This window comes from Eretmochelys imbricata, chromosome 6 (assembly GCF_965152235.1).
Source record: "Eretmochelys imbricata isolate rEreImb1 chromosome 6, rEreImb1.hap1, whole genome shotgun sequence".
NCBI classification, from domain to species: Eukaryota; Metazoa; Chordata; order Testudines; family Cheloniidae; genus Eretmochelys; species Eretmochelys imbricata.
Genome location: NC_135577.1, coordinates 92490336 through 92756053, shown reverse-complemented (window position 1 = coordinate 92756053; position 265718 = coordinate 92490336). Strand labels below are relative to the sequence as shown.

Here is a 265718-nt window from a genome sequence, read left to right as displayed (position 1 = left end):
CAGCATAGGTGTAAATCCAAGAAGTCTGCAAGGAGAGCAGCGAAAGTCCATCTGCTCAGCAAACATTGAAAACTAGATAGGACAAATCCCTAATGCAGGGGACTCAAACATGCGGGCCGCCTGCGGGGTTATTTTCTGCGGCCTGCCAGCTCCCCGCGGCCTCCCCAGCATTTACCTAGAACGGCTCTGGCCAGGCACGCACTGGGGACAGGACAGGCTCCCTGCCCCGGCACCGCTCCGGGAAGCCACCGGGACCTGGGGGAGGGGGCATACAGGGGTCTGTGTGTTGACCTGGCCGCTCCTCCAGGTACCTCCCCTGAAGCGCCCATTGGCTGCAGTTCCCTGTTCCCAGCCAATGGGCACTTCAGGGAAGGTACCTGGAGGAGTGGCCAGGGCAACACACAGACCTCTGTGCCCCTGCTTCGCATCCCCTGCCAGGTCCTGGCCGCTTCCTGAAGCGGCGCGGGGGCAGAGCAGGCAGGAAGGGAGTCTGCCCTGCCCCCGGTGTGCGCCGGGCTGGACCCAGCCCCCCGAACCCATCCTGCACTCCAAGCCCCTGCCCTGAGCCCCTTGCTGCACCCCATACCCCTTCTGCACTCCACCCCCTGCCCTGAGCCCCCTGCCGCACCCCATACCCCTCCTGCACTCCAACCCCCTGCCATATCCTGCACACCTCCTGCACCCCAACCACCTGCCCTGAGCCACCTGCCGCACCCTGACCCTCTGTCCCACCCTGCACCCCTGCCCTGAACCCCCGATGCACCCTGCACCCCTTCTGCACCCCCTGGGGGTAGGGAGAGGGTGGAGTTGGAGTGGGGATTTCAGGGAAGGGGTTTGAATGTGGGCAGGGAAGGGGTGGGAAGAGGCAGGGCAGGGATGGGGCATCATGGAAGGGGTGGAGTGGGGGCGGGGCTGGGATAGTGAGGGGAGGGTCAGTGGTGCGGCCCTCGGGCCAATGTACTATGGCCCTCATGGTCATTTGAGTTTGAGAGCCCTGGTTTAGAGAGAAGCAAATCAGAAGGGGACATGATAGGAGTCCTGAAAATAATGAATGGGCCAGAGAAGGTAAACCAGGTGTTTGTATTTTTGCTTTCTCATAATACGTAAACAATGAGACATTCAGTAAAAGGCAATAAATTTAAAGCCCATGACAGAAAATGATTTTAACATAATGGCAATTTAATCTGTGAAACTCACTGCCCCATGATATTCTTGATGCTGAATTCAGCAGGATTCAAAATATGATCAGAAACTTATACAGATAATGAGAACAGCAACAGTTACATTAGATAATGTCAAACATTATTAGAAGGGCTACAAACCTTTCTGTTTCAGGGTACAAACCAACCACTAACTAATAGGGATTAAGTGAAATTTTCCTTTGGGCAGGTACCTTCATATATTCATGGTATTTTCTTGCACCTTCCTCTGATAGATCTGGTACTGGCTATTGTCAGAGATAGGACACTTGACTAGAGAGACCATTGTTCTGATCTGGTGTGGTAGGTCCTAGGATTTTCCTAGGCAGAAATTTTTTGAAAGAACCCTTCTGTTCCCCTATATACAGTATACCATAATAAAACCAAACACAGAATCTCCCTTGCACCTTTAATGCAGACTTGGCCTGGGCCTCCCAGCAGCAAGTCTACTCAGAGCTGCATTGCTCCTGGGGTCCCAGTGCGGGAAGAGGAACTTCTGGAGCATCATGGGTTAGTTTAGTATAAGCAAGCTCTCTCCCGCGTCCTCTTTCCTACTATTTTAAAGGTACATCCTGCCCCAAGAGGATTTGAATGTGTGCACATCACTCTGAACAGGTTAATCGGCTAAATTCTTATCTCCCTGAGAAAAAGCATTCGCAGGTTGGCAGGAAGCCGGATTTGAGATTCTCACTGAAATCCAGGGCCTGTGCACAGAGAGACATTGGAAATAGCAGCTGCTGCCTCCACTGTTTGCGAGGAGAAGGAGAATGTTTAATGTTTGCAGTAGCTTTTCCTTTCTTCCAAATAAAGAGGCATTGCCTTGTCTCTGAGCAAGTCACAGCAAATGCAGACGTTCCCAATCTCTTTTTGCTTCTCAAAGCCGATTCACTATCATTGACTGGCCCAACGTATCCCCTTAGCCGGACTCCAACCTTTTCTTTTGTTGCTGATGTTAAATATCCTCCCATCTGTGAAATGAGTTTGGCTTCAGTCTTGTTCCCGCTGAGTAAGTATTCACATGCTCAACTCCGTCAGCTTCATTGGCACCTGTGTTGAATGGGCTGTGGAGACTGAGCTCTCCCCTCAAGCTGATTCCTAGAGATCAGGACTGAGCACTGCTGATGGGATAGCACAGGGAAGTTCTCACACCTGCTGCCCATGAGATACATGTTCCTATGTAATAGGTCATAAGGCTTGTCCGAGATGTCTTTCAGGCAGGGAATCTCAAAGTACATCACAAAAGTGGCTCAGTATCGTTATCCCCTTGCTACCAATAGGAAAAATGAGACACAGGTGAAGTGAGGCATAAAGAACCATTGTCCAAAACTTTAAATTGAACTCAGATCTCCTGACTACCAGTCATGTGCTCTAACTAGTAGACACGCTGCTTCTCTACAGAGACTTCATTCACAAGTGCTGTCAAGTCAGCACCTTATACGAGCATTTAAATTTATCTAAAAGAACCTATAACTCCTTCCCAAACTGCATTTAGTATAGAAGGCTGGAGGGTTGTGCCCTGAACAGAGAATCAATAAATGCCTTGGCTTTCCAGAGCTGATCATCACACCAATCATTTCTGTCCATTTTCTGTTCTAGTGGCTAAGATAAACTTTTTTTTTCTCCTTAATGGAAAGCCCCATTGATTAAGGTGGGGAAAAATGGGGAGTGCAATTTTGCTGTGGCAAATTAGAACTATAATGAGGCAGAGATGAGCTGAAGGGGGAGAATCAGAGATGGCTATTGATTTTTAAATGGTGGAGGATCTGCAGCAGAGCGCAGACCTTAGAAGGAAGACTCATCTTTCATGTCATGCTGCTTCTTTACAGATAATCAGTCCTGGGGAAGGGGTTGTTTGGTGGTGGTATTTGCGGGTTTACTTTTGAGAGGAAGATTTAAGCTTGGATAAACTCATCAGAGTTCATGCATTTGGGCAGATCTCAAAGATACGGAACTAGGAATCATGGGCTGCACCTGTATAAATCTTGGGCTGAATATCAGGAAACACTAATGGTGACATTGGTGAGAATGGATCAGACTGTGGAAAAGTTCCACCAAAGAAAGGGGTGGAAGCCCCATTGCTCAAAGCCCAGCAGAATAGACAAGAGGGAATAACCCTTCATTGCCATAGGAATGGATTATTTTAGTGCTAATCAGTCTTTTCATCTCCAGTTTCTGTGCTCTGGGACCTATCATTTCTATGATTGAAAATTCTAATCAGGCTCTGACGACCCTGCTCCTGTGGCTGAGAGCAGTCTTAGGTGTGGGTTTCTCTGATCCCTTTTCAGTACCGTTGGCCATAAATAGGCCCCGCCTTCTGGTTATCTATCTGGAATTTCTACAAGACTAAAGTTGCCCTTTAGTCTGACCCAAGTAGCATCTGCCCAGCACCTGAAGAGTCTGAGAAAATTCCAGGTCAGCTGTGTTGATCTGTGATCAATTTGAGTTTGTCTTAACTCCCTTATGGCCATCACAGACCTGGCTTCATAAAAGGGGGATGATGGTGATGGGAGGTCACGATGGCCCTGCCACAGCAAGTAAATAACTTGTGGCAACCTTATGCCCTGGGTGAATGCTGCAATAGACCCAATTCTTGTTCTGTGGCCTGCTCGCTCACTCCACAGGCCAGGAAGAGTTGGGCTTGCTGCAGGCTCTATCCCGATGGCAATACGAGCAGTGCTGTCTTCTCCCATCCAAGAATCTTCTATTCTTGACATTGATCTTGCTCTATGGAGTCATGAAGCTGGGAAGGACGTTACCTCTGTATCTCTTCTGGCTCCTGTGGGGCTAGCAGTTTGTAAAAGGTGCTAATGCTTCTTTGATCTGGGTTCACTTTCCTTGCTCAGTATTTATTACTCTTTCCCCAGCCTCCAAGCATGGTGCTGTAGTCAGTGCTTTCAGGTTTCTAATTTCTCTGCAGCCCCATACCTATCAGCAGCTAAAATGCTGCTATGCACCCTACTATAGTGAGACCCCTTGGTGACTCCCAAGAGAGCCTCTGTCTCCTGCAGCACAGGTCCTTGCTCGCAGGGAGAGGACTACTTTCGCCCATCTTTTTCTACTAGTAGCAGAACACTGCACTCATAACAGGCTGTGATGTGTCATGGTTCATATCAAATGCAGCTATAGATAAGGTACTGTCTGATGCTCATCAGACCAGTAGTACTGTACCAAGTCAAACTGCTACATCCTTTGCTGTACTAGCAGCTTCTCCTCCTCCCTGGGTGTTATACTGATGGAGTCTCTGGCTTTCCAGTTTCTCTCATGCTTATACCCCTCAGAAGAGAAACAAAGGCTCAGTGTGCTTCTTTCTTCTTGCCTTTCTCTGTCTTGGGTCCTAAGGAGGAGGAAGTGGGGTAAAGGCAGCAGCAGCAGATGTGATTCCCCAAGATCTGTCTGTCTTCTTCAACATTATGGAAAACCATGCTGAGATTGTACCAAGGCACATTCTCTCCCCGAGTGCTATGGTCTGATCCTACAGCATTCATTTGAGTCAGAGCTGGAACCAAAGTTGTGTATGTGGTGAGGGTGTAGGCTCTGATTACTGAGGTCTCCAGGTTTACACAGCATTCAGTTACGTTAAGTGTTGGATTATGGACTGTACTGCTGTCTGAGACCGCCAGTCAGCTCTGTACTAGTAGTAGGGCTTAGGTATAGAAGATGAGGGACAGATTAAGACCTTGTCTATACTACAGAGTTTTGTCAACACAAGTTATGCCGACATACAGCCACCACTGTAATTAAACTGCTGGTGCATGTCCACACGATGCTCCTTGTGTCGGTGGAGCGCATCCACGCTAGCAGCACTTGCTTCAACACAGAGCAGTGCATTGTCGGTAGCTATCCCATTGTGCAACTGGCCACAAGGTACTTTGGAAAGGGTTTGCAATGCTACATGGGAGCAGATATAGTGTCACATGATGACGGTTTCTCAATCCTATCATTCTATGGGCATCCCCCTAGATTGCCAGCTGCTTTTCAACTACCCTCTTAACCTGCAACCCAGCCATCTCTGTTGGAAAGCATGGATCCTGCACTGCTGTTCAGTATTGTGCTGTGAGTTATGAAAACAAGGCTATAAGAGGAGCCCAACATGGGGGCTGTTCAGCTGACGAAGCATATTAACACTGATCCACAGTAATATATGTTGCTGTAGTGTGCTGAGCCTGGCATTGTTTGTTTGCACCGTGCTGTGAACCTTGTAAGGATTGCTGTGTGTGGCCGAAAAGTAACACATTTTAAATCACTTTTTAAAGTAGAGCTCAGTAATATGACCAAATTGACATTGCTGAACATTAACACAAAAAGCCCACGGAAGGGGGGGAGGGGAGAAGTGTGTGACAGGAAGTGTGTGTGTGAGAGAGGGAAGTGTGTGTGTTAGCATGCTATCTCTTTAAGTTCAGACAGTAACAGGAAACAACCAATCCTGAGGCAGAAGCTCAGTGGAGACTGGTACACCAGTGGGTGGAGGGGGAGACCCCAACATCAGCTGAGCCCCCACCTCGCTCCCTGGCTCTGCACAGCACAGCACAAGTCTTTTTCCCTGCCCCCCAGCAGCAGCCCACCCTGTCTGCCTGCCACTGTGGTCCTAGTGCCGGGGAGAGCAGGATTCCACGTTAATGTTTTGATTCCGTAATTTCGTCCACGTTCTCCCACAGCCTCGTCTCCCCACAGACCAAGGAGAGATACCCCCTCCCCTGCAGGAGTGCGTTTGCTGCCAGGAGCCAGTTATCAACTGTGAAAAAACGGAATTGGGGTGGGGGGGTAATAGGTACCTATATAAGGAAAAAGTCCCAAAAAACAGGACTGTCCCTATAAAAATGGGACATCTGGTCACCCTAATTGTGGGATACCTGCTGGAAGCCAGTTACGGTGACCTAACAAACACAGTGTCTACACCACTGGTCTCCAACCTTTTACTCAAAATCACTTTTTGAATCTAAGGGCAACCCAGGAAATACCCTTCACTGAGCACCGGCCCATTTCCCACAGCTCTGCCCCGCTCACTCCATCCCCCCCCCATCACTCGCTGTCCCCCACTCTCAGTCACTTTCACCAGGCTGGGGTAGGGAGTTGAGGTTTGGGAGGGGGTGCGGGCTCTGGGCTGGGGCCGAGGGGTTTGCAGTGTGGGAGGGGGTTCTGGGCTGAGCCTGGGGCAGGGGTTTGGGGTGCAGGAGGGGGTGAGGGGTGCAAGCTGTAGGAGGGAGTTTAGGTGCAGGAGGGGGCTCCAGGCTGGGGCAGAGTGTTGGGGTGCAGGAGGGGATACAAAGTGCTGGCTCAGGGCTGGGCCATAGTAGGGGGCATGGGGTGCTGGCTCCGGGAGGGGGCTCAGGGCTGGGGGTTGGGATGCAGGAGGGGGTTCAGGGTGCAGGAGGGGGTATGGGGTGCTGGCTTCCGGAGGGGGCTGGGGGTTGGGGTGCAGCCTCCAGCGGCGCAGCACTTACCTCCGGCAGCTCCCGGTCAGTGGCGGGCGCAGCAAGGCTAAGGCAGCCTCCCCCGGCCCCACACCACTCCTAGGAGGGGCCAATGCGCCACTGCAGCCCTTGGGGAGGTTAGGGGCATGTAGCTTTGTGCGCTGCCCCCCTCTACAAGCACCGCCCCCACAGCTCTCCCGGCCAATGGGAGCTGCGGGGGCGATGCTTGCAGGCAGGAGCAGTGCACAGAGGGAGACCCCTGCCTTCCCACCCGCAGGGCCGCGCTGGCTGCTTCCGGGAGGGGCGTCACGCTGTGGTAGGGAGTCTGCCTTAGCGGCAGCCATGCTGCACCACCGGAGATCATGATCGACTGCGAGATCCTTGAGGATCGACCAGTCGATCACAGTTGACTGGTTGGTGACCACTGGTCAGCACTGACACTTTGTCCATCTAACTTTGCCACAAAAAGCTCTATGCCTCTCGTCAAGATGGTTTTATTTTGTAAGCAAAGCAGGAGAGTTTTGTCGGTGGGAGGAGCACTGTCGTGTGTACACCTCCACTGTTTTGTTGACAAAAGCTGCCTTTTGCTGACAAAACTGTGTAATGTAAAAAGGGCCTAAGAGAAAGGAGGCCTGCAGGCATAAACTGCCAGAGGTGCAGGCATAACCTCTCTGACGCCCCCAAGAACCCAAGGCCTCAGCTGTGGTGCAGGATGAGGGGATGTGCTACAACGGTGGGATAGAAATTGGGACAGCTTTAGTATTATCAGGTGCTGCTTCATAGTTAAAGTAGCAACTAGGTTTCCATTTTACCCCGTTTCCTTGAAATTCATACAAGAAATATTAGAAATAAAAAATGATTAGGGGTCTGGAACAGCTTCCATATGAGGAGAGGTTAATAAGACTGGGCCTTTCCGCTTGGAAAAGAGACGACTAAGGGGGGATATGATAGAGGTCTATAAAATCATGACTGGTGTGGAGAAAGTAAATAAGGAAGTGTTATTTACACCTCATACCACAAGAAGTGGGGGTCACCAAATGAAATTAATAGGCGGCAGATTTAAAACAAACAAAAGGAAGTATTTTGTCACACAATGCACAGTCAACTTGTAGAACTCTTTGCCAGAGAATGTTGTGAAGGCTAGGAGTATAACAGGGTTCAAAAAAGAACTAGATAAATTCATAGAGGATAGGTCCATTAATGGCTATTAGCCAGGATGGGCAGGGATGGTGTCCCTAGCCTCTGTTTGCCAGAAGCTGGGAATGGGCAACAGGGGATGGATCATTTGTTGATTATCTGCTCTGTTCATTCCCTCAGAAACATCTGGCAATGGCCACTGTCAGAAGACAGGATCCTGGGTTAGATGGGCCTCTGGTCTGACCCAGTATGGCCGTTCTTATGTTCTTAGACTTAAAATAGGTTCAGGTGGTTTAGGGCATGAGAGAGGGTTTTTTGCCACATTTGGAGTAAACTGGACAAATTCACAAATGTTGAGACATTAAATATATAAATCCTTAGCAAAGTCCAAGTTATCTCCAAAAATTTTTTCTGCTATGTACCATAAAAGCAGCAAGAAGGAGAGAGAAAAACATTGTCCAGTGGATTCATCTAGCTGAGATCTAGTGTCGAGGCCACTGCTCAGCAATTATTAAGTAAAAGAGTGAGGTCTCTTGTTACTAAGAATTCATTATTGTTAGGAGATTTAGTTAGGAGATGCTCTAGTTTATGTTCTGGTATGTTCCTGAGCATCATTGTAAATCATTTCAATTATAGTTGCCAAAATAAATTAATAAAGGCTATTAATAAAGGCTCTTTTTTAAAAAAATTATTTACAACAGGTCTCCATGTCAATGTGATTTAGTGAAGCTACTGTATGAAGGGACCACTGCACCACCCCTGAAATGCAGCCACCTGTGGGGTGGAATGAGGAAATTGTTAAACAGCTGTGTAGTAATGCCAAATTGTTTAGTCAGGAAGCAAAGGAAAATTCCCAAGCCACCATCTTTTTCAACTCGCTCCTTAAGAAAATAGAACTTGGTTTCCTTTGTCCTGTAAAGTGTCCAGCATGCTTGTGAAAATAATCTATATTAATTCAACAGGAAGATTTTCGGTAGAGAATTGGGGTCAACACCCTGACTCTCATACAAAAATGGTACACGGGCTCTTTAATGACCACAATAAGTCTCTCTGGTTTTACCACTTCTCTACAGAGAGATTGAACATGGTGACTCAGCACTCTGAAATGGCTAGGTCAGGGGTTCTCAAGCTGGGAGTTGGGACCCCTCAGGGGGTGACGAGGTTATTACATGGGGGGGTTGCGAGGTGCCAGCCTCCACTTCAAATCCCGCTTTGCATCCAGCATTTATAATGGTGTTAAACATATAAAAACTTTTTTTTAATTTATAAGGGGGGTCACACTCAGAGGCTTGCTGTGTGAAAGGGGTCACCAGTACAAAAGTTGGAGAACCACTGGGCTAGGTGCTTTTATTGCCACAAGCCTACCAGTAGGCTGTGATGAAGCTTGCTCTGGGAGTAGGAAATTGGGAGAAGGAGGCAGGTCTTCAGGGTATCTTTTAAAAACACCCCTAGTAAATCAAGAAAGAATGTGGCCCCAGGAAAAGATGCTGAAATGGGCAGGTCAGGTGGAAAGTAGGACCACTGAGTCTTCCCCTCTAGCCATGCTCAACAGTGGGTCCAACCCTGTCCTAGCACAGAGGCAGGGACTTGAGACTAGGCAGTAGCTAGATCATCATAGTCTACAGTGACACCTTGGCCTCATAAGACAGCCCTCCTGTGGGACCAGCATGTCAGTTGCTCAGCTCATTATTCTTTCTGGCCTTTGAGCATGGATTCTTGAGTGCAGGATGTGAGTGGAGAGTGCAATGGAGTAAGTGCTCTTTGGAGAGCACAACATGACCACGTTTGCCCCAAGAAAGTGCAGCCTCTGAGGGTATGTCTGCACTGCAATTAAAAACCTGGCTGGCCTGTGCCAGCTGACTTAGATGTAGGGACTATTTAATTGTGGTTTACACACCTGGGCTGCAGCCCGGGCTCTAGGATCCCATGAGGTTGGAAGGTTCCAGAGCTTGGGCTCCAGCCCGAGCCTGAACTCTGCACTGCAGTTGAACAGCTCCTAAGCCCAAGCCCCCTGAGCCTGAGTTATCTGGCATTAGGGTTGCCAAGCATCCAGTTTTCGACTGGAACGCCCAGTTGAAAAGGGACCCTGGCGGCTCTGGTCAGTACTGCCGACGGGGCTGTTAAAAGTCCAGTTGGCAGTGCTGCATGTCTAAGGCAGGCTAGTCCCTACCTGTCCTGACACTGCGCTGCACCTCGGCAGTGGCCAGCAGGTCTGACTCCTGCGGGGAGGACCATGGGGCTTCGCGCGTTGCCCCCGCCCTGAGCACTGGCTCCACACTTCCGTTGGCCAGGAACTGCGGCCAATGGGAGCTGGGGGAGGTGGTGCTTGCAGGCGAGAACAGTGTGCGGAGCCTCCTGGCCCCTGCCGCCTAGGAATTGGACCTGCTGGCCACTTCCGGGCCACAGAATGGAGTCAGGACATGCAGGGAGCCTGCCTTAGCCCTGCTGCGCCGCTGACTGGAGCTGCCCAAGGTAAGCCCACACCCCAACCCTGAGCCCCTGCCCAAGCCCAGAGCCCCCTCCTGTACCCCAACCCTCTCATTCCCGGCCCCATCCCAGAGCCTGCACACCCAGCTGGAGCTCTCACCCCCCCTGCACTCCAACCCATGGCCCCATTCCGGAGCCCCCTCCTGCACCCTGAACCCCTCATTTCTGGCCCCGCCCTGGAGCCTGCACCCCCATTCAGAGCCTTTGCCCCCTCCCGCACCCCAACCCTCTGCCCCAGCCCAGTGAAGGTGAGGGAGAGCAAGCCACCAAGGGAGTAGAAATGTAGTGAGTGGGGGCAGGGCCTTGGGGAAGGGGCAGGGCTAGGGTGTTCGGTTTTGTGCGATTCGAAAGTTGGCAACCCTATCTGGCATGGGCCAGCCACGGGTGTCTGACTGCAGTGTAGACATACACTGAGAGAGCTGGCCCTCCATCCCATACAGTACATCATGGGACTTCCAGGTCCAGAGAACACACCATGTGGACCCTACCCTGGAGACCACAGTGCCCCACTCCCACTAAGAACATGGATTGTGGGGAGTCCCCATCCCCCCCACGGCCTGGAGTACAGCATGCAGCCTGGAGACTGCAAGCCCCTTTGAAGATGTGAGGTGAGTTTGGGGCTTTCAGCCACACAAACATCCTTTAGCAGCCTGGCATCTGGAGAGGAGAGCACAGTTACCATGGTGATGATTCGCCTCATTTAACCACAAAATATCCTCTTGTTTTGTTACATACAGCCATTTCCAGCATATATGCCCCATGTCCAATGTATACAGCATGCCACACACAACACAACACACACTGTGCACAAAACACTCCCCAGGTACAACACATGCAACACACAACATACAATGTGCACACAATACACATTCACAACACATACGCTTCCCCAACATGCTATACACATTCCTAACACCCCCACACCATTCTTACAGCACACATCTGCAACACATACATGGATCTCCGTCGCACAAGCAATGCACACTACATGCCTCCAACAGGATGTTTCAACACAGATGCTTAGACCTTAAGGTGATGGGGCCCATATAAGTATCTAAATTAAGAGATGTGCAATCACACATGTTCCCAGCACACACACGTACTAAGTACATGTACCCCAACACAAACCCATGTGAGACATACATTTTCTCTCTGTCTTTCACAGATACACAACCCCCACACTGAGTCCACATCCCAATTCTGTCTGTTCCTTGATCCATCTCTCTCTGACAATGGGGCATGGAGCCAAGATTGGAACAAACCCAGCTCCATCTTGCTGGCCTTCATTATGCCTATGTCCTTCACAAGCAAGACCCTGGAAGGAAAAGCAGTACTGCACATAATCCCATTTCTTTGGCTCTTCCTGCAGCATGTTCATCTTACACTCTGTTGATTAGCAGAGCCTAGCCTTTCATGGGCAGTTTGTGCAGCAGCTGTGACCCAGTGGACCCCTGCCATTCTCATTTGCTTGGTGATGGCTATGGGGAAGAATATCAGTCACATTTCTCTGCAAAGGACCATACATGCACCAACAGATTAACCCTTACAACCCCTTGAGACGAATAGTCAGTGCCATGATCCTGCTAGGACAGCGGGGGAAACTGAGGCAGGGAAGGGACTTGTCCAAGATCACACAGTGAGTCTGTGACAAGGCTGATACTAGAACCCATGAGTCCTAACTGCCTGACTTCTAAGCTAAGTACCAGACCAAGCATTTGCCCACTGAGAAATAGACCAAGACCAACAATTGCTTTTTACATAAGCTGCCAAACAGCCATCTGCTTATAATGGCTGGCTCTGCTGAGTTTTAATTTACACTCTCCCACCATCACACCAGCTCCGGTGTAGCCTCACCAGTGGGTGCCACAGTGCAGGGAGGCCTGAGATGCTTTTACCACTGCATCAAGTAGGCCAGCTCAGAGCAAGACTAGATGACCGAAGGATGAGAACATCTGAGCCCTCCCTACGCTACAGGTCCCACTGGTGGAGCTGCATTGGACCTAGTGTGATGATAGGAGACTTCCACAAATCTCAGTAAAGACAAGGGTCTTGGCTACACTTGAGAAATTCAGCTGGGTAGGGATCCCCCTCAATTAGCTGACATGCACCTTCATGTCACACATGAAATTGCTTCAGTACACTGTCAGGAGAGGTTTCTCCGATGATGATGGTGGCACTTACCTGTGGGTGTTCTAGGGCTAAGAGAAGACTGAGTCCCATTTATTGCAGGCAGAATCGGTTGTGACAGTGGTGATGTGTCCCATAAAACACTGCTGTCATCTCTAACAGCTGGCTCAGCCAGTAAACCTCCTTTAATTAGCTGGCTGTGAGTTTAAGCCCCTCTCAGTCCTCCCCCATAAATGTTCCCTCAGCCATCTCCCTCCCCCCACACTCAAAATACCCCCCTCTCTAATTAATATCCCCCTGCTCTGACCCTGAACAAAGTAAGCTGTGTTTTCAGCTGTGGCTCGCAAGCTGCAAGTAGCAGTTTGATGATGCACATAGAGGTGATCACTGCCTGAGAGCAGGACAGGGAGAGCTGGTGGAAGAAGTGGTGGAGCTTTTATAGGGAGCCACAACTGGAAATTTGCTTTGCTTCCCTGGAAATTTGCCATCAGTGCTGCCATCTTACACTCACTGCACCAGAACATTTATGAGGATGGGTGAGTGGAAAGCTGGTTTCTTACCCCAGGAGTTGTTCTGTGCTCACTAGCTTTCTGACTTTATAGTCTCTCTCTAGTCTTTATAATCTAGCACTCTTCTCATCACCCTGAGAACGTCAGCATGGGCTCCTTGTGAGTGACAGCCATGCTACATCTGACACCATGGCAGAGCATCATCTGGGTCTCCCCACACACACCAGTGATCATTGAATGGTCAAAACAAGCTTTTGAACTGGGGTTCCCAATACTAGCAAAGTGCGGGGGGAAACAAATTTCCAGTCTGTCACCTCAGAGCCAGTTGAGTCAAAGAGAAGTGAGCTCAACTTGTCTCACTGCCAGGATCAATGTGAATCCCGCTCAGACACAGCAGCGATTTTAGTAGGGAAAGGCTTAAAAGAGCCAAATCATCTTATTTAATTGGATTAAAAAAACTCTGTGTCACAAAGGAGCAGAGATTTTTCCTTTCTGAGAATCGTTTATACAATACAGTCCCCACCAGCTCAACCTTATGCCACTACCCTCAGCCCATCCATAACCACCATTCCAATTGCCCTGGATGGGGATGTGTGAGAGAGACAGAATGAATTCCTATTGTGGTAGTCCTTCACTCTCAAGTATGCAGCTGAAAAGGATAGCTTCTTTTCTTCCGCTGCTATTTCTGTTCTCCACATAGTGTTCCTGAATATGGCAATTTTGTCACTGCACACCTGCAAAGCTTGAATGTCAGTTTCTGTTTCCTCATTGCTTTGGGTTGTGGTAGTTTCTATTGCACCCAACTCCTGAATGTGGGAGTTTCTGTTTTCTCCACCCTTCCTAGTGCTTCTGCAAGAGGCAGTTTGATTCCCTTAGTGGTTGTGAATGTGACAGTATCCATCCCCCAGGTGATCCTAAATGTGGCAATTTGGATTCTTAATCCTTGCCTCTACTGCTCCCAAAAGTGGCAGTCTCTCTCCTCCCCTTCCCTGTATGCCTGACTGTGGTACATGTACATGGCCATGGCCAGTTCCAAGTAGCAGAGAATCAAGGACCCTGCCCTGATGTAGCATGTGTGCTGTTGTGTTACTATCACTAATGACTCTCGATCACACAGACTTGATCTGTGAGCTCCTCAGGGCTGCTGCCACCTGCAGGAAAGCATATTGATGAGCACATACCGTCCTCTTGTGACCAGTCCTGGTACTGCAGCCAGACATCTTGCTGGTTTCAGTAGGCAAGAGCCTTTGTTTAGGCTATGGATTTCAGGGGAATATTAATACGTTTTCCACAGGAGGGTCCCAAACATTCCAGACACAAAGGTCCTTCTCCTGCACTTGGATATATGTGTCACTTCCTATTGCATGCAAGGAGTGAGCCATACCATTTAGTTCAGTTCAGTAATGCTTTAGAGGCAAGAAAAGCTTCATGAGTGTTGCCCAAGTGTGTAGGTTGCAGACTCCTCCTGTATCTGTCAGAGTTGAGTATGATCTGCTCAGCATGGGGCTGCACACTGTGTCTGGGGTCTGATCCCATGTGTCTGTTCCTGGCCTGGTGGCAGATTATTCTATAGCTGTCTCTGACACCTCTGTCCTTTCCCCAACCCTTTGGTATGATTTTTTACTCACTGATTCTGAGTGGAAAATCTTTGTTTCTGATGACTTGATAAAAACTCTTCTTTGCACTTCCTTATATCTCACACATTGTTGGAGAAAGTCTCTGTGCAGCTCAGTTACAATGATTACGCATTTGCTCTTCTTCGGATTTGCACTATGTTTTGATCCTCTCATTTTCCGCCTCTGGTTTATGGTTTCTTTTCCTGTAGCTGGTGAGAATTTTTCTAGTATTGTACGTTTCCCTGTAGTGAGGTTTCTGTTACAGTGATAGTTATCCAGAGCAATCCTGCTTGGTCACACAGACCCAGACCCAAATGTGGTAGCATGAGGCTGCCTTTGTTCTCTGTACAATAGTTCAAAATACACTTTGTCCTTTTCTGCTTGAAATGAGTTAGGTGACTGGGGGATCTATCATCTTTCTTAGGAGACTATTTCACATTCTCATGGATCTTGTTCCAAGGACGTCCTATGACCCAGGAACCTCTGGATGCCAACCAGCAGAGGGCACAGAAGTACACAGGGGCACACAGATCCCCTAGGTTCACCAAAAGAATGTCATGTAGGTTGTCTAACAAATGCTGTCGCATTGGTCTTCATAATCGTTGCAAAACATATGTACAGATGGTGAATAAGGAATTATGTATATATACCGAAATCATGTTCTTCAGGTCTGTGAGTAGGCACTGGTTACCAGAAAGGTGAAAAGCAGGTTTTCTTTCGGGCAAGAAATGTTTATCTATCTGTCTGTTTACAAGTAAATTGTGTGGTTCACAATGGGCATCCATTTAGAATCTGAGCTGACTGCTAATTTTGAAATCTTCGAAGAGGGGAAATTTACAGGAAGCAGTGAACCAGCAGGAGAGAGCTCTGTTTACAGGTAAGGACAATAAACTTTTAGGGGTATAACTAAGGGCTACAGAGGTATACTCTCATTCCTTCAATCTGTGAAAACAAGCCACCACTAGGCTTGATCTTATGAGATTTCAGCCAAACTGAGTGAAAAAGCTGCAAAAAGGACTTGGGTCAAGCTATCTTACAGGAGATAGGAGGTACCTTGTTAATTAAACTTAGGCTCTAGAAAGCATATTATGTTTCCAGTATTTTTACTTGCTATCACTTGAATCTGTTTTCACTATAAGTGCAGCAGGTTAAATAGAAATCTTCACAAGCTGCTGTATACTATTCTTTTGGGAATAGTGGATCAAGGAGAGTGGTTCTCAAACTTATTAGATCATGCCCCCCTTCTCTCTCTCTCTCACACACACACACACACACACACACACACACACACACACACACACACACACACACACACACACACACACACACACACACACACACACAGAGAGAGAGAGAGAGAGAGTAGGTGCCTGGCAGGGAGTGGCTGCTCTCCAGCCACCCAGCTCTGAAGGCAGAGCGGAGAGCAGTGGGTACTGGACAGGCATTCAGCTCTGAAGGCAGTGCCGTGGTGAGCAGCAGCACAGAAGTAAGGGTAGCATTCCACCCTTACTTCTCCACTGCTCTCTGGCTGCCCAGCTCTGAATGTGTGCTGTATGTTTTTTTCCCCTCAAATCTTTTCATGCCCCGCTCCCCCCCCCACAACTACATTCCGCACCCTCCAGTTTGAGAACCTCTGATCAAGGACAGGTTTCAGAGTAGCAGCTGTGTTAGTCTGTATCCACAAAAAGAAAAGGAGGACTTGTGGTACCTTAGAGACTAACAAATTTATTTGAGCATAAGCTTTCGTGAGCTACAGCTCACTTCATCCGATGAAGTGAGCTGTAGCTCACAAAAGCTTATGCTCAAATAAATTTGTTAGTCTCTGATCAAGGAGCTTGTGAGCATTCAGAGGAGCAGGGGCTGAGCACTCCAGAGGGATGCTTGAAGGACTTGGGAGTTGGTGTGCACCATACTGCTAACCTAAACAGAGAGTGAGGCCTTCAGAGGCCTGAAGACAGTTCTTGTGTTGCCAGAGGCTGGTGTTTTGAGAGAGCTGAACCGCAGCAGGCACAGACAAAGATTTTGTCACACTAAGGGTGGGGTGGTGGCAAGGTGCCTCACAACCCTGGAAAGCATTTAACATCCAGTCTATGGCCATCCTATGATTGCTGGTTACATTTCAATGAACCACCTAGAAAAATTCCTCTCCCTTCCTCAATGATTGCAGACATGCATCTTATTTTTAATTATTATTTGTATTGCCATAGTTCCTAGGAGCCCCAGTCATTGATCAGGAGCCCATTGTGAAAGCTGTAATTCCCAGGAGTCAAACAGGTCAAAGGACAGTCCAGATCAGTGGTCAAAATTCACATAAGGGGTCCAGTCACTAGGGGTATGTCTACACTACGAAATTAGGTCGAATTTATAGAAGTTGGTTTTGGAGAAAGTGTTTTTATACAGTCGATTGTGTGTGTCCCCACACAAATGCTCTAAGTACAGGTAGTTGGCGGAGTGTGTCCACAGTACCGAGGCAACCGTCGACTTCCGGAGCGTTGCACTGTGGGTAACTATCCCACAGTTCCTGCAATCTCCGCTGCCCATTTGAATTCTGGGTAGAAATCCCAGTGCCCGATAGGGCTAAAACATTGTTGCGAGTAGTTCTGGGTACATATCGTTAGGCCCCCGTTCCCTCCCTCCATCCGTGAAAGCCAGGGCAGACAATTGTTTTGCGCCTTTTTTCTTGAGTTACCTGTGCAGACGTCATACCATGGCAAGCATGGAGCCCGCTCAGCTAACCATCACCGTATGTCTCCTGGGTGCTGGCAGAGGTGGTACTGCATTGCTACGCAGCAGCAGTTTATTGCCTTTTGGCAGCAGACAGTGCAGTATGACTGGTGGCCGTTGTCAACGTAGTCCTGGGTGCTCTTTTAATCGGGCGCCTGGGCAAACATGGGAGTGACTCAGCTAGGTTATTTCCCTTGTTTTGTCTCATGGCAATTGAGTCCTACCAGCAGTGCACTGTCTTTTAATCTGTAGCTAGCAGAAGATGATGGCCAGTAGTCATACTGTACCGTCTTCTGCCGAGCACCCAGGTGTTGACGTTGGCTAGCAGTCGTACTGCACAGTCTGCTGCCAGCAAGATGTATAAAGATAGATGAAGTGGCTCAAAACAAGAAATAGACCAGATTTGTTTTGTATTCATTTTCTCCTCCCTCCCTGAAATCAACAGCCTGCTAAACCCAGTTTTGAGTTCTATCTTTGAGGTTTTGAGTTCTATCCTTGAGGGGGCCATTCAGTTTCTCGCAAAGCCACCCCCTTTGTTGATTGTAATTCCCTGTAAGCCAACCCTGTAAGCCATGTTGTCAGTCGCCCCTCCCTCCGTCAGGGCAACGGCAGACAATTGTTCCGCGCCTTTTTTCTGTGCAGACACCATACCACGGCAAGCATGGAGCCCACTCAGATCACTTTGGCGATTAGGAGTACATTAAATACCACACACATTATCCAGCAGTATATGCAGCATCAGAACCTGGCAAAGCGAAACCAGGTGAGTAGGCGACGTCAGCGCGGTGACGGGAGTGATGAGGACATGGACCTAGACTTCTCTCAAAGCACAGGCCCTGGCAATGTGAGCATCATGGTGCTAATGGGGCAGGTTCATGCGGTGGAACGCCGATTCTGGGCCCGGGAAACAAGCACAGACTGGTGGGACCGCATAGTGTTGCAGGTCTGGGACGATTTCCAGTGGCTGCGAAACTTTCGCATGTGTAAGGGCACTTTCATTTAACTTTGTGACTTGCTTTCCCCTGCCCCGAGGCACAAGAATACCAAGATAAGAGCAGCCCTCACAGTTGAGAAGCGAGTGGCAATAGCCCTGTGGAAGCTTGCAACGCCAGACAGCTACCGGTCAGTCGGGAATCAATTTGGAGTGGGCAAATCTACTGTGGGGGCTCCTGTGATGCAAGTAGCCAACGCAATCAAAGATCTGCTGATATCAAGGGTAGTGACCCTGGAAAATGTGCAGGTCATAGTGGATGGCTTTGCTGCAATGGGATTCCCTAACTGTGGTGGGGCCATAGACGGAACCCATACCCCTATCTTGACACGAGAGCACCAAGCCAGCGAGCACATAAACCGCAAAGGGTACTTTTCAATAGTGCTGCAAGCAATGGTGGATCATAAGGGATGTTTCACCAACATCAGCGTGGGATGGCCGGGAAAGGTACATGACGCTCACATCTTCAGGAACTCTGGCCTCTTTCAAAAGCTGCAGGAAGGGACTTTATTCCCAGACCAGAAAATAATCTTTGGGGATGTTGAAATGCCTATGGTTATCCTTGGGGACCCAGCCTACCCATTAATGCCATGGCTCATGAAGCCATACACAGGCAGCCTGGACAGTAGTCAGGAGCTGTTCAGCTACAGGCTAAGCAAGTGCAGAATGGTGGTAGAATGTGCATTTAGACGTTTAAAAGCACACTGGTGCAGTTTACTGACTCGGTTAGACCTCAGCGAAATCAATATTTCCACTGTTATTACTGCTTGCTGTGTGCTCCACAATATCTGTGAGAGTAAGGGGGAGACATTCATGGCGGGGTGGGAGGTTGAGGCAAATCGCCTGGCTGCTGGTTACGCGCAGCCAGACACCAGGGCGGTTAGAAGAGCACAGGAGGGCGCGGTGCGCATCAGAGAAGCTTTGAAAACCAGTTTCATGACTGGCCAGGCTACGGTGTGAAAGTTCTGTTTGTTTCTCCTTGATGAAACCCCCCACTCCTTGGTTCACTCTACTTCCCTGTAAGCCAACCACCCTCTGCTCCTCCCTTCGATCACCGCTTGCAGAGGCAATAAAGTCATTGTTGCTTCACATTCATGCATTCTTTATTAATTCATCACACAAATAGGGGGATAACTACCGAGGTAGCCCAGGAGGGGTGGTGGAGGAGGGAAGGACAAGGCCACACAACATTTTAAAAGTTTAAAACTTATTGAATGTCATCCTTCTGTTGCTTGGGCAGTCCTCTGGGATGGAGTGGCTGGGTGGCCGGAGGCCCCCCCACCGCGTTCTTGGGCATCTGGGTGAGGAGGCTATGGAACTTGGGGAGGAGGGTGGTTGGTTACACAGGGGCTGTAGCGACGGTCTGTGCTCCTGCTGCCTTTCCTGCAGCTCAACCATATGCTGGAGCATATTAGTTTGATCGTCCAGCAGCCTCAGCATTGAATCCTGCCTCTTCTCATCACGCTGCCACCACCTTTCAGCTTCAGCCCTCTCTTCAGCCCACCACCTCTCCTCCCGGTCATTTTGTGCTTTTCTGCACTCTAACATTGTCTACCTCCACGCATTCGTCTGTGCTGTGTCAGTGTGGGAGGACAGCATGAGCTTAGAGAACATTTCATCGCGAGTGCATTTTTTTCGCTTTCTGATCTTCGCTAGCCTCTGGGAAGGAGAAGATCCTGTGATCCTTGAAACACATGCAGCTGGTGGAGAAAAAAAAAAAGAGACAGTGGTATTTAAAAAGAGACATTTTATAGAACAATGGGTACACTCTTTCACAGTAAACCTTGCTGTTAACATTACATACATAGCACATGTGCTTTCGTTCCAAGGTCGCATTTTGCTTCCCCACAGCGTGTGGCTAGCCCCTCCACCCTCCCCGTGGCTAACAGTGGGGAACACTTCTGTTGAGCCACAGGCAAACAGCCCAGCAGGAATGGGCACCTCTGAATGTCCCCTTAAGAAAAGCACCCTATTTTCAACCAGGTGACCATGAATGATATCACTCTCCTGAGGATAACACAGAGAGATAAAAAACGGATGTTGTTTGAACGCCAGCAAACATACACTGCAATGTTTGTTCTACAATGATTCCCGAGTACGTGCTACTGGCCTGGAGTGGTAAAGTGTCCTACCATGGTGTATGGAATAAGGCTGCCCTCCCCAGAAACCTTTTGCAAAGGCTTTGGGAATATATCCAGGAGAGCCACGAATGCCAGGGCAAATTAATCATTAAACATGCTTGCTTTTAAACCATGTATAGTATTTTTAAAAGGTACACTCACCAGAGGTCCCTTCTCTGCCTGGCAGGTCCAGGAAGCAGCCTTGGGTGGGTTCGGGGGGTACTGGCTCCAGGTCCAGGGTTAGAAACAGTTCCTGGCTGTCGGAAAAACTGGTTTCTCCGCTTGCTTGCTTGAGCTATCTACAACCTCATCATTATCATCTTCCTCATCCCCAAAACCTGCTTCCGTGTTGCCTCCATCTCCATTGAAGGAGTCAAACAACACGGCTGGGGTAGTGGTGGCTGAACCCCCTAAAATGGCATGCAGCTCATCATAGAAGCGGCATGTTTTGGGCTCTGACCCGGAGCGGCCGTTCGCCTCTCTGGTTTTCTGGTAGGCCTGCCTTAGCTCCTTAAGTTTCATGTGGCACTGCTTCGGGTCCCTGTTATGGCCTCTGTCCTTCATGCCGTGGGAGATTTTGACAAATGTTTTGGCATTTCAAAAACTGGAACATAGTTCTGATAGCATGGATTCCTTTCCCCATACAGCGATCAGATCCTGTACCTCCCGTTTGGTCCATGCTGGAGCTCTTTTGCTATTCTGGGACTCCATCATGGTCACCTCTGCTGATGAGCTCTGCATGTTCACCTGCAGTTTGCCACGCTGGCCAAACAGGAAATTGAAATTCAAAAGTTCGCGGGCCTTTTCCTGTCTACCTGGCCAGTGCATCTGAATTGAGAGAGCTGTCCAGAGCGGTCACAATGAAGCACTCTGGGATAGCTCCCGGAGGCCAATACTGTCTAATTGCATCCACAGTACCCCAAATTCGACCCAGCAAGGCCAATTTCAGCGCTAATCCCCTTGTCAGGGGTGGAGTAAGGAAATTGATTTTAAGAGCCCTTTAAGTCGAAAAAAAGGGCTTCATTGTGTGGACAGGTGCAGGGTTAAATCGATTTAACTCTGCTAAATTCGACCTCAACTCCTAGTGTAGACCAGGGCTAGGAGATCCAACCCAAGGGGAAAAGTACAGCAAGGCAGCTAAGCCGGGTCAAGCAGGTCCAAGTAGAAACTATCAGGCAGTGGCATGTTTCTCAGACAAGGCCAGAAAGGCAACAGGAAATTTATATGTATAGCCACCAGCCAATAAGGGTCAAGAGCATGTGGCCAATCAGGAAACAGTTTGTGGAACCCTGGAAGCTGCAGGCCCATCCACATCCATTAATTTCTTAGTGCTCTACTGCATATGTGGTGCAACAGGTGAGGATGCTTCCTGAAAACCTAGTGGGCCTGGGTTTGAGACTGCACTTGAGACCAGCATCCTGACAGTGGCATGTATGAACACAGAACAGAAAGAGTGTCCCTGCCCAAAGAGTGTACAATCTAAGTAGAAGATGGATTCAGGGCTGGTGCAAGGATATTTTGCGCCCTAGGCAAAACTTCCACCTTGCGCCCTCCTATGTATCAAAATCTACTACATTTTATTCTACCTTTAGAATATCCAATTATTGTTATTAATAAAATTTATAAAATTAGAATGGCGGATACTCCATCATACAACAACTGACAACATCAATATGACAAATTTCAACAACCTTCACACGCATATTTGCACATGATAAACATATACACTCAAATACTTAACATACACACATAATTGACACAAAGTATTAGAGAAATGATGCAGCAGCAATTGCCAGTCTTAGATCTGCAACAACTCAACAAAAATAATTAGCCTCAGTCGATAACCTCCAAAAACTGGTAAACTTAGCATTATAAGCAGCCTGTCAGAATGGGTAATGGCTGCGCGCGACGAGAAAAACGAGGTCACTGCCACTTTGTACCGTAGTGAAGCAGTACGCTTGTGCCCGCAACGCAGAGCTGGCCTAGGCTATAGCTGTAATGTACGAGAGAACAACAAGTTAAAATGCAAGTTCAGCGATGTTTCTCTTTTCTTTATTCATTCGTTTTCCAGCAATAGTGTAAAAAAAAATTGGGGGCACCACTTTAAAACACAACAGAGAGAGAGTATGGTTAGAAGATCAATATACATACAGACATGAGTTCAATTCAATGAGGTTCAGATTCATAGCATAGATGGTGAGCTTTGTCGTTGTAAAGAGTTCTTTCAGAAATAGTTCATAGGTTATAGTCAAATGTCCAAATATCATAATCAAAGTGTACCAGCATAACTGGGACCTCAGTCTTGTGACTCAAACTTCCCCTGATGAAGCCTAAGTAGATCTGAGATGACAGAATCAAGACCCAAGGATCTTTTATACAATTTCATGTCTTTTGACATGAATTAATTAGGTAATTAGCATGACTTTGAAGGAGGTCCATCACCGGTACTTAGCTATAGAATTAACATAAGGCAATTTGCTTGTTCCTCCACCATTCACAGATGATTTGCTATACATTTCAAAGAGAGATGAATACAGAGCTATCCCGTGTTTACAATTCATTTAAATGATAATATGTTCTTTTGACCTCTGAATTATCAGAATACAGCATAGACAGGGACTGTTTATAACATTGTAGACCCTACTCATACGTAAATACACAAAAACACAAACATTATCTCCCCACATGTCTTGAGGGTTATTTATTTTGCAAGATGTTTAACCCTTTCTAGCCATGTGTCGCAGGCAGCATGAGAGAAAGCATAAAGGTGCTTGTTTGAAAATGTATTAAGTGGGCATTAGTTGGTCTTTTAGCCAAGCTATGTGTACCTAGTTCTTTCGGTGGCTCTAGGCCACATCTTTTGCAGGGCCTATGTGTGGCTGAGAGGATAAAAATCCTGATTCTCCTTTTACTTCCACCAGTTTTACACCAATTACTGCAGTTGCGTTACTCCTGATTTACCCTACTGTAAATGAAAAGAAAGTCAAGGAGTTTCTATGTTTATCTCCTCCAGTGAGCATTTCATGAGACAGAGGCCAACTTTCCATAGTCTGAATCCACAAATTACATGAGATGATGAAGTATCATATTCTTCATGTCTTATGTGACAGTATTGCCAATGTGCCTCAGTCCTGACCTGGATGGACACCTCCTGCTAGGGATGAGAGAGTTCAGTCCCATGGCCCATTGGTCTTTCTGACAAATGGACCAAATGTGGTTATCTGATCATTAGAAGTGACCTGAGATCCACCAAACACCTTTCACAGAGCAGAGACAGCAGGCAACTACCAAATGGTAATAAGCCACTACTGACCTGGGCTGGCTTTGAACTGAAAACCTAAAGGAGAAATACCCAGTAGTCTATTCTCACAATTTAAAATTTTTAATGGCCCCCATCCTCTTAGTGACCGAGAACATGATAGCCCCTTGCCCTTTTCTAGAAATATCTAAAGTAGAAAAAGAGATGGGATGGAGGTGTAAAACATGTTAGCTAACCTGTTTTTAATTAAGTAGTGTTTAAGGTATCAATGTCAGGAACCAAACCAAGGAATCTTTTCTCCTAGTGGTTCCTTGATCCATCCAGTGCCCCCAACCTGGGACAATATTGGAGCTCGTGTCCTAGAGATGAAAGTCTCAGTATCCCATTCCCAGATACCTCTGAACCAGGTCCCTTCCCAGATCTATGGCTGGCTGGGAACTGATGATCTAGAAGTGAAAGTGTCAATATTCTATGAACCAGCACACACCCAGTTGAGAAATCATAATTCCATCTGCAGCCTGGGGACACAGGCAGTCTCAAGTAGGAAGGTCTCAAACTATTCAGGGCTTTAGGGTCAAACCAACACCTTCAACTCCACCCAGAAACCAACAAGCTGCCAGTACAGATCCCTAGGCACTGGTATACTGCCATAAAAAGGCACCACTTAAAAAGAGGGCTGCCATATTCAATATCTGTTTAAATTTCTCAATAGATATAAGGCATAGCCCCAGGAAGAGTGCCCATTCAGTCTCGGGGTGACAAAGGCAGGGATCACAGTAGCAAGGTCAGTAGCAGAGAGACATGGTCACAATCTGGCTTGGCACAGATGATGAAAGTATTCCTGGACAATGCTGTGATCTGATCGTCCAAAATCAGATGGGAATCAAACAGCATTCCCACATTGTGACACCAAGTAATAAATAGCAGGCAAACCTCCTCAATCACAGGGAAAGATATCAGGCTTGCCATATCTTCTAGGTGCTTCTCCCATTTTACCAGCCTCAACTCACTCTTATCTGGATTGAGCTTCAGATAGCTAGTTCTCATCCATGCCCCAATCTTGCCCAAATATTAGACTTGATGTTCAACACCACTGGCTGGATTGGATGAAAAGGCGACATAACAATGGGTATAATTAGCATATTGAAAGCCCCTTAAGTCATGCCTCCTCGCTAACTCTCCTAGTAGCCTCACAGATGTGTTGAACAGGACTAGAAACAAAATGGAACCCTGTAGAATGCCACAAGACAGTGCCCTTTAGGAGGAGGATCAATTGCCCCACAGTTTTCTCTGTGATTGCTCCACAAGGCAAGAATGGAGCCACCCAGGATCTGTACCATCTCCTCCTTTTGCCAACTGCTCCTCATGGTCAATGATATCATAAAGGGCTGCTGATTGATGAAGCGATATCAGCATGCATGCTTGATCTTCATCCATTATCAAGAGGAAATCATCCACCATTGCATACAGACCTGGGTATGAGACAGAAGCGGCACTGACAGCAGATGAGCAAGGAGTTCTGACGCAACTACATAGTCAGAGAGTGGTCTTACTGTAATCTTACCCAGAAATGGAATGAACCAAAATGTTAGAATCAAGTGTTGGTTTGCTGAGTGAAATCCACACAACAGTTTCCATAAGAGAAAGAAAAGGAGTACTTGTGGCACCTTAGAGACTAACAAGTTTATTTGAGCATAAGCTTTTGTGAGCTACAGCTCACTTCATCGGATGCATTCAGTGGAAAATACAGTGGGGAGATTTTATATACACAGAGACCATGAAACAATGGGTATTACCATACACACTGTAACAAGAGTGATCAGTAAGGTGAGCTATTACCAGCAGGAGAGAAAAAAAAACACCTTTTGTAGTGATAATCAAGGTGGGCCATTTCCAGCAGTTGACAAGAATGTGTGAGGAACAGTAGGGGGGAAAAATAAACATGGGGAAATAGTTTTACTTTGTGTAATGACACATCCATTCCCAGTCTTTATTCAAGCCTATGTTAATTGTATCCAGTTTGCAAATTAATTCCAATTCAGCAGTCTCTCGTTGGAGTCTGTTTTTGAAGTTTTTTTGTTGAAGAATTGCGACTTTTAGGTCTGTAATCGAGAGACCAGAGAGATTCAAGTGTTCTCCGACTGGTTTTTGAATGTTATGATTTTTGACGTCTGATTTGTGTCCATTTATTCTTTTACGTAGAGACTGTCTGGTTTAACCAATGTACATGGCAGAGGGGCATTGCTGGCACATGATGGCATATATCACATTGGTGGATGTGCAGGTGAACGAGCCTCTGATAGTGTGGCTGATGTGATTAGGCCCTATGATGGTGTCCCCTGAATAGATATGTGGACACAGTTGGCAACGGGCTTTGTTGCAAGGATAGGTTCCTGGGTTAGTGTTTTTGTTGTGTGGTTGCTGGTGAGTATTTGCTTCAGGTAGGGGGGCTGTCTGTAAGCAAGGACTGGCCTGTTTCCCAAGATCTGTGAGAGTGATGGGTCATCCTTCAGGATAGGTTGTAGATCCTTGATGATGCGTTGGAGAGGTTTTAGTTGGGGGCTGAAGGTGATGGCTAGTGGCGTTCTGTTATTTTCTTTGTTGGGCCTGTCCTGTAGTAGGGGACTTCTGGGTGCTCTTCTGGCTCTGTCAATCTGTTTCTCCATAAGAGAAACTGGCACCCTCCCTGCAACTCACAGTCTCCACCAGTAACAAACCCAGTACTTACCCCGTGTCTTTCACCATACGGGAATGGACAATTCAGTGTGTTTGTTTTTTTTTACTCTGTGGCCACAAGAGTGAAAATGCTTCAGCTTGCATCCTCCTTTCCCCCAACCAGATGCTTTAACTTCCCAGGTACTCGGGCTACTAAGATGCTACTGTATGTTCCATTTCTGGGCACCTGTTCTCTGTAGAGTGCAAGGCCCCCATGTGTCACATGTCTCTAGTGGCTTGTGGAGTTGCATGAAAAAGAAGGTGTACCCAAGCAAATTGTTTAAATTGTGTGGCATCAGGGCTATGCACATCATGTCCCTCTATGCAGAAAACAGGATGCCCCCCACCCCCAGCTCCCACCCCAGAAGTCACTGTGCTGGCTAGTGCATGTTGTCACCCTAGTTTGTTATGCAAATGAGATCCAAAAAGCAGATTAAGCTCCCTGCCAGAATGTCTAATTAAACTGGAAGTCGCATGGCAGCTGATAATCCTGCCAGCCTCTGATAGTTCTCCTTATCGACAGCAATTAATTTGGCAGCCATTGAACTCAATGGGCTGGATGAAGAGTCTGAATTTATTTCCCCCAAGGTAGGGCATGGAAATGAATGTCAAGAGGTTAGCCACTTCCAGGTGCCTTTCCCAGCATGCTGAAGGTTACCCATTGTTTCCCTGCATGCCAAGAGACATACTACAGTCCCAGGGTTCTCCATGCTGAAAAGAGCTACATAATGTCTGTCTTAATAACAGAGAGGCTTTTGTCGACTATGGGGGCCCACAGAGGCCAAACAAAGGCCCTGTTTAGGGACACAGGCCATGAAAATACATAAGACCCCCAAAGAGGGACAATAACTCTCCCCAACTCCAAGAGTTGTGCACACAAGAGATGAAGGAGCTATGGCATGTAGGGAGGTGAGTGCCATTTGGTAATGGCCTTACAGAGCAGGTAGAGATGGCAAAGTGACTATAAAATAGCCCCTCCCTTCCCTCACATGCTTCTGAGTCAGACCTGTGAGTTTTGCTGACACCCAGGAGGTTTTACTCCCATTAATCATGCAGGAACTGGCGAGTAAGCGGGAGATTGTGCTGTCTCATGTATCACAAACAACACTGACAAAGGCAGAAAGGACCCGGCTGGACTCTTCACTCCCAGTGGAAGTTGGTGGCACCAGCAATAAGAAAAAACATCTTCTGATGTGTAAACTGAGCACATGAAGAACCTTCTTGCAAGTCTCCAGTGCTTTCTGTCACAGGAGATCAAAGCAGACTTTAATGAAGTTAGATCAGGTCTATCCTAGAAACTTTTGCCTATATAGCAACATATATTTGGGTTGGGGAGGAGGGGACAGATTTTTTGCAACATTTCTATACTGGCTAAAGCCCCGTTGTAGATGCAGTTATGCTGACATAAAAGTGATTTTGCCAGTATAAACTCTGTCTTTGCTAGGAGGGTTTTGCCAGTATAGCTATGTTAGGTTATAGATATTCAGGCCTGTCTGTAAAGGCCTATACTCTAAGAATTTAGGTGTATTCTTATCACTTGGCTAGTTAGAGGTATAAAAGAAAGAACCAAAAATCACTGTCTGCCAGCGTAAGGTCCTTCTCTTACTGCGACAGTCTGAGGCCCTGTTCTTAGGCTAAGGCCTTTGGCTAAGCGACAGAGGCAGCCATAAGCTGGGAAGCGACCAGTCACCTCCTCACATTCCAAACTAGTCACATTGAAATAAGGTGCAATTGGGCTGTTAGGAATACAAAAATCCTGTCCTAATAATGCCTATCACCTCCAGAGAAAGGGAAGTGCCTAGTGTGACAAAGTTCGGGCTTCACCTTAGTGGGTCTTGCTCTTATTGGCAGATTTGCTTGCCTTGGAGTTTCATGGCAGCCCTCAGCTTGGCCGTTTTTCTGAACCCACAGTCCAGGCAACTCCTCCTGTGTCTAACCAGGAGTTGGGAGGATATGGGGGAACCCTGGCACGCCCTCTACTCCGGGTTCCAGCCCAGGGCCCTGTGGAATGCAGCTGTCTAGAGTGCCTCCTGGAATAGCTGTGCGACAGCTACAATCCCCTGGGCTACTTCCCCATGGCCTCCTCCCAACACCTTCTTTATCCTCACCACAGGACCTTCCTCCTGGTGTCTGATAATGCTTGTACTCCTCAGTCCTCCAACAGTCCGCGTTCTCACTCTCAACTCCTAGTGCCTCTTGCTCCCAGCTCCTCACACGCACACCACAAACTGAAGTGGGCTTCTTTTTAAACCCAGGTGCCCTGATTAGCCTGCCTTAATTGATTCTAGCAGCTTCTTGATTAGAACACCTGTAGCCAATAAGCCTGTCTGTCTTTATTGTCTCCAGAAGGTTCCTGATTATTCTGGAACTGCCCCTGTTCCCTTATTCAGGGAAAAGGGACCTGCTTAACCTGGGACTCATAGCTTTCACTTCAATCACTCTCCTGTAGTCATCTCGTTTCGCCGGCAAGTGCAGCTTCAACTGCTGCCGGCGGCGTGTGATGGAGAGGCGCTCGAGGGGTCCTTCCTGGTCCCCTACCAGGGGGCCCATTACTGGGTGCATTACTCTACGGGGGAGGCCTGGTGCTACCTCTGCTGGGCGATGGGGCACATCCGGATGGACTGCCCCTTGGCCCGGCAAGGAGGGGCATCCGGGACCCCCGGCAGGGCACTGGCCCTGTCATCGCCTGCGCCCCTAGCTGCCCAGCCCCTGAAGCCACCCCTCCTCCTTCCCAGTCCATCACTGCTCCCACTCAGGCCCAAGGGGCACCTCCCCCACTATGCCCAGACAAGCGGGAGAGCCCCGCCCCTGCTGCTTGCAATCTGGCGGGGCCTGTGGAGGAGGGTGCGGAAGGGACGCCGCCGGGCATGGGAGAGGGCCCACCCCAGGGGGAATCCCCCTCCCTCATGCTGCCCCACCCTTACCCCCCCGAATCCCTGAGCCATCGCCTCTGCCTCCTGACACGACCCCTGCTAGCCAGCCCCCGGATGATGCCATGGAGGGCTGGGCCTTAGTACAGGGGAAGCGGGGCAAGCGGAAGGCTCGAGCTCCGCTTCTCCCATCCGATTTGGAGGCCCCCCGGAAGACCAGGAAGGGGGGCACCAATGCCGAGCCTTCCGCTTTGCCCACAGGTGTATTCCATCCACCAATGCCGGCTGGGGAAGATGTGGCAGCACTGGAAGGCAGTATCTCCCCTCCACGGGAGTCCCTCCCCTCCGAGGCCCCTGAGGGAGCCCCTTCTGCCGTGGTACCATCTGAAGCCTCTATGAGCTCCGAGGCAACCGTTGCGTCGGGTGCCAGAGGGGAGAACCCCGGGGTGGCAGAAAGCGATCTCCCCTCCATATAGTCCACCTCCTGATGCCGTGGCTGCCAAACCCACCATAGAGCCTGCACCCGGCATCACTGAGAGCCCCCTCCCCACCCCCTTAACCCTTGAGCCTAATCGGGAGGCACCACCATCCAGCTACTTGGCATCTGAAGCCCAGAATCTCGTCTCTGCCCCTGTCCCTATCCCGTCCACCTCCCGTGATGTTATTGCCACCCCTGGGGCTGTCTCCTTCCCTTTTCCAATAGATGACCCCTAGGGAGCGGCCTTTGTGTTTCCCTGTCCCAACCCACTAGGGGCTGCTATCCTCCCTCCGCCGCCCCCTACTCCCCCAGGGTTCGAGGCGGGCCTAGTGGCGCCAACCCATCAGATGCCCCATCGGGAGTCCGCACCCTCTCTTCCCGTCTCGGTGGGCCACGTCTTGGTGTACCAAGGGCCTCGTCAGGGGATAAGCAGGAGACTGTAACCCCACCCCCCCATGCGCTGCGAGAGGAGTTATGGGAGATTTTAGAAGATGTCTGTGGCTCCTGCAACAAGGTACAGCTTGCTCTCCAGCGATGGGGGGACTTTCATGAAATCCTCTGGGCCGTGAGGGCCCTCATGGGGGAGGGTAAAAGGACTGGGAAGCAAGACGCTGCGTCCTACTGGCGGGTCCGCATCTTCCGTGACTCCTTACTCACTTACGGGGTAGGTCACGGACTGTTGCGCAGCCCGTCGGGAGCCGTGAGTGTTCCTGCTGGCAAGGATCCCCCCACAGCCCTCCTCATGGCACCTCTCACCATCGCAACATTGAACACCCGGGGCTGTAGGATGGGTCTCCGCAGGTCCCAGGTGCTCTCCTTCCTTCGGGAGGGGGGGCACTCTGTGGTTTTCCTGCAGGAGACCCATACAGATCCGACCACCGAAGACAGCTGGCGGCTGGATTGGGGGGACAGGGTCTACTTTAGTCATCTCACAGTTTGTACGGCTGGAGTGGTGACCCTGTTCTCCCCCGACCTACGGCCTGAGGTGCTGGGGGTCGCCGAGGCTGTGCCAGGCCGCCTGCTGCACCTCCGGGTCCGTATGGAGGGGCTTGTGGTCAACCTCGTTAACATCTATGCCCTGACATCGGGCTCGGAGCGGCTGCAATTCTATCAACAGGCGTCCATCTTCCTCGGCACCTCGGATCCTCATGAGTCCCTGGTCCTGGGTGGGGACTTTAACACCACCCTCGAGGAACGGGACCGCTCGGGGACCGAGCAGTGCCCGGCGGCAGCGGACGTCCTCCAGGAGATAGTCGAACACTACTCCCTGGTGGACGTCTGACGCGACCACCATCCGGATGACATTTCCACGTTCACCTTTGTCTGGGTGGAGGCCCATCGACCGCGCCACACCCGGTTGGACCGCATTTATTTATCACGTTTCCACCTTTCACGAGCCCACTCCTCCAGCATCCGGCCGGCCCCATTTTCTGACCATCATTTAGCCACCGTGACGGCCTCCCTCTGCATGGAGAGGCCAGGGCCGGCCTATTGGCATTTTAACAACAGCCTATTGGAGGATGTGGGCTTCGTGACATCCTTCCGGGAGTTCTGGCTGGCCTGGCGAGGGCAGTGGCGTGCCTTTCCCTTGGTGCGGTGGTGGTGGGACCTGGGGAAGGTGCGCGCCCGGCTCTTTTGCCGTGACTACACCCGGGGCACCAGCCAACAGAGGGATGCGGCGATAGTGCAGTTGGAACGGGAGGTCTTAAAGCTGGAGAGGCGTCTGTCCACCAACTCCGAGAATCCGCCCCTCTGTGGAGCGTGCCGGGAGAAGTGGGAGGAGCTCTGGGCCCTCGAGGACCCTCGAGTCTGGGGTGCCTTTGTTCGATCCCACATCCGCCTCCTTCGGGAGATGGATCGCGGCTCCCGCTTCTTCTATGCCCTGGAGAAAAGGAGGGGGGCCAAGAAACAAGTCACCTGCCTTCTGGCAGAAGACAGCACCTCCCTCACGGATCTGGTGGAGATGTGCGGGAGGGCGGAGCCTTCTACGCAACCCTTTTCTCCCCGGATCCGACTGATCCTAACGCTTGCAGAGTGCTCTAGGAGGAGCTCCCTACGGTCAGCTTGGGCGACCAAGACCGGCTAGAGTTGCCTCTCACTCTGGCCGAGTTCTTAGAAGCCCTCCGTCGCATGCCCACCAATAAATCTCCGGGCATGGACGGGCTGACCGTGGAGTTCTACTGTGTGTTCTGGGACGTCCTTGGCCCAGACCTAGTCACCGTCTGGGCTGAGTCTTTGCAGAGCGGGGTCCTCCCTCTTTCATGCAGGTGAGCCGTGCTCGCCTTATTGCCGAAGAAGGGGGACCTCTGTGATTTACGATATTGGCATCCCATCTCACTCCTCAGCACGGACCCTAGCCGCAACGAGATTGCTTTTGCCACGACTTTGTAGTTCGTGCTGGTGGATGAGGTCCACCCCGACCAGACCTACACCGTCCCGGGCCGCAGCATTTTTGGCAACATATATCTGGTCCAGGACATTTTGGAACTCGGGTGTAGGGATGGTCTGTCTTTTGCCCTCCTTTCCTTGGATCAGGAGAAGGCGTTCGACAGGGTGGATCACGGCTATCTCCTGAGCACTCTGCAAGCGTTCGGCTTCGGACCCCAGTTTGTGGGTTTTCTCCGGGCACTGTACACCTCCGCAAAGTGTCTGGTCAGGCTCAACTGGACCCTGACCAAACTGGTCAGCTTTGGGCGAGGAGTACAACAGGGGTGCCCCATCTCGGGCCAGCTGTATGCTCTGGTGATCAAGCCCTTCCTCTGTCTCCTCCGAAGGAGGTTGATAGGGTTGGTGCTGCGGGAGCCGGAGCTGCGGCTGGTCCTGTAGGCATACGTTGATGACGTGCTCCTTGTGGTCCAGGACCCGAGCGACTTGGCACAAGTGGAGGCTTGCCAGGTCATCTATTCGGCAGCCTCCTCCACCCGGGTCAACTGGGTCAAGAGCTCTGACCTGGTGGTCGGGGACTGGTGGCAGGTGAGCTCCCTCCGGGGAGCTCCCTCCCACCCGCGCTTCAGGCCATCTGGTGGAGCGCGGATCCACTGCTCTACCTCGGCATTTACCTTTCTGCTACCTTTCGTCTCTGCCGGAGAACTCACATGGTTTAAAGAGCGAGGTGATAGAGCGGCTCCGGAAATAGACAGGACTACTCCGGTGCCTCTCCGTTCGAGGGAGGGCACTGGTGCTTAATCAACTAGTCCTGTCCATGCTCTGGTACCAGCTCAACACCCTGGTCCTGGCCCCGAGTTTCCTGGCCAACCTCCAGACATTGATTCTGGAGTTCTTCTGGTCAGGACTGCACTGGGTCTCTGCAGGGCTTCTCCATCTACCCCTGGAGGAGGGAGAGCAGGGGCTGAAATGTCTGCACACTCAGGTCCATGTCTTCCGCCTCCAGGCCCTGCAGAGGCTCCTTTATGGTGCAGGTAGTCCGGTGTGGAGTATACTGGCGCACGCCTTCATGTGCCGTTTCCGAGGGCTCCGATATGACCGGCAGCTCCTTTATCTCCATCCAAGAGGTCTTCTGCCAGACCTCTGTGGGCTGCCAGTCTTCTACCAGGACCTCCTCCGGACCTGGAAACTGTTCACAGCGACCAGGTCCATTCCGGCCTCCATGGTGGCAGATCTCCTTGCAGAGCCTCTGCTACACAACCCCCAGCTCCGTGTGCAGGTGGCGGAGTCCCCCTCGGTGCGCCAGAGGTTGGTCCTGGCAGAAGTCACCAGAGTCGGAGACCTCCTGGACTACGACCGGGGAGACTGGCTGGATCCCCTGATGCTCGCTCAGCGCATGGGGCTCTCCAGACTTCGTACTCCCCTGCGCGTACTTCAGGAGGTGAGGGCCGCTTTGCTGCCCGCTGCTTGGGTTTACCTCAACCAGGTCCTAAGGGAGGGCGTGCCCCACCCACCCTCTACGCCAGGCCCTCCGGACCTTTTCATCGGGCCCCTGCCCCGTGGACTCGACTGACCCCCCCCCCCGCCCCTTCACTGTGAACCGGCTACACACACTGCAGCTGGTCCATTTCCAGACTGCTCCAAAGAAACATCTATACACGCTCGTGCTCCACACTCTTCACGTCTCACCCTCGTGTCCCACCCTGACAAAAGGTGGTGGGACCTTCTGCCACCTCTAGAGGGTGCAGAGCCCGGTGGGCCAGCCTATATTCCACCTTGGTTCTGAGGCCCGCCGGGGATACCAGTTGGTGGCTCCTTCACAGAGCCGTGAACATGGGCATGTACTTGGGGTGGTTCACCCTAATCCCGGACACCTGCCCCTTTTGCGGCGTGAGGGAAACCCTGGCGCACGTCTATCTGGAGTGTATCAGGCTGCAGCCCCTGTTCCAGCTCCTCATGAATATTTTGTTAAGATTTTGGTTGCACTTTTCCCCTCACCTCCTTATCTATGCACTCCCTGTCTGTGGCCCCACTAAGTCACGGGACCTCCTGGTCAACCTCCTCCTGGCCCTGGCTAAAGTGACCATCTATAAAACCAGGGTGAGGAGGTTGGCTGATGGAGTCTCCTGTGACTGTGGGGCCTATTTCCAATCCTCCGTCCGTTCACGCCTCCGGGCAGAGTTCCTCTGGGCAGCGTCCACTGACTTCCTTCACGTCTTCGAAGAGCAGTGGGCGCTGTCCGGGGTTCTCTGCTTGGTGTCCCCATCCGGTTCCCTTCGTTTGACCCTTTGACCGCACTCCTGTCCCTGTTGTTGATTAGTTGTCCCCCGTAATTATTTGGTTTTCCAGGTCCTGTGGACCCTCCTCTTAGGCTGGGGGGGGAAGCCTTAGGCTTTAGGCTTTGCCCACCCACTTCCTGGATCCCAGTAAGATTACTCCTCCTATAGCCATCCGTCCTGACCCTGTCACACTAAAAAATGTAAAAGGAAACTTAGTTTCATAGCATCCTGTCTGGCAAGAACTCATTTATCAATAGCTGGGATATGAAATCCTCACTTCTGTATTGTTTTGTCATTATAGTTCCCACTTTGCTATTGTTTGTCTGTATAATCTCTGTCTGGTTCTGTGATTGTTCCTGTCTGCTGTATAATTAATTTTGCCGGGTGTAAACTAATTAAGGTGGTGGGATATAATTGGTTATATAATCATGTTACAATATGTTAGGATTGGTTAGTTAAATTTCAGGAAAATGATTGGTTACGGTATAGCTAAGCAGAACTCAAGTTTTACTATATAGTCTGCAGTCAATCAGGAAGTGGGTGGGGGGGGGGAAATGGGAACAGGGGTGGAGAAATTGGAATCATGTTTGGCTAAAGGGGGAAATGGGAACAGGGAATGGGGATGGGGAAATTGGAATCATGTTTGGCTAAAGACAGGAATGGGAACAGGAACTCAGGTGTAAGGCTCTGGTGTCAGAGCTGGGAAGGGGGACACTAAGGAAGGAAACTGGAATCATGCTTACTAGATGTTCACCCCAATACACATTGAATTGTTTGCACCTTTGGACTTCAGGTATTGTTGTTCTCTGTTCATGCGAGAAGGACCAGGGAAGTAAGTGGGTGACGGAATAAGCCCCCAACAAGCTATACTAGTATAGGTTTCTCAGCAAAAGTTTTAAATGTAGGTGGGATGGGGTGTGTTCCTCACACTCGCTCTAAAGGGGTTAATGTAGGCCAGAAGGGCCAATTAACCTATTGGGTTGGAAGTTAGGAAAATTAAGGCTGAGAGGAAAGCCCTAATTAGGGGAAGCTCACCTGTGTAGGAGAAGGTAGGGCTTCTATAAAGCTAGGGATCTGCTAGCAGAGAGGAGACTGCAGGGAAGTAGTCTGCAGTCACTCTCCAGGGGAAGGGAGGTGTGTTTAGGGCTATAGCAATTAATCTGTAGCCTCCTTAGGGGCTCTGGAGCCATATGGGGCTTGTGTGCGCAGAGGCAGATCTTGTCAGTGGAGGTGGCTGTGGCATGTAGTAGCCGGGGTGCTCCCCTGTTCCCACCTAGCCAGGGCACAGGGAGCTAGGACTCCGCGGGTGGCTAGTAAGTTCCCAACCCACCTCCCAAGATAGGCTCTCACTGAAGGGCCACAGAAGGCAGGAACAGAGTTAGCGCTTGGATGTGTATATGTATTTGTTTTTCCTAGAGCTTAGTATCTCAGGAAAAACTGTCAGAGCAGCAAGAGTTGGTAGCTGTACTTTGAGGCCACCAAAAAATGTGTTGTGAGAAACCCATAAGAGCAAGATAACTTCTGGTGGAGGGGAGGAAGTTCTGGAGAAAGGACTTAAGGAATCTTGTGTGGTCCTGCTGGATGAAGGAAGCAGGCTGGTAAGCCTTATGAAAATTTATCTGGAACTATGGGCTGAGACAGCTGTACCTCATATTAATTTAAGACCCAACAGAGGAGGCTTTATGAAGACTTCAGGGAACAGAGGTCAAATTTGCCCAAGCAGAGAGGCTGGGAAAGGACTGCGTTTATCCCTATGAAAGGGGGTTGGGAACAAACTGTTTTTAATTTGAGTTAATAAAACCGGAGGGTTTCTTGCATGATCCTGGCCTCCTGTGTATGCTTCAAAACACTTCTGGGAGAACAGATGCTATGGATTAGGCAATGCTGCTGCCTAGGAGGGGACACTGCAGCATAGATCAGGCCCCAGAAAAACACCCATGTCCTTGAACACTGTAGTTTTCAAACTTTCCTGACTACTATACCCCTTTCAGGAGTCTGAAGTGAGAGCCCTGCCTCCCAGGACTGAAGCATGTAACTTAGCTTCATGAGGCTTCCTCGCAATTGCCCTGCTTGCCATGCCTTAATGCCAGCCTTGCACTTGCAACCCCCTAAACCTGTCCTGTGACCCCCTGGGGGTTGTGACACCCTGGTTGAGAACTGCTGCTCTAGATGAGTTGACATAGCCCCACGAGGTCTGTGTGCCCCTCATTGAGAACCACTGCTCTAACACAGCGTTTCTCACCTTTTGATACCAGAGACTGGCTTGTTGCCTTTGTAAAGTGTGTTAGGAGATCTCTGGGACCAGCACTGGTCCATGGACCAGTCACTGAGAAACACTGCAAAACATGCCATAAGACAAGTACATAAACACAAGTCAGCACCCACTGTACCCCCCAGGCTCACTGTTCCTCTAATCACAACCCTACCCCCCACATAAAAGTCTTCTGGGGGAGCCTAGCTGATTTTTTTTTTTTTTGAGGGGCATGTGGAAAAGGTGAACAGTTCATTGTGTTCACAAATCCTGGCTCCAAAAGGTTTTGCCTACCAAGAGCCATTAAAATTGAGTATGCACCTACCAGGAGACAGACAGGGCTTCATTGCAAGTGAAGAGATGAAAATTGGGGTCAGAGATCAGTGTCTTTATAGCCTCTTAGTTATTTTCAGCATAAGGTTTTTCACAGACCAAGTGAAATAAAACCTGCTTGGAGTCTGGCAGAGGCCTGGAGTGCTCACTGTAGAGAAAAACAGTAGAGAAAGTGGAGGGTCTGCTCTGAAGCAGTATCCTAAGCCATACCCCTCCAGTTTGAGAATCCAGGGCACACCCCTCCAGCAGTGCTGTTCAAGGCATTCACCCCCTTGTGGGGGGCCAGTTAAAGTCATCAAAACAAAGTCTGCTTCTATAACCAACAAAAAGCAGGAAACCAAAGAAACAACAGCCCAAAAAAAAAAAAAAAAGCCCTCTCTTGTCACTTTCCAAGTCAGCAACCCCTAGGACCAGGGAGTTCTGAATAGCAATCCTATGCTAAGTAGAGAGCCTCATCCTCCCTTTTAAGGACCCACCCATCTCTAAACTTAACAAGCTTACAGACACACTGGGTTGAGGCTGATTGTGCCCAGAGGAGCTTTTTAACCCTTTCCTGTCTGGGGTGGAGAGCTGCCCCATGAGGAGCAGAAACGCAGCTCTCTTCTGTTACAAAGTTTACTCCTAAACCACCAGGAAAGAATCTGGGTATTGTTTAACAAGGTGTATCTACCTCCTCCAGCATGCGCCCATCATAGTAGTATTTGCATTACTATCCTCACCGAAACCATCACTCCCACACATTGTTGCTCACCTGATAGATTCAGGTGGATTTGATGGGATGTGAGAGTGCAGTTTATACTTTCTTGAAATTGCAGCATCTTTTCCCTTGTTTTGTTTTTACTCCATAGGGGATGGCTGGGGCCAGCACTCACTCTCTGATGCATGCTCTCTCTAATTCTTAGTAGTATAACAAGCTATGGAAGTGTTGCCAAAATGTAAGGAAGAGGCAGATCATGCAATTTGCCCTGGGGGATTCAGAGTGTCTTTGAGGTTTCATTCTGTTTCCATACATAGCACAATGCCATCTCTACCATCTCGCTCCTTTTTCCCATCAAAAAGGTTTCTTTTCCTCATCCTCCTTGGTCAATCTTTATAATCTGAGGACATATCTTTCTCACAGCCCCGTGTATTTTGGACACTGAAAGAAAGTGTCTGTCTGCTACAATTTCTCCTCTGTCCCTTTGGATGCACAATTGGTTCTCCCTTGCTCTATGCTTTGTCTCCCAATTTTATATCTCTACTTTGTGGTCCCCGAGTCTGTATTTGAGAAAAGTCTGCCTTAATTTTGCACAAATCACTGTGCTGAGATATCTGCTGGAATGACAGTTCTGCACAGAGTTCTGTAGCTGTCTAGCTTGTTACTTATGGTCTGTTCTTCCTGATGACTCATATTGGTTTTTTAGGTGTGGGTCTAGTGTCTTGACCATCATTCAGTTTGGGGTGAAACTGTTTGCTCCATCAATCAGGAGGTTAGTACTGCTGAGGCCTGGAAGGGGTGCTCGATAGCACTGGGTTTTGTTTTGGATTAATTTTGCTCCTCTAAAGTTTTGCAGTGAACAAGGTGGGCATATGCTACTTAGGCTGAAATGTCCTTGGAAGTCTAGTATTCTTTTATGCATGTTGATGAAGAGGGTGTCAAAGTCAGATTCAAGACTCACAAAATTTGTCAGACCACTCTGTTTATTAGCAAAGTGCTTTGCCAATGCACCCAGATATGTGAGCCTCCAGCAAAAGCTCAAGCTAATTTATTTAAACAGATAAGGGAAAGCCAATTTAACATAAGAGACAAAAGGAAGCAGAAACTGACAAATATACATACATATCTTATTTGCATACTAACGTTTACCAAACTCAGTAGGAGCTCTAAGTTAATTAGTTTGAGGACCCACTGTCTCACACTCCTTAATGTTTCTCTTCTTGACAACTATATTTCAACAAACCCTTCAAGCAGCATTTCTTTAATGAATTATAATTTCAATATAATTCATTCTACTTTCACAAGGGTGAAGTGCCTTAGTTCTGCTCTACAGCTGTTGTTTCCTGTTTCTGTTTCTTGTATCCTGTTGTAGCTGTTTGCAAACTAAGATGTAGGGATTTGTCATCACTGATACAGTAGGCTGTGGAAGTAACACTTGACTTTACTCCCATAGAGTGGAATGGGTAGGTTTATGCTGTCAAATAGTTTTAGTTGTAGTTTCATGACAGGTTTGTACCTATTTAGTGGTTTTCTCATTATAGCATGGACAGCCCACAGAGCTATATCTTGTAATGCTTCTCTAGCCAGAGTACAGGTACACACAGAGACTCTGTCTCCCACACACTGTCTCACTCAAGAGTCTGTCAACACTTCAGTGAAATGAAACACCTATGGCTGGCCCATGTCAGCTGACTCTGGCTCATGGGTGTCACACACACACTCCTCACTTTCTTCCTCATTCAACTTCCCATTCATTTCCTTTTTAGCTTCTCTGCTGTTGGTTGGACTCTCCCTCGCTGGAGAGTGGCTGAGAAAGGGGCTGGCTGTATTCTCTCCCCTCCCTGCATTCTGAGCAACTTTCCAGGTCTTTATCCAAACAAAGCCTCCAGGTGGGTGCCAGTTGCTGAGCAAATTTGTGGCTGTGATCTTCTTGTTTGGCTTTCTGCCCAGGTAAAGGGAGGGAGGTGAGCCACAACAATCCACCCCACCTTAGCCTAAGGCACATTCTCACTGCATATAGAAACTAGGTGCAGTCAGAGCTTTTCCCGGGCTGCTTCATACAGGCTTTAGCGGTAGACAGTCAGGGTTTGGGAGGGAGCTCAACAGCAAGCTGGGCTCCACACAGCAAGGATTTTTAGCTGCTCGTGAGCTTGCAGTTATACCAACCATTACTAAACACCCCTCCCAAATCAAACAGAGTATAGGGCAGTGGGGATGCTTTATAGTTAGGGGGTATGGAGAAGTCACACTTGCAATCCCTGCAAGTTTTATTTAATGTACAGAACATATAGTTTGTAACTATAAACATCAGGGAGGGGGTGGGTAATTGAAGAATTCCATGGTGGCACCCTAATGTAATGGTTCACAGAAGGCTCCACCCTGCAAAGAGAAGAGTGACAATCACAGAGACAAAGACCATGTTTAAGCTAACTACATTTATTTCATGCCATTTTGCTGATCATACATTGGTAAATGCCTACCCACCCTGTTCACAATGCAGCCACTTTGAAGCAGCTGGGACAACATTACTAGGCTAATGTAAACTGGTTCAAGGACCCTAATGCTGTTTTTTACAGCAAAAGGTGTCTGACCCAGAAATATCTAGTCTAAAGGCCCCAGTTCCCTATCTGCTTAGGATACACACTGGAGAAATGGCATGGGATCGCAACATCACATATAGGCTAAAACTAGATCTGTAGCTTTCCCAGTCCACCCTGGAGGGCTGAAAATGTTGGCTCTTTCACAGAGGGAGTCCCCCCCACACCCCAATTGTTTGTCAGGAGTTTGAATTAAACTTTTGTTCTGTATTTGTACAACACCTATAAAGGGGCCTGGTCCATGAGTGGGGCTTCTAGGCACTATGGTATTGCAAATAAATACATGAATTAAATTAATTATTATTAATGTCACAGTATGGAGAAAAAGGAAGAAGAAAGCCAAGGAAAGTGTGGGCCCCTTAATGAATGAGGGAGGCAACCTAGTGACAGAGGATGTGGAAAAAGCTAATGTACTCAATGCTTTTTTTGCCTCTGTCTTCACTAACAAGGTCACCTCCCAGACTGCTGCGCTGGGCATCACAACATGGGGAGTAGATGGCTAGCCCTCTGTGGAGAAAGAGGTGGTTAGGGACTATTTAGAAAAGCTGGACGTGCACAAGTCCATGGGGCCGGACGAGTTGCATCCGAGAATGCTAAAGGAATTGGCGGCTGTGATTGCAGAGCCATTGGCCATTATCTTTGAAAACTCGTGGCGAATGGGGGAAGTCCCGGATGACTGGAAAAAGGCTAATGTAGTGCCAATCTTTAAAAAAGGGAAGAAGGAGGATCCTGGGAACTACAGGTCAGTCAGCCTCACCTCAGTCCCCGGAAAAATCATGGAGCAGGTCCTCAAAGAATCAATCCTGAAGCACTTACATGAGAGGAAAGTGATCAGGAACAGTCAGCATGGATCACCAAGGGAAGGTCATGCCTGACTAATCTAATCGCCTTCTATGATGAGATTACTGGTTCTGTGGATGAAGGGAAAGCAGTGGATGTATTGTTTCTTGACTTTAGCAAAGCTTTTGACACGGTCTCCCACAGTATTCTTGTCAGCAAGTTAAAGAAGTATGGGCTGGATGAATGCACTATAAGGTGGGTAGAAAGTTGGCTAGATTGTCGGGCTCAACGGGTAGTGATCAATGGCTCCATGTCTAGTTGACAGCCTGTGTCAAGTGGAGTGCCCCAGGGGTCGGTCCTGAGGCCGGTTTTGTTCAATATCTTCATAAATGATCTGGAGGATGGTGTGGATTGCACTCTCAGCAAATTTGCGGATGATACTAAACTGGGAGGAGTGGTAGATACGCTGGAGGGCAGGGATAGGATACAGAGGGACCTAGACAAATTGGAGGATTGGGCCAAAAGAAATCTGATGAGGTTCAATAAGGATAAGTGCAGGGAGATACCAAGGAGATAGATTCTGATCTCAATTCCTTTGTGTAAACTTGGAATAACTTGACTGCCTTCCATGGAGTTACTCTAGATTTATACCACTGTGACTGAGAGCAGAATCTGACCTAAACATTTTTAAATAGCATGTCCCTTCCTCTCTCAACTAAGGACATGAAAGTTACAGCTCAGATTTTAGCCTGGTAAGACATCCTTTTCCCATGCATTCTTCAATGTGTCCTCCAGCAAAAACTCAAAAGTCAAACCCTAATGTAAAATCAAACAAATAAACCCCCCCCAAAAGACACTTCCCAAACTTTGGACACCCCTTTCCATGTTTTCATTATGCATCAAGCAGTGAAGGGTGAGCACAAATGCTGACTTTTTGCGTATCACCTTTTCTATGGAGTAATTCCTATGTGAGGTTTGGTGACCCAACTTCTAATTGGATGATTAGATTTATTCCCAGAATAGATACCATATTTCTGTACTCTTTAATTTGCCACATATATATATATATATCCTACCTTCAACTACAAGGTCTTGTTTATGCTAGAGCTTGTAACCAAGTTTGAAACTGTTTTCAAACACATCTACAGCCAGGTTTCAACAAGTTATCATTCATGCCTGATATGGGCACCAATTCAGCAAAGAATTTAAGCACATGCATTACTTTATGTACAATTTTAATTCCCACTGACTTAATTTCTGATGGGTTGCTACTTGCAGGGGTTCTCAAACACTGGGTCCTTCCTCCAGCTGGGTGGGGGCTGAGTTATACCTCCTGCAGAATAAGCCCCAGCCCCCGTAAAGAATTCAAAGCTTTTAAGGTCGGAAAGGACCATTAGGCTCATCTTACTCTGACCCCTGCACAACACAGGCCAGAGAATTTTACCCAGTAATTTCTCCATCAAGCTCACATAGGAGCCAGCGGTGGAGTCACACAGGGGCCGGCCACGAGGGGCCCCAGACAGGGACAGACCAGAGGTCCAGGCACAGCACTACACAGGGCTCTACGCGACTGTCCTTCATCGAACCCACCCATCCCGTCACTGGCTGGAGCCCACCCCCAGACCGGCTCTTCTATCCTGTCATTGGCCAGGGCCTACCTTTAGATCCCGCCCACCCCCGAGGCTCTGTCCTGCGATTGGATAGCTCATGCTCTTCCCTTCGCCCTCTGTGGTTCTATGCCGGGAAATTGGTCAGCTCGTCCCCTGGGCCTCGCCTGGCCTGGATTTTTTTGCCCTGTGATAGGATATGGCCTTTCGATGGCCCGTCCCTCTTCCCTGCTTCCCGCCCCCCCTTACTACACGGTCTTGTCCTTGGGCCGTGCTCCCTTTGGCCACGCCCCCTCTCCCTCGGCCCCTTGTCTCACGCAAGCGCAGATGTATTTGAGCGCTGGCCCCGCCCCCGGGTGACGCGAACACGTGTGATTGGCAGTGAGGTCGGGCTGGGCTTCCGCGGCCCGGGGGGGCGGTGGTGGGAGACCCCAAGCGGCCGGACGAAGGCGGCAGGATGGAGCGGCCGGAGCAGGGCCTTGGGGAACCGGACTCCCACTCCCGCGCCAACGGCTGCAGCCTGATGGGACATGGGGCGCTGCGGAACGGATACGTGCGGGGCCTGCTCGAGGCCGAGACCCAGGTGTGGGGCCGCGGAAGCCGGGCGTGGAGGGGCTGCCGGGCCGGGGCTCCACGGCGGGCGCGGGCGTCTTAGCTCGGCCGCCCGAGGGGAGGCGTGGAGCTGGGACCGGTCCCTGCCTGGGGTGGCCAGGGGCCAGCGTGCGGCGCGGAGCCTGGCCCGGCTTGGGGCTCCCTGCGCCGTAATCAGGCAAACGGGACGCGCCCCTCCCGGCTTGGCCGCCCGCGGGCTCCACAGCGAGCGCTGCCGCTCGGACCCGCCGGGCGGTGGCTGGCCGCCTGGCTCCGGGGGGACCCCGCGGGGCGGCAGGACAGCCCTGCTCCTTGGCCTGAGCGGGACTCGGGCTTGCGGAGATTCCGGGGCCAGGTGTGGAGGCGCAGATGGGACGTGGCCTGAGGCGCTGGGTGCCCCGCGGGCCCTGGTACGAGCGGAGGGGCTTCCAGCCTCCTAGGCTCCGGGGCGGGGAGGGCCGCACGGGTCCTCACTGCGGCTCCGGGGAACCACCTGGTTCTCCTGTCACGCTCACGTTGGCCATGTGCCTGAGGCTGCCCAGCCCTGACAGCGGGAGCTAGGTGAGCTGCAGGGTATCTGCTTTCCTAGGGCTGGCTGGGGAGGACCGAGCTGGCAGAGCCTCAGAACGACCCACCTGGTCAGACCAATGGTCCATCTAGCCCAGTGTCCTGACCTAACAGGGTGGCCAGTGGCAGGTGCTTCAAAGGGAATCAACAAAACAGGGCTATTACCAGGTGATCCATCCCCTGCCCTCCAGTCCCAGCTTCAGGCAGTCAGAGGTTTAAAGACAGCCAGAGTCCTTCATGGGGTTGTGTCCCTGACCATCTTGGCTAAAAGCCATCGTGGGGACTATTCTCTAGGAATTTACCTAATTCTTTTTTTGAACCCAGTTGTACTTTTGGCCTTCACACCATCCCCTGGCAATGAGTTATGGAAGTTGACTGTGCTTTGTGTGAAGAAGTACTTCCTTTTCTTTGTTTTAAAACTGCTGCTTATTAATTTAATTGGGTGGTCCCTAGCTTGTGTGTTACACTTCCTTACTCACTTTCTCCACACCATTCTTGATTTTATAGACCTCTGTCATACCCTCCCTTAGTTGTCTTTTCTAAGCTGAACAGTCCCTAATCACTTTTGTTTCCCTTCTCTGTACTTTTCCCAATTCAAATATATATTTCTTTAAGATGGTGGGACCAGAATTGCACTCAGTATTCAAAGTGTGGATGTACTATGGATTTATATAGTGGCATTATATTTTCTCTTGGTTTCTATCCCTTTCCTAATAATTCCTAACACTTTGTTAGCTTTTTTTGACCGCTGATGCACATTGAGCAGATGTTTTCACAGAACTATCCATGATGATTCCAAGATCTTTCTTGAGTGGTTACAGCTAATTTATACTGTACCACATAATTGTGTATGTATAGTTGGGATTATGCTTTTCAATAGACATTACTTTGCATTTATCAACACTGAATTTCATCTGCCATTTTCTTGCCCAATCACCCAGTTGTGAGATCCCTTTGAACTCTTCACAGTCTGCTTTGGAGTAATTTTGTATCATCTGCAAACTTTGCCATCTCACTTTTTACTCCTATTTCTTGCTCATTTATGAATCTGTTGAACGTCACCAGTCCCAGTACAAATCCTTGAGGGACCTTGCTGTCTACATCTCTCCAATGTGAAAACTGACCGTTTATTTCTGAGCTTTGTTTCCTATCTTTTAATTAGTTACCAATCCATAAGAGGGAAGATACTCTCATCCCATGACTGCCTGTTTTGCTTAGGAGTGTTTGGTGGGGGATCTTGTCAAAGGCTTTCTGAAAATCCAGATACACTGTATCCACTAGATCACCTGTGTCCAAGTTTGTTGACCCCCTCAAAGAATTGTGATGGATTGGTGCGGTCTGATTTCTCTTTTTTAAAAGCTCTGTTGACTCTTTCCCCAACATATCATGTTCATCTATGTGTCTGATAATTTTGTGCTTTACTCTAGTTTCAACCAACTTGCCTGGTACTGAAGTTAGGTTTACTGGCCTGCAGTTGCCAGGATTGCCTCTGGAGCCTTTTTAAAAATCAGCATTACATTATCTACTCTCCAGTCATCTGGTACTGAGGCTGATTTAGGTGACAGGTTACATACCAGTTAGTTGTTCTGTGTCATATTTGAGTTCCTTCAGGGCTCTTGGGTGAATGCCATCTGGTTCTGGTGACTTATTAATGTTAATTTATCAATCTTCCCCCAAACCTCCTCTATTTAGATCTCAGTGTGGGACAGTTCCTCAGATTTGTCATCTAAAAATAAAGGCTCACAAGTGGGAATCTTCCTCTGCAGTGAAGAGCGAAGCAAAGAATTCATTTAGCTTCTCCCCAATGGCCTTGTCTTCCTTGAGTGTGCCTTTAGCACTTTGATTGTCCAGTGACCCCACTGATTGTTTGGCATGCTTCCTGCTTTGGTGTACATAAAAAAATATATATATATTCTTTTGCGAGTTGATCTTCAAATTATTTTTTGGTCTGCCTAATTATACTTATACACTTGTCACAATTTATGTTCGTTTCTGTTTTCTTCAGTAGGATTTGACTTCCAGTTTTTAAAAGATATGTTTTTTGTCTCTAACAGTCTCTTCTACTCTGTTTAGCCATGGTGGCATTATTTTGGTCCTTGTGCTGGTTTTTTTAATTTGAAGTGTATGTATAGTTTGAGCCTCTATTATGGTGGTTTTTAAAAAGTTTCCGTTCAGCTTGCAAGCATTTCGCTCTTGTGACTGTTCCTTTTAATGTCTGTTTAATTAGCAGCCTCGTTTTTGTATAGTTCCCCTTTTTGAAGTTAAATGCTAGAGTGGTGGGTTTCTTTGGTATTTTTTCCCTACAAGGATGTAGTTAAATTTAGTTAAAAGAAAAGTACTTGTGGCACCTTAGAGACTAACAAATTTATTTGAGCATAAGCTTTTCGTGAGCTACAGCTCACTTCATCGGGTGCATGAGCTGTAGCTCACGAAAGCTTATGCTCAAATAAATTTGTTAGTCTCTAAGGTGCCACAAGTACTCCTTTTCTTTTTGCGGATACAGACTAACACGGCTGCTACTCTGAAATTTAGTTAAAAGAAGCTTAACTGGATGTGTCTAAGGTGATGGGGTGTGGGAAGATTTTTTTGGGGTGCACTGAGGATGATTTCTGTCCTTGTTACTGAAGAAGTCTGTCTACTTTGTGTCCTAGGGGTTTCTGTTTTAGGAGAACAGGTGCGTGGGGGTTTTTTTTGTTTGTTTTTTTTTAAATCCCCATTTGCTGCTGGCATCTTTGATGGCATTAGCATTTAAAAGTGTATCTTTCCATCTGTCTCTGGCTAGATGATTGTGGCTGTTTCTCTCAGGTCTTCTAGACCTTACTACTCTGCTTTTGTGACCTTCAGACTGGGTTAATGCAGTACACTTTGCAAGGAGCTACAGTTGAAAATCGCTCAAAATTTTCCAGTGGTGCAGCATACAGGCAGGTTGGCAAGCTGACAGCTGAAAGGAACATATTACACCATCTTTTTGGTCATCTGTACTTGCTTCAGGGGGCTATTCAAGCCACTGACTTTGATCTCTAAGGTCTGATGACTTGGGTCTCGGCTATTAGTGTGATGCTTCTATTGCTGTATGCTGCAGTGACAGTTGAGCTCTGGAGCAAAGTCTGCAGATCAAAGTGTTGGGTTTGGATGGATATTCTCAGTGAAGGGCCCTAGATTCTGGAATGTACTTCTGCATTGATCTGTCAGAGCTGGAATTTGTTGATCTTTCAGGTGTACAGTAAAACCAACCTGTTCTTCCTGTGTTTAGGTGGCTGGATGTGGAATTGGATGTATCTTATTAATTAAAACAGAAAAATCAGAACTAGTAAATATCACATGTAACTGTTCAGCTGTTGGGCCAACTCCTGCTCCTTATTTACTTAGTCTGGCTTTAGATCAGTGAGATGGAAAGGAAAAGCTGTGTATCCCTTAATATATTCCCTGTGCTGTCTGCTTGCTTAATTATATGGACCTAAAAGTGCTACATAGCTCGTACCACCCACTTAGCCTGGGTTATTCAGTAAAATCAGTGTTTCTGTGGGGTGCCCTCTATGCAGGGCCTTTTGGCAGTCTTAAAACAAACTACATACTCAGTATTTGACTGGAATGAAATTTTCAATTTTTGGGAACTTTAGTGAAAACTTCAAACTAGTATATAACTGTGCTTGGAGTTTTGATGCTTAATGTGACAGGATAAGTAGACAGAGAATTGGACTAATATATGATAAGAATAAAAGGAGAGCTGTTTTTTTTTTTTCCCTAGCCAGTTTGAGATTGCTGTTGTCTACGTTGAAGAAATGAGAGGATAGACCAGGGTGCTTTGTGTAACAGATCTGACACTTTTTGCCATCTGGTAATAGGGTTGCCAACTTTATACTCGCACAAAACTGAACACCTTTACCCCTCCCCTTCTCTGAGGCCCAGGCCCCGCCCCCGCTCACTCACTCATTTTCACCGGGCTGGCTCAGGGGGTTGGGGTGGGGCTGGGGATGAGGGGCTTGGGGTGGGACAGAGGGTTAATGTGTGTGGGGGGGGTGAGGGCTCTGGCTGGGGGTGCAGGCTCTGGGGTGTAGGAAGGTGCTCTGGGCTGGGGCAGTGGTTGGGGCATGGTGTGTGGGCTCTGGGGTAGGGCCAAGGATGAGGAGTTTGGCTCTGCGTGGCTCCTAGAAGCAACAGCATGTCCTCCCTCTGGCTCCTACGTGGAGGCACAGCCAGGCAGCTCTACATGCTGCCCCGTCTGCAGGCACCAATCTTGCAGCTTCCATTGGCCATGGTTCCCGGCCAATGGGAGCTGGCGCTTAAGGCGGGGGCAGCGCATGGAGCCCCCTTGCTGCCCCTACGCTTAGGCGCTGGACGGCGGACATGCTGCTTCTTCTGGGAGCCACGAAGAATCAAGGCAGGGAGCCTGCCTTAGTCCTGCTCTGCTGCCAGCTGGACTTTTAACGGCCTGAGCTGCTAGGGTCCCTTTTTCTTCCGGGCGTTCTAGAAGAAAATCAGACAGCTGGCAACCCTGTCTGGTAAGGAAGGAAGGTAATGTACTTCACAGTAATATATTTAGTGAAGGAAATTGGTGATGTTACATTGACAGGTAGCAACCAGGATGAGAACTTTGATTACTTTAGGATAGGAAAGTATTCAGCATCTTTTATCCTAAAACTCTTGTTCAGCTGTACACATGGCAACTACTTCATTGCCCAAAATACAGCTGTATCTGGGAAAGTGGGGAGGACGACACAGTAATTATTTAACAATGAACAATGTGCAACAATTTAAAGCAGAAAATAAAGAGTACCTTAGCTAACTGAAGTTGCTGATTTAAAGTGTATTATTGGTGGAATAGGCTTGGGATTATTGTGCCTTCTCTCGCTCAGAATAAAAAGTAGATGATAGGACAAACTAGATAAAATGGCTAAAAATAGTTCAGTTTCTCTTTGAGGTGTGCCAGCTGTAGAAACTGAAGCACGGTTTGTGTATAGAGGTTTCCCAGAGGATAAAATGTAACCAAAATTTTCAGTACTGGCTACAAATGTGTATGTTTGCGTGAATTAAAAGGAAAATGTAGTTAATGTGTGTGAGGGGAGGGAGGGAATGTGGAGGTAACATGACAATTCATCATGATGATGTCGGGCATTTTGCCTAAATGTAGCTTTCTTGTCCCATGCTTCCCTTACCTGTTTTTTTTGTCCTTTAGATTATAAATTGTGTTTTAGTAGCACCCCATCTCTGATGTCTTGTGGCCTGTAGATGGTACCTCAGTACAAATAGTAGATATCATGTGAAGTTAAAATGACTGACTACCAATGTTTATGATGCTTATTAATCCCATTCAGTCACTTCACTTTTTGACATTTTTTTCAAAGGCTTTTTGGTGATGGGACAGGTTATATTTTTGGCTAGTGCATTTGGAAGGGAATTCATGGCCTGAAGTTAGTGTGATTGGGCAGGGAGAGACATTTCACTTTTAGTTCAGTTAAATAAATTACAGCAGAAGCTGCTGGCCAAGGCATACCCGGAAATTGACTGTGCCGGAGGAAGTAAAAATTTCAGATTTTCATTTCCAAAATGTTTTAATCCGTAAAGAATCTCAATGCAATATCAGAATTGCATAGCTTTCGTTGTGTGAGGGTGACTCTATACATCTGTTAATAGCAAGACACAAAGAAGCACAGCAGCTGAACAATAAGGCCCTGTGATTCCTTTTGGTGTTTGCCGTCACTGGATACTATGTTGAGACAGGAAAAATGTTCAGTTACTTGGTATAATCAGTTTATGCACGATGACCACTGAAATTATTACAGGTTGGAATGAAATAATTAGGTGGCTGGGTAATTATAGTTGGAATACTTGACTTATTCAGTGGTGCTCTGTGTTTTTTTAAAAAAAATCAGTTTAGTGCTGCCTTGCAAAACTTGCCAACCTAAACACAAAATCTGCGTGCTTACTGTTTACCATGACTGGAAAAAGCTCCATAGATCTTAATCACCTTCCACCCCACCCCTCAAAAAAAAGCAAAACTTTCCTGCCCTGTGTGGTTGGCTGGGCTAGTAGTATTTTGCAAGGCTGTAAAATTTCTGAAACCACTGGGATTTAGCTGAATCTCAAACCATTACTTTTTTCCTAGGCTTTTAATTGAGTTGGTGATGAAGCTTGAAGTTTAAACCTCCTAGTATATAGTGCTTTTGCTACTAAAAAATCTTTAAAAAAGAGAAGTGAAGCAGCAGTGAATTTTATTTTTATTTTCAAGAAAAAGCTTTCGTTTTGTGGTAAGGAAATTGTAGCAATTTGTACAAATGATTCATCCTTTCATCCCCTTCTGGTTATCCTGTTGTAATTCACTATGACTGCAGATGGACACAACTCCTACTAAAAAGACTTAGGCTGATACAGCATTTGGCATCTTGCTTCATTAACAATTCACAATGCAAGTGTGTTATAGCTGTTCTTTGAGAACTCCATTTGCTTCAAAACAGAATTCAAAATCTTTGTCCTAAAATACAAGGCACTTAATGGACTGGGAACTAGCGAGGTCAGAGACCCCTTTACTTTCAATCCTTCAAAATGGCTATACTCCACAGGAAAGATGCAACTTGACAGGCCCAGGTTATGTCTATCAGAAACTTAAAATGGCGTTCTAGGCAGTAAAACTCCTTTCCATGAAGATCAGACTGAGACCAAGCATGATGGTCTGCCACTCTCTACAACTCCCTATTCAATAAAGCTTCCCTCAATGAGCGCATTATTGTTGTTAAGGAAAGGAAAGGTCCTACACAATCCCACTCCTATGCCTTGAAAGAACAGAAGAGGGAAGAACCTTTTTGCTCTGGGATTTTATGCTGTGTAACTCTGTGCAGTGTGCATAGCAAAATGAAAGGTGAAGCATGAAATTTAAGATAAATACTGCCCTTACATTGACCTTATTTAATAACTTATTGAATTTTCAAGACATTATCTTCCTGCAATCACATTGTGTGTTGTAAATCCTAGACTTGTTTTGTGAGTCCCCGGGCTGTTTGGCTGTGTTGGGCATGGCTACTTATAGACGGGAAAGGAGACTGATGTTGCAGGGCTTCTCTTCTTAGCATAAGCGCAACGTGCCTCAGGTGGCAGTGGCCAGGATTCATCACCGAATTTGATCCTCTGGTTTGGATCATTAGCGTCACTGGTGCATACTGACTGGGAGTGCAATGTGACAGGAATCAAAAGCCAAACATAGTAGTATTGGCAGAGAACGTTAAGGGGACATGGCAAAGTTTCTGGGCAGCTGTCGTAATACAGTGAGCCCCACGGGTTTTGGAATTGGGGAAACTTGCCTTCTGTTTCCATCTTCTCTCCTGATTTTGGGCAAGTAACTAACGTAAAACTTGAATGCTTGAAAGTTAGGTACAGAAACATCCCCATTTAGGCACCTCAATAAAGGGGCTGATTTTTCTGAGGTGCTGAGAACCTACAGCTTGCATTGACTTCAGTTGCAACTGTGGGTGCTCAGTAGCTCTGAAAATCAAGGAACTTTAAAGTGTCTGAATATGGATTAAGGTGTTTAGGTTTGGGCACTCATATTTGCAAGTGTTGGCCCTCACCTCTCTGAGCTTTGGATTCACTGTCTTTAAAGTGGGAGTGCTAATGTTTACTTATCCACGAATAGCACTTTGAAATCTACCGATGAAAAGCCTTGTGGGAGTTCTAAGCACAGTGGACCCCATTTATCTGATCTGATTAGGATTGGGGGATTATCAAAAAATTGGGTAGTTAGGAGAATGGGCGGGGCTTGAGCTGTCAGCCCCGGGGGCGGCACTTGGTTCAGTTAAGATGGATAATGGAGACTCAGAGAAACGGGGTTCTACTGTACTGATGATGCACTTCAGAAGGAAGTGAATTAAAAGTGTAATGGGCTACTTAACATGGAAAGAACAAAAAGCAGATGAAGGTCGAAAAATGTAAACTACCCTGCTTCCCTTTTGCAAGAGAGTAATCAATAGCACAATGACTAGAGAAATCAAGGAGTGCAGGAGTGGGACCTAGCTTACCTCAGCGTATTCACACTGGCAAAGCCCAGAGAAACCCCAGAGTGCTGAAGGGCAGGCAGAAGTTTTGTAATCACTGGCAACTTGATGAATGCTTGAAAAGCGGGCATGGTTCCGGTAGAATCTTGTGAAAGGGCTTGTCTCAAGCCTGTATGCTGTTGTAGACAGGGACTCCCTTCAGCACTCTTTCCAGCATCATTGAATAAAGATGCAGGTCCCCACTTGCAGGAGGTGGGGAGCCCAGGGAATTATATCTGTATGTGCGATTGGTTAATTTGTTAGGGTGAAGGTTTTCCTTAGGGTACAGAGAGGGGGGTGATCCTTGTGGCCAAACAGATGAGCTCAAATTATCCTCCCAATTTCCTTCCAAGTGGGAGGGAGTGACAGTTTAAAGAAATGCAGCATAGACTTTTTTTGGTGTTACTCCAGGGTGAGTTAAAGGTGGGAGGTGGAAGTGTTCATCTTAAAACCATCTTAAAACAAACTACTTAAAAATCACTTCCTCCCCTCAAGGACTGAACTCCCCATTTTCCTCTCGCAACAGTGGATTCCATCACTGCTCACAATGGATGGGCAGGGAGCCAACCTCATACCACCTTGGGCATTAATGAGGGCATAAGGAGTTGCTAGAGAAGTAACAATCTTAAATAGGGTCTTGGAAGGTAGAAAAGCCTTTTTAGTCACATCTAGCACTATGTGAATAACAGTTCCTCTCATCCTTCGCTTCCCTGCCAAGTTCTGTGTTCAGGTTTGTGTGTCCCTGTTAACAGTTAAATCTCCTCATAGATCCCTAGTTGTGTGTGTGTGTGTGTGTATATCTCAGGAGAGGCATGTTTCTGAAAATGAGTTGAAGGACCATATTGCAGTTAAGGAATTCTGATGGGTGGAAGAAGAATGAATGAATTAAAAAGGGGAATATTTCTTATTGTAATAGAGCTAAGGGAGTGTGTATGGAGGATCTGATCTCATTCATGCTTATTGTAGATTATTCTATTTAGTACCTGAGTATAGCATCATAGTGTTAGAGAAAATAAAGGCCGGCAGTTTTCAGAACTAAAGGAGTTTGTTCTGAAGTATGCATGTGGCACAACAGGTGGGCAGATGGTCACCACCAAGGGAAAGTGGAGGAGTGTCTGTGAGTTGTGCATCACACTGCTAACCCCCCCCCCTTTTTTTTTTTCCCAGATATCTGATGTGAGCATGGGTTGCTGTTGGAGGGATTGGTAAAAGTGGGTTTTGGAGGAAGTGTTAGGAGAGGGGGAGGGTGGTTTTGCATAGGGGATCAAGGTCTAGAGTTTGCATGGGAAATTGCCTTTCCAATGGCAAAATGGCCTAAACTGGAGCATATTTTGCCTTTGCAGTTTGTTCATTGTCGCTGTACTTTTCTCTAAATCAGGTCGGCAACCTTTCAGAAGTGGTGTGCCGAGTCTTCATTTATTCACTCTAATTTAAGGTTTCGCATATCAGTAATACATTTTAACGTTTTTAGAAGGTCTCTTTCTATAAATCTGTAATATATAACTAAACTATTGTTGTCTGTAAAGTAAATAAGGTTTTTAAAATGTTTAAGAAGCTTCATTTAAAATTAAATTAAAATGAGGAGCCCCGGGCAGCATGAGTGCCACTGAAAATCAGCTCGCGTGCCGCAGGTTGCCTGCCCCTCCTCTAAATGGTGTAAAAAAAAAAAAAAAGCTAGTGCTGCTCTGGGAACCTATTCACAGTCGCCCTACTGTTGCCCAAAATGTGAGAAGAATTGGATGGCAATGACAGGACATTTTAATAAGCCAAGATGCCTTTACTCAACCTTCCATGGTAATTTGTTGGAATTTGATAATAATCTCACTTCAATGAAGAAACTCTTGTGAACAAATATTTTCGGTAATGCTGCAACTCAGAGTGGGTGCGTACAGCCTTGCGCTTTAGACCTGCCCAGTTGCCATGTTTTTGATGATACATTAAGGAGTGATCTTAAAAGCTAATCAAAGCTGGGTCTGGTCAGAATATGGATTTGGGGCCTCTAAGGAAAGTGCAAGATTCTGCAAGAAGTGGTGTTACTAATTCATAGGGCATGCTCTTCCCTTTGAGTAGTACTAAGGAATAGTTATAGGAGAGGGTACAATATAAAAAAGGTTCAGATAACTTCAGGTCATTAAAGATACTATAGCATTTCTGTCAAGAGAGGGGTAGCACCCGCTTCTTCGCAGTCAGCAGTGACTCTCAGCCAACATTGTAAAGCAGAAGGGTTTATTAGTTGTCTGGAACACAGCATAGAACAGTTCATGTTAGCACAGGAAGTAGGAACATTCAGCAAAGTCCATCTTGGGAGGGGGAGAGCCTAGGGCTCTGGATTCCCCCTTCTCCCAAGTCCCAAACCAGGAGACTGACTAGCTTCCAGCGGCCCACCCTTTGTCACGCCCAGTTCCCCTGGTCTCTTTCCTGGGCAAACAGGTTACCTAGCCTACGCCTCCCTTTTCAACTCAGTTGTAGCCTGCTGGCTCTTGCAAAGGGCCCTAGTCATCAGTTGCCAGGATACAGAGTGTCTGGCTATTGCAGAAGCGGGAAAACTGTGGCCCGCGGGCCACGTCTGGCCCATGGGACCATCCTGGCCGGCCCCTGAGCTCCTGGCCCGTGAGGCTAGCCCCCGGCCCCTCTCCTGCTGTCCCCCCTCCCCGCAGCCACACAGTGCAGCATAACACTTTGGCGGCGGAGCTGCAGAGCCCGGCCTGACCCAGTGCTGTGTGGCTGCCAGCCAGTGGTGCTCCAGGCAGTACGGTAAGGGGGCAGGGAGCATGGGGCGGGGTTGGATAGAGGGCAGGGGAGTGCAGGGGGTGGTCAGGGGCATGGATGGGGTCGGGGAGGTCAGAGAGGTCAGAGGGTTGGGAACAGGGGTTGAATGGGGGTAGGGGTCCCAGGGTGGCAGGAAGGAGAGGTGAATAGGGCGGTGGGGGGCAGTTGGGGTGGGGAGTCTGGGGGCGGTCAGGGAGAAGAGGTGGTTGGATGGGGCAGGGGTCCCAGTGAGGGCAGTCAGGAAGGAGGGGGGTAGCTAGGGACAGGGGGTCCGGGGGTGGTCAGGGGACCAAGAGCAGGGCAGGGGGTGTGGATGGGGTAGGGGTCCCTGCGGGGCTGGCAGGGGGTGAGAAGCGGGGGGGTCAGATGGGGGCGGGGGCTGGATCATTCCTGGGTGTTTGGAGAGGCACAGCCTCCCCTAACTGGCCCTCCATACAATTTCAGAAACCCGATGCAGCCCTGAGGCCAAAAAGTTTGCCCGCCCTTGGGCTATTGTCTGGTCACAGGCAACCAGAGGCACTCCCACCTGCCTTCATGTAAAACATTAAGAAAATTCCCACTTCGTCACAGACTGTTCCACCACTAAGCATGTGTTTTGACACTGTTGTTGTATTCTCTTGTTTTTACTATGCTAAAAATAGTTGAATCAAGTGTTGCCAAAAGCTTTTTTAGCTTTAAAGGGTAATTAATCTTAATAGTACACACGGACCAAGATTTTTAGAGATGACTAATGATTTAGGTAACCAGCCTGAGCATGGACCATGGAGCTTGCTTTTGTCTCTAAGGAGTTTGACCTGTTAAGTCATATATATATGGGCTGTCGATTAATCGCAGTTAACTCGTGCGATTAACTAAAAAAAATTAATCATGATTAAACAATAGAACACCAATTGAAATATTTTGGATTTTTTTCTATATTTTCACCTATGTTGTAATTAAAATCAAAGTATATTATTTTTGATTATTGTAAACAAAAGAAATGGTATTTTTCAATTCACCTCGTAGTGCAGTCTTTGTTGTGAATGTGCAACTTACAAATGTAGATTTTTTTTGTTACATAACTGCACTCCCCAAACAAAACAATGTAAAACTTCAGAACCTAGAAGTCCACTCAGTCCTACTTCTTGTTCAGCCAATCGCTAAGACAGAGAAGTTTGTTTACATTTATGAGAGATAATACTACTCTCTTCTTCTTTACAATGTCACCAGAAAGTGAGAACAGGCATTTGCATGGAACTTTTGTAGCCGGCATTGCAAGGTATTTATGTGCCAGATACAGTAAACGTTCATATTCCCCTTCCTGTTTCAGCCACCATTCCAGAGGACATGTTTCCATGCTGATGATACTTGTTTAAAAAAAAAAAATGCGTTAATTAAATTTGTGACTGAACTCCTTGGGGAAGAATTGTATGTCGCCAGCTCTGTTTTACCTGCATTCTGCCATATATTTCATGTTATAGCAGTCTCGGGTGATGACCCAGCACATGTTTTTCATTTTAAGAACGCTTTCACTGCAGATTTGACAAAACACAAAGAAGGTACGAATATGAGATTGCTAAAGATAGCTACAGCGCTCGACCTAAGGTTTAAGAACCTGAAGTGCCTTCCAAAAACTGAGAGAGACGAGGTGTGGCACATGCTTTCAGAAGTCTTAAAAGAGCAAAACACTGATGCGGAAACTACTGAACCCAAACCACCAAAAGAGAAAATCAACCTTCTGGTGGTGGCATCGGATTCTGATAAAGAAAATGAGCATGTGTCAGTCTGCACTGCTTTGGATTGTTATCGAGCAGAATCAATCATCAGCATGGATGTATGTCCCCTGGAATGGTGATTGAAGCATGAAGGGACATATAAATCTTTAGCACATCTGGCACATAAATACCTTGCAACGCTGGCTACATTAGTGCCATGAGAATGCCTTTTCTCATTTTCAGGTGACTAAACAAGAAGCAGGCAGCATTATCTTCTACAAATGTAAACAAACTTGTTTGTCTGAGCGATTGGCTGAACAAGAAGTAGGAATGAGTGGGCTTGTAGGCTCTAAAATTTTACTTTTAATTTTTGAATGCAGTTATTTAATACATAATTCTACATTTGTAAGTTCAACATTCATGATAAAGAGATTGCATTACGGTACTTGTTTGAGGTGAATTGAAAAATACTGTTTTGTTTTTTACAGTGCAAATACTTGTAATCAAAAATATTAGGTGAGCACTGTACAGTTTGTATTCTGTGTTGTAATTGAAATCAATATATTTGAAAATGTAGAAAACATCCAAAATATTTAAATAAATGGTATTTTATTATTGTTTAACAGCGTGATAAATGGTGATTTTTTTAATCGCTCAATTAATCACTTTTAATTTTTTTAATCACTTGACGGCCCTAATATATACAGCTGTTGAAATGTGGCAGAGCAGTATTTCTGAATGTTGGTGTCAGCATTTTAAAAATTTGCCTGCAAGTCTTGCTGCTGTGTGGTGTGTTCTGTGGGGCGGGTGTTTGTTCAGGAAAGCTTTCACTTAGTTGCTGTTTCAGACATGAATATGCTGATTTTGTTTCTGCAGAGACATCTCCTAAGAGGAGTTTGCTGAGAAATGCTTCTTTGGGAGCCACATCTTCATGAAAATTGAACAGTAAAGCTGGCAGTGGAAATCTTTTTCAGTGTACCAAGTTAACCACAGCAGCTGTGTAAAGCAGACTTATTTGGGATAAAAACCTAAGACTAAGATGTAGTAATTAAAAACAAATTGATTATAAAAACAGCCTTTCCACAACCCAGTGATCTGTAAAGAAGGCATTGAAGACACAATCACACTTTTTCAAATTTGTGTAGAGGTGCAAAATGCAAATACAGCTGGAAAATTAAAAAAAAGATCATGTTGCGTAAAGAGGGCATTGGGATTAGCTCATTCCTTACATAGCTAGAAATCCCATTGACTTCAGTGGACTTTTGCCCAGATAAGGACTTTAGGGTCTGGCCCTTACAGAGTATCTTTGGCAGGGTGTCAGAAGTTCATAGCACGTGCATTATAGTCTGATGTGTACATGGCACATGGATTATTAGAACAATTCCTTTCTAGCTCTTGTCAGATTGTGACATTTTGATACTGAATCAAAAAACATATGCAAACTAAGACAAGTTGGAGAAAGTTGGTTTGACATATTGCAGGCTACAGTGTCCTTTGAACGTGCTATTTTAATTGACAAGCTATCTTTCAAGAAGTTTCATTGAGATCGTTATTGCTTAGTGTGTGGGCACTCCTCACAAAGCATGACTTCCTTGCAAAAAAGACCCGCTCTCTTGCAGGGGGGAATTGCTTATTTGAAGACAAGTGTCTTGACAAAGTTTGTGCCAATTTAATTTAAAAAAAAATTTTGTTTTTAAAAAAACATAATTAAATTGGTAAGCGTAGAGTACAGTTTTATTGCTGAAAAAGTGTTTTTAGCTGGTTTCTGTCAACTTAAGTGTGTAGACTGACAAGTTTTATACAGATGTGAGTGTCCACACAATGGTACAGACATCACTGAATTGATATAAAAATAACACCTTCAGTTATATCAGTACAACTCTGTGCAGGCAGGCTTGGACATGGTTCAGTTTGGGTTTGTGCAAATGGGGGGGAAAACATTTTGGTGGCAAATATAGTGGGGTTTTTGTTTTTTTGTGGGGTGGTTTTTTTTTTTATTAAATGCTTTTCATATTTGAAGTCTCACTGACTAGATAGCTGCAGGAGTTAGGGATGGAGTTGACTGATGAAGTAAACACAAAATATTGCAGGAGGTATTGGCTTTGGGGTGCTGCTCAGTGAGAATTGCCATTTAATATTGCAATCCCTCTTGGAGCTGGCTCACTTGGCTGGCTTTTTAGCAAGTGATTGCCTTATAGACCTGGAGTGCCCCCTCCCCAATGCACTCCTCTGAGTTCTGCATGCCAGGAACTCTTCTGTCTATAAAAAAAAATATTTTGAATGCCGAAATCCTTCATATCATGCAGCTAAAAAGAAAATTGCCAGGCTCTTAGCGAAATCTCTGCAGTATGTGTGGTAGTAAGAAGCTAATACATTTTAATAAGATTCCAGGAAAGAGACTGTTCTAGCAGAAATGATCCTGTGGATGGGGGCATTTAAATAGAATCTGCCATTTTCAGCCTGTTCCTATTCCTGCCGGCAGAAAGGAGTGAAACCATCTCTTTAATGCAAAAAGTGATTGCATGGTATGTCTTGGGCAGCAGTAGTTAGTATAACTGCAGCCCTTTATTGTGCATTGCTTTCAGAGCAGCGGAAGGGAAAGCCCAGCCCTGCAACAAGATTAGGTTCAATGCTGAATTGTTCTACATCTTTTGTGTCCTCAAAAACCTTTATATAAATCTCTGATAAACTCCTCTTCCAACCCCTCTGTGTGACATCTTGGCTCCAAATACTCCTGGCTACTGACCTCCATTGCCTTCTTGTCATTTGGCCTCTTCCCCTCCAAATACTAACATGCAGTAGTTTTCTGCACACCATTTAAACCTTTCCAAAAACTTGCTGCTTGTGTCACCAGCCACCATCTGTTCCCCTCTTCTTCCACACCTCTTGCTCAAAGAGCTTAAACTGGTGCTTCGGGTGGTTCTCCTCAATTCCATCCTGGATCCAGTCCAGTCTGCCTTCTAGGTTCTCTATTCCACTGAATCTGCTGTTGCTAAGGTCCTGAAAGTCCCCCTTGGCGAGTCTGTATTCCACTCTCATGATCTACAATCTCTCTGAGGCTTCTGATACTGTGGACCACTCTCTCCTCAACATCCTGTCCAACCTCCTTGCTTTTAGTGGCATTGTCACCTACTTCAAACTGCTTCTTCAGCACCTCTTGCTTTCTTTGGTGGTCCCACATGATTCAGTTCTTGGTTCCTTCCTCTTCTCCTTCTATACTTCATACTTGGCAAGGCTTATCCTCGTACAGATCCAACAGTAATTTCTCTGCTGATGCCTCTCAAATGTTCTTCTCTATTTCTGTCCTGTTCCCTTTGGTCCAGTTTCAGCCTGTTTCTGATGCTTCCTCCTTTATGTCTCACTGACGTCTCCAGTTTTACCTGGTTCAATCACAGCTTGTTGCCTCCTAAACTAAAGCCTCTTCTCTTCACTTCTCCATGGCCGTTGACACTAATGTCATCCCAGTCAGTCTGGGATTGTTTGACTTCTCCCTGCCCTTCCTTTGCATATCAGCTGTACCCAAATCCTGCCATTTCTTTCTCAGATTAAGCTCTTGCCCATCTTCCATGCTGCCCTGTTCAAGGAAAGACCTTCCTATCCAAGATGAGTATTAGCATCTCATTCAAATCCTTATATATTCCATTTCTTTCACAATGCCCTCAAGAAGTGATCTTATAATTAAGAAAACCAGCTAAGTCAGTAGTTCACAAACATTTGTACTGGTGACCCCTTTCACATAGCAAGTCTCTGAGCGCGACCCCCTCCTAATAAATTAAAACCAATTTTTAATATATTTAACACCATTATAAATGCTGGAGGCAAAGTGGGGTTTGAGGTGGAGGCTGACAGCTTGTGACCCCCTATGGGGTCCCAACCCCCAGTTTCAGAACCCCTGCTCTAAATTATCCCAACTTCTAGATTTTCCTGTGCAGCCCCTCTTCTGTGTCTCTTCTAGGCTGAAAGCTCTTCCGGGCAAGGGCAGCCTTTGTTTGTTACTGTACAGTATTGAGCACATTGTCGTTAAACAAATGCGTCTGGAAGAATGTGTTTATTTTAACTACATGTGGTAATTTAGTGTCAAAATATGGTCCTGTAAAGACAGGGAACCTTCCCAGAGACTGAGGACAAACTCAGAGGGAGGAAAGTTGGGAGGAATGTAACAAACCAGTGAAGTTATTGTTAATGTTGGTTTCATGGATTGCATTTTTGTTAACTTAATGAACGCTGCAGTGAAGGGGAGTTTTCCAGGAAGTCACTAAATACCAAGAATTGCAAGGAGCTGCATTGAAGACCAGGAGATTAGCTGGAGGCTGCTAAGGGGCCTCTTAGGTTGGTGTCTTGAATGAATGGGGGCTGGAGTGGAGTTGTTAAGAACAGAGACCATTTGTTTTTGGTTAAGAATCTCTCATACAAACCATACAAGATCCCTACAGTCTTAGGGAGTAATTGAAAATAATTGCAGATGGGGCAGGGTCTGGGGCATAAGAAAGGGCAGGAAGGATTTGAGCATCTCAAGTTAGGAGGAATTAACTTTCTGCCTATGTAGATCTCTGAGGTCTTAGTCCTGCTAGCAGCTGACTGTGTTTTTTTTAAAGCATTATAAATTCACAAGTAAAACCTGACATTATTTGAAAGAGAAACTGTTCTTTAAAACACTAAGATTGTGTTCAGCAATATTGTGAGAACCTCAGGCTACATGTATGCAACCTACACTACAAATGCAACCACGTCAGGGAGTCTGGTGACCTTGTGGTATGGACTAGGACTTTAACCATGTTTTGTAAAGGTCCAGACTGCTCCCAACTGTCCTGCAAACTGGAGTTGTGTTTGGAACCAGGTTAGGGGACAACAAAGTTGTAACTAGGCTCCCTGTATTTGTGGTGTAAGCAGGACCTAACTTCTAGTTGTTTGTAACTAGCTAGTGAAATTATTGGCTCTACATGTGGCTTGTCTGTACACCATGAGGTGGTTATTGTAGTTTCTAATGTTCCACACTTGCTCGCAGTGTAGGCCAGCAAGTAATTGCCTTCCTGTAAACAGCTTGTAATGCTTTTATTTTTGCAGAGTTGATGGGACCCCAACTGTGGTTTTGTAATCAAGTTGGCTGGTCATCTCTCCTCCCAGCTCTCTGTGCAGTAGGACTTCCCAGAGTAGTGGTGCTCCTCTGGGCAACGTTAGTAGGTCACGCTTTCCCCTGAATGCACTGACACAGACATGACTAGGTGAAGTGAAGGAAGTAGACACAAACTGGAGTGGCACACAGTTTTCCTGAATGGACACCACACAGCTGTGTATAATGGGACCAGATGAGTATATCCTGATTGCAAAACCGTGATTTTTCCTTGCATTGTGTATAGGACCTATGGTTTCAACATATCAGGTCCCAGTCCTACTCACTCTAAAGTCAGTAGAAACACTCATTGATTTCCGTATGGCAAATTAGGCCTCTCGACCACACGCCAGCTTTTCTCTCTTGGGTTCTCAAAAGGAATTTGCTGCTCATGCGCAGTTGGCTTAGAGCTGAAGACACACACATTTTTATTTGGAGGTTGGCTGTGCAGATGCAGAGACCCCTTTTTTCCCCATGAATGCTTTGTATCTAAACTTAGACCACAAACTTCCTTTCTAAGGGCAATTTTAAATTGTATTTATTTACATGCATTCATCATATGCTTGTTGAAATGTCTAAGGAATGTTTTTAATCAGTCTCTTTCTAGTCTTACAACGTTCAAACGTGCTAATGTTGAGGGGGGAAAATTTTTTCCCCCTAAACTGACATATAAGCACAGTACTGTATAGACTTCCAAGCTGTGCTCTTGGCTTGGGTGGGTCTCCAAGTGATGCAAATATCCCCAAAGATGATCCACCCACTGCATTCCTAAATGAAACTTCTGTGTTCTGGAAGTACAGACAATGGTACTGTGATTTCTCTGGTTCTTGTTCCAATATGGCAGTTGTCAGAAAGAACAGGCCTCTTTAAAGTTTTACAGATTGTGATTATTGCAGCCTTGTTGATGTGATACTTTTATTTAAAATTTGATGTCGAGATTTTTTTTCCCCAAACAGATAAAACCTTTGCCACTGGCCAGAATTTTGTTCTCATACTTGTTGGGTCTAGCCTTTCATTTCTTTCCCAAGTTACTGCTGCCTCAACTGGCAAAGACTGAGATTAAAGGCTCGTTTGTGATAGACTAACTCTTGGGACTTCAGTATGAAGTTGTTACTTTGATCCTTCTGCGGCTGTGGCTGACAGAGGCATCAGCCATTAAATAGTTAAGTATGTACATTATAGGCATGCATATATATTTCCTATCCTGTCTTACTGAACGTTGGACAACGGTACGTTTCAGATTTCCTGACCTACGTGTTTGTCTTTAGACAAGTGCGGACATGTCAGTAGAAGTCTGCCTATTGTGCTTTTTTCCCCAATGGGTCATACTCACCGCAACCCTTTCTTGATGGGTGGGTGTGCCTGCCATTCACTTCTTGTCTGAGGGTTGTAGCTGTATTTCCGCTATTGGCAACTATCAAATATCTGTCCAAAAATACATGCCTCATACTTGGCTGGAGGCTCCAGAGAGATTTCGGCCACTTTCTCCACTCCTTCAGTGTCCTTGTATTGTCCATATTGTCAAGGTGGTGTTACTGTGAATACAGGCACTTACTGGTAGCAAATGTCTCTTCTGTATCCCACCTTCTTGCTAGTCTCCCAGCTACTCCCACATATACCCAGAGACATCTGTCGTATCACACTAGGATCTAAGCACTTTTTCAGAATTTATATTCCAATATGTAGCCTAAACCTGGATGTTCCTGCTAGTCCTGTCTCTTTCCCAATGCAGAGAAGGAGGTGGTGGTGTGGAAGCTATGGCAAAGAGATGGATCTTAGTTTGTCTGAAAGCAATAAGGTTTGTGGTCCTTTTTATCCCATGCCATGATTCTGGGCCCAGCCCCTTGAGAAGGCTCTATCTTCCACACTCACAAGTATCTTTCCTTGACTCTTTGGAGTACTGATGTCAAGTTAGGTGTGGTGGCCCAGGCTTTCTACTTTCTGACTGGTCTATTGGCTTTGAAGATCAAGACCTGGATGTTAGACTTAGTCCAAAATTCTTTCCGGGATCAGTGTAGTAGTTAAAATTCAGTACTGTGCTCACAACATCCCATGTTGCTGAGCAGGTTTCCTGCTCTGATTTGTACCAGCTGAAGCTTGTTTGTTCAGTCCAGTCTTATTTGCAGGCATTGTGCATTGCAGTAATCAGCCCTGGAGAGCATGAATCAGTGGATCACTATAGCTAAGTTTTAGTTTTTCATGACTAGATGGAGTCTCTTGGACAGCCTTTGTCAAACATTTTGGTGCTAGGGGGATACGTACTTGTGGAGAAGCATAATATTTATGATCCAGTTAGAGCAGAGGTGGGCAAACTATGGCCCACGGGTCATATCTGGTCCGCGGGACCGTCCTGCCTGGCCTGAGCTCCTGGCCAGGGAGGCTAGCCCCCGGCTCCTCCCCCGCTGTCCCCCCTCCCCTGCAGCCTCAGCGCGGTGCAATACCAGTGCTCTGGCCCACTGCTCCTACCGGGCCAGGCTAGGCAGCAGCATGGCTGCAAGCTGCCGCTCTGAGCGGCGTGGTAATGGGGTGGGGGGTGCCAGGGGCAGTCAGGGGACAGGGAGCAGGGGATGGTTGGATGGGGCAGAGGTTCGGGGGGGGTGGTGGTCAGGGGATGGGAAGCAGGGGGGTTGGATAGGAGGTGGGGTCCCGGGGGGCAGTTAGGGGCAGGGATGTGGATAGGGGTCAGGGCAGTCAAGGGGCTGGGGGGAGGGAGGGGTTGGATAGGGGGTGAGGTCCTGGGGGCAGTAAGGGGACAAGGAGCAGGGGAGGTTGGATGGGTCAGTGGTTCTGAGGGGGGCAGTCAGGGGGCGGGAAGTGGGAGGGGGCGGATAGGGGGCAGGGTCCAGGCTGTTTGGGGAGGCACAACCTTCCCTACCCAGCCCTCCATAAAGTTTCACAACCTGGATGTGGCCCTCGGGCCAAAAAGTTTGCCCACCCCTGAGTTAGAGGTTTCCAAGACAGGGAATCAATAGTTCTGTGTGTTACAAAATTCATCTTTCAGCATTTATGCTGTTGATGCATTGCAGGTCACATAGTATGAGGACAGTGAAACTAGAGTTCAGTTTCGTTTCTTGCATTTCCTGACCTAGACCGGGAAGGCTTGTATCAAACTGGGTTTGCTGAGCTCTTTGGTCAAGTGGGTCTTTAAAAGTGGCTGGAAGGAGAATGGGGTCTGGAGTGGGTGAAAAAACGAAGTAGAAATTGAAAATTTAGGGTACAGTACAGGGATACATGGCTGGGGTGTTGTAAAAAGAGCTCAGATGTGGGTGCTTTTAAAGTGAAGATAAGAAGCCCTCACTTCTTGAAGTGGATGTGACATGGTCCTTTACCCTTTTTATACCATCCTCATCCAAGAATCTTAAAGTGCTTTACAGAATTAAATCTCAAAGCTGTTCTCGGGGGGGTAGCTCTGTGTTATCCCCACTGTGCAGATTGGGAAACAGACACAGAGGAAGTGTCTTGCTAGGGAAACACAGCAAATCAATGGCAGAGCTGAGAATAGAACCATGGTGTCCTGACTCCCATTCCTATGCTCTAGCCAAAAGGCCCTTACTTCCATGGTATAGGATGGGAAGCCAGATGTGGTCTTGGAGAAAGAGGAAGATCTGTACTGGCACCAGAGTTTTGCAGTTCTGCTAAGTGTCCTGCATCTTTCTGCAAATAGATCGGGTGAAAATCTTGTGCCAAAAGAGTATTGCATTCCAAATACTCTTTCTCCTAGAAGGCGGAGCACTGGCTGGGGACACAGGAAATTATGGGTTCTGGTTTTGTCTCTTCTACTGACTGGTGGAGTTTCTGTGCCGTTCACAACCATACTGCTGGCCAGGGCCTCGTATCCCTAACCTGGGGGCCAGTTTTGTTTGCCCATTTTAAAATGGGTAACATTGCACAAGGTCATTTTGGCAGATCTGGGAATAGAATCTTGGTCTCTAGTATGGCAGACCCAAGTCTCACCCACCTCCTCACAATGGCTTTCTGAACAAATATGCCAAATGTTTATGCTTGACTAGGTCCGTAACCACTGCTCTAACCACTAGACAGCTTTGCTCCCAGAGCCTGGAGTAAAACCTAGGAATCCTGATACCTGACATCCCCATCTTGTCTCATAAGTAGTTGTACAACATATTGGTAAAAGTGTCTCTGGCCTCCCTCGAGGGGCTGGCTCATGTAGAGGGTAATAGCCTATTCCTTCAATTGGTTACTATTCCAGTTCAAGCGGAAGAAGTCTGTGCTGTATATCTAAAGGCCCAGAGTTTAAACTCTGCTCGTGGTCATGTGGGGAGAAATAGTTTGTAATTAAAGACCGTATACCCAAAAATGGGCCGAATTAAGATTGCATGGGTAACATCAGTGCTGGCATTTCAGTGTGTGTGTGTGTTTGTTTTTTTTATATGCTTGCTTTTGCAACTGTAAGTCTAACACAGGTTTTTTATATGCGAAAGACCTCCTAAGTAGCACTTACTGAGGGACAGGTGCCTTAAAGTATTGCAAGTGAGCTACAGAGCCTTTTACCTGTAGGTCACCAGTTTGAAACCAGTCCTGTTCAGTAAGGACTGAAAGCTGTTCTCACCTAATATGGATGTTGGCTGATTCCTACACTGGGATGAGTTTGAATCTTGGTTCCAGCTCTGACATCACAAGTTCACCACCATTATTTGTACTAATGAGCAGATTTGTCAAAGAATTATTTGAGTCGTAAGGACTGAACTAACATCATCCCTTTCACCAGCAGAAGTAGTCTTTCTCCTCCCTCACCCTCATCAAGGCTGAACTATGCTGGCAAGACAGTTTGTGTGGGAAGCTTGCCCTGGTGTTGCCCTATATGTAGATAGATGTCGTTCACCAGGGTTTTCAATCTGGCAGTCACCCTTTCAACTGGGACTAAATTCACACATCTGAGATGATGTTGATGGTTATATGCAAAAATTTAATTTGCTAATTTACATAACTTGTATAAAATGTCACACTGAGTTGCACAAAACTTGGACATGCTGGAAGCAAAAGAGAAGATGAAGCTGAGGCTAATAGTTGGGGATAGTGTCCTTTATCAAGAGTGGTTGTCATTAATGCTTGACCCAGGCTGAAAATGCTTGGTTCTTTGAACTGAGTAAAAATCTTGCCCCAATACCGCTGGACATCTCTAATCTAGCAGCACTCTCTGAAAACAGATTTTTTTTTTTTCCATTCTAGTAACTTCTAATTCCAGTTTTAACCTTCTATCCTAGATTCATCACATTGCCCACAATGGAGGATTATATAAAAGACCCTTTAATGAAGTTTTTGAGGAAACACCAATGCTGGTTGCTGTGCTGACGTATGTGGGCTACGGTGTCCTCACCCTCTTTGGGTATCTGCGAGACTTTCTGCGACACTGGAAGATCGAGAAGTGTCACCATGCATCAGAGAGAGAGGAACAGAAGGTAGTTGCTGGACAGGCAGGGGTGGGATTTGAGCTGGTGTGCAGTGGCATGTCAGCCAGTAGTACCAATTTAAAATGTTTCTATTTCTAGCCCAAATGGGTGCAAAAAGAACCTGCCAATATAGCCTTTGCACAGCTGGTTGGAGTAATATGTAAACAGCTTGAAACAATAGCACTGAGGTGCTAATTAATTACCTCATAATCTCAATGAGGTGTTAACTCTGGGGCCCACTGATGACCATTTTAATGTCCACACTGGTGACTGTTTCATTGTCCACCACGTTAACAGAAATATCCAGTTCCTCTGAAATTGAAGATAGAGCACTGATTTATGCCACTGAGGATCTGGCCCTGTATTTGCATCTGTAGTAAACAAAAGGCAATACAGGGAGAAAGCATAGGAATAACTGTCAAACTACTGAGGAAATAATTTTTCTTCCAATAAAAGGCTCTAGAATTAGGGGGTCAAATATTGCTTTTGAGTTAGTGTTCAGTGTGATTTATTTTCATCAAGTGAGGATTAGAGTAGGGTAGCTAAAGTACATGGGCAAACGTGGCCCATAGCTGCTCTAACCTTCAGTATAGAGGATTTATTGGTCATGAATCACACTCTGTATTCTTCACTGGATGTTCTCATCAATGTGCTTCATTGCATGCTGGGTTCTGTAGTCTCCCTGTGTCTCGTCTCTGTTAAAATGGGGGCTGCTACAAGCTCCTTTGTTCTGTGCAACAGTGGAGTTTAAGATGCTTTTCTGTGGAGTATCATTACATAAACTCAGTATGCTTCCTGCCAGGAAGGATGAATAAAACTCCTGTCTCTTTTCTTTCTATCCCCCCGCTCCCCCCACGCCCCAGTTTAAATGTACTTTATTAAGTTATTAAAAGTGTATGCACCTAATAATGCATATGAAATATGATTGCTGTCCTGCAGAATGTGGAATGCAGTTTCAGGCATGACTAAAGGGGATACTCAATCTGCAGGTAGGAGCTGAGATGGGAAGGACTGGGGTTACAGCATTGAGGTTGGTTACTCAGTGAACGCTAGTGCACAATACAGGGGGATTATCCTGAATATCTATAACTAAAGGGGGAGTGGGCAAACTCTTTTGGCCCGAGGGCCACATCAGGGTTGCGAAACAGTATGGAGGGCTGGGTAGGGAAGGCTGTGCCTCCCCAAACAGCCTGGCCTCTGCCCCCTCCCACTTCCCGCCCCCTGACTGACCCCCCCCCCCACCCCTAACCACCCCCCTGGGATCCCACACCCTATCCTTCCCACCCCCTGTCCCTAACTGCCCCCCGGTTCCCTGCCCCTTATCCAACCCCCCCTGGCCCCTTCCCCTTACCATGCCACTCAGAGTGGCAGGACAGGCTTGTTCGAAGGCTTGGGAGATGGGTGGCTTGCCCGCATAGCAGTGTTGCTGCGGGGGAGGGGCTGGAGACTAGCCTCCCTGGCCAGGAGCTCAGGGGCTGGGCAGGATGGTCCTGTGGGCCGTAATTTGCCCACCCCTGAACTAAAGAGTTACTGAATTAGGATTCCCTTACTTCAGACATAATGTATATTTAGAATTTCTGTCCTGAGAGTTGTCCTTCAGCCTAAATTCTTAATGTTTCCCTGAAATGCGTTTGTTTTGGGAGATAACTGGTGACTTGAAGCCCTTTGGGAGAGTGTATGTGGAGGATGGCCTTGGGAGCCATTCCTCAGTATGGCGGATATGGATCTTGGGTTGGGTCATGAGTTGCAGATAAGATATGCCCCTTTTCTTTCCACTTTTATACCGTTCATGACATCTTTGTGGGTGAGTTTGGTGAGAGATTCGGGTTTTTTTTGTTTGTTTTTTTTAAAGAGGAATCCATTTATGGTTGGTTGTGAAGGGAGGATCAGGGCATGTGGTACAATACACTATAAAAATGGAAACTCCCTTTAAAAAATGTTACCAGTGTTGATGAAATGCTGACCTGGTGCACTTCCTCACATTCATACCTAGATTGGAGTAGCTGCTCGTACTATAAGGTGAACCTAGTTGAGTGCACGTGACTTCTGGAACAAGTTGTGAGCTGCAAGTACTAGACCAGGGGTGGGCAAACTACAGCCCGCGGGCTAGATCCAGCCCCTCAGGGCTTTGGATCCAGCCTGCAGGATTGCCCCCCATGGTGCCGCAGGCCCTGCATCACTCTCAGAAGTGGCCAGCACCATGTCCTTGGGACCCCAGTGGGGGTCAGAGGCCTCTGTGTGTTGCCCTTGCTTCCAGGCACCGCCCCCTCTGCAGCTCCCATTGGCCGGGAACGGGGAACCACAGACAATGGTAGCCTCGGGGAAGGTACCTGGAGGCGTGGAAAGGGAGCACATGGAGCCCTGTGCCCGCCCACGCCCCCCCACCCTCCCGCCGTGGCTGTGCAGGGACATAGTTCCGGCTGCTTCCCAGAGTGGCGTGGCGTGGGGCCAGGGCAGACATGCAGGGAGCCTGCCCTGGCCCCGGTGTAGGCCGCTGCCACCCCGGAGCCGCTTTAGGTAAGCGGCACCGGGCCGGAGTCCGAACCCCTCCTGCACCCCAACTCCCTGCCCTGAGCCCCCTGTCTGCACCTCGCACCCTTCCTCTGCCCCAGTCCCTTGCCCTGAGCCCATTCCTGCACACCACACTCCCTCCCACACCCCAACCCCCTGCCCCGGCCCTGCATATAATTTTCCCACCCAAATGTGGCCCTCAGCCCAAAAAGTTTGCCCACCCCTGTGCTAGGCTGTGCATCAGGCTCCCTCAATCTGCCTAGAAGTTTGGGAGAGCAAGCTGTAATGAACCTGATATAGAAACCAGTTTCACCTTGTGGGTTAAGATAGTTATTGAACACCATTTTGAAGCAGTGTCCCTTTAAGAAATTTCAAGTATTTAATCTTTCAGTGTCCTGATTACTTGCCCAGTTGACTCACAGTGGCAAAGAATGGACTTCCTTGCGTAGAGAGGAAGTGACTCTCATTTTATAATTGAAACTTGTATCATTATGCAAGTAAGTCAAAGTGCTTGATAGAGGCAGTTGGCCTAAAACAGTCTCTCCCAGCCTTGTTGCATCTAACTGTATGGAAATGAGAATCTTTTTATTCTCCTCATGCAGATACAAGAGACTGGCAGGTTAAACAAAGCATTGCATTTAGATTTCTGAAGTAATACTTTGTTAATGTTTGTAAGTTACTTGGGAGATGAACAGCACAACATATGGGGATAGGAAGTGTTTGGAAGATCCTGCTGTCTAGGTGACCAGTGTGCAATGAGTTTATTATATGTAGTTATTAGTCATAATGTTTGCAATGCTTTATACAATAAACCCTATCTTAAACAACCACCCAAGGGGTGAGCAAAAGAAGATTGCTTAGTACAGGTGGCCATTTAATGGAAGATTGAACAAACTTGTACTGGAAATCATGGGTTTACTTCAAAGTGGCTGTGTAATATGGTTGTATTTCCTAGTTCATTGTAGTTTATAGGGACATGGTCTGGAATTAGATCCAAAATGTAATAGTTTTGAAAAAATAAATGAGTACTAATAGAAATATTAACTTTTCACCTGGAAAAAAATAATAAAACTATGTCCTCTGCCACCTAACATTTCAGCTTTGTGGTAGTGCACAGAACCAGAAAGTGACTAGATTAATTTGGATTTTCAAACCTGTTTTTTAGTTTGACAGTATCCTTTGGCTTGCCTACAGTATCCTTGGACTTATTGCAGGGGGAATTAATAACACTCCAGATAAGCCTGATATCCTCTCACTGCTGCTTATATACAGCTCACAAATGGAGGAAGCCTTGTAAATTTTGTTTCTAGCTTCCTTTAAAATATATCGAACTGACATTTCCCTGGTAACTGCTGTTATGAAACACATCCTCTGAGGACAATTAGCAGCTTGTTCTAGGGCATTTAAACTGTTGAATTTTTGGTAGCCTTTATCAGCTTGAAGGAAGCCTGTCCATGTCTAACATGCAGTAGCACGTACCTTTGGAGCTTACAGCAAACCTTCCCAGTAACTGTGTAAGTTAAATCTGGAAAACCCATATTGTACTTGATAAGTAGGATTGAATGTTATTCCCATCTAAAAGTGACCTGTATGTGACTGACTACTCTGTCCCTGGGAATCGGAAGACCTATGGTAGTGGTTGGTGCAAAGCTAGATAGGTAATTGGTATTAATTTCTTTTAAGCTCCAAAGAAAGGGTGGTGATAAAAACCAGCTGCAGGGTATGCTCTGCAGGGTTGGTCTGTTCTTCCCTCTGAGCTAATAGGTTTACCCTGGGGGAGCTGTACTGGAGATAAGAGTTCTCCTAGAGGTGAGGAAGGTGGCAATGTTTGTTGTTAGTTGGGAGACTCCATTTTGAGTCAGGTTGACTGGGCTCACTAGCCCCTTTCCTAGTAGACTTTGACCAGGAGTCTAAACAGCCTGTTTCAGCTTTGAAAGATTGAGTTTTGCCCTGGCTGAGGCCTTTACCAGGCTGAAAAGATTTTTGTTCAGGTTAGACAAAGGGCTTGTCTACACAAGAGATTTTTCCAGTACTATTATATCTGTCTAGTTAAATTACTATGGATAAATCAGTACAACCTCCCCAGGTGTAGTCATTTATTCCAAAAGAGGAGTGGCTTTTTTGGCTTAGCTTAAACTATTTTCAAAGCAACATAAACTAACGTGGAAAAAGGCACTCTGATACTGAAATATAGATGTCCTCACGGGAAGTTATGCTGGTATAACTAACAGTTTAAATTCATACACTACTTCTTACTGGTATAACTTTCCCATGTAAACCAGACCAAGGGTTTGTTCTGACTCTGGGTTTTTTTACTTTATCTGGGAGCTATATTCTTATGAAGTTGCTATGGGAGTTTGATAAGTGAAGTAACTTCAGTTACTATGGAACCTAAAACTAAAAAAAAAAAATAAAAAATAAAAAAAAATTTCTCCTATATTTGTAATGCTCCTGTGTGTCTTTCTGCTTCTGTGCCCTTCACAACATCTGAGGGCAAGTGTGAGCCTAGTATGGTAAGAAAACTGAATACAGATTAAAATCTCACCCTCAGAGATGTTTCAGTAAGCTACTATCACAGACCGGACACCTTCCTAGTCTGGGCACAATCTTTCCCCTGGTACAGCCCTTGTTCCAGCTTAGGTAGTAGTTAGGGGATTTCTCATGACTGCAGCCCCCTTTGTTCTGTTCCATCCCCTTATATAGCTTTTGCACAAGGCAGGAATCCTTTGTCCCCTCTGGGTTCCCACCCCTCCTTCTAAATGGAAAAGCATCACGTTAAAGATCGATTCCAGTTCAGGTGACATGATCACATGTCACTGTAAGACTTCATTACCCACTTGCTAGTACACAGGAAGCTTACAAGTAAACAGAGTCATCTACAGTCAATTGTCCTGGTTAATGGGAGGTATCAAGATTCCAAACCACCATTAATGGTCCACACTTTGCATAATTACAATAGGCCCTCAGATTTATATTTCATATTTCTAGTTTCAGATACAAGAGTGATCCATTTATACAAATAGAATGACCACATTCAGTAGATTATAAGCTTTGTAATGATGTCTTACAAGAGACCTTTTGTAGGAAGCATATTCCAGTTACATTATATTCACACTTATTAGCATATTTTCGTAAACTCATATAGAGTGCAACGTCACACCAGTTCCCTGTGTTCTCTGCCTTATTCCCAGCAAAATAAGTCCACCTAAGGAGACATACTTTGCTTCTCTACTCTAAGACAAGTACACTGCCTGTAATTGCTACAGTTACAAGCTACCACACCCTTCTTTCTAAGCAAACATATTTCATTCTTAAAGTCAAAGCAATGCAGAGGAAATAGTTTTAAAATAATAAAAGAACTTCCATGCATGCTAATAAGCTTACCAGAGATCACTCCAGCTGCAAAATAGGCTCTGGAAGGGCAGCCTTCAGACTCTACCAGGGCTTTTACTGTGGTTTCGAGTTCATCACACCCTTTGTTCTGAACAAGGAAAAACCCATGACTCTGAGTCACTCATTTATCCAGTCTGCCTTTTTGAAGAGACCTTGTATAGGTTATCCACTAGACAATGGATCTCTTCTCAAAGTGCAGCTTCGAAAGGATGGATTTGAAGGAGGGCTGTCAAGCAATTAAAAAAATGAATCATGCGATTAAGAACAATAATAAAATACACAAATATTTTAAAAAATGGTATGTTTTCTAAGTTTTCAAATATATTGACTTAAATTACAATGCAGAATACAAAGTGTACATTGCTCACTTTATATTTATTTTTCATTACAAATATTTGCACTGTAAAAAAGAAGACATAGTACTTTTCAATTCACCTCATACAAGTACTGTAGTGCAGTCTGTTTATCATGAAAGTTATATTTACAAAAGTAGAATTATGTAAAAAAAAAAACAACCCAGAAACCTGCATTCAAAAATAAAACAATGTAAAATTTTAGAGCCAATGGCTCAGACAAACAAGTTTGTTTACATTTGCAGGAGATAATGCTGTTCTCCTCTTATTTACAATGTCACCGGAAAGTGAGAACAAGCATTGGTATGGCACTGTTGTAGTCGGCACTGCAAGGTATTTACGTCCAGATATGCTAAACATTTGTATGCCCCTTCATGCTTTGGCCATCATTCCAGAGGGCATGCTGATAGCACTCGTTTAAAAAATAATGCATTAAATTTGTGACTGAACTCCTTGGGGGAGAATTGTATGTCCCCATCTCTGTTTAACCCGCATTCTGCCACATATTTCGTGTTATAGCAATCTCAGATGATGACCCAGCACATGTTCATTTTAAGAACATTTTCACTGCAGATTTCACAAAGCACAAAGAAGGTACCAATCTGAGATTTCTAAAGATAGCTACAGCACTCAATCCAAGGTTTAAGAATCTGAAGTACCGTCCAAAATCTAAGAGGGACGAGGTGTGGCGCATGCTTTCAGAAGTCTTAAAAGAGCAAAACACTGATGCGGAAACTACAGAACCCGAACCACCAAAAGAGAAAATCAACCTTCTGCTGGTGGCATCTGCCTCAGATAATGAAAATGAACATGCATTGGTCGACTCTGCTTTGGATTGTTGTTGAGCAGAACCCATCATCAGCATGGATGCATGTGCCCTGGAATGGTGGTTGAAGCATGAAGGGACATAGGAATCTTTAGTGCATCTGGCATGTACATATCTTGCGATGCCAGCTACAATAGTGCCATGAGAATGCCTGTTCTCACTTTCTGGTGGTGCTGTGAACAAGAAGTGGGCAGCATTATCTCCTGCAAATGTAAACAAACTTGTTTGTCTGAGCAATTGGCTGAACAAGAAGTAGGACTGAGTGGGTTTGCAGGCTCTAAAGTTTTACATTGTTTTATTTTTGAATGCAGGTGCGTTTTTTACATAATTCTACTTTTGTAAGTTCAACTTTCATGATAAACAGATTGCACTACAGTACTCGTATGAGGTGAATGGAAAAATACTATTTCTTTATCATTTTTACAGTACAAATATTTGTAATCTATACACTTTGATTTCAGTTAAACACAATACAATATATATGAAAATGTTTTTCTACATTCAAAATATATAATAAATTTCAGTTGGTTTTCTATTGTTACAGTGCGATTAAAACTGTGATTATTTGTGATTAAATTTTTTTGAGTTAATCACATGAGTTAACTGTGATTCATCGACAGCCCTAATGTGAAGTAGGTCATTTGCATTCCTTACACCCCCAAGTATTTGCTAGGAAATCCACTCCACACGTATTGTCCCAAAAAGTCCTTTGAAGTTCCTAAACCAGCAGTGGGCATACTTTTTGTCTCAAGGGCCACATCTGGGTATGGAATTGTATGGTGGGCCATGAATGCTCACAAAGTTGGGGTGCAGGAAGGGGTGCGGGCTCTGGCTGGGGGTGCAGGCTCTGGGGTGGGGCCAGAAATGAGGCAGTGAGGCTGTGGGAGGGGTCTCCAGGCAGGGGGTTGGGGTGCGGGAGGGGGGGTGAGGGCTCCAGCTAGAGGTGTGGGCTCTGGGGTGGGGCTGGGGATGAGAGGCTTGGGGTGTAGGTGGGTGCTCTAGGCTGGAACTGAGGGGTTTGGAGTGTGGGAGGGGGCTCCGGCTGGGGCAGGGGATTGGGGCACCGTGGGAGGGGGTGAGGGCTCTGGCTGGGGTGCAGGCTCTGGGATGGGGCTGGGGATGAGGGGTTTGGGGTGCAGGAGGGTGTTCTGGGCTGGGATCGAGGGCTTTGGAGGGCGAGAGTGGGATCAGGGCTGGAGCAGGGTGTTGGGGTGCGGGAGGGGCTCAGGGGTGCAGGCTCCAGGTGGCGCTTATATCCAGCAGCTCCCAGAAGTAGCGGCATGTCCCCTCTCTGGCTCCTATGTGGAGGCACAGCCAGGTTGCTCCGTGTAGTTCCTGGCCAATGGGAGCTGCAGGGGTGGCGCTTGGAGCGTGAGAGCGTGTGGAGCTTCCTGGCTTCCCCTATGCTCAGGAGCTGGTGAGGGGGACATGCCGCTGCTCCCAGCAGCCGTGCAGAGCGGCCCCTGACCCCACTCCCTGGCTGGAGAGTGGGAGCGGGGCAAGCCCCAGACCCCGCTCCCCAGCGGGAGCTCGAGGGCTGGATTAAATCAGCTGGTGGGCCGCAGTTTGCCCATCCCTGTCCTAAATGTGATGAGATTGTATTAATCATGTCTTCCTCCTAAAGAACCTCTATAGATAGTACATGAACTACTTCCAAAATACTTAAGTTAAACCTTCCTGAATTAAGTTTAATTCCATAAGGTTTGTCCAGGATATTGTTATCTGTAAAACTCACTTCCCCTTGAGGTTCTAAAAACTTTAATTCTCCTTAGGTAGGAAAGGACACATCTGAGATCCACGGTCTACCTGGGAGGTCCATTCTGTGACTGGATTTGGTTTGCCCTTCTGTAATTTAAATTACCTGTGGAGGAATAAATAGGTTTGTTTGTTTGTTTTTTTTTTTTTTGCTGCTCTGCTGTGTGAAGGTGGCTAAGGGCTTTTAAAAAAACAATTCTACATGCTCTTTTTTAGAAATATCAGGACTGTTGCACCTCGTTGTGACGCTTTGGGTTTCCCCCAGATCTGCAGGGCATTCAGTCACTGCCTGCCTGCTCTGTAGCCCTGAGTGCTGTTGTGTTGTGAGCATGTTGCTCATGTCAGGGCTCTAAGCCACAGCTGTACAATGCTAGTCTTTACTCTTTTTGTTTGTGGTTTTCCTTGGAGGATCCAGAGCAGTGGATGAGGTACCATGCTAACTGAAGGAGAAAGGGGGTTAAATCTTTAACAAAAACGTTTTTCTTCCAGATGTGTAACATGAGTTGGAGTTATTTGGTCTGTCGGGACCTAATTAAAAGCTTTGAAAGAAGTATGAATAAATATTACTTTCCTCTCAATCAAGATTTACTTCCATGGTACAGTGGAACCTCAGAGTTATGAACACCTCGGAAATGGAGGTTGTTTGTAATTCTGAAATGTTCAGAACTCTGAACTAAACATTATGGTGGTTCTTTCAAAAGTTTACAGCTAAACATTGACTTAATACATCTTTCAAACTTTACTATGCAGAAGAAAAATGCTGCTTTTAACCATATTAATTTAAATGAAACAAGCACAGAAACAGTTTCCTTACCTTGTGAAATCTTTTTTTTAAACTTTTCCTATATTTTTAGTAGTTTACATTTAACACAGTACTACACTGTATTTGCTCTTTTTGGTCTCTGCTGCTGCCTGATTGCATACTTCCAGTTCCAAATGAGGTGTGTGGTTGAGTAGTCCGTTTGTAACTCTGGTATTCGTAACTCTGAGGTTCTACTTATACATAATGTCAAAACATTAATTCTTCACTCTTTCATATGAGCTCCTCAATAAAACAGGCCAGACAAGTTCTGAATTTCTAATATGAAAAACAGCTTGCATGGATTTTCTTCCTGTCTGTCTTCCTCTATCATAAACTCCAGCTTTTCCTCCTGTGTAGGTCACTTTTAATGAAAGATGCTTTTCTTGCACCAGTAGATCAGGTGAATAGTGTATTCTACATAGTCTCACTGCTCTTCTGATGTCAAACTTCCTTTTAATTGAACAGTAAATAAAGAAATTTTGTTATCCTTTCAAGCTTTCAAAGTGGGCCAGATGAGTCAGTGTTGTCAGTAAGCTTGAAGTTTTTCCTTGTTATCCATTCAAGACATACATTTGGTTTTCTTGAGAGATATGTTGGAAAGGAAGCTGGAGTTCAGGAAACATTTGTGCAAACAAACTTTGTGGGATATAAGTGATAATGGAAACTATAGAGAAGAGTTTGTTAGAATTCAGCTTTACAATTGGGATTCTGAACACTAGTTTGGGAAATTTGGAAGTTAATTTCCACAGTAATGCTAACGCTGCTGTATTAATTGCATTAAAGTATGTTGTTTTTCTGAAAATGAACTGTAAAAAGAGTACCTTCATACAGAAGATTTCCTTGCTCTCCGTTGCAGCTGAACACACAGTGAACAGGAACTGCTGCACTGGGAGAGGAGGAGTTGGGAAAGTAGGCCCCAGCGGGGGCCACCCCTTCTCCATCTCTTCTCTACAATGGGATGTAAACAACTGAGGAAATTTTACTCATCTCCTGGGATTGAAATATGGATAATGTGGATAAGGGCATGCCCTAGGAATTGGGAAGTTTAGGTTCTGTTCCTGGTTCTGCTACTATGTGGAGTTGGGCAAGTGGCTTTCCCTGTGCCTCAGCTTCCCAGCAGAGCTGTATGTAGGGAATGACACCTCAGTGAAGTTCTTTAAAATCAGTGGCTGAAAAGTGTTCAGTGTGATCATATATTGCATTTTTCTTGAGTGCACTTAAAAGTGCATCCCAAACTGATGCAGAAAACTGGCTCTCCTTGTATCACAACAGACTAGGCATATGATCTTTTCTCTTGTTTGAATGCCCTTAATGTATCTTTTGCAGGACTTTGTCCCATTGTATCAGGACTTTGAAAACTTCTACACAAGGAACCTTTACATGCGCATTCGAGACAGCTGGAACAGACCAATCTGCAGTGTACCTGGGGCCAAAGTGGACATGATGGAGAGACTTTCCCAGGACTACAATTGGACATTTGTGTGAGTTAAAGCTTGGGGAAAGATTCCCAACAATTAGTCTTGAGTGGAGAATGCCTGAGGGCTATGAAACTGTCTTTGAAGGATCAGCAGGCCCTGCACAGACTAGTGGATAAGAGGGAAGGTCTTCTCCTGGATCAGTTATTGGTTAAAACATAGGAAACAAAGGGTAGGAATCAACTGTCAGTTTTCACAGTGGAGAAAGGTAAATTAGCAGGTTCCCCAAGGGGTCTGTACTCGGACCAGCGCTGTTCAACATAGTCGTAAATGATCTGGAAAATGGGTAAACAGGTGGCAGACAATACAAAATTACTCAGGATAGTAAAGTCCAAAGGAAACTGAAGAGCCTGTCTCTCAAAACAGGGTGACTGGACAACAAAATGGCAGATGAAACTCAATGTTGATAAATGCAGAGTAAAGCACAATGGAAAACAAATCCCAACTATACACAAAAATGATGGGGGTCTAAATTAGCTGTTATGCAAGAAAAAGATTGTGGAGTCATTGTGAATAGTGCACCGAAAACATCTACTCGATGTGCAGTAGCAGTCTAAAAAAGCTACCAGAATGTTAGGACCTATTAGGAAATGGATAGATACTATGACAGAAAATATCATAATGCCCCTAGATAAACCCATAATACGCCCATACCATGAATACTGCATGCAGTTCTGGTCTCCACATTTAAAAAAAAAATATTTAAATTGGAACAAGTAGAGAGAAGAGCAGCAAAAATTATTAAGGTATAGAATAGCTTCCATATGAGGGGAGATTAAGACCGGGACTGTTCAGCCTGGAAAAGAGGTGTGGGGATGGGGGAAGAGAAATATGGTAGCTGTCTAAAAAATCATGAATGTTGTGGAGAAAGTGAATAAGAAAGTGCTAGTTACCCATTCACATAACACAAGAATCAGGGGGTCACCTAATGAAATTAATAGGCAGCAGATTTAAAACAAACATAAGTAAGTACTTCTTCCCACCACTCACAATCAACCAGTGGAACTTGTTGCTCGGGGAAGGCCAAAACTATAACTGGGTTCAAAAAAGTATCCGATAAGTTCCTGAAGGATAGATCCATCAATGGTCATTAGCCAAGATGGTCAGGGATGCAATCCCATAATGGGCTCTGAGACTTTTTAAACCTGTGATTACTAGATGCTGGGACTGGAGGACAGGTGATGGATCACTCCCTAATTGCCCTGTTCTGTTCATTTCCTCTGAAACACCTGGCACTGGCCACTGTCGAAGACAAGATACTGAGCTAGATGAATCATTGGCCTGACCCAGTATGGCCATTCTGATTGTTCTTAGAAGTGCCACAAATTTGAACCAAGGAACTTCAGAGTTTGAGATGCTAATTCCTCTTCACTGGGGTTATGACTTACACCAAGTATAAACGATTACACATCTGTAAACACAGTGATTAGAAGTGTTTTTATATCATTGTATGGAAGGGTTCACATAGTAGTGGGAAGCCAGTGGTAAAATCAGGCCAGTACCTTTGTGAGGGCATTTACTGTGTATGCTGCTTAGCCTGTCTCACTTCTGGTGACTTTATTCTGACATGGATTAGAATTCAAGTGAGAGTTTGGTATTCTGGCTCCTGGAGTGTACCGTGGTGTTAATTGAGATTGAATATGTAAGCCAAAGGTGTTAACCCAGTCACTGTCCAACATTAAATAGTTTTAAACAAGGTTTGGGGTTTGGTATTCAGAGACCTCCGCCTGCCTAGAACCATGGCAAGTAGTATACTATAAAATTCATGCAAAAGGTTAGTAGTTTGACAAAGACTCAAAATGAGGTAGAGAGCATTGAAACTGAAATTGATAGGTTAACTTTGTTTTGGATAATCAAAGTCCTTTTTTGGAAACACTGAATATTTGTTAATCTTTTATTTAGCCAAACCATTTTTGGTGGTGAAGTAAAGGGTGAGTTCTGTTGTTCAGTTCTGAGTTGGGAATGAGTCACTTTCCTGCTTTAGACAAGACCGATATTGAAAAGATAGTAAAGATGGGGGGAAACGCAGCTTTTGTTGATGATCTCAGGATACAGGGTGGCTGGTCAGTTGTGGATGGATGCTTTGGGCTGGCAGGTGGGCCACGACAGCTGTTCTGGACTCCAGCTCACCATGGATATCATCTGGTTGGTCTGGGCAGGTCCCTCTCCTTCACTGGTCCTTCTCAGGCCGAACAGAGTTGGATGGACTGTCTTGTTCCATTGTGCTGGTGCCGTGCAATATGGTTGGCTTCAGGATCACATGAAAAGCTGGGAGGGAAAGAGCAGGAGGAAGATATAAGGGACAGAAAGAAGCACATGAGGGAGGGGAATACAGCAGGATCTCACATTTATCAAGTTATGGTCCTTGCTGGTTTAGCGATAATGGTCCTGTGCTTCCACTGGATTATCAAAGTCTAGTGTCACAGCAACAATCCTTCCACTACTCCTTCAGTGATGATAAAAGGTTTTTCTTCTTCCCCAAAGTCTCTTCAGAACCCCAAAAAGGAGTGATGAGTGGTGATTTCATTATTTTATCCATCAATTAGACAAAACTTCCTATGTGCCAATTTTGGTTCACTGATTTCTGATCCCATGCTGTTTTTGTTTAACCAGGCATGAACTTAACACATTCCTTGAATTATATTAGTTGGCCTCTTTATACTAATTCAGTCCTTGTCTAGCTTTTGTATCTTTTCCCATCAACATTTGTTACAGGATATTGTGACATTCCATTAACTTTCACTCATTTCTCACAGCTGAGCACGCAATTAGGGTAAATTTGTGGGCTCGATTATCACAACAGTACATCTCCCACAAACACCACATGATTGTCTAATGCTGAGTTTAGCAGGAGTGCTCTGGGTCAAGACTGAAATAAACTGGCAGAGCTGTGGGGTGGAGACCAGAAGTGGAATAGCAAGGGTTTCTACAGATCAAGTCTGAGGTACCCTGACAGAGGTTGTATGTAAGAAACCTGTACAGCCCAACACACAGTGTAACTTGATTCCTGTCCTTGGCTTTCAAGAGTATGGTATTTAATACAACTCTTTTCCGCTACAGTTTGTTCTTGCCCCATATTGCAACACACCAGTGCTGACTTCCAGATGCATTTCCTTTGTGTGCTGGGGGGATATCCTGTTGGGGATAGTGCCAACCCAATTGGTCTAAAAAATTAATTTTTAAAATGGGAAGAAAAGGCTCGAAATTTGGGAGTGGGAGGCTGAAGAAAGGACATAGCTAACAAATGGTTCGAAAAACCTTCAGCATTCTTTTAAAAATTTAAGATAGTATTCCAAAGAACATCTACTGGCTTCTAGCCTTCATTTAATTTTTTAAAATATATAAGCATAAAAAAAGATGAGAAATCAGATATTTGTAAAAAATGGTTTATATACCTTTAACACATCTAACTTGAATTAGAAACCCCAGCAATGAAAGAGCATCCTTGTTCAGCTAATTTTAGTTTTGAAAATGAGGGCCATATCCATGTAAACTTTCTGGCCACTGGCTGTTGGTCTCTCCTAGTTCCATGCATTTCCTAGCAAGCTAATGGTAGCTAGTGTATTCTTGTGTAGCTGGATCTTGGGTTTGATTGTCAGTGTCTTAACATGTGATGTTATTGAAATACAGGTACACAGGGAGAGTGATAAAAGACGTTATTAACATGGGTTCCTACAACTATCTTGGATTTGCTCAGAACACTGGAATTTGCAAAGAAGCAGCAGCTAAAGTACTGACACAGTATGGAGCTGGGGTATGCAGCACTAGGCAGGAAATGGGTAAGTTTGGGTGGGGGGCAGGTGTTTTCAAAGTATATACGTAAATCATCATCTGTTCATTAGTCTCTGCAAAACATTGTATGGTTCCAGCTTTGGAACCTCAGATGAAGCAGTGAAGAAATCACAACTATAGAGTGAAGATAAATTCTGTGTTCTTTTCTGTTCTGTCATGCTTAGTTTACACAGCCACAACAGTCTTCATTGACATGTTCTCAGATCTTCCACCGACCCTTCCCCTCATCCCCCCCCCCCCCCCCTTTTCTGGATCATACCAAAAAAAAAAAAAATTCTAGCTGTTGAAAAACCTTTTGTGGTACAGATTTGGCCCCAGGTTCATTTGGTTTATTTTTGACTTATCTTTTGCTATTTTACGTGCAGGAAATCTGGACAAGCATGAGGAGCTGGAAAAACTAGTGGCCAGGTTCCTGGGTGTGGAGGCTGCAATGACTTATGGGATGGGGTTTTCAACCAACTCAATGAACATTCCTGCTTTAGTTGGCAAGGTATGGCTTCAGAGAGAATGGGTAACAGGGTGTGAGGCATGAAGTTTCTGCTTATGGACTCTTTAGGGGTTGTTCACTCTTTTTTCAAAGAAGTCACTGCAAATGTTCTTTGCAGAAACAGGTCCTGATATGTCATCAATACTGTATCTCAACCCAAGGGTCTTTTGGGGACAGTGTGTGCTCGGACCTATAATGCTCTAGAATGGCTCGTGTTGGGAGAGAGCACAACCCTGTGGGACTTCTAGTTTCTGCAGGCCACACCTTAATATTAAAGATGGTGATTACTTCCGTAAACTGCCCAGTTACAGACTGTTCTGACAGCTTGCTGGGAGACTGAATCATCTGAATGCCACTTCTAACTGGCATAAAATTGAGCCAAGTTGGGCATCCCAGTCATAAACTTGGAAACCTGTAATTTATCATACAGACAGTAGTTACTAGGGAAGAAAAATTTCCTTTGATGTAATAAACGCATAAAAGAACAAACATTTTGTTCACTAAATAGTTCTGCATTAATGAATACAATGATCATCCAGGTTTGCAAAATAATAAGTCAGCTGCCTGATAACACAGAACTCAGCCTGAATCTCTTGCATCTCTAAATGGTGTTCTCTAATCACAGGAGATTAAGGCCTGGTCTACGCTGGGGGGCGAGCTAGATCGGTTTAAATTACGCAACTTCAGCTATGAAAATAGAGTAGCTGAAGTCGACATACATAGAGCTACTTACCGCGGTGTCTTCACTGTGGTAGGTTGACTGCTGAAGCTCCCCCGTCGACTCTGCCTACGCTTCTCACTCCGGTGGGGTATCGGAGTTGATGGGAGAGCGCTCGGCAGTCGATTTATTGCGTCTTCAATAGATGCGATAAATCGACCCCGGCTGGATCAATCGCTCTGAAGGTAAGTGTAGACATGCCCTGAGAGATGGAGAAGACCTGTTAAACTCCATTTAATCCATCTCCCTCTGTTGGTATAGTACAAAGTATGTCTATTGCGGTCTCCTGTTCAGGTTTAAATATAATCTAATGGGGCTTCTCCTTCCCTTGGGAGTTAATTCTACAGCCGTGCACGTCTATCAGGATTTTTTCTTGGTACAATTTAAATATTCCCATTTTTAATTTCATCCTGTTATTCCTTATTATTCCCCCTTGGACCGTTCTGAATTCCTCCTATGGTGTTTGAACCTCTCAAATTTCTGTTGCTTCATCTCATCTCCTGCCTTTTTCTGTGTGTAGTCCTTTTCTTGAATATCTTCAGTGCCTGTCTCTGACACTGCTTACAATTTTCCCAAGCAGCAGAAGTGAAATTGACAATATTCTGGGCAGTTTCACTGAAGCTATTCAGAATCTTGTGGGCATCAGTGAAAATGAAAGCTTTGCTCACTTTCACTGTGTTGACACCTGGGTAGCTCTGATCAGCATCCAGGGTTGCAGTAGCTGTCTGCAGATTGAAGAGGATCACTTCGTGTTTGTGTTGTAAAGTTATTTCCACAACTATAGAAACTAGCACTTATGTTAAATGATTGCTTAAATTTTCCAGATACTGCTGGCTTAGCTGCTGCCATAACTTTCTATCCCTGTGTGTGAACATTTACCATGGTAAAGTCTTCCAAGTCCTAGGTTTCCTGGTTTATTTTCTCAAGATGCCTTGTTTTTGTATTTAAAACTATCTGAAGTAATGAGTAAGATTTTGTGACAGATTATCAAATACTTTATAAAAATTCAGTTACTTACTTACCATTTATAGTTATTCTCATCCAAGGATCTTAATTGTTTTACTTCTGTGCTATAAGGTGATTTCTATGGTGTATGATGAAGTAGGGTCTTCAGAAGGAATTTCAACTCAATGCAGTAATAGAAATTAAAATGACCAGATTTGGGATAGTCCATTAAAAATTGAAGTGTTCATGTTGTTTTCTCCAGGCATTCTAGAACCCTGTTATATATCATTGATAACAATAAGAATGGAATAGCTGCTAGACACAGTAGTAGGTTTGGGAGAAAAGTTCAAGAGCTTGTAGGGTCTATCGGGAGGGAATGAAAATTCAAAAAACTAGTGTCAGCTGCAAGGATAATTTCACTTGCTGACCAGAGAACGCGCATTTCTGATGCAGCAATGGAAATTTAGAATTTTTTAAAACATTCTTATTTAAGTTAAACACTTTGCATCGATTGCATCTGATATAGTTTGAAGATTAAAGTTAATAGGGTTAGTCTTCCTTTTGTCAATTGTAGGTATTAGAGAAACTAGTAATTTTCACCTATTTTTATTCCTTTTAGTAATAAGACTGCTTTCTTTTTTCATTTTGCCTAATAATTATAAAGTCCCCAAAGATTAGATAATTCTGCTTTTTTGGATGTCCTTATCTTTCCTCTACAAGTCTCACCTGACCCTCTGTTATTGTGTGGTTGCGTCCTGTCTTCTCTTCTAAGACTCTGGAGCATGTCCCTTGTGAAGCAACTACTTCATGCTCTTGACATTTTGTTTTGGAAGATGCATGGTCTCTTTAGCCTTAAATATGTGTGTTCTTGGAATTGACCAGCTGTTTTCCCACACTGGTAGATATTAATACTTCTTCCAATTGCATCTTATGTAAAAGTATTAAGTGCTCAAAATCTAATATCTTTGAAATGCCATGTTGTGTGAATCCCACAGTCTTTACTATGGCTGATTTAAATAGCCAGGGACAACTTTTCCTCATGGTTTTTCACTACTTCCTGTCCCTCAGTGAAATGATGTTGATCCAGGTTTCTCTGAAAACTTCCTGGATCCTAAAGTTGTCTTCTGTGTGGCATAGGCTCGTCTTTTGTGTATACTCGATTCTGGTTGTCCATTACTCCAGATACCTATTGTAGGTAACTGAAATCCTCCATGAGTACAGTGTAACAGACGAGTATTTATTTATCTCTCTAGAAGGAGCCTCAGAGGTGGTGAGTGAGGTTACCCAGCATTTCTGGATCTTCTGAAGGAACACAAATGCTAAAATGTCAAGGCCCAAGACTTTTATTTTCTTTCCCAATCTGCAGATGGTTGGGTTTTTTAAAACATCATTAGGTGATACTCCGCTATTATGGTGATGAAGGCCATGTAAATATAAATTGGAAGGGCATATTGAGGGATGCTGGGTGACCTAGGTTTGCACTGCAATTAAAAAAACAAAACAAAAAACTGGCATGAAATCTGAGCTGGGTCAATTGATTCGGGCTCACAAGGCTAAAAATGGCAGTGTAGAAGTTTGGCCTTGGGCTGGACTCTGGCTCTGAGATCCTGTGAGTGGAGAGGGTCTCAAAGCCCGGGGTCCAGCTGACCAGAGGTAACCCATTAGCTAATCAGGAAGACTGGCAGTCTTTCATTATTTACACTGTAATTAGGCATTTACATCACACTTGATAAGCCTAAAATAGAAGTCACCACAGCTGTGCTGGTCACAAAAGAACTGCTTGAGCATTTTTTTCCTCTGTTCTTCAAAAGCTTTAGTGACATCTTCAGTTACTACTTAAGTCTCCATTCTACTGTTGTCATCGGTGAGGGGATTGAGAGCACAATAATAGGACCTAACCTACCGCAATAGTGTCTAGTCAGCATAGCTAGCAGGAGGGACTCATAGGCTCCATAAGCATGAGGTAATCGATCTGTTACTCCCCATGGGCTGTCAGCAACAGGATACCCTGAACTGATGCTGAAAACTGCATAGCTGTAATGCAAATAGGACATAGTCATTTTTTCAACACTGGCAAAAATGATTGAGAACAGTTGTGTCCTTTCTACAGTTTTGAGCACCAGATTCTGGAGGGGATGGGCGCATTGCTGATGATCGTTAGCAGCAGCCAGTCAAGTTCCTAGTGTAGACAGAGCCAAGTATAGGCTGGGGCTGGAAAGCTGGGGATGGTGTGAAATCCATAAGGGTTGTGCAGTCAGAAATATGCAGACTTCCTGAGGGTGAGTCAGGGTGCACTGAAAACTTCCTGTTCTGTACTACATTTCCTGTTCTCCATTTTATGTGAGCACTGATTTTAACAAACTTCATTGTAATTGCTTAATAGCAGTACCCGTGCCGCCTTTTAATATAAGGCTGATCGAAGTCACTAGTAGATGTTAGTTCAACGATATTAGGGAATCTTATCTTTTCCCTGAGAGAATGGATTAAATTGTTTTCAGACATACTCGGCCCTGTATTGCACACAGCACTTCCTAGTAAGGTATGGCTTTCACGTATTCCCCACAGGATTCATATGGTGAATCACTGATCTTGACTTCATGGCAGGATACTGGGATGTGCACACATGTCCATTACTGGTGATAGTTAAAGACACAGCTGTCTCATCTAATACAAGCACAGCAGTTTGAAGAGTACTCTGACTAAAGACAAATAAGAGTGGTCTTACACACTGGTCTGCTGTTAACCTCAGTCTATTCAGCCTTTCTGCCTCATTTTTTCCCCTTGTGCAGGGCTGCCTGATACTGAGCGATGAGCTGAATCATGCATCACTAGTGCTTGGAGCAAGACTGTCAGGAGCAACTATTCGAATCTTCAAGCACAACAGTGAGTACCTGTTGGGGGGCACTTCCTCTTGTAGCTCAGACAGGTCACTCTTTTCTGAGAACCCTGCCTCTTGTCGCAGTAAATCTGAATTTCCAGCTGGGAAACCCATTTCCAGTAATTGGAGGCTCTTAGGGGCTGCTAGCACCTTGAGGTTAATAGTGTTGAAAACCCTGGATTGGAAGCTCTATTCTTTGCAAATTGGCCATTAAATACAGGCTTTTTTAAGGCTGCTGAGAAAGGACACTTATGGAAGAGATTTAAACTGGGTGAGTGAATTTAGTGCTTATGCAAATGTGGGTATCTGATTAAATCTAGACATTAAAGGCAGGTGTCATGTAGGCTTTCTCTTCTCTCCCTTCCCAGATCTACCAGTACTCCTCTGCCCCAATCAGTAGCACTTTGTGATGTTGCATTTCTGGGTCCCCTTATAGCTGTTCATATGTAAAGTAGGGATATAAAATAGTAAATGGTTAACCAGTAAGCATTAGTCTTACCATTAACCCCCAGCCCTGGACCTGGCTGGAGCTGGGGCCCCTTGTCTGGCTGGAGTGGAGCCCCCGGGCCCTCTCCCTTTAATCGGTTAAACAATATAATTGTAGTAGTTTAAACGGTTTACTTTTTAAACAATATTTACATCCCTAATGTAAAGCCAGTGTATGTCTGTCTGGAATATGCAGGGGAACTGCTGGTGTTCACACCTTTCGGTTTGTAACATGTATGGGTCAGCACACTTACAGAATCTTATTACAATCCATGTCCGATACTAAAGTGGTGAATGTCGTGTAAGAACCTAGATAGATGATTGTCATATGGTTTCTTAGGTCATTGCTTAGTTTCCTAGGTCAGGATCTAGGCTGTAATAAGATTCCCTAACATGGTTCTGTAATCATTTCCATCCTATGGACAAAAACATTAAAAATGAGTACCCCTACCCGTGCCTGGCACTATGCTTTGGCACAGTCTCCTGTATCTGGACTCTGAAACCAGAAAGAAAAGGTTCTTTCAGCTCCTCCCACCTCCACTTTTCAAAATCACACTCTTTCCTCTTTTTTGTGATTGTCTGTGTTCCCCACCAGCCTCCCCATAATTTGTTTTCCATGCCTGGCTCTCTCCTCTGCCTCCCTGTCTTCATCCTATGTCACTTCAACTTCCATGTTGATCACTCCATCTCTAATGTCTTGCTTTCTTTCCTTTGGGCTCTTAGTTTGGACTGACTCCTGCATGATTTATTCACATTAGCCATTCCATCAACTGGATCTCCAAGTGCTAGTGGTATGCTCTTCTCATCACTCAGATGCACTCTGGTCTTGTCATTCAACATCAATCTCTCCCTTGCTCCTCCCTGCATCATTTCATCTGCACTGTCATTCAATTCAGGCTACTGATGTCTCGGAGTCTGCTGCTACTCCCAGCCCTCCACTTTACTGTTATGGTGTGGTATGAATTCCGCCCCCTCCTGTGCATTCCCCTTGCCTTTGGTCTCTGCTCCTCTAGTGCAGTGTTTCTAGAGGGCAGAGGCCTGTAACTACCCCAGCTTCCTCCACTCACTGTCCTTTGCTCATTTTACTCTGTTTTGTTCCTTGTGTATTCACTTTCTCTTTCCACACCTCCAATCCAATCAGGTCTCACCAGATTTTCTTCCTTATTAACTCTTGTGTCTTTTCTCCACTCACCATCTTGTTCAGTTTATTTAAAGACAGAAATTACATTGGGGAGAACTTGCTTCCTCATCTATCCTCCTTTGCCCAATCCCCAGCAGTCTGTCTCAGGCCCATAATTCTTGAACTCATTCTCTCCCCTCTGGCTTCTTTGTTCCAGCCACTAAGCCTACTCTTGTTTTTCCCAAACATCAGATGCCTTCACTCATCTCCACCTGCCATTTACCAACTCATTTCTCTCTTCCCTTTTATTTCCATGTCTGTCTCTTTCTGATGGCTTAATCTCTGTACTGTTGTACTCTTAACCAGGGATGACCAAATCCTGGCCCATAGTGGAAATCACGTGGCAGTGCAATACCACACAGCCACAGTCACCTGTAACATGAGATGTGGCTTGCAGGAGAATGCAGGTCCTCAAATGCAATGTGGCTAAACTTGGACCATGATAGAGTATAGATTCCACAGGTACAGTAACTCCTCACTTAAAGTCGTCCCGGTTAACGTTGTTTTGTTGTTACGTCGCTGATCAGTTAGGGAACATGCTCGTTTAAAGTTGTGCAATGCTCCCTTTATAACGTCGTTTGGCAGCCGCCTGCTTTGTCCACTGCTTGCAGGAAGAGCATCCTGTTGCAGCTAGCTGGTGGGGGCTTGGAACCAGGATGGACCGGCAGCCCCCCATCAGCTCCCCTAAGTTCCCTGTGCAGCAGCTGCCCAGCAGGCTATCAATTGCCGGAAGTTCAGCTGTCCCTCCCCGCACTGCCCTCTGCCTTGGAGCTGCTCTCTGGAGCCTAATTGTTGGGGGAGGCTAATGTCAGGGTGTCCCCCTCCACCATGCTCCTGCACCCTGTTTACCCCATCTCCATAGAGCAGGGGGGACACAGGACAGGGCTCAGGACGGAGAGAGCTTCCTGGCAGCAGCTGCTCTGGTCTCAGCTTGCTGATTAACTTAAGAAGGTGGTGTACTTAAGAGTGGTGTCAGCCTACTTAAAGGGGAAATGCTCATCTCTCTCTCTCACACACAGGGTGTGTGTGTCTGTCTCTGTCTGCCATGCTGTCTCCCCTCCCTCCATTCGTGCTGCCTTGTGGAGAGTGAGGCTACATTAACAGTGAGTTAACCCTTGAGGGCTCAGCCAATTGCTAGTTCATTATTTAGCAGTAAGGCATTCCCTGGGAGATATCCCACCCTCTGACTCCTCCACCTCAACCAAGCTTCACAATCATCATTGCTGTGTACAGTATTAATTTGTTTGTTTAAAACTTATACTGTGTGTGTGTATGTGTGTGTATGCGTGTTTGTGTGTATGTGTGTGTGTGTGTGCGTGTGTGTATGTCTTTTGTCTGGCAAAAAAAAATTTCCCTGGAACCTAACCCCCACTATTTACACTAATTCTTATGGGGAAATTGGATTTGCTTAACATCGTTTCACTTAGTCACATTTTTCAGGAACATAACTACAACGTTAAGTGAGGAGTTACTGTATTAGTCTCTGTGGACCACTCTTCATATCAGAGGGTGGCTGCGACTTGTAGCTGTGGCCTCATTTGAGTGCTCCTGCACTTAATTATATCATGCTAATGGGGAAATAGTAATAAAGGCTGCTTGGTGGAATCTTGCTACCTTTTTTTCTTTTCTGTGCAGACATGCAGAGCTTGGAGAAACTGCTCAAAGATGCCATTGTGCATGGGCAACCTCGCACCCGCAGGCCCTGGAAAAAAATCCTCATCCTAGTGGAAGGAATTTACAGGTACAAGTTATTCTCTACCTTGCCTACACTCTTCACAAGATCCAGCTGTCAGGGTTTGGGTTCCATCGCTGGACCAAGCAGTAGAGCTGGTTAATAAGAGCATGCCACTTAGCTGTCGCTCTTGATGAGAGACCATTTGTTTTAGACCTAGTTTGATCTTTAAGCTCCTCCCACATGGCCTACTGTAATAACAGCTGGTACTGATGGAAAGCTTCCTATCTCCTAAATACAACACAAATGCTAAGTAATCTAAACAAATTATTTACATCAAACATGCTAAGCTCTGGAGCTGAGTTTATACCCTCTAATCCAATTCCATTCTCTAGCAGTCTGTTATTGATCATGCTAATGGGAATAGATGGCAATATGTGCAGATCTCATGACTTCTCTGAGGGTGTGTCGGAGGTATAAATTGGAGTTCAGTTGTCCTTGCACCTGGCTCATGACCTAAGGATCAGGTGGTCTTGAGCTGCTATTGGAAGGCATGGGTCAGCCTGGTTGGTCTCATTTAGGAGATCAACAATGTCATGTTAATTGGTGGCAGCATAGGACACTGAGGTTTGTGAGGTAGAGAAGCAGTATCTGTTGTAGATGGAAATGCATTACAGAATGCATTGGGTTGCTCTGTCATCCTTGCGCCTACTTAATCTGTTTAACTTGTGATGCTGATTTTCAGAATAAGGAAATTTGAACACTGAATGCAACAAATCTTGTTTTTAAACATAAACACTTGTAAAAGAAATCTTTCCATAGAGGGGTTATGGTCTGTAGATAATGCTTCCATGATAATTACGTAACTGCTAAAAGGAAGTAAAGAAAAGGAGGGTAGGAATCCAGTTTAGAATCTCCAAACAGAACCCCGATTATAAAAAACCCTTAAAGCTGAATCTAACATGATTTGATCTGTTTTTTCTTCGACAGCATGGAGGGTTCCATAGTCCGCCTACCTGAAGTGATTGCCCTCAAGAAGAAGTACAAGTCATACCTGTACCTGGACGAGGCTCACAGTATAGGTGCCCTGGGTCTCACTGGCCGGGGCGTGGTGGAGTATTTTGGACTTAACCCTGAGGATGTAGATGTTATGATGGGAACGTTCACCAAGGCCTTTGGAGCTGCTGGAGGATACATCGGAGGCAAGAAGGTAAAGAGGTGGTGGGGAGACATGATAGGAAGCAAGGTATTCATTTGGGCTTCTGAAGGTCAAAAAGTGGAAACTACTTTTTGGGTAGCAGATAGTTAGGGCCCTACCCAGTTCTGTACCAGGATACATCCCTGGAGGCCTTCAGTGAAATATTGATGTACAGTTCAGTTATGTGGAATTTTGTCCAATGTGGATGAGTTGAATCCAGGAAAAAATTCCCTTAAGAACTCCTAATTCCCTAGAAGGAGTGATAAGCTAAAGCTGCTGAGACTTGGGGAGGAGAGGTTGTGCAATTCTTTTGCTAATAGCTACTCAGTGCTTTAAGGTAGGGATTTTTTAATTGCTACCTGTTAATGAAGCTAGTAGTGAGAACTCTGAAGGCAAGGGTTTCCTAGCTCCTAATTAAGCTCTATGGAGCAACACTGTATGCTATTTCATCTGCTTTCAGGCATCTTTTTTCTTTCCATTATCCTTTCTCTCTTTGCTATATGCCCGATATCCTCCCAGTGGGGGCCATCTAACACCTCTTGGGAAGCCCTGCTCTAGAGCAGTGGTTCTCAACCTTTTTTCATTTGTGGCCCCCTAAAAAATATAGAATGGAGGTGCAGACCCCTTTGGAAATCTTAAACATTGTGTGCACGCTCCCAAGAGTCCATGTACCGTAGGTAGACCACTGCGTGGATACAAAATTTGTATCCGCAGACATGGTCCATGGCTATAAAGCGGATATCTGCAGATTTGCAGAGCTCTAACCACAGGTTGAAAACCACTGTTCTATGGTAATGACAACCTTTTGCAGACCCCTTAGACAGACATAGTCTGCAGACTCCCAGGCGTCCATGGACCTCAGGTTGAGAACCACTGCTCTAAATTTCTCTGGTGCTAGGAGGGGACAAAAACAGCATCATGCTAATAAAACTTGAGTAATATATGCTGAGAGAAATTTCTGTCCCTGGTTACCGTTGTGCCTTCCCGTTGCTTTTTTCATAGCGGAGGCCAGAATTTGTCCCACCGCGTGCTGTGGTGTTTTACCATAGTGCTTCTCATTTCTGGGGGTTGTGGAATAGTTTTATTATACGATGAGTGATGAGTAACCATTCCAGGGAGTGGTGCCCCTTGTCTTCCTCATGGCTTGCTTCCATCCTGTAGCAAAAGCTATATTTGAGTGCAGAAGGTAGGAGTAAGTAATAGAAAGGGAGTGGCTCTCTGAAGTTCTTGCTCATTCTTAAATTACACCTGCTGCCTTATCCATAGTGCACTTAGCAGAGATCCCTTGTGACCTTTTGTATGCCTTGTTCAGTGACATGCTTAGCAATGATTTGTATCAAACATGATACATAGCCATCTGCAGAGCCTACTCACCACCACACAGGAATGAGAGGATTGATTTGCATCTTCCTGTGACAGAATGATTGCTCTCGAAACACAACCTGTGCACAGCTTGAGTAATTCCAGACATCTTGTTGCGAAACCCAATGCTGTGATCATTGGCAGAATGAATCTACATTTGAGTTATCCGAATTTTTTTGGTTGACCCTCATCCTGCCTTGGGATACAAAGTATAGTGCACAGGCATGTTTCACCCCTGCTGTTAGCACTTTAGTTTAGTAAATGTCATGTGCAGCTTTTTACGAGCTTCCCAGCCTTTTCTAGGTGACTTGTGGTGTGTGTGTGTGTGTGTGTGTCCGCGCAACGTGTGGTGCTACCAATTTGTAGGGTGGTCATGGTGTCAGTGGAGCCTATAGCTTTAAGATCTGACTGAGGGTGGTATCTGAAGGCCTCCTGTGTTCGTTTTGTCAGGAGCTGATTGACTACCTCCGTACGCATTCTCATAGTGCAGTGTATGCCACGTCACTGTCACCACCTGTTATGGAGCAAATCCTCACCTCCATGAAGTGCATTATGGGTGAAGATGGCACAACTTTTGGTAAGTCTTTTCTATTTGGTAAATGCTTCCAATCCTGGAATGGGGGTCTGTGACTGCTGGAAACTAAACCTTTTTATAACCGTGGCACTGGTAACTGCTTGCTGCCAGACATGTTAGCATGCATTTTTGTTAACTATCTTATTGCTTCAGGAGTTAGGTTTATTCACTATTAGTTGTAGCATCCCTACTTTCTAATGCTGCTCTGCTAGTAATCTAGCAAGGTAATTCCAGCAAAAGGTAGGACAGGTTAATCTTACCTAAAAGGCAAACTGACGTTGTGTACAGTACTGAATTTTCTTCTCCCTCTCCCTCTCCCTCTCCCTCTCCCTCTCCCTCTCTCAAAAAAAAATTTTGAATTTCAAATTTAAACACATCGCATCTCCCTACTTTGAGTGATCTGTTCCTAGGTATGTCTCTTTGTGATAACGGATCACTCAGAGGAAGGTGTAGTGGTTGAGTTTTTTCAGAGTAATTGGAAATATTTAGCAGCTAAACTACAGTATTTAGAATTTGCATCATCCCAAATTGAAACCTTGTTTCAAAATGAACATAAGGCTTGGTCTAGCAGGTTTTTTTATAATATAGCATGTTCCTTGTGCATCAGCCTTTTTTAACAGTTGATGGGTGTTACTCAGAATACATATCATTTGCAGCCCAAACACAGTTTTTTAATTCTAAAACTAATACAAATATACTGGATTCATAATGTTTTGAGCTTTTGGCCACAAGGTGGTAGTATGCACTGAAGAATTGTATTTGTGCTGTAACAGTTAGAGGAAAATATCTTTAATGGACCAACCTCTGTTGGTGAAAGAGACAGGATGAGCTTGAAAGCTTGTCTTTCACAAACAGAAGTTAGTCCAGTAAAAGATATTACTGCGCCCACCTTGTCCGTCTCAAATGCTGGGACCAACAAGGCCACAACGACACTGTAACTTTAAGGCTATCCGACTAGATGACTTGACAGAACTCCTGTGGTAAAAGAATATGTTGGACACAACTCAAGGTAACCTTTCTCCTTGTCTTAAATCAGGAATAATCTAACTTATTTATATTATATTAAAGTAAAATTAATGCTGTTGATTGTTGCTGTGGTGGTAGCTCTAGGAGCAAAAGTAGCTAATCACCACGGCATGTAAGGCAGACAGTGCGATCTGTGGTCACATCTGAGTGCAGTGTAAGGGTACACTGCAAAGAAAAGCCTGCAGCGCCAAGTCTCGGAGGCCTGGGTCAATTGACTCGCGTTCCCGGGGCTTGAGCTGCAGGGCTAAAAATAGCAGGGTAGACGGTTCAGGCTCGGGCTGGAGCCCAGGCCCTGAGTACTGGTGTCCTGCACTAGAATCCTTTTCCTCTCTAGTTCTCCAAGAACGTGCATTTACCACACAGCCAGTTATTGATGGATACAACTATGGCAAAGAGATGAGTTTTGCATCCTTTCCTAAAGGTGACACTGTCAGAGCTACTTCAGCTGATCATGGCCAACATTTCACACCGATCTCCTCAGGCACCGCTTCTGTTGTGTCACTTCCAGTGTCTGCTGTGTTTAAGTAAGTGAGACTGAAGAATGTGTAACTAATTGGAAGTTCCACATAAGTGGTTAAGATGAGCACACGTTACCAGTTTTTGAAGATGGCTTTTAGGAGCACTGGCATTTTTAGTAACTTTTCTGTATGGCCAGAGAGATTTTAAGCCTTTGAGAGCTGGTTTGTGGTATCAAAGAAACGTCATGTTGTGGCAGACTTTCATGTGAGTTTTAGTGCTCTTCGAAGGTGCTGTATTTGACAGCCTGGAAAGCTGAAGTTCTCTTTTCATCCACACTCAAGTAAATGGATTAGTGCAGGCTCATCTCTCCTGGAAGAATATCATTAAGTTATTAAAAAGTTTTTTCCATTTGACCTCATCAGGGTGATTCTTGCTGGGATGATTATGACAGTACTTGAAATGGTCCTATTTCAATTCATTTTCGGTGCAGCACCAATTGCCAATCTCTCTATAGTTTGAGATCGTAAATCAACATTTCTTAATATATTGTTTTAAAATCCCTGCTGCTTTGCAGTCCTGTTCCATAGAGAGAGCTGGTTAAAACTCCTTTGTGCAGACTGAGCTGCTGCTCAGTGTTAACTTAAGGAACTCTTGTCCTGTTTTTGACTATCACTGGAACACAAGGACTAAGGACAGGACAATAATGTTCAACGTTTGGGAGGTAGAAATATGTAAGTTATAGGGATAATGACACTCATGAGTGGTAACTCTGGAAGGGAAACAGGTAGATAGCTTGAGGACTGTACTAGGTTGCTCTTGAACATCTCTGAAACCAAGAGTAATACATCGTGCTGTATGAATGTTCCCTGACCATTCTGTAGGCGGCTAATTAAGATTTATTTATAGATGGGCAAAACTGAGACAGGCAATGGCCTTGCCAAAGCCACAGAAGGAACTAATAGTTGGATTTCCTTGTTTTTGGCTCTGGGCTCTGAGCAACATAAACCCTGTAATTTTTATGTACTATTCCCCGCTGGATAGAATGGGAGGAGATAGCTAAGAAAGAAGCAGAATTTCCTTCACAAAAGTATTTCTCAATTTCATGAAGCATCAGCCGGGGAGGGGGGTAGCTAGGGCAGGGAGGTCTCCAAACTTGCAACACAATATATTGCTGCTACTACAATCTAAGGTCAATTGTGCCGTTGGAGTAAATGTTCCCTTTGAGGTCTTTCCAGCAGGCTGTCACTAGCTAACAGGATGTTAGTAAGCAGGCAGCCTAGATAAAATACACATGGAAACCAGCATGGCCATTTGCAGAACTGAAGTAGGAGGCGAATGCAGGTCGAATAGATGTAATTAGGAGACAGCACATGAATATGCAGCCTAGATTGAGATAAGCAGCTTTACTTTTCCCTTCTCATTGTCTGTCTAAACTAACCTGTCAGTGCTGGCTATTACCTGCTGACATACATAATAGGTGCCCACATGGTGCTGTCCAAACCAGCCCATATGGCTTTAAAAACATCATATGTCAGTGGAAGTGACTGTCCTGGAGGGGTAGGCTAGAAAAGATGGCCATTCCAGCTGTCTTAAGTCAGTGGTTCTCAAATGGGGGTCCGCGAAACCTTTCAAGGGGGCCATAGGGCCCTGCGGCTTGAAACCCAGAGCCCGAGCCCAAGCCCTAGCACCCCCCGTGGAGCTGAAGCTGGGAAACGTGGGGCTGAATCCCCAAGCCCTGGTGCTCTGTGTGGGGCAGAAGCCCTGAGCCTATGGGCAGAGTTAGGAACATGGAAAGCATTTCTTTTCCCCACCCATGCCAAACAGCAGCACAAGAGCACGACAGTCCTGGGAGCAGCTCCACACCTTCTCCGCCGTCCCCCCCCCAAAAAAAAAACAAAACAAAACAAAAAAAACAAAAAAACCCCAAACAAACAAACTCCTCTCCCTGCCCCAGGGCCAGGTCAGAGGCAGGAAGCCAGAGCGGGGTAGCTGCTGCTCTGGCTGGTGCCATGGAGCAGGCAGCCACAGCATTCCCCCCTCTCTGGGTTGAAGCTGCTCCTCAGCTCCCAACCACCTTTGCACCAGCAGAGGTAGCCAGTAAGAGCCACCCGGTTGGGGAGACCCGGCTCCGTGGCTGGCAGACCCCTCTGGGAACAGGGACCGCAGGGGAGCCCTCCCAGCACACAGCCCCTCCCTGCACCCTGAGCTACCCCGCTGCTTGCACACAGCCCCTAAAACCCCCCTCCCTGCACCCTGAGCTACCCTCCTAGCCACCCCCTTTCCTGCACCCTAAGCTGTTTTCAAACTTTGTGCTGAGCCCCCCACCTTTGGGTCATAAAATTTAGTTGCAGCCCCCTCCCCCCCCCAAAATAGGTTGTGTGGCCAGGTGAGGTGAGTCAGGGGTTGGAGGTGGCATTCCCTCCCTGGACCCTGCCATGCAGAGGTGGCTGGCCCCTTCTCACCCCCAAAACAGAAATCAAACTACACCTATGCCCAAGGCCCCTGTCCTGAGGGCCTGCCCCCCTCCCCGGGCTGAGCCCTGGAGTTTTTATAGCATGTTGAGGAGGGGCTCAGAGAGAAAAAGGCTGAGAATCCCTGGTCTAAGTGATGGCTGAACCATGTTTCTGTCCTTGGGCAGCTGCTGCCACTTCTATTGCTGCTCTTAGTAGGTGCTCCTCAAAGTCCTTCTCTGTAGGAATGCCATCTTGGGTCCCTATCCTGCAAGCCTGAGAGTCCACCACTCCTACTTACTTTACTTACAACTAAAGCGACAGTCTTGTGGTCTTGAAATGGATCATATGAGTTTCCTTTCTGGAGTCTTTGAATGTTTCCACAAAAGTAACAGGAGCTAAGAAGGGAACATCTGAAATATGTGGGACATGCCATCTTCTAGGAACAGAGCCTCTAACTGCAGCTTGTATGGCCATCCATCCTCTTGTTGCATTTGGCTCTATGATTATAAAAAAGCGAAGGGGGAATGAGATTGAGTCCCCCATCGGAGGAAGCACAAATGGCGAGTGCCACAGATGTGAGCATGTTTTAACAGTTCAACATCCTCCCATCTTTTTCTCCCTCTTTGAGGGCCCCTCCCCAAAAGAAAAAGGGACATCTGTCTCGCGGTGTCTTTCTGCATGGTTTTGAAGACTTCAGATAAAGGAAATTAAACATTTTTGCATTTCAACTTTAGTTTCTATGAAACATGAACTTCCCCATATTTTTAAGGAGCATCCTGGTTATGTAAGATGACAAAATGCTTTCTAGAGGGAGTTGATCTGAGGCTAGAGAAGGCGAGCTTTAGGATAGGAAATAGAGGAAGCAGTTGAATGGCTTCAGGGGAGGGGAGTTAAAATTCTGCTTGTCCAGGGCAATAACTTTTGAGTATAAACCTCTAACTTTTGTCATCCTTTATCACCATGGTAGGAATGGGAGAGCAGACAATGTGCCTAGGGTGGCAAACTTTGCACGGCTGACAAGTTGTTGCTGCACAAATGAAAGAATTGCTAACTTCAGAGAGCTGGGAGGAGGCCAGCCTTACAGGAGTGAATGGAGGTAGGGTGGAACAAGTAGTTGTGAAATCCAGGGGGGGAGATTTTGAAAGTGATTGGAGGGTTGGTTGTGTGATAGTTTCCTCTAGTAAAAATTGTCCAGCTGCAGCATGCTGCTTTATCCCACCAAAAAAACATTTTACATGTAGATTAAGCATTCTCAGTTTGCTCATGTTAATCAGTTAGCTTTCATGTGGACTCTGATAGTGTCTGATCTTGGTGCTCAGAAGTGTTGTGAATGCTCGCTAATTGGATGTGGCAGCTTCAAAGAAAACTTAGGTACTGTAGGTTTCAGAGTAGCAGCCGTGTTAGTCTATATTCGCAAAAAGAAAAGGAGTACTTGTGGCACCTTAGAGACTAACACATTTATTTGAGCGTAGGCTTTCGTGAGCTACAGCTCACTTCATTGGATGCATTCATCCTGTACTGTAGAAAATGGTGTGGATAACTCTTTAGGAGTGCTCTTCCTTCATTACTGACCCTAGTGTTGTAGTGTGGTGCTAGGGATGCTCTTCACCCTGAGTCAGTAAGTATTCCAGTGCCTGTGCTAGAGAGCATTGTGCTGCCAGAAGTGTCCTTCAGATTAGACATAAAATGGACCCGTGGCCATTAAGCATCCAGTGGCATCTTTGCAATAGTACGGAGGCTAATCCAGGCAAGATTCCTGCAGGATAACTGTGTGTGCTACCTTCTTCCACTGCTCTTGCAGTCTCCATTGAATGTTAGTATTCTAGAACAGAGGAGTAATAACATTCAGTGTCATTAGCATAGAATGTCTGAATTCACAACTTGGAAGAGACTGCCTTTCTGCATAGGGTGAAATGGTCCCTTTCAATGAAGTCTGGTACAAATTGTGATTTTTTTTTTTTTTTTTTTTAGAATCTGTGGGGCTTAACAATGCGTGAATCTTTGTTTTTCCAGATAATATGAGGCTCCAATATATGAAATAATTCACTGAGCCTTTTTAAATTCAAGTCTGCTGAAACTATGGTTACCATCTAGGCAGTCATTCACAGCTAAAGAACCTAGCAAAGCAAAGAGCAGTGAAATGAGGCTATGGGAGGAGAAGTTTAAGGTAGATATTAAGGGAAAACATCTTCTCAAGGATATTTAAGAAATAGAAAAGTCTTTGCAGGAGGAAATTGAGGTTCTGTCCTTTTTAAAATTGCAAATACAGGATACAAAAAGATATTCATTGTAATGGTGTAGTGAAGGATCCTGTGTAGTAATGATGCTAAGCTGGATGACTGAGGAGGTGATTCCTGGATCTTGTGATTCTGCAGTGAAGAGCTTTACAAACAGATCTCAACTGAATGGTGATAGAATCAAAGTATAGGGGAAACCAGCGAGAATTTCCATTAGCAAGAGAGCTAGTTTACAAACTGAGATTGTGTATTAAATGGCCATGAAGCAAGTCTGCCCAAATACTTGTCATTTATAAATACAAAATATTACCGGAAATGGAAATCCCAGACACACGCCCTGCCCCTCCAAAAAACCCCAGAAACTTTTAACAGTTAAATTTTTTAAATCTTTGCAAAAGCTCTGACTGTTGCTCTTTAACTGCTGATGTTTTTCTTTTAGTTAGTTAAGTGAGAGTGGAGGGTCAAGAAGAAAAATCGGTAAGATGGGTCACTTCAGGATTTTGTTTCCTACCAGTGGGCATGCTTGAGTAGTTCCTAACTCTGATGCATCTGCCTGACTTGGTGATGCCCTCTCTAGATTTGATGGCTGTTGCTCTTTCCTGTGCTCTATGCTCAGAAATAGTAAATGCTTTCTTTTCAGAGACTAGGTCAGGGTTGAAAATAACATGGTGAGTTCTGTATGAAAGGTGAGGAGAGGGATTTGGGATACGCATTAGCTCTGGGGTCCTGGCCTGACTACGGCAGCAGTAGGGCCATCCAGAAGGATGGACCCTTAAAGATCCTCCCACTCAGCCACAATGAGATGGGGATTGAATAGGGATGGACTGTGATGATATGGGACTAGGGAGGGATCATAGTCTCATGGGACTAGGGATTGTGTGGGACTGATTAATTCTTGTTTATGCTGTGTCTGGGTTCTTCGAATTGATCTGGGGATTTGATGGGTCGGTTTAGGGTGTGTGTTATTGTCAAGGGCTACCAGCATATTGAATGGGTGCTCTTTTGTTCTCTAATAAATTAATAAATATTTACCCTCTGTGACTTTTGCAGAGCCAGTTGGCTCAGTTTCAGAGTCAAATGCTGGCTTTTTTGTCGGTGCTACAAATTCACTCTGGCATCTGAGAATCCAGCTGAGTCCATTCTGCCTCTTGCATAAGAGCCAGCAGTATAGATCGTGCATTTGGAATTTGGCTGATGCTGATGATGCGCAGGCAGAGTAGAATCCAGCGGTGTCTTCACAGGGCTAACAGGAGTGAAGGGAGTGGTTGTCAGTAAGCAGCCCAAATGCAGCAGATAAAACTACCCTGTGCCTGGTCTCCATTAGGTTTTACAAGATAACTCTTTAATTTAAAAAAAGAGCAATTTTTTTTAGCAGAGGTGAACCCTACATGTGCACACATTGGTGTAATAATGCAAAGTACAACCTAAGGAGCAGCCCCGAAAGCAATTCTTGGCACTGAATGTAAGTGGCTTCCAGCCCCATGTTTGTAATCTGCTATTTCTACCTTGTCTGCAACATCAAGACTTGGGCAATCTCTATATAGATCAAACGGAAGCAGTGGCTGCTATTGCAGTTGAAGGGGAAATAAAAAGTCCTTGTGCAGGCTGAATTTGAAAACATTCAATTAGCATTAAACTCAGCTCATTTGAATTTCCCCTAATAATAGACTTGTTAATTAGGTGTTAAGTTATCACCTTAGGAACCCAGGGGCCAGTCAAAACTAATTAGAGCAAAGTGAAACATTTTTTGTTGTGGCCCTTGAGAATCCCAAGCTTGGCTGGGGAACTGATGGAGAAATAAATACTTTGGGGGTCATAAAGAGTTTCCTGCTTCTCCCCAGGAAACTGACAGCTATAAACATCACTCACTGTGTTTGTGCCTCCAGCAGGGGGTCTTTTAAATCCAGCTGAGCTGCTGCATCCCTATCTCCCTCCCTCCCTCCCACGGAGCACAGGAAAACTGTTTTAACCTGGGTAGGGGAGTCTGTCTGGTTTTGGTCCTGTGAGGAATGTTTATTTACAAATGCTGACAGAACTTTGTGTTATCTCTTCTTTGATGCTGTGTTTATTGGGTTGGGGTGTCAGCACTCTCCAGTATGTTTTCTTTGCCTTTTGGACTTCTAATCAACAATGTGGTGTGTGCAGCAGCTGTTAAAAACTTTCTCATGCACCACTTCAGGTTTCAGGTGAGACCTGTGTGTACACTCACCTTGTTCCTAGAGCATAGCAACTCCTGCTATATCTATGTTGTCTTAAGTCTACATAGCTACAAAAGTTGAATTGTCATACAGGGACAGCCGCTAGGAAATCTGAATCTTAAACTCGTTTTGTTTAAATGGCTTATTTGTCTTCATCAGTTTAGTTAGAGATCAAATTAAATTACTAGATCCTTTTTTTCTCTCAATAAATAACACGTGTATAGCACACTCTATCCACAGAGTGCTTCTAGAACACTAATCCTCAAACTTGAGAGGGAGGTAATATTCCTGTTGTGAAACAGCACACGTCTTGCTAGCTCCAATTTTTTTTTTATACTGGTTTCTTTTGGGGTTTGTGAGGTGAAGCATTTGAACAGGAATGACTGGCTGCTAACAGATGAGATGGCAGAGAAGAGAGGTTCTAGGCCGGGGTGGGGTAGTGTGGAACTTGGAGCTTTTAGCTCAAGCACTGGAGTAGGAGTTACTAGATCAGAGAGCGCCTCAAACTTCTCATTTAATCTTATTTATATTATCGCAGAGGCTGGGAATCTGTTGCGGACCAGGACCCCGTTGTGCTAGGTGCTGTACAAATGCAGAACAAAAGGAAAGTTCCTGCCCCAAAATGTTTACAATCAAAGTACAAGAGAGGCAACAGATGGTTACAGAGATATGGGGAAGTACAAGGAAATAATGAGACAATTTAACAAGTGGGAGATAAAGGTTGGCATGATGGGTCGATTGGAGGTGGGGCATGAGTATTCTCATGGACATGATCTCTTTCTCCATCAAACAGGATCCCTATGGCAACTATGGCAGTTGTTTACACTCAAAAATAGTATTAGGCACTATTGCAATACTAGTAAATACTTTCCTAAGTGGTATGGACACACAGCAAAGGGTGCTCCCAGCCTCAGAGTGCTTACAATCTGAATAGTAGTTCTAGTTGCCCTTGGCAGCTGGAAACAAGGAGAGCCAGATCCGTGTGACCAAATACCAACCTTTGCATTAAGATTTTTGTACTTGTTCTGACAAAACTAATGTAAACAGTGACAGGCACCAGTGTAAACCACCCTAGTGCAAGTCACTCTTTACATTGGTACAGCTACACCTTTGTGAAACTCCCCAGTGTGGACAAAGCTGAAAATTTCTCATGACTTGTACCTGAATGTGTAAAGAATTTTTTTTTAAAGAAAACACTGTTCCTTTAATCGTGCGTGTGCTTGGGGGAAGCACAGAGCTTTTTTTTAAGCATGCACAGCAGAGGCTTTTTCTGTCTTTTAAAGCTGCAGTGATATTTAGTATGAGAGATTGTGCATCAGTGCCATCCTCACTGGAAACCTACATTAACAGAACCAAGCAGTTTTCTCACCTTGCCAACTTTTTTTTTTTTTTTTTACGAACATAAAGGCAGTGCCTGTAGAACACAAAGTTAAAATAGTGATTCTGAAACCAGCTATGGCTGTTTCTCTTGCCCTTACCGACTCATTCCTATTTGTTATACTAACTGTCTGACTAAAAGGGGTTTGGTGGTATAGCTATACTGGCTAATCCTCCTAGTGCGGATGTAGCTTATGCAAGCAAAAGTGCTTTTGCCATCATAGTTTATCCCAACTCCCCGAATGAAATAAGGCTATGTCTACGTTACAAGCACCGCAGCTATGGCATGGTAGGGTAGACACTCCTAAATTGATGGAATTGGGTTTTTTTTGTTGATGTAGTTAATCCACCCCTCTGAGGCGGTAGCTAGGTTGACAGAAAAATTCTTCTGTTGACTTAGCTGTGTCTACAGTGGGGCTTAGGTCAACCTAACTATAGCATTCAGGATGTGAATTTTTTCACAGCCCTGACATAGCTAGGTTGATCTAATTTTTAAGTGCAGACCAAGGCCTAAATTATGCTGGCAAGTTAAGTCTTGCTGGTATAACAGCATCTACACTAGGGCTTTTGTCAGCATAGGTCTGTTGGTTGGGGTGTGATTATTTTTTCACACCCCTAAGCAACCTACATATGCTGCCAACTTTAAGTGTAGCCAAGGCCTTGATTTCTTTGGAAAAATCTGAGGCAAAGGGTCCACCAATCCCAGGCACTATAGGTAAGGAATTGATCTTGAGCACAAGAAATAATGTTGAGTATTACAGAAGTTTCTGAACTATATCTCTCCTGTGGTGTTCTACCAAGACAGTAATGCCTGTAGTCAAATATGCCAGGAGAAACTATTCAGAGGTCTGACTGAGACAGTGCATAACACTAGCATGTCTTCAGTCTCATCAGCTTTTAAAGACTGGTACATGAGATTATTTGAACCCTTGTGGGCGCAAAGAAAATATTTATACTGCTTAGAGTATGCCGGTGTGGATCCCACTGTAGATGAATTAAATGTGGTCTGTTTTAAGTGCAGTAAGTAGTCTGTCTGTGGTATCAAGGCCTGGATAGGGTCCAGACTGTACATGGCTGCCCAGATAGAGAACCTCTGTAGAATACGTTTTCATGGTACACATCTTCCTGCTCTGTACCAGGATTTCCTGGACCTGTAAGGAGCCATCCCTCTCCGTGGTACACAACAAGCCAGCAGCCACATGTCTGGTGTAGACACTTTGGCTCTCAATGGAGTATCTGTGAGATCAGGTCCAGGTGTCTGAGAAAAATGGATCAGCAGCTGAATGACCATCTGTAATAGGTCTGTCAGTCAGAACTGCCTTGGCCTTGGAACTATGAGAATCATCATGGCTCTCTTGATCCTGGGAATCGGTGGAAAGACATAGAGCAGGCTTCTGTTCCCCTGCAGGAGGATGGTGTCCAGCAACGATCCTGTTCTCAAACCCCCTCTGGAGCAAAAAGTTCCAACCTTTAACATTGCAGCAAGACTGCACATGAGACAATCTCAGCTTGCTATCTGAGTGTGCGGTCATGTTCAGTCTTTTCTCACCCTAGTAGTGAAGTTTTTCAAAAGGCTATCGCATGCTTACCACCAGTCAAAAAACTTTCACCCCTGCCTAGAACCTCATAATCCTCCAGAGGGTCATGGAGCCTCCATTTTGGACTTTCAGAATGCTCCTTGCATCACTTCACTCTAACGACTTCCTCCTAGTGGCTATCACTTTATCTAGATCAGTGGTTTTCAACTTGTGGTCTGCAGACCTCCAGAGGTCTGCAGACTCTAAGATTTCCAAAGGGGTCCACACCTCCATTTGAAATTTTTTAGGGGTCCACAAATGAAAAAAGGTTGCAAACCACTGATCTAGATCAGTGAGCAAGCTCCAGGGAACTGCACCCTGCACAGGGAAAATTTGGTGGGTGCAGAGCACCCACCAGCAGCTCCCCGGCCCCAGTTCACCTCCACCCTTGAGTTACGCTCTGCCCCGCTTCTCTCTTCCCCCCCCACCCCCGGTTTCCCACGAATCAGCTGTTCGCACGGGAAGCCTGGGAGGGCTGAGACACAAGCGGCAGCTTCGCACTCAGGTCCAGGAAGGCAGAGCGGAGGTGAGCTGGGGCGGGGGGCACGAGGAGGGCCGCTTGCGCCGCAGCAGGTAACCTGGGGCACGCAGGAGAACCGCTCCCCTCCCCAGCTCGTCTCTGCCTCCCTGGGCCTGAGTTCGAAGCTGCTGCCTGCTTCTCAGCCCTCCCAGGCTCCCCGCGCGAACAGCTGATTCGTGGGACACGGGGTGGGGGCGGAGAAGCAGAGCAGCGCCGTGCGTTCAGGGGAGGAGGTGGAGCAGAGATGAGCTGGGGCCAGGCGCGGGGCGGGGAAATCTTCCCCATGGGTACTCCAGCCCCGGAGGACCCACGGAGTCCGTGCCTAAGGCACCACTTTTGATGTGATCAGTGGGGGGAGCAGCTGCTCCTGCCTAGCTACGCCCCCCCCCCCCCCAGGAGCCAGAGGGACCTGCCGGATGCTTCCTGGGAGCTGCCCCAGGTAAGCAACACTGGGACTCCCCACCTCGCCCCCCAGCAGGTCCCTCTGGCTCTTAGGGGCGCGGTGGGTACCTATGATGGTGACCCACCAGACCCTCCTGCCTGGTTCTAGGGGAAGTCAGGGGACAGGGGAGGCGGTGGATGGGGCAGGGGTCCTGGGGGGGGGGCCATGACCCCCTCGTGGGCTGAGGAGGGAACCGGTTGTTAAGATTTTGACAGCTCATCACTGCCTGGGTTCCTCCAGAACTATGTGACACCCCCCCACACACACACACACCCTCAAGTCCGAGTGGACCAGGTCAATCAACGCTTTCAAGTTGACCCCTTATAATGTCCCTGGCTCAATAGGCTGGGCCAAGCAGCACTTTCAAGCTGCCACCCTTATGTGCCACAGGTACCGCACTGGAATAGAGTAATCCTGAGCAGGCTGGTCGAACAGCAGTTCCAGGCTGCCACCCTTATGTGACCCATGACTCAGCAGACTGGGTCAAACAGCAGTTCCAGGCTGCCACCCTTATGTGCCCCTGGACTCGGCAGTCTGGGTTGAGCAGCACTTCCAAGCTGCCACCCTCATATGTAACAGGTTCAGCACGTCCCTATCCCCAGTTTCACGTTACTGTTGTACTGGTAGTAACCCACTTGATGAGCAAACCCCACAGTGTTTTTGAGCACTACAGGGATCTTTAGCTTAGGTAAGAGAAGCGTTGCTGCAGAGTAAATGGGGAAGCTAAAAACACGGAGTAAAGTTCAGAGAGAGAGAGAGAGAGAGAGAAGCAATCAGCTTAACCATAAAAGTTATTTATTGAATAATAGTGATAACTACACAAGGAGAGCGTAAACAAACATAAGTTACATTTTTTAAGGTTACAGAAGTCAAATATAGAAAACTGTACCTGCCTGAGGTAGAAAAGAAAACACAGAGAGAGAGCTAGAGCTGGGATCTCACCAATCCAAGAAGCTTGAACTGGTCGGGGTTCCCAGGTGATGGTGGTAGCTCAGGGTCCTGAGTGCTGGAGACAGGCAGAGCCCCCAGCACGATCAGTCGGAAGAAGATGAAATCCCAGTGGAACTGATGAAGAGTTGGATCCATGCATCAGAACACTTACTTGAACATAGATAGGGGGTTTTGTAGAGAAACAACAATGGTTCAAGGGAGAACACTAAATTTGTTTATGGGTAAACTGATGACACAAGGGTTTTCTTTAGACTAGACATTAGGAGCTGATCACTCTTGGCTATGGGCGGTGCTCCTTCCAGGGAGCTCACAATGCAATTAGGCTGCTTCAGTATTTTGGATATCGATCAAGGATTTATTACTAGAATTGGTCTGATAACTGCTGAGCTGGCTGTGTGCAGGCGTAGGTTCATTAACATCTAGAGCAGAGATCCCCCAGGATGCAGTGCTTCCTTGCTTTTCTGGTCCCAGAGTTCAGTGCGGTTCATGCCTTGGAATCTCTGTTCTCCATTCTGTATGTTAATGGAGATGCCTCCCTGTCCCATCTTTGATGCAGATGAGGCTTAATCTTGTCACCCTTGTCAGGAGGGGTCTAGGTGTGTTTCCCACCGCCCTTCACTGCTCTCTGCAAGTCTTTTCTCTAATCGGCTTTGGTTCAAGCAGAGGCTGCCAGGGGGTGGGTGGAGGGTCTTTCATGAGTCAGACAGGCTGGATACTGCGCCCTGGTTCCCCAAGAACACAGAGCTAACTGGTATCAGTGACTAGAACAGCACACAGTATTCAAGGTGTGGGCATACGACATTAAATTTTGTCTTATCTATCCCTTTCCTAGTGGTTGCTAACATACTGTAAACTTTTTTAATTACCACTGCACATTGAGCAGATGTTTTCAGAGAACTATCCACAATGACTCCAAGATCTGTCTTGAGTGGTAACAGCTAATTTAGACCCCATCATTTTGAATGTATTGTTGGGATTGTTTTCCAATGTGCATTAATTTGCATTTATCAACCTTGAATTTCATCTGCCATTTTATTGCCCAGTCACCCAGTTTGTAACTCTTTGCAGTCTGCTTTGCACTTAACTGTCTTGAGTAATTTTATATCATCTGCAAACTTTGCCATCTCACTGTTTACTCCTTTTTCCAGAGCATTTATGAATGTTGAACTGTACTGGTCTCAGTACAGATCCTTGAGGGACCCTGCTAATTTACCTTTTTCTACTGTGAAAACTGACAGTTTATTCCTACACGTCATTTCCTATTTTTTAACCAGTTACTGATCCATGAGAGGATCTTCCCTCTCATCCCATGACTGCTTACTTTGCTTAACAGCCTTTGGTGAGGAACCTTGTCAAAACCTTTCTGAAAGTCCAGGTACACTATATCAACTGGGTCACACTTGTTCTCAGGTTTGACACCATTCAAAGAATTCTAATATATTGGTGAGGCATGGTTTTTCTTTACAAAAGCAGTGTTGGCTCTTCCCCAATATATCATATTCATTTATGTATCTGATAATTCTGTTCTTTACTATAGTTTCAACCAGTATACCCTTGTTCTCGTTTGAAGCAGGCTATTGGGATGCGTTTCCTGCGGTATCGCTTTTGAACAGATGTCATCTGTTTGAGCAAAGTTCTGTGTGTGTTAGGGCAATGCATAAACGGAACATAGGGTTCATTCCCTCGGGGAAAGGAAGAAACAGCGAGCTCTGTTTACCTTCTTTTTTAGGGAACATACTTTTTCCTACAAGAAAAATTCTCGTTATGCAGTTCACCATCTTTAATTAAATAGCCATTTGTCTCATCTCAAAATTACTTAACTGGGTGAATTCATGTGCTTTCGTTTCACATCTTGATCCAAATCATCTGTGTACAAAAAATATCAAAACAATATGCACTGAATCTGTTCCCAGTCAGGAACCTGTGGGCAGCTCGGTTTGGAGACTTCAGTGTAAGCTTCCAGAACTTGTGTTTTGGCTTTAATTCTCTTCTTTTCCCACTCATCCAAAACAATAACCCAACAGTCTTATTGTTTTACAGCGTCTTCAGCAGCTGCTCTCACTCCTGCTACAAGGAGCAAACGCATCTTGAATTCTACTCCCATTCCTTCCCTACAGCCTTATTTGCCACTTTCCACCTCCTTTTAAAAACAAACTGAAGGCTTCTTCATCCCTGTTTCTTGTCCGTCAGTTTGTACTCGCTGCTCTCAGCATCTCTCCAGAACTATTTCTGATCATTGTTAAGAATCTTGCCACAGTTGATGCTGCCATACTTCTAGCCAGAAGCCATTCTGTCAGCTTTTGTATGTGTATAGCAACAGCCATGTTTGTTAGCCATGCCTACTGGTGAAACCAATAGACCAATAAGTTACTCCCAGTACTGTCTGATTTAAGAATGAAGAAAAGATTTTATCTCCCCAGTCATCTGTTTGTAATATAAGCAAGCACCGTGGCCTTGCTTTGATGTTTCGCAATTTGAAATCCAAGTAGTTTACTTTGACATTGGCCTCCAGTGTAGGAAAATTGTGCCTGCACAAGGCAGATGGTAAATATAGTTCACACTCACTGCTCCTATGTCACAAAAGCTACTGAACTGTCTCCATCCAAGTCCATTATAAACATCCCTTTTATAACACATTTTGCTGAAGCCCACAAATTCTTTGGTTTATAAAGAAATGTGATGTTTGTACGTGTTCCTGATGTTCCTGCTCCCTGTGACTTTAGCAAAAGTCAGCCACAAAGACACACCAGCCTGTTTATATGTATACAAAGGCTTAAGGAGAGCCAGTTTTCTATTATTTCCTCCCTGCTTATCACATCTACATTTTGCGAGAGAACACTGCATTTAAGATTTTATTTTTCTAAAGATGTCTATTTAGCTTTCAGTCTCTGAAGTATCTCATTTTAATGCAAAACAGGTTAAAGCTTCAGTATGGATTTGGCAGGATTTTAGATAGCTTTTCCCTTTGTCTTGCTCGCATCCCCACCAACCTGCAACATTTAGGCTTGGAGACCTGGGTTTAACTCTTTTTCATTTGCATTCGATGAAGTGAGCTGTAGCTCATGAAAGCTTATGCTCAGATAAATTGGTTAGTCTCTAAGGTGCCACAAGTACTCCTTTTCTTTTTCATTTGTCTATTACTGATAGATATTCAGGAGGCACCCAGGACTAGTTAAAAGAATACTCTGGCCAATGCTTCCTCCTTCTGCACCTCCTCTTAGCACAGCATGAGATTTGCTGTCAACTCAGTTGTTTACAGCCTCCTGTGTAATGAGCTGATGAATGTGCCATCTCTGTGACTAGGCACTTGCGATAATATGCAACTCACTGATAAGTAAATACTGCCAGTGCCCTCCTATGAATCCTACCTGCAAATGCAGTGTAAAGTAATAGGCAATGAGAGGAACATGGGCAGCACATAACTTAATTTCTCTGTTCCAGAATTAAAACTTTAAAAGTAGATTTAAGTTTAATGACCCAGTCAAGCCAGTGGCTTTTTACATTCAACTTTGCAATACAAATTACTGCAAAAATAGACATGTGGGTTCAGTACAGTAGTATTCTAGCCATATGACAAGAATATTCAGTACCAGCTAAGCAGTTAATCACTTTTTTTTTTTTAAAGGTTTACTGTTCATATAAATTGTACTTCAGGAGTGATACAAGGCTCTGGGCCCATCTGTTGCAGGAAACTATTTGTTGCTGATAATGGGTGTCCACTGCAGGTCCCTCAACCAATAGTGGAAAAAAGTTTAACTGCTGGTGTAGACCTTGATCATGCTTCCTTTAATGGTGCAGAAAACTGTTTAGGTCCTGTGTTCACTAGCAAGAGAGTGGGACAAAAATTGTCTTTTCTTCAGAAAACTTCAGTTTTTTTCCCCCAACAAAAATTCAATCATGGAAATCTCAGCTGAAAAACCAAAACCATTCAATTTGGTAACGCTACTGTGATGTCTCCTGAGAGTTGTTGTTCAGATGCCTCATTCTCCATAAGCCCAGCTCTCTGGTTGGAAGGGCTACATTTCCCATGATGCACCGTGCTCTTCCCTCTGGGAGAGGGGAGATGGTGTTGCATCATAGGAGTTCTTGGTTGTGGTGCAGCTGAAAAAATTTTTTTAAATGAAAACACAATTTTCTGTCAATTGTTCTGATAGGAAATTTTTGACTAGCCTTAACTTACATCAGACAGGACATTGTTTTCAATTCCAGCTGAGGGAGAATGATGGCTGTATGTGGGTGACAATGGGTCGTTTCCTGTGTTTTAGACCAGGCCTCAGTCCTCTAATAAAACTGAGATGTTGTCAAAGTCTACCATGTTTTCTGGCTGAGTATGCTTGGCCATGGACATTCACCCAAAGAGCAATTTGTGAACACATACCATACTGGTATGGTTTTGTCCATTTGAGGCAGGGACTGTCACTTTGTATACTGTCTAGTTGAGTGGGTCTCTGACCAGGTAGAGAACTGTAGGTGGTACTGTGGCACAAATGGTGTGAATCATAGAATATCAGGGTTGGAAGGGACCTCAGGAGGTCATCTAGTCCAACCCCCCTACTCAAAGCAGGACCTATCCCCAACTAAATCACTGTGGACTGGGTCTTCAAAAGGAATTTTTGATACAGACTGGATTGCCTAATGTACTCATGTCCTCAGCATGCTCTTCCACATTAATGCTGATGTCTGACCTCTCGGAACAGATTGCAAGGTTTTGGCACTTTTTGTGGATGCATGGACTTCTTTTCTACAGTGTGCATCAATCTATTACTGTACTTCCAGTTCTCCCTTGTTAATTCTTGGGTTATCTATGCAGGATTAGATCTACCACTTGGCAGTCTGTATCTTGAAAGCAGTTGATCAATGAGAGTGAACAAGGATGTGACCAATTTATTTTAGATTATGCACTTTTTGGCCCACATTGGAAGCCTGTTTTCGTCTGAGTGAGAATTCTGATGTGGCTTTTTAAAGGGAATAACAACTATCAACTTTCCTAAATCCATCTGTTTGTAATTCTCTCTTGGAAGCTTGAAAATGTTCTATGACAGACTAATTCATTCTGAAAGTATTTTTATTACAGAAGCTAAAATAGCTATATTTTGTCAGATTCTTTGCTAAAAAAGTGCGAAGTACTTTGCAAACATTAAACCTTCAAGGTTAGTGTTTAGTCAGAACTGTGCACCTTGACAGATTCCTTCCCCAGGATTTGATGGAAGGATCAGTCCAGCAGAGCTTCTGGACTGCAGAAGCAAACCTGTTGAGGAGGCAGGCCTAGCAGAAGTTAGCTGTCAATAGCTTGGAGGAGCTAGCCCAGCAGACTTCACAGTCTGTACCAAGTCGACTTCAAAGCCTACGTTTAGTCTGCAAATTGTCTCCCCTTACTATTAGAAGGTTTGTGGGATGTCTCCCAAGAAACTAAAGGTATTGTGTTGTATCCCCATTGTAGGAATGGGAAACTGAGGCATAGAGGTAGTGACTTGCCAAGCAGTCAGTACCACTTGGTGCATTCTCATTAAGAGAATCCAGGAGCATGCTCGGTAACTGCTGTCTTTTCTTACCCTTTCTGTGGTAAAGTGCAGCTTAAAAGGCTGTAGAAGAACTGAAGCAGCACATGCAGTATATCTTGGGTCAAACCACAAAAAATGGCTTTAAACATTGTTTTTTCTAGAGGACTTGAGCACATGGTAGGCACCCTCGATCAAACTGCACATTTTCAGCTAAATTAGACTTCGGGCTAGAATAGGTTGCCCCTGTCTCTTTAACTGTGGGCTTGTGAGGAAATATGGCCCTTTGGTAGAGCAAGGAGGTGATCTGAGAAAATGTTAAAAAGCTGCTAGTCTCGAAGTGCCAAGAATCTATCATGTAGTTTGAGAGCACGTGTGGGGGTGGGGAGGATTATGTTTATGAACAGAGCATCAACTGTTGAACTCAACATAAAAGGGGAAGCAACAATGCACAATCTCTAGCGATAAATACGTGGCATGTCTCGAACGCCAGATTCTTTTAGCAATCATCATGATGTTATGACAGCTGAGATGTTCCCATATTAAATTACAAATAGTCCAGTCTGCTGTACGGGAGGGTCACACGTTGCTCGGCATTGGTAGCTGTAATTTAAACAAAAAGGGGATTTGAAGGGATATTTTGGCTAATTTCATTGATTTGGTTTTATTGGTTTTTACATGAAATACTTTCCAACATCATGATGCATGTTTTTAAAGGAGCCATTTTGTGCACCTCTCTGACTGTTTGACGTTTCCATGTATAAAGCACAGCAAAATGAATACAGTTAGTGCCTTCATTTAGTTAACTCAGTTTAACCTGATCGATTTAATGAGACCCAAACCTTGGGTACCGAATTGCTAGTATTGCAAAAGGGTACAATTGTATTTTTATCGCTTTTTGAGCTGGTATTAATTGTCACTGGTTGTACAAAGTTGAGGGTTATTTGAAACCTGAATGAAAGCGCACAAGGATGAGCCATGTTAAGATCTACAGTAAAGTTATCCAGATATTGTCATTAGCACAGTCATATGCTGTAAATTGAAATGAATTTCTGGTTTAAATGGATCATCTATTGCTTGCTTCAGATAGAGCAGGAATAGCTTTCTCAAAACAACAGGATGGCACTGTATATGCAACAGGTTTTGATTCTGACCTGAAGTGTTGTATGCCCATAGCAGATTGGCTCAGTTGTGCCATTTTGCAGACTGTAGAATTGGTGGTTCTTACCTGGAATTGCCTGGTCGTGGTTCTGCAAGGAATCACTTTCTTTGCATGAGGGCAAGTGATATCAGGGATGTGTTTGTCAGTCCTGAATAGACTCTTATGCTCTCTTTGCTGGCTTCAATATAGTATTTAGTTTACCTTGTCACCTGGACATGCTCATGACAGATCTTCCGCTGGTCTCTAATCTGGATACTGTAATCCGTTTAATGGTAGGCCAGGAAGGAAATAACTATTTTTTTGTCACGAGGTGCATTTTCCTTTTGTGCGTTCATACAGGTGTATTGCACTAGAGAGCGATCTAATTGATAGAGCCTCTGCTCTGTCTCTTGCCCTCCTTCATTAGGGTACAGTCTTCTCATAGGCTTACTGTGTGGGTGGCCAGGGAGGTATTGCGAGAAGGCAAATTGGAGCCAGCGAGCAGAAATAGATGATTTTATTCACAAATCTCAACAAATTACAGTTTTTAATTTCTCTGTTACACTACAAGTAGATCACATACTTTTCAGGTAACTTTTTTTTATTCTTACACCCTCTTAATTCAAATTAATTTAAATGTACAGCTTTAAATTGCCCTTGAGTATCATGTCTGTCAAATACTCCATGCATAGAAACTATACCTCTTTATTCTGGGTAGAGAGTCACTCCACAGTGAGCTGGGCTAAGCCATCCCTAACAAGCAGTTGCAGTTGATTCAGTGCATTACTCCACCTATAGTTGACTGCACAAGTGTTTCTATTCTAACCCCGTTTTCAGTTATGTATAACTTTCAGAAATGTTCACCTTGAAATCCAGGCTTGATCTTTGCCCAAGGGTGAGGTATGTTGGAAAGCTTGAGCTAAAGTGACCCTGGGTGGGCCGGAGGGGGCGTAGTTTACCACTTCACAAAATTTTGGAACCTTTTTTGTACACAGTCTTAGTTCTGAAATGAATGGGAGCTGAGTGTTAAAAATTTGTCCTGGAAATAGCCCTTCCTGAGAAACACCTTTGAATGCTTTTGATTTGACCAAGCTATGAATCTCTGAAAACTATGTAGTACGTGCAGTACAATTGGCCCTGCTTTTAGCACCATTCGGAGTGAAAGTACCAGTTGGCTGCACGATGCATGCTTACAAAATTTCCTTAACTATACTGCAAGCTCTGCTTCCCTGAATTATTCCATCCTAGCTAAGATTCATTTCCAGATGTGTCAGAGGAATGTCAGGCTAATGCCCCTTTCACGAGGAGGAACCATAACTAGGAGGCATTCAGTTCCTATTCCACCTGCTGGCCTTAATTCCCTGCACTTCACAACCCTTACTTAGAGAAGCCTTACACCCACTCCTACTCAGAACAAATATAATTACTCCCATTTTCCAGATGCAGTAACTGAGACCCAGGCAAAATGAATTACCACAGTGTCGGGTAGAACTCCTCTGAACTGATGTAGATGGCATGGTTAAATTCCAGTAGCTTTCTGGAGCTTTTGCTACACTAGAACCACCTTCAATGTGAAATTTTTCGTTCAAAAAGGTTAGTGTAGAGACAGCTTTAAAGAACAGATTCTCCTAGTATTATTTTTGTGGTTAATTGTATTTATTATTATTATTGATTTCTTTATGAAAAGATAAAGATAAATAACATAGCTTATATAAGTTACCAAGTACTGCGCCTTTCACAGGATCCCGAATAAAATTCTGCAGTTATATAGAACTTTACAACTTATCTGATTTTGTATTATCTCATCTTGCAGTTTTACAGTGTCACACAGATGTAAGTAGAAAAGGAGTACTTGTGGCACCTTAGAGACTAACCAATTTATTTGAGCATAAGCTTTCGTGAGCTACAGCTCACTTCATCGGATCCGATGAAGTGAGCTGTAGCTCACGAAAGCTTATGCTCAAATAAATTGGTTAGTCTCTAAGGTGCCACAAGTACTCCTTTTCTTTTTGCGAATACAGACTAACACGGCTGTTACTCTGAAACAGATGTAAGTGTTAGGGTGGGGATAGCAATAAAAAGAAAAGACTTACACAAATAGGCCAAAAAAGGGAAGGAAGGGGCGGGAAGAGGGAGGGGGGGAAAAAGCGGAGAGGTTAGGTGGAATGGAAGTCTGGCATTATTTGAGTAATCTCAGCATTCTTTATCCAAGTGTATCAAGAAACGGGGTCCACATTTCTTTGAATCCATATATTTGCTCTCTGTGTTGATGAACTATTTTTTTCTTTCACTGCGAACTCAAGACAGTTCGTTACCACAGCATACTCCATTTTTGTAAAATCATGTGCTGGGTAGTCATTGTGACCCTCAAGAACCAAAGTCTCTGCACTAGAGTTAAACTCAGCATAGTAGGTACGTTACCTAGGATATAATTTTCAGCTGAGATTTAGTTGCTGAAGTCAAACACTGTTCTACTCTTTTGTCCACCTCTTTCCATAGCTGCTGGCTGTTGAACAGTCCCATAGCATATGCATCAAGGTTCCTTTTTTATTGCAGTGCCAACAAACAACAGAGGACATGGCCCCCATCTTGTACAACCTGTGTGGTGTCCAATTTGAATAGAATCTTTTGGTGTATCAGGCATAGCCTGAGATCTAGAAAAGCGTGTTTAACATTTTATATTATACTCTGCCATTGTTTTTTTTTTCATAAGGGCTACAATAACTCCACTTCCCACACTTTCATAAAGACATCCAAACCAATGGAGATCCTCTTCATAAATAAACCATACATATTGGACATGGGCCTGGGGAGTTTAAGAACCATTTCCAAGCTTCCCAGTAGCTCTTGGGCTTCTGGCAGTTCCAGGGCATCTGGACCATACTGATATAGTACATTATCAAATATTTTAGTTGTAAGGAATCCCAGCTCTCTGCTTTAGTTTTAGAAAAGAGACAAAGCCCTCACCCTTGACTAACTGGGAAATCCCTATGATGCTCTTGCTCAGCCAGTTCTTCAAAATTATAGGGGGATTTTCCCCAATTTGCAAGTTTGAGTTATCCCGTATAGGTGCTGTTGCATGAAGATGAGTATGAAAGTGGGGGTACTTAGCTAAGATAGCCCAGATCTTTGAACAGAAACCACTGTAGGCACCATATTTTTCTCCATTGGACAAACAGTAACTGCACAGACCTTGGGAGAATTGGATTAATTAATACCAGTTCAGTTTCCATCGATGTGGATTTAAGGATGTTAATATGCTGGAACCAATTTCATATTCCTGATGTGATAAAAGCATAATAGTAACTTTGTAGGTCTGGGAGCCCAGAGCCCCCTTTGGCTATAAGGAGCTGGAGTTTAAGGGATCATCATGGGTGTTGACCAGGGCCCCACAGAAAGACTGTTAGATTTCCTAAAATAAGAAAGAGGGATATATAGAGGTGGACTACTGAGAATATAAAGGAACCCTAGGCAGAATATTCATTTTTATTGTATTAACCTTCCCCACAGGCTCAGGGAGAGAGGATGCCACCTATTTGTATCATTAGTTATTTGGGAGAATACAGGATCTAAATTTATCTTCAGTAGTTCAATATTTCTTGCTACTTTTATACCTAGATACTACTTAGTTGTATCAGTTTGTCGGTGGAAATTCCATTGAGAAAAATCCCTGATACATGACAACCGGGAGATTTCCAACAGTTCAGATTTTTCCCAATTTATTTTCTAGCCAGACATTGCTCTGAATTTTTGAAATTGTGATAGGAGGGCTGGAATAGTGACTTCTGGTTGGTTATATACAAATGTCTGCATAAATATCAAATTATACTCCATGGATACTCCAAACATCAATTTATACTCCAAGTTGTTTGCCTCTGGTATCTACACAAGTCCACATATCTGTTGCTAGGGGTTCAAGAGCCAAATCAAAAAGTAATGGACAACCACCACCCTTGCCTGGTAGTCCAAGAAGAGTCTGAAAGTATCTGAGGTCACATTGCTGGTTGTGATGTGAGCATTTGGGTGAGAATATAACAGTTGGATCCAAGAATTTAAATACACGTCCAAATCCAGATTTTTGTAGGATATAAAACATGTACCTCCAGCCCACTCTATCAAAAGCCTTTTCTGCATTTAAAGTTAATATGGCTTGTGGTACGGGGTTATCATATTTCACTGCTAGAAAATCAATAAGTTGCCCTGTTGGCTTTTGATAAACCAGTCTTGATTTGCATGCATGATAGAACCCAAAACCTTCTCCAGTCTCCTCACCAGAACATGTGCCAATATTTTGACATCACTATTAAGTGAAATTGGCCGATAATTGGAACATAGTGGGGCATCTCTGTGGTTTAAGAATAATTGATGTTAAGGCTTCCCTCACGTACCGGGAAGGGTGCCCTTATAAACATTTTAACAATCTTGCCAGACAGATGGTCAAGGAAATGTCTGTAGAATTCAGTAGGGAAGCCATCTGGCCTATGGTCTTTCCCCACTTTCATATTCTTAATTGCCTCAATTATCTCCATTAGGGGTGTGTCAGGATTTCTAGATTCCCAGCACTTTTATTCCTGAAACCACACATCCATTGTCTGTTCCCTTTACAAGAGACCATGGCTATCTCTTAACAAATGGCCTCCTTCACTCTGGAGAGCACTGGGGGACCTGTATCTATCTACACAGTAGGAGCCTGACACATAGGAAGCTGTATTAGGCAGCTCTAGCCGTTTATTGAAAACATTGTTCCCAGTTCAAAGGAGAAGGTAGTTATTCTGTCTTGGAATGATAGTTGCCCCCCCCTATTGACAGTGCTCCATCTGGTTGTGATAAATCATCTAGCACGGGCAAGGTGGCAGCTTTCTGATAGCAATGGATGACTAATAAAGGCATTTATGTCCTGATTGTATATTCTCTTTGATATCCACATGGTTACCTATCCTTGTGTTCACAGGGTAGTAGCTTTTTGTCTCCTTTTACAGCTATGCGGAGTAGCTCTAAATGAAATCTTCATATAAAGAGGAGTGATGCATGGGATTCATGAGTAACCAGCTTGCATCACAGTGATCTACTTAGAGGATGGTTCAGGAAGACACTACGTAGCTATCAATTAATCTTGTTTATTTCAGGTGTAAGGGCTGGTGTTTTGTTTTGGGTTTATTGTATTTTGTTCTTACCAATTTAGGGCCCACTCCTACAGCAATTCAACCTAAACTGCCTGAAAATGTTTCACCCTCTGTTAGTATAAGACACACCACAGGTTCCTAGAACCAGACAAGATTAAGTCATTCTTTTTTCAGTGTGTTTGCTTTATGTCAGCACTTCTCTGTGCCCTCAATTTTTCACTGTCCCTTGTTTGTATGTGTGTTTCAGAGTAAGAAGGAAGAGGAAAAAATATCAAATTTAGGGACAATGACTGTAAAACTACAAAAATTGGCAGGAGACTTATGAGGGCACGTGTAATATGTAAAGCTACTTGTAACTCAGTTCTAAAATGGCTAGCTTTCAAGTTGCTTTGTGCCTTTAAGTCTTTGAAGTAGACTAGCCTGTGAGTGAGACTGTACTGAACACAAGACTCAATAACTGCATTCTGGTGATTGTAGCATCTGATCTGTTTACAGTATTGGCTGAATTCCACTTCCTAATTTTTCTGATTTCAGAACATTGTTCTAAAGCCGCCTCTTGTTGTTCCCTCCAGGTTTCAGAAGCTGTTTTTCTACATCTGACACTTGCATATTTTTACCGATGGAAATTTTTTTCTATTTAGCAGTGAGACTCTGGAAAGCGACCAGTTATCCCTACTAAGTCTAGTGTGTCCCCTTGTATGACTATCTGGGATTGGTGCACCCACTGAAGGAGGAAAATACTGCTCCGTTAACTGGCCAAACCATCCGGGGGGAGGGGGGTGTAACTCACTCTCACATGAAACCATAGACTCCCTCACTGCCCCTAGTCCTCATCAGTTGTGTTTTTGGAACTGGAGACCATACTGTGTGTTACTTTTGCACAGTGTGGTATGAATAACATACAATTTAGTTTATAGATCTCAAGTATAAAGAGAAATGACTTCGAACTTGGCTTGGCTCTGCTTGTTATTTCTGTGGGTTGGCAGTTTGGATGTACATCTGGGGATTGGCCACAGGTTAAAATAATTCTGACACTGTGTTGAGTTGTTACTAAAATTCAGCAGATCATTTTATGTATAATGAGAACAGTTCCCCAGGCAAGTTTGACTCACTCTTTCTTTGGCTGCCAGGGCACACAGTGGAAGTGGATGTATATTGTTTTGGGGTTTGGCAGCTGTTTCTTAACTTTTCATGTGGGCAAAACATCTCAGCAGCTTGGGCCATACACATCACATCTTGTGTGCAAGATGTTTCAATGAGCAAACAATCCTAAAAAATAACTAACTTAAACCTTGAAATTCTACTCTCAGTTGACAGAGCACAGTGCAGAGAAACTGTGTGGTGATACAGGCCGCTTGGCTGCTTTCCGTTTCCTTATCCAGTAAATAACAGTTTTAGATAACTGTTTGGGAGATTATTCTTGATAAAGGATAAAGTGGGTAAGATATTGTCCAGCTAAATAAGTGGGAAATTCTGAAAGCTGAAAAAGTAATACTTGGCAAACTCATAGCATCTTTCATCTGAGCATCTCAAAGTACTTTACAATTTGAGTTTATTTATTTTTAATTTACATTGAAACAGTGTAATGACAGCATCCTGCCAATACTCCGGGTGCCCTTGGGGAAAATTTAAAAAAATACACTAAAATGAACAGACCCATCGATTCTGCCAATCAACTCAAACAGCAAGAACGTAAATGACTGAAATTAATAAATTACACAGTCCCCAGAGTTGTACAGCGAGCCTTAACCAACACCATCCATTTTCTCACCAGCCAGGGAGAAAAGCAATAAGCAATTGCTTAGCATCAGTAAGTCTCACAATACACCTTGCAGCGACAGTAAGTGTAAGATCTGTTTCACAGATAGGTTAGGTAGTGCCCAACAAGTCAGTGGAAGAGTTGTGAAAATAATCCAGGAGTCCTGATCATCACCCTTCTTTAATGATTAAGCCACAGTAGTTAAACTGTCCTGATAGTTTCAGAGGGGTAGCCATGTTAGTCTGGATCTATAAAAGCAGCAAAGAGTCCTGTGGCACCTTATAGACTAACAGACGTATTGGAGCATGAGCTTTCGTGGGTGAATACGACAAAGTGGGTATTCGCCCACGAAAGCTCATGCTCTAATACGTCTGTTAGTCTATAAGGTGCCACAGGACTCTTTGTTGCTTTAACCTGATAGTTTTCCCAATGCACTACACTTCTTTAGGGGACACTATGCTCTATAGGTGGATAGAGGATTCTCTGTTTTATCAGCGCCCTCTGATGTGATGGTGGAGCCTTAAATAAGAGGGTTATCAACTCTACAAGCTCTTTGCTATAAAAAGTATTGGATTGAATTGGGAATCTTTTTACTTTTATGTTGCTTGAGTTGAACAGTTAATGATATGCATGCAGCGTGCTTAATGGAAGCACTTCCATATACTGGAAGTTAAAGGAACAAACCACTCTCCAGGCGGGTGACTGGTTTTTCTAACTTATGCAATAATATCCCTCTCCAACCAACATACAGCATAGATTTGAAGTTAATTTACTATCCTCTGGCATTTGAGAGAAATAAATATACTTCAGGTTCAAGCATGCAAATACTCCTGGAAGGACTGGGTACAATCTCTCTAAATCCTGCAATCTAGAATGCTTTAATTAAAAGTTAAGGTAAAATGGATCTGAAAGGAATCAATACGTTTACTAAGGACACAGGTACCCTAGCTGATAAATAGGTACAGTTTGAGTCTAGGCATTTAGGAAGTTAACCTAGTCTTTCTGCCAAATGAGGAAAATGGGGGTTAGCTTTGAAAGGTGACTTGAAAGAAAGAGAAAATAAAAAGTTTGCAATATCAACTTAATGTTTTGCACAACCTTAAATGTACTCTAGCTTCTATTAGTATTGTTGACTGCGGTGTCTGCTAATCCACAAGTCATTAATTTATATGAAAAGCACACAGGAAACCACATAATAAAGAGTAAGTGTACGACAGTTATAGTGAAACTGTACTGGTATATGTAGGCCATCTATGTTTGCCGCTTGTTGTTTAACTCTCTCATCCTTTGAACTGCACTTAGAGAACTGAGCTGCTGGCTGAAAAGGAACTAGAATGGCATACATGCTGACAAAACTATTGAAATATCTAGTGAGGAAAAAAGTGGAGATTGGACCATTAGGGCAATTAAATTAGTGAGTTTAAGAATTAACAAAATTATTATGAAGTGCTACATTGTGCAGAAGGATCTGCTGTATATTGTATTTGAGCAATAGAATGTGATCCTATAATTAGATTGTATTGTAAGGAAGTGTGCGCACACAAGGCAGAGTTAAGGTTGTGCATCCTTAACACTGGTATTTCTCACTTTTGAGTGCTTAACTATGCAACTTCAATTTTCTTAATTTTGTCTTCTGTATGGCATTGTGTTTACTTCTAATCTATCCATGGGTAACACAACCAAGTTCATTCAAAATACTCAAAATAGGTTTTTATGCCTCTAGTATTAGGATCATGGCTATCTGTGTGAATTTCTTCTGTTTCTGTTTTTCCCTTTTCTATTCCTTAAAATTATATCCAATTGTTGAGATTTACATATTTCTGACTTAAAGCAGGGTTGAACTGAGTCCACAGAAAATTCTGAGTTTCAAAGAGCATGGGGGGGAAGAATTTTTTTTCTAACCTGAGATAGTCAGTGTAACAAATTATCATGACCTAGAATTGGCTTTACTATTATATTTTCATTCATATTTAACCTTTAGTTTGGTCTTGACTAAACTGTGTGGAAAGGCTACTGTCATCGAGGCATCGTCTGTGTTAGAGAATATCCTACAACGAGAACCATTGTAACCTCTTTTGTGATGGCCACCATCTTAGTCAATACCATGTAATGAACTGGAAACCTCCAAAGCTGAATGCATCAGCCTTTACAGCTTGAGCTAAAGAGCTAGGCTCTGTTGCTGGGGGGCTGTAACACACTCATCCTCTGTAGATCGGGGGAAATACAGCATATGCTCACCAGTGGGTTATTCTAGCATGTTTTTGTTATGCACTCTGCATCTGCATGTGAGCGCTCCAGCTGGCTTAACAGCATTGTTAGCCTTTCTGTGTAGATTCTCTCAAACCCTCCTGGGGCTAAATACTAGTTTTGTCCTAAAAGTTTCCGCCTGAATGGCTTAGTCCCTGTGTGGACGCAGACTTGCTGAAATGGTTCAACTAGTCTTCCCACTACTGTTCCACAGTTGCACCAAAGGCCCTGTGAAATCTTCCAGAACGTACAGCTTCTTGGAAACTCATCCAGGAACTGGGGACATGCATCCATCAGGCATTGCAACTGAAAAGATTTAGAATAGCACTAGTGGGAGCACTGGGCAAAAGTTTAAACCAGTTCCACAGTCCCCGTGTGGATTAATTGAATCATCTGTGCTTATACTAGTTCAGTACAGCTGATCCAGATAGAAACAGTTGAGTTCTGTAACATAGCCAGGACAAGAGATGCAAAGTTCTTTCCCTTTCCCTGTCTGAGGGAGGGAAGGTTTGTAGCCTTGACTGCACTGGACTCTTTTTTCTTCTCCACTATCACTACCACTGGTGGGAGCACTTGTATAGACGGGGCACTGGTGCTTTAGCCAGGGTCTTATCTAGTCCTGTTGTGAGCAGAGTTAGACAGGGTGGTTAAAAATGCCATCAGTTGGTATATGCTACTACTAGCTCTATAACAACTCCTTCACTGGTGTTAGCAATAATTGGTAACCCTAAATAGTTCAGTACAGACACAGCTAAGTGCTTGAACCCTGGTGTCCTTCATGGTAGAACAGTGAAGAGCATTACAGCTGGAAACATTTCCTCGTACTGCCTTACTATCCCTGAGTGTCCACTTTCGGATGTTTCTTTGTTAGATATCCGTTTATACACACATGCCATTTTCAGGGTGGGCAAAAAGTGCAAAATTTGTAATCTCATTTTAATGACTAATGGCACGTGCTAAATGTCACCATTACTTAACAAGATGCTTTTCAGAATGTAATTTCCAAGCTTTATATTTATGTATTTGCAGCTTTGCTTTTGCGTGATGGACTTATGTAAGAGTTTAGTAAAATGCTGGATTTTGGCAGCTAAAAATCTTTCAGCCACCCAGACAGTTAAATGTCATTGATCTATAGGTTAATCCTACTTTAATTTAGTTTTCTGTGGTTTAATTATCATGGCACCCAGTAGCATTGTTTCAGAGTAGCAGCCGTGTTAGTCTGTATTCGCAAAAAGAAAAGGAGTACTTGTGGCACCTTAGAGACTAACCAATTTATTTGAGCATGAGCTTTCGTGAGCTACAGCTCACTTCATCGGATGCATACCGTGGAAACTGCAGCAGACTTTATATATACACAGAGAATATGAAACAATACGCCACTAGCCGTCACCTTCAGCCCCCAACTAAAACCCCTCCAACGCATTATTAAGGATCTACAACCTATCCTAAAGGATGACCCAACACTCTCACAAATCTTGGGAGACAGGCCAGTCCTTGCCTACAGACAGCCCCGCAACCTGAAGCAAATACTCACCAACAACCACATACCACACAACAGAACCACTAACCCAGGAACTTATCCTTGCAACAAAGCCCGTTGCCAATTGTGCCCACATATCTATTCAGGGGACACCATCACAGGGCCTAATAACATCAGCCACACTATCAGAGGCTCGTTCACCTGCACATCCACCAATGTGATATATGCCATCATGTGCCAGCAATGCCCCTCTGCCATGTACATTGGTCAAACTGGACAGTCTCTACGTAAAAGAATAAATGGACACAAATCAGATGTCAAGAATTATAACATTCATAAACCAGTCGGAGAACACTTCAATCTCTCTGGTCACGCAATCACAGACATGAAGGTCGCTATCTTAAAACAAAAAAACTTCAAATCCAGACTCCAGCGAGAAACTGCTGAATTGGAATTCATTTGCAAATTGGATACTATTAATTTAGGCTTAAATAGAGACTGGGAGTGGCTAAGTCATTATGCAAGGTAGCCTATTTCCTCTTGTTTTTTCCTACCCCCCCCCCCCAGATGTTCTGGTTTAACTTGGATTTAAACTTGGAGAGTGGTCAGTTTGGATGAGCTATTACCAGCAGGAGAGTGAGTTTGTGTGTGTATGGGGGTGGGTTTTTGGAGGGGGGTGAGGGAGTGAGAGAACCTGGATTTGTGCAGGAAATGGCCTAACTTGATTATCATGCACATTGTGTAAAGAGTTGTCACTTTGGATGGGCTATCACCAGCAGGAGAGTGAATTTGTGGGGGGGGGGGGGGGTGGAGGGTGAGAAAACCTGGATTTGTGCTGGAAATGGCCTAACCTGATGATCACTTTAGATAAGCTATTACCAGCAGGACAGTGGGGTGGGAGGAGGTATTGTTTCATATTCTCTGTGTATATATAAAGTCTGCTGCAGTTTCCACGGTATGCATCCGATGAAGTGAGCTGTAGCTCACGAAAGCTCATGCTCAAATAAATTGGTTAGTCTCTAAGGTGCCACAAGTACTCCTTTTCTAGTAGCATTGTTGTCGCTGAGCCTATCAGAAGTTCTGTTTGAAACCCATATTTTCAAGGGGTTTATAACATGAATTTGTCTGTAAAAGCTCTCTTCATTCTTCAGCTTGGAAACCACGGGCTCAGCCTAGAGCAGTTTTTTGAATATTGATTTTGTTAAATTCTAGTAGCTTTTAAAAACTATTTGCAGGATATAGGCATTGCAACTGAAAAGAGTTCAGGAGGGTTCAGAGTTACTCTGCATTGCCAGTGAGCCAGGTCCCCCTCCTGAATTAAATCATTGCTTACAGTTCTTCCAAATGGCCTACAAACACCCACTCTCTTCAGTCGATTGCTTTCTCAACCCGCTTTGTGTATGTGTGTAAGGAGCACATTCCTCTTGGTTTCCCAGTGCCCCGTCATTTGCTGTGTGTCTTCTGGACTATGAGCTCTGATGCAGGGACTGTCCACGTGTATCTTGTACACTGCAAAGAGAGTAAATTAACATAGGGCTAGGCTTTGCAACCAAACCAGCGGTTCAAAAATGGTTAATTCCTCTTGTGGTTGAACAGGGTCCTAGCATGGTGTGGCTTAGGTTATGGCAAAGTATGGGCAGAGTCAAACCATCATAACCAGGTTTAAAAACAAGTAGAGACCAGGGCTAAAGAATGGTTATAACAGTTTGATTCAGTCAATACAAGCCAGCCAAATTTAGAAGCCAGTTTAGCCACAAATCAAACATTGATTTGCACTGTGTTCTAGCTGAAGAAATGGAGTTGTGTGCAGGTGAGGAGAGTGCCTAGTCCTCACCACCTTTACTGTCCCAGTTCCTACGGCTGCCCTTCTGCCCTGGATATTCCTCTCCTGCTGATGTTGGCTGGCGGCTTTAGTCCTGCTGCTGACTCCAGTTCCTGAGCATGGTTCTAGTTTCCACTTCTTATGTAGCAGTGGCCCCAAGTGGAAGTAGCTGTACTGGTTTCTCCTCCTGAAGGCCTGTAGAAGCAACTAGAAACAAGGAGGAGGAAGCAGCACCTTTTGCCCTTGCCAGTTCTCCACAGATCACCAGCAAATTTTCCGCAGGCCTCAAACTGCTACTATGAAAAATCACAAATGTTCAGATAACTTTCCAGGTCTGTTCTAAACAGACAGCTCGGGAAGCTGTTAATTCCAGCTAGTTGCTTCCTTATCCTGACTAATTTGCTTAAGCAGTAGATTTTTTTTGGATGAGGCAGTTAAATAGCTGGAAGCATCAAAAGAACTTGGCGTTGAACGTTAAGGAGCAGTTTTAACTCTAACAAATTACATTTTTAGGTTTCCTTTGTTTTGACAGAACCTCTTGGAGCATGTGTGCGCACATGGGAATTGATTCTTCCTGATGGGAGATTCTTGGAATGCAGCATTTAATCTGTGTGTTTATAAATACACACACCTATCTATTCATAGCATCCCAGATTATATTATGGCCTGTCATAAATGCAGTTCTCCAGATCCAGAATGGAAATCTGCAGACAGGCAGCTTCTAAAATTGAGGATGTAAAATGTTCACTTTTAAATATTAAGACCTGTTTAAGTATGAATACAGATTTGGTGCTTAATGAATCTCCTTGTCCTCAGCGCGTAGAATCCATAAGTAATAAAGACTAACACTGTATGTTGGTTTCAGACCTTCAGAATGCTTGGACCTTTTAATTCTTTTACAATATACCTAGTCTCAGTTGGAATGGCTTGGAACTTTTCTTTTAAAATCAACCCAAACCTTTTTTGTGAGATGATATAAATCACTTAAACTGGTTGAAGTTTGAAAAACTCAAAACAGATTTCTCTAAGAAATGACCTTGCTGCTGTGCATTCCTTTAGCAGCAGCATCCATGTGGACCACTCTTGGATTTCTTCCATTTTGCCCACTGTCTTGAGTCTGGCTATGGAGGTGGCAAATGTACGTACCATCTAAAATTACCTTTAAGTATGTGTCTGTATGGATCCCCATCCTCGTGCTTAGAGACCAGATTTTTTTTTACTAGCAATGACTGTTGGGGCTGTGGATGTGTCCTGTGCCACTTTGTGCTCCTGTATGAGTGCAGGGGCACCTACACTCGGATTCTCATTGGCTACATCATCTCTAAGAAGTAAGTAACCACTCTCTCTTTCCAACTTGTGTAACTGGCTCTATCCCAAAAAACATGGGATGCTAAATACTTTGGAATCTGACTTCTTGAAACAAGGGAGAAATCTTTTGTATAGCTGTGTGGCACTGAAAAGGTAGTTCCTTATGTTAGCAGACATGCTGCTGAGGTAATGCTGATCATTCTTTCCATGTTGGGTCTTTGTAGAGGTGGTAAGTTTCTGAATCATAGAATCATAGAATATCAGGGTTGGAAGGGACCCCTGAAGGTCACCTAGTCCAACCCCCTGCTCGAAGCAGGACCAATTCCCAGTTAAATCATCCCAGCCAGGGCTTTGTCAAGCCTGACCTTAAAAACTTCTAAGGAAGGAGATTCTACCACCTCCCTAGGTAACGCATTCCAGTGTTTCACCACCCTCTTAGTGAAAAAGTTTTTCCTAATATCTAATCTAAACCTCCCCCACTGCAACTTGAGACCATTACTCCTCGTTCTGTCATCTGCTACCATTGAGAACAGTCTAGAGCCATCCTCTTTGGAACCCCCTTTCAGGTAGTTGAAAGCAGCTATCAAATCCCCCCTCATTCTTCTTTTCTGCAGGCTAAACAATCCCAGCTCCCTCAGCCTCTCCTCATAAGTCATGTGTTCTAGACCCCTAATCATTTTTGTTGCCCTTCGCTGGACTCTCTCCAATTTATCCACATCCTTCTTGTAGTGTGGGGCCCAAAACTGGACACAGTACTCCAGATGAGGCCTCACCAATGTCGAATAGAGGGGAACAATCACGTCCCTCGATCTGCTCGCTATGCCCCTACTTATACATCCCAAAATGCCATTGGCCTTCTTGGCAACAAGGGCACACTGCTGACTCATATCCAGCTTCTCGTCCACTGTCACCCCTAGGTCCTTTTCTGCAGAACTGCTGCCTAGCCATTCGGTCCCTAGTCTATAGCGGTGCATTGGATTCTTCCATCCTAAGTGCAGGACCCTGCACTTATCCTTATTGAACCTCATCAGATTTCTTTTGGCCCAATCCTCCAATTTGTCTAGGTCCTTCTGTATCCTATCCCTCCCCTCCAGCGTATCTACCACTCCTCCCAGTTTAGTATCATCCGCAAATTTGCTGAGAGTGCAATCCACATCTGGTTGCGGTTTCCCCTAAATCTCCACAATGTTCACTAATTTAAAATCTTGAATCGCACCTCTTTCTCTGGTCTATCTGCCCATGTTCTTAAGAGTCCTTTTTACATGGATATAACAATCTTCTCCCCACTCCTTATGACTTAACATTCATCTAGAAATAGATATTGTTCTAAACAGGGGGGAAATACTATAGAACAATACTTAGCACTCACATACCAATATTTTCAAAGTGGGATTTTGCTGTTCAGTGTTCCAGACCTTTCTATGTTTAACAATTTTATATTTGTATTAAAATGGCTCCTATTGCTTTGAATAGAAGTGGCTCTGAAACTGAATCCTGAGGGTTCAATTTCAGAGCATTAAAATGCTTCCACTAAGTTTAGCCTCAATTAGCAGTTTTTATTTGAAGCTGCCCTTGAATAAAAGCTATCTTGTCTAATTTTTAGTGACCATAGCTTTTATTTGCAGTCAGATATCCTTATCATACTCAGACGTGCTACGTCTTAGCCAGCCTAAAACTGCCTTGAATAACTGTAGAGTAGAAGTTATGGCTGGCTCCCGTTCTGTGGGAGAGGGGCATGGAAGAGAGAATTTGCTATATCCTATATGAAGAAACTTTACATTGGCACTGAAAACTGGCCTGTCACCCTTCTATCTAATTAAAAGGTGAAGGAATTGGCTAGTGAGATCTTTTTGGAAAGATGAAGTAATTAAGTGCTATAAACTAGCAGAGCTTGTCCATAAAGTGACTAATTATTCTATTAACATTGCAGACAGTTTTGTAAGAAACCTTCAGGAGATCATCAAATCTCTAAAAGTTCAGTGGAGACTTTACTGTTAGCAGAGGAATACTGGGGTCCCTTTTTAGGTCTTAAGGTGTTTCTTTCCAGAGCAAAGTGCGCACTTTCTCTTACAGGCACACCCAACCAAAAAGATACCATATTAGAAATATTAAACAGAATGGTGGTTTAAACCTTTGCAAAAAAAAAAAGAAAAGAAAAGAAAAAGAAATACAGTATTTTATGTGGAAAAGCTTACATGCTTGGCTATATTACAGCATCAATCAGACTTGGAGAAAAAGTTTGTGGAGAATGATTTATGCAACCAAGATTTCATTGCCAGTTTAGTTTCTGAAATAGAAAGAGAACACTTCTAAATGTCCAAAGATAGACTTTTGAAGTAACTAGAAAATCAAGTACAGATCATCACACACTGTTTTTTCCTATTTTATTCATTAACAGCAGCATTGTGGAGATTGAAGTCAGACAACGGAACCACGCTCACCCAAATTAACAGAAAAGCAGCGTTTTATCTCCACCTTCTGGAAAAGATAGCTTGAAATGTTGTGGTCTGCAAAGAGTCCTCCAAACTCTTTTGGTGACATTAGGAGCTCTCAGATCACCTTGAGCTTAGTAGAAAGGAGAGACCTAGACAGCCATGCTTTCCTAATTACTTTGCACCAATATCTTTAACCTCAAAATCTGTACGTCATGTGCTTTCAGCAGTCTTATGTGGGGCCAAAGTGCTCAGCCAGGAATCCTCTTTAGACTAGGACTTGTGCAACAGAGAATTACCTGGCAGTCTGACATAAATTAAACCAAAAAAGACTCACTTGCCAGAATGAGTGTTCTCGCAGGTTATACTGTTATAACTATACTGGCTTAAATTAACATTGCAAGTAATACAGAAGCAGCTTCCCCATGTAGGCAAAGCCTTAGGCCATGTCTACACTAGGGTTGCTTTGCTGGTATAGCTATACGGGTATATTATACTGGCAAAGTGATCTGGCAAAACTGCACATAAGCCAACATAGCTTATTCCAGCCCCTCCACCCCCCAAGCAGAATAAACTATATTGGCAAAAGGGTAGCTTTACACTAGCAGATTTTGCTGACACAGCTACATTGGTCAGGGATTGCACCCAGAAGTGACATCGCTGTGCTGGCAGAAGTCTGTAGTGTAGCTCTGGCCTTAGAAACAAAGTATGGAATAGGAATTACCCTTTAAATTGAAAGAGAATGGAGTGAATTGAAGAGAATTCCCAGGATGCTCAGATCTCAGAGTGAGGTACATTATCGATGTAGCATTAAATTAAATCTTTGCTCTGATCTCCCCAACTTCCTCTACAGAGTTACAGGAAAAAACGGTCTTTAGTCTGCTGCAGTGGATTTTTCTAGCCAAAATGGCTTCTTACTAACAGGCATCAACATTTTTAGATGGGTCCTCTCAGGGGCAGCTGTTCCTTTTATGAGGTGGACTAGTGTGCTGCTTCACAACTTCTCAAAGATTTCCATTAAAAATCCCTGCTAATAAATGTTAAAACTACGATGTCGCTCTCAAAACTTAATGGTAGGGTTGTTACACCCTTACTTCCAGCTATGAAGTTATGGTGGGCAGCCGCTATTCTTAGAGGGACACAGGTAAGTATTTTTAGGTATCTGATATAGATCATGTGAATGGAATGATTTTGCCTATTATGAATAGCAGTCGCCATGTCTATGAATTTTCACTAGGTTTTAAACGGTTTAAAAATTCCCTGGCAGTGTTAAAAACCAAAACAAACAAAAAAGAGAAGAATATTAAACTAGCACTTGGGAATGAGCGTGAAACTCACCAGTCCAGCTTCATTGTTCATACAGAAGTGCAAAACACAAATGGCATAAGTTATGACGACACAACTCTTTTTTTTAAAAAGAGCTAAGAATTTCAGGGTTAGTCATCCAAATGGGTGCATTGAGAGGAGAGATGAGGGAAAGGCCCAGGACAGGAGCATTTTAATGGATAATCAAGGTAAGGAGCAACTTCATCATCATTCCTAGCTAAAATAGGAATTTTTTTAACAAATACCTCATAGAAAAATGTTTTCCCTTTCACTAATATCTGTTTATTCACATGACCTCTACTGCAATACCAACACACAGTTCTGTCTGTACTGTGCAAGGGATTTTAATAAAGATAAATGCTGCTTTGAAATCTCTTGAAGAATTAACCAAAAATGTAAAGGATCTTAGGGGTATTTGTGTTTCACAGAAAGTCTTTCATTTAGATCCAGGCAGAAATGGTCACTAGTGTAGCATGAAAATAAAGCTGTGCCCGTGTTCCTTTGCCCAGCTAGAGTTGGTTTACCACCCTCCCCGAGTGCAGCATTTGTCAATGATCTGTTTGTATACAACACAACATGCCTCTGATTCCTCCAGAAGCCTGGATGACGAAGTGTCGCATTGTTTAGAAGGGCAGAATTTGTGATTATTCCCCAGTAACAGCCCTGAAAGTGCAGGAGGCAAAAACAAATATGTCTGGATTGAACTAAAGGTCATGTGTGTGATAACACCCCTCAGAGCTAGTTCATCAGCCATTATAGCAGCTGGTTGGGACATTCCAAATGAGACCCTTTGTAGCAGAGAGAGCCTTCTGCAATAAAATCTGGTTCTTTGGATTTATAGGGACGACTTTTTATAATAGAATGGGAAGAAGTAAAACTCAGACTCCTGACTTCATTGAAAAGTGTCTGCTTTTTCCCTTGTCAGTTGCAAAAGAACCTGGAGTGCTGTCTGTGCTAGTCTTAGAATCAACATCCTGCTCTAACGATATGCCCATCCTGGACTGGAAGGATTTACTTAAAAAACATTTTGTGGCAAATGGAGGAGGTGGTTGTCTTAGGCCTTGTCTACGCTATACAGTTTTGTCATCAAAACTGGAGGTGTAAACTCTACAATGCTCCTCCCGCCAATGTAACTCCCCTGCTGTGACGACATAAAACTACCTCAGCAAGAGGCATAGGGCTTATGTCGGTGTAGTTAGGGCAACAGTGTGTGTAGACACTGTGTTCCTTACATGGGCTATCGGCTCTCATTCTTCTCAATTTCACAGCTCCAGTGGAGCTATGAAATTAACAAGAAAGCCAGCTCCTGGACTGCTGCCCAGTCTCTGCTTCCAAGCCGAGCTACCGCTTAGGCTCCCAGCTTGGGCTGCTGCCCATGCTCCCCACGGTGAGGCCTGCTACCCTCAGGAGTCCTTGCTCCCCACCTGGAGCATGGCAGCCACCTGGACTTTGGAGGTGAGAAACCCCAGAAGGCTGCTTCCAGCTGGGAGTGTGGAAGCAAGAAGCCGGGGATGGGGGTAGCTGAGCTCCCAGTGGGGAGCTGTGTGGATCTGAGAGCCCTGGCTCTCAGTCCCCCACACTGCCCCTCTTCAGTGGGTGGAAGTGCTCCTCATGAGGACGCGCACCACCAACAGAAGGAGGGTAGTGGGGACATCTGCCACTGCAGTAATGAATGCGGTGGCTGTAAGTCGACCTAACATAGGTCATCTTATCTTTATAGTGTAGCCAGAGCCTTAGGCTCCTGGCAATGCTACACACAAAGTTTGGACTATTAGTTTAAGCAAGAGCTTTGATGTTTTGAAGCACAATGACAGCTAAATAGATGGAAGCTCTTTTGTATACCCGTTTCATTGATCAACCCCATCATTCACCCATCATGATCACTGTGGAATCTTAGACTCCCCACCTGTTTAGTGCTGCCCATCTCTGTGCATCCTTCATTTGTCCTTAACTTTAGGCATGAGAGCTTCTGAGGGGTAGATGGGTACTTGAAAGTTATTCTGTGACATATCCTTATTTCTCAGCCCAGGAGAAACCGACAACCAAATAATGCTGATTTACCGTGTACCAGCAGTGCTAGAGATGTATCATTCTCATGCTGCTTCAGACGGTGTATTCAGGATACGAAATGGATTCTCGTGAGAAGGCTTTGAGCTGCTCAGGATTTTAGAGGGGTGTTTAGCTCACTGTTTCAAGGTTGCTGCTTCCTATTTGTTTACATGATCCTTCTTATCCAGCCATCATCTGTGTCTTTATATGTCTTAAAAATATCAGAGTAAAAAGCCCATTCTCCCCCCCCCTTCCCCCCATACAAGTCATCTTTTGAGGCTTAAATAGAAGTTTGTAAAATTAGCATTAAAAGTGAAATAATAAGCACCAATTACTGGAAGAGGTGCATTGGAACAAAAAATGTCTTACCCTCATCCCTACCATCATTTCATCTATGGCACCTAGTAGCACTCTAGTACAAGTGCAAAGCTGTGCAGGCCTAAAGCAAGAGCAGGTCCGGTGCACAATGTATAGAGTTAGGTTGCTCACCACAGTGCTTATAAATGTCAGAACACTTACCTGGTGTTCCCAGGCCTGAAATGTTCCTGTAGGGTTGATAGAAGCCACCTTATACTGACAGTTCCATAAAGAATGGATTTGAGAGAGGCTCTTAACTGCTCAGTCACTGAAGCTGCTGTTATCATGGTGGTAGCCTGGGGTAGGAGAGGTGCTACTTCATGCTTGAGTACCACTTCTGCACTAAAGGTATCATGTGGCATCTGTCAACCAGAGTGGTGGCGATTTAAAGTGATGAACCTTGTCATCCAGGGCTCATGAAAGGTTGTTACAATCAAGGACATGGGTGTTTTCCCATCTAACTGCTATCTAGACACACTTAGCACATCTTAGCTCTCCAAACATGCGTTTATTTTCATTCTCTTACAGCCTTGTTCTTATTTCTTATCTCTGCCGGATCCACAAAACCAATACCACCCCAGCTCTGTAAGAGTTGAAGGCTGGATATAAAGGGAACATGCCCTTTAAATAGCATGTGACCTTTACTTATATGATACCTTGGCTGCCTAGCCCTTTGAAGATAGATGTGAACTTTACACTACATGATAATATTCAGATTGTTAGTATCAAGGGGTAGTGTCACTGAATTGTGAAGGAATTTTTTTGTGAGTGAAATGGGTTGTAAAAGGTAACAGAGGCAAAAGAGGAGTTAGTTGTTAACTTTAGGAAACCAAAGAGACAAGCTGGTTGTGACTTGAATCCCAAAGCAGATCTGTCAGTAGCTAATTTAATCCATTTACCATCCCCATGTAGTTTCATATCAGATGCCCTGATAAGGGGCTCCTAGTTTTCTTTTCTAGTCCTTTAAAGAATTCAGTTACATTGCCCCCTGAAGGTCACTGCATTCCAGTTCACCAGATTAAAGGATGTTAACATAACTGTTACACAGCTCCTCTGTGTGTGCAGACAATTGGCAGGGCAGTGTCTCAGCAGCTCTGATTTGAGCTGTCTGAAAAATGAAGTTAACCTTTGCCAAGAATTACAGCTGCTGGAAAGTTGCTGCCATCCCAGCATCTTCCTAGACCTGTAGTTGAGCAGATACAGACAGAAGTCTGAGCTCCACAACTTATGGTCAGACTAGAGAGGCAAGTCTGACTGTTATGTACATAGCAGGATAACACTGGATATGTCTGCACTGCAGCAGAAACCCAGGGGGAGTAGAATTTGAGTTAGCAGGCCCTGGGTTTGTTAACCTAGGGCTTGAGCATCTACACTCCTTTGTAACGTCAAGTTAGGAATTGTTGAACCCTAGGTCCCAACCTGCAGATCTAGCATCTACACTACATTATGTTGGCCCTAGTCTCACCACCCATATCTCAGATTCCCTAGCACCCACCCAAAATATGGGCACTCTAGCCTTGTGTTCAGGTGCAGTGTGGGAAAACTTGAGTCTCCAGAGGACAAAGAAAGTTGACCCATGGGATTGTAGGATACTTTTGGTAGACTGAGAGCATGAGTCCAGGCTGTCTCTACTCTGCAAAATAATAGGACTTGGATCTTGGGGCCCAGCTTGACTTAGGCTCAGACCCCCCACTCGTGGGACCCTGGATCTGAGCCCTGGCTTAGCACGATTTGTGTGTAGACAGAAGCGCAGTTAGGCTTGAGCCTGAATTGGAATGCTGAGCTTACATTGCAGTGTAGACACAGGATCTAGGGCCCTGCCTGTACAGTTGTTTATGCTGGTTTGGTTTCACTGAAGTTAGCAGCACTGGGAGCACTAGCGCCGAGAAATGTGCTGACTGCTGCCAGTCGTCAGCACTGTGTTAATTTACATCTGCTCGGAGCATGGTTAAAGGACTCCATGCTTAAAATGGTGGTAGCAGCTGGCAGCCCAACCACTGGTGCTCCCAATGTTGCTAATGCCAATGTAGTTAAACCAGCATTTACTGTTGACAAAGCCAGAGTTGGGTGTGTTTTCTCTTAACCTTTTACATAGTACTCCAGTAGTGTACCTCCATTGCCTTTGAAACCAATGTGGTATTTTAAGATAGAGCCAGGATACCAAATATCTTATGCTGAGGGAGGTAAAAACTACATGGTACTTCGGATGTAAAAGGACTAGGGGAACAGAAGCTCCAGGGTTTTAATCCTTGTTTGGCTGATGACTAATCTTGGATTAGACATTTAACCTCACTGTTCCTCCATTTTCTTCATCTATAATGCGTGGCCAACCTGAGCCTGAGAAGGAACCAGAATTTACCAATGTACATAGCCAAAGAGCCACAGTAATAAGTCAACAGTCCCCCATCAGCTCCCCCTCCCCTGTTCCCAGCGTCTCCTTCCCATCGGCAGCCCTGCCAATCAGCACCTCCCTGCACCTCCCAATCAGCTGTTTTGTGGTGTGCAGGAGGCGGGAGGGAGCCAGGGCATGGCAGGCTCAGGGGAGGGGAGGGGAAGGGGTGGAGTGGGGGCAGGGCCTGTGGCAGGGGCAGGGCTTGAGCAGTGAGCACCCACCCCCGGCACATTGGAAAGTAGGCACCTGTAGCTCCAGCCTCAGAGTCGGTACCTATACTAGGAGCCGCATATTAACTTCTGAGGAGCCGCATGTGGCTCCGGAGCCACAGGTTGGCCACCCCAATCTATAAAATGGCAAAGAATTGCTCCACAGCAGTGGTGGGAAAAGACTACTGGGTATCAATAAAATGCTTTGAAGCTTGAAAGCATAGTATAAGCATTAACTTTTAGCATCATGAGAGCCTTGAAAGAGTCCAGAGAAGAAAATAGCAAAGCAGCTATGGACTATAAATTAGGACTGAGATTTCAGGTTAAGCTTTAGCCCATGAGGCCTCCAATGATTAGAGAGGTGATGTGGGCATAAGTTATCTTGCTTCTTATTCATAGTAGTGAAAGTGGATATTTGTTTGAGGGGTTTTTTTAGTATACATACTAAAAATTTTGCCAAAAGGTGTGTGGCTGTGCGATATTATATAGGGACAGGGACCACTGCAGCTTTCTCTGAGAAGGTCCCAGCATAGCCTTCCTGTTCACCATAATTTGCTCTTTCGAACTGTCCCTGGAGAACCCTAACTTCTATTGCATACAGTGGGATTGGAAATATATGGATTAGCTCTCACCCTCCGTCAGGAACACTAACCTTCCACTGTTGTTGTAGATCTGCTCATTCAGACCTTACTGTGCAGTCAGCATTAACTGAAATCAAGTTACTAGTGTTCAGGCTTGAGAAAGCTTAGAGAGATTCTGCATTTAGGGGATCTGATTGGACTTGAGAGCTAATTACATGATAGGCTCAGAGTGTGAAGTTATGTCCCTGTTCTACAGGAGATGAGTGGGAAAGGGTGGAGGGAGTTATACACTTACACAGCACAAATTCTGGAGAGAGTGTTTTGAAAAAAAATGTTATTGGGGAAGGGAGGTGAAGACATTGTCCTTAGCTGGTGGTGGTGATTGTAGTTTAAAAACTCTGAAGCTAGCCTTTCATCAAAGGAGGAGTTGGGATGTAAAACACACTGATGTTTCACCCTTTATTTTTATATTTGGTTTTTGATTGTGTGATTGTGGATAGAGTATTTGGCCTATTTTTGGCTTTGAACTACATACAGTATTAACCCATGTCACTCCAGGTCACATCAAACGAAATTTTTTCTCTTCCTGGCATGAGATGCGCCCCTGGGATGTCTCCTCTTCCATCTACTACAGAACGCTGCTTACTAGAAAAGTAAGCAGAGCCCAGCCAGTCATCCACCACATACCACATTGAGGGGTTACTACTGCTACACTTGCTGTTTCAGCAGATGAAATTTGCACTCAGTAGAGACAAAGATATGGCATCACTTCTCCACGAACTCTGAAAGACAGTGATCTGTAAGTTATACGGGGTAGACCATAGTAAATCTTACTATCCCAGTCTTATCACTGCCTTGGTATCTTCTCATGCTAAACAAATTAAAACATCAACTTGTCCTCCAAAACCATGGCAACCGTCTTGTTGGTGAGAGTGAGTGAAACTTCCTGTAGGCAAATTTAACTATATATTATACTCTATAATTGTTAGTACTTTAATTTCAAATAGGCATCCTTACATGTTGCTGTCAAATAGACTGATGTTTAGTCTAGACTGCCTATACAGACATATTTTCTGCATGCACTGGCTGTACCTTACGCAGCAAATGCCTCAGCACAGATTTGGTTGTATATATGGTTACTTGTAAGGAGCGGTTGAAGCCAGATACATATGTGAGTGAGAGTTTGCCTTCATGTTTCCAAGCTATACCTGGAGACTGTAAGCTCTGGGCTCCAGTTTCTTGGTATGGACGAGCTGTCATGTAAGCTTTAAAACACCGTCGTGGCTGGTTGGGGAAAAATTGGACCTACCAAGATATGGTAGAGGGCAGGTACGTGCTAGGGTTGCCATTTTTGGTTGGATGTATTCCTGGAGGTTTCATCACATGACGTAATCTTTCATTAAAAATTAATTTTTAATTCCTGGAGACACCAGGGCAATCCTGGAGGCTTGGCAACCTTGGTACCTGAACAAACGTAGTGTGTGTCCCTCTGTTGAACCTTTTTGCCCTATTCTCATGGGCAGGCGGTGTGCTAACATTTACCAGAATGCTGTTCTGAATACTACTAACAACATAATGACAGGTTTCAGAGTAGCAGCCATGTTAGTCTGTAGTCACAAAAAGAAAAGGGGTACTTGTGGCACCTTAGAGACTAACAAATTTCGTGAGCTACAGCTCACTTCATCGGATGCATTCAGTGGAATTTCCACTGAATGCATCCAATGAAGATGAAGTGAGCTGTAGCTCACGAAAGCTTATGCTCAAATAAATTTGTTAGTCTCTTAAGGTGCCACAAGTACTCCTGTTCTCTTTACTAATAACATAACTGTTGTAAATAACATTCCCCATAGACACATTGTTCTGCTACACATGGTGGTGAATAAAGGAAAAATATATAGGATTGTAAAGTCCCATTTATTCATATCTGAATACTAGTGACAGCAGAATTTTCAGAAGCCTTCTCAATCTATCATTACCTTTGTACACTCAGTAGCTAACCTCCCAGTGATCTGCCGCACATTATCTATCCATCGCACTGGTTGTCCCCTATAATGATGACCCAGCACCATTCCTTCCATTATAACTTTCTCAGGTTATTCCACCTCTGTGCCTGATGTAACCGGTGTACGTAAGTTTGGGCTTGTTGATTTCTGAGAGCAGGGGTCCACTCCTGTCCAATAATTTTATATTTTTATAAAACATATTCATCTTTTCTATCCAGGAGATACACAAGAGTCTTCAAACACCACATCTCAAATGCTTTGGTTTTCTTCTTGTTAGCAGCATTAGTTTCCCAGGATTCACATCCATAAGTTGCTATGGAAAAGAAATTTAAGCTTTTCTCCAATCTAACCTTCATACATTTCAAGATGCCACAATTTTCCCACAGTTTCATAAGGGAGGCCATGGCTGTGGGAGTCATCCCTAGTGCTCGGATTTGAGCAGCCTTCTTGGCTGGATGTGTGTGAGCCCAGATAACTAAATTCATCTACTGTCTCTACAGCTTGACTGTGTTAATCGTGATGTCCGCTTGCATCCTTTTGAATGTGTCAACGAATGTGCATTTCATATTCCCTACATTCAGGAATAGTTCATATTCCTCGCTAGCTGTTTTTACAGACTCCCAGCATTTGTTGCATTGCATCAGTAGTTGCAGCAAGAGTGTTGTATCAGCATATCTGCGGTTAGGTTTAAGAAGTGTCCACCAATGGAAATCTGAGCTCTCTTCACTTTATCAAAACCTTCCAGGGCTTCTCATAATAAATTCTCTGTATGTATTGAAGAGACTTGGGGACAGAAATACACCCTTGTCTCACAGCCTGCCCAATGAAAAACCACTTGCTGTTGCTCAGTGTTGTTTGTACCATGGTCTGTTGTTGACCGATGCAACTGGTGATGACTTCAATGAGATGCTTTCAAATCCACCTATCTGCCAGTAACCTCCAGAGACCGTCATGTCAGACGGTATCAAATACTTTGGAATAGTCAATGAGATGTGTTATCAGTGGGTTATTATGCTTCCTGCATCTTTCAGTGTTATAACTGATATTTGCTATTTTATTACATAGGCCTTGTCCCTCTCTGAAACCAGCTTGTTGTTGTGTTGGTGGTGGCTCTATCCTTCACTTTGTGATCCTGAATTATGTAGAGCAGCATTTCACTCACGTGCGATATCAGGGAGATGGTGCTGAAGGGAATAGAACAGCCTGCAGTAACTTCCTTTGGTAAGGGCAGAAAGATTCCTTTCGTCCAGTCATCTGGCCAGTTTCCAGTCATCCATACATTAAAGCAAATTTTCCACATGAGTTCAATACCATGATCACCAATTACCTTTCAGCAATTGTGCTGGTACGTTATCTAGCCATGGTGCTTTCCCAGGCTTCGTTTTCATAATAGCTGGCACCACTGCCTCTCATAGGGTTGACGGCTCCAGCTCTGTACTCGTTCCTATTGTCCTGTGTTGTAAGTGGTTCTGAGGCATACATATTGGCACAGTAATCTCTCTACCTGCATTTGATGATATCACTTTCAATAAGAACTCTGCCATCATGATCTTTTATTATACTCTCTCGCAGGAAAATCTTTAGTAAGAAGTCTGACCAGTATACTATGGGTAGGCCCCTACCAAATTCATGGCCATGTGAAAACGCATCCCGGACCGTGAAATCTGGTCTCTTGTGTGCTTTTACCCGATCCTAAACAGATCTCACAAGAGAGACCAGCATTTCTCAAATTGGGGGTCCTGACCCAAAAGGGAGTTGCAGGGGAGTCACAAGGTTATTTTAGGGGGGTTGTGGTATTGCCACCGTGACTTCTGGGCTGCCGTCAGAGCTGGGGAGCTGGAGAGCGGCGGCTGTTGGCCAGGCACCCCACTCTGAAGGCGGCACCCCGCCACCAGCAGTGCAGAAGGAAGGGTGGCAATACCATCGCTGCTGCTGCTGCCGTTGGCTCTGCCTTCAGAGCTGGGCTCCTGGCCGGCAGCTGCCACCCTCCAGCTGCCCAGCTCCCAAGGCAGCGCAGAAGTCAGGATAGCAGTACCACGACCCCTCCCCCCCCCACAATAACCTTACAATAACCTTGCGACCTCCCCCTCCCCCACAACTCCTTTTTGTGTCAGGACCCCTATAATTACAACACTGAAATTTCAGATTTAAATAGCTGAAATCATGAAATTTATTATTTTTTTTAAATCCTGTGACCATGATATTGACCAAAATGGACCAAGAATTTGGTATAGCTCTAACTATTGGGGAGAGGGCAGTTGCCCTGACTTTGTGACTTTTTTTGGAAGGGGTCTCTAGGAATATAATTCTAATTTTAAATTGAAACCCTCATTTGGGATTGTTGGTAGAGAACATTTCAGAAACCAGAAAGATATCATAAAGTCACTTAAGACTGCATACTATCAGTATAAAATATGGGGTATTATTTAGACCGTGGCATTCTGAAGACAGTGATCCTTTCAAAGGATTTGTGTAGCAGAGAAATTTGATGTATTTTTTTGGGTGGGAGACCTGTGATATGTGGGGAGGGGGGAGGGGTACTGAGCTTTGGAGTAAAAGGTCTGATCATTTCAATGTGTAGGCACACATACGAGTCTGTTTGAGAGACCAGGATATGTGCAGATGGAACTGCAGTGTACAGGAGTTGGAGTAATGTAACAGCACGCTCATAATGTGCAGCAAGAATGGAGAAAAAAATATCTGAAGCTATCTTCAAAAGCCTTGTGTCAGGTTTCAGGAGCTGAACTTGCTTATGTTATGGATACATCTGACAGAAGCTTGAAAGTATTCCTCTGTAAGCATGGCTTTGGATTTTCAAATCTCAGTCCATCTGCAACCCTGCATTTCAAGTCAGAGGTTGAACTTTCAGTTTGTTCTGCTGTAATGGTATGTTCAGAAAATAAAACCTTAAACAAGCTAAATTTTGGTTTGCATGCTTACCTTATAGCTGTCTTTTTATCTTGTGCCTCTTTGACTTCAGCATATTGGCAAAGGGTAGCAATATTGTCTCAGTTGATTAGTTTCTTTACTGAATTCTCTTTCACAAATTCACTAACTCTGCTTTGTTGTTGTGGATTTGCCAGTGAGCCATGGTCTACTGGCATGAATCTTTTATAGGAGCGTGTGATTACCCATGTTCCAGACAATCTCAGTACAAACCTAATTATTATGGAAGAATTAAGGAATCATTTAAACTCTTGCAGCTCATAAAAGGGTCATCTGTTGTCCATTCTGCGGCAGTGTAGCCAGAAAATAGAGTAATCTTGGCCGTGTTAAAGGGAACTCTGAGGAAGGAGATACTGCAAACAATTGCTGGTTGCAGTTCAAATTTTAAATAACTTTGCAGTTTAGTTAACACTTTTATATACAAAGCTGGTCCAAATATGTTCATAATAGAGATGGCACAAGACTAACTACAGTTATGTGGTACATGTGATCTATGGTGGTCATTTTGCTCATGGTTTTTCCTTCATTTTTTTTCCAGGCAAGGAATGTGTGCAGCAGTTGGCAGAGAACACCAGGTATTTCAGGAGGCGGCTGAAGGAGATGGGCTTTATTATCTATGGAAACGAAGATTCTCCAGTTGTGCCTTTGATGCTGTACATGCCAGCAAAAATTGGGTAGGTTCAGTGGAGAAAATTCCCCATCCATCCACTTGACCCAGACTTGTTAGGAAGCTGGCTTTTTTTCCTGGTCTCTGTGCCTACTGCATGTAGAACTGCCAGAGACATGTAGAATACTGCCGTGTTCTACAAGTGCTCAGGAAGCTCTCTTCGTCTTGGTTTATACTTGGAAAGAAGCATTTGAGAGAATGACATTTAGAGGTATTTTTTGGCCTATGAGCAAAAGGGAGAGGAGTAAACTCCAAACTGTAGGCAAGAATTGGTTTTGTGTTGCTCTTGGGATTCAGATATGGGACTAAGGGGGACATGCAGCTAAGAGATGAGGTGAGATCTGGTAGAAATGGAAGCCACTCCTGGGCGTGATGTGATGGTCACAGAACCACATGCGGGAGGTACAGGTTCTGAAGTGGTTTTGGTCTCAAACGGGTAGTCCCTCGATTTACAGCTGTTTAGGTCATACTTTTTTTGGGGCCTTGTGCTGGGAATGTTTACATTAGAGAGGATATGAATAAGAGGCTATCAGAGATGTACACAGAATAACAAATGGTACAGAGAAGGTGAATGGGTAGATAGGAACATCCCCATTCTCCTAATTCAAGAACAAAGGGGAATTCCATGAAATTGAAGGGCAGCAAATTTAAAACCACTTAAAAGGAAGTACATTTTACACAGTGCATAAGTCCATGAAACTCATTGCGAGTTGAGGCCAAGAGCTTAGTACAGTACAAAGAAGGGTTAGATTTTTTTATATGGATTGTGGAAACTTTCACAGTTACATTAGGATTATAAACCCTCATGCCTCTGGGGTATAAGACAGCCACCATCTGACAAGGATTAGGAATGAATTTTCCTTATGGGAAGGTATTCCCTGTCTGTCCATTATGGAGATTCTTGCACCTTCCTCTGAAGAATCTAGTTCTGGCCACTGTCTGGCATACTGTCAATTGTCCATCTAGTCTGCTACCTAGTCAAGAATGGCAATTGCTAGGTTCTTATGAGCACTTTTGAGCAGATGCCACAGTGTACCTTAATTGCATTACATTGGTGAAAACAATCCTTTTTTGAAACTGCAGAGGCTTCTGCTTCAGGGATAGGCAGCAGGGGGGAATTCCTCTTATAGTCAGACTCTGGAGTGTAAGTCCTTGTTTTCCATCAGAAAGATTTTCAAGCTTAGGTTACAAATCCATTTAGAAGCAGCCCACTAAAAGACCAGCTCCTGCCAAATATAATCTTTCAGCTTTGTTAGAACTTAATACAGTGAAACCTTTCTGGGAAGACCACCTCTGGACTGAACAAAAGAAGCCTTTGTGAGCAGGCATTCTACCTCAAAGAGAAGGCAGTGGAAAGTCAGAACTGCAGCCTGTCAGGCACGCTTCACCAAAGGCCTGTGTGGTTTAGTGTACTGAGACCTTTACGCTGCTGCTCTGTCTCTGCTTCTTCAGTATCACTCTCAACATTCCTCATTGCTTTCTCTTGCAGTGCATTTGGGCGTGAGATGCTGAAGCGAAAGATAGGTGTCGTGGTTGTGGGTTTCCCTGCCACCCCAATCATCGAATCCAGAGCCAGATTCTGTGTGTCTGCAGCTCATACCAAAGAGATGCTTGATACTGTAAGTGTCTGATCTTGTCTTCCTCTCATCCATGTCTGTAACTTCTCTAAACAGAGACGGCATTTGGCTGTTGGTTTTTGCAAGCTGGTTCTTTGTTCGGCACACAAGCCAAACAAGTATCCATAGCATCACAGAAACTAGAGATGAAAAAGATTTCCCTCTGGACAATACGTGGTTGTCTATGGTACATATTCTAGGGCTTTCCTCAGTACATTTTTAAATGAGCCAGCTAACACTCTGTCCATCACTTCCCTTGAGAGAACTCCCCTTCCTCTCTTAAAAGGCGGTAATTTGTGTGTTATGGATAGTTAAGAACACAAGGGCAAGTGCTTGTTCCTTCTAGCCTTAGACTTGGAAGTTAGAGCTGGAAAAGACGGACTAGCTAATCGGGGCCCAGGAGTGCAGTGTTATTGACATCAGGACATTAGGTACCACTAGATATTCCTGGAGGGAATTCTACACCACTGTGCGCACACCGAATTCATGTCCCCCAGGAGACTTCTTTGTTTCCATGCAGAAAAATTATTTTCTGACAGAGAAGTGAAACGGAAGCCTCAAGAGCGGTCATGCACCCTTCCCCAGTAGTGTGGGCACATCATTTTAGGTGCCTGGAGCAGCTGGTGAAGAGGTAAATCACTGCAGGGGGACAGGGCTGGGGATACCCTGGCCTGTGGCTCCTACCCTGCACCAGGCTTAGCTACTAGTCCCAGATGGGATGAGGATTGGGGAGGACAGGACTTGCTCTTCCCCTGCAAGCAGCAGCTGAAGCTGGGTCAGACCCACTCCGCAAAAACCTCCCTCAGCTGCAGGAAGCTCTCCCTCCCCCTCCCCTCCCCCCCCCGCCCCCATCGTTCCTCAACTGTGGGGGAAGGGGTCACTGTATTAGGAGCTGCTACCCCATCCTCCCAACCCCCATGCATCCAGATCCTCCCACCAAGCCCCTCCTGCCCGAACCCCCACTCTGCTGAGCCTCACCCCCTGCATCTGGACCCCCCCTGCACCCAGGGGCCTCCTCCCTCTTGTGGAGCCCCACCTCTGCTGCACCTGGACCCCCCGCTGACCCCTGCACCATCCCAACGAGCCCCCCCACACCTGGACCCCCACCTCACTGAGCTCCAACTAGCTGTACCCAAATTCACACCCCACTAAGCCCCACTTTTCCAGCACCCGGACCCCCCTGCCAAGCCCCATACTCCACACTGACCCCCCCCACACACCAACTCCAACCACCTTCACCTTGACACTCCTACGCCCCCCACCCCCAGTGGGGCATCCAGATTTTCACTCACTCTGAGCCACCTGCACCCAGATTTCCCGACATAGAAATCCCTCACACCACACCTGGATCCCTCCACACTTGGAGCTTGCCAGGCTGTACCCGGCACAGAGGGGCAGGGCCTCGGGGTGTTTCTGGGGTAGGCCCAGCCCTTGTGCAGTGTCAGGGTCTGGTGCAGCCTCACTGCTGAGTCTGTTTCCCAGGGGGGCTGCAGGGTGATCTCCCACCTTCATGCCTGTGCTCCCCACTGCCGTGCTGGAGCCTTCACATTTATTTATTGACAAATAAAATTTGCAGAATTCCCTGAGGAGTAACTGGAGTTAGAACTGTCACCCTTGCTAAAGCCTCAGAGGTGAAGGATTGAACACTGTCCTCAGATGTCCTCAGAACGCAGTCCACCTGCACATTGGCAGGTGATGGAGGACTGCTCCGTTGCACCTATTGTGGTGACTAAATTTATTTCAACAGATAGTTGTTTAAGCTTGTTGTCTTTGAAGGACAGGCACACTGTATGTAACCCAGTCCAAGGCTATGTCAAAGCTCCCAATGTCCTGCAGACTCCCTGCTTCATAGTGTGGTTCCATTAAAGCTTTCTAGGAGCTTCATAAAATGATAACTCAAGTGATGCTTTTCCCTTTGTACTGAACCCAGTACCTCAGAATGGCTGTAGGAGGCGCTGTGCTGCTGGAGTTACTCTTTTCCCAGGTTTGGGAGCTCCTCCTAAGCACTATCTCCTATTTTCTTTGGGAGAGAAGGGGAACTGGTGGGCAAGGCACTCGAGATCACATCTCTGTGGCTAGAGACGTGTAGAGTCAGAAAGCAGGAGAATATTTAAACACACACGGTTTAGACAGCTTAGTTAGGTCACTAGCATATACCCCGTAACTGTATTGATGGATTATAGCCAACTGCGTTGTCTCAGAAGTGTCCAAATACGAGTAGGTAGTAACAGTTTTATATAGTGTAATAGACAGGAGTTGGCAGGTGAGCTGACAGTTTCCAACGTGTTGTCAAAAACCAAGAGCCTACCACCACAGCACCTTTAGATCAGCAGCTGAGAATTCAGCTTGTTTGGTTTTTGTCTTTGCTAGGAAACCAATAAAACAGAATGGTATAAGTCATGTATGTGTACACACAATACATAAATGAATGTGCAATTTTATAGCAAGCTTAGATTCAGTTATCTTTCCTCACCACAGTTACTTATTCAATAAAGGATTTACTGCACTATGCGTCACTGATCAGACTCATCCCCTTACAATTATTTAATCAACTAGGCAAACAGGATGACATGCATACAAGTCACCCAAGTGACCACAGTCTCTTAGGCCTTGTCTACACTATAGGGGAAATTCGATCTAAACTATGCAATTTGAGTTAAGTGAATATCATAACTCAAATTGACGTAGATCTACTTACTGCGGGGTCCACACTACTCAGTGTTGACGGGAGAGCAATCTGCAGACGATCCCCTGGTAAGTGCAGACAAGCCCTTACAGCTGGTCTACACTGGGAACTTACATTGGCATAGCTACGTCACTTAAAGGTGTGGAAAAATCCACATCATAGTTAAGCCTACCTAACCCTCGTCAACAGAAGAATTCTTCCATTGACCTATCTACCACCTCTCAAGGAGATGGATTACCTAGGCCAGTGGTTTTCAACCTTTTTCCATTTGTGGACCCCTACAAATTTTCCAATGGTGGTGCGGACCCCTTTAGAAATCTTAGACAGTCTGCAGACCAAGTTGAAAAGCATTGTAAGTCGACAGGAGAACACCTCCTGTCAGCATAGGTAGTGTCTGTACTGAAGCGTTTCAAGTCTAGACAAGCCCTTACTCTGTCTCCCAATTCTACACTGTCTGTTGTCTCCTCCTGTTGTCTAAATTAAGAGTAAGCACTTTGGGATGAGGTGTCCATCTATTTGTTTTCTCAAGTATGCTTATGATGCTATTATAAATGAATAAATAGTACTGTACCCTTTCCATTCAAAACAAAACCATGCTCCTCTGTTGTAAGCGTACCTTTCTTCTACCATCCTGTTCACTAGTAGCATTCCAACTGGCCAAAGAATATTTCAAATCTTATTTTTTCTCATGTTTATTTTTAACTATTAATATAGCCAATAATAGTAATAACGCTTTATATAGAACTTCTCCAAAAATAACCAGGTGCTTCAATTTAGAGGAAATTATTAAGGCCTGGTCTAAACTGGGGGGGATCAATCTAAGTTACGCAACTTCAGCTATGTGAATAACATAGCTGAAGTCGACGTACTTAAACCTACTCACTGCAGCATCTTCGCTACGGTGAGTTGACTGTTGCCACTCCCCCGTCGACTCTATCTGCGCCTCTCGCAGCACTGGAGTACAGAAGTCAATGAGAGAGCGCTCGGGTCAATTTATCGTGTCTAGATTAGACGCAATAAATCAACCCCTGCTGGATCGATCTCTGCCCGCTGATCCGGCGGGTAGTATAGACATACCATTTGTCTTATTGTGTCTTTTCTGATGTAGAGGGGGAGTTTGGTAGCAAACAGCCATCAGAGGTTAAGCACTGGCCGCCGGATCTGATCCCTCTCTAACTGATTGCAAAAATACCAAAGAAATATTGAATCTGTGATAGAATTGGGGAGGGCTAGCAGGGGGCTTGTCAGAGCTGAGGCTGGAGAGGGAAATTGGGTAAAGTCTACACTTATATGCCTGGAGCTACCAGTTCTATTATCCGGACGCTTTCCTAAACAAATTTCACCTAATGTTGGAAGCTTGTACGAGGGAGGCTTAACTTATAAATGATATTTATAATGCTTCCCTTTTCTTATTAAATAAACCCACACAATGGGCAGCAGTTCTCTGTTACAATTTATAATTGTTTTATGTAAATAAAATTTCCTTGCCTGAAAATATTTGGCTCTGGATTAGAGCAAAGTCCCTCCTAACCTGCATCCCTGTGGGCTGGTGCTTTCTTTTCAGTGATGAAAAATATATTACACTTTCCTGAAGTCAGAGTTCACCAGTGCTGTTTCCTTTGTAGTCTTTGCTAGTGACATGATTCTTTTTGTTTAAAATTAATAAAATCCTAAATCTGAGTTCAAGAATAACAGTTAACAGTTCTTTCAACAGAAATTCAACCTTAAATTGTTTCCATATGGGGCCTTTCGTTAAAGCTCTGGTAAAACATGCCCACTATTATACTGAAGTCCAGCTTCTTCCAGGCTTGTCATTCCCCCAAATTTTGGAGCGGATAGTCTCTTGCTGCCAGATATAACAAGCATGAGGGGCCATTGTTTAAAGAAACAAAAACTTGAAATATTGATCCAGGAAGGTAAATCTTGTAGAAATACATTAACCCTTCCTGCAAACACCATTCTCAAGAACAGGAGATTTGGACTAGACAATCTCACAATTAGAATATTAATCCTACGTATGGAATTAGTGGATCTCTCATGGAACGGTTGAGTATATCTGTATAAACAAACTTAAACTTCAAGCACCATTATGTACAGTAATACTAACCCCAGAAGTTCAGAAATCATGAGCTTGGCCCAGAAATCATGACTTAAACCAAAAAACCTTGTCTTTTAAAGTTTCTTCTAACTTTTGAACTCATCGTCTCATACGTACTAGGGGATGAGCAAATAGCATTGCTTACTCTTGCAAAACTACATTAAGGTGACTTTGGCTCCGGCTGCAGAAGTCCTTGGTAGAGGACCCAACTGAGATCGGGGCCCCATTGTGCAAGGCAATGTAAAAATGTGTAGAAAGGCAGTCCCTCCTCCAGAGAGATCGGTCTAATGCAAAGCATGATAGTGAGTTTGTGATATAAGATCTGGAATTTGGATTCATCAAACTCCTCTAATATAGGGGCCATCAAACATCCATTAGATGGGAACAACTTCAATCCCTGCTGGGCTGGCCAGGGTTCAATAGGGACCTGCAGGTGAAAAGCTAGGTAGTTCATTTCCACTGCCCTAAGGTGTCCAGTCCCCCATAGCACTAATATTACATCTTGGAGGATGAGGCTTGCTTCCTGGAAAGATATGTTTATTATATCAAGTTTTGATCACTTTGGAGCTTACACAAGCAGTGTTGTCTATTCAGGACACCAACAAAATCTGCCGCTGTGCTCTTAAAGGGATAGCTCCCATTTTTGTCTAATTGTTAACTTGCCCATCTCAGTCTGCTAGGTTTTGTTGTAGGGTCTTTGGGACATGGACTGTCTTTTTGTTCTGTTTGTACAGCACCTAGCACAATGGGGTCCATGACTGGGGCTCATGTGCATTTTGATAATATAAATAACCAAATCAAAATAAGAATGCATCAGTAAAACATTAGCACAACATGCAAATTCACTTCTAAATATTTTTTTAATATAAAACAATTACAGTAACTATTCTAGTGTCCATACACTTAATATTTATACTTGTGTATTTTTCACCGCCTCATGGGGCACTAACAGAGCTTGAATCTACAGATCCTCTACACAGACCTCTCTGTGGACCAGCCCATACAGGATTACACAACTGTATGTGAGACAGAAATGGAACATTGGGCATCAGGATTCCTGGGTTCTGTTCCTGCTCTGGAAGTAGATTATGGTCAAGGGGTTACAGAGCATAGCCAAATGTAACAGCACTCCAACTTGGGTTGTTTGGAGATTGGGCATAGACCTCTTGATGTAAAAAGCAGGAGCCTGTGCCTTCGAGCACCAGGTCTCGAAGCATGAAAGCAGTAGCAGAGGCATAAACCTCTGTATGTGGTCTGACCACCAGTGGGTAACACTGAACCCCAGTTAGTGTGGGTGACATAAGTGCCTCGTTTGGCATGTTTCTTCTGAAAGGCAGTGTAGCAACATGAGTGAGAGTTAGGTGGGCATGCATGCACACACTTCTTCCCCAAAAGCCTGTGAAGGCAGGAGCTCTTCCTGGGGCCAAAAATCACATTACTCACGAGCTGGTGGCATTGTGTTGCCTTGAGGGCATAGGTGCAATCTGAGACAGTATTGCAAATCTGTGGGGGAACTTGCCCTTCCAATGATGAGCCCACAGCCTGAGCGCCTAGCTGTTTGTTTGGGAACCGTTCAGGTTCATCCATTCATGCATTCCAAATGGCCAAATTATATGTAAGATTCCACACCCAGCCTTGACTTTTGCTGTTAGACTAGTATGGCTTTCCCAGGAATATTTCAGGTGAGGTCCATCGACTTTGCCATCTTTCAGTGGCAGAGGCATGATCTGGGGGATGTGGCTAATAAAGAATCAGATTCTTCTAAGGAGCCACGCACTCCTCTTATGCTGCACAAATAAAAATATTTTATTGAATGTAAAGCCTGAAGTAAATATCTATTTTTACTTGAGAGCTTCAATCTGTCATAGCAGCAGACCCGTTATCTATTCTGCTGAGCCATTATGTCTGCTATGCAAAGGTTGTCATGTTTGGATGCCTGAGCAAGTTAACATAGATGTGCTTTGATGATTTAGTCTTTAGACCCCAGGTGCTGTCTGTTTCAGTTAGTATTGTAAAGATTCTTTGCTGCAGAGTTGCACATTGTTATGCCATGTTAAGTCTTTGAACCAAAAAAAAAAAAAAAATCTTCGTCCAATTCTAAAATTTGAGACTGATTTTGATTCTCCCTCCCCCGACTGACATTTTTACCTTTAATTCAAAGTCTTTTGAACCATTGGCTTGATTGGCCAGCAACATGTCTTCATCACTTATCCTGATTCTGTCCATGTCACCTGGGAAAAAGCTGTCCTTTGCTAATTTGCCTCGTTTGTGTAAACTGGTGCAATTTAAAATATAGACAAGGCCTGATGGTGTTGTATAGTGCACGTGACACTAGTGACTAGTATCATGAGGGAAAGTCTTCAGTATAATAGATTCTCTTCTTAGGGAGGGTCTGTTTTGATGACTCTAAGGTAGGGTTGCATGTGATGCTAAAAAATTCACTCCAGTCAGTGGTGACCAAAAATCATAGCTGTTTGATGGCCTGTGTGAAATGATCTTAGTCCAGTTTGTAGTAAAGTGTCCATTGCAAAAGAAACACCATTGCAGTGGGCTTCCTGTGTTAGAAGTTTCCATAAAATGAGAGTGAGCTGCTCATCCTAAGATCCAAATGTGTGACAGACCAACGCGACTTTACTTGCAATACAAGCTGATGACGATAAGCTTAGCGCCCATAAGAAACTTTACACTTTTGAAAGTGCAGTGCTAGTACTAAATAAATATGTAAGGTGTTTGTGTAAAGTTTTCTGCCACTTAGTTTGTATATCTGATGTCAGTTTACAGTGCTAAACTGAGTACAATTGTGTATTTGTGACTATGGTGTATATGGGTCTAAATGGAGTGGATATACCTTGTAATGAGGTACAGTATGAGGATGTGGGGACTGAGAATTGCCTTTTGGGATAGCCCTTTCGGGGTTTGCATTAAGGCACACGGTGTATTGGGGAAGCTTGCTTGCCATGCTGCTGTCTTTCACACTTGTTCTGTGCATAAACATAATATTTCATACTCTAGGGACAGTCAATTGTCAGCTTTACACTAAAACCACAATAAAATGATTAGGGAGAAGCTTAGTATTGTCTTTAATTTGTGACAAGGGGCAGCATAGCAAAACCTTGCTCAGTTATAGGGTTGCTTTCAAGGTAGTCTATGCACTTAGTGTATGTCAGAGATGCAGAGGTAGCTGTACTATTAGGGGTTTCATGTCCTGATTCTCTCTGCTGATATGTCGTGGTCTCTCCCCTCTCCCAGGTTTTAAAGGAATTAGATGAAATTGGGGACCTCTTGCAACTGAAGTATTCTCGTCACCGGTTGGTGCCTCTCTTGGACCGGCCATTTGATGAGACTACGTATGAAGAAACAGAAGACTGAACTCCCTCCACATGCCTTGGGGCATTCCCACGAAAGACTCTGTGGCACAGAGGCCACACAGTCCTTGAACCACACACTTCTGACTGCTTAGCATAAAAAGGACATTTTTTTCACAATACTGAAGTAGCCACATCATCTCTAAATGGCAATTTGTAAATAGTAAAACAGCTTTGATTCTTGTGTCTTCAGGGTAGGGCCCTAGAGAGATGCTTGGCTCTATTTTTTTTCTTGTTGCTTTTTTAATTATTTATTTGTCACTGTGAAATCACAGTGACCCTAGTTGGCACAGATGCCCCACGTACACTACTAGTCTCAGGAGTGCCAGCTGAAATGTCATGTCTGCAGCACGGCACTGTTGTGGTAGCACTTCCAATTTCACTACTAGGCGTCTAACTTTGCCAGGGAGTGATGGGCTGGCCAGTTTGTTCAATGGAGATCTCGTAGAGAAACTGTTGATAACTTGTTTAATCTATTTAACAAGACACATAATCAACCATAGCTTTTTCCTTTTGCATTTACTTACGTTTAAAACTTGAGTTGTCTTTTTTTAAATAATAAACATGTTGCTGACATGTCACTGACAGAAACATTGTTCCAAAACGTTGGCTAGTTCCACCAGCCACAAGCAAGAGACCTCTCTGGACTTCACCCTTTTTCCCCTAATCTGGCTACCAGATTGATTCCTGGTTTGATGCCAAGTATTGTCATTATGGGGAGTGGGGTGATGGAGAGCTTTTCTGAGTAGGAAAGATCTTTCCACTGTTACTTTCCTCATAGCTCTAACTCATGGCATAGTCAGACCTCCATTTCCGAAAATGAATCTATTGTGGCTCACTTCCTCATGTACAAGCAACTTTGCTTTGCTCAAGCTTAAGAGCTGTCCAGGTCTGTTAAAAGATGATCAGATGATTGACAGGTTATAAAAAAAAATATACTCAGAATTATAACTAAAACCCCCAAACCTTTCTCTTCTGCTGGAGAAAGCTCCCATTTGCTATCAGAACCGGAATTGCATGGTAAGACGGGTATAATGAGCAGCTACATTTATTTGGGGCAGTTCTGCAAAAGAAATCTTAGCGCACAGCAATGCAGTTAACTCCAATGTAGCGTGTTCAGATTTGGTTGTCTGAGACTCTCAGTATATTTTGTGAAATTGGTTTTGCAAAGATTAGTGTCTTAAACAAAGCACTGAAAGAGACTGCAAAGCCAAGATCTACAATTTGGTGTGGGGGTCACTCTTAAACTTGGTCTGGTCATGATGCTCTTTGCAGGTGGCAGTGACCTTTAGAATGAGATTCTCAATTTTCAAATGGAAGCACAGTGTGGATCAAGTCCATCTGTCTGGTGCAGCAAAGCAAAAGATAACTTTTTAAGTGCGATTGTAGTTCTGTAACTTTCATTCTGTGCCACTGACAGAAGTGGTACTCTTTGATCACAAAGCCAAGCAGATCTGCAGATACTACGTGGTGGATTAAAGCAGTATCACCTTCTGTTTTATAGAAACCCCATTTTATAACCTAGGCTCTGTCTACACTAGCACTTTTGTCGGTCAGGGGTGTGGAAAGAACACATGGCTTGTGGGGGGTGGTTTTAATTATACTCACGGGAGAGCTCTCTCCTGTAGGCATAGAGCGGCTACACGGGAGACCTTAAAGCGGTGCAGCTGTGCTGCTGTCAAGTCTGTAGTGTAGACATAGACTTATGCATCTTGCCCCATGCTGTATAACTAACCCTCAGAAGCAAATTGTCTCAAGTCTAAAAACAATCATTTTTGTTGATTTGAAGTGCAGTAGTACAAAATCAGAAGTTTTAAAAATGTAAGTTGAAATTATGAATTGAAATAGCCACAGATAAGTCCTCCAGTATATCAAATCCACTGGAGATGTTTTGTTTGCTGGAATTGATCATCTATCCATACAATATGTCCACACCTCACATGTGGTCATGATACACCTAGAATAGTTTCCTTTATTTCTTCAGTCATGGAATAAACTGCAAAGTCCTGGAATGATCTGAGTTTATTTTGCCCCTTTGACCCTCTTCACCTGCACTCTGCCCATTAAGTTTTCTCAACCAGGACTGCTTGTAACATTCCAAACCAATGAGTAGCTCAGATAGCTGCTGCTTTTTAAAAGGTCCTATCATAAAAATAGCTGCTGTTTTTTTTCCCCTCTGCTCAATGTGTCAGGAACCTGGATAAGATCATCCCAAGAATTCCGGATCAAAGCTCCAGGCCTGGTCAAGTGATACCTTTAAGGACTGATTTCATACAAGCTACCAGAGCCAGAAATAAAGGCTGTAGGTCAGTGGGGACCTGGGATTTTTGCGGCTTCTCAGGGCTGTACAGTGCACTTGTATCCGACCCCATGTGATCAAGCTACTGAACCTTTACAATTGTGAGGTGCTGACTCCCAGAAAACCTATTTTAGGTTCTAAAAATGTAAGTCCTAATTTCTTTCCCTCTTCCTGTGCATTTGGTCTCTCGATGCTAAGGCAGTCTGGCTTTGTAGACAGAGGGTAATGAAAAATACTATTACATTACTTTGTTAAACTCCTTAAAGTATTTCTAACACAGGTTTGCTGTTTTTTAAAAAAAAAAAAAGTCTCAAAATAGTTAATGTGCAGTTGGGTTCTATGACAGTTGTTTGGGATGACCTGTGGTGATAATGCCATTACATCATGGTACACCAGCATATTAAATACTGTATCCATTCCTAAGACTTGGCTCAATCACACTCTGTCCAGCTAACATTGTGAAACCACTTGATTAAATTTCAGTCTTGGATCGCCCTGGGGTCTGTGCTGCATCCTGTATGGGAAGTGGGATTTTTTTTTTCTGGTTCAGGAGGCCCATGTTACTTCAGCAGGATGTGTTTGGCCAAAGTCTGATAACTAGATAAATTGCTTCTAAAAACATGTTAAGAGCTTGAGATTTGACACATTGTGTTCAGGTAGTCGTGTTTTAAAAGCTAGGGAAATCTTTCAAGGTCCATTGAAAATTTCATCCCCAGAAATGAAAGAGCAGGTCCCTGCTGCATCAGACTATGCTTGCCTTCATGTGGAAACGGGATGGCAGTGTACCCGGAGGCGGGGGGACAGTTGCAAAGCTTTCACCAGAAGTAAAATTCATGCCCTTTTTGTCCTTGCCAAAGTAGTAAATGAAAGACACTCTTAGAGTGAAATGAGAAGGAGAGAGGCTGCTTAGGATGCAGACCTCAGGGCCTGCCAACTTTTATGAGCAGCTTTAATTGAAAATTCTGTTTTTTTTTCCCCTGCTTTTATATAAAGAGATGCATAGCTCCAAGACAGAATTAAGGCTGGCCTTGTGCAGAGGGTTTCTCTCTGTACTGTTCCTTCACTGAATTTTGACCCTTGTCATGCAACTGCATCTCTGGAGAACGGAGTTAAGGAAAAGAGAAGAAAGCTTACTTCCTGAGCTGGAGAGGACTTTAAAACACACAGTGCTAGTGCTGATGTCTGTTTTATTAAACCTAAAGGGATTTCCAGTCTTACACTCAGCTTTAGTAAAGGGAGGCCACTGTGCGCTAGTGAAGGATGTGGTCCTTGCATCCTGCTGGGGACTGGCCTTCCCCTACTGGGAGATATTTTTCTAGAGTTAAGGAGGCACCTGAAGTTCTCATGATCTGTAGTCACCATTCTATTTCTTTTAGTTCCTGTGGGAGAGAGGGGGCGGCTTATGTTTTTGGTATCAAAATATCCAGGATTTGGTTTGTACCATAGGAGACAAGCATTTGTACAAAGTCTCAGCGTGCACGCTATTTTTTTAACACGGTTTGATTTCTCTATCTCTGATGTGCACATGTCTTTTTACTTCTGAGGAGCAACTTGAGAGGTTTTTTTTCCCCACTCTGGGCCCCTGCTGTTACTGGTAAAGAACACTTCGCTCCAATCCAGAGCTCCCGGGCGTGAGCTGGTCCAATTCCTTGTGGGGGTAAAAGCACTTTCTGCACCCTCCCTTATTGCCTGTTGCAGTCAGTTATCAGGGATAGGTAGAATGTTTCAGCAAGGGAATTGCAGCATTTTCCTCTTACACACCTAGAGAACAGAAATACCCCTCACCCTCTGTCATAATTGCACCTGCCTGCCGAAAGCAGGCACGGGAAGTGTTCCAGTGAAACTAATGCAGCCCAGTGCCATTCATGCGAGGGAAATCTGGCTTCCTGATCCAACAGTGGACAGTGAACAAAGAAAAGATTACCATCGCTTTCTCCTCTCTGCTGTATGGAAGGCTTTTCCACATGCTTTAGAGCAGTGATCCTGAAAGTAAGAGTGCAGCTCCCACTGGGTTGAAGGGTCTGAGCCTTGCCTGCTCCAGACCTCCTGAAGCTCCATATAAATGGCAATGCTCCCTCCCATCTGCTGACCACCTTTAACTCCCTTCCCCCTTTGGAAAAGTGTTTGGCTTGTTTCGTAAACGGGGCAAGAGGAGAGGCTTTTTTTGGCCTCCAGGTATGTACAGTCTAGGACTCCTACTGTCTGTTAGTGAGGTTAGTTAACAGATCGTTCAAGTGAAGCAAAGGAGAGGGTGGGAGAAGAGACATGGGGAGTCTGATCACACATAAGAGGGTGTCCTGCAGAGTTCTAAACTGCTACTATGGCCACCTTTCTCTCTCTGCAGACAGTACGGCCTGTGGAGACGTGTTGCAGAACGTAGTGCTCCATCTTAACCACTATAGTTATGCTCCGCTTTTGAGAACGTTGAATGCTGGAACCTACAGTCTCCATCAGTTGCACCTGTGTATTGAAGAGTGAGGCAGCTGCAGACTGTTCCATTTTAACATAAGTTCAGCCTCAGGGTACTGGTAAATCGCTAACGTGACTGTCAGGTGTAACGTTGGCTGTCCCAGGACTAGAGCTGGAACTTAAGTGGACCACCATCAGGTGAGAGAAGCAGTCAGGTGTAGTCCATTTAACTTGAAACCATTTTTTAAACTCGGTGTAATTGTGGTGACTTGTACTCCTGTGAAGGTTCCCAGTCTTGCAAGCTGTTTTCCTGTCTGAAGGTTTTGTGTGTGGGGCTTGCACGCATGGGAAATGTCTGCCTGGGGGAAGTACTTTGGGGTTTATCTCATGTTAACGTGCTTTGTACTGAGCTTGGAGCTCTACTGTTCCATCTGTGTCCCAAAAAAGAGTTGGGTGGGGGAGGAGGGATGACTGGACTGTACAGTGCGTACTATTAAAAGGCCTTAAACTGATTTTTTTATATGAAGAATTAATAAACTGACTCTAAAGAATACAATAGATCTTAACCCGCAGATATTCTGGACTCGTAATTAACCAATAGAGAATGTTGTGTCTTGGGGGTGGGAGGGGTGGGTTTGCTTTGTGTTCAGCCCTGCCTATCAGCAAGGTTTGTTTAATAAGCAGAAGAGGCATCTGTACACAAGGGTCAAGTGCAGTCATTACAGCTCTGCATCAATGCTACTGCTTGGCAAGGTTTGGTGATCTGCCCCTGGGGCTGCTGGAAGAGAGGAAGGATTAGGGGGAGGCTGGGAGAGAGAGGTTTTAGCGTGCAGGAAGTTGTGGCATCTAGCAACTTAATTATTTCTTCGCCTGTAGACAAGCATGTGTGTCAATGGAGCAGCAGGATTGGGCCAGGGGTTGATGCAGATAGAAATATCGCTGACCAAATGAAGTGTGCTGTAAACCATAAAGACACTGTATGTGCCCACTGTTTGCCAAATCTCACCCTGTTCAGCCAGTGTTTCTGCAGTCCCCTAACAGGGTGTATTAAGCCAAAGGCATTTCCAGTTTTTCAATGTCACTCCAGAAGGGGGCTAATAAAGGTCTGCGAGAGAGCAAAATAACTAGCATGGAGCCTGAGGCTTTAGGCTAGCTGCCCCAAAGCTAATGGTGGCCCATATTTCCATAGCCCTAGGGTTGAATCACCACCCAGTCAAAGCTTTTGAAGTCTTACATTGCACAGTGTTCCTTTGCCTCTGCATTGCTATAATGTACATATATATATTGGATCTTTTGTAGATATGAAACATTTTAAATGACCTTTTTAATGGGCTTCCCCAGAATATTTTGTGCCAGATATTTACTTTTTTTTACACTGTTGAGGATGAACATGAAGCTGGGTACTGTGTGGGCAGGGAGGGAGAAGAGAAGCAGATGGTCCATTGACTATAAAAAGGGTAACAATGCATGTTAAAAACACTGGAGAAAAACAACTGCTTGGAAAAAAATTATTCATATATAATCTGTTCTACATAATAAAGAATTCGGAAAAGGCCTGGGGAGTGTGTTTGCTTTTTACAAATGTTGACAAGATTTCTGCCCTGTAAGTGGGTCAAGAAGCACAAGCTGTTGGGCTTGCTGTCGGAATTGCTGGGTAAAATTCTATGGGCCTGTGTTATGCAGGATGTAATGGGCTGCTTTAGAAGAAGTTGTGGAGTTGCCCCTCAGCTCTGGTCTCATCCCTACTCGCAATACATTTGCAGCACTGTCTTAATGCCAGTGAAGCCTCCAGGAGGGGGTTTTAGTCTGTTCCAGCTTTGGAGCTCAACTCTCATCTCTGCCTGGAAATACATGGCTCATTTCAGATCTAAATTCAGCCATCTGTAAATCAGAGATGTCAAGTCTTTGAAATTGAGAACAGCCTGGGTCTGGTATTCCAGCACAGGTGCTCAAACTGGCCTATAGGTGACTGAATACTGATTTGAGCAGGCAAATGAGGCAGGATTGGGACTTACTGTTAGCATTTTCTCATTTGGAAAATGGATTTCTGTTGTCCGAAGGAAACCCAAACATTTCTGTGCTTGATCTGCAAGGAGGCTACGTCCCTTTCGGATATGCTATGATAATGAGTACTTCTCAGTGTTTATTTTTCCCCCAATTCTTGCATTTTCCTCTGAGTGGCTGGATAGGACTCTGGTTCCTCAGATGTTTGTCACCCTTTATAAAGGCCAGTGCAGTGGTGGATTAGCCACTGAGACAACAGGGCTCGTGCCCAGGAGCCCTGGAAAAAATCTGCCACTGGGCAGCAGAACCCCGGAGTCTTGGCAGCAGCGCTGGGCGGGGCAGGGGAAGCCCCAGTTCCCCCGAACCTGCTCCCCAGCGGCATGTGGGCAGGACAGGGGAAGCCTCCCATGCCCCTAACCCTGTCCCCAGCGGAAGCTGCAGGATAGGGGAAGCCCCTCACGGTAGCCCCTGTCCCCACCAGAAGCCACACCCAACCTGCTCTCCAGCAGAAATGCCGGGAGGGGCAGGAGAAGCCCCAGCGCCCTGACCCTGGTGCCCTGCAGAAGTGTGGGGAGTGGCAGGGGATGCCGCAGCACCCTGACCCCCGTTGTGGCCCTGGAACTGGAGGAGCTTTCACTCCCTGCTTTGCCCCGGGGCCATGGCGCGGGGACAGAGCTTCTCCAGTCTTGGGGCTGCGGGGGGGAGGGGAAGGAAGGGGGTGGTAGAATGGGCGGACCCTAGGTAGAACAGGGGCGGGCCCTTGGGAAAGGGGCGGGGGTGTGGGTGGGGCTGCAGGTGGAAGGGGGTGGGGAGGGGCTCTCCACTTGCTCTGGCCCAGGTGAGGTCTCAGGAAACCTTAATCCACCCTGGGCCAGTGGGTCCATAATCAGGTCCTTGGATGTTTGGGCCTAAACAATCCATGAGGCCCTCTGTTATTCCAGAGGCCCCTGCCCCACACACATGCATGAGGGTCCATAGAGACAAGGACACGAATTTCAGAAAGGAAGGAGATAGCTGAAGAAGAGGTCACAGGAACACAGATTGGGGGACTGGGGCGGTCCCAGGCACAACTGGAGCTGGATGGTGTTCTGCATGTATTTCTCTCCTGGGGCTCTATGGTAAGTCTTAACACTGACATTGTATGGGAGAGGTACGATTGATGATGATGCAGGCTCTCACTTGGGAGAAGCCATGGTAGCAATGGGGTCAGGATCAGCTGGCAATGCATCTCGAGCTGATGCTCTTTGGAAAAACAAACTGTTCCACTAATTGGATCAGAGCATTGGCAGGTGAGCATGACCTACTGAAAGGTCTGAGCCTTTCTCTGGAGCCATATTAGGAGAGAAGCAGCCATGTGCCAAGAAGCAGAAAGTCACATCCTCACATTCCATCTAAATTACATTAAAACAATGTAATATCAGACTGTTAAGAAGGTGATCCTGTCCAAATAGCACCCACCATTACCAGATAAAGGAACAGATTTTAAGATGGTTAAAGAAAACTTTGTTTGATAGCATTCTGTCTGGCAAGAAACCACTTATCAACAGTTGTGACTGTAAAATCTATACTTCTGTTGTTTTGTCCCCACTGCTCTATTGTTTATCTATATGGTCTCTGTCTGGTTCTTTGATTGTTTCTGCCTGTTGCATAACAAATTTTGTTAGGTGTAAATCGATGGTGGTGGGGTAGGATGGGTTAAAGGATTGTTTTTCAGTATGTTAGGATTGGTTAGAAAATTGTTTAGTAATATTTTAGTAAAATGATTGGTTAAGGTACAGCTTAGCAGGACTCAAGTTTCATTATATAAACTGGGGTCCAAAAGAAAATTCTTGCGAACCAACTCCAGAACACAACCCCACGATCAGAGCTGCTAGACCACAACACACTGCCAACCACACTGTGCAGAAACTGGAGTCTCCCAGATGACCTGATCCTGACTGGCCATCAAGAAAAGTTAATCCACTTTATTGGGAGTGGTGAGCATGGTACGCTTAGCATATGCATTCTGTTTTGGTGACTGTTAATAAATGTTAAATAGGATATTACTATGTGAGGCTCTTTCATTGGTAAAAGACCACACAAACCCGCAGAGTGTAAGGTTACACCCTGAGCCCATGGAAGGGTAAGGGTGGGTGCCTAAATTAAGAGGGTTACGCCTTGATCCCTAGGAACTGGGTAAAGATGGGTGCCCCTGGAGTGTGTGAGTAACAGAGAATTTTGTGCAGGTAACATTATGATCCAGCTTCTATCCAGGAGAGCACTTTAGAGGGGGTTTGGAGAAATTGAGACACAAGAGGTTATAAAGGGGCAGTTACAAATGGAAGAAAAAACTGTTAAGATAACATGGATGGAGAGGAAAATCCAAACAGAAAAGAAGAATATTTTGAAGAGAGTTCTGAGGTCTAAGGTCTTTCAGGCAGGGAGCACATCTTATTCTGGCTGGTTAAGTGCCATCCATGTGTGCACTGCTGTATCAATGAATTATTGGCAGTGAATTATTGAATTATTGACTATACCACACCTTGAGTCTATGATGTTAATGCTGGCTTGGCTATTTCTACACAAAAAATTAAAAACCTCCCCTGAATAGTCTCCTATCCTTGGATGATGCAGTGGGGCAGCATTAGTTAGGTCCAGAGATGAGATACAGCTGCCTTAAAATTCTGCGGAACATCCATCTTCCTGAGACCCTTGCAGGTAGGGATGGTCAACCACTCTGCCACTGCCTGGGTGATGGGAGGCTTTCTCACTACCATGTACACTCAGTAGCTCAGTGGGCTCAGAGCTCTAGCTTTTGCAACACTTGTGTTACAAAGATGTCTTACTAGGTTTTCATTGAATCAACCTAGTGACAGAGGATGTGGAAAAAGCTAATGTACTCAATGCTTTTTTAGCCTCTGTCTTCACAAACAAGGTCAGCTCCCAGACTGCTGCACTGGGCAGCACAGCATGGGGAGGAGGTGACCAGCCCTCTGTGGAGAAAGAAGTGGTTCGGGACTATTTAGAAAAGCTGGACGTGCACAAGTCCCTGGGGCTGGACGAGTTGCATCCGAGAGTGCTAAAGGAGTTGGCAGATGTGATTGCAGAGCCATTGGCCATTATCTTTGGAAACTCATGGCAATCGGGGGAAGTCCTGGACGACTGGAAAAAGGCTAATGTAGTGCCCATCTTTAAAAAAGAGAAGGAGGATGATCCTGGGAACTACAGGCCAGTCAGCCTCACCTCAGTCCCTGGAAAAATCATGTGGCAGGTCCTCAAGGAATCAATTCTGAAGCACTTAAGGGAGAGGAAAGTGATCAGGAACGGTCAGCATGGATTCACCAAGGGCAAGTCATGCCTGACTAATCTAATTGCCTTCTATGATGAGATAACTGGCTCTGTGGATGAGAGGAAAGGGGTGGATGTGTTATTCCTTGATTTTAGCAAAGCTTTTGACACGGTCTCCCACAGTATTCTTGTCAGCAAGTTAAAGAAGTATGGACTGGATGAATGGACTATAAGGTAGATAGAAAGTTGGCTAGATTGTCTGGCTCAACGGGTAGTGATCAATGGCTCCCTGTCTAGTTGGCAGCTGGTATCAAGTGGAGTGCCCCAAGGGTCGGTTCTGGGGCCGGTTTTGTTCAATACCTTCATAAATGATCTGGAGGATGGCGTGGATTGCACCCTCAGCAAGTTTGCAGATGACACTAAACTGGGAGGGGAGGTAGATATGCTGGAGGGTAGGGATAGGATACAGAGGGACCTAGACAAATTAGAGGATTGGGCCAAAAGAAATCTGATGAGGTTCAATAAGGACAAGTGCAGAGTCCTGCACTTAGGACAGAAGAACCCCATGCACCGCTACAGACTAGGGACCGAATGGCTCGGCAGCAGTTCTGCAGAAAAGGACCTAGGGGTTACAGTGGAGGAGAAGCTGGATATGCGTCAGCAGTGTGCCCTTGTTGCCAAGAAGGCCAATGGCATTTTGGGATGTATAAGTAGAGATATTGCCAGCAGATGGAAGGACTTGATTGTTCCTCTCTATTCAACTTTGGTGAGGCCTCCTCTGGAGTATTGTGTCCAGTTTTGGGCCCCACACGACAAGAAGGATGTGGAAAAATTGGAAAGAGTCCAGCGGAGGGCAACAAAAATGATTAGGGGACTGGAACACATGAGTTATGAGGAGAGGCTGAGGGAACTGGGATTGTTTAGTCTGCGGAAGAGAAGAATGAGGGGGGATTTGATAGCTGCTTTCAACTACCTGAAAGGGGGTTCCAAAGAGGATGGATCTAGACTGTTCTCAGTGGTAGCTGATGACAGAACCAGGAGTAATGGTCTCAAGTTGCAGTGGAGGAGGTTTAGGTTGGATATTAGGAAAAGCTTTTTCGCTAGGAGGGTGGTGAAACACTGCAATGCATTACCTAGGGAGGTGATAGAATCTCCTTCCTTAGATATTTTTAAGGTCAAGCTTGACAAAGTCCTGGCTGGGATGATTTAGTTGGGGATTGGTCCTGCTTTGAGCAGAGGGTTGGACTAGATGACCTCCTGCGGTCCCTTCCAACCCTGATATTCTATGAATCTGCCTCCTTTACCACTTGGCCTCCATCCTGCATGCTTCCATCACAGAGGGTGGCTACACTGGCTTTTTTCCCCCAAAAAATATCAGGAGAGGGCTAATGGACAGGCCCCTGAACTGGGAGGCAGGAGACTAGTACTATTCTGCTGTCACCTTTCTCTGCCTGCTGCCCCCACCGGCCTGCCTTGTCTGTTTAGTTAGACTGTCTGCTTTTTTGCGTAGGGACTGTCCTTCACTATTATTTATACCATGGGTAGTACAATGGGGCCCTAATCTTGGTTGTGGGCCTCTTTGGCACTATTTTAATATAAATAACAGAAGGCACAATGACATGTATAGTAGGAACACTGGTGTGGATGGGGCTTTCGGTAGCTGCTGGTGTTTTAATCCCTGTGTGGCTGCCATCCATCTCTGCTTAGAACAGATCCATGTGGCACACCTTAAAGCACCTTGGCTATACTAGATCCCCTATGCGGTGCTGCACTAGTGGATTTTATTTATTTATTTAGGGCGAGCAAGCCTTGGTTAGATAGGCCAAGTCCTGAGGATGAGTTCAAATCTCTCCTTGCAGCCAGGCTGACTTGCTAATCTTCACCTCCCATGCCCTTGTGTCCTGCCCAGAGAGGATGCCCTCACATGGACCATGGCAATCTAATGAAAAGCCAAGTTCAGCTCCGGCCAGTAAAGGAGCTGGGTTGTAAGTCTGTCCAGCGGCAGCCCCAGCTCTGCCATAGAAGCTCTGCCTCCTAGGAGCGGCCAGGGGAAGATGCTGAGCTGAGAGGGCTGGAGCCCTCGGTTGTGTCTGACCATATTTTTAACCCTTGCCTAGGATTTCTCCCTCCCTCTGCCCTGCCCTGTTCCGGCTAGGGCCTGGGATTCACGGATTGATTCATTCAGTCCATTCATTCATTCATTCATTCATGCAGTGTGCATGTGGGGACCCTCCTTCTCCAACGTCAGAGCAGCTGGGGGCTGGTTGCAGAGTCGCCGGAGAGCGGAGCCGCGCAGGCAGCCCCGATGCCGCGAGCCCAGGGGGGACCTGCACGCGCGCTGCAAAGCCCGAGAGAGGGGCAAAGCCAAACGCCGAGCGGCGCTCGCAGGGTCCGGAGGGGAGAGGAGGCGGGAGAGGCCGGCAGCCGGGGGATTACATTGGAGGGACTCGGTCGGCGGAGCAAGGGGCACTTGGCGCAAGGAGGGAAGGGCAATGGGAAGAGCGAGAGCGCCGGGATCCCAGCTCTGACGACGAGGGTCCTCACGGTGGGAGCTGCAAAGGGGAAGCCCCTGCCACGGAGGAGAAGCAAAAAGGAGCCTGCCGCGAGCGCAGCCTCGAGGAGGCGAAACCTTGGCCGGCTGGGGAAAGCTTCGCGAAGGGGAGAAGATCAAAGGGTTTGCAGAACAAAGAGCGGCTCATCCTCGGTTGCAAAGCCGGGGGAGCGAGCCCAGCCCACCCCACCGTGAGAGGCAAGCGGGAGCCCGGCAAGGGACCAGAGGGGAAAGGTTTGCAGCAGAGGTGGCCTGGGACATGCAGCATCCGGGAGGAGAGAAGCGACTGGCTGAGCCCAAGAGGTGGAAACATTTGGAGGGAAACAGAGGAAAGTTTTGTATTGTCAGCAACCGCCGCCTCCAGTTTGGGGCTGGGGGGGCCGGAGCGCGTGGAGCCGTCTGATGCTGCGTCCCTTTGATCTGCGAGGAGGGACTTTATTTGTCCTGATGCAAAAGGAGCATTTTCCCAGCTAAAGGGGAAAAAAGGAGGGGAGCCTCTGCCTTGGGATAAACGAGCACCGGGCTCTGGAACCGCCTGAGGAAAATCACCAGCCCAAGTGACTCGGGGGGAGGGGGTGGGGTGGGGGGGGGCAGAGAAGAGGAGGAAAAGAAATCAGAGTGCAGAAAGGATTAGAAAAGGGGGTGGGGGAGGTGAAGCCCTCTCCCTCGGTTCTTCCTTTCTTCTTTCCCCCTGCAAATCTTTTCAGAGTTATCCTTCAGCATCAGTGGCCCAGGCACCGGAGCCCGGGAAGGGCAGCTAAATGTAAACGTGATCAGCAAACTGCAAGAGAGATCAGAGGGCCAGCCTCCGCCAGAGGAGAGTCCCCGGGAAGCCAGGGCTCAGGGGACTGTCAATAATCTCTCTCCCACACTCTGAGCGGCTCTGGGCCCTGCCGGGGACACAACAATACAGGAGCAGAAGGCTGGAAAGAGGATTGCAGTTTTCATCTGCACTTTTTGATCCTCCCTCTCCTACTCCTTCAGGGACTGATTTTGTAACATTAGCAGGCTGGATTCGGGGTGGGGGGGTGCCTGGCTGCTTGCCTTGTCTGTGCGTGGAGAGGTGGGTTGGGGGGAGGGCGGAGGAAGAGATGTCTGGGATCAGAGGGAAAGTTGTGCTTATCCTAGGCTTCGTCTTCCTGACAACTCTTCTGGCGGAGGTGAGAGGGCTTCCCCTGAGGAAACAACGCGCCAGCAGCCCCAGGGAGCGGAGTCACAAGCTGATGGAGGTAAGGCAACTGGCTGCTGCTCCCTGCTCTGTTTGAGAGCAGAAGTGGGGCCCGGCGGTAGTTCTTTCTCTGGGTATTGTTGGGGGTGGGGTGGGGGCGTAGATGTGGGAGAACAGAACAGGAGCCTAACCTGGGGGGTGGTCAGATGACCTGCCCCCAACATGGCACATGCAGGGCTTCTAAAGAGCTGGCACATGTGGTGGAAGCCCCTCAAAGTCACCTAGACAGAGCTCTAGAAAATCCAGTATCCGCCCCAGGAGTGGCGGGGAGAGGTAGGACCCTGTGGGGTCCCGTTTTGTTCTAGGTGCATGGTTTTTCTTAACCAGCTGCAGCTGGGTTTTTAAAGTCTCAGTATATGGCAATGCCTCCTTCCCTGGGGAGCTCTTCTCCAGCATCTCTGCGTATGTGGAAAGGGACAGCACACCCTTGTACAGAGGTCAGAGCCCTTCCTGCTAAGACTGTGAGGAGTCCCTTGGAGTTGGTCATGTCCAAGGTAATATGTAATTACATTACATTTTATCCAAAATGTATCCATGTAGCCCATCCACACCTCGTCCTACTGAGAGCTCTGAATGACATAATGGGTAACAGCAGCCACTTGAGAGAGACACAGGTTTTTAGTTTCCTCCTTGGCTTGCCAGAAAGGGCAAAGCCCTTTCCCCACCACCCCAAGGTGTATGATCACCGGAGATCTCAGCCTTCCATGGGATGGGAGCAGGGAATGTGATTTCAGACGCCTCAAGACTGAGGCTAAGTTTAATAATTCAATGCGCAGGAAGGTCTGTTGCCTCCAAAGGACAATATCCCTCACAGGAGAGGTAAGTCAAAGTATAGCCTGAATCAGGGCAGGGTTTGCAACTTGTCAGGAGCACAAATGTTTCACCACATTGGCATTAAATGCAGCAGATTGCAGCGACCTTGCCCCTGGAGGTGGAGACCATAGCGGCTGCAGGTTCCAGAATGTCATGCTCCTCCTTGATCCAAATGACCTGTGCTTGCATAGGAGGGAGTATGACATGCTGGCATCTACATTTCCATATGCTGCACCCCTCAAGCAGGGTAGACTTTAGCGTGGGTTCATGGGTTCAACTGCACCCACAGAAATCTGGCCCAGATTAACCAATATGCAATGATTTCTGTGGGTGCAAGGGCCTGGATTTTGGGTTTGGCCCAGGCTGCCCCTTCATGATGACAGATTTGAGTGAGTGACGTTGCAACCTGACACACAGGGTCACAGCACCACTCAGGTTTGACACCTGCCATCAATAGCGTGAGGAGCAACTTGTCCACCCTGACTGGACCCAGATCACACCTGTTGCTACTGCTGGCATTATCACACCAGGCCTGAGGCAACCTGTCAGGCAGAGAGCCCAGAGGGAGGGTCAGGGTCAAAGATACTGCTCCCACTGGTAGCAGGGCTGGAACTCAAGGAAAGGTGGGACCAGGAGTGGCTCCCCCAGCCTCAGGCAGGGCAGAATCCACCTACCCCCACAGAGAGGGCAGCAACCTAACAGGTCTGAGCCCTGACACCCCCCCATACCTTCCCTCTAGTGTACCCATTGAAGTGGGAGGCTACATCCACCCATGCTCTCTGTAAAAGGTGGGGGTGGCCAGGGGCTGTATTTTGCCTGTTCTTGTGGCAGGACCTGTGTGTTGTCTTGCAAAGGATTTAGAACAGCTAAGATAATGGAAGGAAACCTTGACTCTACCCCTCTGGCTTCAAGACAGCAGTCACTAGTGGGCTTATAGGACATGGGATCAAAATGCATGAAACCCACTATGGGTTTGGGTGGGGGAGAAATCAGTGGAATGGGAGCAAATCTATAGCAATCCTAGAGAAAAAAGGCCCTTTAACAAACAAGGAGGGGAAACAGTGACTTGCATATGGCTGAACCAAACAACTGCCTTTTAAATGGGTCTCTTAGCAGGAAAATGAAAAGGGGGTTAGACAATAAGGAAAAAAAATTCACCTTGTGACCACAGCTACTGATAAAAAACAGGTAGTAAAAGGAAGATGTGGAAAAACTGACTGTATATGAATTAGTAGGTCTGGGTAGTAGCAGCCCAGATATTCATCAGTGATAGGCATCAGTATAAGAAGCTTGGTGGACAGACTTTAATCCCAGCATGTCGGAGGGGTTGGCTGATGAGTTTACCGAATGACTGGCAGCTCTTTTTGAAATGTTACAGAGAAATGGGGATGTACCTTATTGTTATTACTAAAACGTGGCACCGATAGACTAAAAAGAGTGATTCTGACTATTTCTGTCTGATTATCTTAACTTCACTCCTTAGTAAAATAATGGGATAAATGTTGAGAGTGAATCTGAAAGCCAGTGGAAGATAATTGAACCACAAGCACCAGAGAGCTTGGTTTGATCTTGGCCTAAATCATGCCAAATGGATTTGATAACTTTTTTTGGATTGAATTACAAATGAGTGGATGAAGGGGGATTGCTCAAAATGTTATATCTATACAATAATCTTACATTTATATTGTGCCTTTCCTGGGAAATTCTGCAAACATATATACCTGTATCTGTTTGCTCACTACAGAAATGCAGCCACCTCTTGGTGAAACATGGCTGTGGGTATGTTTACACTATGAAATTAGGTCAAATTTATAGAAGTCGGTTTTGTAGAAAGTGTTTTTATACAGTCGATTGTGTGTGTCCCCACACAAATGCTCTAGGTGCATGTAGATGGCGGAGTGTGTCCACAGTACCGAGGCAACCGTCTACTTCCGGAGTGTTGCACTGTGGGTAGCTATCCCACAGTTCCTGCAGTCTCCGCCGCCCATTTGATTTCTGGGTAGAAATCCCAGTGCCTGATGGAGCTAAAACATTGTCGCGGGTGGTTCTGGGTACATATCGTCAGGAACCCCTTCCCTCCCTCCTTCAGAGAAAGCAAGGGCAGACAATCATTTTGCGCCTATTTTCTTGAGTTACCCATGCAGACGCCATACCACGGCAAGCATGGAGCCCACTCAGCTCACCAACACCATATGTCTCCTAGGTGCTGGCAGATACGGTACTGCATTGCTACACAGCAGCAGCTTATTGCCTTTTGGCAGCAGACAGTGCAGTATGACTGGTAGCCATCATCAATGTAGTCCTGGGTGCTCTTTTAACCGACCTCGATGAGGTCGGGGCACCTGGGCAAACATGGGAGTGACTCAGCCAGGTCATTTCCCTTTTAAGTTTCGTCTCATGGCGATTGAGTCCTACAGGCAGTGCACTGTCTTTTAATCTGCATCTAGCAGAAGACGATGGCCAGTAGTCATACTGCACAGTCTTCTGCTGAGCACCCAGGAGATGACGATGGCTGGTGGTCGTACTGCACAGTCTACTCCAGCAAGATGTATAAAGATAGATGAAGTGGCTCAAAACAAGAAATAGACCAGATTTGTTTTGTATTCATTTTCTCCTCCCTCCCTTCTTCCCTCTGTGAAATCAATGGCCTGCTAAACCCAGTTTTGAGTTCTATCCTTGAGGTTTTGAGCTCTATCCTTGAGGGGGCCATTCAGTTTCTTGCAAAGCTACCCCTTTGTTGATTGTAATTCCCTGTAAGCCAACCTGTAAGCCATGTTGTCAGTCACCCCTCCCTCCGTCAGGGCAATGGCAGACAATCGTTTCACGCCTTTTTTCTGTGCTGACGCCATACCACGGTAAGCACGGAGCCCACTCAGATCGCTTTGGCAATTAGGAGTACATTAAATACCACACACATTATCCAGCAGTATATGCAGCACCAGAACCTGGCAAAGCGAAACCGGGCGAGTAGCCGATGTCAGCGCGATGACGAGAGTGATGAGGACATGGACCCAGACTTCTCTCAAAGCACAGGCCCTGGCAATGTGGGCATCATGGTGCTAATGGGGCAGGTTCATGCGGTGGAATGCCGATTATGGGCTTGGGAAACAAGCACAGACTGGTGGGACCGCATAGTGTTGCAGATCTGGGACGATTCCCAGTGGCTGCGAAACTTTCGCATGCGTAAGGGCACTTTCATGGAACTTTGTGACTTGCTTTCCCCTGCCCCGAGGCACAAGAATACCAAGATGAGAGCAGTCCTCACAGTTGAGAAGCGAGTGGCAATAGCCCTATGGAAGCTTGCAACACCAGACAGCTACCGGTCAGTCGGGAATCAATTTGGAGTGGGCAAATCTACTGTGGGGGCTCCTGTGATGCAAGTAGCCAACGTAATCAAAGATCTGCTGATATTAAGGGTAGTTACCCTGGGAAATGTGCAGGTCATAGTAGTTGGCTTTGCTGCAATGTGATCCCCTAACTGTGGTGGGGCCATAGACGGAACCCATATCCCTATCTTGGCACCGGAGCACCAAGCCGGCGAGTACATAAACTGCAAGGGGTACTTTTCAATAGTGCTGCAAGCACTGGTGGATCACAAGGGATGTTTCACCAACATCAGCGTGGGATGGCCGGGAAAGGTACATGATGCTCACATCTTCAGGAACTCTGGTCTGTTTCAAAAGCTGTAGGAAGTGACTTTATTCCCAGACCAGAAAATAACCATTGGGGATGTTGAAATGCCTATAGTTATCCTTGGGGACCCAGCCTACCCCTTAATGCCATGGCTCATGAAGCCATACACAGGCAGCCTGGACAGTAGTTAGGAGCTGTTCAACTACAGGCTGAGCAAAGTGCAGAATGATGGTAGAATGTGCATTTGGATGTTTAAAAGCACGCTGGCGCCGTTTACTGACTTGGTTAGACCTCAGCAAAACCAATATTCCCACTGTTATTACTGCTTGCTGTGCGCGCCACAATATCTGTGAGAGTAAGGGGGAGACGTTCATGGCGGGGTGGGAGGTTGCGCGCAGCCAGACACCAGGGCGGTTAGAAGAGCACAGGAGGGCGCGGTGCGCATCAGAGAAGCTTTGAAAACCAGTTTCATGACCGGCCAGGCTATGGTGTGAAAGTTCTGTTTGTTTTTCCTTGATGAAACCCCCCGCCCCCTGGTTCACTCTACTTCCCTGCAAGCTAACCACTCCTCCCTTTGATCACCGCATTGCAGAGGCAATAAAGTCATTGTTGCTTCACATTCATGCATTCTTTATTCATTCATCACACAAATAGGTGGATAACTACCAAGGTAGCCCAGGAGGGGTGGTGGAGGAGGGAAGGACAAGGCCACACAGCACTTTAAAAGTTTAAAACTTATTGAATGCCAGCCTTCTGTTGCTTGGGCAATCCTCTGGGGTGGAGTGGCTGGGTGGCCGGAGGCCCCCCCACCGCGTTCTTGGGCATCTGGGTGAGGAGGCTATGGAACTTGGGGAGGAGGGCAGTTGGTTACACAGGGGCTGAAGCGGCGGTCTGTGCTCCTGCTGCCTTTTCTGCAGCTCAACCATACACTGGAGCATATTAGTTTGATCGTCCAGCAGCCTCAGCATTGAGTCCTGCCTCCTCTCATCACGCTGCCGCCACCTTTCAGCTTCAGCCCTCTCTTCAGCCCGCCACCTCTCCTCCCGGTCATTTTGTGCTTTCCTGCACTCTGACATTGTCTGCCTCCACGCATTCGTCTGTGCTGTGTCAGTGTGGGAGGACAGCATGAGCTCAGAGAACATTTCATTGCGAGTGCGTTTTTTTTCGCCTTCTGATCTTTGCTAGTCTCTGGAAAGGAGAAGATCCTGTGATCCTTGAAACACATGCAGCTGGTGGAGAAAAAAAAAAAAGACAGTGGTATTTAAAAAGACACATTTTCTAGAACAATGTGTACACTCTTTCATGGTAAACCTTGCTGTTAACATTACATACATAGCACATGTGCTTTCGTTCCAAGGTCGCATTTTGCCTCCCCCCAGCACGTGGCTACCCCCTCCACCCTCCCCGTGGCTAACAGCGGGGAACATTTCTGTTCAGCCACAGGCAAACAGCCCAGCAGGAACGGGCACCTCTGAATGTCCCCTTAAGAAAAGCACCCTATTTCAACCAGGTGACCATGAATGATATCATTCTCCTGAGGATAACACAGAGAGATAAAGAACGGATGTTGTTTGAACGCCAGCAAACATGCACTACAATGCTTTGTTCTACAATGATTCCCGAGTATGTGCTACTGGCCTGGAGTGGTAAATTGTCCTACCATGATGGATGGAATAAGGCTGCCCTCCCCAAAAACCTTTTGCAAAGGCTTAGGGAATACTTCCAGGAGAGCCGTGAATGCCAGGGCAAATTAATCATTAAACATGCTTGCTTTTAAACCATGTATAGTATTTTAAAAGGTACACTCACCAGAGGTCCCTTCTCCGCCTGGCGAGTCCAGGAGGCAGCCTTGGGTGGGTTCGGGGGATACTGGCTCCAGGTCCAGGGTGAGAAACAGTTCCTGCCTGTCAGGAAAACTGGTTTCTCCACTTGCTTGCTTGAGCTATCTACAACCTCATCATCATCATCTTCCTCATCCCCAAAACCTGCTTCCATGTTGCCTCCATCTCCATTGAAGGAGTCAAACAACACGGCTGGGGTAGTGGTGGCTGAACCCCCTAAAATGGCATGCAGCTCATCATAGAAGCGGCATGTTTTGGGCTCTGACCCGGAGCGGCCGTTCGCCTCTCTGGTTTTCTGGTAGGCTTGCCTCAGCTCCTTAAGTTTCACGCAGCACTGCTTCGGGTCCCTGTTATGGCCTCTGTCCTTCATGCCCTGGGAGATTTTGACAAAGGTTTTGGCATTTCAAAAACTGGAACGTAGTTCTGATAGCACGGATTCCTCTCCCCATACAGCGATCAGATCCCGTACCTCCCGTTCAGTCCATGCTGGAGCTCTTTTGCTATTCTGGGACTCCATCAGGGTCACCTCTGCTGATGAGCTCTGCATGGTCACCTCTGCTGATGAGCTCTGCATGGTCACCTGCAGCTTGCCACGCTGGCCAAACAGGAAATTGAAATTCAAAAGTTGGCGGGCCTTTTCTTGTCTACCTGGCCAGTGTATCTGAGTTGAGAGTGCTGTCCAGAGCTGTCACAATGGGGCAGTCTGGGATAGCTCATGGAGGCCAATACTGTCTAATTGTGCCCACAGTACCCCAAATTTGACCCAGCAAGGCCGATTTCAGCCCTAATCCCCTTGTCGGGGGTGGAGTAAGGAAATCGATTTTAAGAGCCCTTTAAATTGAAAAAAAGGGCTTCGTTGTGTGGACGGGTGCAGGGTTAAATTGATTTAACACTGCTAAATTCGACCTCAACTCCTAGTGTAGACCAGGGCTGTGTAACAGCACGCAGCAACACAAGAGTTGGAATTCTAGGCAGGCATAATGTAATTACCTGAGCTGCTGTTCAGCTGGGAGACTGTGGTTAACACCCAAACTCTTGCAAAAAGGCAGTGGTATCTAGTAAAGCACTGGATATGGTACTTTGTGGAATCTTAACTGAAAAGGCAAACTTGTAGGCTGTAATCAGAGAATAATAAAATGGCAATGTACGAAGTTGAGGGCGGTGTCCAGTGGAGAACTCCAGAGATCTGTGTTAGGCACATTTTTACTAATCAGCTAGCAAAGGGGGAGGAATAAATCAGCACAAATTTGTGAATGATTCTGAATTACGGCGTTTGCATGAATGCCCAGAGACCATGCCTCCATATGTGTTTGTATAGTGCTTAGCACAACAGGTCTCAACTTGAGAACTCTGGGTTCTACTGAAGTTTTATATCAAATTTTTCAGAAGGGCTTGGGAGTTAGATGCATAGGCAGGAGACAAGATGGAGAAACAATCTTCCTTGGGGTCTATCAGTGCTTCTCATCATGTCTGTGTGTGCCTTGTAGACTGTTAAGGTCTTTGGAGCAGAGACTTTCTTCATTTGTGTTTTGTGCAGCAGCGGGAAGGTTGTTGACACTTAGGAAATAATATTAAATTGGATGTGTATCGTTATTCTTGGAACCCACTGAATATGGGGGGACAGATGTAGAAAGCGGGTAATGCTGGGAGATTTCTGCAGATGAGAGGGGATAGCAGATTGCGTTTATCAGCTTGTAAAGCAACAGGGTAGCAAAAATACCAGTATGATTTTTGGGTTGTATACACAGTTGGTTCATGTCACAGGGCTGACAGTCCCTATCTCGATGGCACCAGTGTGACCACATCTGGAATACTGGTTACTTTGGGTAATGCCCTAGAGATGTGGATAGATTGGAGGAGAGGGCAGAGGTACAAAGAACAACAGAAATGATCAAGCAAGGTGGATAAAAAATCTGATATTTTTTAGTTGAATACGTTGTTCTTTTTGGAAAAACCTATTTTCATTTGCATTTGGAAAGGAAGATGAGGTCTGTCTGTATCTGTATGAGTTTTTTTCATGAAGTTGAGTTATTTCCATTCCATACAGCTAAATTCAGTGCCTTGCATAATGACAGGTTCAGAGTAGCAGCCGCCGTGTTAGTCTGTATCTGCAAAAAGAACAGGAGTATTTGAGACTAACAAATTTATTTGAGCATAAGCTTTCGTGGGCGACAGCCCACTTCATCGGATGCATAGAATGGAACATATAGTAAGAAGATAGATAGATATAGAGATATATACAAACAGATAAGTTGGAAGTTTCCATACAAACTGTGAGAGGCTAATTAGTTAAGATGAGCTATTATCTGCAGGAGAAAAAAACTTTTGTAGTGATAATCAGGATGGCCCATTTAGATAGTTGACAAGAAGGTGTGAGGATAAACCCAAGTAAATGGTATCTAGTTTGCATATTAATTCAAGCTCAGCAGTTTCTTGCTGGAGTCTGTTTTTGAAGCTTTTCTGTTGCAAAATTGCCACCCTTAAATCTTTTACTGAGTGGCCAGAGAGGTTGAAGTGTTCTCCTACCGGTTTTTGAATGTTATGATTCCTGATGTCAGTAAAAGATTTAAGGGTGGCAATTTTGCAACAGAAAAGCTTCAAAAACAGACTCCAATGAGAAACTGCTGAGCTTGAATTAATATGCAAACTAGATACCATTAACTTGGGTTTGAATAGAGACTGGGAGTGGCTGGGTCATTACACATATTGAATCTATTTCCCTAAGTTAAGTATCCTCACCCCTTCTTGTCAACTGTCTAAATGGGCCATCCTGATTATCACTACAAAAGTTTTTTTCTCCTGCAGATAATAGCTCATCTTAACTAATTAGCCTCTCACAGTTTGTATGGAAACTTCCAACTTATCTGTATGTGTATACATATATATCTTCTTACTATGTGTTCCATTCTATGCATCCGATGAAGTGGGCTATAGCCCACAAAAGCTTATGCTCAATTAAATGTGTTAGTCTCTAAGGTGCCACAAGTCCTCCTTTCAGAGTAGCAGCTGTGTTAGTCTGTATTCGCAAAAAGAAAAGGAGTATAAATAAATGTGTTAGTCTCTAAGGTGCCACAAGTACTCCTGTTCTTTTTGCGGATACAGACTAACACGGCTACTACTCTGAAACTTGATAACCTATGTTAAGGCATAAACTTACTTTAATAGTAGTAAACTCTTTGAAATAAATAAAATATGCTTCATCAATGAGCCCTGCTCAAATTGCAATGAGTTGAAGGGTGATGCTTCTTTGAGAATATACAGAATCAGTCAGAGAACGTTGTTAACTTGTGAGGTCAACTCAAGCTTTATAAATACGTGACAATGTCATGTAAGCATCTGTGCTATTTTCAGGGTTTCCAGTGGAGTGAATGCTGGTTTTTACATTTTTCCCAATGTAAGTACTTTTAGTTTCTGTTGTGCAGAAAAGCTTTGGCCTTCGTTCCTTTTGGTTTCAGTTTAGCAAGCAGAGGGAGAGAGAATATTTATTTAATTTGGGCTGGTTCATTCAAAGTTAAGAAACCAACTGGGAGTTGAAAAACCAGAAAAGCTTGTCTTGCTCTTCCAATCGATTAATAAAATCCAGCTGGGAGAATATGAGATCTATTGATGCTAAAACCCTGAAGGATATCGGGCCAGATTTTCAAAGGTGTATTTAGATGCCTAAAGATGCTGATAGGTGCCTCGTCCTCATGGGATTTTTAAGGAATTTACGCACCTAACTCCTATTGAAACCCCATGAGGTTCCTAAATACCTTTTGAAAATATGGCCCATGGTGACTAGAAACAATCTGTCAATTCCCTAACGCCAGTTAGAACATCCTTTGTTTAATAAATCAGTTTTAAATGCAAAATGTGTTTTGATCAACTTTTTTTCCTATGTACCCAGCACATTTAAGGTTATTTTATTTAACTGATAATAAACCATTTTAAAATGCCATTTTGTGCATTTTTAATTGAATTGCAATTTCCATGCAATTACAGCTTGACACAAATCATGAGCAAAAAAGGATGATCTCATAAATAAGAAATGTAGCATTTGCCATTTTCTACCGTAATAATAAAGCAAAAATTAAGACTCCGAATAAATATATATTAGGGTCATTTTTATTATATAGCTTTTCTTTAGAAAAATAACTAAAAGGTTCATATGTGAAGCAGGATTAAAAACAAAAATTTAAATCAAGGTTTCCTGCTTGCTAATTTAAATCATGATTAAAATCTGTGATTTAGTCAATCCAGGCTGTGAGCAAATAGGTGGAGTGATTGAGCTGTGAGGATGAATTCAAAGAGTCTAATTTGTATCGTTAAATGGCACCTCGCTAGAGTTCCCTGGGAGGTCTGACGAGCAAGGGATTATTGAGGGTGCTCCAAAGTGGTATAACAAGGTATAAAGGAATTAAAAGCAGCAAAAGAAAATATAGCTCAGCATGAGGGAAAATTTCCCAAGTTTCAGGAAAAGTGGAAATAGCAGAAGCCCCATCGCTTGGAACATTTGAACAGGGATCGGAGCAAGCCCTGGAGAACATAGTGAAAGGAACAATCCCTCATTGATCTCTGGATGGATGGACCAGATGGGACCCAACTGGGCTCCCCAACATCATCTCTGCAGTGAAGCTGCTGGTGCTTTCTGGAAAACGTTCCTTTTAGCATCACTTTTGCTCTGAATAGCCCTACGTGCTTTGTTCTTCCCTCTTTCTTGTGACCAGGGATGGTTGCATAAAAACCGAATCTTACTTTCCTCAGAACCCATCTGCTCCTACTGCTGATTCCCAATCCTCTCTCTTACTGACTCTCTCAGGATCAGCTAACAGCGCTGCCACAGAGGGTGGAGGATGGCTTCAGGTTGGGACTTGCAGGGGTGACAAGGGAACAACTCCTCTGTCTTCCATGGTAACCCAGGGGGAGAGAACCCAAAGACACATGATGCAGGATCCAAGCAGGCCATGTGTGCAGTGAGCTCCCCACAGCTGCTGCAGGCTGTGTCAGTGGCAGAGTCATTTTGCTTGCGGATGTGCTTTTTACCTTTTCATTTCTTCAGCAATTAAGCGTTCTTATCTCCGGCTTTGTCCTTGTCCGGGGTCGGATTTGTGGGTATAAAACGTGCACTGAAGCATCGTTCCTCTCTGAAAGGGGCTCTTTGTGCACAGGAAGGTACTTTACCCTTTGTAGCAAATTTCCTTTTGAGAAGTGCCAAATTATCTTAGCCAACAAAGTGAAAACCCTTCCGCCCTGGGGCTGAGGCAGGAGCAAAAACAATGAGGAGCCCGCTGTAGGGAAGTTACTGGATCAGGAGGCTTCTTCCCATTTTGCGGCACAAATAGGTCTTTTGAGTTTTTGTTGCAGAACTCAAAGGGGTGCCTGTAAAAGGCACATGTATAGGGAATGGCTTCAGCATGAATTGCTCTGCAGGGAGGAGCCATTCTCATGAGCTAGGTGCTTATGGACCCTTTAGCAATGACTCTCTGCACTTCTAGTTTGCTGGTTCAAATCCAGCTCCAGGTCAGCAATGGCACAAAGCCATTGTAGAATGAGTTGGGGGTAGGGGCATACCTCCGTTTGGTTCCTAATGGAGGGGTGTCTGTATCTTGCCAGCCTTCCCCATAATTCACCAAAGGCTGGCCTATGGAGACTGACCTCCCCTCAAACTACAGGCTTTCCAAAGCACATCAGAGTGGCATGTGTGTGTGTTACAGCATGGAAACCCTGCCCTGCTGCTGCCCAGGCTGGATTATTTCTGGGGATTAGAGGTCTTCTGTCTGCAGTGGAGTCAACTGGTATCCTTCATTATCACTAAAAACAGTTAGAGAGAGACCCAGGTACTACCAAAGTCGCACTGGTGCCCGCTGGGAGCAGACTCCATGGCTGGTCTTGAGATGTGGGGCTGGTAGTGGTTGTACAGCAGGGTTGTCGTTGGTGCAGTGTGAAATAAGGCTGTTGCATTTAACATGTGGGATGTGTTTGGTTACTAGAGCTAGTTGGGAAGTTTTCCTCCAATATTTTTTAGGTGAACAGTGGCTCATTGGCGCAACAGACATTTTCACCCAAACTTTTCTCTCTTAATTGAAAATGTTGGGGAATGCCTTTTAAACAAAGGTGGAAAAAAAAGATTTCCCCAACTTTTTTCTTTAAAAAACTGACAATTTTTCAGTTTTTGATGAAAACCTTTTGGGTTTTGTTGAAAATTTTCACAGGGGAAAAAAACCCTCACTGGATTACAGGATACCCTCAAAGGATCAGCTGTCGGAACCCATTTTAGTGACTTTTTCCCCGTTCTTCAGTTCTTGCCTGCTCCACGTGTCTAGTAACTTCCTGGGCTTTACTGAGAAGCTGAGAGGATGTTTGTGACTTCTGGGGCTAGGAGACCAGAGATATGATGGTCTATGTGCCTCCTGTCCCAGGTGGCTCATGGTGTGAAGGGAAGCAATATTTCCTGGGCTATTGGTTGTTTTATTTAGTCTCCAGGGGAAGAATAAAGCTTCAAAGTAAACAAAATGTTGTACATTTCCTCTTGCTTATTGGAGGACTCCCCCTGCACTGAGACAGCAAGTGGACAACAGAAAGGCTGGATGGAGTCAGTGTGTGTTGGGAAGAAGGGAGCTGTGATCTGTGGGTTTGTCTTGACCGGGGTTACAAGGTGTTAGCTGACACATTCTAGCTAAGGGCATGTCAGCACTGCAGTCAGAGGTGTAATTGCAGCGTGGACCCGTGCTAGCGTTAATCTAGCTAGCGAAGCTAAAAATAGCAGTGAAGTTGCGGTAGTATGGACTCACACCATGGGCTGTACAAACCCGCCTGGAACTGTGGGACATACCTGTGTTCCTAGCCTGCACCAGGGTCCAGGCTGTTGGGTCTTGACTGCTATTTTTAGCCATGCTAGTTAGATCAAGGCTAGCTCCGTTATGGCTGCACAAGCTACAATCACACCTCTGGTGGCAGTGTAGACATACCTAAGGCCTGATCTAGGCTAGGATTTAAGATCTGATTTAGCATGTATTCGTATGCTAAGGCACACATTGGAAAGCCTAGTATGCACCAGGCTTTAGCATATGCTACATAGGGGGAGCCTAGGCTTTAGGTCAGGGATCGGCAACCTTTGGCATGCGGCCTGCCAGTTTACCTGCTGCGTCCTCAGCTGATCGCAGCTCCCACTGACTGTGGTTCGCCGCTCCAGGCCAATGGGAGCTGTGGGAAGTGGTGGCCAACACATCCCTCGGCCCGCGCTGCTTCCCGCAGCCCCCATTGGCCTGGAGCGGCGAACTGCGGCCAGTGGGAGCTGTGATCGGCCAAACCTGCAGACGCGGCAGGTAAACAAACCGTCCTGGCCTGCCAGGGTGGACCACACGCCAAAGGTTGCCGATCCCTGCTTTAGGTTGACCAGTATGGCATACGTCAGAAGTCTACACCCTGTCTATCCTAAATTTTTCAAACGTGATAGCTAGCATGTATTAGCTGTCATATGCTCACACCTAGCCTAGACAGGTTTAACTCGTTCTAGAATTCTGGTGTAGACAAGGCAGTGTAGACATTTAACACTTAGCTGGTTGTGTTGAAGCCTGGCAGGGAGCTATGAGTAAAGTGCAAATGTTTGTGGAGCAGCCAGCTAGCCTGTACAAATGTGTGAGTGTGGGGGGAGAAAGGGCGGGGGGGAGGGACAGAAGGCTGCACTGTGGAGAGAGAGGAGTATTTCAGTAATTCCTGATCACCCCCATGATTAAATTACCCCACAGTCTTGCCTTTCCCTTTCCGTCAAATGTCCAGTAATTACCCAGCTCTCCCCCATTGTGGTGGAGCCCAAGGTCAGCTTCTCCCTGCTTGGTTTCCCTTTAATATGTTGCTAAGATCCTCCTCTCTATTTTTAGCTGCATGTTCCCAGGGCGCAGGCAGCCTCCTCACTAATAACCCAGAGGACACCAGGTGCAGAGCGCTGTGCAATGTCTTCAGCGAGATGAGATTTTGTACAGATGTCTTAAGCCCACATCTGCTCTCCCTCCCCCACCCCCAACACCCTTCCTCTTCCCAGAGAGGCTGTGGCTGCATTACATAGCTAAGTTGGCTCCTTCCTCAGGGGAGGAGGCAACCAACAGTCTCTCCCAGGATGAGTAATTGTGGGGTGTCCCAGGGGATTCCTGGGTGGACTGTGATGTGGGGATGCACTCAGTGCTTAATTTGTAATGACAGAGGTGCCGAGGCTATGAACTGCCAAGCCTAGAAGTGCCAGGGCTCAGGCCTGGCACAAATGAGGCACTGGATGCACGGCACTGCTGGAACTAGGGTGTGGGGGGCATGTTATTTGCAGTTGTTCTTCATCAGATGATTGCATGGGGTTCTTGGGAGGATTTTGCCTTCCTCTGCAGCAGTGAGTGGGGCTCCTGGTAACAAGCATGAGTGTGCGATGGGCACTGGGGAACCTTGCACTTCCTTTTCTAGGCTCCTCTACATTCAGAAAATGATAATACGCTAACTAGCAAAATGTCAGAGAGAGAGGCCACTGCAGGCCAGAACCCCCAGATGATCCTGTCCTATACTATTACACTGTTATAAAGGGAAACTCCTCCAGTGTGGGAAGGCAGTGGGTGTTATGGGGGAAATAGGATCTATGGACAACATCAGTCACCCCAGTGACCTCTCTGTAAATGCCCCTTTGCACTCTCCCCTCCTCTTAGTTTTCTTCACACCTGTAAATAGCGTTTTGAGGGCTAGATGGAGTTACAAGGCCTAACGTGAGTTTTGCTATTTTGAAAGGGTTTTTGCAAAACTGGCTATGAACAGAAATGACTTTAGCATGTTGTTTGAAAATGTACCAAAAGAGCCAGTACACAAGAGTCTAAAATCAAAATCTGAAGTTTCTCATGACACCCCAGTCTTCTGGTCCTGAGCTGGCTCCAGCAGCAGGGGGGTGAGGTGGTGAATGGAAGGAGCATGCTGGCTCCCCTGGAGTCTGTGTGTTCCAGTCTCTGGCATAAATTAAAGCAGCCCCTAGGGGACTGCTCTAATATACAGCTGCCCAGACTAGCATAGTGCATTCCAGCCACACCCTGTTGTAATTCCTGGCAAACCCCTGTACCAGAGGCTGCGGTCTGCTCTGCCAGCACTAGCTAGCCTGGGGAAGCCCCCAGGATCAGAGGGAATTCCCAAGTGGCAGTTTGCTTGTGTATGGGGCCAGGTACTCCAAAACAGGGCTTTGGGCTGTGAAGCATCCAGCACACCGTGGATGTAATTTAAATGCCAATGTTAAAACCATCAAAGAAAAGGCTTTCTGTGGGGGGTGGTGTTTTTGTTGTTTATGCCTTTGGAAACAGTAATTTAGCCTCTCCACAAGCCTCTGCAAAGTGGCTCTATATCACTATCTCCATTTTACCAATAAGGCTCAGAGAGGAAAGGTGACAGGGGAGGTAGTGGCAGAGCTGGAATTAGGGAATCAGGGGATTTGGCTTCTGTTCCTGACTCTGTCACATATTTCCTGGGGGACCTTGGGCAAGTCACTTGACCCCCTCGAACCTCAGCTTCCCATCTGTGAAGTGGCTGGTGAAGATAAATGAATTCCTTTTTGTGAGGCAGTCAGACACTGGGGAAGAATGTCATCGAATAGCCTATGAACAAATTAAATGTGTTTTAAACAGAATAGACTAGAATCTGAGGGAAGGTTTATTCTCCCTCTGTGGCCACTGCACAGCACTGTGCAGATATACAGGGGTTATAGAAGTTCTAGGGTTGCCAACCCTACCGGTTTTGCCAGGAGTCTCTTGCAATCGGGCTCTATCTCCCGGAGGCTACTGAAGTGCACGGGACCAATGCAGGCAGGGCGCCTGCCTTAGCCCCACTGTGCCACCGACCAGGAGCCACCCGAGGTAAGCACCGCCGGGCCGGAGCCTGCACCCCTCGCCCCCTCCTGCACTCCAATCCCCGACCCCAGCCCTGAGCCCCATCCTGCACCCAAACTCCCTCCCAGTGCCTGCACCTCGCATCCCCTCCTGCACCCTGCCCCACCCCAGAGCCCCTCCTGCACCCAAACTCCCTCCCAGAACCCACACCACTTACTTCCTCCTGCACCCCAATCTCCTGCCCAGCCCTGAGACCCCCTACTGGAGCCCACACCCCCTCCTGCACTGCAACCCCCTGCCCAAGTCCTGAGACCCCTCCATCACCCAAACTTCCTCCCAGAGCTTGTACCCCACACCCCCTCTTACACCCCAACCCCCTGCCCCAGGCTCAGCCCAGAGCCCCCTCCCACACTCTGAACCCCTTGGCCCCAGCCCAGAGCCTGCACCCCCTCCTGCACCCCAACCCCCTGCCCAGCCCTGAGACCCCCTCCCAGACCCCACACTCCCTCCTGCACCCCAACCCCCTGCCCCAGCCCTGAGATCCCTCCAGCATCCAAACTTCCTCCCAAAGCTTGTACCCCGCACCCTCTCCCACACTCCGAACCCTTTAGCCCCAGCCCAGAGCCCGCACCCCCTCCTGCACCCTCAGCCCGGTGAAAGTGAGTGAGGGAGGGGGGATGGAGTGAGTGGGGCAGGACCTCGGAGCAGGGGAGGGGCCTTGGGGAAAGGGCGGGGCAGGGGACGGGGAAATGGTGTTTGGGTTTGTGTGATTAGACTGTTGGCAACCCTATATAGAAGCCCTGTCTTTGGCCAGGGGAGAATCCCCATGGCCCAGGCACTGCTCATGACAGCCACAGGTCTGCTGTCAAGGCCCAGCATAGGGGGCATGCCTAGGGTGACCAGATGACCCATATTTAAGCCTTCCTGCAGGTGTCCTGACTTTTTTTTAAAAACAAGCAGATTGTCCCATATTTTCTGTCTCCCCTCCCCATCAGTCCTGGTGGGTCCTGCTGCTGGCTGGATCCCTGCTCGCCAGCCCACCAGCGGTGAGTGGGGGGGTTCAGTGGCCGACAATGGGGGTGAGGATGCAACGCTGGTGGTGGGGCAAAGCTGCAGTGTGCGGGGCCGGCTGCTCCCCCTGGTGGTCCATCAGCGCAGCCCCTACTACATGCTGGCTCTTTGCCAGCAGGGCCCTACCCCCAAGTCCTGTTTCCATCCAGCGCTGTCTGCATGCTGCGGTGCCTGGTGAGTGCGGGCAGGCGACAGCCGGTTACATGTCACCTCTACTGCCCACCCATCGGCCCTTTATGTGCTTCCCCTCTTGCTGTCCTCTCCCTGCTTTGTACCGTCAGCCGCCCCACCCTCAGCCATATCTCCTCCATATCCCTCCTGCTGGGGCACGTCCCGCTTCCAGCCCTGTGCAGAGAACCAGCCGCTGGTCGGAGCTCTCCTCTCACCAACAGCCTGGCTGGCAGGTTCCTTCCTTCCCTCACTGCCTCTGGCTGGGCCAGTGCCCCGGAAAAGCCCAAGACCCTCCAGCCCAGGGGGGTACTCTGTCCCCTAGGCACTCTCGCCTGCTGAGCCACCTCTCTGGCCGGGGTCCCTGGGCCCTAGTGCACAATGTGTCCTTAGGGCTTAACCCCTTTCTGCCCACGCTCTAGCCGGGGGACAGGAGGCGGCTGGGTTGTGTCGGTGGCCAGCAGCAGCCTGGAGGTGTTAGCTGTCTTTTGACACTGTGTGGGCAGGAAAGGACCAGCTGCTTCCAGCCACAGGGGAGTGGGATGAGCTGTCAAGGGGCTGGGAGGGCGAGTGCCCATTGCTGGGAAGGTGCAGCTGAGCCATCCAGCTGCGGGGGGTGATTTTACTGGAATTAAATGGGCCCAAGTGGTGAAGGGATCAGGTGCCCTGGTGACAGTTCCACTCCCCAGTGCAAGGCAGGGAGATGCTAGGTGTCCTTGGAGCCTTCCCTATCCAGGGTGCGTAATTGCTATGAATGGAGCCAGCTCAAGCAGTTTCCTGAAACACTTTTGATTTAAAGTGCTTAATGATGAATTTACATAGCAACTGTTTTTATTTGTTTTCAGTTTCCCCACAAGAGGTGTCAGATCCACAGCTGCTAGAGTGATGGCTCCATGGGCAGCCTAATCCCGTGGCCTTGTGCTCCATCTCCTGCTGCATCCTCTCAGCAGCCCCCGAACCTGGCTCCAGAAGGCCAGAGTGTGTAAGCAGGGGAGGAGCAGGCTGGGTTTCCAGCCAGAGCTGAGTTCCCAGCTCTCTGCTTGTTGTGGGTTTTGATCCCGCTGGGAAGTGTCTGTGGTTTGTAGCTCGTGATGTTTGCTGCCAGCTCTCGGGCGGCTGGGGTTACATCACTCATTGCTGCTACTGAGGGATGAATCTGCGGCTTGGCCCCACTGCCGGTTTCCCCCGGTGCATCCAAAGCCATCCCTTCGGGGTAGGGAAATAGACATGCCTTACATTTTATTGCCTGGTGTGCCATCCCCTCCTGATTCCCACTGCAACACATTGCCACAGATTAGGGGAGCCAGGGAACTTGTCTTTGATCTGCTCTCCTTGATTTCAAGTCTAAAAAATCCATCCAGACACCTTGGTGGGAGCCATGAACTATCCAGTGTTATTCGGATGGGGTGTGTGGGGGATGAGCGCTCTTGTTTGGCTTCTTTTCTTTCTTTCACAGCTTTACATAAGCTGAAAAGCTACGGAAGCAACAGCTGGAGCCATTGGTGGGGTACCATGTGCAAGCTAACAAATGTATATCATTAACTGGAACAAGTTAATGGTTACTAAAGCACATGGGTTTTATAGCTGGAACAAGTTAATAGCAACTCAGTCCCATGCATTAAGAGCTTATGTGTATTACAGCTCAACTATGTTAACAGAAAACATGTGCCCTAACACTAGAATTTGCCTGTCTGTGTGTCCAACTGTCTCTGTCTCTGATCTAGATCTGGGTACATGCAGCATGTACTGCGTACTCTGGTGCATACTCTGAGTGTTGTTCTGTCCTAGTAGCATGAGGGCAGTAAAACTACAGCAGCAGAATAGTATCTGCTTCTTTGTGGTGTGGGGCTGCCTGCAGTGGGCACCAACTGTCTTGTCAGACTCCAGTTTCCAATGGATTTTCCCTTGAACCGTGACATTTATGCAAAACCTATCGGTGTCAGGACAAAAAGGGTCAGTAACTCTGAAGAAGCCTCTTGAGACAGTTTTGTGCTTCAGCTGCTGAAGAAATAGCCCCCCTTGCTCTGCTTTGTGCTGTGTGTATGTGGGAAGCGGAGGGATCTTTATTGGGAGTCACACTAGGGTGGAAGCCACCATTAGAACGCTTCACTGAAACTTTTGGATGGGATCCTAGGCTGGTTGAGTAAGTCACTGGATTTGGACTCCGGAGATCCATGTTCAGTTCCTGACTCAACCACAGATTTCCTATGTGACCTTGCACAAGCCACCTGATCTACCCTGGGCCTGACTTTCCCATCTCTAAAATGGGACGAGTGCTTCCCTACCTTACTGGGTGTTGTGAAAGTAAAATCTGCTAATGATTGTGAGGCACTTGGAGACTTTGCTGATGAGTGCTAGATCAGTTCAGAGAGAGGTTTTAAAAGTCCACTCCTGTCTGGCTTTTCTTGGATATTAAAGATCCCAGGGCACATTTGGTGTGAGAAGTGAGTTGGCTTTGGTCTCCATAGCCAAAATTCCTCTCCTCACCTAATTTTGTGCAGTGTTGCTTTGTGCTGGCTGTTGTCCTCCATCCCAGATGCAGCTGCATGTCAAAGATGTTGTGCGTACAGGCTTTGGGAAGTACTTTGGGATGAAAGGCTTTGTGAATGTGAAATAAGATGAATCCACTGATCCCAGTACCTGTAGCTCCCATTTCAAGGCAGATGAAATTATATTACGAGGAGAGGACGATGCCATGTTATCCAGGGTGTCTTGATAAACCTAGGACTGCAAGTGTTAAAATATAATAGTAAGCCACACAATCCTGTAGATTGCTGCTAGCTTCTGTTGGTCTGTTATACCCAGGCTCTTATAACACCAGCATAGTATCTGAGTAACTGATCTGTTCTGGAAAGAGTTACAGGAGCTCCAGGATTAGGTTAAACGGGCTTCCGCAGGTCCTTAGTCAAAAATAAATTGCATGTGTAATGTGATCCTTCTTAGGGAAGGTGAGCTCCTGTTTGGAGCAGGGGATGGGGAGTCAAGTGCCCTGTGTTCTGTTCTTAACTGTAATCCTGATTCTGTGTCACTTTGGCCAAGTCACTCATTGCCCCTGAGGAAGGATTCACCTCCTTTTGACAGCCTGGTCACCTACACATGAAGGGATTTGCCATAAAGGAGGGCAGGCACTTGTACTGGGGCTCCCCAGGTCTGGGACTCCATAGGCTCCTCCAGTGGAGGCTATTCGGACACTGCATGGACTCGCCATACTCCTCAGCTACCCGAACCATGCGCTGCCTGCTTTGGGGGCTGTGCTGGCCCCACTCCTTATGGTGGGGAAGTTGTGTCTGTTTTTTGCGCCAAGGTCTATGACAGGGCAGACTCTGGAATAAATCCTGGTATTTCTATTGTAAACAGTGAATCCACCACCGAAAAATTACCAGAAAAAGTGTTACTTAATGTAGGTCCTTCATGTAAACAAAGGGGTTCTTGTGCCTCATCGACTCTCTTGAGCGCTGCTTTAGGTGGAGGACTTGGGAGCAAACTGCAAATTGTTTCTGGAACAGGTCGGTGCTGGCTGCACTCTGTGGTGGAAGTCATCCCAGGGGCGCACGGGGGTGCAGGGTTAATATGGTGTTTTTAGCAGAGCTACAGCTGCCTGCTCTTCAAACTGAGCTCCAGCCTCAGGCTAACTCCCAGCAGTGCTTGGGCTGCGCCATTACTCTGCAAAGACTGATCTTGAATAAGAGCTTCCCTGTGCTGCTTTGCTCCGTCCCTGCAGTCACTCACCGAGTACCCCCAACCAAGCTAAACTAGCAGGTGACACACAACTTCAACCCTCTTGTACACTTTTGTTCTACGGGCCCCACCAGTAAAAGCTGGCGGGGGAGGGATATTATATTTCTTCTCACGCTCAAGGAATGTTCTGTTTCTTGGCTCTGACGTCCCAAGCATGTCATGCGTAAACCATCAGAGCACAAAGTCCCTCAGTTCCCAACTAGCTGGTCCTGGGAATTTTGTGAGACCTGTTGTTTAAATGAAATTTGAGGCTACAGGCAGTAAGTTCTTTGGGGCAGGCACTATCTTTTCGTTTTGTGTTTATACAGCACCTAGCGCAATGGGATCATGGTCTATGACTGGGGCTCCTCAGCACTACTGCAATAAAAGGAATTATTATTATTAATCAGTGGTTCCTATGAGGATGCTGTTGAAACACTGCCCCAGCCAACCCAGCAGGTGAAATACTGGCAACGAATGTGTTTCATCCTCAGAGCATTTTGCAATCCTTGCAGGTGAGCTGCAAAGCAAAGAGGAAATGAGAAGCTTGTGCCCTTCGTGGTTTCTTTGTAAGGAGAAAAATCATCTGGTGTTTCTAGTCTGAGGCTTTGTGCTTTCATCCATTTACTCCTGGGGGAATTCTGTGCCACTGCACATGGGCAAAATTTATGTTCCCCACAGATTTCTTTGCTTCCCCGCAGAAAAATGTCTTTCTGACAGGGAAGCAAAGGGTGGTCATGTGACCCCACCCCAGCAGTATGTTTTGGGTGCCCAGAGCAGCCGACAGAGAGGTAAATCACTGTGGGGCTGGAGGTGGGACTGGGAAGATGTGGCTGGTGGTTTCTACCCTGCAGCAGGCTCAGCTGCTAGTCCCGGCTGGGCTGGGGAGGATGAGACTTCCTCTTCCACTGCACAGCATCCAGGGTCATGTCAGACCCACCCCCAGATTTCTCCCCTGACTGTAGGAAGTTCTACAAACTCTCCCTGCCCCTCCCTCCACGCTTCTTGCACGCATCGCTCCTCAGCTGCAGGGGGAGGGATCACTGTACAGAGAGCTGCTTCCTTATTCTCCCAACCCCTGTCCATCCTGACCCCCTCATACCCAGAACCCCCCCAATGAGCCACACTCCTCCTGCACCTGGACTTCCCCAACAAGCCACACGCACCTGGAACCCCACCTCACTGAGCCCCACTCCCCCAGCAACTGGCCCCCCTGTCGAGCCCCCCAGACCCCTCTGCCAAGCTCTATCCTCCCCACACCCAGAACCTGCCCCGCTGAGCCCCAACCACCTTCACCTGGACCCCCCTGCAGAGTCTCATTACCATTGCACCCAGAACCCCCCAACAAGTCCCTATGCATCCAGATCCCCCACTGAGCCTCCTGCACCCAGATTCCCCCACACAGAACCCTCTCAACCCACACCTGTATCCCCCCACACTAAGCCCCTCCACACTTGGATCCTGCCTTGCTGAGTCTGCCTGCCCACACCGGGTGCACCTGGCATGGAATGGCAAGGCCTTGGGGTGTTTCTGGGGCAGGCCCAGTCCTTGCGCTGTGTCAGGGTTGGGTGCAGCCTCACCTCTGAGTTCATGTCCCGGGAGGGGGGGAGCTACACAGTGATCTCCCACCTCTGTGCAGCCAGTAGCCTGTGCTCCCCAATGCCATTCTGGAGCCTCCACATTTATTCAATAAATAAACTTTGCAGAATTTTAAAATATTGTGCACAGAATTTTTAATATTTTGGTACAGAATGCCCTCAGGAGTAAATCCATCACAGAGAAGATCTAGAGGGCATACAACACATTTCTTTAAATTTTGCTTCAAAGTTCACCTTCAACGATATCCTCACAATGTAACTGTGAAGAAAGGCAGGGTCCCCACTTCATTGTATAGATAGGGCAGCTGAGGCCTGGAGAGCAGATATAACTTGACCAGGGTCACAGCGTTGGCCTCCAGTCCTGTGCTCACACTGCCCTGTTCAGGGAAAGAAACCGTGAGAAAATAATGTGTACAACTGATCTCTGAAACGATGCAGTACATGCCGACATAATAGGGTTTGGATGACTTTATAATAGCTAGAATGGAGAAGCTTCTGCCATCAGATCCCTGAGGCTCCCGTCAACTCTTCTTATTCTTTGCCTATGTTGTTTTATATCAAAAACTATTGCAAATAGTTTTAATTTCCACAAAATATGCCCCCCTTCCCCTGTATATCTTTTGTAAGTTTCTCTTAGAGAATCACAGGAGCAAAACTTCAGAGCCCACATTTTCAAAGTGGTGTGTCCAAAAGTGTGTGCGCCTAATGTAGGTATGCGTATCTCCCTCCCTCCCCCGGATGTGCAGGGCAGCAGGGCATTTGTACAGCTCAGCTGGGTGCGTGCACATGTTTGCATGGGCCTGCTGGAGAATTTACACCTACATGGTTAATACCAGATTCTCCTCTGAAAAATAACTTTAAAAATAACATTATTTTTTTAAACACATTACAGGAGCTCCCAAGGGCCCCAATCAGAATCGGGGATCCATTGTGCAGGCCTCTTTACAAACAAATGGGCCCTACCCTAAAGGGGTTACAATAAAGATGGGCTGTGTATTTATTGTCTTACTGATGACTCCAGATTAAACTGGCTCTGTTTACAATTCAAAAGATGCTAATTCTGATGATGTAGCCAAGCGGCTCTGGCAATAACTGCCCATTAAATTTAGTTTAATTAAATTTCATTTGCAAGCTTTAAGGGGCAGGAACATTGTTGTCACACTTTTCCATGACATAACTGTGACAGGTTTGGGCCCTTTGGGGTGTCACCTGGTGTGCCAGGATGCCACTGAGTCAGCCTGGGTCCCCTATACCTGGCCTTGCTGGGGTAGGCTCCCCAGCCTCTTCCAGCCAAGCGCACAGGCAGGGCCACACCCAGCTGCACAGAAAGACAGAGATCCGCTCTGGAAAGATTCAGCCTTAGGGAATCGCCCCAACACACTGGTGCCCACTCTCTTTAAGGGGTACAAACCCAGAGCTTTTATTAATTCGCCACCTCCCTCAATGGAGATGGAAATATGCATAACTTCTTGTCCCCACCCCCAGTTAGAAATTACATAAACTGGGTTATATTATAAACAAGAAATATGGTTTTTTAAGTGAATATAAGAGATAACTGACAGAACAAAGCAGATTATTGAGCAAATAAAACAAAGTATGCAGCTAAGCTTAATATACTTAAGAAACAGGTTACAAAATGTAAATTTGCACCCTAAATGTTATTTTAGGCAGGTTGCAAAGTTTCTGTGGTTCAGAGTTCCAGTTATATTTCTTTTCAGACTGGACTCCCGCCCGCCTTCCCTTCAGGTGGCTTTAGCAGTCTTTCTTCTTGGGCAGACAGGCCAGGGAGAGGAGGAGCCCCATTTGCCTTCCTCCCCACCCTTAAATAGGCTTTACATAAGGCGGGAATCCTTTGTTTCCCAGACTTGACACCCCGCCTTCCCTTCCAGTGGACAGTTACAAGGAGTCCCAGGTAATGTTTAGTATCAGGTGACAAGACCACCTGACTCTGTAGTATCACAGCATCCATGAGTCAGTGGCAGCATGGAGCATCTGCAGGAAGGTCAAGCCTTTTCACAGTCCATTGTCCTCGCTGATGGGTCATCAACCCTGTCTGGCTTTTCCATTGTTGTACCTGAAGTTTTTTTGAAGTAGGCGTCACCCAAAGTAGCATAGTTGAAATACAGACACACAGTCAATATTCCTAACTTGAGATACAGAAATGGTATGGCATACAAATTGGATAATCACATTCAGTAAATTATAACCTTTCCAATGATATCTTACAAGACCCATCTTGCATAAAGTTATGTCATATTCATATCATAAGTATATTTTCATAAAGAATATGGAGTTAAATGTCACAATACCTGCTATGCTTTTGTGTGTCTAGAAATAATAATTTCAGTGGAGATTTGAACAATCTGTGAAGTAGGTGGTGAGAATGGCCAGGTGACCATCACAAGTAAAATTGGTACACAGCTGACTTTTCCTAAGAATGGAACACCTTATCCCTCAAAGGGTCAGCAGCAGCATGGATCCTGGGGCCTCTGGACCTTAAAGCATGATCGTCTATAGCCTGGTCTAAAGACCCAGGTCAGTTAGCCAAAGCTGTAGCAAGGCCATCAACCTCTATTTGTGGCACAGCCACCACTAGAGGGGGACAAAGTGCTACACTGAGTGGGTGTGAGTTACATGAACATTTACTAGATGCCCAAAAGTTGAGTCAGAAGGCTGTATTGGTTAAAAAACTGACATAGTTTCGAGGGAAAGTGAAGGAAGGAATAAAATATTGATAGTAATGAATGTAAATCAGAAACTAAGAATTGTAGAAAATTGACAAGGGAAGCAAAGGGTCACAAGGAGAAATCTATAGCCAGTAGAATTAAAGACAGTAAGAAGGATTTTTTAAGTATAATAGGAAAAAAAAAATCCTAATAATGGTATTGATCCATTATTAGATAGAAATGGTAGAATTATCAATAATAATGCAGAAAAGGCAAAAGTGTTCAATAAATGTTTCTGTTCTGTATTTGGGGAAAAAACAGATGATGTAGTCATAATATATGATAACACCCTTTCCGTTCCATTAGTATCTCAGAAGGATTTTGACCTGCAGCTACTGAATTTAGACATTTTAAAATCAGCAGGTCCAGATAACATATATCCAAGAGTTTTAAAAGAACTGGCTGATGAGCTAACTGGACCACTGAAGTTAATTTTCAATAACTCATGGGGGACTCGGGAAGGTCCAGAAGACTAGAGGAAAACTAATGTTGTTCCAATATTTAAAAAGGGTAAATGGGATAATTTTGGTAATTCTAGTCCTGTCAGTGTGGCATCAATCCCAGGCAAAATAATAGAGTGGTTGATACTGGACTCAGTTAATAAAGAATTAAAGGAGGATAATATAATTAATGCCAATCAATATGGGTTTGTGGAAAGTAGATCCTGTCAAACTAACTTGATATCTTTTTTGAATGAGATCACAAGTTTGATAATGGCAATATCGTTGATGTAATATACTTAGATTTCTGTAAGGCATTTGACTTGGTATCACTGTGACCTCTTGGGGAATCTCCCAGAGGGTCAATGGGGTCTGCCCTGTAACTTCAGGGTGCATTGGTGCTATGTGGCTACAGTTCAGATCCCTGACACCAGTATCTTGCTTGCAAGCACAAGGTCTCACCCTGGCTCTCACCAGCCTACTTTCTCCTTGCAGGGTGACCCCAACAGCACTTCCAGTCCTGAGTCTCCCCAAATTCATCTTCCCCGAGTTCTTAATTACCAGATATTTGGACTGTTCCCTTCCTGTTTGTCACTGCCGAGAGTGTGAAACCAGTTCCCAGTTATCAGTCCACTGTGGTGCCCCACTCCACACAGTTTTCACTCCAGAGACCTGCTTGGGCTAAAAATAAACATACAATTTATTTAATAGAAAAATCCTGGAGTCGAAGATGAAATAGTAAGGGAAAGCAAACACATACAAGTTGCACAGATAATCATAAACATAAAGATGCACCCACAGGCTTTCCATTTCCATATTAAACAAAATCCCTTTTCTAATATAAATTACCTATTGCCTTTGAACAGTTTCCCATTGCACCCTTAGCTAGAGGGGGGATTTTGCGTTCACAGACAGCTTTCCACTTGGAGGCTATCCCTCAGTTTCTGGATGGATTTCACTTCAAACCCGTTCCATTTTGCAGTTTTTTTCTTCAGTCAATATAGATATTCAAAGTGGGGAAATGCCCAGTTGTCTCAATGTTTTTCCATTAACTTTAATGGTCCACCATTGTCCTTTCTTGAGCTGGACAATAGATGGTTGCCTGAAGCTGGTTTCCTGTAAACACCTAGCTTGGGGGGTACCTCTCCCACTTGACTGCTCACCTCCCTGATGTGAGGTGTAGCTAAAATTTCACCACAGAACATGAGCATAGGTTTCTCTATCTATAAATACATAGATTCATAATCACAGTCTGTATATATTTCATAATGACCATCAAGTTCAAAACATTACAAGCTTTCATAAAAGACCTTACTCAATATACTTTTATAGTACAATAATACCATATGCAATCATTTGGTTTAACTGCTCATTTTGGGGGTTTAAACCTTCTGTTCTCCCCTTAGGGTGCCATACCCTGATTGTCACACCTCTGTTGTGGGTCCGATGCTGGAGTTTTGGCAATTGGACATGACATAAGCTTCAACTTTGCTCCCTATTTTGTGGATAGGACATCAGCTATTTTGTTCTCCAGCCCCTCAATATGTTTAATTTTTGTAAATTCCTGCAAAGCTATGCTCCAGCATAGCAACATGAAGCAGGTTCCTTTTGTTCTATGGAGCCATACTAATGGTGAATTGAATAGTCTGTTAATACCCTGAATGCCTCAATTAAACAGGTAGGATCTGAGTTGTACAGTCCAAACATTCCTTTTCTATTACAGAATAATTCTGTTCAGTGGGAGACAGTATTTTGCTGAGAAATTCAATTGTCACAACCACACAACATCTTTTGATTGAAGAACTAGACTAGTATAAGCAAGTGGAAAAGTTGTTTTACTTCTGTACTTGGCACTGGTCTGACGGCTGCTGGGATGCTGTGTCCAGGTTAGGTATCCGCAATTAAAGAGGGATGTTAATACATGTGAGAGGGTTTAGAGAAGAGCCCTTATAATGATAAAGGACGAGAAAAACATGCCATAGCTTGAGCTCCTTGAGTCTATAACTGTATTTAGCTAAACAAAGAGAAAGTTAAGGGGTGACTTGAATACAGTCTAAGTATCTACATGAGGAACAAATATTTGATAATGGGCTCTTCAGTCTAGCAGAGAAAGGTATAACGTGATCCGGTGGCTGGAAGTTGAAACTAAACAAATTCAGATTGGAAATAAGACGTCCTTTTTAAACAGTGAGGCTAATTAATCATTGGAACAATTTACCAAGGGTCATGGCGGATTCTCCAGTGCTGGGAATTTTACAATCAAGATTAGGAGTACTTGTGGCACCTTAGAGACTAACCAATTTATTTGTCTATTTGTTAGTCTCTAAGGTGCCACAAGTACTCCTTTTCTTTTTGTGAATACAGACTAACACGGCTGTTACTCTGAAAACAATCAAGATTGGATGTTTTTCTGAAAGACGCTCTAGGAATTATTTTGGGGAAGTTCTTTGGCCTGTGTTATACAGGAGGTCAGACCAGATGACCACAATGGTCCCTTCTGGCCTTGGAATCTATGAATAAAATGTTATTCTTGTTAGCTAATATGCTGTTAAAGTTATTTGGGGGTTTTCTTGTATTTTAAGAATCTTAAGAATGTTGTGAAACAGATTGCACCCCACCCTTTTCTGCCACTCACGGGCAGTGGGAATTGTTCAGGATCTGTTCTGTAAAGGAATCACACCGAGTCTGGTTCTAAAACCCCTGTGTTCAGCAGTTTTATAACTTTCTCAAAAAATGTTCCTCTTGGGCTGAAAATTTCTCTTGCTTGCTTTCAGTTCAAAGGGAAACTTATTTGGAACATTGATCAAAATCCATACAGTTGGTTTTTAATGAGGTGCATGTAGGTGAAAAAAAAAAAGTATTCTGCTTAAAAAAATAGCAAAGACCCCTCTTTTTTCCCCTTCAATAATTCATGCATGGGTTTGTTTGCAGCTGCTTGACATGTGTTGTATGAAATGTTAATTGTTCACAGCAGAGGTGAGTTAGATGCAATACATACTTGAGAACAGTAGAGAGAGCTTGAGAAAAATGACCAGAAAGAAGCGTTTATAGAATCTTCAGTGAGTAGGCTGAAGGAATAAAGTTTTTTTGTTTCCTTCTTGGGTTTTTTCATACTTTTTTTATTTAAAATTTCAAAACCTTTTTTAAACAAACAAAAATAACTTTATCAGAAGTAATTAAACAACCAAAACTTTTTAAAAACAACACTAGTAACTGATATATACCAGACAGGCCTATGCAGGTCTGTAGGAAATATACTGCTAATGATTATATGGAATGCAACTTAACGTGTATAGTTAGCGTGAGAGTCACCAAAGAGAATTGCGGTCATCACTTTTTTTAGTTCAGTTTATAAAACCGCAAGACATTGACAATATTCAAAACTCTCTCCAATAACTACTTATAAATTGAAGTGGAAAGTCACTTTATTTTTGGTGGTAGTGAGGCACCTTGTGTTGCTGGCTCTTGTGCTGGGGCACAGTGGGAAGGACTGACTTATTGATGTCTTCAGGTTCTTCTTCAAGTGATGGTCCCTGTAGGTGTTCCACACATGGGGTACACATGCACACTGTGTTCCTGAGTCTGGGAATTTTTTGTAAGCAGTGTCCACTGGCCCACAAATGCTCTCCTCGTGCACCACACCAAGGGCATAAAAGGTGGTGCAGGCCAATGCCTGACCAATTCCTTCTTAGCACCACGTGATCTGAGTTGGAATCTTCGGTGTCCTCTGCTCAGCTTTTACGGCATCATTGCTGTAAGACATTGTATATAGTTAGTTCTGAGCAGCTTTAGTAGTTTTTAGTATTTTTATAGCATAGTCTATTCTACACAGCATAGTTGGATAGTGGTTTTCCCTTTTTCTTCCCCACTCCATACTGGCCTATAAATGGGTTAACAGAGTCCTAGGGAGGCTGCTCAGGAGGCATCCAATTAGAGAGGAACTGTGAGGAGCAGCCAGTCAGAGCTGGGCTGGCCCACATAAGAAGAGTTGCAGGGCAGAGCAGGTTCAGTTGCTCCCTGGAGCTGGAGAAGGGAGGACTGCCTGCCTTGCAGGAAAAACACCACTAGCACCTTGGACAGAGCAGTGCAGGGCAGGATCAGGGGAGTGAGAGCGAGCTCCCAGCTGACTGCTGGCATGCTGAGGCCCTGAGATAAGGGAGGAGGTGGTGCTGGAGCTGCAGGGAAGTGGCCCAGGAAAGTAGACTGAGAGGTTTGAGGGGATGCAGCACATGGCTGCCATCTACAGGGTCCCTGGACCAGGACCCAGAGAAGTGAGTGGGCCCCAATTGCCCCCACACTCGCCACTGAGTAAGTGACTGGGTTGCCGGACTGTGGTACATTCCTCCAGAATGGGGGAACATAGAGTGAGGCACAGCCAGAGGGATGTGTTCTGAAGAGGACGCCATGGTCCTTGGTGCGACACGGGTCCAGGACCAGAGGTGTTGGCAGGCGAAACATCACCAGAAGAGGCCATAGAGCTAATTCCCAAGGCGGCCAGCAGGAGGCGCCGCAGTGTTGAGTTGCACCCTGTTACATCCACCCAGGACCTTTTCCCCCTGGGATTATGCCCAGAGTCCCAGGATTCAAGAACTGTATTTTCTGCCCTCACTCCTTTTCAGTGAGCGACAAATATCAACTCTGCCTACTGCCTGGATGAGGTTCATAATTCTGGCAAGTGCAGTGTCTGCTGCCCTTTTCCTCCCCAGTCTCATGAGTCTCAGAAAACATCTTGTGGAGAAGGCAATGAAACCCTACTCAGATCCAGGCTGGGGAACCCCTCGTACATCAGTCTCAACAAGCAGGCATTAGCTTGGGAATGGAGGCTAAGACTGTTAAGCCTAAAGAGAAGGATTCACATGAGAATAAGGGGCATTTTCCAAGACATAAGGACAAGTTCCTGAAGAGAAAGGATCACTTCCTGACCCCATCAAAGTGGGGGAGCTGGCTTGCATGGGCACAAAGGATTTAGGTCTGAGTAAATCTTCTCAACAGGAGAAGGAGGCATGCAAGGGTATGGACATCAGTGACTATGGTAAAGACCTGGGATAAATGGCTCCTGGCACTCCCATCTACTTTTAGAGCTGATGTGGTACCCAGAAGTAACACGGCCCCAGAGGAAGCTGACTGCCACAGTGACCAGAGAAACTCTCAAAAAGAAATGGAGTACTTGTGGCACCTTAGAGACTAACCAATTTATTTGAGCATGAGCTTTCGTGAGCTATAGCTCACTTCATCAGATGCATACTGTGGAAACTGCAGCAGACTTTATATATACACAGAGAATATGAAACAATACCTCCTCCCACCCCACTGTCTGTTTCCAATGGCTCTGCTGATGGACTCTTCTGGTAATCCAGGGCATTCTGAAAACCTATGGCTCCCCAGAGGACATCTTCCCTGCCCACATTCATCCCTCCTACCGCAACTGTCTCTATTCTGGGATGTGGATATTTCAGAGGAAGAGACTGTTCTTGCAAGGCAGAGTCCCCATCCTCTCTGCCAGACTTGAAGTGCAACCATAGGTACCATTGGTTCTTCCGGAGATCAGGCTTCTGGCTTTCTTGTTGGAGGAGTCAGAGCCTCTGTGGTGTCAGACAGAGGGAGCACGAGCCCCAAGTCATCAGGGTTCTGTCCCCTGACCAGAGATGATTGGCCAAGGGACAGGCGGTAGCCGATGGCATGGGGAGGGAGAGATTTATCTCACCCAGTGCCTAACTCTTTGGTGATGCAGGTGGCTACAGATCGGTCCAAGCAACAGCATCCAAAGTCTACTCCCTCTAATAAGGGACATAAGTGACTCAACCTACTAGGAAGAAAAGTCTTCTCTTCCACCTCCCTCCTGTTCTGGATCTCAAATTTCCAGGTCCTTTGGGCCAAATATGATTTTACCAACTATAATATTTTTTTGGAATTCAAGGACAAGCTCCCTGAGGATGATAGGGCCTGCTTCCAGGGCTTAGTGGATGAAAGCAGGCTGGTGGCCAAAATTCCCCCCCAAACCACACTGGAAGCAGCAGATTCTGTTTCTAGGGGGATGGCTATAGCCATAGTTATGAGGAAGAACTCATGGTTGCAATTCTCAGGTTTCCCTAGACAGTTGTGGAGTACCATCCTAAATCTGACCTTTGATACTATCAACCTCTTTTATGAGAAGATGGTGGAGTCTCTCCGCTCCCTTAAAGACTAAAGGTCAATGCTTTGCTCTCTGGGCTTTTACAGCCCTGCCCCTAAGAGAAAACATGAGACAGAGGGGTATAGGGCAAGACCGCCTTTTCAGCCATTTTACCATCATTGTCCTCAGGAGCCACCATGCATGAGACAGCATTTTATAGACCCAGGAACCCAGCCTCTGCAACATCCACCACCACATCATACTCTAACCCCCCAAGCGAAGAGTTTCTTTTGACGGGACTGCTGAGACCCACATCCCCTTACTGATGCCATTTCATTCCCCTCCCCTAATATTTGGAGGCCACCTTATTAAATTTGCAGACACACTGGAGGGCCTTACCTACAGATAAATGGGTATTAGAGATTATTCATGATGGTTATCTGATCGAGTTTCTGGTATCTCCTATTCACAAACACCCTTCTCAGTTCCTTTTAAGGGACCACTCTCACGAGGAGATTCTATGACAAGAGGTGAACTCCCTTCTCCTCAGGGGAGCCATAGAAAGGGTTCCACCTCAACCTCAAGGGAAGGGATTCTACTTCCTGATCCCCAAGAAGAATGGGGGATGGAGACCAATTCTTGATCTACGACAGTTCAACTAGTTCATTTGAAAGCTAAAATTTCACGTGAGATCCTTGGCATCAATAATTCCTTCATTAGAGGACTCGTCTTTTGACATGTCATCTACCCAGCTCACAGTGTTCAAAATCAGCTGCCGCCCTTTCCCCTCCCCGCCCCCCGCACACTATCAACCCTTATTTGTCACCTCTGCCTTTGCATGGGATACTGTGCTGAAACTTGGCCAGTAGGGATTGCTTCTGATATATACAAACCTTTTTTGATTTCAAAGAGACACCCACTCACCCCCACAACTGTTTGAGAAGATCACTGAATTGTTGGGGAGATGTGCTGGGCAATTTGGTGAATATTATTAAGTGACTGGCAAATTCAAAAATTATGTCTGAGGGCTTACTTCAGTCCTTAAAATATTAGGGTCTGGGCATGCTGATATTGCCAGGAGCTCAATGGCCACTGTGCGCAAGATAGGGATGGGGTGGGGGGTGCCCCTGACTAGTTCCTCATTTGAGATTAAGGATGCTAGGAGTGCGTTGTGGTTTGGCATTGAGGCATGGGATGTTGGTAGAATAGCAAAGGGAACTGGTTTTGAAGTAGAGTTACTGAATGTTTGAAATCAAACAGTGAGCATGTTCAGTGCATCAGCTTCTGATTGAAGTGCACCCAGGAGTGTAAGATTTGGGCCATCTGATAGACCATCCCACTAGACCCTAGTGATTCCAGAGTACTTTATGCTTGGTAAATGGGTGAGGGGTTTCTTAAATCTGGCAATCTCTCAGTCCATCAGCTCTTTCCAGGTCTCCTTCAGCAGAATTATGTTAACCCTGTGGGAACCAGAATCTGAATTTCCTGAGCTGGTGAGGGTATAAAATCTGAACCAGGCAGTGTTGGCCAGTGATAGGGCAGAAGAGTGGGAGTCAGGAGAGCTGGGTTTCTCCAGGCTCTGTCACTGTGACTTCTTGTGTGACGGACACTTCCCTGCATTGTGCCTCAGTTTCCACATGTGTAAAGTGGGGATGATGATGCCTACATGCCTTTGTTAAGCACTTTGAGGCCTACAGTTGAAAAGCCCTATAAAAGGGCTATGTATCACCAGTGTTTTATTGACTTGACTTTCTTGCAGTGCTGTGTGTTACTGTAATACAAGGTTTAATGTACAGTTTGGTGAAAATATAGTGCTAGTGAAAGATGTCCTATTGACAGACCTAGTGACAAGGGTCTCTTTATCCATGAAACAGGTTCATTTTCTGTCACATTACCCTCTGTTGGTGCCTCAACCTGCCCAGGAGGAATCCCCGTAGGATAAGAGTTCATGGCCTGTGGCCTATTCATCCTCAGCCTCTCTGCTGAGAAGGGCTAACTGTGATGCTGACCTTTATGATGTGGATGCTTTTCTCACTAAGAGCTGGACTGGGATATTGCAGGTAGCAAATAGCCCTCAAAGGGTGAAGACATTCACTGACTGATCAGCAGCCTAGGAGTGAAATGCACTCAGACGCTGCGGTGGATTAGTAATGACTTATTTCCAGTGTCTTGAGCCACCTAGTAGGGAAGCCTAGGGTCGAAATGGCTTAGCATGATGCAAGTCACAATCCAGAAACAGAAAGGCTTGAATTCCACAGTGAGTCGCATTGTGGAGGAACCTTGGAAATACTGACGGCACTTCGTGTCTGGTTGGACTTGGCCTTTCCTCTGAGCTGTTTCAGCTCACGGGTGTGTGGTGAATCTTGTGAAATCTATACAGCATCTCCTTGTGGTGCTTGCTCTCAACTAACTCCTGGCCCTGGCCCGCTGTGGAGTGGGTGGTGGTGGTGGCGATCCAGGGGCTGGCTTGTTGCATTTGGTAGGGGCTGAGGGTAGCAGCATTCCAGGGGCCACAGTTTTGTGGGTGAAATCTGTCTGGGGCTGGGGGCTGGAGGAGAGAGGCAATCCATGGGCTGGGCTTTGAGGTTCTCCAAAGTGGTTGGAACTGATTGTTCTTTATGTTTTGAACCCAAACCTCAGAGTGTTAACCCCACCTTGGCAGTAGGACCCACCATGCCCTGCTGCTGCACAGCCCTAGCTGACGTGGTGGGAGAGTTAACTGAGTTGCCACATCTGCTTGGCGAATATAGAAAACCCCTGTCCTGCCTTTCCCACAACGGGATATCAAATCAGAGGGACGGACAGACCCCAAACAAAACCCTGGGGCCATGGATGTCTTAAATTGGAGCCATTGCTTGTCTAGGGCAGTGGGATCAGAGCTGGATCAATTCAAACAAAGTTCTGGGCCAAATATCCATCCTCCCTGATCATTCCTCCAGGACAGAGCAGCGACTCTCCCCACACATGGAATATTCACCCAGAACCTCCCTCAAACCTGTACGCAGGGGCCCATCTGGACAAAGCTGTCGCAGTCTCTTTGCCACAGCCAGCTCCACTCTGATAAACAGCAAAGGGACCAGCAGTGTCCCCGCTGCTCCCTTCCTTTCTCTGGGGGAGGGGGAGACAGGCAGCAGGCCTTTGATGTGCAGGAACAAGCCTGGCCGACATGCTGTATGTGCGCTCATGTGAACCTGGCCTGGCTCCAGCTCTCTTTGAAGTGCTCCAGTGATCAGGATGAAAGGAAGGGGAGTCCCTCCCCAAACCATCTGGCCCTAATTGCAGGTAAAAGTGCCGTTCTGTCTCCCTGGTGGGGAGGGGAGCTTCTCCCTCTTCCTTTTCCTGCAGCTACAGTCTGGGCTCATGGAGGGGAAGGAGGGTTTGGTGGTGCCAGGGAAGAGAGCTAGGAACAAAGGGGAATTTAGGCTGGGCATCAGGAAATATCTGCTACCTGTGAGATGCACTAAGCTGGGGAATCAGGCAGGGTGGAAGGCACATAGGTTGGAAAGTTAAATCCTAGACCACTGGAGAACCTTCTTTAGGGAAGCCTGCATTGGTTGAGCGAGGAGTGGGGTGCAGAGAGCTTGACAGGTTGTTCCCATCTCCGATTTCTCTGATGCACTGAAGCTTGCAGCCCCTTTGACTTGCACCCTTTAGTCCCAGTGTGTGTCGATCGCAGAGGTTAGTGACGGGGGAACCTGGTTCAAGTGGTTTAATTTGGAGGAGTTAATCCTGCTTCTTTCCAAATCCACCCTTAACCCATCCTGATCTGGAAGCCTCTTGAGAATCAGGCTTCCTGGGAGATGGCATCGGCACAAGGCTGTTTCTTGCTGCAGCTCCCAGACCAGAGTAGTAATGCAGAGGTGAGCACAGTGTGCCTCAGAATAGATACAAATGTCTGCAGAGTGACAGCAGATCAGTTAACACACAGCTTGAGTCACGGGTACCATTTACAAGTAAGTTATGTTGCTTCATAGTCTGCTATACAGGGGGGCTTTAACCATTCATTATCTGTTTCCTACAATGTAAAATGCAGCCATTCATCTTTAGCAGTTTCTTTTCCGATTGACCTTTAGTAGACGATTTGTTCAAGAGGTTCCTAGAGACAAAGCGAGTGAGGTAATATCTTTTACTGGACCAACTTCAAATAAATTGTTTTCTCTGATACTAGTAAATAGTTTTTACATGGCTGGGTTATCTTGGGAAAGTTTCGCCTCAGTTTAATTCACCACATATGAGTGTTGGGCTGGGTGACTTTGTGACCATTAATAATCTTTGCATTTATCATTTTCCAGCTAGAAGTTTTCAAATCTCGAGCCTCAGGGTGAAAATTGATTGTTTGCAGCAGCTGATCACGGTGGGGGGCGTTTTGGAATTTTTCCTCCATGTAAAATATTGACCAGCTAGGCAAGTGAATTATAGATTTTTGTCCTTCCTCCAAAGAATTTGGTCTCTGACATTGTCAGAAGTGAGGATACCAATCAAGGTGGACTAGCAAACTGGGCAGGGAAATCAAAATGCCAGATTAGATGGGACAGTGTTATAGCAGAGAGGTGCAAATACTGGATTGGTTTCTGATGTGGCAGAAAGCAGGGAAATGCCAGACATCATACAGAGTCATTACTCTGCTCCAGAGTGGCAAGGATATTGGACTAGATAGGCAATTGCTCCGATTGGGTGCTGCAGGGGTATGTGTGAGGAGAGTGGAATAGATACCCTGGTGGCCAGATCTAGTGTAGCAGTCAATATGTTCTTTGCTTGTATGGCCTGTTTGCTGTCTCAGACCACACTTGGAGGAATAGGGAGATAGTGGGTCGATCAGCCTTGCGTTGGTTCTTAGTAGGTGTGTTTTGGGGACCTGTTTCTTGGCATTTGCAGGCAGCTGCTCACCTCCATAGTGCCTGCTCTCCTGCCCTGTCCCTGGTGTGAGGATGTAGTAGAGTGAGTCCTGAATGGTAGCTGTGGAGATGGTCAGGGTGGGGTTGGAACTGTCATCGCTGCCTCTTTCATTGCCAGGTCTCCACTTCATCTGACACCCGTGTGACGCAGGAAGAGGAAATGCCACAGTCCAACAAGGTTCGGAGCCTGAGGCGAAGCGGGCAGGCTGCACCTCGCCGGCACAAACGCCGATGGTCGTCCCAGCGGGCTGCGAGGAACCAGCCAGTGCCACTCTGGCCTAGTGGCTCTAGCAAGGAGGAGAGCACACCCTTTGTGCTGGACTTACAGAACCTGCCAGGGTTGGCCAACGTTGACCTGAGTGCCCAGAACCCAAACATACAGGTAGGAGCACAAGTCTCTGTCGCTGGCTGGACAAGGGCACTTTGGGCAGGAGCAAAAAAACAATGTGGCTGGATTATGCAAGCATAGAAGCACTTGAGCGGCCGGGGGACGACCTGATTGGGCCGAGGGCCCCATCCATCTGCCGTGCGGTAGGGACCAGAAGGGCCCCCAAACCCCTTCCTCTGCACCATGACAGGACTGATTTTATTATCTATACAACATCCCAGACAGCTGGTCTCAGCCTGGGTTATCGCCAGTGCTCTTGATTCCACCACAGCTTGCTCTGTCGCCAACAGTTTTTAGGGTAAAGTGCCTTGCAGAGGCCAGGGGGGAGTGGTGAGGCACTTCCTGGCGCGTATCGCCACATCTGACAGGAACTCCCTCGCTCTAAGAAGCTTGTGCTCATGGGCTCACTGTACATTTCAGGCCAAACTAATGGGGAAGCAGTGGCAGATTTTCAGTGACTGTTACACCCAAGCTCCAGCAGGGAGGCACTGAGATCTGCTATAGCTCCCCATCCTTACGGGTGGGAAGGAATCTGAGTGGAGAGGTGGGTGGGTCTGGAATGGATGAGAGAAGGGACCTGACTCCAGGCTGAAACTGAACAAAGGTTCCATTTGGGTCGGTTCTTATGTTGCCTGGCCCAGTTTGCCCAATCCAAGTCACCAATTTACTGAAACCATGCAATATAAGGGGCTGGGGTGATACATTTTTCCCAGAGTCTTGGGGAAGAGAGGCCAAAATAGACTCCCAGCACATAGGAGCAATGGGAAGCAAACCACTACCATGGTTTACCTTGTATTGTGGGGAGCCTATTGACAAAGTCCCCTAACCTTCCTCCTGCCTGTACAGAGCTGGCACAAAATCCACTGGGGAAGGATCTGATCAGGAACACTCCCTCGATGTGCTGCAGGACTGGGGGCCCTGTGTGGACTTCATTGGGCAGAGGGGTAATACCTCCAGTATCCGGAATTGCTTTGATCTCCATTTCTTCTTCATCCCTAAAAGGCCTGATTGCTGCCTTAGCAGGGCCCTGGCCGTCAGCATGTGTGCAGGGTGCTGAGAATGTCAGGGGGAGGGCACTGTGGCAGACTGGAACTGGACCCAGGCCCTGGGGAGTGCCACAGACAAACTGCACGGTGGGGTCAATTAACCAGATGTTTTCTCTCTGGCCTTGTTTGATCTCCTAATTGGAAACCTTTTGTGTGGGGGCCCCATTTCCTAGAATCTGCAAGGCTGATACCATATATTTTGACAAATAATCCTCAGGCACATATAAGCCACACCCATTTAGGACAGGAGATGCTGGCATGTAAATTCCAGATCACCTCAGTCAGGATTCTCTGTACTCCTGGCCCCTCTCGCTTCTTTTTTAGAACTCCTCCCTTTACAGCAAGGATGGGTTCATGGACTGTTTCCTAAGGGGATACAAGCACTGCATTTCTAAGAGTTCTAGCCTATGCACTGGCCCTCTGCAGTCAGGAGAGATTTTTCCCAACCCTGCCTGGCTGGGCTAGGCACCCCCAAAACATGTCTCCTGACTGACCTGCAACACCTCCTGCTAGTCTAGCCCTGGCCTACCCACACACACCTCTGCCAATGTACCTCAATTGTTTCTTGCAGCAAACCCTGCTATTCGAGTCCTGGGTCCCTCCTACCAGCTGTGCCAGGCTGAGTTTTGTACTGTGGAGGAATGTCTGCTTGCAACTAGGTTGAGATCCACGAAACTCACTGCTCTAGTGATTCAAGCCAGAAAATAATCTTGGCCTCTCTAGGAGTGTGGCTGGAGTTTCAGCCCACCCAATCACCACAATGCTGGTCCTGCTACTTTCCATTCCCAGAGCAAGGGCCTAGCTAACCTCCAGGGAGATCTTACTTCGTAGCACCCATCCCATTACTAAACTGCCTCCTCTCTCAGTGTGCGAGGGCTGTTTCTATTCCTGGAGGATTATGTTGCTTGACCCCCTGCCTGTCTCCGGCACCTCAGTGTGCTTCACAAACTGTTTACCAAACCTGCACCTCCCCTGGGTTGTTCTTGTTTTATGCAATGTGCCTCTCGCTGCCTCCAGACTCTGGGATGTCAGGTTTTTTTAATGACACATTGGCGCCATCAGCTGTGGGAGGAGTCTAGCAGGGCCCGGCACTGTATCCTGCAGCATACCACAACCCAGCCAAAGCAGGAAACTAGTTGAAATGTCTAGATCCTGAGTAGGAAGCTATTGGACCAACAGGAAAATCCTTTGTTGCCCTTTAAGGAAGTCCCCGGCAACTGAGTCAGGCAGGAGCCCTGGCTTCAGTGCTGGTCCCTCCCTTATCACCTTGCCTCTTGTCTGGCTTCCCAGGTAACCATCGAGGTGGTGGATGATCCCCAGGCTGAGATAGAGATGGATTTGCTGAAGGAGACCAGCAATGACTGGTCCCTGACCTCCTCTGAGTGGTTGTCCCACAAGGACCTCTTCTGGCCCCTCTTCTGGGAGTATACGGATCCCACTGAGGAAGAGGAGGAGGACGAGGATGACAGCTTGGACAGAGAGGAGGAGGAGGAGGAGGAGGAAGATTATACAGCAGAATATGAGGAAGAGGAGGAGACAGTGCTGAGCGGAGTGGGAGGCGACTGGGACCAGAGGTGGCCGAGTCAGAAGAACTGGATCTTCAAGGAAAAATATAATTATGGTGAGTCATCCCCTGCCCCTCAGCAGATGCCCCCGAATTCTGCAGTGACCACCTCCCTGCCCACGAGGGGCTGGATTCCTATTAAAGGCATTGGGTGCATCCACAGGGCAGCCTGTTCCAGTGCAGGGATGTCAGACAGATGGCAGCTTGATGGATTTGCATAAATCTCAGCTTTTGTGTTTAAAAAAAAAAAAAGGAAGTTTCTAGCCCCTATGGTTGTGAAGGAAACTTTCCAAATGGAACCAAAACAGTGAAGTCTGCCTGAGTCTGCAGACAGCCTAGATAAATAACTCAGAGGTGTGAACTGAATTCCCAGCTGATTGGATTGCTAATGCTAAAGCCTAATGAATACGTATGTTCAGACTAGAAATAAGATACAGATTTTTAATCATACAGGTAAGTAGCCATTGGAACAACTTACCTAGGGATGTGGTGGGTTCTCTAGCACTTGAAGGCTTTAAATGAAGATTGGCTGCCTTTCCAGAAGATATGCTGTAGCTCAAACAGCAGTTATGGGCTCCATGCAGAAATGAGGGGGCAAGGTTCTCTGGCCTGTGTTGCGCAGGAGGTCAGACTAGAGGCCCCTTCTGGACTTAACGGTTGTGACTCTATGACCGTTCGGTGTCAGCATTAACTATCTCATGGCTGATGGCTCTGACAGATAGAATGGGGCAGGGGGTGGGAATGAAGTGAGCAAGACTGGATGTGGCATTGAGGTAGTGAACAAATAATAAATGACCTGAAAGATGAGTTACGACAGCAAGGCTGTATTCTAACCTTGATCCTGTGCAAACCTCCACTACCATCAGTGGGAGGTGGTTGTGGATAGGGGACTGTGCAGTCCTAAATGTATATCCAGCCCATGGACCATCAATAAGCATGGAATGCATCCCTCCCCACTGAATGAATTTGAACTCTGGTGTAATGGTTAGCGCAAGAAGACTGGGCACCACGACTCCAGGGTTCTGCTCTCAGCTCTGAGAGAGAGCGTGCCAAGGTGGGAATTAGGGCTCTGGTTCTATTCCTGGCTCTGGGAAGGAGAATGGTCTAGTGCAGGGGTTCTCAAACTGAGGGTTGGGACCCCTGAGGAGGACACAAGGTTATTACATGGGGGATCGCGAGCTGTCAGCCTCCACCCCAAACCCTGCATTGCCTCCAGCATTTATAATGGTGTTAAATATAAGGGGGGTCGCACTCAGAGGCTTGCTAAGAGAAAGGGGTCACCAGTACAAAAGTTTGGGAACAACTGGTCTAGTGGCTAAGACTGGGAGTCAGGACGCCTGAATTCTGTTCCCAGGAAGCACAGCCTGAGAAGGGTGCCAGCAAGGGCAAGTGCAGCCACCTGCTGCTGCCCCTACCTGGGTTTGTCAGGAGTGGCATCCATGAAAAAGCCTGGGCAATTAGAAAAGGGGAAGAAGGGGGCACTTCAGGGAAGGTTCAGGGTCCCCTGTGTTTCCACTTCTCCCGCACTCCCCGTGTCACAGTGGTGGGGACTGGACGCAGCTCCCTCCAGAACTATCCAAGTGGGGCACTGAGAGGAATCAGATGTGCCTCTCCAGGGCTCACTGCTGTGCTGTGAGCAATTCCTCAAGGTACTTACCATATGCATGTGCTCTCACCCTCTCACATTGGGCCAATGGGAAATCATCATTGAATGGAGGTGTTTCCAGTGGTTCTGCAGGAATCGGTTCTACACGCAATGCTATTCAACATTTTCATCAATGGTCTGGAAGGAAATATAAAATCACTGCTGATGTACTTTGCGGGTGACACAAAGATTGGCAGAGTGGTAATTAATGATGAGGACTCGGCAGTCACACAGAGTGATCTGGATTGCCTGGTTGGCTGGGCCCATTCAAACAAAATGCCTTTTAATACAGCCAAATTCAAAGTCATACATCTAGGATCAAGGAATGCAGGGTGTACCTACAGAATGGGGGACTGTATCCTGGAAAGGATTGACTCTGAAGTGGATTGATGGGTCATAGTGTGCAAGCTCCCAGTGAAGAGGACTAACGCGACCCTGGACTGTATAAACAGCAGCAGTGTGTAGGAGTGGGAAGGTGATTTTGCTTCTGTGTACAGCATTGGTGAGACCAATACTGCATTCAGTTCTGGTGTCCAGATTTTTAAAAAGGATATTGATAAATTGGAGAGGATGTAGAAGAGTGTCACAAAAATGATTTGAGGGCTGCAGAAAATGCCTTGTAGTGAGTGATTAAAGAGCTCAATCAGGTTAGCTCATCAAAAAGAAGATTGAAGTGACTTGATTACAGGGTAGAAGTCTCTTCACAAGGAGGAAATACAAGGTCCTTAAGAGCTCTTCAGTCTAGCAGAGAAAGACATCACATGAACTGATGACTGGAAGTTGAAACTAAATAAATTCCATGTAGAAACAAGGAACACATTTTTAACAGTGGGGGTGATTACCCCTGGAACAAACTACACAGGGAAGTGATGGATTCTCTATTTTTTGGTATCTTCAGATCAAGACTGGATGCCTCTCTGAAAAATATGCTGTGGCCAAGCACAAACTATTGTGCTTGGCCAAAGCCAAGATTACAACAGGGTTCAAAAAAGAACTAGATAAATTCCTGGAGGATAGGTCCATCAATGGCTATTTGCCAGGATGGGCAGGGATGGTGTCCCTACCCTGTTTGCCAGAAGCTGGAAATGGGCATTGGGGGTGGATCACTGGATGATTACCTGTTCTGTTCATTCCCTCGGGGGCACCTGGCAGTGGTCATGGTTGGAAGACAGGATACTGGGCTAGACGGACCTTTGGTCTGACCCAGTATGGCCACTCTTATGTTTCTTATTGGGCTCAGTGCAGGGATAGCCGGGTGAAGTTCTGTGGCTGCTGATATACAGGAGATCAAACTAGATGACTTCAACTTTAAAAATCTGTGAATCTGTTCAAGTGCTCTCCTGAGTTCTAACCAGCTCCCCTTTAGAGACCAGCTCAGGAGGGCAGGACTGGGGGAGCTAGGAGCAGGGTGATGTAGGTAGAAGGAAGCCAGCAGGGTAGTCCAGAGCAGCTCCAGGCTTCATTCCCATCTGGGCTTTGCACAAGGACTTTCATGCTTTGTCCTTCTCTTGCTGTCCCCAGACTATGAAGATGAAGAGGAGTGGAGCTCTTGGTCCCCCTGCAGCGTGACCTGTGGTAGCGGCAACCAGAAAAGAACCCGGTCCTGTGGTTATGCCTGCACAGCCACCGAGTCGAGAACCTGCGACCTGTATCGCTGCCCTGGTGAGCCTCTCCCCTCCTATTGTACACCTCGTGCTCCAGACAGAGCCACTTCTCTGCCTCCCCTAATGCCTTAGGGGGCTGTTTCTCAAACTCATGTGCCCAGTGGGGCCTTCCCACAGCAAGATCCTGTTTCTGCTAGGGGGGAGGTATGGATTCCCGGCTCGGGGCAGGAGGGTCACTTGAGGAATTTTCCATCTCCACAGGGCAGGGAGAACTTTATCCCTTTCTAACATGATGAAGGGATCTAGGTGGGACTCACCCCAGAAAAGAAACCCATAGGCCAAATCCCTCTGTGGTCCTTGGCCTGCCTCCTAAACCCTTAAAACACTCAGCTTCTCTTGTCCTCTGTTTGGATACTGGCTAGTGCTTGAAGAGGTAATAGTTTTCAATTTTTTGATCTGAGCCAGTAAAAATGGCTGGTTCTTTCCATCATGAAGAGAGGGCGTGGCTTGTCATTCCACAATCAGCCGTAAGTAGCCCATGGATCATAAATCTGCTGCCTACCTTCAAAACTCTGTTACATATGAAGCCTGAAATCCTCATTGGAAGTTTAGTGAGAGCTGGTTCCAACCATCAGGATCCATCACAACCAGCGATCTTACACTCCCTTAGTGTTATCCTCTTTGCAGTACCATCCCATTGGTCTTCTGTGCATAGGGGTAGGCCACCGTGAAGGTAGGGAAGGGGCAGGCAGAAATACAAGGGTCTGATGCCCAAGCCCAGCCAGGACCGCTGGCCCATCCCTGGAAAGGGATTCATTATCTCTGCGAGGTTCATCTTGGCTATTTGCTTGTATGTTTTATCTCCGAAGGAGCAGATGGGGAGATGGTCTTCACCACTGACGAGACGCCATTTGAGGGTGAGAACACCACAGAGATGTTCAACTCAGGTCAGCACATTTCTCATCTGTACATTAGGGCCCTGGCAGCTCCTAAGGGATTTCATGGTGCAGCACCCCAAAGAGGAGATGCTGCTACCTGGATGGGAGTGTTCTGCCAAGGGGTCCAGGTTTTGGTGGACTTCACTGAAATATCCACACAGGCATGAAATGTTGTCAGCCCTCTCCACGTAGGGACCTAGGCATTAGCATGTGCCAGGCACGCTGTTCTGATAGGGTGCTAGCATGGTGCTAGGCATTCCACTCAAGGGTGGCTTCATAATGGGAAGGGTAGAAATGCCCCAGTGGAAGTCCCACCCTGAAGCAAGATTGAGATTTAATGCTCCACACACCTAGGTGCTTTCACAATCATATGAGTCTATGGCCCTTGTCCATGCTACAGCTATACTCATGTTGGGAAGCCCAGTTACAGCACAATGGACTCACAGCCTGGTTACAGTCTGGTTCCATTATGCAGTGAAGACAGAACCTAACCGAAGTCCCTGAGACATGTTGAACTTTGAGACAGTGTGAAGCTTTAACAAAGATTATAGGCATGGGTAAGGTCCCATCTGCACTGACTGTAGCGGTATGGACACGACCAATGACTGCATCATGTTCCTGTTGATGATTTCACTCTGCCATGTGCCTTCCTGAAACAGATCAATGGCCCAGCTGCTCTAGTAGCCTGTCTCCAACAGTGGCTGGTGCTGGATGCTTAGAGATTATGCAGAGCCTACATTAAGCACCTTGCTGTGCAACAGTATCCCATGGAGAGAGATTCTTTTCTGATCCCCATCTCTTGATCAGCTGTTGCCCTCAAGCACAGGGGTGGTTGTCGCTGGCAATCTCCTCCCCTGGTACCAGCTCCTCCATGGAGGCTATGGTGATTGTTAGCCCAGCTGTTGTGGTGGAACTCCATTCCCAGGGCTGTGGCTGGACCTCAGAGAGGTACCCACTGGGTGGGGAGGTTGCTTATACTCCCCCCGGCCCTTGTTTCTCTTCTCCAGATGTGGACAGCTGTGAGAAGTGGCTGAACTGCAGGAGCGACTTCCTCACCAAGTATCTGAGTAAGGTGCTGACGGATTTGCCCAGCTGCCCCTGCTCCTACCCATTGGAGGCTGTTTACAGCGCTGTGAATCTGCGGGACGAGGGCCAGGGCAAGAACTTCCGCTGGCGGGATGCCAGTGGGCCCAAGGAGCGGCTGGACATCTACAAGCCCACGGCCCGCTTCTGCCTGCGCTCCATGCTCTCCTTGGACAGCACCACGCTGGCCGCCCAGCACTGCTGCTACGACGAGCACACAAAGCTCATCACCCGGGGCAAGGGGGCCGGCGCCCCCAACCTCATCAGCACGGAGTTCTCCCCTGAGCTGCACTACAAGGTGGACATGCTGCCTTGGATTCTGTGCAAGGGGGACTGGAGCCGGTACCATGCTGTTCGGCCCCCCAACAATGGGCAGCAGTGCGCTGATAACCCCACTGAGGAGGAGTACCTCTCCCAGCTGCAGGAGGCCAAGGAGTACTAGCAGAGCTTGGCTGAGTGCTGGGAGAGCAGGATGTGGCAGGTCTACCACGTAACACTCCAGGAGCACCAGGGGGCCTGTCTCTCTCTCCACTGCAGTGAGGGCCCGCAGGCCACAGAGGCTCTGGAGTCGTCCCCTGCTTGTCACTCCCTTGGAAACAAAGCAGTCCGGGGGAGAGGCAGAGCGTTTGGCCTTACATGCAAGCTCCCTGTCGGTGCCAACCACAGGGATTGGTTTTAAATCTATCTTTTCACAGTGGCATCCCAGTTTCTTTCCAGTTTCTAAGGGGCCCAGGTGATCCTTGCTGCCTGATTGGTCCCAGGGGTGCTGTTCTCACTCTAGCTACTTCTCTGTGGATAGCACAGGATCCATGCGGGTAACAGCTAGAGGCAATGGAAAGCAGCGGCCTCTGAGGGTGGGGGTGCATAAAGGGAAAGGGCACAGCTCCTGTTACTTTTCTATGAAGTGTTAATTGCAGTCTCACAAGGAGCTCAGGGGTTTATGGTGAAACATTCTTGGCTTCTGTTTGCTTTGTGTTGCAGCTGGGCTGGTGGAGTTTAATACACCAACCAAAACTTGCTGTTAAGGCAAAGAGTTAGCAGCTTTATCAGAGACATCCGATCAGGCAACTGTATAAACGCCTGCCTTAGCAGGTCCTGGGTCTCCTCTAAAACCTGGGGATGGATCCTCCTAGGAGAGGGCTCCTCGTGAGGAGTACAGGGTGGGGTATCCCCTGGATCTTACAGTTCAGACTTGGAAAGAAAGAGACTGGGAAAGGCCCACGTGGTGTTCCCTTGGCTCTTGTGGCTGGGGAATGGGGTAGTGATGCTGGTGCTGGGAGCTATGTGAAAACATGCCCTCTTCACAGAGCTATTGAGAATAATAAGGTACACCTGCTGCCAGGGCCAGGGTCAAATAAGGACAAACAAGATCTGGTCTCCACCCAGAGGGGAAGGAAAAGGAAATGATCCAATATCTGTGTTTAACACCTTGTCCTCACTTCAAAGGGAATGGGATGGGGGGATTGGTAGAAGTCGCATCAGCAGCCTATATGGACACCTGGATCTCCCTGGCAGGTCAGCTCTCCTGGTGCGTTGCAGTGTTGAGGAGTGTCTTTCCATCAGATGGTACCCACCCACTCTCTTCTCCAGCTCTGCAGAGTGTGGGAGGCAGTCCTGCTGTTTGTGTCTTCACAACGATGTGCAGAAAGCACCCAAGTCAGAGGGATCTCTCTGCAAGCCCAGACCCTGCCAGGGTGACCAGCTGTGACCAGGCTTTTGCCTCTGGGGCTGACCACTGGTTTTGACACTGTAAGACCATGTGGAGATGGGAGCTAGACTCCTGCATGTGGATGCTTGCACCATTGCTGGGTTTTTCCCCTGGAGAAGCTGCAGCCTTAGCCAGTGTGTCTCCATTGTCATCACCCCCCCCACACCCCCCGCACTGGGGGAGAGCGAGTGTGATGGACTAGGCCACTCCCTGCAAGTTGACATCTGGTTAGAAAGAGCAGATTGGCATCCGCTCTGTTTCTCTCTGGGCACCTTCAAGGCCAGGTCCCCTCTCCCTCTCTCCCCATTGTCCCCAGTTATCTACTAGTCCATTCCCCTGCGTTCCTGCCTGCCCAGCCATCTCCTGAGCTTTATCCCTTTCTTCTAGCAGCAATAGGGATTGGAGAATGTCTGGAAGAGCAGCAGCTGCTGAGTGGGAGGCGCTGGTGTCCTGGATAGTCACTCCCCGCCCTTGCCCTCAGCATGTTTTCATTTCCAGGCTCTTGGGGTATGGTCATTGATTCCAATCCAAGGTTCCCATCCTACTGGGGCGAGAAGCAACATCGGACCCAGCCAAAGGTGCCTGCTTCACCCTCCTGTCACCTCGATTAAGAACTCGCCAACCAGGGCCCACAAGCCTCTCATGGACCTCTCTGCTGCTGGGGATGCTCTCTTGTGGCTGAAGCCCATCCTGTGGCCAGTTCCTGTGGATTATTTGAGGGAGCTGAGGTATGACCCATCCCCTTAAGGTTCTTGTGCCTTGCCCACTGCTGACTGACAAGTGCATGGTGTGCTGGGTCACAGTGTGGCAATAGCAACATCTAGTGCCCCCTAGGGAAGTGGCAAATGTCATTCCCCAGGAGAGCCCCAGGCCCAGCATCTTACGAGGGGTGTGGGGTCCAAATAGGTGATGGGAATAAACCACTCATCACTGGGGGGCAGAAATGTCACTTCCTTCCCAAATGGTATCTTCTGCCCAACCCCCTGAAATGAGGCAGCCCAACCCCACCTCATTACGGAACCAGCAGGTATGGCTCATATATGCTCTGTCCCTCTGCTTCAGGCTCACTGCTCTGCCTAGGCACCCTCTGTCCATGAGCCGCGGGGCTCGTGAGTCCTGTTTCAATCCATTCCTGCCCAGGATCTACTCTAGGAGTGAGTATAGTGAGGTGAACCATACACTGGTAGGTCCCAAGAGCTGTGCCACCCACCTCCTTAAAACTATAAAAAAATACACGGACACAAATTGGACAAGGTAACATCAGGGACAAGGTGAGACGTTCATCTCCTATGACAAAGGAACCGTGTCAAGTGGTTTAATCCCCAAATCTAACCCAAGTAGCTGGGGAGGAAAGACCTCCAAATGCTCAGTACTTTATTTTCTCTGTCCAGCATACCCCCCACTGCTGAGAATTGAAGGAACTTTGTTTTCCTGACCCTAAAGCTGTCACTGAGAGTCTACCCAGTAGGAGTGCAGGGTAATTACTTGCCCTACATCCAGAGTGGTGTCATTTCCAGCGGTGGCAATCTGACAGCAAGACAGAAGTGTAAGGAAACAGAGCTGGCTTGTCCAAACTCAGCTGACTGCGGGCCAGGGAGAACTGGGATTTGACTAATGCAAAATGGATACAAAGTAGGAGAAAATGCACAGAATAATTGTTTCTTTAGCTCATAGTCTGCTGCTCTCATTGACCCACATTGCATGGGTGCCATCCTAGTGGTTATCTTGAGTGTCTCCAGAATGCCTACTCACATGGCTTGGTGCCTTGCCCTGGTTTTCCAGCTCTCCCCAGGTCCATGTTGGCCTATGGTAGCTTCCAGCACCCAACATTCCCATGGTTTTGACCAAGAGCCAAGACTCAAATGTCTATTCTGCTGCCTCCCTCGGGGTCTTTATTTCTGGGCACCCAGCAGCTTAACCCAACAGGCAGTAGTTCAGATCATTCTGAATAAAACAACATTTATCTGGCAGAGGAAATAAAGAGAAAATCAAGGGAATCTGACAAAGAATAGGATCATGGCCATTGAAGGATCCTTCAATTCATGCTAAGATTCCAACAAGCACAGCTGGTTAATCAGACTTTGCTGCAGAATATTGATCAGTCAGGATAAAACCCTTAATTGGCAGAAGGTCTGTATAGCTGATCACTGTGCATTGTTTCTCTCATTGTCCCAGTATCTTTCTCCAGGGTCAGGGAGCACCCAGTCTGTCAGCTCTCTCTCTCTGACCCTTCTTGTAATCGTTGAACCTTTCACTTCTGGACCATTGTGTTCAGGTCATCAGTCACCAGGTGGGACGCTGTCACTAGTGAAACAGAAACCAGTGGATTTGCCAAGCTGCCACATATTGGATTATTATTGTTTAATAATTATAGTTCCTTGATATGCACAGACCCCGATTAGCATGGGAGCCCCATTGTGATGAGCACACTGCAGACCTATATCCAGACCTGCCCCAGAGAACTTATAGGCTACGCTGACAAGTGACATATGAAAGGTGGAGTGAGAGCTAGAGACAAAAAGACATTAACGGTAGATAAACGAAGGGCCAGCTATATTCTCCCTGTCCTTTAAACCATCGCTTGTTGGCTGGTCTCTTATCGACTTTGTGACAGAAGTGGGTCATAAGGAGTTGAGGGCAGTGGTCGATGGATCAGTTCTGGGACAGCATTCTATGTGTAAGGGCAGCATGGAAGAAGACTTGGAGATATTTGTGTGTGAAGCAGATGAATGGGCGGGTGAGATTGTCAGACATTGGTGAAAGGAAAAACACATTATCCCTTGTCATTCACCAGTCTCTCTTCTTATTGCCTCTTGCACATCAAATGCCATTGGCCCACTTCAGAGGACTCTTGATCTAATGTAATGGGAGGAATCTTTTTAGTGTCAGTACACAGTCTATCTGCTTCTTAAAAACATGTCCTTTTAAACCTTGCTACCTTTCAAAAAGGTACACACCCTCCTAGGCGGGGTCTTTCCATACATCCCTTCTGAGATGAGGGCTTCAGGATGTTCTCCAGCTTCTTCCCTAGGCTAAGATGCCACTGAATAAGTGACCTCCTTATAGTAATGTCCGTTGCATGTTAATAACATCCTTACTCATGGTTAGTCTGAATTTATCAACCTGCATAATCCCAGAAATGATGCTATAATTCCTGTAACACACACGGTTCCTATCAGGGGGCTGGTGAGAACTTTCACAGGAAGGGATTGCTGTTGAAACCTCCTGGGATGTTGAGTTGCTATTCTGCCTCCCTGGTTGAGGACTTCAGGAAACATAGACAAGAATAGAAATACGAGGGGCAAGAAGCAGTGCTTCTCCTCACACAAGCACCTTACCCACCCAGGAAGCTTTATTGAGCTACACTAGGAAGAGCAGATGTTTGGACAAAGGTTTATTTTTATATCCTAATAAACAGATTGTTGAGCCACAATTATTAGAGTTCTTTGTCTCCACCTCCCTTAATTATAATGTTTATATATATAATATATATATATATATTTCTTTTACTCCTACCAAATTGCATAAAGGGGGATTCTCCTGCATTCTGACTTGCAATAAAGCACTTTATTTAAAATGTATGTGTTGTTACTGATATTGTTCAGTTGTGTTAAGTTGTATATTGCTGAGTGGGTTAGTTACATTTTAAACAGAAATGGTGTTGAGTGCTGCATAGTTTGGGTCCCTGTTCATAGCCGGATTGTAAGGAGCCAGACACATTTGCTGACTTTCTTCTCGTTCTATTGTTTGTGTTTGATAGGGATGGGCGAACCTCAAATAGCTCAGACCCGAGATACAACCACATGGTTCAGATGCTGCTGTGAACCTTGCAGGCTGCAAATTCCAGGTGCTCACCCTCTCCTGGAGGAAGCCCACAGCAGCCTTTCCTGTGGCATTTTTGGCACTCCTGTGCCCAGCAGAAATGGGAGAGAAGAGAGGGTGTGGAAACCAGGATGCCTTTAGTTGCTTCCCAAATACGACTGGAATTTTCAAAACTCAAAGGCTTGTGTTGGGAGGGGCAGGGGAGGAAGGATCAAGACAGGTTTTCATTTGAGCTGGTTCGTCCATCCCTAGCATGGTAATGTTTGGTTCCCTTGTACAGTATTTATTGTTTGTGGTGGTCGCAGTCGCTTAAGAAATGGGAAAGTAATGCTGGTGGATGGGGCTGCACTGTGGAGCTGTGTTGTGTATCTGAACTGAGAGCAGAGGCTTTACCGAAAGAGAAGCAATAGTGCCAGACGTCTCTTACCAATAAAATTTATTGTTATTACAAGGCAAGCTTGTTAGCTTGGTCTTTGATGGTGGAAAGCCCAGGAGTGCAAAGGGATTTGATCTCTTTGGGCTCCTGAGCATGAGACTGCAGCCTCACTTGTGCTGACCTGGATCCTGGCTTAATTGAGAATACCCACTCTGGTTTTAAAACTGGATTTTGGAACTGGTTTTTGGAGGGTGTCCCTCAGAAATCTCCTATTTCCCCTTCTCATCCCTCCTAGGAGAGCTGGGTAGAGAACATGGAGTGAGCAGAGTCAGTGTGGCCCAGTAGATAGGGCACCAGACTGGGGGTAAGACGACCTAGATTCTGTTCCTGACTCTGCTGTAATACAACTAACAACAAGAACGACACGTGCTGCTGCCATCCCAGGCTGGGGCTGAATGTGCTGGGGTGGAGGTGGGTGACTTGACTGTTGTGTGCCATCTGGAAAGTGCTTTGGATAAAAGATGCTCTCCCAGTATCATTACCATTAACAATGTGGTACACGAGATCTCGGAAGCCACAGCCTGCTGTCAGAGAGAGAGGTCATCCAGGCCCCCACTATGGAGGAACTATCTGCCCTAAGAGGGGACCATCAGGGTCAGTTTATGAGAAGGCTTGGAAATGATGTAGCAGTGAGATCTCTGAACTTCACCTTCCAAGGTCATGGCTGTGGATGCTTCTATACTGTACCTAGCCTGGTGGTGTTTGAGGGTATGTCTACACTACCAAATTAGGTTGATTTTATAGAAGTCGATTTTTAGAATTACATTTTATACAGTCGATTGCGTATGTCCACACTAAGCGCGTTAAGTCGGCAGAGTGCATCCTCACTACTGTGGCTAGCATCAACTTATGGAGTGGTGCACTGTGGGTAGCTATCCCACAGTTCCCACAGTCTCCGCCACTCATTGGCATTCTGGGTTAAGCTCCCAATGCCTGATGGGGCAAAAACGTTGTCGTGGGTGGTTTGGGGTACATGTCGTCAGTCGCCCCTCCGTCCTTGAAAGCAACGCCAAACAATCGTTTCACGCCTTTTTTCCTGAGTTACCCTTGCAGACACCATACCATGGCAAGCATGGAGCCCGCTCAGCTCACCGTCACTGCTGCTGTTGTGGGCAAGTCTCCTGTGGGGGCTGCTGTGATCCAAGTAGCCAATGCAATCATTGGCGTTCTGTTATCAAGGATACTGACTCTGGGAAATATGCGGGCCTTTTTAGATTTTAGGTGCATCATATTCCTGTCCTTTGTTGCTGGTGAAGAAGTCTTGCAGCTGTACATTCCAGTCTGGTCGGTGCTGTAACACCCCGTAGCACTTCTGTGGTTGACACATGTAACAGCTCCAGGGCTCTTGCTCTTTTGCCTTGGCCGGGGTACTTTGCCCTGCCAGGACCTCCAAGTATTCCACACAGAAGTACCTGCAGCAGCTGGCGTTGCTGCACAGCAGCAGCTCCTGGGTGCCATCGCAGCAGACGGTGCAGTAGGACTGCTAGCCGGCCTCGTCCATGGTGTACGGCTCCACCGCTTCCGCTGCAACTCTGCTCTCCTGCTCCCCAGCGACGAGCTCGGGGGATCCGTTCTGGTCCTCCCGGGTGCCTTCGCAGCAGACGGTGCAGTAGGACTGCTAGCCGGCCTCGTCCATGGTGTACGGCTCCACTGCAACTCTGCTCTCCTGCAACTCTACAGCAGATGGTGCAGTAGGACTGGTAGCCATCCTCATTGGACATGTAGCTTGGCCGGGGGTTTTGGGAATGTCTTCCCTGCCCGGCTCCTAGCAACGTCCAGGGCAAGGTGTACAGCTCCACCGCTTCCGCTGCAACTTTGCTCTCCTGCAAGTTGGAGGCTTCTGCCTCAGGCTGTTCTCCCAGCCAGCAGTACTGCACAATCACATCTACCCCAGCCTACCCCTTGCTCCCATGGCTCATGAAGCCGTACACAGGCAGCCTGGACAGTAGTAAGGAGCAGTTCAGCTATAGGCTGAGCAGGTGCAGAATGGTGGTAGCATGTGCCTTTGGACATTTAAAAGGGCACTGGCGCTGTTGGTCAGACCCCAGCGCAACCAACATTCCCATTGTTATTGTTGCTTGCTGTGTGCTCCATAATATCTGTGAGAGTAAGGGGGGAGACGTTTATGGTGGGGTGGGAGGTTGAGGCAAATCACCTGGCGGCCGATTTGGAGCAGCCAGACACCAGGGAGATTAGAAGAGCACAGCAAGGTGCGCTGCGCATCAGAGAGTCTTTGAAAACCAGTTTCCTGACTGGCCAGGCTACGGTGTGACAGCTGTGTGTGTTTCTTCTTGCTGCAAACCCACCCCCTTTGTTGATTTTAATTCCCTGTAAGCCAACCAACCTCCCCCCTTCGAAATAAAGTAACCATTGTTTTGAAACCATGCGTTCTTTCTTTATTAATTTAAGAAAATGAGATAATGGATAAGGTAGCCTGGGTGGGGTCGGGAAGGAGGGAAGGACAAGGCCACATTGCTTATTGTAGCCACACTAAAAATCAGACTGTTTGAATGACAGCCTTCTGTTGCTTGGGCCATTCTCTGGAGTGGAGTGGCTGGGTGCCCAGAGCCTCCCCCCCGCCGCGTTCTTGGGCGTCTGGGTGAGGAGGTTATGGAACATGGGGAGGAGGGCAGGCGGTTATAAGTGGATGCAGCAGGGGGTCTGTGCTCTTGTTGGCTTTCCTGCAGCTCCAACTGATGCTTCGTGTCCTTTTGCTTCCCCATTAGCCTCAGTATCGCGCCCTACCTCTGCTCTTCATGCTCACTTAATGCTTTCCTGGCCTCCGCCACTGAATGCCTCCATGCATTAAGCTGTGCCCTATCAGTGCGGGAGGACTGCATGAGCTCGGAAAATGGCATCGCGAGTGTGTTTTTTTCGCCTTCTAATCTGTGATAACCTCAGGGACGGAGATGATAGGGGGAGCCTAGAAACTTTCTATGCGCTACGATTCTGGGGGGACTGCATGGTCACCTGTGCTGCTAAGCTTGCCACGCTGACCAAACAGAAAATGAAATTCAAAAGTTCCCGGAACTTTTCCTGTGTACCTGGCTAGTGCATTGGAGTTCAAAGTGCTGTCCAGAGTGGTCACATTGGAGCAATCTGGGATAGTTCCCGGAGGCCAATACTGTCGACTTGCGTCTGCACTACCCAAAATTTGACCCAGCAAGGTCGATTTTAGCGCTACGCCCCTCGCCGAGGAGGAGTACAGAAGTCGATTTTAAGAGCCCTTTATGTCAATGGAGCGGGGTTGGTTGTGTGGACGCAGTCATTTTTAAATCAACCTAACGCGGCTAAATTCGACCTAACCCCACAGTGTAGACCAGGGCTGAGAGCATTACAGGGAGCTGCTTGGAGCAGGTGTTGAACATGGAGAGCTCCACCCCTAACTTGGAAACTACCTTTGATGCTTTTGCCGGGGACAGAAGTCTTAGAACTAGTACTCCTTTTCTTTTTGCGAATACAGACTAACACGGCTGCTACTCTGATACCTTTGCAGCCGCCACAGCCGAAACCCAGTGAAGCCAGAGGATTTGCCAAGACTTCCAGCAGTCGCAACACTTTTTATTGTTGTTAATAAGCATCCGTTCTGACCGTTTCCAAAGCCTAGCTATTTCCAGCTGTTCCCTCCCCCCCTTCTTTTTGCTGGCTGCACATCTGTCAAGGTTTATTGGGTTTTCCAACACGTGGCTCCACTCCACATCTGCTTGGCGCCACAGCTGACCCCAGCCTGAGGAGCAACAGGCGGCCTCTGTCAATACATGATGCGGCGTAGTTCTGAGCGTCCTGCTGTTTTCCTGCAACATGAAGTACATGGGTCCCAGAGCAGGGGACTGGATCCCAGCTGTGCAGAAAAAGAGCCTTGGAGAGAAATTACTCTCACTGCAGTGTGGCAGCCAGGAGTTATCACTGTTTATGATTTAGGGTCATGTCTAGTGGCCCCGACCAAGTTCAGGGCCTACTTGTGCTAGGTGCAGTAGGAGAGCCACTGCCCCAGGAAGTGTACGGTCTAGATAGACGAAGGGTGGGAGGCAGGGAGTACTCTTATCCCCATTTTACGGCTGGAGAATGGAAGCACAGAGAGATTAAATAAATGATTTACCTACAGTCACATAGCAAGGCTGTGGCAGAGCAGAAAATTGACCCAGGTCTGAGTTCCAGTCCATTGCCTTAACCACACGACCATTCTCCCTCAAGGTGTAGGGCCTGGTTGATTTGTCCCATCCCAATTTACCCTGCTTTCCAGGGGTTCATGGATCTCCGCTTTATCATTTCACTCTGGGCTCCTCATCACTGATGGCTGGGGCTGGATTTGCCCATTAATTCACATGTATAAGGATCTTGATTTGCACAGGCTGCCATGCCCAGAATTTGATGGGCACAATGGTCTCAGCATGTGCTTGCATGTGCTTCTCAAGCCTCCCCCAAAGTGCTCATGCCGGCGCAGCTTGCTCTTTCTTTCACCCTTCAAAATGGGTGGGGAGTGGGCAGGGGGCAGTTCTACAGGTCTGGGTCAGTGAAGTTTTCAGAGGAAAACCTTGTGTGGGAATCTGCCATGGGGCCAAGGAGGGCTAGTGGAACAAAGAGGTCAGTGAAGGAGTGTGTTTTCATATACGTGTATACAGCAGCAGGACCCCACTAATTATTCCCATAGCTCCCACCCCAAGAACAAGAAAACAAGAAATAAAACCTAGGGGGGCCCAGTGACCCAGACGCTCTGTCAACAGAAGGGAAAGGACAATAGGCCAGAAAAGTGTGGCCAAGTGCACAAAGTTGAGTGAACCAGAAGGCCTGGGCCCCGAGCGTTGAAGGGGCAAAGGGCGAGAGATGCTCAGCAAGTTCCTTAAGCCTAGTGTTGCACCTGGGGAGGGAGGGGGTGGGTTAGAGATTAGGCCAAAATTTGCTAGTTCCAGACCAAATTCAGGGGCAATTCCTTCTTGGCCATCAGAGACCCCCATGTTTTCACTTGGCAGGTCATGGCAACTCCCCCGGGGATGGTAGTGGTGGGGTTCTCATCCAGCAGTGGATCTTTACATGTAAGGGTTACATCATCCATGACCTTCTAGCAGTAGGCTTGTTGGGCACAGTATTGCTGATGCTGGGGTATGGGGAGCCAGTGACTTGGTTTGAGTGCCTAGTGGTGGCCCCACCCTGTCCCTTGCAACATTCAGCTCCTCACTGCCCTCCTCTGCTCACGCTCTCTCCTTTCTTCCTAGCCCCACCGTCCATCTGGCCCCCTTTCAGCAAGCTCTCACTTCCCCAGGGCCATCGGCTCCTCAGGGAGCTGAGCTGCAGCTGTGGGGGAGTGTCATCAGAGGTCACGCTGTGTAACCCTGCCCAACAGGCCTGCAGGCCATGCTTTGGGCCCAGTGCCTGGAGGGAAACGTGCACCACTGGCCTGCCAGCTCCATGGCTGCAGCAGGAAGTGGAGACTCTCTCCCCCTCCCACCCCCACAGAGCAGCAGACAGCTGCCCCTTGGAACTGTGTGCAGAGAGCCTGGCTGGTTGGGCCCCATGCCCTGCTCTGTTCCAGGCCCCTGAAAGCATTTCAGCTATTCTTTTCTCGCCACTCTGTAACACAGCAGCGGGAATCCCGGCCTCACAACGGCCCCTGCACAGCTCAGTGGCAGAGCCAGGACAGCCGTTGGCTGGTGGCACGTCCAAAGCAAATCTGTCAGCGAGAGGCACTCAGCCACGCAGTTCCGCTCCAGGTAAAAATGCTTAGCCCTCGCCAGCGGGAGCAGCCCAGGGACGCCAGCCAGGGGCCAGGAACCAGCATCGGATTTCAAGGCTCTGAGTGAAGCTACAAAGCAAGATACAGCTGCTGGGAATTTTTTTTTTTTTAAGTAATAGGCTGCTGGTGAAGCAGCTGACGACAGGCTGAGCAGCCCAAGCTCCCTCCCCAGGGCAGGTACAGCTCTGGCAGCTGCCCCTCTCCTGCTGCAGGGCCTCACCTCAGACTTGCAGGGCCAGAAGCAATAATTCATGTTTGTTTTAAATTAGCCAGTGGCTATAGGAACAGGTACAGTGAGGGCCGCACTCCCAGCTCTGTCAGTGTGGCCCAGCTCCGCCCTGAAGGGACCCCCTGGGCTCCAGCATGCATACAGCCCCTGGCCTTGCTGCAGGGAGTAGCGGTTTTGATGGGAGTGGGATTGTGTGTGAGAACCCTCCCAGCTTGTTTTCCGTAGGGGCCAGCAGGCATGGGCGCCCCGGGCTGGGTTCAAACCAGTGACCTTGAGCAGAGATGCTCCATTTCCCCTCACGTAAATGTGTTTGCAGGATCTCATGGCAGCTAACCACAGCCTCATAGACTTTGTCAGAAGAGACCATTGTGATAATCTATTCTGACCTCCTGCACATTGCAGGCCACAGAACCTCACCCACCTACTCCTGTAATAGACCCTTAACCTCTGGATGAGTTACTGAAGTCCGCAGATCATGGTTTAAAGACTTCAAGTTACAGAGAATCCACCATTTACATTAGTTTAAACCTGCAAATGATACATGTCCCATGCTACAGAGGAAGGCAAAACCCCTCCAGGGTCTTCTGCCAATCTGACCCAGAGGAAAATTCCTTCTAAACCCCAAATATGGCGATCAGTTAGACTCTGAGCATGTGACCAAGACCCACCAGGCAGATACCTGGGAAAGAATTCTCTGTAGTAACTCAGACCCCCTCTCCATCTAGTGTCCCATCTCCAGCCACTGGGGATTTTTGCTATTGGCAGTCGCCTATAGGCCACATGCCATCGTAAGCAGTCCTGTCATACCATCCCCTCCATAAACTTATCAAGCTCAGTCTTGAAGCCAGTTAGGTGTTTTGCCCCCACTGCTCCCCTTGGAAGACTGTTCCACAACTTCACTCCTCTGATGATTAGAAACCTTCTCCCAATTTTGAGCCTAAACTTGTTGATGGCCAGTTTATAGCCATTTGTTCTTGTGTCCACATTGGTGCTTAATTTAAATAATTCCTCTCCCTCCCTGGTATTCCATCTGAATGTATTTATATCCCTCTGATGTATTTATAGAGAGCAATCATATCTCCCCTCAGCCTTCTTTAGCTTAGGCTAAACAAGCCAAACTCTTTAAGTCTCTTCTCATAAGGTAGGTTTTCCATTCCTCGTATCAGCGAGTAGCCCTTCGCCGAATCTGTTCCGATTTGAATTCATTTTTCTTAAACATGGGAGATCAGCACTGCACACAGCATTACAGATGAGGTCTCGCCAGTGCCTGGATAATGGTACTAACATTTCCCTGTCTCTACTGGAAGTGCCTCACCTGATGCATCCTAGACTTGCATTAGCCTTTTTCAGAGTCACATCACATTGACAGCTCATAGTCAGCCTCATAAGAACGGTCATGCTGGGTCAGACCAATGGTCCTCTTAGCCCAGTGTACTGTCGTCAACAGTGGCCAGTGCCAGGTGCTTCTTCCTATCTTCAGCCGTAGCCGGGCTCTGCGGTAAATGCAGCTGCAGCTCATCTGGATGAACAGCTGTGTGAACGGAGCCTCAGGGATAAAGGTCTTTCTGCTCCCATGGGCCCCTTCTGGCTAGACCCCGTGTCTTCTCTTGCCCCTGCAGCCATTTGAGGAACCCCACTCCCAACACCAACCACGGGCACAAGCACCTTCTCCCCACCCACACCAGTAACTGCATGGCGGTGCCCTGAACTAACTGGAGTGCTGTTGCTCTGAGACCAGCCTGGGTATGTCAGCACTGCCGCAGCCAGGTGTAGGAGCCATGCGCAGCTGCATGGCATCCCCTCGTTCCCAGGCCTGGGCATGCCCAGCCCAGCAGCGATGTGTGAGGCTCTGTGGCAGAGAGGCCGAGACAGCGGGTGCTGGGAGTTACAGGAGGCAGTGCGGTCAGTGGGGCAAGTGGCAGGAGCTCAGGGCTGCCTCCACTGCCCTGCAAAAGCTTCAGCTGCCAATTCTCAGGCAAGTCGCCCTGCACCACGTGGCTTTAAACTTCACCAACGTGGGGAGATGGGTTTCCTTCTGCAAGAAGGCGGGTGGTGGTGGTCGGGGACTCTCTCCTCCGGGGGACTGAGTCATCTATCTGCTGCCCTGACCGGGAAAACCGAGAAGTCTGTTGCTTGCCAGGGGCTAAGATTCGCGATGTGACGGAGAGACTGCCGAGACTCATCAAGCCCTCGGATCACTACCCCTTCCTGCTTCTCCACGTGGGCACCAATGATACTGCCAAGAATGACCTTGAGCGGATCACTGTGGACTACGTGCCTCTGGGAAGAAGGATAAAGGAGTTTGAGGCGCAAGTGGTGTTCTCGTCCATCCTCCCCGTGGAAGGAAAAGGCCTGGGTAGGGACCGTCGAATCGTGGAAGTCAACGAATGGCTACGCAGGTGGTGTCGGAGAGAAGGCTTTGGATTCTTTGACCATGGGATGGTGTTCCATGAAGGAGGAGTGCTGGGCAGAGACGGGCTCCATCTTACGAAGAGAGGGAAGAGCATCTTTGCCAGCAGGCTGGCTAACCTAGTGAGGAGGGCTTTAAACTAGGTTCACCGGGGGAAGGAGACCAAAGCCCTGAGGTAAGTGGGAAAGCGGGATACCGGGAGGAAGCACAGGCAGGAATGTCTGTGAGGGGAGGGCTCCTGCCTCATACTGAGAATGAGGGGCGATCAACAGGTTATCTCAAGTGCTTATATACAAATGCACAAAGCCTTGGAAACAAGCAGGGAGAACTGGAGGTCCTGGTGATGTCAAGGAACTATGACGTGATCGGAATAACAGCGACTTGGTGGGATAACTCACATGACTGGAGTACTGTCATGGATGGTTATAAACTGTTCAGGAAGGACAGGCAGGGCAGAAAAGGTGGGGGAGTAGCACTGCATGTAAGGGAGCAGTATGACTGCTCAGAGCTCCGGTACGAAACTGTAGAAAAACCTGAGTGTCTCTGGATTAAGTTTAGAAGTGTGTGCAACAAGAGTGATGTAGTGGTGGGAGTCTGCTATAGACCACCGGACCAGGGGGATGAGGTAGATGAGGCTTTCTTCCGGCAGCTCACGGAAGCTACTAGATCGCATGCCCTGATTCTCATGGGTGACTTTAATTTTCCTGATATCTGCTGGGAGAGCAATACAGCGGTGCATAGACAATCCAGGAAGTTTTTGGAAAGCGTAGGGGACAATTTCCTGGCGCAAGTGCTAGAGGAGCCAACTGGGGGGGCGCTTTTCTTGACCTGCTGCTCACAAATTGAGTAGAATTAGTGGGGGAAGCAAAAGTGGATGGGAATCTGGGAGGCAGTGACCATGAGTTGGTTGAGTTCAGGATCCTGACGCAGGGAAGAAAGGTAAGCAGCAGGATACGGACCCTGGACTTCAGGAAAGCAGACTTCGACTCCCTCAGGGAACGGATGGCCAGGATCCCCTGGGGGACTAACTTGAAGGGGAAAGGAGTCCAGGAGAGCTGGCTGTATTTCAAGGAATCCCTGTTGAGGTTACAGGGACAAACCATCCCAATGAGTCGAAAGAATAGTAAATATGGCAGGCAACCAGCTTGGCTTAATGGTGAAATCCTAGCGGATCTTAAACATAAAAAAGAAGCTTACAAGAAGTGGAAGGTTGGACATATGACCAGGGAAGAGTATAAAAATATTGCTCGGGCATGTAGGAATGATATCAGGAGGGCCAAATCGCACCTGGAGCTGCAGCTAGCAAGAGATGTTAAGAGTAACAAGAAGGGTTTCTTCAGGTATGTTGGCAACAAGAAGAAAGCCAAGGAAAGTGTGGGCCCCTTACTGAATGAGGGAGGCAACCTAGTGACAGAGGATGTGGAAAAAGCTAATGCTCCCAGACTGCTGCGCTGGGCATCACAAAATGGGGAAGAGATGGCCAGCCCTCTGTGGAGATAGAGGTGGTTAGGGACTATTTAGAAAAGCTGGACGTGCACAAGTCCATGGGGCCGGACGAGTTGCATCCGAGAGTGCTGAAGGAATTGGCGGCTGTGATTGCAGAGCCATTGGCCATTATCTTTGAAAACTCGTGGCGAACCGGGGAAGTCCCGGATGACTGGAAAAAGGCTAATGTAGTGCCAATCTTTAAAAAAGGGAAGAAGGAGGATCCTGGGAACTACAGGCCAGTCAGCTCACCTCAGTCCCTGGAAAAATCATGGAGCAGGTCCTCAAAGAATCAATCCTGAAGCACTTGCATGAGAGGAAAGTGATCAGGAACAGCCAGCATGGATTCACCAAGGGAAGGTCATGCCTGACTAATCTAATTGCCTTTTATGATGAGATTACTGGTTCTGTGGATGAAGGGAAAGCAGTGGATGTATTGTTTCTTGACTTTAGCAAAGCTTTTGACACGGTCTCCCACAGTATTCTTGTCAGCAAGTTAAGGAAGTATGGGCTGGATGAATGCACTATAAGGTGGGTAGAAAGCTGGCTAGATTGTCGGGCTCAACGGGTAGTGATCAATGGCTCCATGTCTAGTTGGCAGCTGGTATCAAGTGGAGTGTCCCAAGGGTCGGTCCTGGGGCCGGTTTTGTTCAATATCTTCATAAATGATCTGGAGGATGGTGTGGATTGCACTCTCAGCAAATTTGCGGATGATACTAAACTGGGAGGAGTGGTAGATACGCTGGAGGGGAGGGATAGGATACAGAAGGACCTAGACAAATTGGAGGATTGGGCCAAAAGAAATCTGATGAGGTTCAATAAGGATAAGTGCAGGGTCCTGCACTTAGGATGGAAGAATCCAATGCACCGCTACAGACTAGGGACCGAATGGCTAGGCAGCAGTTCTGCGGAAAAGGACCTAGGGGTGACAGTGGACGAGAAGCTGGATATGAGTCAGCAGTGTGCCCTTGTTGCCAAGAAGGCCAATGGCATTTTGGGATGTATAAGTAGGGGCATAGCGAGCAGATCGAGGGACGTGATCGTTCCCCTCTATTCGACATTGGTGAGGCCTCATCTGGAGTACTGTGTCCAGTTTTGGGCCCCACACTACAAGAAGGATGTGGATAAATTGGAGAGAGTCCAGCGAAGGGCAACAAAAATGATTAGGGGTCTAGAACACATGACTTATGAGGAGAGGCTGAGGGAGCTGGGATTGTTTAGCCTGCAGAAGAGAAGAATGAGGGGGGATTTGATAGCTGCTTTCAACTACCTGAAAGGGGGTTCCAAAGAGGATGGCTCTAGACTGTTCTCAATGGTAGCAGATGACAGAACGAGGAGTAATGGTCTCAAGTTGCAGTGGGGGAGATTTAGATTGGATATTAGGAAAAACTTTTTCACTAAGAGGGTGGTGAAACACTGGAATGCGTTACCTAGGGAGGTGGTAGAATCTCCTTCCTTAGAGGTTTTTAAGGTCAGGCTTGACAAAGCCCTGGCTGGGATGATTTAACTGGGAATTGGTCCTGCTTCAAGCAGGGGGTTGGACTAGATGACCTTCTGGGGTCCCTTCCAACCCTGATATTCTATGATTCTATGATTCTAAGCTGCCTGGGGACAGCAGTGACAGGCTGCTGGGGGCTTCTTCCCTCCCCCCACATTCTCAGCTGTTACTTCACTGCAGGCAGAGAGCCCAGAGGAGCTGGAAGGCGGCTTAAGTGAGCCCTCTGTTAAAGGAGCTGCCACTGGGGAACCCCCCCTGGCCCCCCCAAGGCTCAAGCCCTTTTCCTTGCCATGAGCCTTGAAAATGTCACTGAGCCAGGTGAAAGGAACAAGCAGCTGAGCTGCATTTCCCTGGCGGGAGAGTCCTTCAGATCCCCCAGTTTGGTACATAGAGTGAATGAGTTGAGCTTGGAGTGTGGTGCAGAGGTTCAAGCCCCCTCCCCCGCCCCCCCGCCCCATCATCAGCCCAGGCATCCCTGGAATGCAGGCACTCTTGAGAGGCATTGGTTACATGTGGGGGAATAGGGTTGTGTGGAGGTGGGAGCTGCTTCGCAAGCCTACCCCAAAGTGCTCATGCTGGCACAGCTTGCTCCAGCCTCACTGAGGCTGGCCCTGAGCTGGGTGCTGCTCACTTGGGCAGGTGTCCCTGCTGTGGGCATGCCCAGCATTGCAGCAGCAGCTGAACTGCCTGCCTGTGTGTCCCCCGACTGTGCTGCAAGGCGAGATGCGGACACACGCACCAGGAGGGGGCGCTGAGTTGCTGCTGCACTGAGTGGATTTCTGCCGCTCCCTGCAGGCACCCAGCCTGGGTTTGAAGAGCTAGTACTGGTCTGGGAGGGCGCCAAGAGCGACATTCACCCACCCCACCATGCACTAAGAACCTGCTGTCCCTCCTGCCTTCCCCCCCACCCCCAAACCCAGGCCTCAGCCCAGCACTCAGCTGCCCCAGGGGGAGCTGCGTGCTCTCACTCCCCACAGGCAGAGGCTGCAGTCTGACCCCATCCATCAGCAGGGGGGCTAGGCTCTCACCTACCCCCACTGCTATTGCTGTGAGGTGCAGCAAGCAGGGGTAAGTGTGGTGGGCTGAGGGTGAAGAGTGTTTTCCTCAGGGAAGGGCATCGCTGTTGCCTACCAAGGTGGAGAATGCATGGCTACAGCCTCTCCAGGCTCTCCTCCCTAGGAGTGAAATGCCTGAGCCTACATCCATGGAGCCAGAACTGAGACCCACGGGGAGGTAAGAGCCCCTAGCCTCTGCAGCACAACCATGTCCCCCATCGCTCTGAAAGGGTGGTGAGTACAGCACTGAATGGAGTTAAATGAGCATGCTTGGGGCTGTATCCTAAACCCTGCTAGCTCGACCTGAGACTATGAGTGGGTAAGCCTGACCAGATAAAAAATTCAGGCTGGAAGGATGGAGAAACCCCATTAATTTTCCTTTAGGCTAGTCTCCAATGTGCCATCTCTGAGTTGCTTAAGGCAACTGTGACAGCATTCACCACACCTAAACAGCACTCCAGAACTGGGGCACTGAGCTTACAATTTTTCAAGGGTATTTGGGGGAAAGCCCCTGGCCTTTGTGGGATAGTGGTTTCTGTGGCTTCCCAAGAGGGGCTTTAATCACTGAAAGGAAATAAACTTGAGGGCTATGCAAGCCTCAGGCAGAGCAATCGGCCTTCATTGCGCCCCTAAGGAGCATGGGCTGCATCCCAGGAGGTATCACAGAGGATAGCAATAACAAACATCCACATAGAAAGATAAGATGTAAGACTTGGCCCTGGACCAGCCAGGCCACTGGGCTTTTCCATAATTAACGGCAAGCCATCTCTAAAATATCCCAACCCTCCTATGCTGAGCTGAAATAAGAGTCTTAGGCACCTTTTAATCCCTCATGTTGATTTATGTCAAATCATTGTCCAAAAATGTCCTTGGTTTTCTGTATGCAGACTGAGGGTCTGCCCCATGGGCTGTTTTTGAGCATTGGGGTTACACTGACTCTTTTGTTGTGGTAAGGTTTAATATGATCTAGTATGCTGGGGAAAAGCCCCACAGAGAATGACAGCATCTGCAAATGGAAGGATGCAGATTTGACCTGATGCCATTCACAGCAATAATTCCTTCCATGATTTAGGCTCCTTTCATATCCCTTGGCAGGCCTCGGGTTCATCACTGGCACCTGCCCTGCTCCAGCTGTGGCAATGTTCCAGTGTTTTAAATGAACAAGTGTGTTGCTTTGCTGAGTGCAGTCAATCAGACTGTGCCCAGGCAGGAAACTTTGCAGCTGTGCACTAACTTAGTTCTCCTAAGCAGCCTCTAAGCAAGACCCTGTGCTTCCATGGTCTTTGTGCTTGTGGGCTGCCTGTCCCTCAGGAGTTGTCTATGGGCCATTCTGTTATGGCAGTAGCAGGATTCCCAAATCAAACTGGGGTTTGTGAAGAAGAGAGCAATTAAAATTCCACTCAAGCTACTGTCCTCTTCTCCCCCACTTCCTAACCCTGCAGTGGCAGGTGATTAGAGGAGCCTGCCTTGTGGTGCTCCACATCCAGCTGGTATGATCAAATCCTACTTTATTGGGGGCCAGTGCTGCCACCCCGTGGTCAGCTAGGTGCATAGCTAGCACACCCCTAGTGAGGGTATGTTCAGCCTGAGTCAACTTGCTGATTGCTGGAGCACCATCACTTTCCGCCCATCACAGGTTCTCGCCTGTGAGTTTTCCCATCACTGTTGGAGGGATCGGCTAGTGTCAGCCTATTGCAGTTTTATCAGCAGTGCTGTTCTGGAAAACAAAAGTCACCCATTTATGCATGCTGTTTTTGAAAAAGACAGACAAGGCTGCACAAAGGGATCAGTGGCACAATCTCCCCTTGAATTTTGTGCTTGCGTGCCAGAGACAAAGGGATTAACAGAAATGATCAGAGGAAGACACTAGTTAGTGTAGAAAGGAGACCTAGAGGGGGTAGGTCACGGTACAACTAACGCAGAAGCACAAACAGCCTCCAACAGGATAAAAGGTCCCCTCCTCTGTAATACTGCATGACTCTGGGCATGGGGCCAGCAGTTATGTCTCTGCCAGAGCTCAGGGGGGATAGAGCAGGGCTCTCTGTTCCCTCCAGCTCACTGGAGGGGGAGTAGTGTTGGCAGTAGATGGCATATGGGAGAAGTTCACCCTGTTCTGAGGCAAAAAGAGGCCTTCAGTTTCCTGATTCATGCCAGAGTTAAAACCCACAGGCAGTACTCTCTCTTCCCCACCCCTAGAATTAGCAGAGCAAGTGGGGTTCAGCCTGGGGCATTGCCCCTTTATGGTATCCCCTTGGGAACAGGCCCTACCTCACTGCTCCCCAACCACCAGTGCTAGAGCCAGCAGTTTGCTTTGGCCTAGGCTCCATGCCCATTCCCTGTCCTCTCTTTGAGGGGGAAGTTTTCCTAGCTGTGGTTTGGAAGAGCTGGAGAGTTACTGATTTTCTTGGACAATAAGTGATGTCCATTCTCACGAAGCAGGCCAGCCTAGTGAGTTGGTGAGACTAGCCTGGGACTGTGTGCAGGGAGGGGCTTCCTGAAGAGGAAACAGGAGGGTTTTTAAACATTCTCTCCCGGGCATTTGGTCCATTGCTGTTTACCAGTAGCAGGCCTAGGGGATCAGTGGACTCTCCGAAACTTGCTGCCTTAAGCTAATGCTGTACACTTGCTGTGAGGTTGATCCCCTTTGCTAAAGCACAAACTAGTAACTCCTGTTGAGGCTGGTGCTCATCTCCATGAGCAGCACCCTTCCAGATTCAATTGAGTGTGAGATCAGAGGATGTAAGAACCTCCCTTTGTTTTTTTTTTTAAGTTATGTTTATTTAGCAATAAAAGTATGTACATGTAAGAACCCCTCATTGACTCCCCTGTGGCAGGAGACATGCACAGAGCAGTAAGGGGCTACAAGCAGTGCTGCTCAGTGGCCTTCCTCATCCTGCTCTTCACAGCAGCGGCACCAAAAAAGGGACAGACGAGAAGCAATCAGTCCACACGGCAGAATCTTCGGACAGAGACTCTCTCTGGCAGCCGCTGTTAAAACAAGCGGGCACCGTAGCCAAACGTCTGTTTAATGCCCTCAAAGTAGTAGTGCTGCCACCCTTGCTTTGTTCTCTCCTCCTCACTGGAAGGGATGCCCTTCCCCTCCAAGCGCACTTCTGTCTCGCCGCCTTTATCAGTGAAGTTCAAGGTAACAGTTGCAAAGTGCCCTAGAAGAGCCGAAGGAAAATCTCCCCATCAGCACCATGCAATAAGGCACAAACCCTGGACAGCACAGCCACATCCTCACCCAACATTGCTGGTAAGAGCAGCACACCTGTCCCATCACCAGAGGGCACAGAATCCCTCCCAAAACCTTCCCCTGGTGCACAACCCCTTCCCTCATGTCTTGTACAACACTTGCTTTCCTTCCAGGAGGAGGGGGTGTCCCCCTCAACACTGCTTGCAAGACTGCCAAAGGGGTTGCAGCAGACAGCCTTGAGGCAGAGCATGGGGTGCTGCTGCAGTGTTCCCAGTCCGTCCATCTGCCCAGGAAGCAGCACAGCATCCAGACTCACTCAACTGGGAGAGGCCTGGGGTTACTGCGGGGTGTTACGATCACCAAGCAGATACTAGTGCAACCTAGAGTACCGCCCCCCTCCAGTCAAACCAGCCAATGTGCAGCCATGGCAGGATTCATTCAGTTACAGACAAGGGCTGGAACTCTGTAGTCTGGTTCTTCAGGTTACCTACCAGATGGCCAAGATTTAAATCTCCACTTCATAACAATCTGCTTCTCGGGGACCTAGGTAAAGAGAAAGGAATAAACAGGCAGCCGTTTGCCCTGCTAATCCCGCTCCATTCCATGTTAGCCAATGCTCAGAACTGAGCATGACCCAAAGCATCAGACTCACTTCAGAGACTCACAGAAAGCAAAACTAGAGGGAGAGGGACTCTTAGAGTCCCTATATCCTATTATGTGAACGCTGGGCCCCGTTAGGCTGAAGCACTGAGGGGAGAAGAGACACTATTGCTACCGCAACACTGATTCAAAGTATTCTCCCCACCATATACAATCCTTATGGGGATCGAGTTCTGAATGCTCTATATATTTATATATTAGGTGTTACTATAATGAGGCCCTAAGATCTAAGGCCCATTATGCTGGGAGCTGTACTAATATAATGAGAGAGAGTCCCTGCCACAAAGAGCTTGCAAACTACACAGACAAGACAGACAATGAGTGGGAGGACAGACAGAGGTAGAATGACTTGACCTTGGACTCAAACTTGCCCAAAGTCACACAGAGCCAGGAATAGAAGCCAGATCTCCCAGCTCCCAGAAATGAAGAAGACCTTCATCAACAAGGGTGACTGTAGGAGAATGGCAGTCACAAGGGAAAGCGTTTCAATCAGGAAGACAGTTAAGGAGGCGAGTAGAGCCCTGCAAATCCACGGATATCCGCATCTGTGGATGCGGTTGTATTGTTTACCATCTTTACAGATCAGACGTGGATCCAAATTTTTGTATCCACGCAGGGCTGTAGAGATGAGGTACAGAGCAGACGGATAAAAGACTGCAGGGAAGGTGTAACTTGGCCACCAAGGCTCCTTCTGAACAAGATACAGTTGCACCAGCTGGTACTCACTAGATCAATGAACTTGCCGCTGACACTGCCATCTAGCAAGTGGAACTTCCCTCCTTTATCAGCCTCTATGATTGCCGGCGCATGGGTGAAAGCCTGGACCATCTGCAGAGAGACAGGCCTTGAGACATTGCAGGACTCATGTGACTGGAAGCACCACAACCTTCTCCTCATAACCTGCGCCAGGGACTCTGAAACCTGCTGGCAGGGGAGTTGCTGCTGCTGCTTAATGTCTCCCACTCCAGCACAAGAGCACCGGGCTCTCTGGAACAAGCGCTTGGCTGAAAGCTTAGGGTCTGCATTTTGAGGATGGGGATGGAGCAGTGTCTCCACTTTCTAGCCCATTTCTGAAGAGCTCCATGGGGATGTGGACCAAGGAAAAGCTCCCTCAGAGCCAGGAAAGCAGGATTTGAGCCCTGAGGCATGTAATGCCAGCACCCCATTAACAAAGTGTTTTACCTGCTTCTCACAGGATGGGGGCCATGCCAGATCTATAGAGGGCCCCCTAACTCTCATTATGCCCTTTCTAACAGTTTCTCCTAAGTGCATTTTACATTACTCCAAGACATTCTCATGTGATCTGATGATCCCCAATTAAAGCCTGGCTCTCAGGAAGCGGGATGTGATTTTCCAGAAACAGAACTGGGTACTGGGGCCTACAGAGACCCCACACGCTTATTGCCATAGGCAATGCCACCGCTAGGGCTGCTTCCTGAAGAGAGAGGACTGGAGGTAGGTTGGCATCGACAGCCTTGTAAACCATGCAGGGAGAGCGAACACTTGTAGATTGGCAGTTCCTGTGGTTTAACTCATCTACAGCAGCCAGCCTAGGAAAGTTGTTCAGAGACAGTTAAGTCCATATAGTACAGTCCCTTGTCTAGTATGCCATTCCCCTCACCCCTGCCCCCCCCCCCAGAGCATAGAGAGAAACAGACTATGTGCTTGAGGATTACTTTCAGGAGGCCAGGACACTGCCTCCCCTACTCCTGAGCTGGCAAGAGAGTCAATACCAAGTGGTTTGTGGGTGGGAAGGTCTCTATTCCTCAGAGGTGGCATCTGCTGCCAAATCACTCCTGAGCAGCTTGAGTCTAAGCTGTTCTAATGCAGAAGTGTACTACTCCCAGCTCCTCTGGGCCCACCTCCCCGACCATGCTAGTTTACCTCCTGCGTAGTGAAAATTCTGTAGAGCTCCTCTGGAGATGTTAAGAAAATGTCCTTCAAACTGATCTTACAGGTGGGAATCTTGATGCCTACGGGGTTAGACTGAGGTGCTGCAGTGACAGTACTAGCAGTGGTCTAAGGAAACATTAAGAAGCTCAATGTTGAATTGTATCCTTAGTGCATACATAGCACTTTAGAAACATCTTATTTCCCAGAACCCTCAAATAAACGCAGTTGATCACACACTTAAAGGACAGGAATAAGTATCTTGGAAAAATTTGTTTAGGAGCTACCATGCTTCATGGAGTAACAAGAAGTTTTAACACTCAGCCTTGTTACTGACTATACTAGATTTGAGTTAGGGAACATCCCACATTGCAAATTCAAATACCCAGGCAAGCAATCACAGACTGCATCCATTGCTGAAGGTACTGTAGAGTCTAAGTAGGTAGCCTGACCTATCACACACATCAGATGCATCTAACATGCTGCTCCTTTCTCCAGGACTTCAAGAACATCGATGGGATGCTTTATTTTACCTTGTGGTCTTCTGCCTTAGCTGCCAGCTGAGGAGCTGGCTCTGTTTGTTCCCCATTTACTGTAGGTAAAATCATGCCTTGGGTGAACTCTGGAAAGACAGAAATAGGCAATGAACCTAGCAAAGATCAGGTCAATGTTTTAGCTGCTCAACATGCTGCAGGACACACAAGGCTGGAAAAGCCTGACCCTGGATTAAGGTCATGACTGGAAAGGTTGTACTGAACAGAACTTGAGTGCCTAATGTGAACTGGGAGAAGAGTGCAACAAACCCCTTGAGCGTGCACGGCCACCCATTTCAGGGAGATTTGAATTCTGTTTATAAGAAGTGTGTTCAGGTGGTCAAAAAAGATGATTGGTTTACATAAAAACAACTGCTGCAAAAAATCTCAAGTTGTCAGTTCACCACAAATCCAGCTAGAGCTAGATACAGTTTCTATGTATTGTTAGTATCCTGGAAAAGAGGAACATGTGACACACAGCTAGTGCCCCAAAGGAGTCAATGACAATTATATATAGAAAAGGAGACACCACATATTTCTTTGACAAGTTGAAAGAAGAGAGAGCCTGACTCCACCATACCACAGTAATGTCAGTCACTGTTGCCTCAGTCTCTCTCCTCCTTCACCTACACATGAACAATTGTACCGTCATCATAATCTTCTCAACAGCTGGGCTTCAACTCAGTTATGGATATGCTTAGCTTTACAGAGTGCCGTGGAACGCCCAGTCTGTTTATCCCCCCAGGCTAATGGAGGTACAAGTGGATACAGTTACTAAGCTAAGCTAGAAAGCTTGGAGATCAGTTTACTGCAAAGACTTCAAAGAAGCCTCCTGCTCCGGGTCATCTGATTGCAGTTCAGCAATGAAAAGGTAATTTTTACTGTAGCTTCCTGCTTCTCCCACTGAAGAACTCTGAGGTGGAAGCAACTCTCCCCCAGTCGCTATTTAGCAGCTGCAGGGGGGTTTCTCCCTCACGGTTATGTACCTGTTTTGAGCATGCTGATGTAAGTGCTCATTGCATTCCTGATCTTTTTCGTGCCCTCTTGCTTCATCAAGACCACTAAGTTGGTGTCAGGCTCATCTTTGGCAAGGCTGATGGAGACCTAAGCAAAACAGACAAGGGCCTGGTAAACAAAAATCACACTCACATGGTCCCATTAAGACGGGATTTAGCATCATAACTAATGCTTCAACCTGGAAAGCATTTCCAGAGGAAGCTATGAAGGAGCTTTAATAACTTTGTTATAACTCGTTGCCTCATGTGCTACCAGTTCACAATAATTTCAGTACCTATTCAGCTGTCTATAGCTGCTATGGCTCCACTTCTGACAAAAATCAGCATTGAAAACCAGATCTCTTTAAGCTAAAAGATATGCTGCCTATCTGGTAGAGGTGCAGGATAAACCTAGGTGGTCTATCAAAGAACAATGATGGGCTACATCCTTATAGGGCTGCTTTAGAGAGTTAAGATGGGAATATTTAGTGCTGTGAGACCCTTTGGTAATGAAGTGGCACAGTCAGCAGTATTAGCCATAACTGTGCTTACCTCAACTTCATCAACATCATTTTCATCCGAGAGGTTGGGAATCTCCACATGCCCCTTATACTTCACTCCCGACTTTGAGGTGCCTGTAGAGAGCAATTATACTCTGATTAAAAAGGCTTGTTCGGTTCAGCTTTCCTTGCTCTGACTGCTGCAGAGGGGCAACCTCATACCATTTCTCAGAAAAGTGACTTTCCTCTCAAAACCCCGCTGACCCACTTTTGGGAAAGCCTTGGAAAACACTGTCCATAACCCTGTGCTAGACCCTTGCCCTGAGAGAAAACAGAGACTATGACTCACCTGTCCATGACAGCTTGATATTCCACTCGTAGAAAAATATCAGCTTCCCTTTGCGGTTGTTGATGGATGCTTCTCCATCCAGTTTACTCACTTCTGTCACTTCACAGGCCCCCTCCGCATTCTCCACTCTCACCGCCAGAAACAGAACTTTCAGCTTCTCTGTAGACCAATTAGAAGCATCCCGTTCAGTCCTGTAAAGATTGAAGTGGTGTAAGAGCACTCTGGAAAATTTTGCTTTTGCGCCCCACCCCCACCCACCCACCCAATCTCTTTCCACATTCCCCTCCCTACATCAAGACCGGTCTCTGATGCCCTGTCCCACGCATCATCCCAGGCTCCCTTCACTGAGCCTGCTGCTGCGGGGATCCAGTCCCTTCCCTTCTCCCACCTGGCCGCCCAACCCGACTCTCCCGCCATCAGGGAGGCTGCAGGAGGAAAAGGGCTCGGGGCAAGATGCTCACGCCCCGTGACCGACGGGTCAGGCCGTGCTCAGTGACGACCCTTGTCGTGGCCCCCCAACGAGGCACTGGGCGCCCCTGAGCGGGGGCCTCTGCTGCCCGCCAGTGCCGTGCACGCGGCGGGGCAGGTGCGGTGCTGCCCCCAGGCAGGGTCCCCACGCTCGGGAGCGGCCTCCCCCGCCTGCGCCTCTCCCGGCACGGGCCGGGCCGCCAGCGCGTCCCCAGGCAGCGATCGCTGCGGAGCACGGAGCGGCCTCCTGCGCCCGGCCTCGCTGGCCCGATGGAGCCAGGCCCCCGCGCCCGCTGCTCACCAGTGCCAGTTGTTGACATTGGTGGCGTCCGCCCGCTGCTCCACGATCCAGCGCGGGTCGCCCTCCCCCCACTTGGCCATCGGAGCCTCCGGACGCGCCGCCGCCGCCGAGCCCGGCTCCTCCGCGCCGCCCGCCTATGGAACCTACTAGAACCGCCGGCCGCCGCCTCCCGGCTTCCGCCGCCGGCACGCAGTCCTTCCGGTCCCCCGACACAGTCCGGTCGGGGCGGGGCCCCGACACCTTGGTTCCGGCTCGGGCGGGGCGCGCGGAGCGGTTTCCCTCCCTCCGCGTCTGGCCGTGTCGCTACCGACACAGCGTCCGCCGCCCCGAGCGCCCGCCGGGCCTCACAGCTCTGCGCCTTCCGCCAGTTATGGCGGAATCATTTCAGCTCCGCCGCCGATGCGTGGCGGGATGTGAACGCCCACCCCGTTCCTCGCGAGGCTTCTTGGGACTCGTAGTCCAAACCTCCGCGGACGGAGGCCCCGGCAACAAGGCAGAGGGCGGCGCGGATGAGAGGGGAAGGCGGAAACTACATATCCCATGGTGCTTTGCGCGGAGCTACCCCCGCCCCGGGAGGAGGCGCTCTCCGGGCTGTCCAGCTGGCTGGAGGGGCGGTGAGCACCTTTTGTCCTAGCGGCGGCCCCTGCCCCGAGCCCCGTCCCTCTGTGCCGGTGGGCGGGGCCTGCTTGGCCCTGGCGCTCCCAGTCACGTCGCAGTAGCTCGGGGCCTCGCCCTGCGGCGGCGCTGGGGGGCTCGCTGGTGCCGCTGCCCCGGCGTAGCAGGGCCGAGAGAGCCCGGCCAGGCCCGGTCCTCGGCATCTGCGCAGCCGGTCCCCTCGTGCCAGGCGGGTTATTGAGCTGCCGGGCCATGGGCTGATCTGATCTGCCACAGCCTCGTTTCCCACCATTCCCTTCTCCTCTGGCCGGCCCTGTGGGTCCACCCCTCTTTGCCTGGTCAGGCGCTGCAGTCCCTTAAAGCCCTCAAGTGTGGTGACCCAAGGGCCCTCCCTTGAGGGCCTAGGCCCTGAAGTGCTGGTTCTGATCCAGCCTGGAAAGATTTGCCTGTCGCTTAGCACCTGTGTTTCCCTTTGGCTGCTTTTCCAGATGAACAGGATGAAAGTTGACGAGGAGGAGTACTGGCACAGCTCCAAATGTAAAGCCTTCACATTTGATGATGACGATGATGAGCTCTCCCAGGTATAGTCTTCAGGTTGCATGGGTTGATAAAACCCTAGAGAAGGGGTCGGCAGCCTTTCAGAAGTGGTGTACCAAGTCTTCAGTTATTCACGCTAATTTAAGGTTTCGCATGCCAGTAATACATTTTAACGTTTTTAGAAGGTCTCTTTCTATAAGGTATTAGACATAATAATATTAGATTGGATATTAGGAAAAACTTTTTCACTATGAGGGTGGTGAAACACTGGAATGCGTTACCTAGGGAGGTGGTGAAATCTCCTTCCTTAGAGGTTTTTAAGGTCAGGCTTGACAAAGCCCTGGCTGGGATGATTTAACTGGGAATTGGTCCTGCTTCGAGCAGGGGGTTGGACTAGATGACCTTCTGGGGTCCCTTCCAACCCTGATATTCTATGATTCTATAAGTCTATAATATATAACTAAACTATTGTTGTATGTAAAGCAAATAAGGTTTTTAAAATGTTTAAGAAGCTTCGTTTAAAATTAAATTAAAATGCAGAGCCTCCAGGACCCGGGCAGTGTGAGTGCCACTGAAAATCAGCTTGCGTGCCGCAGGTTTCCTACCCCTTCCCTAGAGACTCACCTCTTTCTTCCAAAAAATGGGAGAATGGAGAAATCCAGCTGTTTAAGGGTTCCCGTGCATACAGTTAAATTGCTTCCCCCCTCACCCCCGGCTTGAAAGAAGCTGTGCTAGACCCATGAGAAGGAACAGGAAGTCTGAAGGGCATAAATGTTGGGTCCTGCCTTCTTCCTCACTTTCTCTGTAAATCTTGGAGGATCTGTGTAATGTTTCTGGGAGGGGAAATAAGTAGAAAACACCAAAAAATACGGTATATTTTTCTTTTTAAAAATAATTGAGGGAGTTGTTGGACCTCAGTTCATTTCCTAGTAGATTTCTGTCCGTTGTTGTGCGAGTAGACTCGTCGGAGATTTGGTCCCCTTCATGGCCATTTTAGCAGAGATGCCTCAAACTTGATCAGGGACACTGAATTCCCTCTCGCCCTTGAGTCCCTGAGAATAAACAGAGAGCTTCAGGCATCTGTGCTTGGCACTAAATTAATTGAAAATTTCAGAATTAACCTTTTAATGAGTTCTTCTCACTGACTTAGTGTTGCTGGGCAAATAAGAGATAAAAAAACAAGAAATATTTGTCTTATCTTTTGATTGTCTGTGTGGAGATCCTTAGGGTCTCTTGACATCAGGCCTGTAGGGCAACTCTGAGACCTCATAATAAATTGAGGGTAAATTACCTTTCCAGTGATCCCCATCTGCACCTCCTGCTAGTTTGAGGTATTTATAACTGACCAATCAGATGTTCATAGTCCTCAAGTTCCATATACTGGTGAAAAGGGGCTGATTGTTGGCCAATTGCCTTGTGCAGAAGTGTGGAACATCTTCCACTGGTCTTTCAGCTGTGTGGGGGCTGGAAAAGGCATGTGCAAAGCACTGAAGGCATGTGCAAAAAGTTTGTTTGGACGGGAGTGGGTCCAGGAAAGCCTCAGGCTACCTGAGTGGAACAGAGATGGTCTTCATGCTAGCCTTGTGTTTGTCCACAGCTAAAGGAGTCCAAGCGGGCAGTGAACAGCCTTCGAGACATCGTAGATGATGACGATGACCTTGAGAAGTTCAGCTGGAGTGGAGAGCCAGTGGGCAGTAAGTGCAGGGGTATCTGAAAGTTATGTTGGGGAGGGAAAGCGTATGAAAACATTCCTGTCTGGACTTGAGCTGTGCAGCTAGTTTTCTTACTCCAAAGTCAGATCCTTTCCCCAGGAATACGGGGATCTTGGAGTCTAATCCTCCCACTTCCCATTCTTTCATGTAAACTTGTATCTGCCTCAGCCCATTAGAAGGAGAATAAGATGAGGTCCCCAGTGTACTCTTTCCATTTATACAAGTGGAGGGAGTTCCACTCTCCCTCTCCCAATATCCAGCACAGGCCAGCATAGACTTTATCCATATCTGGCATCCACTAAGCTTAGGTGAAGGAACCACCGGAAGTATGTTTGACAACCTATTATGCTCTCACACACTTGAAACCTGTTTCTCCCAGAATCTTTTATGCCAGTTTCTGCAGGACTTTGTCAGAGATGCTAAAGGTTCAGCATGATGATTGATGGGCTGATGTGGTGCTTGAGGTACAAGTTTCAGTTGCAAGCAGTTGAACCAATCCATTTCAGGTGGACAGTTGGAGACTGAATGGGAGCTGGGTTATGACCCTCTGACAGGTGCTGTCCACATCCTTTTGGGGATCATGACTCCTGGATTGTTATAGGGAATAGCAGAGATCAAAGTCAGATAAAACTTGCTCGTTGGAGTCCTGAGGATAATCCTACAGTATTTTGAGGTTGTCAGATTCCTTAATGCTGGGAGTCTCCTCCTTGGATAGTTAATATCAGGCATGGCAAGCCGGTCAATTGACTGATCAAATAATGTCAGTTGACTATTATTTGACTATGGTCAAATTTCGACCAAAAATGCCCTGATGTGGGTGGCAACCTACCTTTTTGATTGTGTCATGGTCCCATTCTTTCATTTCTTAGAATTTCATGAGATTGTGTTTTTGCATTTTTCTGAGTTAAAATTACTCAGTTAAGTAACTTGTTTTTTGTAATTTGGCATAATTATCTATTTAAGGCTAAACCTGTTGAAGACCATAAAGTTTGACTGTTTTGTTACTGTTCTTATAAATTAGTGCTTTAAAATGTTTGGCCATTTTTGACATTATTTGACCAATATTTGATTGGTCAATTGACCAGTTTTTTGGACCACTAAAATGCACAACCCTAGTTAATATTGATAATTTTATTATAATCTGTTCCCTGTGTTCCCCCATCCACCAGGCCACATTTGTGGCACTGCGCAGACAATTGAAGTGTAATAATAAAGTGTAATAATTTAAAAACTACCCAAACCTACAATGCTAGGTGCTGTGGCATCTTAGATAAAGGGGGCTGGCAGGGCTGGCCAGCAACATGCCTGGGAAAGAAGAGATTTCATTCTTCTGAGAACAGAAAGGGATGGTGTGAGGCAGCGTTGTGTGGAAGCTAGGTCCATATACCCTAAAGGTCACCACAGTAACAGTTCAGTCCCTGTCAAGCTATGGGCAGGGGTGGGAGCTCTACAGGGTGGGTGGTATCAGAGCAGTTTCCTGTTAAGAAGAAGCTTAGATATAGCCATGTCCTCAGGTTTGGACCAACCCAGTGAACTTAAATGTTGTGCATGGATCCCCCTACCGTGTTCTTATTACCTGAGAGATCAAAGGGTTGCAGCCCTCCCACCATGCTGCAGCAATCCTTTGCATGGAGCCAGCGCTTCTTGTCTTGCACCACAGCTGCTCTTCTTGCTTGTGTCTCCTTTTCACCTTCCCGTCAGCCTCTTTACCCAACCACCCACTATCACAGTCTGGCTCACTCTTCTTCTGCTATGCCAGTTGTTCAAAAGCTTGTGTGTGTGGTGGGGCTAGGGTACAGCTGTGTGGAGAGAGACTGCCTGCTGTGCCTAGAGCAACAGGGAGCAGAGCTGAGCATGTTATCGCCCCCATCTGGGGTGTGTCACAATACCTGCCTGTCGTCTGCAGGCATCAAAGTTATCTCAGTGCTGTAGTGTCTGGAAGGGAATGTCTTACATTTCTCCAGTCCAGAGAAACACAAAACTAGATACTGGATCCTTTGATCTTCCATTGTAAGCTCTGGAGCAGAGAATGTGGCACACCTCATATAGCACCATTTAAATGTACTGTGTCACATAAGTGTTCTGTAATATTTATACAAGCTGTACTCATACAACACCACTGAAATGCAGCCATTTCTGAGGAGGAACGGGGCAGCTGCTTAAACTTCAGCACTACACAAGTTCAAGTTTAGGAAGCTATGTGCTGAGTACTGTATCCAGTTGATACAGGGAGGTAAATACAGAGGCAGAATGTTCCAAAACGAAAAGTGATGAGGACACAAGAGTTAACATGCGTCTTCCACTCTAGAATTTTTCATTAAAGACTGGTTTTATGTTTTTTTGGTGAGTTACAAGGATTGTTCTCTCTTCATAGGTATTTCCTGGTCCATCAAGGAGACAGCCTCCAGCAGCTCTAATGCTCCTGAAGGGAGAGACTCAGGCCTACAGAAGGGCTCTTCTTCCCATGTAGCCTTCCCCAAGCAAGCCTCCTCTTACTCCATCAGCAGTTTCTTCAAAGGTAAAGTCCCTACTTGGCTGGGGCAGATGGACCTTCCCACAAGAGTGCCAGAGGGGAGTCCAGTTACTTTGTGCGTATCCCAGACCAGGAAGTGCCCCATCTCTGCCCAGCCACAGGCTGCATCAGCCACTTGACAGGTGTCTGTGATCATTCTGCTTTTTATAAAGTGGGGAGAGCAGAGGCGACGCGGGGGAGGAGGAGAAGCGGGGTCATGTTATGCATCATCTCTGTGGGATTGGCTGAGGTCTCTTTCAGTATAGAGGGGCAGGCCATGTAGACTATATCTTCCAGCATGCTATGCACTGTGGAGTAACAAAGCTGCTTGGACCAAGGTGGAGCATGGCATGCTAGGAGCTGTAATCTCCAGCAGTCACCCATCTGTACTTTCGATGAAAGGCTATTTGGGACTGTGTTTGGCCCAGGTGGGCTGCGCTTGGTCCTTTCTGCCCCAGAGGCAGCAGGCAAATACCCTTCTCCTGGAGCTGAGATGGCTTCTACTGTTGCATGTGGGGATGGAGCTAGTTACTTCACCTTGGCATTGCCAGACATAGTCCAGCTGGCTGAGGGAGAGCCATGTGGCTCAGCGCTGTTGTCCCTCCAGCCTGGAAACAAGTCTGATTCTAAAGCTGAATTTCCTCTGAATGTCCCCTAACCATGTGTCATGTTTTTTGACTGCCCCCGTTCTTATACATTAACTGATTTAGTGCTGGTGAAAGGTGCTGAAATCTTAGCCCTGGACACTGAAGACTTCTGTATAGTCACAGTGTAGGTCCAGATGCCAGTGCCTTCTCCCTCTTCTCACAACACTGTACCCCCAGAGTGGCTCAGTGATCTGTAGTGGACCCCTCCAGGGGTAAGGAGTTCAAGCTCCATAACCCTCTCAGCCCTGGCCCCTCTGGCAGCAAGGGGTCAGTTAGTGCCAGTTTTGTTGTGTGATGTGGACAGATGTCCAGTAGGAAATGGCCTGAGAGCCGACACGCCCCCCTTCCCACCCTCCCCCATTTGTTTCCAATAGGCTAGCCCAGTCTAATAGAGTTAGTCCGGGATGCCCACTTGGAGTGTAGTTCTGTGTTCCTTCGGTGAGAGGTGCTGCCTGGGGAAAGCCAGTTGAAAATCTCTCACTGTTGCCTGTTTGATTCTTTTAGGAAGAAACAAATTTGGGAGTTTTCAGTCCCTTTCAGATGGTAAGAGAGCAGTTTTTATTCCTTTCTAAGCAGGGTGGGGGAAAGGGGGATAACACTTGACACTTACGTAGGGGATTTTCACACTGAGTTCAAAGCCCTTTGGAAAGTTGGGTCACTATATCTTCCCCGTGTTACAGATGAGGAAACTGAGGCACAGACTTGCCCAAAGTCCCCCAGCAAATCAGTATAAGGGTCAGAAATAGACTAGTATCTCCTGACTCATTCCCACAGTCTAATCGCTTAATATGCTGCCTCTTTGATAGAAAATAACCTGCCTGTATAGAGTCTCCTGTGGTTTGGAAGGGGCCTCTAGCCAGACTTTCTCACATTCTGGTTCACTGCAGTTCTGTGCCCAGTCCATGGACATATGGGCTCCTCTCAGTCCATGGGGCTGGCCCAGGGTTTACTGCTCAGTCTGTTCTTTTGACAAAGAACCTATGCTAGGGAGGAAGCTTAGACCTGGGGAAATATAGGAAGGTTGATGTGAATCAGGATCTCAGATGCGCTGCTACTCAGTGTGTTGCCTTCCCCTTCACAGCTCTCTCTGACACAGGCATTAAAAGCTACGCTCCAGAGCTGCGCAGACCAAAGGCGGAATACAAGGTGGGTGACTCACATTCACTATCCCGGTGTTAGAGCAATGGACTGCAAAGGTCACATGGGGTAGAAGGGGTGAGTGACCAGTCCCCCTTTTAGCTAGCAGAGGGCAATCTAGGAACTGGGAGCGTGAAGGTGAGATGTACAGTCCCAGTTCCAGCCTGCAGGAGTCCCTTCAGCAATAACTCATGCAGAGTCTCAGACATCACATCTTTTTCTACTAAAAGTGAGCGTGTTGGTGGAGACACAGGAGTTCTCCCTCTTCTTACTGAGGAGCCCTGCAGAGATGGGTAGAAGGGAACATTTGTTAATGCTTTGCATGAAAGCCGCTTCCCCACCAACAGTGCAGCCGCAGCATTGGCAATGGCTTTATTCCTGCTGTGAGACTGGAACTAGAATCATAGAATATTAGGGTTGGAAGAGACCTCAGGGGGTCATCTAGTCAAATCCCCTGCTCAAAGCAGGACCAATCCCCAACTAAATCATCCCAGCCAAGGCTTTGTCAAGCTGGGCCTTAAAAACCTCTAAGGATGGAGATTCCACCACCTCCCTAGGTAACCCATTCTAGTGCTTCACCACCCTCCTAGTGAAATAGTGTTTCCTAATGTCCAACCTAGACCTCCCCCACTGCAACTTAAGACCATTGCTTCTTGTTCTGTCATCTGCCACCACTGAGAACAGCCTAGAGCGCCATCCTCTTTGGAACCCCCCTTCAGGTAGTTGAAGGCTGCTATCAAATCTCCCCTCACTCACTCAGCCTCACCTCGTAAGTCATGTGCCCAGCCCCCTAATAATTTTCATTGCCCTCCGCTGGACTTTCTCCAATTTGTCCACATCCCTTCTGTAGTGCGGGGACCGAAACTGGACGCAGTACTCCAGGTGTGGCCTCACTAGTGCTGAATAGAGGGGAATAATCACTTCCCTCAATCTGCTGGCAGCGCTCCTACTAATATCGTCCAATATGCCGTTGGACTTCTTGGCAACGAGGGCATGCTGCTGACTCATATCCAGCTTCTCGTCCACTGTAATCCCCAGGTCCTTTTCTGCAGAACTGCCACTTAGCCAGTTGGTCCCCAGCCTGTAGCAGTGCATGGGATTCTTCTTTTCTAAGTGCAGGACTCTGCACATGTCCTTGTTGAACCTCATCAGATTTCTTTTGGCCCAATCCTCCAATTTGTCTAGGTCACTCTGGACCCTATCCCTACCCTCCAGTATATCTACCTCTCCCCATGGCTTAGTGTCGTCTGCGAACTTGCTGAGGGTGCAATTAATCTCATCATCCAGATCATTGATAAAGATGTTGAACAAAACTAGCCCCAGGACCGAGCCCCTGGGGCACTCCGCTTGATATCGGCTACCAACTAGACATTGAGCCATTGATCGCTACCCGTTGAGCCCAACAGTCTAGCCAGCTTTCTATCCACCTTATAGTCCATTCATCCAATCCATACTTTTTTAACTTGCTGGCAAGAATACTGTGGGAGACCGTATCAAAAGCTTTGCTAAAGTCAAGATATATTACATCCACCACTTTCCCCATATCCACAGAACCAGTTATCTCATCATAGAAGGCAATCAGGTTGGTCAGTCATGACTTGCCCTTGGTGAATCCATGTTGTCTGTTCCTGATCACCTTTCTCTCCTTCAAGTGCTTCAAAATGGATTCCTTGAGGACTTGCTCCATGATTTTGCCAGGGACTGAAGTGAGGCTGACCAGGTTCTCTTTCTTCCCTTTTTAAAATATGGGCACTATATTTGCTTTTTTCCAATCTGGGACCTCCCCCAGTTGCCACGAATTTTCAAAGATAATGGCCAATTGCTCTGCAATCACATCAGCCAACTCCCTCAGCACCCTTGGATGCATTAGATCTGGACCCATGGACTTGTGCACATCCAGCTTTTCTAAATAGTCCTTAACCTGTTCTTTCACCACTGAGGGCTGTTCACCTCCTCCCCATACTGTGTTGTCCAGTGCAGCAGTCTGGGAGCTGATCTTGTCTGTGAAGACTGAGGCGAAAAAAGCATTGAGTACTTCACCTTTTTCCACATCATCTGTCACTATGTTGCCTCCCCCATTCAGTAAGGGTCCCACGCTTTGCCTGACCTTCTGACCGCCTTTTAACTCCCAATCAAGAGTGCTACTCTGAGCCTAAGGACACCTCACACAGGAATAACTCCCTGCCCCATGGTGGTGCTGTTCTCCTGAATATGCTGCTTTTCTTTACACACACCCTTCCTTAAGGGATGCTGCTGAGATAAACACCATCCTGGCCACTATGGTTGTAGAAGCCCTCTACACCAACATTCCACACAAAGATGGACTACAATCTATCAGGAACAGTATCCCCGATAATGCCACGGCAAACCTGATGGCTGACCTTTGTGACTTTGTCCTCACCCATAACTATTTCACATTTGGGGACAATATATACCTTCAAGTCAGCGGTATTGCTATGTATGCCAACATTTTTATGGCTGACTTAGAACAACGCTTCCTTAGCTCTCATCCCCTAACGCCCTACTCTACTTGCACTACATTGATGACATCTTCATCATCTGGACCCCTGGAAAAGAAGCCCTTGAGGAATTCCACCATGATTTCAACAATTTCCATCCCACCATCAACCTCAGCCTAGACCAATCCACACAAGTGGTCCATTTCCTGGACACTGATGTGCTAATAAGCAATGGTCACATAAACACCAACCTATACCGGAAACCTACTGACCGCTATGCTTACCTCCATGCCTCCAGCTTCCATCCAGGACACACCACACGATGCATTGTCTACAGCCAAGCTCTACTATACAACCACATTTGCTCCAACCCCTCAGACAGAGACAAACACGTACAAGATCTCTATCAAGTATTCTTACAATTACAGTACCCACCTGCTGAAGTGAAGAAACAGATTGACAGAGCCAGAAGAGTACCCAGAAGTTACCTATTACAGGACAGGCCCAACAAAGAAAATAACAGAACGCCACTAGCTGTCACCTTCAGCCCCCAACTAAAACCTCTCCAGCGCATCATTAAAGATCTACAACCTATCCTGAAAAACGATCCCTCACCCTCACAGATCTTGGGAGACAGACCAGTCTAGCTTACAGACAGCCCCCCAACCTGAAGCAAATACTCTTCAGAAACCACACACCACGCAACAGAGCCACTAACCTAGGAACCTATCCTTGCAACAAAGTCCAATGCCAACTCTGTCCATTCAAGTGACTCCATCATAGGACCTAATCACATTGGCCACGGCATCAGGGGCTCGTTCACCTGCACATCTACCAATGTTATATATGCCATCATGTGCCAGCAGTGCCCCTCTGCCATGTACGTTGGCCAAACCAGACCAACTCTACGCAAAAGAATAAATGGACACAAATCTGACATCAGGAATCATAACATTCAAAAACCGTAGGAGAACACTTCAACCTCTCTGGCCACTCAGTAACAGACTTAAAGGTGGCAATTTTGCAACAGAAAAGCTTCAAAAACAGACTCCAACGAGAAACTGCTAAGCTTGAATTAATATGCAAACTAGATACCATTAACGTGGGTTTGAATAGAGACTGGGAGTGGCTGGGTCATTACACAAATTGAAACTATTTCCCTAAGTTAAGTATCCTCACACCTTCTTGTCAACTGTCTAAATGGGCCATCCTGATTATCACTACAAAAGTTTTTTTCTCCTGCTGATAATAGCTCATCTTAATTAATTAGCCTCTTACAGTTGGTATGGCTACTTCCACCTTTTCATGTTCTCTGTATGTGTGTGTGTATATATATCTTCTTACTATATGTTCCATTCTATGCATCCGATGAAGTGGGCTGTAGCCCACGAAAGCTTATGCTCAAATAAATTTGTTAGTCTCTGAGGGGCCACAAGTACTCCAGTTCTTTTTGTATGGAAAGTGTCCTTTCCTTCTCTGTCACTGCCCCCCACAGAGATCATTAAGTAGGTGGAGGAGGAATAATCTAGCATAATAAAGGGGGAAATAATAGCTATGGGATGAAATGAAGGTAGGGATAGTTTCTTCTGACTTCCAGGACCAACTTCTGGACAGTGATCTGGATCAGGCGGAGGAGCTGTCTCAGTGGAAGCTCTGATTCTTGGAACATTTACCATAGACTGTGCAAGGCCCTAGAACCATACATCAGGGCCCATTCCTGCATTGGCATCTTAGAGGGAGGGGCGGGGTGGAACCTAAAAGGCACTTCCTTCTCTGGCCTGTATGATTTGATGAGACATCAGTGAATTTTAAAATCCCATGTACTTTTCCCCACTGCTGCCCATTGTTCACTCCCTGCCTCTTATTCAGGATGGAGCAGTGACACTAGCCTGGTCCCTTTCATCTCCTCATTTGAGTCCCTTTCCTTTGCCCATCCCAAGGCACTAGCCCGAGGCTGTTGGCTTTGGGTTCCCTGTGCTGCCAGGGAAGGCTCACCAGAAGAAGCCTGCCTGAGAGTAGAATGGGAATGGGAAGAAGTAACTGAATCCTTTCCCTGCCAATTCACAGTCTCTCAAATTGTGTGTGGGGGAAACATTTGGGGTTTAAGGTTCCTGGGGTGGGAGCCCATTCTAAGATGCACCTCCCATGTGGATGCAGTGATAGTCTTTGTCCAAGGCAATAAATAGACACCCTGTTCTCCTTTCGGCCTCTGGCTCTATCCAGTCTGCTGTAGGTGGGGTTGAGCAAAAGTCATTGCCACATGAGGCTCTGTGGGAATGTGTCCTCATCCCCAAAACCACTCCAGCTGTCACCCTCCTAGGTAGTTTCAGCAGAGGAGCTAAGGACTTAATGGGCCACTGAGACTGAACCCTGCTGTGGGTTTTTGAGGGAGCTCTGTGAGGTTAGGGGTCAGGCGTGTCAGGGTAGTGCGACAGCAAGCTTTCCCGCACAGTACCTGGGCTGTAGCTATCGTGTGGATAAACAAGAGACTTCTGTCTCTGCAGGTGTGATTGGCCCCTTTCAACCAGCAGTAAAAGTTTGCACGTAAATAGTAGCCTGATGGCATTCTGGGGACTGAACTTCAGAGTCTCTTGGATTGCGCTGGCACCAGTGGTACCAGCCAGTGACCAGATCAACCTGCCTCCCCCTCCCACAAAGGTTCCAGGAAAGTGACAAGATTCTGGAACCTCCTTCCCCAGGCCAGTTCAGTCACATCAGAACTCTACTACTCTCGTTAGTTGCAAAGCCTACTGGGAAACCCTTCTAGCTGCTGTGAACTGTGTGACAAGTTATTTCATCACTCCCAGCTTTGAGTGGGAGGAGCTGCACAGCAAACACTGGGATAGCTTGGCCCCTCAGCATCTCGGGAAGTTGATGAGCTTATGTCTTCTGTTGCAGGATTACAGCAGCGACTGGAGTCCCAAGGATACAGTCAGACGAATGCAGAGGGGCAAGGTAAGGACATTCCTTTTCCATTTGCTTGCAAGAGGGGAGCCTTGGTTGTTTCGGGATTCCTGAGGTGCAGCCTGGGACCATGGGACCGCTGTGCCCCCTTAACTCTCCAGCCTGGGCTCTCTCTCTGCTTTGCTAGTGATGAGCAGAAAACCCGTCCAGGCACTATCATCACAACTGCATGTGCTACCCTACACCCAGCTAGATTGCATGAATGTTCCCAGAGCTACTCATGAATCACACAGAGAAAGGCACCAGGCCAATCCCCTCAAGCTCCCAGCCTTGTATGTCAGGACTATACCGTCTTGCACTGCTCAAGACGAGCACTGCAAGTTTATTAATTGATTCACCACTTCATCAATGGAAAGTGGATATACACCAGCCTTTGTAAACCTAAGCAGATTCACCAAATGCTTCAGGCAAACTCACTGGTAAAGATAAACAGTAAAGCAAGTTTATTGACTACAAAAGATAGATTATAAATGATAGGCAAAAGGTCAGAGTTAGTTATCAAAATAAAATAAAATACAAGCACACAATCTAAACTCTCAACCCTATTATTGGGCAACATCTAGACTAAGGAGTTTTTCTCACCCCATTGTATCTTGCAGTTCATAGTACACAGGTTTCACCCTTGAAACCTGGGCCAGTCTCCTCTGTTGGAGTCTTCAGTGTGTCCTTGTTGCTTGCAGCATAGGTGGGGAAAGGAGAAAAGGCCAAGCCGGGGGCCACTGTGTTCTGTTTTATACCCTTTGTCCATGTGCTTGGAGAACACAAGTCCAGGCATGTCTGGTGGGCATTACTGAGTCACAAGGTGAAGCAGTACTCTGGCGTGTCTCCTGCGAGTGAGTCATTGAATTGTAACTCCTCTGCTAGACAGTGGCTGGTGATGTCTGTTCAGCACCTATCCGGGTGTTGGTTACCTCCCTTGTCATTGTCTCTGGAGAGCTATTATCTGGGAGCTTCTCAAACACATGGCATATTTTAGTGAAAACTATACGACACAATTCTTATAATTTCATACGCATTGATGATATTTTTACTTTATATGCAATATCACAATTATATATAAATGAGGAATATGGGGATTACAGGACACTCCCCCAAGGCATACATATTTAGGTATGGGGGTTACAGGGCGCTGCCCTGAGGTATACATATTTAGATAGAACAATGGCTTTTGGCAGATCATAATGTTTCCCCTGATACCTCACATGGCATGCTTTATATGCAGTATCACAATTATATATAAATTAGGAATATGGGGGTTACAGGGCACTCCCCCAAGATATAGAGTGTCACATTGGTGCTCTCAGGCTGCCTTGTGCTTCCATCTCTGTATTGTGGGACTGGGCAGGGGAACTGGGCAGCTCCGTTAATTGGTTGCATGGCCATAGCGGGCACAACTGTCCAAAGCTCTGTGCCCACCTATGGCTTTGCCAAATAGAAGGAGCAAAAGCAGAAAGGAAGCACTGAGATACCGCTAGAGTCCAGAATAGTGACAGGTGGCAATCATTGGGCCACTGCTAGAGCCTTTGTCTCTGTTAGACCCTGGAGGCTTCTCCCATGGCATGAGGTCATCTGCAGTGCCGCTGACCCTTCTGGAGCTGGCGTTATGACAAACGACCCGTGGGGTCAACTTCAGGGCTCTGGCTATCTTCATAGTTGGTGGCAATCAGAGGTAGGGAGCAGGGAAAATGGGAGTCGTCCTTGGTGCAGTGGAGTTGGGACCTTGGTCCCAACTGCTCAGGGCTGGCGGTGAGCAGATGAGTCCTGTGGAGGAGAAGGTGATGTGTGCAGAAGTAACCACCCGACTGCTGCTTCTCCTTCGCTAAGGTTGTAACTTTCCCTTCTTAGCAGTTGGTGAAGGGCTTTGCTTCCATCTCCACTGAGGGAAAGGGTAGCTCCAAGGCTAAGGAGTTGGTGGGGGAAGATCAGCTCTGGGCTAAAGGGAGCCAAGGAAGAGGCAGAGTCTTCCAGTTCCAGTCTGCTGATCAGCTTCAGAGGAACCCAGATACCAGGGCCCTTCTGCTCTGATGAGTTCTGGTGGTTTGCAGGGTGTTTTGGGGAGCAGCGCAGGCACCATGCTGCCCCCAGGCTGTATAGTTAGAGAGCCTGATCCTGCAAAACCCCTTCAGTGGGAGACTCTCTCACAGCCCTGGGCTCAGAAGGAATGAGAAATATTCTGAAGAGGAGTGATTCATGTTGCTGAATCATTCAAGATTAGAGAGAGGGTTAGATCCCTGTATCTTGGTTGGATTCCAGGCACCTGACTGATGCAGTGTTTCCTTGTCTCCAATGATGTCCCAGATTTGCTCACTGGAGAGGTTCCGTTCCCTGCAGGAGAAGCTGATGCTCCTGGATGAAGCTGTCGCGGTGCATGACGGGAATGTCATTACAGCTGTGAGTCCTCCTCTGCAGTATAGGGTTGGCTTGGTGGTGGCAAGGATGGTTTCATAAGGGGTCCGTGTATCTACACAGCTATTTAGCCCCTGAATGCTGCTGGTGCTTTGAATTAAAATCTGTGTGTTACCAAAAAGGGCCAAGTCTGAGGTCTGGGAAACTCCATGTTCTCAGTCTCTGGTTGAAAATCACGTGCTTCTCTGGAACCTCTGGTTGGAATCCCCAGCAATCAGCTTCTTTTCCACTTCCTGTGCCCGATGGATCAGTTTCCCTGTCCCTGCCTGTGTTCAGGGCTTTGGGGTGAGATGTGGAAAGCTTAGGTCCCATCTGCTGCACACTGCACTGAATATTCCAGGGAGCTGCTCATAAGGGGAGAGGTTTGTCCCAGACTCTTAGCCTTAGAGCATTGTGCAGCAAATGAGCCATGTGCTGGGTGGTGTGATCCCTCCTACACCAGCGAGGTGGGTGAGGTGGTCCCTGTATGTATGCTGCTAGGAAAGCTCTTTAGGGTCCTTCAGGAGGGACGTGACAGAAATGCCATAGTTTAAGTATTGAAGCCTCTCTTATCTAAGCTATAGAAAAGCCAGCAGACCTTCTCCCCAAACCAGTGTGTGTCAGCTCACAAGCTCCCCCAGGCCTGTGTTTGGCCTATGCAGTACGGAAGACACTAGCATTGCTCAATACAAAACACTGATCAAGCCTTGCTTGAAGGCTGGAGCTGAGATGTCTGTGGATGAGTGGGCCTCCCCTGATGTCTCTGCCTATCCAGATGCTAGTGGGGGTTCATCTGCTCATCTGAGGGATGTCTCTTCTGCTTGCAGATCCTAATATTCTTGAAGAGGACGCTAAAGAGAGGTAAATGTGGCTGGGAAGTGTCTAGGGCCAGTGGCGTTTGTGCAGGATTATGTTTCTCAGTTAAGGGGAGCGTGGCCAGATTCTCTCACCTGCTGCAAGTTAAAGGGAGAAAAGGGCTGGGATCACTCTCGTTAGGTGCTTCTTAACTGAGCCAGGTGTCTCCTTGAGAGAGATGCACCTTGGATCCAGGGAGCATAATGGGACAGGGTTGGTGTTGGCTGTGAAGACCCAGAGAGACTGTGAGCACCTGGAATTCTGTTAGGAGATGGCAGAGGTTGGGGTGGGGATGAATGAGAATGAACCTGAGTGGGATATGACCATGCACCACAGAGTGCTCGGCCATTAAACAGGTGGAATTGGGTTCCTTTCCTAACCCCTGGTCACTAGAGGTTGGACTAAGTTCTGGAGAGGGGGGTTTGCAGAATCCTTTAGTTTTCTTCCAGAAGTTAGCAGAACCATCCATACTGAAACAGTCCACGCTGGCCAGCTCACACCTTCTCATGGCTCCTCAGTGCTGACATGCTGTTTGTTAATCCCCACTTAGAAATCCTATTCCAAGAGCTGGAGGTGCGACAGGTGGCCCTGCGCCATCTAATCCATTTCCTGAAAGAGACAGGGGAGCAGAAGCTGCTCCTGGACCTGCTCAGGTGAGGCTCCCCAACCAGCATCAAGGCTGGGCTTAGCACACTGCCTGTGGTTGGACCCAGAGTGGAGGGTGCTGAGCAGGGCTAATGCTTTGTTTCCCTTTGCAGGTTCCTGGACAGGACCGAGGAGGTTGCCGTGAGTATTCCCAACCGTGGCAGGAACTTCTCCTGTATAGCTTTTACAAGGTGGGGGAGACCCCTCAGAGACCCCTCGCACATCCCACCCTCCAACAAAGGATGCTGTTGTGACAAGAGCCTGGGGACTGGGAGTGGCTAGCCTTTAGGCATGGTGTAATCAGTGGGCAGGGCTTCAGTTCATGTTTTGTTGGAAGGTGACAAGATCTCCTGAGCCCATTCCCTTTTGAACAGCTCCTGTTTTCTTTCTGCCCCCTCCAGCTTTCTCGGTACCGGGAGCACTTGAGCATCCAGGAAGCAGAGAAACGAAGAGAATTTCTTAAAGGCTGCATCAGGTGAGCAGGGAAGGTGGGGGACTGGTGGGGTGTGAGTGCCTCCTGGAGGGTGGAATAAGAAGTGCAGCCTGCTGGAACCAGTAGAAGAATGGTAGTCTACTTTTTGTCAAGGTCCAGATTTCTTGGTCAAGGTATAGTCAAGGTCCAGACTCCAGAGAAAATAAATAATAAAAAAAAGTAAATAAATTTTTTTGGGTCATTCAAAAGCATCTGGTGGTCCGGTTTTGGCCCTTGGTCCTCCTATTGATTACCCCTGCAGTAGAATTTTGTGACGCATAGGATTAAAGAGACAGTGGTCTCTCTTTCATCACTGAGCGGGGGTTTGAGGAACAACACAGTGATTATGAACAGCCTGTGGTGATCAGTACCCCAAAATATCTTCTGCTGACCAGAGGGCAGAAACACCTTGGGGAGTTTCTGATCACTTACCCCATGGGTGGGGATGAGACCTGGGGTGCCAAGGTGAAATGTTAGTCTCTGGTGGGTATCACTAGCACTGTTCTGAGCTTCCTTCTCTCACCTACCGCTCCTTGAAGTCCAGAAGATTTCCCCCTCTGATTGGGCTCTCTTTGTAGATGGCCTCCATCAGAGAGAGCAGGCAGTGATCTGGGAAGCTGAGAGCTTGAGAACTCACTGCCACTCCCAGAGCATTTGGGTGGGTGAGGCCAAAGAGGGATGCCATTCTGAGTCATCATGAATATAGGGAGCAAGAACATGGGGAGTTCATCCCCCGGGAATACACAGGTAAGGTAAAATAGGGAAGAGAGAGCCCCTCCAGGCCTTGTGTGCTGGGAAGAGATGCTGATAGTGGCTGTCCTCCTCTCTTTGCTGCCTGTCAGGTTACCATTTTCATCTGAAGATGCCGTTCATGTTCAAGACCATTATACGCTCCTGGAGAGACAGATCATTATTGAGGTAAGGGCCTCACTCCTTTGGCCATAGAGGGAGTGTGTCTCAGGGCTCTCCATCTGCCCCTGGCGCAGACCGGCCTGTTCTAATGCCAAGGTTCCCTATCTGGGAGGAATAAGAAGTTTCTAGATGCTGTAGCTGACTAGCTTATGACCTCTTGGATCTAATGTGACACCATATCCAAGCTTTGCTGATAGGCAACTGCACCACGCTGTCCCACTGAGAGTCGGATATCATCATGTGCTGATGGTTACACGCAGGGCATTTGCTTCAGAGCTGTGCAGCACATTAAGATAGTGTCACACTGTCCGGTGGCTCACAACCGTGAATCCCAGCCTCAGGGCAGACACTGGTTTTATGTTCTGTAACAAGATTTCACTCACCCAGTAACAAATGTGAACTCCTGCAGCACTGTAACAGTCTTACATGGAGTTACAGACAGTCTCCTTGGACACTCCAGTCTGTCTTGCCACCCAGGCAAGCTGCATGAAATGATAAATGGTCCCTTACATCAAAGATCACAAAAGATTCAGATTGCTCCCAGTCCCAAGAGACTAGTCACTGACGTCAGATCTCACACAAAAGGCAACGCTTGTAGCCAATCTGACAATAAACTAACTAAGGATTTATTAACTAAAAAAAAGAAATGAAAGTTATTTACAGGTTAAAGCAGGCAACATATATACACAAATGAGTTGGTCTGTGGTTCCAAAAGGTGACAGAGATATAGTAATCTGTCAGCACTGAATGTCTTCTACAATTAACCCAGGTTGACCCTGGGGATCTCTGCTTTTGTTTCCTAGCTCCAGCCCTGTGAGAGTCCAAACAGCAGAGAGTCTGAAGAATTTTCATGTTAGCTGTCTTTTATTTCCTTCTTCCAAAATTCAAGTTGATGGGTTGGGCTTTCTTGCATGTAGCACCCTATGGGTGTAAGAGGACCATCAACCCAGTCTTTGTATAGTGATGTTTCACAGTGGCACACTTAGTTTTGATAGTCCTTCTTGATGGGTGGGGGAAACAGTTCTGCTGCCTGGGTTCACAAGTTCAGAGCAGACATTTTTACAGTTATAAAGCAAAACTTACATACTACCTTATAGGACGGAGTTCAGAAGTTACGAATAAGATTAATGCGTGCAGCAACTTACAAGCATTTTATAGAGTCTAAATACTAAGCGCATCCTTACAAATCGAACACCTATTTTGAGCAATGCTAACATACAGGTGAGCTGGTCTGGTTTCCACCTATGAATTTGTCAGCACTCAGCTGACACCTACAGCCTTGGCAAGAGCTGGCACCTGGTCTATCAATGTCACAGATGGTCCTGTTGAAATCAGGGCTGTCCCATGGAAACTGGACCAGACAACCCTCATCCTCTGTGAACTGGATGAGCAAAGTGTGGCTGGCCTGGTTTCCATGCAGTCTCTCTCATCCTACTTCTCTAGGCAAACGACCGACATCTGGAGGCCTCTGGGCAGTCTGAGATATTTCGGAAATACCCACGAAAGGCCTCGATCCTCAACATGCCACTGGTGACCACGCTATTCTACTCCTGCTTCTACCACTACACAGAGGCCGAGGTGGGGGCAGTAGCGGGGTAGGCAGGGGTCTGGAATTCTGTGCCGAGATCCTTGGTATGGGTCACTAAATAATGATAGTGCCCAGCTCTTCCTCGCACTTCCCATCCGTAGATCAAGGGAGTTTAGAGTCACTACCCCTGTTTTACAGATGGAAAAATGAGGTATGGAGAGGTGCAGTGACTCACACAATGTCCACCAGCAGACCAGTGGGCAGCCAGAACTAGAACTCATATCTCCTGAGTCCCAGTCCAGTGCCACTCAGCCAACCGCTCAGCTAATAAAGTTGGCACACTGGTAAAGAAAGGATGAAACTATTCCCTTCCATCTACAAAGATCCTCCCCCCCACCCCTCACACAATCTCCAGAGAGAGTTCCCCATTCCTTCTAGAATGGTCCCCACATTTTATGGAGTTCTGGCACTTCAGAGGGCCATAAGAAGTGTGGGGACAGCATTAGAGAGGGGCATTTTGCCTGCTACGGCAGCCATCACAGAAGAGTTGGCACCTCAGGGAAAGCAGCTACCTTGCACTGTTTCAGAGGCAGCTGCTGGATCCAGTGTCCAAGGGGTTAACGTGGTTATTAACCTTTTCAGGCCCAAATGTGGGACAATGGTCTTTGAAGTGTGTGTGAGCGCCCTAGACTAAAGGCATGGGAGACCCAGCCCCAGATAGCAGAGGAGGAGATGGGAGAGTTGCTTCCTTCGGAACCTCCATTTCCCCATCTAGCATTAGCAGCCTTGGTAATGTACGGAGCCCTGGCAAGCAGGAGTTCTGGGTCTGTCAGGGTGGTCTACATTGCAGCTGGGAGTGAGTCTCCCAACCTGAGTAGACAGACGTACTCTAGCTGGGCTCAAACTAGTCCACTGAAAATAGCGGTATGGATGTTCTGGCTTGGGTGGAAGTTCGGGCTCCAAAGCCTTGACCCCCTAGGCTTTAAAGCCTGAGCTGGAACATCCATGTTGCTGTTTTTAGTGCACTAGCTTGAGTCTTGCTAGCGTGAGTCTGCCTGCCTGGGCTGGGAGACTCACTCCCCTCTGCAGTGTAAACATACCGTAAGGGGCGGGGGAAGCCAAGATCTGAAGAGGCTGAGCATTATTATCTCTCTCCAGGGGACATTCAGCAGTCCAACCAACCTGAAGAAAACCTTTAAGGTAGGGAGTGAAATCAGATGGGTGTCTCATTCTTGGTGGGAGGTGGGTTTCTGTGACAGCATCAATGAACAGGCAGGCAACAGAGCTGGGGTGCCTGGGAGGAAGGAAATTGAGAGGCTGAGTCCTGTCAGAAGTAGGGGTTGCTGGCTCGGCAGAGAAAGGGTTTCTCCCCAGACAGAAACAGAGTGGGATTAGATCCGGCTGTTAGATAAGGGGCAAGCTCTGTGGAGACCTTTGCTTTGGGCTGGGCTGGAAGCTGGACCCTCCTGGGGGACAAGGGAGGAAGCTTGGCTGCAAGAGCCTGCGGGAAGTTCTGTGGGGAACTTGGGGTGTGAGGAGCCGCTGGGATCCCAGGTTACAGGAACCCTTGCCCCTGGATTTGAACCCCAAGCTCTGTGAGGCTGTTCCCTTAACTGGGGTGAGCTCCCCTCACCCTTAGCTGGCTTTGGTGCTCGGCCTACGGGTGGTCCTATCTTGCTTCTTATGGCTTGGAAGGGGAAAACGGGCGCTTCTCACTGCCAGTCCATTGCCAGCCTCAGCCTGCAGCACCAGCCCTGTTGGGAGCCCCCTCCGTACCTTCCAGCAGCATGGCACTCTCCCTGGAGTAAGTGTGGAATGGGGTGGGCCATGCTGGGGGCCTGAGCCATGTTAACCCTGCCTCAGTAGGAGTTGCAGTTCCTTTGTGTGACTCTACATGTACTACTGTGCTGCCGGGCTCAGGCTTGGATCGCACTATCCCTCCCCTCCCAGCAGCTGGCTTGGTTCCTGCTGAGTGGTTGGTGCTGCCTGCTCCCTCACCCCAGTCTGTGCTCTCATCCTGAGCATTCAGTGTCTCTGCCTTGCAGATCCCAGACAAACAGTATGTGCTGACAGCCCTGGCTGCCCGCGCCAAGCTGCGAGCCTGGCATGATGTGGATGCCCTGCTCACTACCAAGGTGAGTGGCAAAATCTTTCTGGGGGGTGGGTCCAAACACTTGCTGTTTCCTGGCTATGTCCATCTGGTTAGAGGGCAGTGAGCTGTCTGTCTCCTATCTGGCCTGAGCTGCTTTGGGCTGAAGTATCCCAGCACTGTGACTTGTCTGGCCCGCTCTGGGGTTTATTTGGAGAAGCATTACTTGTTAGCTCTGGGCCTGGCCCATCCATGCTGTGGGGTTCAGATTGAGTTGCTCAGAGAGCAGGTTCCCCTGTCTGAAGAGACGGACTTAGTACAGCTCCTACCAGCTCAGCCAGAGAAGGAGGCTGCCTTGAGGCTCAGCTGCAGGGGATTCACATGCGTTGTGAACTCAGCCTCCAGACATGGGACGCTGCTGATTGTGGAACTAGGGTCTGGCAGGAAAGAGCAGCATCCTCAGCCAGAGGCAGATTACCACTGCCCTCTGGAGGCTATGGAGAGGGTAGGGAGGAGGAGGAGCAATCCCCGCAGCTCTTCTGCCCCGCACCGAAATCTACTAACAGCCCTGTCCCTCAATTCCCCACCCTCTGGGAATCTTGCATGGGACGTCCCTTTCAAAAAGATTAGTGCTGAGTTTGGGCTGTGGTTTCAGAACTGGCTGGGTTACACCAAGAAGAGAGCTCCCATTGGCTTCCATCGAGTGGTGGAGATCTTGCAGCGGAACAGTGCCCCCGTGCAGGTGAGCAAAGGAACTGCCCTGTCAGAACACACCATCCAGTGTGCTATTCTGCCACACTGGATCAGACCTTTGGGCAATTCGGTCTACAGTCCTGTTGCACTGACTCAGACCACTAGGTCACCTAGCTTGCTAACATGCCACCAGCAGTGGCCATTACCTATTACCTTACAGTGTGGCGGAGGGGGGGGGCTGTTTATTTCTTCCTGATCCAGCAAGTGAATTTGCTTACAGCCCAGAGAGGGTCATTGACCCCATGTGGTTGTTGCCTGGCTTCCATAGATGTGGATGGTGAAGGACTTCCCCATGTGAAGTTCCTCTTTGTTTGGGCCAGCTGAGTCCCTTAGTTACGTACATGTGCCTGGAAGGAACATCATAGGGGTGAGAACCCAAGGGAGGTAGATGCAGCTGTTTGCCAGAAGCTGGGATTGGGTGACAGGGCATGGATCACTTGATGATAACCTGTCTGTTCATTCCCTTTGGGGCACCTGCCATTGGCCACTGTCAGAGGACAGGATACTGGGCTTGATGGACCTTTGGTCTGACCCAGTATGGCCTTTCTTATGTTCTAAGTCATAGTGCTATAAGAGCGTGGGGAGGCTGGGATTGGCTCTGTCAAAGCAGTACATGCAGACTGGCTTTGTGTGGAAGTTGCTGGTGCCAGGCCACACTTACTTCACAGGGAACGTAGTTACCTCAGCTAAGGGAGATGGACAGAAGCAGACTCTGAGGTGTCTGAGGGATCAGATCGTGGATGGCAAAGCGCCTCTAAATGATCCAGGCCATCAAATGGCTTCTTTCCTACATTAGGTTTCTAGATGCTTCATTTGGGCAAGTGTTCAACTGATTCCCTTGAGTTGGGGTAGTGTAGGAATTGCCCCGTGGGTTGGCAGGGCCCTTGAGGAGGGGCTAGGTTCATTACCTCTGGAGCCTCCTAAGCAGGCTCATCTGTGAGGCTGTCCCATCCATGCACTATCTTCTGCTTGCAGAGGGGGCCAGACTGTGTGGTGACCTTCTGTAAGAGGCTAGTTGACTGGAGCAGGGGTGTTTTGGGGGAGAAGGGGTGGCTAGGGGGAAGTGAGCTCTGCTGATGCCTTCTGCCTTCCCATCCAGGTGCTGCAGGAGTACGTGCGCCTCGTGGAAGACGTTGAGACAAGGTTGAACCTTGCCATGAAATATAAGTGCCATGATGTTGTTATTGATGTGAGTCCCTGCTGTACAAAGCGGGAGGTCTACATCCCCACCTACACACAGACACACCTAGCTGGGAGCAGGCTCTCCCACATCTCCCTTGCCTTGTTGTCATGTGCCCATCTCATTTACCTCTGGATTTACTTTCCCTGTGTTCCCTGGCCTCTCCCAGAACCAGCTAAAGCCAAGTGAGCCCCACTCACACTCACTCTACCCCCACCTCCAGGAGCTTTGCTGGGGCCTCACAATCCCAGCCTGCAGCACCCCCTGCTATTCCCGCCTGAGCTCCTCTGGTGTAGAGATGCAATTGTGCTGAATGGCACAATTCAGAGACAGTTGTCAGCTTGGGAATGGCTTGAGGCTTGGAATTTGCTCTACAGCAGGACGTGAGCTTCCGTCATCAGGAGTGAAAAGTCGGTGAACCAACTCCTTGATTCTCTCCTTCCTGGAGGGGGTCTTTCCCAAAGGTTTGAGGTGAGGGCCCAACCTTCCATTGGGGCATCCCATAAGATCTGTGATTTTTCACCAGGACTGGCTGCCTGTGATGGATCCTGCTGCACAGCGATGAGTCTTTGCGGAAATCAGCATGTGGCCAAGGTTTTGGGGAGATTGGAGGGTTATTCCTCAACTGAACAGCGGGGTGCTGCCCAATAAAGAAGGTTGCTTCCCTTAACTCTGGTTTTGCTGTTTAACTAGACATACAGAGACCTGAAGGATCGGCACCAGCTGATGGCATACAGGTGTAAGGTGGAGCGGGGCTCTGCAGAAGAGGACAAGATAGACAGTATCCTCAGCAACTTGGTAAAGAATGACTCCTCGCCCACATACACCCAGAGCTAGCCCTATGGTGCTCTCTCCTGTAGACACTAATCAGAGACAGGAGTGGGTTTGTTTGGTGTGTGGCATTGGGGTTGCTGCCCTGTGTCCCCACATCCTCATCTCTCTCCCTGCTGGGAAGATGCTAGTCCAGGTGGAGGTTCCAGTTAAACACAGGAAAGGGGGATCTGTGCAGAGTCTCTGGAGGAGAAGAGCTGGTGCTGGGAAAGGGAGAAATAGCAACTGCTCAGTGCTGAGTCCCCACACCAAAGAGTTGATTTCTGTTTTTGCGATAGCGAAAAGAGGCTCAAGGCATTGTGCTAGGACTAGTGTCATGGGTGTGAAAGACAGTCCCTGCCCCAGAGAGCTTACAGTCTTAGCATGTGACGAGCAATAATAAGTGGTGCTTTAATGTGGGGCTGGGCTCCTTTTTGATGGTCTATTGTGGACACAACCTGCTAGGTGACTGTTTTGGGGCCTTCTGAGATCAAAGGGTTTTTTACCTCTGGGGCTGGTGTTCTGTTTTACTTCTCCTATTAGGCCCAATTGTATTAAAAGCTTATAGTGAGTCATAGTCTGACAGGGGACTGCGAGTCAGGAATGTCTGACTCAGAATCCTGGCTTGCTGCATGGCCTTGTCCCTTTCCTTCATGCCTTAGCTTCTCCATCTATATACCATGCAAGTAATCCTGACCCACCTCCTAGGGGATTGTGCGGATCCATATATTGTGGTGGTGATCTTTAGCACTTGCCTTTATTTCTGCTTGTCTGCTCCCTACATTTGACTCAGCTTGGGGCAGTGACAGTAGCGTGGTCAGTTTGCACTTCCTGACTTTAGTTGTTTTTTGTTGCTGATCCCAGGTGCTAGCCCAGAGCTGCTGGATTTGGATTCCCCATGCTGCAGGGGAACATCCAGCTGTTTTCATTGACTTAAACCTCAAAGCTTTCCAGGCACATCAGTTTATAAACCCGCCCACCTTGTCATTTGCTGCAACATCACTCGAGCGTGGGCTGAATTCCCTGAGAGTGTTCTCCCGTCCAGTGGGGCAGATACCCCCTGGGCATATTCCTGAGGGATCTGAGCTGCGATCAGCACTAATACTAGCCATGTCCTGTTGTTCTTCTCTTTCAGCAAATCCGATGGAAGAATTGAGGTGTCTACCCACCTCAGAAGCAGCCCAATTTGCCATTGCCATGCCATTGAGAGAGGAAACTATGGAGCCAGCCTCAGTGCCAATAGAGCAAGTTCTGTTTCCCGTCTTGGTGTGGTTTGTCTGATACTGCCAGTCAGTGCCAGTGGCTCCTGGGACAGAGAGGCATCCAGGCTGATATAAGGCAAACCCCACTATCTGGCTAGTGGGACAAGACCCTGATGAACTGGAGTCAATGCTCCGTAACTGGCTAGGCCATGAGGTGGGCATGGCTTCAGTGTTCAGAGGGAAGTAAAGCCAGGCAAAGCAGCAGCTACTTCAAATTTGTGCAGGATCAGGGCTCATTCAGGTGAGAGGAACAAGACAATTACCCACAAAAGATCTCTCCTAAGGTTAGAAGTGACCTGCTCCCTTGCCATACCTGCTGCTAAGGCTGGGGCAATGATGGCCGTGTCAGAAGAGAAGATGCAGGAACCGCAGACTGGACTTCGTTCTCCCTGCCTCTACGAGCGTGATGGGTAGGGAAAGATTTCTTGCCTCTTAAAACTCCAACCTTCCTATTTGTCTCTGATTCAGAAAAGAAGCTTTCAGCTAAACTTCTGCAGATTGCATATCCCCACATCCCCACAAAGCCCTGCATCTCAAGACCTGCCCCTTCACCCAAAAGGAAGCTGGGAGTTCTGCCTGGAGCTCATCCACTCCCTCATTGGGTTGGTTAGAGAATGAGGTGAAATTCCCTCCTAGCAAGTGCTGAAGATGCTGGCCCCACAGAGCCCCTTGGAACAATCTCTTCTCCCTGGCCTTTACATTGGGAAAGTTTTTGTTACATCCCTTAAAAATGTGACTCTCCCCTGGGGTTCCCTGCCAGTTTTGTGGTCTCAGACCTCACTTTCTGTTCCGTAAATAAAGCTGCGTGTCTGCCTCTCCTTGTGGCTCCTATTTACTTCCTTCCCTAGTGCTTTACTGTCCCCCTGTGTCCTGATCATGAGAGGTTGCCCCATCTTTTGAGAAGTGGGCACATGAGCTGCACCTCGGAGTATCCTAGGGCCACAAAAAACGTGACTGGTGGGGCAGTTTTGCCTTAAAGGAGAAGCTTATCCAGGGTGGCAACGTTGGCATCTCACATCCTTTCTGTTCTCAGCAGGGGCACGTCTAACAGCGAGTGATGCTGGGGAGCGCACAGCCTTGCGAATGCCACACAAAAATGGTGGTTATTTATCTGTTGGAGCCAACAGTGGCCACATGCCAGTCTCCCTGGCTGTAACAACCCTACATTAAGTGTATGATGAAGTGGGAATTTTTGGGAATATTTTTCTGACCCCTATGTAGGTCTGTTTCCTCTATATGCTGCATTGTTACCTAGTGGGTGGAAAAGAACTGTTTGCTCTCAGAGCAGGCAAAGGGTTGGTCTACACTAGGAACTGACATTGCTGTAGCTACCTTGGTCAGGGGAGTGAAAAAGTCACACCCCTGAGAGACGTACCCATACCAACTTAACCCCCAGCATAGACAGCGCTAGATTGATGGAAGAATTCTTCGTCGACCTAGGGCTTGTCTACATTTACAGCGCTGCGCCCTACACCGCTTCGTGAAGATGCTACCTACACCGATGGGACAGCCTTCCCCACCCTGAGAGACGGTAGCTATGTCTATCCTAGGAATTAGGTAGTGTAGACTAGGGCCTAGCTGCCACCTCTCAGGGAGGTGGGTTAATTGTGCTGATGCCAGAATGCCTCCTGTTGGCATAGATAGTCTCTATAGTGCGCCGGGGTAGCGTAAGTGCAGACACACCCTAAGAGACATAGGTATGAACGTTGCCTAGCTGTCTGAGCCAGGATGGGCCGTTAAAAGGGACAGGCCCAGGCTGACCCTATCTCAGTGATTCTCAACCTGTTTATCATTGTGGGCTGCATATGCGGCCCACAGTGTGTCTTCCTTGGGCCGCAGGTTGAGAACCACAGCATGCTCCCCCTTGAACTGCCCCAGACTCGTATGCCCAGTGCCTCCCACCCAAGACCCCTCCACAGAGTGGGACCAGGAATGGGGCACGGGGCTGGCTGGCAGCCCTGGACCCCTGATCCTACGGGGCCGGGTGGGCAGCCCCAACCCTGGAACCTGACCCTGAGGGGCTGGGTGGCCAGGCAGCTGGGAACCTGGACCCTGCTACCCAGGCTGGGCGGCCTTTAGCACACAGCTGTGGAGCTCCAGTTGAGAACCGCTGCCCTATATCAATGGAGAATCTGAGAAGACCATGGGAAATCCAGTCACCAGGACATTGACAAGTAGCAACCAACAACCTAGAGGCAGATGAATTTCCTTAGCTTTCAGCCAGGAAGCTGAGCACAATCTCCTAGCTCAAGAACAAAGGACTGGAAGGTGTGAGGTGGGGAGATAAGAGTTGGCCACTGGAAGGAGTCTGGGCTCCCACCTGGGAACTGACCAAGGAGGGGAGACGGAGCCTGAACATGGGGTTTGCTGCAGTTTGGCTGGGGCTCTGGTCTAACCAGAATGGATGATGCTTTAACCTTCATTTCTCCATGCTAATCTAAAGACTTGCATGCTGTGGTCCAGTTGACTAATAAACCTGGCTCCTTTGAAAACGCTGCCTGTCACTGTAAATACTTTGTGAGGTGCATTAATTCTAAAGAGTGGACAAGTCTCTACCGGGGTCTGGCTCAACTGGACTCACTGAACGGAGCTCACGATGTGAAGCAGGCGTGCTGGAGCCTCAGAGG

At 46.8% G+C, this 265718-nt stretch overlaps 4 protein-coding genes across 7 annotated transcripts; 3 read left to right on the top strand and 1 right to left on the bottom strand.

Annotated features, from left to right (window-relative positions):
* Window positions 1-43002: 43002 nt before the first annotated feature.
* Window positions 43003-152071, top strand: SPTLC2 (serine palmitoyltransferase long chain base subunit 2). Its single transcript, XM_077819201.1, has 12 exons — window positions 43003-43155; window positions 66553-66747; window positions 77705-77859; window positions 81484-81632; window positions 82011-82135; window positions 86585-86678; window positions 89975-90080; window positions 91002-91221; window positions 93022-93148; window positions 141597-141732; window positions 143215-143344; window positions 151375-152071. Exons 1-12 carry the CDS (start codon window positions 43030-43032, stop codon window positions 151492-151494), a joined length of 1683 nt encoding a protein of 560 aa, XP_077675327.1. The 5' UTR covers window positions 43003-43029; the 3' UTR covers window positions 151495-152071.
* Window positions 152072-165111: 13040 nt separating this feature from the next.
* ISM2 (isthmin 2) lies at window positions 165112-210793 on the top strand. The gene is made up of 6 exons (XM_077820365.1): window positions 165112-165249; window positions 202202-202465; window positions 204808-205138; window positions 208248-208388; window positions 209200-209277; window positions 210276-210793. Exons 1-6 carry the CDS (start codon window positions 165112-165114, stop codon window positions 210791-210793), a joined length of 1470 nt encoding a protein of 489 aa, XP_077676491.1.
* Window positions 210794-231485: 20692 nt separating this feature from the next.
* On the bottom strand, window positions 231486-237913 carry AHSA1 (activator of HSP90 ATPase activity 1). Of its 2 annotated transcripts, XM_077819197.1 has the most exons (9): window positions 237618-237758; window positions 236849-237039; window positions 236552-236634; window positions 235991-236108; window positions 235005-235093; window positions 234466-234600; window positions 233308-233409; window positions 232413-232464; window positions 231486-231889 (listed from the first exon to the last, which is right to left on the bottom strand). In XM_077819197.1, the coding sequence occupies exons 1-9, from the start codon at window positions 237695-237697 to the stop codon at window positions 231717-231719; spliced, it is 1023 nt and encodes a 340-aa protein (XP_077675323.1). In that variant the 5' UTR covers window positions 237698-237758; the 3' UTR covers window positions 231486-231716. The 2 variants fall into 2 exon arrangements, with proteins under 2 accessions (XP_077675323.1, XP_077675324.1); XM_077819198.1 differs by lacking the exons at window positions 236552-236634; window positions 237618-237758 and adding an exon at window positions 237765-237913 and having other exon boundaries at window positions 231488-231889.
* A 200-nt stretch (window positions 237914-238113) lies between these two features.
* Window positions 238114-263909, top strand: VIPAS39 (VPS33B interacting protein, apical-basolateral polarity regulator, spe-39 homolog). 3 transcript variants are annotated; one of them, XM_077819195.1, is made up of 20 exons: window positions 238114-238231; window positions 238721-238813; window positions 240367-240463; window positions 242856-242999; window positions 244145-244183; window positions 244737-244786; window positions 250135-250191; window positions 252499-252591; window positions 253413-253446; window positions 253991-254093; window positions 254199-254226; window positions 254487-254560; window positions 255400-255475; window positions 256913-257047; window positions 258156-258197; window positions 259043-259132; window positions 259742-259828; window positions 260939-261028; window positions 261713-261817; window positions 262965-263909. In XM_077819195.1, the coding sequence occupies exons 1-20, from the start codon at window positions 238127-238129 to the stop codon at window positions 262983-262985; spliced, it is 1563 nt and encodes a 520-aa protein (XP_077675321.1). In that variant the 5' UTR covers window positions 238114-238126; the 3' UTR covers window positions 262986-263909. The 3 variants fall into 3 exon arrangements, with proteins under 3 accessions (XP_077675321.1, XP_077675320.1, XP_077675322.1); XM_077819194.1 differs by having other exon boundaries at window positions 244722-244786; XM_077819196.1 differs by lacking the exon at window positions 238114-238231 and adding an exon at window positions 238277-238570 and having other exon boundaries at window positions 244722-244786.
* The last annotated feature ends 1809 nt before the right edge of the window (window positions 263910-265718 follow it).

What these genes read in the sequence shown, in the direction of transcription:
- SPTLC2 (XM_077819201.1), top strand. Translation starts at nt 43,030, where the DNA reads ATGGAGCGGCCGGAGCAGGGCCTTGGGGAACCGGACTCCCACTCCCGC. An exon ending in TTCCTGCTTTAGTTGGCAAG is followed by an intron (nt 82,136 to 86,584) that starts GTATGGCTTCAG and finishes CCCCTTGTGCAG; the next exon opens with GGCTGCCTGATACTGAGCGA. An exon ending in TCGAATCTTCAAGCACAACA is followed by an intron (nt 86,679 to 89,974) that starts GTGAGTACCTGT and finishes TTTTCTGTGCAG; the next exon opens with ACATGCAGAGCTTGGAGAAA.
- ISM2 (XM_077820365.1), top strand. Translation starts at nt 165,112, where the DNA reads ATGTCTGGGATCAGAGGGAAAGTTGTGCTTATCCTAGGCTTCGTCTTC. An exon ending in CGACCTGTATCGCTGCCCTG is followed by an intron (nt 208,389 to 209,199) that starts GTGAGCCTCTCC and finishes TTATCTCCGAAG; the next exon opens with GAGCAGATGGGGAGATGGTC. An exon ending in CACAGAGATGTTCAACTCAG is followed by an intron (nt 209,278 to 210,275) that starts GTCAGCACATTT and finishes TCTCTTCTCCAG; the next exon opens with ATGTGGACAGCTGTGAGAAG.
- AHSA1 (XM_077819197.1), bottom strand. Translation starts at nt 237,697, where the DNA reads ATGGCCAAGTGGGGGGAGGGCGACCCGCGCTGGATCGTGGAGCAGCGG. An exon ending in GAATTTTCACTACGCAGGAG is followed by an intron (nt 233,410 to 234,465) that starts GTAAACTAGCAT and finishes GTCTCTCTGCAG; the next exon opens with ATGGTCCAGGCTTTCACCCA. An exon ending in ATTTAAATCTTGGCCATCTG is followed by an intron (nt 231,890 to 232,412) that starts GTAGGTAACCTG and finishes CGGCTCTTCTAG; the next exon opens with GGCACTTTGCAACTGTTACC.
- VIPAS39 (XM_077819194.1), top strand. Translation starts at nt 238,127, where the DNA reads ATGAGAGGGGAAGGCGGAAACTACATATCCCATGGTGCTTTGCGCGGA. An exon ending in TCCAGCTGGCTGGAGGGGCG is followed by an intron (nt 238,232 to 238,720) that starts GTGAGCACCTTT and finishes CTGCTTTTCCAG; the next exon opens with ATGAACAGGATGAAAGTTGA. An exon ending in TTTCTTAAAGGCTGCATCAG is followed by an intron (nt 254,561 to 255,399) that starts GTGAGCAGGGAA and finishes GCTGCCTGTCAG; the next exon opens with GTTACCATTTTCATCTGAAG.